This window comes from Hyla sarda, chromosome 3 (genome assembly GCF_029499605.1).
Source record: "Hyla sarda isolate aHylSar1 chromosome 3, aHylSar1.hap1, whole genome shotgun sequence".
NCBI lineage: Eukaryota > Metazoa > Chordata > Amphibia > Anura > Hylidae > Hyla > Hyla sarda.
Window position 1 is genome coordinate 367,010,263 of NC_079191.1, and position 288,358 is coordinate 367,298,620.

The 288,358-nt window shown below is 44.0% G+C and overlaps 3 protein-coding genes and 2 long non-coding RNA genes across 16 annotated transcripts; 3 read left to right on the forward strand and 2 right to left on the reverse strand.

Moving 5' to 3' along the window:
• Positions 1–19,947: 19,947 nt before the first annotated feature.
• On the reverse strand, positions 19,948–78,922 carry ERLEC1 (endoplasmic reticulum lectin 1). Its single transcript, XM_056567729.1, has 14 exons — positions 78,623–78,922; positions 76,054–76,158; positions 69,611–69,691; positions 64,194–64,271; positions 63,155–63,215; positions 57,826–57,869; positions 55,258–55,481; positions 52,969–53,098; positions 43,656–43,814; positions 31,974–32,033; positions 26,791–26,915; positions 24,606–24,683; positions 24,452–24,527; positions 19,948–20,162 (listed from the first exon to the last, which is right to left on the reverse strand). The coding sequence occupies exons 1-14, from the start codon at positions 78,773–78,775 to the stop codon at positions 20,091–20,093; spliced, it is 1,446 nt and encodes a 481-aa protein (XP_056423704.1). The 5' UTR covers positions 78,776–78,922; the 3' UTR covers positions 19,948–20,090.
• Positions 78,923–83,627: 4,705 nt separating this feature from the next.
• FAM161A (FAM161 centrosomal protein A) lies at positions 83,628–102,510 on the forward strand. 4 transcript variants are annotated; one of them, XM_056567726.1, is made up of 7 exons: positions 83,628–83,905; positions 90,524–90,762; positions 91,683–92,852; positions 93,573–93,734; positions 96,680–96,779; positions 98,748–98,902; positions 99,660–102,510. In XM_056567726.1, the coding sequence occupies exons 1-7, from the start codon at positions 83,762–83,764 to the stop codon at positions 99,793–99,795; spliced, it is 2,106 nt and encodes a 701-aa protein (XP_056423701.1). In that variant the 5' UTR covers positions 83,628–83,761; the 3' UTR covers positions 99,796–102,510. The 4 variants fall into 4 exon arrangements, 3 of the variants coding, with proteins under 3 accessions (XP_056423701.1, XP_056423703.1, XP_056423702.1); XM_056567727.1 differs by having other exon boundaries at positions 83,632–83,905; positions 99,663–102,510; XR_008891556.1 differs by lacking the exons at positions 98,748–98,902; positions 99,660–102,510 and adding an exon at positions 94,264–94,358.
• Positions 102,511–106,086: 3,576 nt separating this feature from the next.
• LOC130362758 (golgin subfamily A member 6-like protein 22) lies at positions 106,087–233,642 on the reverse strand. Of its 9 annotated transcripts, XM_056567735.1 has the most exons (12): positions 229,691–229,819; positions 187,917–188,100; positions 180,478–180,601; positions 162,281–162,367; positions 154,085–154,618; positions 144,683–144,805; positions 138,478–138,669; positions 133,726–133,821; positions 132,327–132,374; positions 130,592–130,760; positions 109,475–109,580; positions 106,087–106,654 (listed from the first exon to the last, which is right to left on the reverse strand). In XM_056567735.1, the coding sequence occupies exons 3-12, from the start codon at positions 180,496–180,498 to the stop codon at positions 106,522–106,524; spliced, it is 1,509 nt and encodes a 502-aa protein (XP_056423710.1). In that variant the 5' UTR covers positions 180,499–180,601; positions 187,917–188,100; positions 229,691–229,819; the 3' UTR covers positions 106,087–106,521. The 9 variants fall into 9 exon arrangements, with proteins under 9 accessions (XP_056423710.1, XP_056423714.1, XP_056423715.1 ...); XM_056567739.1 differs by lacking the exons at positions 187,917–188,100; positions 229,691–229,819 and adding an exon at positions 233,112–233,642; XM_056567740.1 differs by lacking the exon at positions 187,917–188,100 and having other exon boundaries at positions 154,169–154,618.
• LOC130362760 (uncharacterized) lies at positions 108,676–133,184 on the forward strand. Its single transcript, XR_008891558.1, has 3 exons — positions 108,676–109,085; positions 111,399–111,489; positions 133,005–133,184. It is a non-coding gene; the product is annotated as an uncharacterized LOC130362760 (long non-coding RNA).
• Positions 194,962–203,298, forward strand: LOC130362759 (uncharacterized). Its single transcript, XR_008891557.1, has 4 exons — positions 194,962–195,101; positions 195,657–195,738; positions 201,476–201,513; positions 203,061–203,298. It is a non-coding gene; the product is annotated as an uncharacterized LOC130362759 (long non-coding RNA).
• Positions 233,643–288,358: the final 54,716 nt, after the last annotated feature.

Below are 288,358 nucleotides of genomic sequence, written 5' to 3' on the forward strand. Positions count from 1 at the left end.
GTCTAGGTCCCTAAAAGCCCTACCTTTCGGAGCTCCGCACGCAGCATCCTGAAGTTCATTACTCCGAACGCTGTGTGCGGGCTTCCGTGTTCGCGGCCGCCCCCTCGTGACGTCACGCCCGCCCCCTCAACCAAAGTCTATGGGAAGGGGGCCTGACAGCAGTCGCGCCCCCTTCCCATAGACTTTCGTTGAGGGGGCGGGCGTGACGTCAAGAGGGGGTGGCCGTGAACACGGAAGCCTGCACACAGCTTTCGGAGTAATGAACTTCAGGACGCTGCGTGCGGAGCTCTGAAAGGTAGGGCAGTGCACAACCCCTTTAAAACTCATATTGAGAATAAAACTCCTAGGCAGGAAATTTTAGATTATTTTCCTGTGATTTCCAAAGCTGCTGATTTCTTAGCAGATTCCTCTGTTGATCTTCCTAAATCCTAGGCCCGAGATTTGTCAGATTAAGCCAGGAGAGCCATCTGGCTCAGAACTTGGAAAGGGGATGTCACATCCAAATCTAAACTCTGTGCTCTCCCTCGTGCAGGTGACCTCTTTGGGCCTCCTTTTAAACGATATTCTTCTTAAAGCTTCCGATAAAAATAAGGGATTTCCTGTTCTCCCCCCCCCCCCCCCCCAAACAGTCCGAATCTTCCCTTAGGGGTAGGGGCAGAGGTAGGCGTTCCTTTCAAGGGAACCAAAATAAAAAATTTAGAGAGGTAAGGGTTTCCTCTTTAATCCCAATAGGGATTCCTGCCCCAAAGATTCCCAACAATGACACCTTTACTCCAGTAGGGGGACGCCTGTCCGGATTTGTGGAAGCTTGGAGAACTATTTCTTCAAGCCCCATGGTCCTAAATATCATCTCCTCAGAACTTCTTCGGGAGTTCAAAGCAATTCCCCCAGAAAGCTTTTTCCCTACTGGAGTAATGACCGTTCCGCTGAAACAATTGGCAATGTGTCTGGAGGTCAAGTCCCTCTTGCAAAAGAGGGTCCTTGTCCCAGTTCCCCATTCAGAAGAGAAGCAGGGTTTTTACTTCCCCTTTTTCTGGTGAAAGAACCCTCAGGAGCATTCAGGGTAATCATCAATCTCAAGGCCCTGAACAAGTTCCTAACCTACAAAAATTTTTGCATGGAATCAATCAAGTCTACCATCAGTCTTCTATTCCCAGACTGTGTGATGGCATCGATCGACCTAGAAGATGCTTACTACCACATCCCAATCCATTCCTCTCATCAAAAGTTCCTCAGAGTAGCAGTGTTCTTAGAGCGGAGGTTTGTCCACCTTCAATATACGGCTCTACCCTTTGGGGTATCTCAAGCACCCAGAGTGTTTACAAAAGTGATGGCGGAGACAGTTGCCTTTATCAGAACAAAGGACATTCTTATAGTCCCATATCTGGACGACTTTCTTATTCTGGCAAGTTCAGAAGATCTGCTTACCCAACAAATACAGTCTACAAGTTCAATTCTCAAATTCCTAGGTTGGAACCTGAACCTAAAAAAACCCTGTCTTGTTCCCTCCAGGACTTGTCTGTTTTTGGGAATATTCCTAAACTCAACTTCTCAAATGTCAACCCTGCCACCATTGAAACAGCTATCGCTCCAGGAGAAGGTACTAAATCTGTTTTTATCTCACACTCCTTCCTTCAGAGAGGCAATGTCAGTCTTAGGTCTCATGACTGTAGCAATTCCTGCAGTAAGGTGGGCCCAGTTCAGGTCAAGAGAGCTACAGCTGGACATCCTATCCAACTGGAATGGGGAAAGTTCATCTTTAAACCAGAGCTTCCTTCTGTCTTCCAAAGCGAGACTCTCCCTCAGGTGGTGGTTAAACCCCCAAAATCTTTCCAAAGGGGTTCCCTGGTTTCCCTCCTCACTGGTGAGAATTACAACAGATGCCAGTCCTTGGGGCTGGGGAGCTCATGCGGATTGCAGTCTCCTTCAGGGGAAGTGGGATCAACATCAGGTTTCTTCCTCCTCAAATTACAAAGAGCTCTCAGCGGTCTTTCAAGCACTCCTCTGCCTGTCACACCAAGTAAAGGGGAAGAATGTCTTAATCTATACAGACAACACAACCACAGTGGCATACCTCAACAAGCAGGGGGGAAACAAGGTCCAAACAACTTATGGACCTGACATCTCAAATCTTTCTTTGGGCAGAGACCCGTATGACATATACGGGCAGTACACCTGAAGGGCAAAGAGAATACCATAGCAGATTTTCTCAGCAGAAACAAGATGAGCCAGTCAGAGTGGTCGCTAAATCCGGAAGTCTTCAGTATGATAAGTCACAGATTTGGAGTCTTCTCAGTAGAACTGTTTGCTTCAAAACTAAACAAAAAGCTTCCTAAGTTCTACTCTCTAAACCCTCTGGATCATCCATCTGCAGTGGACGCTTTCTCTCAGTCCTGGACAAAGGAATATGGTACGCTTTTCCTCCCGCCTAATCCCTGCAGTCCTAAGGAAAATTCAACAGGACCATGCCCAAGTCTTGCTCATTGCTCCCTTCTGGCCCAGGAGATCATGGTTTACCCTTCTGAGGACTCTGTCCAGTTCTGCATCCTCCATCCCCACATCTACAGTGGGGATCAAAAGTTTGGGCACCCCAGGTAAAAATTTGTATTAATGTGCATAAAGAAGCCAAGGAAAGATGGAAAAATCTCCAAAAGGCATCAAATTACAGATTAGACATTCTTATAATATGTCAACAAAAGTTAGATTTTATTTCCATCATTTACACTTTCAAAATAACAAAACAAAAAAATGGCGTCTGCAAAAGTTTGGGCACCCTGCAGAGTTAATATCTTGTACTGCCCCCTGTGGCAAGTATCACAGCTTGTAAACACTTTTTGTAGCCAGCCAAGAGTCTTTCAATCCTTGTTTGAGGTATCTTTGCCCATTCTTCCTTACAAAAGTCTTCCAGTTCTTTGAGATTTCTGGGCTGTCTGTCACGCACTGCTCTTTTAAGGTCTATCCATAGATTTTCAATTTTGTTGAGGTCAGGAGATTGTGAAGGCCATGGCAAAACCTTCAGTTTACGCCTCTTGATGTAACCCCCTGTGGATTTCGAGGTGTGTTTAGGATCATTATCCATTTGCAGAAGCCATCCTCTCTTTAACTTCAGCTTTTTCACAGATGGCATCAAGTTAGCATCCAAAATTTGCTGAAATTTTATTGAATCCATTTTTCCTTCTACTCGTGAGATGTTCCCCGTGCCACTGGCTGCAATACAATGCCAAAGCATGATTGATCCACCCCCATGCTTAACAGTTGCACAGAGGTTCTTTTCATTAAATTCTGTTCCCCTTCTTCGCCAAACGTACCTTTGCTCATTCCGTCCAAAAAGTTCCATTTTAACCTCATCGGTCCACAGAACTTGTTTCCAAAATGCATCAGGCTTGTCTATATGTTCAAATGCTGATTTTTGTGGTGAGGACGTAGAAGTTTTCTTCTGATGACTCTTCCATGAAGACCATATTTGTACAAGTATCTCTTTATAGTGGAATAGTGTACCACAACTCCAGTGTTTGTCAGATTTTTCTGGAGGGAATGTGCAGTCAAACGTGAATTGTTTTTCTCACAATCCTGCAAGCTGTTTTGTCTGATATTTTTCTTGGTCTTCCAGATCTTCCTTTAACTTCCACTGTTCCTGATGACTGCCATTTCTTAATTACATTCCGAACAGAGGATATTGACATCTGAACGCTATATTCTTATAGCCTTCTCCAGCTTTGTGAGCGTCAACTATTTTCAGTTTCAGATTTCTAGACAACTGCTTAGAAGAACCCATGGTGCTGATTGTTGAGGCAAGGTCAGATGAGTCTGGGCATTTAAAACCTTTGAGATTGACATCACCTGGTCTTCCCAGATGATGATTGAGAACAATCCATGTGGCTGGCAGGTCTCTGCTTTGCAAAGGGGGCAGTGCATGCTATAAATTCTGCAGGATGCCCAAACTTTTGCAGAGGCCTTTTTTTGTAGTTTTCTGTTATTTTGAAAGTGTAAATGATGGAAATAAAATCTAACTTTTGTTGGAATATTATCCCCTTAAGGACCGGAGGTTTTTCCGTTTTTGCATTTTCGTTTTTTGCTCCTTGCCTTTAAAAAATCATAACTCTTTCAAATTTACACCTAAAAATCCATATGATGGCTTATTTTTTGCGCCACCAATTCTACTTTGTAATGACGTCAGTCATTTTGCCCAAAAATCTATGGTGAAGCGGGAAAAAAAATCATTGTGCGACAAAATTGAAAAAAAAAACGCTGTTTTGTAACTTTTGGGGGCTTCCGTTTCTACGTAGTACATTTTTCGGTAAAAATGACACCTGATATGTATTCTGTAGGTCCATACGATTAAAATGATACCCTACTTATATAGGTTTGATTTTGTCGGACTTCTGGAAAAAATCATAACTACATGCAGGAAAATTAATACGTTTAAAATTGTCATCTTCTGACCCCTATAACTTTTTTATTTTTCCGTGTATGGGGCGGTATGAGGGCTCATTTTTTGCGCCGTGATCTGAAGTTTTTAACGGTACCATTTTTGCATTGATAGGACTTATTGATCACTTTTTATTCATTTTTAAATGATATAAAAAGTGACCAAAAATGCACTATTTTGGACTTTGGAATTTTTTTGCACGCACGCCATTGACCGAGCGGTTTAATTAATGATATATTTTTATAATTCGGACATTTCCGCACGCGGTGATACCACATATGTTTATTTTTATTTACACTGTTTTTTTTTTATTGGAAAAGGGGGGTGATTCAAACTTTTAATAGGGGAGGAGTTAAATGATCTTTATTCACTTTTTTTTTTCACTTTTTTTTTGCAGTGTTATAGGTCCCATAGGGACCTATAACACTGCACACACTGATCTTCTATGTTGATCACTGGTTTCTCATAAGAAACCAGTGATCAACGATTCTGCCGCATGACTGCTCATGCCTGGATCTCAGGCACTGAGCAGTCATTCGGCGATCGGACAGCGAGGAGGCAGGAAGGGGCCCTCCCGCTGTCCTGTCAGCTGTTCGGGATGCCGCGATTAGCCGCGGCTATCCCGAACAGCCCGACTGAGCTAGCCGGGAACTTTCACTTTCACTTTTAGCCGCGCGGCTCAGCTTTAAGCGCGCGGCTAAAGGGTTAATAGCGCGCGGCGCCGCGATCGGCGCTGCGCGCTATTAGAGGCGGGTCCCGGCTTCACTATGACGCCGGGCCCGCCATGATATGACGCGGGGTTACTGTGTAACCCCGCGTTATATCAGAAGAGCAGGACCAAGGACGTACCGGTATGTCCTTGGTCCTTAAGGGGTTATAAGAATGTCTAATCTGTAATTTGATGCCTTTTGGAGATTTTTCCATCTTTCCTTGGCTTCTTTATGCACATTAATACAAATTTTTACCTGGGGTGCCCAAACTTTTGATCCCCACTGTACATCTCACGGCCTGGATGCTGAAAGGCTAATCCTCAGAAGGAGAGGCTTATTGATGGGGTAATTAATACCTTACTTGCAAGCAGGAAGGAAGTAACTTCAAAGATCTACCTTAGATCTTGGAAAACTTTTCTTAATTTTGCAGGTGTTGGAGTAGGTCCCCTAGGTGAACCTAATATCCCTGACACTCAGTTTCCTACAGAAAGGATTAGAGTTAGACCTCAGTCCCAATACTCTCAAGGTTCAAATCTCTGCTCTAAGTTCTTTTTTAAACTATAGGTTGACTGACCAGCCTCTTATTAAAAGATTTCTGGTAGTAGCCTCCAGACTCCGTCCTACAGCTAGGTCCTTAGTCCCTCCATGGGATCTTACTTTATTTCTGGACACCCTCATGACTCCTCCAATTGAACCTTTGGAATCTGTTCCCATTAAAGTTTTAACAATTAAACTTGCTTTTCTCTTGGCCATTACCACAGCAAGAAGGGTGGGAGAATTACATGCCCTCTCAGCCTTTTCTCCTTATACCAAAATTCTTGAGGATAGAGTTGTAATGAGAACATTACCGCACTTCTTACCTAAGGTGGTGTCTGATTTTCATCAAAATCAGGACATTATTCTCCCTTCTTTCTGTGATAATCCTACTAATGATCAAGAAAAATGTTTTCATAATTTAGATGTAAGAAGATGTTTAATCACTTATTTTGATTCTACTAAAAGTTTTCTTTCATCTGAAAACCTTCTCTTACAGTTTTCTGGCCCTAATTGGGGGTAAAGCTGCCTCTAAATCCACTATTAGTTGGTGGATTAAACTTGCTATTAGCATGGCTTATGAGTCTAAAAATCAGGACCCCCCTTCTTTCTTTAAAGCTCACTCCACAAGAGCAGTTGCCGCATCTTGGGCAGTAAAAGCTGACGCTTCCATAGATCAAATTTGTAGGGCAGCAACCTGGTCATCTAGCCATACTTTCCTGAAACACTACAGGTTGCACCTGGAACCAGTTGCCGATCTAAATTTCGGTCGCAAGGTTCTTTAGGCTGCTGCCCCCCGCCCCCCCCTAGTTATTTCTATTCTAGTCTCCAGGGGTGCTGTCATGGGTGATAGGGTAAAGATGGATTACTTACCGGTAATCTGTTTTTCGAGAACCCACGACAGCACCCCTCGGATATCCCTCCCTTTTCATTTTGTACATTTTGTATTTTTTTCTGTGCATGTTGTTCTACCTCTTGCTCCGTAGGAGTTCTTTATAATTGAACTGAGGGTGGAGAGGAGGAGGTCCAAATTTATATCCAGGTTTCCTGTCCCACGGTGGGAGGTCCTCTCCAGGGGTGCTGTCATGGGTTGTCCAAAAACAGATTACCTGTAAGTAATCCATCTTTTTTTTTTTACATGGGAATTATGGGCGAAATATCATGGTTACACATGCTAAGGAACACAGTTGACCTATTTATGATAAGAATATGGCTATAAATATTTTTTTACATAGGTATTATGGGTGGAATATTAGAGATGAGCGAAGTTACAGTAATTCGATTCGTCACAAACTTTAGCCTGCATAAATTAGTTTTCAGGTGCTCCGATGGGCTGGAAAATGTGGATACAGTCCTAGGAGAGAGTCTCCAGCCCACCGGAGCACCTGAAAGCTGAACTAATTTATGCAGGCTAAAGTCAGCAAACGCCGAGCCGCGAGGTTTTTGACGAATTGAATCACTGTAACTTTGCTCATATATATATGAAATATCATAGTTGCACATGCTAAGGAACACATTTGACCTATTTCTGATAAGAACATGACTATAAATATTTTTTTACATGGGCATTGTGGGTGGAATACTATGGTAACACATGGCAAGAAATAACGATGTAAAAAAAAAAACAAAAAAAAAAAACGGCGCTGCGTTGTGCTGTTACCAGTGGCAACTGGAGAAAAGACAGGTGAGCTGGTCCGCTTACCTGACGATGTTGTGCTAAGAGCTCAACACCTACTCCTCTTTCGGTAGCTGCCTTCACCCGCACCCTTCCAGGATGGTCCTGCTATAGAGATTTCAGATGCCCAGGAGAACTGGGAACCTAGTGTGGAGAAAAGCTGGGTTTTCAGGGGCGCTCACAGATCGTGCAATTTTACATACATGATTAGATTTTTACACAATAATTTCTACATAATCATGACAGTACTGACAGTGCGTTCATACATAATTAATATACCTTTAAAGAAGGAAAGAACTCCCTATATTAAAATGAAATGACTGACATGATTATAAACATAAAAGAGGGCTGTTAAAACAATTAGTATGTATCTATCGCTGTAATCCAATAGGAGAAGTATTAGTTGGTAGAAGGGGATACATTTTTCCACGATGTTGCAGAATGGAATGCACACCGTAACTGTTTGTATCTTTTTTAAATTTTATTATTATTAAAGGGGCGAGTTTGAGGTACAAATATTAGTTGATTACCGTATTTATCGCCATATAACACGCATTTTTTTAAACTAAAATTTTTAGCTTAACCTCTTAAGGACCAAGCCAATTTTCACTGTAGGACCAGAGTGTTTTTTGCACATCTGACCACTTTCACTTTTTTTTATTGATTTTTATTTATTTTCACTCAACAGAAATACATAATATGTAACAATCACAATTATGGTCATTATATATCCCCGCTGTACCATCCCCCCCCCCCCCCCCCCCCCCGCCGAAGCCAGGAGAAAAAGAAAGAAAAAAAAAAAAAAAATATATATATATATATATATTAAATTTTTTTAATATAATTATCATACTAACTTATCCTCTCCCTCCTTCCCCTCATACTGTACTACTCTTCCAGCAATCCTGACCAGATTTGAGAAAATAGATCACTACATCCTCTCTTATTATATATTGCCTTATCCCATAATATAACTCTTTCCATTTTAGTTTTATACTCTGCAAGAGTCGGCGGCCTAGCCTCTTTCCAATTTTTTGCAATCAGCAGCCTAGCGTTGAAAAGTAGCTGACTTACCGCTATTTGAGTGTTTTGATCAAGACAGAGGTCTTCAACATACCCAAGGACACAAGTCCGAAGATCGGCTGGTACCCTGATCTTAATTTTTTCCTCTATAAATTCAAGAATTATACGCCAGTATGTCAATATAATTGGGCAGCCCCATAACATATGTTCAATATCCGCATCCCAGTGGTGACAGCGTGGGCAGCTGGAGTCTAATCCAGAGCCATATTTAGCTATTAAGGAGGGGGACTGATATGCTCTATATAGAATATATAGTTGAGATAAGCGGGGGCCTTCTCCTACTGATTGTTGAACTACTGATCTTAATACAGATCTCCACTCTACCTGGTCTAGACCTGATGCTGATTGCCACTTTGACCACTTTCACTTTAAGCATTAATAACTTTAGGATGCTTTTACTTTTCATTCTGATTCCAAGACAGTTTTTTTCGTGACAGATTCTGCTTTTTGTTAGTGGTAAAAATTTTGTCGATACTTGCATCATTTCTTGGTGAAAAATTCCTAAATTTGATGAAAAAATAGAAAATTTAGCATTTTTCTAACTTTGAAGCTCTCTGCTTGTAAGGAAAATAGACATTCCAAATAAATTATATTTTGATTCACAAATACAATATGTCTACTTTATGTTTGCATCATAAAGTTGACAGGTTTTTACTTTTGGAAGACATCAAAGGGCTTCAAAGTTCAGCAGCAATTTTCCAATTTTTCACAAAATTTTCAAAATCTGAATTTTTCATGGACCAGTTCAGGTTGGTAGTGGATTTGAAGGGGTTTCTTATTAGAAATACCCCACAAATTACCCCATTATAAAAAAAAGCACACCTCAAAGTATTCAAAATGACATTCAGTAAGTGTGTTAAACCTTTAGGTGTTTCACTGGAATAGCAGCAAAGTGAAGGAGAAAATTCAAAAAAATTTTTTTACACTCGCATGTTCTTGTAGACCCAGTTTTTGAATTTTTTCAAGGGGTAAAAGGAGAAAAATCCTCTCAAAATTTGTAACCCAATTTCTCTTGAGTAAGGAAATACCTCATGTGTATGTCAAGTGTTCGGCGGGTGCAGTAGAGGGCTTAGAAGGGAAGGGGCGACAATGGGATTTTGGAGAGTGAGTTTTTCTGAAATGGTTTTTGGGGGGTAGTCATATTTAGGAAGCCCCTATGGTTCCAGAACAGCAGAAAAAAAAAACACATGGCATACCATTTTGAAAACTACACCACTCAAGGCACGTAACAAGGGGTCCAGTGAGCCTTAACACCCCACAGGTGTTTGACGACTTTTCGTTAAAGTCGGGTGTGTAAATAGAAAAAAAAATTTTCATTAGTGCAGTTTTTCCCCCAAAATTTACAATTTTTATAAAGGGTAATGGGAGAAAATGCCCCCCAAAATTTGTAACCCCATCTCTTCTGAGTATGGAAATACCCCATGTTAGGACGTAAAATGCTCTGCGGGCAAACTACAATGCTCAGAAAAGGAGTCACATTTGGCTTTTGGAAAGCAAATTTTTCTGAAATGGTTTTTGGGGGGCATGTCACATTTAGGAAGCCCCTATGGTGCCAGAACAGCAAAAAAAAAGAAACACATGGCATACTATTTTGGAAACTATACCCCTCAAGGAACGTAACAAGGGGTACAGTGAGCCTTAACACCTCACAGGTATTTCACGACCTTTTGTTAAAGTTGGATGCGTAAATGAAGAAAAAATTTTTTTCACTAAAATGCAGTTTTTTCCCCAAATTTTACATTTTTACAAGGGGTAATAGGAGAAAATTACTCACAAAATTTGTAACCCCATTTCTTCTGAGTATGAGAATACCTTATGTGTGGATGTATCCTTATAGAAAGAAAATTTTCCTGGCACAACCGCTATAAGACGCTTCAGACAGGTGCAATAATTTCACAACCTTCAATCTGCGCTTCAGGTTCAGTGTCTGATTTCGGTGGTGCTACTCGTGAGAACAACAGGCATTGTATTTCAACTCCATAAAGATAGGAAAAAAACAGAGCACTCACCATTTGGTAGATGCAGACAGGTACCTCTTTATTTTTCACATGCAGTTAGTGACAGAACATGAAGATAGGGAAGGAGGAAGATGACAAGCGGGGGGTTCTCAGGTGATTACACGGGGCAACAACCGTATCGCACTGTTGCGCTTCCTCGGGCCCCTGTGTGGACCCCATTTTGGAAACTACACCCCTCACAGAATTTAATAAGAGGTGCAGTGAGCATTTACACCCCACTGGCGTTTAACAGATCTTTGGAACAGTGGGCTGAACAAATGAAAAATTACATTTTTCATTTTCACGGACCACTTATCCAAACATTTGTCAGACACCTGTGGGGCGTAAATGCTCACTGTACCCCTTATTACATGAGGGGTGTAGTTTCCAAAACGGGGTCACATGTGGGGGGTCCACTGTTCTGGCACTGTGGGGGCTTTGTAAACACACATGTCAATTCCGGACAAATTTTCTCTTCAAAAGCCCAATGGCGCTCCTTCTCTTCTGAGCATTGTAGTTCGCCAGCAGAGCACTTTACATCCACATATGGGGTATGTTCTTACTCAGAAGAAATAGGGTTACAAATTTTGGGGGCTTTTTTCCTATTTTCCCTTGCGAAAATGAAAAATTTAGGGTAACCAGCATTTTAGTGGAAATTTTTTTTTCATTTTCCCATCCAACTTTAACGAACATTCGTCAAACACCTGTGGGGTATTAAGGCTCACTTTACCCCTTGTTACGTTCAGTGAGGGGTGTAGTTTCCAAAATGGGGTCACATGTGGGTATTCATTTTTTTGCGTTTATGTCAGAACCACTGTAAAATCAGCTACCCCTGTGCAAATCACCAATTTAGGCCTCAAATGTACATGGTGTACTCTCACTCCTGAGCCTTGTTGTGCGCCCGCAGAGCATTTTACGCCCCACATATGGGGTATTTCCGTACTCAGGAGAAATTGCGTTACAAATTTTTTTTTTTTCCTTTTACCTCTTGTGAAAATAGAAAGTATGGGGCAACACCAGCATGTTAGTGTAAAATTTTATTTTTTTACACTAACAAGCTGGTGTAGACCACAACTTTTCCTTTTCATAAGGGGTAAAAGGAGAAAAAGCCCCCCAAAATTTGTAGTGCAATTTCTGCAGAGTACAGAAATACCCCATATGTGGCCCTAAACTGTTTCCTTGAAATACGACAGGGCTCTGAAGTGAGAGAGCGCCATGCGCATTTGAGGACTAAATTACTGATTGCATAGGGGTGGACATAGGGGGATTCTACACCAGTGATTCCCAAACAGGGTGCTTCCAGCTGTTGCTAAACTCCCAGCATGCCTGGACAGTCAGTGGCTGTCCGGAAATGCTGGGAGTTGTTTTGCAACAGATGGAGGCTGTTTTGGAAACACTGCCTTACAATACGTTTCATTTTTATTGGGGGGTATATGTAGTGTTTTTCCCTTTATTATGTGTTAGTGTAGTGTTTTTTTAGGGTACATTCACACGGGTGGAGGTTTACAGTGAGTTTCCCGCTAGGAGTTTGCGCTGTGGCGAAAAAAATTTGCCGCAGCTCATACTTGAAGCAGGAAACTCACTGTATACCCGCCCGTGAATGTACCTCCAGCTGTTTCAAAACTACAACTCCCAGCATGTACTGACAGACCGTGCATGCTGGGAGTTGTACTTTTGCAACAGCTTGAGGCACACTGGTTGGAAAACCTTCAGTTTCTGTTACCTAACTCAGTATTTTCCAACCAGTGTGCCTCCAGCTGTTGCAAAACTACAACTTTCAGTATGTACTGATCGCCAAAGGGCATGCTGGGAGATGTAGTTATGCAACAGCTGGAGGTACGCAACTACAACACCCAGCATGCTGAGACAGCTGTTTGCTGCCTGGGCATGCTGTGAGTTGTAGTTTTGCAACATCTGGAGGGCTACAGTTTAACCCCTTCCCGACCTATGACATACCTGTACGTCATGGGTGGCAAGGTGTTCCCGACCCATGACATACAGGTACGTCATGAACATTACTGCCGCTACTCGCGGCATCCCGCAGCGCCCAGAAAGATGGTGGCTATCACTGATAGTGATCCCCCCCCCCCCAGCGATCGCTGCTATCAGCTGGTCAAATCTGACTAGCTGATAGCAGCGTTTCGCTATGAAAATACTTAGCAGCGCGGTGTGTGAGTTCCGATCACGGGGATCGGGACACACACCGCTCTGCTAAGTGTCCCTGACCCGTCCCCCGGCGTCACTTACCCGTCCGAGCGGTCCCGGCGGCGCTGCGTCCCGGAGGCGAGTTTGCAGCAGCAGTGCGGCATCTTCATTGGCAGCAGTGAGATCGCTGTAAAGCGATCTCACTGCTGCCTCTGAGAGTTTCAAAACTGCAACTCCCAGCATGCCCAGACAGCCTTTGGCTTTCTGGGCATGCTGGGAGTTGTAGTTTTGCAACATCTGGAGGCCCACAGTTTGGAGACCACTGTATAATGGTCTCCAATTTGTGCTCTTCCAGATGTTGCAAAACTACAAATCTCAGCATGCTCAGTCTGTCCAGGCATGCTGGGAGTTGTAGTTCTCTAACATCTGGAAGAGCACAGATTGGAGACCATTATACAGTGGTCTCCAAACTGTGGACCTCCAGATGTTGCAAAACTACAACTCCCAGCATGCCCAGACTGCCCAAGCATGCTGGAAGTTGTAGTTCGGCAACATCTCATCCTTCAGATATTGCCGAACTACAACTTCCAGCATGCCTGGGCAGTCTGGGCATGCTGGGAGTTGTAGTTTTGCAACAACTGGAGGCACACTAGTTGGGAAACATTGTCAGTTTCCTACCTCAGTGCCTCCAGCTGTTGCAATTGTTGCAAAACTATAACTCCCAGCATGCACTGACAGACCATGCATGCTGGGAGTTGTAGTTTTGCAACAGCTGGAGGCACACTGGTTTGGAAACACTAAGTTTGGTTGCAAAACACTTGAAAGTTTATTACTTAACTTAGTGTTTCCAAATCAGTGTTCCTCCAGCTGTTGCAAAACTACAACTCCCAGCATGCACGGACAGCCAAAGGGCATGCTCGGAGTTTGCAACAGCTGGATGTTTGCCCCCTCCCCCCAATGTGAATGTACAGGGTACACTCACATGGGCGGAGGTTTACAGTGAGTGTTGCAAGTTTGAGATGGCGCAAATTTTGCGCTGCAGCTCAAACTTCCAGCACCAAACTTGCTGTGAACCTCTGCCCATGTGACTGTACCCTAAAAACACTACACTAACCTAAAATAAAAAGTAAAAAACACTACATATACACATACCCCTACACAGCCCCCCTCCCCCCCCAAAAATGAAAAACGTCTGGTACGCTACGGTTTCCAAAACGGAGCCTCCAGCTGTTGCAAAATAATAACTCCCAGTATTGCCGGACAGCCATTGACTGTCCAGGCATGCTGGGAGTTTTGCAACAGCTGGAGGCACCCTGTTTGGGAATCATTGGCATAGAATACCCCTATGTCCACCCCAATGCAAATCCCTAATTCAGGCCTCAAATGCGCATGGCGCTCTCTCACTTTGGAGCCCTGTCGTATTTCAGAGCAACAGTTTTTGGGACACATATGGGGTATCGCCGTACTCGGGAGAAATTGCCTTACAAATTTTGGGGGGCTTTTTCTTCTTTAACCCCTTATGAAAAGGTGAAGTTGGGGTCTACACCAGCATGTTAGTGTAAAAAAATAAATTTTTTACACTGACATGCTGGTGTTGCCCTATACTTTTCATTTTCACAAGAGGTAAAAGGGGAAAAAAGACCCCCAAAATTTGTAACGCAATTTCTCCCGACTACGGAGATACCCCATATGTGGGCGCAAAGTGCTCTGGGGGCGCACAACAAGGCCCAGAAGGGAGAGTGCGCCATGTACATTTGAGGCGATTTGCACAGGGGTGGCTGATTGTTACAGCAGTTCTGACAAACGCAAAACAATAAATATCCATATGTGACCCCATTTTGGAAACTACACCCCTCACGGAATGTAATAAGGGGTGCAGTGAGCATTTACACCCCACTGGTGTATGACAGATTTTTGGAACAGTGGTCTGTGAAAATTAAAAATAAAATTTTTGATTTGCACAGTCCACTGTTTCAAATATCTGTCAAACGCCAGTGGGGTGTAAATGCTCACTGCACCCCTTATTAAATTCCATGAGGGGTATAGTTTCCAAAATGGGGTCACATGTGGGGGGGTCCACTGTTCTGGCACCATAGGGGCTTCCTAAATGGGACATGCCCCCCAAAAACCCTTTCAGAAAAACTCGCTCTCCAAAATCCCATTGTCGCTCCTTCCCTTCTGAACCCTCTACTGCGCCCGCCGAAAACACTTTACATACGCATATGAGGTATTTCCTTACTCGAGAGAAATTGGGTTACAAATTTTAGGGTGATTTCTCTCCTTTTACCCCTTGTAAAAATTCAAAAATTGGGTCTACAAGAAAATGCGAGTGTAAAAAATGAAGATTTAGAATTTTCTCCTTCACTTTGCTGCTATTCCTGTGAAACACCTAAAGGGTTAAAACACTTACTGAATGTCATTTTGAATACTTTGGGGGGTGCAGTTTTTATAATGGGGTCATTTATGGGGTATTTCCAATATGAAGACCCTTAAAATCCACTTCCAACCTGAACTGGGCCCTGAAAAATTACGATTTTGAAAATCTTGAGAAAAATTGGAAAATTGCTGCGGAACTTTGAAGCCCTCTGGTGCCCTCCAAAAGTAAAAACTTGTCAATTTTTTCATGCAAACACAAAGTAGACATATTGTATATGTGAATCAATATGTAATTTATTTGGAATATCCATTTTCCTTTCAAGCAGAGACTTTCAAAGTTAGAAAAATGCTAAATTTTTAAAATTTTCATTAAATTTTTTGATTTTTTACCAAGAAAGGATGCAAATATCAGTGAAATTTTACCAATAACATAAAGTAGAATATGTCATGAAAAAACAATCTCGGAATCAGAATGATAAGTAAAAGCATTCCAGAGTTATTAATGTTTAAAGTGACAGTGGTCAGATTTTCAAAAAATGCCCAGGTCATGAAGGTGAAAATGGGCTGGGTCATGAAGGGGTTAAAGACCACTGTATAGTGGTCTAAGACTGTAGCACTCCGGAAGTTGCTAAGCTTCCGTAGGATCCAGGGAGCCAGCCGCACGACATCACCGCCTGCCGATCACCACCCGCTGCCGCCGGACGGGTAAGTGGATCTTCGGCACCGGTCCTCTGTCTGTTTCCCCATTCTGCCCGGTCTATTGTGGCTGGGCAGAACGGGGAAACCGAAAGTTAACCCCCCCGATCTGCTATTGGTCGTCTCTTCTAGATGACCAATAGGAGGGGTGGCACCCCTGCCACCTCACTCCTATTCCCCTCAGGGGGATCGTGGGTGTCTTGGACAACCCCGATCCCCCTTGTTTTCCGGGTCACCATAAACCCATATGACCTGGAATCGGCGCAAATTGCCGGTATTAATTAATCGCCGACATGGGGGGGTCTGATGACCATGAAATGGGCATTTGCGCGGGGTGATTGCTGATCGATATCAGCAGTCACTCCAGCTCGGTCTCCGCCCGGCAGGGACCGAAATTCCCATGGACGTACGCGTACGTCCTTAACTACCAGGGAGCTTAGACTTACGCGTACGTCCTTGGTCCTTAAGGGGTTAAAGTATCTGCATGTTATATGCCGATAAACTCTTTCTGGCCCCGCAGAAGCCGCGGTTCAATGATTAAAAGCGGCCACTTTAGATCATGTAACTGCAGCAGCTTCTGCGGGGCCAGAGTCCCGCTACCCGATTTCTCCCCATCTTCGGGTTTCATATCTTCTTCTCCTGGGGGCGCGCTCCTGCAGGCTCCGGGGCATCCTGGCTGTTGCTGTGCACAGATGTGACGTCGCATTGAGAACGTCACTCGTCAATGCTCAGCTCACAGTAACAGAGCAGGATGCCGCAGAAGCTGCTGCAGTTACATTATCTAAAGCGGCTGCTTTAAATCATTGAACCGCAGCGGCTTCTGCGGGGCCAGAGGTTATGGGCGCATAACATGCAGATAAACTATAAGCAAAAAATTTGTTTAAAAATGCGTGGTTTTCCCCCGATAAACACAGTAATAATTTGTAATATTTGTACCTCAAACTCGCCACTTTTAGTAAAAAACAAAACAAAGAAAAAAGTTAGTGTACATTCCATTCTGCAACATTTGTATCCTGTTCTGTCAACTAATAAATACATACTAATTGTTTTAACAGAGCCCTCTTATGTTTTTATTCATGTCAGTCATTTCATGTATGTAAAATTGCACGATCTGTGAGCGCCCCATAAAACCCAGCTTTTCTCCACAGCAGGTTCTCCTGGGCATCTGAAATCTCTATAGCAAGACCGTCCTGGATGGGTGTGGGTCAAGGCAGCTACCAAAATATTTTACTTGCTACATGCCAGAATAGGTGTTCAGCTTCTAGCTCAACATAATCAGGTAAGTGGACCAGTTCACCTGTCTTTTCTCCAGTTGCCACTGGTAAAGGCACAACACAGTGCCGTTGTTCGTTTTTTTTGTTTTTACAGTTATTTCTTGGCATGTGTTACCATAATATTCCACCCATAATCCCCATGTAAAATATATTTTTTGCCATATTCTTATCAGAAACAGGTCAAATATGTTTCTTGGCATTTGTAACAATGATATTCCACCCATAATCCCCATGTAAAAAATATTACTCATATTCTTATCAGAAACAGGTCAAATGTATTACTTGGCATGTGTAACTATAATATTCCTCCCATAATACCCATGTAAAAATATATTAATAGCCATATTCTTATCAGAAACTGGTCAAATGTTACTTGGCATGTGTAATAGAGATGAGCGAACTTACAGTAAATTCGATTTTTCACGAACTTCTCGGCTCGGCAGTTGATTACTTTTCCTGCATAAATTAGTTCAGCTTTCAGGTACTCCCGTGGGCTGGAAAAAGTGGATACAGTCCTAGGAGACTCTTTCCTAGGACTGTATCCACCTTTTCCAGCCCACCAGAGCACCTGAAGGCTGAACTCATTTACGCACGATAAGTCATCAACTGCCGAGCAGAGAAGTTCGTGACAAATCGAATTTACTGTAAGTTCGCTCATCTCTAATGTGTAACTATAATATTCCTCCCATAATACCCATGTAAAAAAATATTAATAGCCATATTCAATGTGTTCCTTAGCATATGCGGTTAACAGAAGCAGCGGACCACAAGAGAAATCACTAAGTGACTCCTTTCGGGATGTTTCAAAAGTCCAACAGTGCCTGTCACGAGTCTACTTAAAACAGAAGCATCCTGAATGGAGACACTAGGTGGGGGGGGGGACTCCATTTGGCCATAGAAGTGAATATGGTCTACTTCTCCCGTTTTCAGTGGGATGCCGACAGATGCGCTTAACAGGGGCAGAAACAGTGTGTTCATACCCTAAGTGTTCTGGTGTTTGGCTGAAACTTCATGCATAGCTGTGGCGACGTCCAGTCCTAGGAGGGGGCTTGGAGCCAATCACATCTGCTCTGTGTCCACACTACTCTCTGGTGGATATAAATCCCTAGCCAGCCTGTTATTCATTGCTTGTGTTTGTTAGTATCTGCACCAGCTCGTTATTCTCTTGGCTTGATCTTCTATGTGTATTTTGGATCCTTGCCTATAGTGACCTGACAATTCACCTGTCTTCTTGGTACTGCCTATCCTGGTCTAATCCAGCCTGACATTGCTTTGTTTCTTTGTCTCCTTGTCCATTTGCTGCATTTTGTTCCCTACTTTGTGCTTTTGTTAACCCTTTGTTTCCTGACCACCGTACTGTTTGTTTTGAACCATGTTACGCCCCTGCACTTACTAAGAGGGACCGCCGTCCAGTTAAGGATCTGCCCTAAGCAATGAATCCTCAAGTAGGCAGGAAAAGTGGCTGTGGATGAGCTGAGGGATGCACATCTCTGCCTGACGTGACAGTAATAGTTTGTGCTTAATGGACCTGGAATGAGCCTGACGCGTTGATACAAGGCAGGATGGATCCATGCTTTATGTTTATGCTAAATTCTGACCCTGCCCTCTGAGTGACACAGCTCCAATTGAGACTTATTTCACCAGGCAACATTCTTCCAGTTTTCCATTGTCCAAATTTGGTGAGCCTTTGCAAATCGTAGCCTCTGTTTTCTGTTCTTAGCTGAAAGGAGTGGCACTCTGGTCTTCCGCTGCTGTAGCCCATCTGCTTTAAGGGTGGACGTGTTGTGCGTGCATGCAGAGGTGGTTTTTCTGCATACTTTCGTTGTAACAAGTGGTTACTTGAATTACTGTTGCCCTTCTGTCATCTTAAACCAGTTTGCCTATTCTCCCCTAACCTCTGACATAAACAGGGCATTTTTGACCACACAACTGCTGTTCACTCGATATTTTTTCTTTTTCCAGGCCATTCTCTGTAAACCCTAGAGATGGTTGATTGTCAAAATCCCTACAGATCAGCAGTTTCTGCAATTCTCAGACCAACCCGTCTAGCACTAACCACCATGCCACTTTCATAGCCTTTCTTCCCCATTCTGATGCTCAGTTTGAACTTCAGCAAGGTATCTTAACATCTAAATGATGATCTAATGCCATGTGACAGACTGACAAAGCCTGTGTTTAAGGGGTTCTCTTATTTAATACTTTTTTAAAAATACTCTCCAGAATGCTGGAATTAAACCAATAAGCCTTGACTTAGCTACCGCTGCTTCCTGATGCCGCTGGAATCGCTGTCCTATTCTTTGGCCCCAATCCTTGTTCCTGCTTCTGGCGGTCAACATGTCAAGCTGCCGCTCCGCTAAGAGTATCAAAATTTACTGTAAGTTCGTAGTAAACTGCGTTTTGTCTTTTCCTTTCGCTCTTTGGGCATGCTGGGAGTTGTAGTTGTTTCACTGTATAATTAAACTACGCTACGTTTCCTACTAAACTACGCTCCATCCGCCTGTAAAACGAAGCTAACTATGCTACACATGTCTCCAGTTGCAAAACTACAACTCCCTCTACACTTCTTTTTCTCCCTTCCCGCCTGCTCCACTACGCTACTCCCTGAGCTGGCCCGAGAGAGTGAGAGGTGTGTGCAGCCCAGCCAATCAGGGAGCAGCTGCGAGATTCATAGTAAACTGGTTTACCAAAGTTTACTAGGGACTCGCTGTGAACTTAATGACACCAGCCGCAGAGATGTCCCGCCTCTGCCGGTGATAGGCTGAGCGGCAGTGTCATGTATTGAGCCCTGTCCTGACAAGCCATAGGATTTTAGATGTTCCATAAGCCTTATCCAAACTGATCCATTTGATAACCTTTGTTCTCACCTATGTTTTTTCATCACCGACAAGAACAATATATATAAAAAGTCAACCCTGTGTGTTCCAGATCATTATTTACCTACTCCTCTTGTGCCTTCAGTGATGCTTGCAGCGCATATATTGAATCATGAAGTCATGCAATCACACCTTGATAAAAAGTTTCAGAGACATACAAATAGATTATTGTATTTAAAATCTGTATTATCCAATATATACACAAATACATATACACAAGTGGTCTTTGAAGGTTTGTACACTTGATCCCGCTGAAGAATTACAGGTCCCGACAAAACCAATATCTTCATTCTGTGTCTCAGTTGGGAATCGAGAGGAGCCCATTTTCATCAGCTGTATCAAGAATCTTACATATTACCGGGGATTCCACCTAAAGATAAAAGGAACATCAATTAATTTATACATGGAACATGTAATGACATCTAAGTGCACAATGCCTTTAAGGTGATTTAGCCACATAGAATTAGTTACCGTATATACTCGAGTATAAGCCGACCAGAATATAAGCAGAGGCCCCTAATTTTACCCCAAAAACCCATGAAAAGTTTTTATTATTCCAAATGAGGGCAATATCCAATATCCCAATTATTCCCACCTCCCTTTTTACCATTTTCCACGTTCTTTTCAAGGCAGCTATTGTTATACAGTTTATCGATCCTTTCTTTTCTAATTGCCCTGACTCCAGTAACTGGTAAATATCATCATATGATCCTCTACATTGTTCCATCAAATACTCAATCATATGAGATCTCCTCCAGTCCCTAATAAAGTATAATTGGGCAGCTAAAAAATACTTTTTCACGTCCGGAAATGCCATTCCCCCTTCTCTTCTGGGTAGACATAAATATTCTATCTTAATCCTCACCCTTCTTCGTCCCCATATCAAAGCATTGAAGATTGACAGCATTCTTTTAAAAAAAATTTCATCACACCAAATGGGTGAAGCACTAAATACGTATATTTTCGGCAACATAATCGTTTTAATTAATATTCTGTCTGCTTTAGACATGTTCTTTATTAAGGGTTCTAGGTTTAATTTATAATCTTCTAATTTACCTGAGATTTGTATACCTAAGTATTTAAAATGCTCGTCTTTTTAATATTTTTATTTCGTTTTCTATGAATATATTATTCTCCCCCAATGGAAGGAGTACTGATTTGGACCAGTTTATTTCTAACCCTGAGAAACTCCCATATTCCTTGATAATTTCCATCACTCCGGTCAGGTCCGACTGCTTTTTTTGGAAAAAGCAGGATATCGTCTGCCTATAAGGATATTTTGTCCTCTCTCCCCCTTCCACCAAACCCGCCCATCTCCTTCTCCTCTCTGATCTTAACAGCCAAAGGTTCCATGCTCATAGCAAACAGCAAGGGGGAGAGAGGGCATCCCTGTCTGGTGCCTCTTGAGGGCGAAAATTGCTCCGATAATTTCCCATTGATCAACACTCTTGCTTTAGGTTCGGAGTATAACAGTCGGATCATGTCTATATATGTTTTCCCAAAGCCGCATTTTTCTAATACTGCCCACAAGAACTCCCACTACACCCTGTCGAAAGCCTTAGTGGCATCTAAAGACAGGATGGATTTTTCCCATATGTATATTCGTAAGGACTCTATATATATATTGTGTCGGGCCATTCTTCCCGGGATGTACCCGCACTGATCTTCTTGAATTAACTCTGTGATATTACTCTGTAATCTAATGGCTAATGCTTTGGCGAAAATCTTGATATCCGTATTTATTAACGATATGGGTCTATATGACCCAATATCCTCTATCTTTTCCCTCTTTCAGGATCAATATTATAACCGCTTCCCGCATTGAGTCCGGTAATTTCCCGGTCACCATGCTGGTCTCAATCACTCTATGTAATGCCGGGATAAAAATTCCGCCAAACCTTCTATATACCTCAAAGGGTAGTCCATCGCTTCCAGGTGTTGTATTACCCCTAATCTGATCTAGAGCTTTATTCAATTCTATTCTAGTTAATGGAGCATCTAAGGTTTGTTTTTCCATTTCGGGGAGTCTAGGGAGTTCCATTTGGTCCAAATAATTTAGCGTTCCTTTCTTTCCTTCTTATATTCAGATCTATATAATAACTCATATTCTCTAAATTCCCTTAATATTTCCTTTTTTTCTATACACCAATCTCCTTCTTTATTCCTTATCCCAGAAATTCTTTGCTTAGTGTGTCGATTTAAGACAATTGCCATCAAATACTTGTTAGGCTTCCCTGCCTGTACAAATCTTTGCTGGCCTTGAAAAATCTATTTATTTTTACTCTTTTCCAACATATATTCATTAAATTCATTTTGTAGCTTATTTAATTTTTCCTTACTCTCTTCTGATGAATTTTGTGTATATTCCTTCTCTGTATCCCTAAGATTACTTATTAAGCCCTCCTCTTTTGATTTAAACTCTTTTTTTTCCCCCACTTTATTGCTCTTATTATTTCCCCTCTTAGGTAAGCTTTACAGGTCTCCCAGACATCCGGGTCACTTGCTGTACCCCAGTTGTTTGCAAAAAACTCCCTCAAGTTTTTTTCTATTGTGGCATTCTCTATCAAATTTAACCAGTGAGGGTTAATTTTCTGAAACCCATCTCTTACCTCTTCCTCTGTTTTTATCAGTACTTCTAGAGCCGCATGGTCCGACAGACATCTAACCCAATAATGTATTTTTATCACCTTATTTAAACTAGAGTAATTTCCCAGACATATCTATTCTGGACATAGTCTGACAGGTCTTGAAAAACCCAGGAAAAGTTATTGACTCGACTTTAAGCCTAGGGTGAGAAATACATCATCCCCCCCCCCCCATGTAATCATCCAGACCCCCGTCATCATCTCCCCCCCCCCCCCCCCCCCCCCCCACACTTTCACCATCACAGTCTGTCAATCCCTTCATCAGTAGTCTTAAACCTGCGGACCTCCAGATGTTGCAAAACTACAACTCCCAGCATGCCCAGACAGCCATCAGCTGTTCGGGCATGCTGGGTGTTGTAGTTTTGAAACCTCTGGAGGTCCGCAGGTTGAAGACCACTGCGCCCTTCATCATCATCCAGCCCCCCCTTTTGTTTTGTACTCACCTCCCCTCGGGGGGGAAGTAAGGGTGAGCTGGTCCGGGCTGGCCATCTATGCTGCAGGGACCGTCCGGTGGGGAGGGTTGGTCGTTCCGGGCTGTCCATTTTCACCGGGGGGCCTCTACTCCGTGCTTCGGGCCCGGCCCCGGACTAGTGACGTTGCCTTGACGATGACACACAGACGTTGCGCATGAACGTCCTTGTGCATCGTCGTCAAGGCAACGTCACTAGTCCGGGGCCCGAAGAGAGGAGAAGAGGCCCCCCCCGGTGAAAATGGACAGCCCGCAACGACTAATCCTCCCCACCGGACGGTCCCTGCAGCATAGATGGCCCGGACCAGCTCACCCTTACTTCCCGCCAAGGGGAGGGGAGTACAAAACAAAAGGGGGGGGGAGGGGGCTGGATGATGACTAAGGTCGCAGTGGTCTTCAACCTGCGGACCTCCAGAGGTTTCAAAACTACAAAACCCAGCATGCCCGGACAGCCGATGGCTGGCCGGGCATGCTGGGAGTTGTAGTTTTGCAACATCTGGAGGTCCGCAGGTTGAAGACCACTGATTAAGGGATTGACAGGCGGAGAGTTCACTCAAGTATAAGCTGAGGGGTAGGCGTTTTCAGCACGAAAAATCATGCTGAAATACTCGGCTTATACTCTAGTATATACGATATGTTTTTTTTCTGTGACCAAAGAGAAGTTTAGTTTTTCAGGTGTGACATTTGTCCTTGCTTTAAAGGGGTACACCACTGGCCAGTGTTCAGAACGCTGTTTTCGCTCTGTGTGGGGTGTTAGGGGGAGTCCCTCGTGCCATCATGGCCACGCCCCCTCAATGGAAGTCTATGGGAGGGGGCATGACAGTAGTCATACCCCCCCCTCCCATAGACTTGCATTGAGGGGGCATGGCCGACCCCCGCAGAGCGAAAACAGCGTTCGGAACATTTTGTTCCGAACGTTGGCTGGTGGAGTACCCCTTTAAAGGACTTCTTTGGTATTCACTTCTTTGATATTTTAATCACACATGTTTGACGCCTCCTGAGCATAAAGGATAACTTGCAATCGTGTGACAATCTCTTTAATGCCAGACATATTGCTGGAAGTCATTTCATGCATGTAATACTACACATAAATATAACTATTAGAACTTTTAAAGTTATCTCCACCCTACAGACCACTTGCGCCTCATTAGAATACTTTTGAGACTCATTCTACTAAGAAAGGACACGGGGTATAGAGAGCACAAAGCTTCTTTGCAATGGACATAGATTTTCATTTATAACGTATGCTTAGACCAGTGTGCCTCCAGCTGTTGCAAAACTCCAACTCCCAGCATGCCCAGACAGCCATTGGCTGTCTGGGCATGCTGGGAGTTGGAGTTCTGCAACAGCTGGAGGCACCCTGGTTTGGAAACACTGGCTTAGACAGTAAAGGGATGTATGTTGGATTGCAGTCATTAAGCTAACATGCTGCTACAGGACAATACTGAGAAGTACTACTGTACATACAATAGATTAGCATATAATGCTGGACACAAGATCCCCCCTCTCTTAGAACACATTGAAAATAAAAAGGCATATACTTACTCCAAGTACGTACTGACAAGTCTGTGGTTCGAGCATATACACAGTGACAGCATGTGGAGACTCAGACTCTTTACACCTAATAATAGAAGTCACAGTTTATCACTTCCATATAGCCAACATGAATTATACTGCTATAAGTACAGAGAATACTCACTTTAGTTTAACTATCACCTGTCTAGGCTTATTTGTCAGCTCACAGATATCTCCACCTCCATAGAAATGTGACACCATTCTGGAAGAAAAATTTGATTTACATTTTAAAAGGGATGCGCCATCAGAAACTAAAGGGGTACCTGACTGCTAGACATGTTATCGTCTATCCAAAGGATAGAGGATAACATGTCTGATCACGGGGTCCGACCGCTAGGGACCCCGCTATCTCTGCCTATCTCTGTCATATGGTGCACAAAGCGAACTCCGCTCCGTGCCGGATGACTGGCCAACACAGCCGCCACGCCCCCTCCATTCATGTCTATTGGAGGAGGTGTGACGTCTGTGTACTAGCCGTCAATCCCCCCTCCCATAGAAATGAATGGAGGGGGCGTGGTATAACCTCACAATCACCGAAACCCCTGGCTTTCGGGACCAAAGCACCACAGCGCCAGTCCGAAGATCGTGGGCCTGATCCCCCCGCAATCAGATATGTTATTTCCTATTCTTTGGATAGGGGATAACGTCTAGGGGCGGAAAACCCCTTTAACCTATTGTTCAAATTATTTAAAAGAATTGTTGGCGATTTCCTCCCCCCCACCCCTTATTTTCCCATTATCTATTTTTAACTAATTTAGTAAATTATTTCTGAACTCTGGCCACTAAGCCTAATAATAAGCAGGCACTTCCTGTCTGTAATAGGCTATTTCTCAACAGTCTCCTTTTTATCACAGGCAGGATTACAATGATACATATAAACCAAAATAACGAAACCACTAAAACTCAATTTCCTTATAAAAAGGATGATGGATAACCCAAATACAAATATTTGTTGCATACATATGAACAGGTTTCTTTCTGCAACAAGTTCATGAAATTCTGTAAGCCCTTTACACGCGCATTAGCTGGCGCACGGGGACCTGTTCGGGAGATCGCAGGGAGTCCCAGCAGTTGGACCCCCTGTGATCAGACACTTATCCCCTAGGGCAGTGGTCTCCAACCTGCGGACCCCCAGATGTTGCAAAACTAGAACTCCCAGCATGCCCGGACAGCCAAAGGCCAAAGACACACCACTACATGCCAAAAAACTGCACAGTAACCCATTAGGTAGTCTAAAAGTTTACATTTTGGACAGTTGTATATCTGGGCCAATATCTCTCTTGGCCTGTACAGTATAAGCTAATATCTTACGAACAAGAAAATTATGACTACAGAGACGTCTAGGCAGAGAGATTCCTCTTATTGGTAGCACCACAATTTGTGATTTTGCCTCAAGTTTTGCAATCTTAGCTATAGTAGAGATAGAGAGGCATGGAATTAAATAGATAAATAGATCAGAGCATCTTGACTAGAATGTCATGTCAGAAGTGCTGTGATGAAAGGTGAAGTACTGTATGGGATATAGAAAGAACTGTGGTCTGCATTGCAGCAGAAAACACCGATGTATTTGGGCGCTCTCCTCACAGGTGTAGGTCAATCCAGGATAGTATACAGATCAGATTCAGAGTGGGAAATGATATAAGCAAATGGATTTTATTTGGCATAAAGGATAAAAAAAAAAAAAAAACAATAAAAAGGCTGTATCACAGGGGGTGGGACAACGCTTTTTGAAGGGAGTGATCCCCTCTTCGTCAGGTCCAACCAAGGAGGCACATAGGAGTAACGGCACATTGTTGCGCTCTTTTCTGTTTCCTCTCCATCCATAGTCTTTCTACATAAAACCGTATGGGATATAAGAATACTGCTGTCCTGTCTTAAAGGGGTATTCCAGGCAAAACCTTTTTTTATATATATCAACTGGCTCCGGAAAGTTAAACAGATTTGTAAATTACTTCTATTAAAAAATCTTAATCCTTCCAATAGTTATTAGCTTCTGAAGTTTTATGTCTAACTGCTCAATGATGATGTCACTTCCCGGGAGCTGTGCATGATGGGAGATCCCCATAGGAACTGCACAGCTCCCGGGACGCGAGTCATCAGATAGCAGTTAGACAGAAAACAACAACTCAACTTCAGAAGCTAATAACTATTGGAAGGATTAAGATTTTTTAATAGAAGTAATTTACAAATCTGTTTAACTTTCCGGAGCCAGTTGATATATATATAAAAAAAGTTTTGGCCTGGAATACCCCTTTAAGGACAGACTACACAGGAGCTTTTGCTGTTCCTATGTATAACATAAGACTTACCTCACAGTTTGCACGCCCTCCTCAGGCGGATGGTGCAACCTTGCCACATTTTTCTTGGCCCATTCTAAATGTTCTTCTTCTTTCCATGTACCAACAACAAGGGTTGTCCTGCCAGTGTCCTTATCCTGTATGTGAAAAGCCAGATCAGCCATTAAATAAGTACAGGATGAGGGCACTTCTCTAGTTATACATACATTATTAAAAAATTATTTATAAAAACTGTATAAATAAAAATATGACATATCTATCTAATGGAAGAATCATCGCAGCACTCACAGATGATGTAAAAAGGAAATGTAGCTTTATTCCACCACAGGCTGGCAGTGTTTCCATCACACAATTGCAGCCTAAAGTTTGAGAAAAGTTGCAATTGTGTGATCAAAATTATCGCCAGCTAGTGATGGAATAAATCTACAGTGCTGCAGTGATTCTTTCATTTTGTATCCATCTATGGCCCTGTAACCAGGACCCTTCTAGCACCTGAATGCCATTGCTATTTTAACCCCTTGGGGACGGAGCCCATTATGACCCTAAGGACGGAAGCATTTTTTGCAATTCTGACCACTGTCACTTTAAGCATTAATAACTCTGGGATGCTTTTACTTATGAATTTGATTCGGAGAATGTTTTTTGTGACATATTCTACTTTATGTTAGTGGTAAATTTTCGTCGATACTTGAATCATTTCTTGATTAAAAATGTTAATAACTTTGAAGCTCTCTGCTTGTGAGGAAAGTGGACATACCAAATAAATTATATATTGACTCACATATACAACATGTCTACTTTATGTTGACATTACTTTTCAAAGACATCAGAGGGCTTCAAAGTATAGCAGCAATTTCAACATTTTCAAGTAAATTTCAAAATCGGAATTTTTCTGGGACCAGTTCAGTTTTGAAGTGAATTTGAGGGTCTTTGTTAGAAATACTCCATTATGAAAACTGCACCCCGCAACGTATTCAAAATGACATTTAGAAAGTTTAACCCTTTAGGTGTTTCACAGGAATAGCAGCAAAGTGAAGGCGAAAATTCAAAATCTTCATTAACACTAACATGTTCTTGTAGACCCATATTTTTTATTTTTACAAGGGGTAAAAGGAGATAAAGCCCCCAAAATTTCTAACCCAATTTCTCACAAGTAAGGAAATACCTCATATGTGGATGGAAAGTGATCTGCGGGTGCACTAGAGGGCTCAGAAGGGAAGGAGCGACAATGGGATTTTGGAGAGCGAATTTTGCGGAAATGGTTTTTGGGAGGCATGTCGCATTTAGGAAGCCCCTATGGCTCCAGAATAGCAAAAAACACCCCACATGGCATACTATTTGGGAAACTACACCCCTCAAGGAACATAACAAGGGGTACAGTGAGCCTTAACTCCCCACAGGCGTTTGGCAGATCTTTGTAACAGTGGGCTGTGCAAATTAAAAGTTACATTCTTCATTTTCACGTACCACTGTTTCACAAATCTGTCAGTCACCTGTGGGGTGTTAAGGCTCACTGCACCCCTCGTTACGTTCCGTGAGGGGTGTAGTTTCCAAAATGTGGTTACATGTGGGTATTTATTTATTTTGCGTTTATGTCAGAACCGCTGTAACCAGCAGCCACCCCTGTGCAAATCACCAGTTTAGGCCTCAAATGTACATAGTGCGCTCTCACTCCTGAGCCTTGTTGTGCGCCCGCAGAGCATTTCATGCCCACATATGGGGTATTTCCGTACTTGGGAGAATTTGTGTTACAAATTTTGGGGGTCTTGATTTCCTTTTACCTCTTATGAAAATGAAAATAATGGGGCAACACCAGCATGTTAAGAGTAAAAAAAAAAATTTTTTTTTCTTCTTTGCTGGTGTAGACCCCAACTTAACCTTTTCATAAGGCGTAAAAGGAGAGAGCCCCCCCAAAATTTGTAGCGCAATTTCTCCCGAGTACGGAAATATCCCATGTGTGGCCCTTAACTGTTGCCTTGAAATAAGACAAGGCTCTGAAGTTAGAGAGCGTCATGCACATTTGAAGCCTAAGTTTGTGATTTTCATAGGGGTGTACCTGGATGCAAGCGTTACACTTTCCTCCTCCACCAAAAATACTGTAAGTCAGTTTTTCCCAAACAGGGTGCCTCCAGCTGTTGCAAAACTCCCAACATGCCTGGACAGTCAATGGCTGTCCGGTAATACTGGGAGCTGTTATTTTGCAACAGCTGGAGGCTCTGTTTTTGAGAAACTGATGTACAAGAAGTTTTTATTATTATTGGGGGGGGGGGGGGGCGACAGTGTAAAGGTGTAGAGTATATGTAGTGTTTTATTCTTTATTTAGGGGTAGTGTAGTGTTTTTAGGGTACATTCGCTCGGGTTTACAGAGAGTTTCCCACTGCAACGGAAAATTTGCCGCATCTCAAACTTGAAGTGGGAAACTTGCTGTAAACCCCCGCCCTTGTGAATGTACCTTGTACATTCACGGGGGGAGATAAAACTACAACTCCCAGCATGTACTGACAGACCATGCATGCTGGGAGTTGTAGTTATGCAACAGCTAGAGGCACACTGGTTGGGATTGGGAAACACCTAGTTAGGTAAGAGACTACCGCAGTGTTTCCACACCACTGTCTGTCTCCTAACTCAGTGTTTCCCAACCCATGTGCCTCCAGCTGTTGCAAAACTGTCAGCGCATGCAACAGCAGGAGGCACACAGGTTGGGAAACACTGAGTTAGGAAACAGACAATGTTTCCCAACCAGTGTGCCTCCAGTTGTTGCAATACTACAACTTCCAGCATGCCCAGAAAGCCGAAGGGCATGTTGGGAGTTTTAGATATGCAACAACTGCAGGAGAACAGTTTGGAGACCTCTGTGTCTCCTAACTGTAGCCCTCCAGATGATGCAAGACTTCAACTCCAAGCATGTCCAGACTGCCCAGGCATGCTGGCAGTTGTAGTTCTGCAACATCTGAACACCCCTGCCACCTCGCTCCTATGCTTTAGGGTGATCGGGGCTGTCTCTGACAGCTCCGATCATCCCTATTTTCCGGGCTATCGGGTCATCAGAGACCCCATCAGCCCGGAATAGCCGCGATTTGCCGATCTGAATTGATCGGCATGGGGATCTTAGGACCCCCCAGGCATTTGCATGGGATGCCTGCTGTATGATTTCAGCAGGTATCCCGTTCCGATCGAAATTCCCACAGGCGTACAGGTACGTCCTTGGTCCTTAAGTACCAGGACGCAAGGGCGTATCCATACGTCTGTGGTTCCCAACAGGTTAAGTTAAAGTGCTGCTTTATATATATTATATATAGCAGGCATGCTGGGAGTTGAAGTTTTGCAACAGCTAGAGGGGCCCTGGGTGGGAAACATTGGATGAGAGAAAGGGTATTCAAAAAGAAAAGAAATTACTGTGTATTATACAACAGCTTAAAAGTACTGGAATGATTGTGATTATTTAATAGAAATAATTTACAAATCTGTTTAACTTTCTGGCACCACTTGATTTAAATGGGCACTGTCACCAACAATTTTTTTTTGTTATGTTGTAGGACTTATGTACTACAACATAACTCTAATATATAGTTAGCTCGCTTGAAACTTAACTTTTAATAGTATTTAGTAATAAGATAAATAGTCCTCAAAGTACAAAAATAATTGTAAATAAGTATAGGTGAAGAGGAGCTCAGATAAATGGTATAAGGCTCAAAACTTCCCTTATTAGATCACAAACTCCTACAAAGAGTAAACTATGTAAATATACACAAAAATACAAAGTAATTAATCCCGACGCGTTTCCCCCCCCAAAAAAAAAAAAAATATATATATATATATAGTGTGGAGTAATGCGGGGTTCATCATGGGATAAACATGTAGGAAAGAAAGTTAACAAAGATATGCAGCTGTGATACAAAAACCGCCAGTTAGTGTGGAATATAGCATGTAAGGTCCAATAGGGACCACTCACTCAGACCCTCAAGTACCGTCCTTGTTATGGGATGAATGCCCTGGGTGGCCGTGTTTAGCCCGATTAACTCCGCATTACTCCACACTATCTATTTTGGAGGGGGGGGGGGGGGGGGGGGGAGACGTTGGGATTAATAACTTTGTATTTTTGTGTATATTTACATAGTTTACTCTTTGTAGGAGTTTGTGCTCTAATAGGGGAAGCTTTGAGCCTTATACCATTTATCTGAGCTCCTCCTCACCTATATTTACAATTTTTTTTGTACTTTGAGGACTATTTATCTTATTACTAAATACTATTAAAAGTTAAGTTTTAAGCGAGCTAACTATTCACCTTCTGTGAAAACCTTGTCCATATAGCTCGAGTCATAATCAAGCTATCTTATTTACCTTCAGTGAATTTTTTTTTTTTTAAATCTCTAATATAGTTTCATTTATTTTTTTATTAAAATGGTTTAATTTACATTTGAAAACCGGCCACTAGGGGTCTCCCTCCTAGTGGCCGGCTGCAGGCTGGCGAGATGTCACGCTTGAATTCGGGCCGGGCATCGGTCCTAATTTATTCAGCCTGCACTCGCTCCCTGCCTGTCAATCAGACAGGCGTGAGCCAGCGCTGTGACAGCCTGGGCTTGAGTGCATTGGCTCCCTAGCCTTGCGCCCGCGCGGCACATGTTGTAGAGCGCTGTAAGGGATTGGGTAGCGTGGCCGTGATTTTATAGGGAGTTTTTTGGAGGCGGGATTGCACCCATTACAAACATTGTTTTCAGCACAGGGTGCCTCTAGTTGTTTCACCACAACAACTCCCAGCATGCCCTGACAGCCAATAGATGAAACAGCTGGAGGCCCCCTGTATATTTGAACAAAGGGCTGAAGTCTGCCCCCCCCCCAGCAGGCATCAGAGATGTCACGCCTGCTGGGTAAGGCTGCCTGGTAGTGAGCACACTACCAGACAGACATTAATTTTTTTTTTTTACATCTTAGAAATAACTTTAAGGCAGGGCCCCTCCCTGCCTTAAAGTTATTTCTAAGGGACAGATGGGCAATAGGCAGGGACAGAAAAAAAAAAATATATAGGATGGTGGGAGCTACTCTTTAAAAGAATGTTTTCCAGTGCAGTACCCCTTTAAAAGTATATTGGTTTTCTATGTGCTTCACCTTTTCAAGCGACAGACTCTACATGTATTATTCATAAACATTTAAAAAGAAGGCTCCAACTAGTGGATGAAGAATGTACATGCATTTACCTCATGATACTGGTGGACGTATTTTCCATAACAGAATTCATATTTCCACCATCCAACACCCTGAAAAAGTTATAAAAATAAAAATGAAGACAAATCCTTCATTATACAGAAAAAATTGAATCTACCTAGCAAAAGGAAATAAAATGAGTAGGTGTTCTCTATGGTCCTGCCATACAGATCGAAGCACATTTTCAGAGCATCAGTAAATAAACATATTATATATATTGTGTGTGTGTATATATATAATGCAATAGGAGGGACCTATGAGTGGAGGGTAAATCCAATATTATTAACATTTGACCGCTAAGCGGTCACTAAGACCCTAAATTTCCCACCCAATTTAAAACTTAACGTTTAATGAGCCGAGATTAAAATAACCTCACACATATTGATCCATGGTGCATTGATTGGCATGACACTGCATGCTATAGAAGTGAATTGAAAAATTAGACTGTGGCTGCAGTCCACAGTCTATAGTGTGAGACAATTAAAAATCTAACACATTGCCCGCCCGCCCGACGTTTCGCCACAGGCTGTGGCTTTATCAAGGGCTAAGAGGCAAATGGCCATTTGCCTCTTAGCCCTTGATAAAGCCACAGCCTGTGGCGAAACGTCGGGCGGGCGGGCAATGTGTTAGATTTTTAATTGTCTCACACTATAGACTGTGGACTGCAGCCACAGTCTAATTTTTCAATTCACTTCTATAGCATGCAGTGTCATGCCAATCAATGCACCATGGATCAATATGTGTGAGGTTATTTTAATCTCGGCTCATTAAACGTTAAGTTTTAAATTGGGTGGGAAATTTAGGGTCTTAGTGACCGCTTAGCGGTCAAATGTTAATAATGTGTATATATATACACACATACAGTGGGGATCAAAAGTTTGGGCACCCCAGGTAAAAATTTGTATTAATGTGCATAAAGAAGCCAAGGAAAGATGGAAAAAATCTCCAGAAGGCATCAAAATACAGATTAGACATTCTTATAATATGTCAACAAAAGTTAGATTTTATTTCCATCATTTACACTTTCAAAATAACAGAAAACAAAAAAATGGCGTCTGCAAAAGTTTGGGCACCCTGCAGAGTTAATATCTTGTACTGCCCCCTTTGGCAAGTATCACAGCTTGTTAACGCTTTTTGCAGCCAGCCAAGAGTCTTTCAATCCTTGTTTGAGGTATCTTTGCCCATTCGTCCTTACAAAAGTCTTCCAGTTCTTTGAGATTTCTGGGCTGTCTGTCACGCACTGCTCTTTTAAGGTCTATCCATAGATTTTCAATTATGTTGAGGTCAGGAGATTGTGAAGGCCATGGCAAAACCTTCAGTTTACGCCTCTCGATGTAATCCCCTGTGGATTTCGAGGTGTGTTTAGGATCATTATCCATTTGTAGAAGCCATCCTCTCTTTAACTTCAGCTTTTTCACAGATGGCATCAAGATAGCATCCAAAATTTGCTGAAATGTTATTGTATCAATTTTTCCTTCTACTCCTGAGATGTTCCCTGTGCCACTGGGTGCAATACAACCCCAAAGCATGATTGATCCACCCCATGCTTAACAGTTGGACAGAGGTTCTTTTCATTAAATTCTGTTCCCCTTCTTCTCCAAACGTACCTTTGCTCATTCCGGCCAAAAAGTTAAATTTTAAGCTCATTGGTCCACAGAACTTGTTTCCAAAATGCATCAGGCTTGTCTATATGTTCATTTGCAAAGTTCAAACGCTGATTTTTGTGGTGAGGATGTAGAAGAGGTTTTCTTCTGATGACTCTTCCATGAAGACCATATTAGTACAGTAACCCCCCCAACCTACGATGGCCCCGACTTATGATAAAATCGACATACGATGGCCTCTCAGAGGCCATCGCATGTCGATGTCAGCATCGACATACGATGCTTTTATATGTCGGGGCCATCGCATTAACTGCTATCCAACAGCACAAAATGCTTAAGCTGCTGTCGGATAGCAGTTTAAGCATCCCTGGCAGGTTCGCTTACCTATTCCCGCTGCTCCGGGTCCACTTAGCGATCCTCCGGTGTCTTGCGCATCTTCTCCAGGGTCCGGGCCTTGCTTTCCGGCGTCGTTATTACGTCACTACGCACGCTGCGCCGGCGCAGCAGCGTAATAACGTCACCAGAAAGTGAGGCCCGGACCCTGCAGAAGATGCGCAAGACACCGGAGGATCGCGAAGAAGACACCGGAGCAGCGGGACAGCATCGGGAGCCCCTGGGACAGCATCGGGAGCGGTGAGGACCTGGTCCGGAGCGACGGGGACAGGTGAGTACAGCTTCCTATACTTTACATTGCACGGATCCCTCAACATACGATGGATTCGACAAACGATGGGTCGTTTGGAACAAATTACCATCGTATGTTGAGAGACCACTGTACAAGTATCTCTTTATAGTGGAATAGTGTACCACAACTCCAGTGTCTGCCAGATCTTTCTGGAGGGATTATGCAGTCAAACGTGGGTTTTGAATGGTTTTTCTCACAATCCTGCGAGCTGTTCTGTCTGATATTTTTCTTGGTCTTCCAGATCTTACTTTAACTTCCACTGTTCCTGATGACTGCCATTTCTTAATTACATTCCGAACAGAGGATATAGACATCTGAAACGTTTTGCTATCTTCTTATAGCCTTCTCCAGCTTTGTGAGCGTCAACTATTTTCAGTTTCATTTTTCTAGTCAACTGCTTAGAAGAACCCATGGTGCTGATTGTTGGGGCAAGGTCAGATGAGTCTGTGCATTTAAAACCTTTGAGATTGACATCACCTGGTCTTCCCAGATGATGATTGAGAACAATCCATGCCGCTGGCAGGTCTCAGCTTTGCAAAGGGGGCAGTGCATGCTATAAATTCTGCAGGGTGCCCAAACTTTTGCAGACGCCATTATTTTGTTTTCTGTTATTTTGAAAGTGTGAATGATGGACATAAAATCTAACTTTTGTTGACATATTATAAGAATGTCAAATCTGTAATTTGATGCATTTTGGAGATTTTTCCATCTTTCCTTGGCTTCTTTATGCACATTAATACAAATTTTTACCTGGGGTGCCCAAACTTTTGACTGTACATTAAATAAATAAATATATAAATATATATATATATATATATATATATATATATATATATATATATATATATATATATATATATATATATATATATATATATATATATATACATATACATATACACACGCACATATCCATACACAGTATGGGGGATATCAAAATCTGTCCAGGGGAAAAGTTGCTGAGTTGCCCATAGCAACCAATCAGATCGCTTCTTTCATTTTACAGAGGCCTTTTCAAAAATGAAAGAAGCGATCTGATTGGTTGCTATGGGCAACGCAGCAACTTTTCCTCTAACAGGTTTTGATAAATCTCCCCCTATATCTCAACATTAGGTATCAGGGATTTATGGGATATACACTGTTAAAAACACAAGAGAAAAAAAAAAAAAAAAAAAAAACACTTGGTCTACAACACATAACATCAGGCTACCGACATACAAAAATGTTTACCCTGCAAAAAATGCAGAAATATGACCCAAAATTATGTTGACACTTTAAAGATAAAATTAATTATGTAAATTACATATATCATCTTTGCAATAATAGATAAAATACTTTATGTACGAGCAAAATATAAAAAATATATATGTTTGATGGACAAAACAGATGTAGTACAGTGATCCCTCAACATATGATGGAAATTCGTTCCAAATGAACAATCGTTAGTTGAAGGGATCCGTGCAATGATAAGTATAGGCAGTTATACTCGCCTGTCCCCAACGCTCCGGACCGTCACCGCTGCCCTGGATATCGCCCTCCATTGCCGTCGCCGCGTCCCCGGGGTGTCCCCGCTGCTCCGGACCGGCATTGCTGCCCAGGATCGTCCCTCTTCATTGCAGTCATCACGGGGCGGCGTGCGCGGCGACGTGATGACGAAGAAGGAGAGCGACGGCCATGCAGGGGATCCTGAAGAGGACAGTTCGGAGCGTCGGGGACAGGTGAGTGATCATCACCGCAGCTCACAGGGCACCTGAAACGTCTATCCGGCGGCAGCTGAAGCAGTCTGCGCTGACGTTTATGCGATGGCCCCGACATACAAAAGCATTGTATGTTGGCACTACCTGTTCCCCCATATGCGACAAAGGGGGACAGACAGTATGTACTGTTAGCCCCTTCTGGCCACTGCCCCTGCTCGCTCCACTATCTTAGCCTGGTAGGATGCAGCGTGGCCATAAGCTAGCTGAAGCCGTCAAGGGCTGAGTATGTGGCAACTGTGGTGAGTATCCCCCCACCCCCCCTGACGAACGAGCAGTAATAGCCCCGCTTCTGGGGCTGTTTATGGCGATTAAGGTGGGGTTAACACTGCCTCTCAGCAAGTTTCTATTCTGGCGGTCCCCTTTTTTGCCAGGAGTCGCCAGCACTTCTCCTACTGCAGCTCCGCGCTCAGCACCGGAGCCACTGGTCTGCTGCAGACCCGTCCGCTCTCATTAGCTCCTAACATGAACCGGGAGCCGCCACCTCATCACCTCTCGCCTGGGTCTTGCTCTTGGGGTGTTAAGCCGTCAGGAGCCCTGGGGGATATGGGGGCACGTAGCTCAGCCCTTCTCCCCCTGAGCCAGTGTGTGATGCGGGAGCCCAGACATTGGGGGTTATGGCGTCACATGGCTCCGCCCTTCTTCCCCGTATAACCAGCATGCAAACCGGGGGGGGTCAGGCAGATCCTCCTCTCTTCGACCGGTGGGTACTTTACCGTGGCAATTCTTCTCTCCACCTCCGGCGGTGTCTAACTCTGCCCCTCCTCCATTGCGGGGTCGACGGCGCTCCTTAATGAGTGCGGCACCATTGCCCTTCCTGTACTGCGGCCCGGCAGGAGCTCTTCCTATCCGGTCCGCTCTAGTCCCAGGCCCCAGACCTGCGCGGCAGCTTAGCAGGTGCTTCTCAGCGTGCTGCTCCGAGCCATCACTGCTCCTGTGGCTGCCCTCATGTCTTGGTCCTTACGGTCCCCATTCTCTCTTGGGGACCTCGCGGGCTGCTCAGAGCAGGGTGCCTGGCTCCCTGGCATATAAAACCAAAATGAACAGTGGCACACCAGGTGTCAAAAAAGAAAGGTGGTTTATTTCAAGCGCTTGCAAATGGCTGGGTGAGCCAACTGAAACGTTGCCTAACACGTTTTTTTGAATAAACCACCTTTTTTTTTGACACCTGGTGTGCCACTGTTCATTTTGGTTTTGTATCTTGGAGGGGTCCCCAACCTGGACCTGACACAGTAGGCACCCGTGCAATATAAATAGATAGATAGATATATCTATCTATCTATCTCGGTTTGGCCGATATTCACGATTTTAGACATTATCGCTATCGGCAATTAACTTGCCGATAATGCCCCGCCCCCCAACCAGAGACGACCGCTGTCGCCACTGCCCCATTGCCTCCCCCATCCCAGATTTTATAATTAACTGTTCCCAGGGTCAGTGCTACTTCTGGCTCCTGCGGCGTCCTGAGCTGTCTGTCAGATAGTTGTCCCTGAGGCTTACTTCTACGTTGGTACAACTACCATACACTTCCCACACCATGGATGGAAGTTTCGGTAACCTGCTGCTACGGTGTAGTCCCGTGTGTGTCTCCCCATGTTGCTCAACGGACCCTATACAATGCACCATGTACTAGTTCGCAGGGTTCCCTACTTTACCAGGTCCCTCTCTTCATGTCTACCATTTTCACAGTAATGCAGAGAAGGAGGAAAAGATCAGCTCACCAATAATGCAGCTTCTCTTGAACGCCAGGAAAACCTCCCTCGTGGAAACTAACTGACAGACACTGGAGCCGAGTCTCCAGGTGAGGCAATCAGCAGAGAACAAGGATGAACTTCCTGCTCCCAGTCGATAAAAATCCAAGGTTTATTTAGATCATGTTAAATTTTCTTCATCTTTAGCAAATTTGTACATGTCATACTGGGAGGAGGTAGTCTTGTTCTCCCCGTCCAACCCATTCTCCTCTCAGGTGGGTTGATACGGGAGATAGATAGATGACCTCCTCCTAGTATGGAGGGGCACTCATACCCAAGCATCTGATTTTGTTTCTTTTCTTAATAACAACAAATTTGCTTTGTCTTTCATCATGACACTTAGCAAAAAGAAAATCGATTTTTTAGATGTCACTCTTGTAGCAACTGCATACACACAATCATATCGCAAGCCGCGCTCGGGTAACAGTCTCTTTCACCCTTAACACGTAATAAAGAACTTTGAATTCGTAAGGGCGAGAAAAGCCTAGTCTAGTCAGACAGCGTACCAACATACATGTAGTGATATCAGGGCACGTCTCCAGGAGAGAGGCTATAATGCCCATTTAATAGCAAGTGAGGACTTCCAAGGGGCGGTGGGGGGTATCAGCGCTGGCCAAGATCGGACATGTCCGGTGAGTAAAAGATTTTTTTATTCAAATGCTTTTTGAATAAAAAGACAAAAAAAAAAAAAAAACTTTTACTCACCAGACGTGTCCGATCTTGGCCAGCACCGATACCCCCCACCGCCCCTTGGAAGTCCTCACCTGTTGAATATTGCCCAGGTCGGGGAGGCTGCAGACCAGATATACTCTCTCATCCACGCAGACCATTGTTGTGTGCGAGTTCACACAACCGCCTTCGGTAAGGGTTTTTTACCACTTTAAATTGGACCCTGGAGTGGCTGTTTAACGCTATGGAGCGCTCTTCTTTGTTTTAGTTTTGTACATTTAATAGCAAGGGCAGAGGGTATAGTAAATTCAAAACCACCTGATTACTATTTACATAACAAGCCAATGCAAAACCACAGTAGTCACTCAATTCCTACCCTTACTACACCATATTCTCATCAATTTCAGGCTATAAAGCAAAATTACTATTACAAAATTACTATAAAGCAAAAACACCTACCCGTCCTCAAATATGACAACAAGTGGTTCCACTTAAAGCACGCTCTCTACAAAGCCAATTTTCTCCTAGTGATTTCTCCATCACATCTTCTAGCCCAAATTGGCTATCGAGGTGGTTACAGATGTAATCGCACTAAGGCCCTCATTTACTATTGCAAACCCGACATGTTTTGTCGGGTTGTGCGCCAGTTTCGGGCGCATTGCGCCTGAAATTCAGTCTGCGCCAGAATATGCGCCTGAAATTCTGTCTGTGCCTGAATTTGCGCGTGAATTGAAAAAACCCAAACTAACTCTCCATTTTGCTAAGAAAACCCTAAAAAGGGGCGTGGTAGTCGGGAAAAGGGGGCATGTCACAGAAAAGGGGCGTGTCCCCGACATTTCCACAAAATCCCAACATATTTACTAAAGTTACCACAGAAAATGTGGTGGATTTCAGCTGAGGAAAACCCTACAGGTCAGAGCATGTGTAAAAAAAAAAAAAAAAAAATGTAGGGAAAGTGGAAACTGTAGGGAAACCTTAGTAAATACCGTGGAAAATAAATTGTCTGGAATTAAAACCCACAAAGAAACCTACACAACACTCTTAGTAAATGAGGGCCTAAATGTAGTATTTGTCAATACATGAATAATGCTACTTTCATCATGTCATGCAGAACAGGACAAAAATATGACATAAAAAGCTTTATTAACTGTCAGACTCACCATGTTTACACCATCACATGCGAAGATTGCAATGTTCAGTACATTGGATGTACCATCAGAAAGTTAAAAACCAAAAATTCAAGATCATCTTCATATACCCAACTCTAACAATATTGGTATTAGATCAATGTCCGGCATCACTAAACACATTGTGGAAAAACATTCAGGCATCATTCCCAGATTTAAGGCATTAAGGTTAGCGCTATCAAGAGTCTGTTCACCTCAGCGAGGAGGTGATTAGGGTAAGGCAGTGTTCAGACGGGAAGCGAGTGTCCATAGACAAAATCCAGAATGCTTCCCGTTTGAACACTGCCTTACTGGGTTAAATTATAAACATGATTTGTGTATATATAAGCTTTTTTTTATATCTATTCTATTCTGATTGCATGTTCATTTGGTGCGCTATTGTTTAGGTATGCATATACCAGTAATATGTTTATTTCCCTCGTTTCTTCTTACCCTCCTTTTTTTCCCCTTTCCCTTTCCTCCCCTCTCCTTTCACCTTTCCCCCCCTTCCCTTTTGTTGTCATGTGACTCTCTCCAGGTATACCTGGGAATTTAAGGCTAAGCAGTATATCTTTTGCTTGCCATGATTAAGACAAGTCGAAACGTGTTGGAGCGTTCATCCTTGTTCTCTGCTGACTACCATTTTCACAGCTGAAGGCTGGTGACCCACTTTCAGTGTGTGGTTCTTTAGGTGGGACCTGGTGTGGCCATAGGTCCCTATGCCAGATAGCCGGCCTGTGTACGCACGGTTTTCCAATCCACCAGGTCATTTCCCCCATTCCTGCCGCTCCTGCAGTCTGGTACCTCATTTTCCATGTGCGGTTCCAACAGGAGTATCTCTGTGGGTCCTTTGGACCTCTCATTGGACCATTTATACCTGTTGTCAGACTGTGCCTACATGTTTCCGGCCCCACATGCTTTCTTCACCTCTTGCGTCTTCAACAGCAGTCCTGGTGTGTAGCACCCTTAGGAGATGGGGTGTGGGCATTTCCTGCAAGTTCCATAGACTTTCACACTTCCAGCAGCACTCTCTGTTCCCCTTTCTAAGAGTTCCTTGTTTGTCTATTAGGGGCATGGTTGTGACACACCGTTGGGTGCCGAGTCTGTCTTCCGTACTGCCGGACTTTTGGATGTCTGCAGTTTCTTTCAGATCTGCTGTCTTAGTACCCCACTACTATCATGAGGAATCCATGCATGTGTCCCTACGTATACTACGGTCCCTCTGCATGTGTGGAGCCCACCTTCCTTTCTGTCGGCGGGGTGTACCTCAGGCCTTACTGTAGTTTTGTTTCCACAGGTCTGCGGTGGTTGAGCACCTCTGTTCCGGCATGGGGCATGGCAGGGCGTCACAGTCAGTTCAGTGCTGCTTCTTCAGTACCTGGCACATCACACTTTGTCAATCTCCCTTCCACACTATGCCTGTGTGCTTTCTGTTCACTATTGCAGCCTGCCTCTCTTTCTGTTTCTTGGTTGTCTACTGCTGCTCATGCAGCCTTGGCACTCTCCCCTGTTGGAGGGGTTTATGCAATCAGGTATGGCTCGGCAACAGCCAGTCTAGCCACCGTCTGAAGTTTGGGTCCAGTCATTGCTCTCCTCCCTCTTCAGCACAATCTCCCTAGTAAGGTGTGTTCCTTCCTCCCTTGTCTGTGTCAGTTGCGCTTCACCGACACCGCAGTCTTCTAGAGTAACCTTCCTGTCCAGAACCTGGGAGTCTCAGCCGGGTTCCCTTTTTGTTTCCCTCTCAGTTTCAGTCCTAACGAATGTTGTTTCAGAGCTCTCTGGTCCACTTGGACCGCTGGGTCCAAGACCGGTTGGTCTCCTTTACTTGGACACTATTCTAGGATGCTGTGGCGTGCCTTCTTTTCTAGGTCAGCCCTCCTGGTTCCTTGGGCCTTAGTGAAGGTTGATGTCTCGGGCATGTGTAGCTGTCCTACCCAGACTTCTCCGTGATCCATTTATGGGGCGGTCTTTCTGTATCGCACTACTTCTGGTTTCGGCACAGATGTTTGTCACCTGGAGAGTTTTGCAGGGTTTACTTACCCTTCGGGTGCAAGTCTTCCAGGAGACGCTGGGACCTTCAGTTCCCATTTTGGTTGACCCGGTTTTCCAGGATGCTCCTTTTCAGGGTCTTCCTTTCTTGACCGTTTATTCTTCCAGGTGACTCAGGAACCTCCAGTTCCCATGTCTGTCGCTCTGGTGTTGCGGGATGCCCCATTTTCTGAGCCTTCCGCTCCTTTTTTTTTTTTTAGCCGTTATTGACTTCCGTCTCCTCCTTCGGGGTCCATCTTTTCTTGAGATGGAGGGCGTTCTGGTCGTCCGGATTACGCCTCTCCAGCTGTTTCGTTTCCCATTGCGGGCACCTGGATCAGGGTTTTGGGTCTGCAGATGTTCAGATCATCGATCTTCTGCACCAACTGATTTCTGTCTTTTTCTCTTTTTCCAGTGGTTTTCTGGACTCTGCCTTCTGTGCTCGCCTTCTGCTCAGGCATACGTTGCTCTCCCTGCCGTTTTTCTGCCATGTTCTCTTGAACCGGTTGACTCTGGATAGGGTTGTCTTTTTGTGCCCTTTTCCATTCTTGTTTTCCAGCTGCGTTAGCCCTCTGTCTGGTTCTGTGTTCCTTGGAGTTTATTTCCTACCTCCATGGTTCCGGCCCATCTGGCTTCCTAGTTGACTCTTTCTTGTCTCTCTATATGGACCGGGGGTTTAGAGTGTCTGCCACGGATGGTCCCTTTCTTTGGTGTCCCAGTCCATCTCCATGGATGGGGGGACCTTCCGAGAGCTTGGTTTCTGGGCCTGGGTTCTCGTCAGCAGGCCTTACGGACGAATGGGTTCGGTCTTGGGACAGATTCCCCTTTCGCTGTTGATTGTTCTTCCCACCCTAGGGGACTGCTTTGGTACGTCCCATCAGTATAGGTGTCCCCCAATGAAGAGCGACTTAGAAAAGGAGATTTTTTTTGTACTCACCATAAAATCTCTTTCTTGTAGCCTTCATTGGGGGACACCGCACCCACCCATTTCTGCATTTGTCCAGATATTCTTTTCCTGATATTGGGTTTTTATTTTAATCCAGGATTCCTTTTTACGGTCCTTTGGACATATTTATTTGTTGGCTTCTCCTCCTGCCAGGGAGGAGCCGACTTTTTTTTCCCCTAGTGTCAGTGACTCCTAGTGGCAAGAGCATATACCCCATCAGTATAAGTCTCCCCCAATGAAGGCTACGAGAAAGATTTTACGGCGAGTACAAAAAAATCTATTTTTATGGAGGCTGCCATCTTGCTTAACAGAATTTAGCGATATGCTTTACAGCAAGACCCATGGACATAGACTACAATAGACAGGCACTGGAGACATTACTAGGCATTCTCTGACCTTTCCATTGGTCATTCTACAGGGAGGGGGAGGATCAGCTCTGTTGTGAATTTAGTGTTCTCTCTACTAGAATCACCTTTTGAATGGGGGCTGTCAGCAGAATATTTTCAGCAGCGGAAAATCCTCCGCAGACCCCATTGAAGCGCCAATGGGTCTGCAGCGAAAACCCACTGACGAAAATCTACTGTGAACAGCCCACCTCCATTCAAACTCGCAGAGGAAAACATCATGCAAGTTTGTAATCAAATCTGCTTGTGTGTATGAGCATTACGGCTGCTTAGCTCAAGAAGTACTGCCTGTGCTTAAAATTAACTCTTCAATAAATCCTTTTAGTTGGTGATCTTGAATATATATTTGCAAAATCAGGGTTAAAACATTCCAGTTGCACGTCAAACACCTGTAGCTTGTTTTAAGTTTCAATCGCCAGTATAAGATTATACAGGGAGACCTATTGTGGTCTCCTGTATAATAATAATAAAAAAAAAAAAAAAAAAAAAAAAAGGATTATACAGAGAGCAAAGATGTGTGGCCAAAGCTTAACTAAAGCAATTCATTTTAATTATAACTATTTCAAAAACATTTCTACATAGAAAAAATTAAATAGATGAAAGTTCAAAATTGTAACTACAACTACATTCTACATTACTTTATCCAAAGTAAAACATGAAGGTCTTACACCATGAAAACAGTACGATCCTGTGAGAAACTCTTTGATTAGTTGCTCATCGGTCAGCTTGGAGATGTGTGTGGTCCCTACAGTGACTTGCTGCTGAGAACCCACTGTCACCGGCTTATGGATGGTGGAGAACTTGTCCTTTAATACCTGCCGCTCTTCCTGGAATTATACAATCAGGGTCAGAGTTACCAAAAATATATTTATTGCAAAGTGCTGAACAGCATGTAATATTAGTCAAAGGAAACAAGGGTAAACATAGAACAAAGTTATCATTACTACATCATTTAAAGCGTACCTGTCAGATCCCACAAAAAAACTAAACTGTTATGTTACTCAATACCTCATCCTGATCATGTAATTTTTATGTCTCCATCACTGATATTTCACTATAAAATAGTATATTACAGCTGCTCAATGTCTTTTCAATTGTCTCAAGGGGAGGGGGGCGTGTCCTTCTCGTGCCTGCACTGTGATGATTCCTAACTCATTTGACTCACTGCTCTTGGAGGAGCATGGCAGCCCTGCTCTGTAACAGTTTCCTCTCTGGTTTTATGCTGTACACATACAATTATTGGAGACTGCCTGTACTCTACCACCAAAGACAATATGGTGAGGGTATAACTTTCTGATTCCATAGCAATAGTCCCGATCAGCTACGCTGAGCTGCCAGGATAGTTTTACTATCAGTTTAGATGCCTCAATCAACTTTGATCGTGGTGTCTAAAGGGTTAATGCCGGGCATCGACCCGATCGGTGGTGCCCGGCATTAGCCGTGGGTCCTGGCTGCCCGTAGCAACTGGGACCCCCAGGGTTTAATCCTTTCTCTGCTCGTAAGAACGGTTTAAAACCCGTTAGCGGGCGGAGGCGTATAGATACGCCCTGAGTCCTTAAGGACTCGGGAACAGGGTCGTACCCATACACCGTGCGTCCTTAAGGGGTTAACGTCAATGGAGTTCGGTGCCAGTTCAGCTGGGGTACGGGAGCGCACGGTTTTCCCCTCCCCCAGCCAGATTCAGCAGCCGTACGCTCCAACCACAGTGTGAATGCAGCCTTATAGCAGTGTTGCTTCAAGCTGTGTTCCTCCTGCAGCCTTGCCAATCATCCATCTCATGTCCATGACCCTTGGACACCCTCATGCTACTGTGGGACTCAAGAGGTATGAGGACCCCTAGTGGTGGGAGTCAATCCACCATCTAATACTGAAGGTCTATCCTGATGATAGGCCATAAATTTGTATAGCCCAAATAACCCCTGTAACTATGGTATAGATTCCCATTGAGAAAAATAGAATGTTGATTTAACGCAGAATCTGTGTTGAGATCAACAAACACTGACAATTCTATTTTCCACTACCTTAATGTTGCCCTGTATGGTTTCAATTTTACATCCAAAAGTTAAGATAATGTGTGTCTTTTAAGGGGTACTCTGGTGGAAATCAATTTGCTCCAGAAAGTTAAACAGATTTGTAAATTACTTCTATTAAAAAATCTTAATCCTTCCAGTACTTAACTTCCTCTGTAGTATACAGCAGCTGATGAGTTCTTTTCTTTCTGACCACAGTGCTCTCTGCTGAAACCTATCTGTGTCAGGAACTGTTCAGAGTAGGAGCAAATCCCCATAGCAAACCTCTCCTGCTCTGGACAGTTCCTGACATGGACAGAGGTGTCAGCAGAGAACACTGTGGTCAGAGAGAAAATAACTCAAAACTCTACTTCCTCTGTAGTACAGCAGCTGGTAAGTACTGGAAGGATTAATATTTTTTAATAGAAGTAATTTACAAATCTGTTTAACTTTCTGCCACCATATGTTTCTGCAGGAATTTATATTATCCCTCCTTCCTTCTGTACTTTTCTCAGTTTAGTTTCAGGAACGATAGGCATATATACAGTGGTGGTCTAGGCTGATTTATCTGTAACTAGGAAGAAGTGGAAGTCTCTCCTATTGCAATACCTACCGTATTTAGGAGTTGCAGACAGAAGAATGTCAATTGCTTAAAGGAGTTTTCACAAATTGCAAAGTTATCCCTTATCCACAAATTCTCATAGAGTATAAACAGAGCATCAGCATGCAAGGGCAGAGGACTCTGTCCCAATTCTTGAGATACAGCTGTTGAATTCTCTGGGATCAGATTGTTATCCACTATCCTGTAGCTAGGGGATCACTTTGCAAGCTGGGAAAAGACCTTTAGGGTACATTCACAGCTATTGTGTCTGCTGTAGATTTTCTATGTTCAGTCATTTTGTTACATTCATTTATTTAACATCAAATCTGCAGCAAACATGGTATGTTTAAATGCACCTTAACCCCTTAACGACAATGGACGTAAATGTACGTCATGGTGACGTGGTACTTAACGCACCATGACGTATATTTACGCGCCGACATGATCGCGAGCACCGGAGCGGTGCTCGCGTCATGCCCGGCAGGTCCCGGCTGCTATCAGCAGCCAGGGACCCGTCGGTAATGGCAGACATCCGCGATCGCGCGGATGTCCGCCATTAACCCCTCCGATGTAGTTATCAATACAGATCACGGCATCTGCGCCAGCGGTACTTTGAACAGATGATCCCCCATTTCCCATTTTACCCCCCAAAAAGCGTAAAAAAAAATTAATACACATATTTGGTATGCCGCGTGCGTAAAAGTCTGAACTATTAAAATATATTGTTAATCATCCCGTATGGTGAACGGCGTAAACATAAAAAAAAAAAAGTCCAAAATTGCTGCTTTTTTGTCACATTATATTCCCAAAAAATTAATAAATAAAACCTAAGCAAAAATGATACTGATAAAAACTACAGATCATGGCGCAAAAAATGAGCCCTCATATCGTCCCATATACGGAAAAATGAGAAAGTTATAGGTAGTCAAAATAGGGCAATTTCAAACATACTAATTTTGTTAAAATGGTTTGAGATTTTTTTTAAGTTATAGAGAAGAATATAATCATGGGTATCATTTTAATCGGATTGACCCACAGAATAAAGAAAACATGTCATTTTTACCGGAAAGTGTACAGCGTGAAAACAAAACCTTCCAAAATCTGCTAAATTGCGGGTTTCTTTTCAATTTTCCCACATAAATAACATTTGTTTGGTTGCGCCGAACATTTTATGGTAAAATAAGTGATGTAATTACAAAGTACAATTGGTGACGCAAAAAACAAGCCCTCATATGGGTCTGTGGATGGAAATATAAGAGTTATAGTTTTTAGAAGGCGAGGAGGAAAAAACGAAAATGCAAAAATAAAATTGGTCTGGTCCTTAAGGCCAAAATGGGCCTGGTCCTTAAGGGTCTATTCACACGTACAGTATCCTGTGCATATTTGATTCTCAGGATTTGAAGCTGTATTCAGAAATTCTGTTTACATAAAACCCTGTGCATCAAATCTATGCAGGAAATTGTACATGTGAATAGACCCTTAACCTCTTAAGGACCCAGGACGTATGGGTACGTCCTGGGTCCCGGTCCTGCGATATAATGGTGACCCGGCATCATATTGCGGCGGGCCCGGCGTCATAGTGAAGCCGGGACCCGCCTCTAATAGCGCGCGGCACTGATCGCTCAAAGCTGAGCCGCGCGGCTAGAAATGAAAGTAAAAGTGCCCGGCTAGCTCAGGGAGCTGTTCGGGATCGCCGCGGTATAATCGCGGCATCCCGAACAGCTGTAGCACAGGAGGAGGTCTTCTTACCTTCTCCTGTGCTGTCCGATCGCCAAATGAATGCTTCAAGCCTGAGATCCAGGCTTGAGCATTCAATCGCCGAAAACACTGATTGATCCATTCCTATGGAGATGGATCAATCAGTGTAAAAGATCAGTTAATGCAATGTTATAGCCCCTTATGGGAGCTATAATATTGCATAAGAAAAGTGTAAAAAAAATCATTAACCCTTTCAATTATCCCTTCCCCTAATAAAAGTTTGAATCACCCGGCGTTTCCAAGAATAAAAAAAAAAAGTGTAAATAAAAATAAACATATGTGGTATCGCCGCGTGTGGAAATGTCAGAATTATAAAAATATATCGCTTTTTAAACCGCTCGTTCAATGGCGTACGCACGAAAAAATTCCAAAGTCCAAAATAGCGCATTTTTGATCACTTTTTATACCACAAAAAAGTGGATAAAAAGTGATCAAAAAGTCTGATGAGAACAATAATGGTACTGCTAAAAACTTCAGATCACGGCGCAAAAAATGAGCCCTAATAGCCCCCTTAAGACAGAAAAATAAAAAAGTTATAGGGGTCAGAAGATGACCATTTTAAACATATAAATTTTCCGGCATGTATTCATGATTTTTTTTCAATTCAACCGTATGGACCTACAGAAGATAAGGTGTCATTTTTGCCCAAAAATGTACTGCGTAAAAACGGAAGCCCCCAAAACTTACAAAATAGTGTTTTTTCATCAATTTTGTCATACATTGATTTTTTTTCCCGTTTCACCGTAGATTTTTGGGTAAAATTACTAATGTCATTACAAAGTAGAATTAGTGACGCAAAAAAAAAAGCTATTATATAGAATTTTAGGTGAAAATTTTAAAGAGTTATGATTTTTTAAAGTTAAGGAGGAAAAATTGAAAGTGAAAGAACTGAAAAAGCCCGGGTCCTTAACCCCTTAAGGACCCAGGACGTCCTGTGACGTCCTGGCACCCTGGGCTTTAAGGACCCAGGACGTCCTGTGACGTCCTGGCGTATTCCGGTCCCTGCCGCTCGCCGGGCAGAGATCGGAACCGGATGCCTGCTGAAATGCTTCAGCAGGCATCCAGGGCAAACGCCGAGGGAGGCCATGTAGGCCCCCATGTCGGCGATCGTCGCAAATCGCGAGGGAAATCGCCCCTGCGATCTGCGGCAATACCGGGCTGATCGGGTCTCTGGGACCCGACCGCCTGGTAATTTTGCATGTTCCCGGTTGTCACAGACAGCCAGGACCATGCTGGAGGGTAGGACCGCCGCTAACCGACCAATCGCGGGGGGGTGTTTACTTCCTCCCGCCCTGCCCGGCCCCTGGAAGTCCGGAGAGAACAGGAGGAAGACGGGAGGACGCGGCGGGGGGACGGGGGAGTGCTGGGGCCCGGAAGACCCGGATCCCGGCGATGAATACGGCGGCGACAGGCTAGTTCCTCTTCAGCCACGGTCAGGCCCTTTACAGCAATGCACATTGCCATAAAGCGACATGAATTGCTGTAATGGCACCCTGTATACTACAACTCCCAGCATGCCCAGACAGCCCTTGGCGTCTGGGCATGCTGGGAGTTGCAGTTTTGCAACATCTGGAGGTCCACAGTTTTGTGACCACTGTGCCCTTCCAGATGTTGCAAAACAACACATCCTCAGCATGCCCTTACTGTCCAGGCATGCTGGGAGTTGTAGTTCTATAACATCTAGCCCTTCAGATGTTGCAGAACTACAACTCCCAGCATGCCTGGTCTGCAAACTGTAGTCCTCCAGATGTTGCAAAACTACAACTCCAAGCATGCTGGGAGTTGTAGTTCGGCTCTAAAGATGTTGCCGAACTACTACTTCCAGCATGCCTGAGAATGTTTGGGAGTAGTGGTTTTGCAACAACTGGAGGCACACTGGTTGGGAAACATTGTCTGTTTCCTAACTCAGTGTTTCCCAACCCATGTGCCTCCAGCTGTTGCAAAACTATAACTACCAGCATGCACTGATAGACTGTGCATCCTGGGAGTTGTAGTTTTGAAACAGCTGGAGGTTCCCCCCCTGCGAATGTACAGGGTACATTCACATGGGCAGGGGGCTTACAGTGAGTATCAGGCTGCAAGTTTGCGATGCAGCAAATTTTGCGCGGTAGGCAAACTCGCAGCGGGAAACTTGCTGTAATCCCCCGTCCGTGTGACTGTACCCTAAAAACACTACACTAACACAAAACAAAATAAAAAGTAAAAAAACACTACATATACACAGCCCCCCTCCCCAATAAAAATGAAAAACGTCTGGTACACCACTGTTTTCAAAATGGAGCCTCCAGCTGTTGCAAAACAACAACTCCCAGTATTGCCGGACAGCCGTTGACTGTCCAAGCGTGCTGGGAGTTTTGCAACAGCTGGAGGCACCCTGTTTGGGAATCACTGGCGTAGAATACCCCTATGTCCACCCCTATGCAAATCCCTAATTTAGGCCTCAAATGCGCATGGCGCTCTCACTTTGGAGCCCTGTCGTATTTCAAAGCAACAGTTTAGGGTCACATATGGGGTATCGCCGTACTCGGGAGAAATTGCCTAACAAATTTTGGGGGCTTTTTCTCCTTTAACCCCTTATGAAAAGGTGAAGTTGGGGTCTACACCAGCATGTTAGTGAAAAAAAATTAATTTTTTACACTAACATGCTGGTGTTGCCCTATACTTTTCATTTTGACAAGAGGTAAAAGGGAAAAAAGCCCCCAAAATTTGTAATGCAATCTCTCCCGACTACGGAGATACCCCATATGTGGGCGCAAAGTGCTCTGGGGGTGCACAACAAGGCCCAGAAGGGAGAGTGCACCATGTACATTTGAGGCGATTTGCACAGGGGTGCTACTTGCACAGGGGTGGCTGATTGTTACAGCGGTTTTGACAAACACAAAAAAAACAAAACCCAACATGTGACCCCATTTCGGAAACTACACCCCTCACGCAATGTAATGAGAGGTGCAGTGAGAATTTACACCCCACTGGTGTCTGACAGATCTTTGGAACAGTGGGCTGTGCAAATAAAAAAAATTTGTACAGCCCACTGTTCCAAAGATCTGACAGACACCAGTGGGGGGGTAAATGCTCACTGTACCCCTTGTTACGTTCCTCAAGGGGTCTAGTTTCCAAAATGGTATGCCATGTGGGGGATTATTTTGCTGTCCTGGCACCATAGGGGCTTCCTAAATGCGACATGCCCCCCGAGCAAAATTTGCTCTCAAAAAGCCAAATATGACTCCTCCTCTTCTGAGCATTGTAGTTCGCCCATAGTGCACTTCAGGTCAACTTATGGGGTACCTCCATACTCAGAAGAGATGGGGTTACAAATTTTGGGGGGTATTTTCTGCTATTAACCCTTGCAAAAATGTGAAATTTGGGGGGGGGGGGGGGAATTTTGTGAAAAATGTTTTTTTTTTTTTTTTTACGTATGCAAAAGTCGTGAAACTCCTGTGGGGTATTAAGGCTCACTTTATTCCTTGTTACGTTCCTCAAGAGGTCTAATTTCCAAAATGGTATGCCATGTGGGTATTTTTTGCTGTCCTGGCACCATAGGGGCTTCCTAAATGAGACATACCCCCGAGCAAAATTTTCTCTCAAAAAGCCAAATATGACTCCTTCTCTTCTGAGCATTGTAATTCACCCGTAGTGCACTTCAGGTCAACTTATGGGGTACCTCCATACTCAGAAGAGATGGGGTTACAAATTTTGGGGTGGTATTTTCTGCTATTAACCATTGCAAAAATGTGAAATTTGGGGGAAACACATTTGTGGGGTATTTCTAAGATGAGGACCCTTCAAATCCACTTCAAACCTGAACTGGTCCCTAAAAAATTGTGATTTTGGAAATTTTGTGAAAAATTGGAAAATTGCTGCTGAACTTTGAAGCCCTCTGGTGTCTTTCAAAAGTAAAAACACATCAATTTTATGATGCAAATAAAGTGGACATATTGTATATGTGAATAAAAAAAATTATTTGGATTATCCATTTTTCTTACTAGCAGAGAGCTTCAAAGTTAGAACAATGCTAAATGTTCACATTTTCATCAAATTTGGGGATTTTTTACCAAGAAAGGATGCAAGTTATGGAAAAATTTTACCACTATGTTAAAGTAGAATATGTCACAAAAAAAACAATCTCTGAATCAGAATGATAACTAAAAGCATTCCAGAGTTATTAATATTTAAAGTGACAGTGGTCAGATGTGCAAAAAATGGCCGGGTCCTAAGGTGCAAAATGGCTGGGTCCTTAAGGGGTTAAAGAGGTATTCCAGGCCAAAACTTTTTTTATATATCAACTGGCTCCTGAAAGTTAAACAGATTTGTAAATTACTTCTATTAAAAAATCTTAATCCTTTCAATAGTTATTAGCTTCTGAAGTTGAGTTGTTGTTTTCTGTCTAACTGCTCTCTGATGACTCAAGTCCCGTGAGCTGTGCAGTTCCTATGGCGATATTCTCCCATCATGCACAGCTCCCGGGACGTGACATCATCATTGAGCAGTTAGACAGAAAACTTCAGAAGCTAATAACTATTGGAAGGATTAAGATTTTTTTTTAATAGAAGTAATTTACAAATCTGTTTAACTTTCCGGAGCCAGTTGATATATATTAAAAAAGGTTTTGCCTGGAATACCCCTTTAAGGGGTTAAAAGGGGTTATCCACCGTAAGGTGATTTTAGTACGTACTTGCCTGACAGTAATGGACATGCTTAGGAAATGGCTATGTTGTTAGATTACCATAACTCTGAGGCTATTTCCTGTTGAAGTTCGTTCCCTTAAAGGGGTACTCTGCCCCATGACATCCCCCATCCTTTGGATAGGGAATAAGATAAGATGTCTGATCGCAGGGGTCCCGCCGATGGACGTCATCACTTGTCATCAGCTGCACGGAGCGAAGATCACTCCGTGTCTGATGACTCACAATACAGGGGCCAGAGTATTGTGGCGTCATGGTCCCGCCCCCTCGTGACACAACACTCCGCCCACTTAATGCAAGTCTAGGGGAGGGGGTGTGGTGGCCCTCACGCTCCCTCCCATAGTGTTGCATTGAGGGCGTGGCCTGACCCCGCGATCAGACATCTTATCCCCTATCCTTTGGATAGGGGATAAGATGTCTTGGGGCAGAGTACCCCTTTAAACTACAAATCCCATGATTCCTTGTTTGTAAGTGTGAGGTCACTTTTCTCCCTCCCACCCATTTAGACACACCTGTGCTATGCTGCAATAGACCAGTGTTTTCTGACCAGGGTTTCTCCAGCATTTGCAAAACTTCAATTCTTTGGAGACTGATCTCCTTCCCACCCAGCGGTCGCTCCACCTATTGAAGCAGACAGGCTCCTTCTGAACACCTGACTAGTGATGAAATGTCTCCGGGCGCACTGCAACCTGGGAAAACCTGAGACAACACTCATTTTATATGCTGTTAAAAATAAACATTGGGGCCAAAATAACAGAAGAATTGCGAGGCCACCATGAAGCACAGATACAGGCACTATTACACTAACTTTACAGCCCATCACATATTAAAATAAAATAAAAAATGTTGGTTTTAGTTTTGAATCTATCCATGGGAGCATTCTATCCTCCCTTTTAGTGTGTGCTCACGTGTCCAACACTAAATAAATTACCTCTTTGTTTGGCTTAAATGGTGCCCTGATCATCTCCCGCTGCTGTTCAAGTTTCTCTAAGCTTTGTGGCCTTAGTGGTGATCCTGGCATCGACTGGCAAAAGATGTCATTTATAGGAGAGGTTTTAAACCTGTGTGATGAACAGAAAATCATATGCTCATAAATTTCAGAATGTTGTGCTAATTATACACCACATTTAATAGTATATCGGACATCTTGTATAAGTCCGCCATATTGTGTATACTGTATAGACAATGTCTTAGTTTTACTGAAGAACGTTGCAGTCATTAGCATCTGTGAGCATTCCAGAACTGTGACCTTGTTCTAAGCAGCGCTAGCCTTGTGTCTATGTTATTGTAACTTACAATTAATGGATGAGAGAGAGAGCAAGAGAGCGCGAGAGAAAGCGAGAGAGAGATTCACACGTCTGTGTGAAAGAGACCACCATGGTATTCTTATCTCTCCAATAAATTTGGATGTCTAGGTAGGCCCCAAGATGTCTGAGAATCCAGGTTTTAAATTACTTATGTCAAAAATAATCCCTGCATTTATAATTTAGGGCTCCAACACGTCAAGTGTGGAATGTGGGTTTGAATCCAACATTGAACAGTTATCCCTTAATGGTAATAATGCTAATTGCTTATGCAATAGCACCCCCTTGGGTATGGGTAGTTGACATTACACCGACAGGAAAGGCATTATGGGTGATATGCTCAATACATTCTGGATAATATAGTGATGTCATAGTCATTACCATAAGTACACGCCCAACCCACATTCATTGGGGAATTCCAATATAGGAGGGTGTGTAATCAAAAAGTTTGGTAAATCAGATGTTAGGGACTGTAGATAGACACAAGAGGAGGAGAGACAAGGGAGGGGGAAAAAAAAGAAAGAACTCTCTCCCACACACAGGAAAGAGGTCCAAACAAGGTGGAAAAGCCATGTGAGATCCCAGCAAGCTGGACTGATCCCACGGTACCAGACAAATTGCTATTCATGACAATGAGGTTGACCGTTCAGTGTTCCTAGGACCAGAAACAAAGTTCTTGCATTGACTTGGTAAGACACAAAAATGGTGTTCCATTTAATTAGGACCAATCTGGATAATGTGGATGGAATGATATTTAGATTGGCGAATAAATAAATTAAATAAAATTATTATTTCCATATTGAGATTAGTGTTTTAGGATATTGTGAGACTTCATTCTAACTGCAGAAGAATGAAGACTCAAGCTATCAAAGCATTAAATAATTGCTTATACATATTAATAGAATTATTACTCGCCAAACTAAGTGTTATAAGTATATTTCCCACACATGAAACTTGTTTCAAGTTCTTCCTCCTAAAATATAGTCTAGCAAGATCATAAAGCTCTGCTATTTGTCTTAATGTCTTACCAAGATCATGTATAGAAAATAGTCCAGAATGGGGTGGAAGTATTCTTCCATGTTTATATTCTTAGATGGATTTGCCCATTCATGGAGTCATGTGATTTGTAGTTGGTTAGAAGGGGAAAGGGAGTGTATTTAGAATTCCATATTGAAATATTTATGATTAGATATTGCCCATCTTGATATCATGAAGTTCCTCTGTACAGAGTGATATGTAACCTATTTCTTATACGATATCCTAACCTAGTAGCTTTTGTTTCATTGTAACAAGTTACTTACTATTCACATGTGTTGTTTTACTATATGTAGTCAATTAACAAGCTTGTAATGTTTACTAATATATCTAATTGATATTCATTTGCATATATCATTGTATTTTACTCATTTATGTTTATAACCTTATAACCAATAAATCTGCATACTTTTATAATACCTGTGTATTATTGTATATTGCAAAACTACATCCTTAAGCGTTAATGTCATCCCATCATAAAAAGAACTTGTTGATATCTGAGGAAATAGTCGGACTCAGATGTAAATTGTATTGATTGGCTTTGTCTACAATTCACCAGGTCATAATTTTGATATTTTTAATAATTTTCATGATTTTAAATTTCATATTTTTTATGACCATAATTCATAATTGAGTTATTACCGCACGACAGGAATCATCTACAATTTATATTGCACCAATGCAGCATTTTCCAGTGCTGAAATATTGGAATCAATATAAAAAGCCCATTCTGACATGGCCAGCATGACTAACACACTGCTGATCGTCCACAATAGTTGTTGGTACCCTCTAATTCAACAGTCCGCATAACACTTATGTTTGAATACATTGATAAATATCAGTCCACTGGTATCTCTGGGCAGATGTTTGGGGTAACTGACCTGTACTTTGGGTGGGTGCAGAGAAGAGGAGTCAGTATAACAACTTCATATTCACATGTGATGACTTCGGCTACAGACAGAATCTCATGTTTGGCATCCGGGTGACATATGTACATTACTGTTGTAACTCGGGGTTGGTTCTGTTTCAAGCTGCATGGTGTTCCATTCCCCATTTCGACAGGGTAATATGGTGTCATCTGTCCTTCAATGTTTTTGGATGGAATCTAAACGGAATGAATGACTATAGTAATATTTTGTATTAGATTTCTAACATTTCTTGGGGGCATATTTTGCATGTTTTTGCACATTGGCTGGTTTGCAAACTGCACAACAGCATTTTTTGTAGCCAAAAATGACGCAAAATGCCTAAAAACAAGGTTAAAAAAAAAAATTTAAAAAAAATTTAAAAAAGACTCAAACACATTCCAATTAGCAGAAAAAAAACATCTGAAAGTTTGAGACATCTCATGTACTGTGTGACTCACAAGTACAAGTGATAGTCATAGAACAGACTATTTTCTGTGAAATCCCTGTAAGCCTTTTAGCAGAACATACAGTTTGTTTGTTTTTTGAAAACTTTGTTTATTAAAGATTTTCCTTTTTATAGATGACAAACAGATAAAACAGAATGCATAATCACCAACAGGATCAGGCAGAAGAGAGTAAGCATCACTCTCAGAAATAGCAATCGCATAAGTACATTAATAATAACATGAAACAGTTGAGCAATGAGGCATCTGACGGCGCTCAATTGAGATAGCTGACTAATCATTCAACCATAGAAACAGACATAATAGGATGTATAATCACTAACAGGATCAGGTAGAGGCAAGTAAACATCACTCGCTGAAGCAGCAATCTCAGATGCCCAGCAAAAGCGACATGAGCCAATCAGGACATGAGGCAGTCTGACTGACGTCACTCAAGTATGAAAGCCAACCGAATAATCACTCATACAGACTCACATACATACAAAAAATAAAATAAAAGGAGAAAAGCGGGGGGGGAGAGGAAACTCGTGGTGAAGAATATGAGTAAAGTGTAGTAGAAAAGTAAAGGGAGAGACGATACAAAGTGCAGAAACCCACGGCTGAGATTAAGGACCATCCCTCTCAACGATCAGGGAGACGTAGAGGGCCTAAGGTGTCACTGAGTGAGGCAAGGGAGTTCCACTCCGTGTGTCTAAATGGTGTGACTATAGCTTCAATTTGGGACCTGGATAAGTGGGCAATCATGAAGGTTTTCCACTTGGCAAAGAATTCTTTGCATTGCGTTCACGGTGTCTTTCTGTGTCCAGTCTGTCCACCTCCAGAAAGTCTTTCAATTCTTCGATCACTGCTGATCTAGTCGGCATTGCCGGTTTAATCCATTCCCACAAAATGACACGTTTTGCTACCAGCAGAATGACATGCACAAATTTCGGGATGTTGTCAAGACCTGCTCTTTCTGCTGCGGCCGGGTCGACAGACTGAAACAGAAGCGTCAATGGAGACTCAGGGAGTCTCACTTTCCAATGACAGTCAATATAGTCCACCACCTCCCCCCAAAAGCGTTTAGATTCCTCGCAAGACCAAATGCCATGAAAAAAGTCAGTCCCTGACAGTCTGCACTTAGGACAGGCGGTAATTCTATCAGGGAATGCCGCAGGCAGGGATATTGAAACCTAAATAACCATGATGCATCAGTTTAAAGAACGATTCTCGCCATTGTTCATTGATAACATTGGCCCTCACCCTCGACCAACCCTCCAGAATGTGTTCCCTGGCCTCTGTGAAGTTTAGAATCAACTCCCATTTGGCAAATATGGTTTGTTTAGAAATCTTCAACAAACTGTCATAATAGTTCTGTATAGGGAGGATATGGACATTTTTCTGGGTTGTGTGCCAAGTAAGTCTTTGAATGGGAAAGGGCATACTTCGGGAGAGGGGTCCCTCAATCTCAAAGTACAAAATGACAGTATTTGAGAGACCTGGAGGAAGTGGGTCACATGTAGGTCAAAGGTCTGGAGAATTTCGTGGGGCAATAGCCACCTTCTCTCCTCTACATGCATCAGCTGTTTGGCCACTTCCACCCCCTTTGCGCGTCAGGCCTCAAATAATCTGTTCTCTCTTCCCGGAGTAAATTCCGGATGGCCCCAAAGATTGAGCCTCCCAGAGAGCAGAAAAGGTAACCTGTATGCTTTGCGTAGTGCCCGCCACATCATTATAGTATCCCTAACCATGAGTGAGCGCTTGATATAGGTGGTGAGACCCGCGATCTGTGCATGCAGACAAGACACAAGATTCACAGGGGACGCATAGTCTGCTTCAATCGTATGATTAGAGTGGAAATCGGTGCCATACAACCAATCCAGTACATGTCTAAAGAGGCAAGCTAGGTTATAGCCTCGTAGGTTCGGAAAACCCACTCCCCCGTCCACTCTGCTGAGCATCAGTTTTTGCAGAGAGATTCGCGGTCGTTTCCCTGCCCATATGAATCGTGTGAATGCCGTATTGAGAGAGGTAATATCCGAGTGTTTCAAAAGTATAGAACATACAGTTTTAAGACAAGTATATACACTCTACGTACATTTTTAGGAATTCCAGCCTTTTCTCCTTCCTCTGGTTTATCACCTGTTAAATATAGAAAGATAATGTTTATTTTCAAGATGTGCAAGTTATCCAGACAGCTGCGACTGCAGATTTTCAAACTCATAATTCGTCTTGAAAGAAAATGCATCACTAGAATATTTTAGATTAATTTAAAATCAGGATTTGATTAACTGTTTTAAATGTAACTATTCATAGCAAACAGCAATCCCAAAATAATTTCATTTTTACATTGAACACTGGAGCCCACACAATAGGCTGGGCTATAGCTTTCCACCCTGCTGTAGACTGGGACAAGATTACTATTTGGTTTCCCGGCACAGTCAGTTAAGAGGGAATTTTATTTTTAAATGACATGCTAGGCCCAGGGCTTGTGAAAATGATAGTAAAAGGATGGTGACTAAGAGGCTGAAGGGGCATGATTTGGGCTGGGAGGTGACTATAAGGCTTAAGGGGCATGAATCAGGCTCACAATGCAAAGTATTTAACCCCTTAAGGCACACAGGTGTTTTACATTTTGCACTTTCATTTTTTCCTCCTCACCTTCTAAAAATCATAACACTTAATTTTCCACCTACAAACTCATAAGGGCTTGTTTTTTGCGCCAGTTTTATTTTGTAATTACATCAATAATTTTACCAGAAAATCTTTAGTTTCTACGCAGTGCACTTTTTCGATAAAAATGACACCTTATCTTTATTCTGTAGGTCCAATGTAGCTAAAATGATAACCAACTTATATAGGTTTGATTTTGTTTTACTTCTGTTAAAAAATTATAACTTTATGCACGAAAATTTGTACCGTACATACTCCAGTATAAGCAGAGTTTTTCAGCACAATTTTTCGTGCTGACAATGCCCCCCTCAGCTTATACTAGAGTGAAAAAAAAAAAAATACTGTTTGGGGGTGGAGGTGAGGGGTTGGCCAGGCCGTCCATCTTCACTGCAGGGACCATCCGACAAGTGATATTGAAAAGGAGGAGGTGGGCTCAACCACAGATACTAATAAGACTGGGTGCTATCTATGCCTTAAAGGGGTAGTCCAGTGGTGAAAAACTTATCCCCTATCCTAAGGATAGGGGATAAGTTTGAGATCGCGGGGGGTCCGACCGCTGGGGCCCCCTGCGATCTCTCTGTACGGGGCCCCGGCTCTCCGCCGAGATAGCGGGTGTCGACCCCCGCACGAGGCGGCGGCCGACACGGCCCCTCAATACATCTCTATGGCAGAGCCGGAGATTGCCGAAGGCAGCGCTTCGGCTCTGCCATAGAGTTGTATTGAGGGGGCGTGTCGGCCGCCGCCTCGTGCGGAGGTCGACACGCCCCCTTCCAGCGGGCTGTCGGGGCTCCATACAGGAGATCGCGGGGGGCCCCAGCGGTCGGACCCCCCACGATCTGCAACTTATCCCCTATCCTTAGGATAGGGGATAAGTTGCTCACCACTGAATCACCACTGGACTACTCCTTTAATATTTAATAAATCACAAAGAAAAAAGGCAAGGCAGAAAGGGATGATAGCACACCAAAAATGCAAAAATCTATCTTTATTATACAAAAACTACCACAAACATTTAAAAACACTTAAAAAAGGAGGTCCATAACACTATTGACCACCTTGAGCCATGGAGAGGGACTCCAGAACTAGTCAAAGACCCTCTTCCCCCCCCCCCCCCCCCCCAGAACAGGGACACCCGCTATACACAATAATAAAGTGCAATCCTATCACTAAGACAACCGTCCCCACAGAAAACACTATTCAGTATGCAATAAACAAACGAGAGCTCTTCTAAATGGTCAAAAAGTAATATATGTACACAAAAGCATCTAGCTGTAAAGAATAAAAATAGACAATGTATACAGAGCTACACGGTTGTTAATGGTCATACACATCAAGGAACATCAAGTTGTCAAAGAACAGATAGATATATACGTCACGTGATCATAACAGAGCGGGTGTCCCCACGCATTCCATCACTCTGGGTGACTTCCTCAGGGGCACCCCTGAGGAAGTCTCCCAGAGTGACGGAATGCGTGGGGACACCCACTGGTGACCCGATCGCCCGGAATAGAGACAGCTCCGACCATCCTAAAGGATAGGAGCATGGCCGGCATCCTGGAGCGGCAGCAGGAGGAGTGCAGCGGTGGAGGAGGTTGCAGTGAAGATCGCCAGTAAGTGATCTTCACTATGGCCTTCTTCAAGTTGCAAAACTACAACTCCCAGCATGTCCAGACAGCCTTTCGCTGTCTGGGCATGCTGGGAGTTGTAGTTTTTCACCATCTGGAGGGCCACAGTTTGGATGCCACTATACGGTGGTCTCCAAACTGTAGCCCTCCAGATGTTGAAAACTACAATTCCCAGCATGCCCAGACAGTCAGGGATGCTGGGCGTGTAGTTCTGCAATATCTGGCCCTTCATATGTTGCAGAACTACAACTCCCAGCATGCCTGGACAGTCTGGGCATGCTTGGAGTTGTAGTTTTGCAACATCTGGAGGGCTACAGTTTGGACACCACTACTTAGCGGTCTCCAAACTGTTCTTCCCCAGTTGTTGCATAACTACAACTCCTAGCATGGCCAGACTGTCCAGGCATGCTGGGAGCTGTAGTTCTGCAACATCTGAAGGGCCAGATATTGCAGAACTACACGCCAAGCATCCCTGACTGTCTGGGCATGCTGGGAATAGTAGTTTTGCAACAGCGCTATGCACACTGGTTGGGAAACACTGAGCTAGAGTCTGTTTCCTAACTCAGTGATTCCAACCCGTGTGCCTACATAAGTTGCAAAACTACAACTCTTAGCATGCACAGTCTGTCAGTGCATTCTGGGAGTTGTAGTCTTGCCACAGCTGAAGGTTTGGGTCGCCCCCCCTCCCAGGTTACATTTACACGGGCGGGTCTACAGATTAAGTTTACAAATTTTCCGCTGCAGCTCAAACTTCCAGCGGAAAACTCACTGTGAACAAAGCATGTGTGAATGTACCCTAAAAACACTACACTATACTACACTGACACAAAATAAAAGTAAAACACTACATATACACCCCCTTACACGTCCCCCCCCACCCCCCAATAAAAAATGTCTCATATGGCAGTGTTTCCTAAACGGAGCCTCCAGCTGTTGCAAAACAACAACTCCCAGTATTGCCGGACAGCCATAGACCAGCAACAGCTGGAGGCACCCTGTTTGGAAAACACTGCTGTAGGGTTTTGGTGGAGACAAGCCCCATCCTTGTATCCGGGTCCGACGCAATTGCAAATTCCTTATTTAGGCCTAAAATGAGCATGTAGCTCTCTCACTCTTCGGAGCCCTGTCGTATTTCAAGGCAACAGTTTAGGTTCACAAGTGGGGTATTTCCATACTCAGGAGAAATTGAGTTATACATTTAGGGGGGATTTTTCTCTTTTTACCCCTTATGAAAAGGTAAAGTTGGGGGCTACACCAGCATGTAAAAAAAATTACATTTTTAAACTAACAAGCTGGTGTTTTTCATAAGGGGTAATAGGAAAAAAGCCCAAAATTTGTAACACCATTTTATCTGAATAAGGGAATACCCCATATGTGGATGTAAAGTGCTCTGCGGGCAAACTACAATGCTCAGAAGAGAAGGGATGCCATTGGGCTTTTAGAGAGAGAATTAGGCTGGAATTGAAGGCTGTGTGTGTTTACAAAGCCCCCATGGTGCCAGAACCGTGGACCCCCCCCCACATGTGACCCCATTTTGGAAACTACACCCCTTACAGAATGTTATAAGGGGTACAGTGAGCATTTACGCCCCACAGATGTCTGACAGATTTTCTGGCACCATGGGGGTTTTGTAAACGCACATGGCCCCTGAATTCCATTCCAGCCAAATTCTCTCTCCAAAAGCCCCATGTCGCTCTTCTCTTCTGAGCATTGTAGTCTGCCCGCAGTGCACTTTACATCCACATATGGGGTATTTCCATACTCAGAAGAAATGGGGGTTAAAAAAAAATTTTTTCTCCTATTACCCCTTGTGAAAATGAAAAATTTGGGGTAACACCAGCATTTTATTGAAAATTTTTTTTTTTTTTTTTACGTCGTAATTTGACGAAAGTTCGTCAATCACCTGTTGGATGTTAAGGCTCACTGTACCCCTTGTTATGTTCCTTGAGGCGTGTAGTTTCCAAAATTGTATGCCATGTGTTTTTTTTTTTGTTTTTTTTTTAACTGTTCTGGCATCATGGGGTCTTCATAAATGCAACATTCCCCCCAAAAACCATTTCAGCAAAATTCGCTCTCGAAAATGCCATTGTCGCTCCTTCCCTTCTGAGCCCTCTAGTGCACCCACAGAGCACTTGACATCCACGAGGTATTTCCTTACTCAAGAGGAAATGAATTACAAGTTTTGGGGGGGCCTTTTTACCTTTTACCCATTGTAAAAATAAAAAAAATGGGACTACAATAACATTTTAGTGTAAATTGAGATTTTGATTTTCCTCCTCCATTTTGCTGCTATTACTGTGAAACACCTAAAGGGTTAAACTTTTTGAACGTCATTTTGAATACTTTGAGGGGTGCAGTTTTCACAATGCGGTCCTACATTATAGGGCATTTCCAACATAAAGACCCTCAAATTCACTCCTAAAATGGTCCCTGAAAAATTCTGATTATGAAATTTTCGGGAAAAATTGCTGCTATACTTTAAAGCCCTCTAATGTCTTCAAAAAGTTAAAACATTTCAACTTTATGATGCAATCATAAAGTAGACATATTGTATATGTGAATCAATATGTAATTTATTTGACATGTTCCTTTTCCTTACAAGCAGAGTGCTACAAAGTTAGAAAAATGCGAAATTTTCAAGTTTATCCTGAAATTTTAGAATTTTTCACCAAGAAATGACGCAAGTATCGACGTAAATTTACCACTAACAAAGTTGAATATGTCACAAAAAAAACTCTCGGAATCAAATTTATAAGTTAAAGCATCCCAGAGTTACTAATACATAAAGTGCTAATGGTCAGATTTGTAAAAAATGCTCCCCTCCTTAGGGTTATAATGGGCTCCTTCCCCAAGGGGTTAAGGAACTATTCATCTAAAGCAGTTTCCAAAGCCCAGTCCTCAGGTACCCCCAAAACAGGTCATGTTTTCAGTATTCCATTAGTCTTTCACATGTGAATTATGGTCAGTGCATCAGGCATCACCACAAGTGTTCTCTATATGGGATATCCTCAAAACGTGGCCTCTTGGGTGGAACTATAAATGAAAAGCTTTCTGAACAGGAAAGTGACAGGTACGTAGAATGCCTGCTACTAATAAATCTGTATTAAATGACTCAATAGCTTCACAAACCTGTGTCAACTGAGCTTTTTTTCATCATGTTTCCAAGATAATATTCTTGAATATTAGCTTGCTGTGAAAAAAAAAAGAACATATATAAAATCTACATATAATACAATCAATATTATAGCAGCAGACTAAACCAAGATTCTACTCCCAAGTTACGGTATTTCCCCAGTATAACATACAGAAGAGATACTGTGATGTTTTCTGGCCATTTGTTTTGTATGACCAGAGCAGCAGACTCCAGAAGAATTTTTGAGCTCTGCTGTATAAATAAAAAAATAAAAAAAACTTTTTTTTTAAATTGTTCTTTGGGAAAAGAAAACCTGCTTCTTTATTTCCTCGCTGCATGAGACAGGCTCCATAGACAGGCCCTAACTAATCAAAAACATTTGAAATATATGTGCTGGTCCACTGATCAGTTAAACTAGTGAAGAGAAGTGCAAAGGTGTGCACTAGATGAATTTGTGTATGAAGGGGTTAAAAAGAATAGCTGTAGGAACAATGGGCATTTGGTCTTGAAATAGGCTGTAAGCTGGGACAATCACCACATGACCAGGACAGATAGCAACACTAACATATGGGGCTTTTTTTAAGGACTTTCTCTTGATCATTTAAACCATGGTTTGAACGTCAAGCGAAACTGTCACCAAGAATATGCTTGTGAAGCTGCACACACCGTGCACTAGGGATTAACAAGCATATTCTAGGCATACCTTTAAAGGCACCTTAGGCCTTCCCGACTGTCCGTCTGACTCCCAAAGTGATTATAAAGCTTGATTGTGTAAGTGTAAACTAGCCTAAGATGCTACTAAAGGTATGCCTAGAATATGCTTCTAAAGCCCTAGTGCACAGTGTGTGTGCAGCATCACAAGCATATTCTTGGTAACAGTTTCGCTTTCATATATTTGTCTTTTGTTTCAAAACACCATCTCTGTGTTTGCAATGGTTGTTTTTAAACAATAATATAAAAAAAACAACAACAAAAAAAACAACCTATAAACCGTAACACGTAGAACAGTCCTAAAAATAGCTTTAATATACATACCTGTCCTGCTTCTTTCTCCTCATGGTACTGCCGAATATGTTTTCCATGGCACACCTCATATGTCCAGTAGGATTCAATCTAAAATGTAAAAAAAAAAAGAGCTGGATATTTGTAAAGGAATAAAGTGGTGATTTATCAAAACGTGTCCAGTGGCCCATAGCAACCAATCAAATCACCATAGCCCTTATCAAAAATGAAAGAAGCAATCTGATTGGTTGCTATGGGCAACTAAGCAACTTTTTTCTCTGGACAGGTTTTGATAAATCTCCCCCAAAAAGTGTAGCAAAAGTTCTTGTTAAGTTTGCTCATAAACCTGCAATTTACAATAGGGAACTTCCTGCCCAGACTAATAAGGGACGTGTTACAGACGTACACTATTCTATAACTCACCATAAAGTTTACTGTAGTTTACATACAAAAGTAAGAAACAAAGTGACGAGTACATTTGTGGCTACATGAATTACTTATCTTGTACTGATCCTGAGATACAATCTGTATTATAGTCCAGAGCTGCACTCACAATTTAGCAGGCTTCAGGGCAGAAATCTCCCATTATTCTGTTATAGTTATAATAGGCACTGTGCAGGAATCGGACAATGGAAAACTTCACTCTCCCGCTGCACTACATGAGCTTATATTGGGGGGAGATTTATCAAAACCTGTGCAAAGGAAAAGTTGCCCAGTTGCCCATAGCAACCAATCAGATCGCTTCTTTCATTTTGCAGAGGCCTTGTTAAAAATGAAAGAAGCTATCTGATTGGTTGCTATGGGCAACTGGGCAACTTTTCCTCTGCACAGGTTTTGATAAATCTCCCCCATAGTGATTTGACCGACTATAATCTTGCTGTTTCCAATAGTATTAAACATAACTGGCATTTTTTTTCCTTTTAAACACTAGATACAACAAGAGTCCAAAAACCAACTCTTTGCAAGGGAGACATTTAGAATGTTTTCATTTCAAAATGTGTCTCAAATTACATGCCTAAAACGCCCAAAAGAAGTCTTAACGGCACTGTAACGATGAGCCGTGGCAGGATTCGTTGTAACAAATTGGGCAATTTTGTAGCCCTGGACTTAACCTGAGGCTGACACGATCATCTGTCCGAATACCAGAAGCGCCAAACAAGCCCCACAACTATTCATCAGGTTATTCTTTGGGTTAGTCCTAGGCTATGAAATTGCATGGGTTGTTTACACATATGCCGCAGGTAAAATTTTATAAAATTTTGGCTTTAACAATAATTTTCATGAAATTAAATGGGCTCTCATTAACCCCTTAAGGACGCAGCCCATTTTGACCTCAAGGACACAGCCAATAAAATGTTTGCGTTTTCGTTTTTTCCTCCTCTTCTAAAATCCATAACTCTTTTATATTTCCATTCACAGACCCATATGAGGGCTTGTTTTTTTGCATGACCAGTTGTACTTTGTAATGACATCACTCATTTTACCTTAAAAATTATTTTCTATGTAAGGAAATTTAAACGAAAATGAAAGTTGATCACCTCGTCTGAAATGAAAGTGAAACCTTTCCGGCTGCTCAGTCGGGCTGATCGGGACTACCGCGGTGTCTTCCCGATCAGCTGTACTGACACGAGGAGGGTCCCTACCTGCCTCTACGCTATCCGATCGCCAAATGACTGCTCCATGCCTGAGATCCAGGCAGGAGCAGTCGAGTGGGCGATAACACTGATCAATGCTATCCGATTGCATAGAAGTGATCAGTGTAGGAAATCAGTGTGTGCAATGTTATAGTCCTCTATGGGGGCTATAGCATTCCAAAGAAAAAAAAAGTGAAAATAAAGTGTTAATAAATGTGATTTAACCCCTTCCCTAATAAAAGTCTGAATCACCCCACTTTTCTCATAAAAAACTAAACAAAAACTATGTAAATAAAAATATAAACATATGTGGTATAGCCACTTGGGTAAATGTCAGAACTATAAAATATCTTGTTAATTAAACTGCACGGTCAATGGCACATGTAAAAAAATTCCAAAAGTCCAAAATAGCATATTTTTGGTCACTTTTTATACCATAAAAAAAAAAAAAAATTCTAAATACTAATCAAAACAAAAATGGTACCGATAAAAACTTCAGATCACAATGCAAAAAAAATGAACCCTCATATATCCCCATATGCGGAAAAAAAAAAGTTATAGGGGTCAGAAGAGGACATTTTTAAATGTATAAATTTTTGTGCATGTAGTTATGATTTTTTTTTTCCAGAAGACAGACAAAATCAAACCTATATAAGTAGGGTATCATTTTAATTGTATGGATCTACAGAATAAAGAGAGGAAGGTGTCATTTTTACCAAAAAATGTACTGTGTAGAAACAGAAGCCCCAAAAATCTACAAGATGAGTTTTTTTTTCTTCAATTTTGTTGCACAATGATTTTTTTTTTGTTTCGCTGTAGATTTTTGGGTAAAATGACTGATGTCATTACAAAGTAGACTTAGTGGTGCAAAAAATAAGCCATCGTATGGATTTTTAGGTGGAAAATTGAAAGAGTTATGATTTTTAAAATGTAAGGAGGAAAAAAATGAAAATGCAAAAAACTGAAACCGCTGAGTCCTTAAAGGGGTACTCCCACCCTAGAAATCTTATCCCCTATCCAAAGGATAGGAGATAAGATGTCTGATCACGGGGGTCCCGCCGCTGGGGACCCCCGCATTATTGCTTGCGGCACCCACCTGTGTTCTCACCAGAACCGCTGGGGGGTCTGAGTCGCGACTCCGGGAACGGAAGTCCGTGACGCCCCCTCCATTAGACTTGCATTGAGGGGACGGGCGTGACGTCACACGGGGGCGGAGTCCTGATGTCACGGACTTCCGTTCCCGGAGTGGCGACTCAGACCCTCCAGCGGTTCCGGTGAGAACACAGGTGGGTGCCGCAGGCAATGCGGGGGTCCCCAGCGGCGGGACCCCGTGATCAGACATCTTATCCCCTATCCTTTGGATAGGGGATAAGATGTCTAGGGTGGGAGTACCCCTTTAAGGGGTTAAAATTATACCCATGGTTACATACTTTTCTATTATTGTAGATTGTATTATTGTACTGCTTTTAAAAAACCTCAAACTTTATTTTCCAAAATCAGTACATTTAAAATTACCCTATTTTAACCACCCATAACTTTCTTTGCTAATTTTTTGCGCCATGATCTGTATTTTGTTTTAGTACCACTTTTGCGTATATGTGACTTTTTAAATCGTTTATAAAATTTAAAAAAATTGATTTTTTTTAAGCGTTTACGCCATTCGCTGTTGGGGAGCATAATATTTTTTGTAGTTCAGACATTTACGCGCGTGACGATGCCAAATATGTTTGTTTATCATTTTTTGACGCTTTTTTTTGTATTAATATGGGGAAAAGGGGCGATATAAAACTTAATTGGGGAGGGTTTTTTTTTACATTTTTTTTAAAACTTTTTTTCAATTTATTTTAAACTTTTTTAGTCTCTATAGGGGACTTTTTATAGCAATCATTAGAATGCAAATACTGTTCAGTGCTATGCATAGGGCAGTATTATCAGCGATCTTCTGCAATGGTCTGCTGGAAGGCAGATCAGGGCAGGAGACCCCAGGAGACAGATGGAGGCAGGTGAGGTGACCTCCGTTCGCCATCTTGGCTGATCTGATCCCCGTGGCTGTGCCGCAGGCGATCTGATCAGCCATTTTAAGTGCCGCACATGCCGTGATCTGTATTGATCACGGCATCTGAGGGGTTAATGGCAGACATCAGTGCGATCACTGATGTCCGCCATTAACGGCAGGTCCGCAGCAGCTGATAACCGCCGAGACCCGCCATGAATGAAGCGAGCTCAGATACGGCGCTGTGCGCAAAGTAACCATGTGCTGCGCCGTATATTTATGGCGCAGGTCCTTAAGGGATTCAAACTTATGTTTGCTATTGCACTCCTTATGGTAAATAAATCTTTCTAATGTAGTTTTCTATGCTCTGCTCTCGGCTGTGTGTAGCAGAGTGAGGGAGGAAGTTCTCCCCTGTATGGCTTCAGATGATGTCTTCTGGTTAACGTCCTTTCCCAGTCTGTGAATGTGACTGAGTGTGAGCAGAAAATACAGAGCAAAAGTAAAAAATCAAGGTAAAAAAAACAAAAAAAAAATAAAGGCAGGGGGTGGTTTATCATGATGGGGTCAGTGAACTGGGAAGATTATAAAATTTTGTATGAATACAGCCCATCTCCGAAGGGAGCCACAAACGCTTGCAGCCACCCCTAAATGTAGTACTGGAAAATAATAGATGTTATAGTTCAGGATCAGATCAGTATTTATTTTAAATACTAACAGCTATCTCAACTGACCCTTTTATACCCAAGCACACTCACCTCAGTCGATCATGCATATGTTCTGGATGGAGATAAGCCAATGACAGAAGTGTCACCCAACTTAGAACAGTAGTATATAGCATATATATAGAGGACAAATATCTGAACGTCTCTCCTCTGACATCTGCTGTCAAGGAAGAGTCAGAAGGTCCCCATACACATATAGATACAGTGGTCCCTCAACATACGATGGTAATCCGTTCCAAATGGACCATCGTTTGTTGAAACCATCGTATGTTGAGGGATCTGTGCAATGTAAAGTATAGGACAGTGGTCTACAACCTGCGGACCTCCAGATGTTGCAAGACTACAACAACCAGCATGCCCGGACAGCCAACGGCTGTCCAGGCATGCTGGGAGTTATAGTTTTGCAACATCTGGAGGTCCGCAGGTTGAAGACCACTGGTATTGAAGGTTATACTCACGTGTCCCCGCCGCTCCGGACCGGCCCTGGATGTCGCCCTCCATCTCTGTCGCTGCGTCCCCGACACTCCGGCAAGTCCTCTGCTTCCCCGGCATCCTCGCTCTCCGTCGCCGCCATCACGTCGTTACACACGCCGCTCCTATTGGATGGGACAGCGTGCGCAGCGACGTGATGACGACGATGGAGAGCGCCGACGATGCAGGGGATCCCGAAGAGGACGCGCCGGAGCCCCGAGGACAGGTAAGTGATCGTCAGCGGACCACACAGGGCACCGTAAACGCCTATCCAGTGGCAGCTGAAGCAGTCTGCGCTGCCGGATAACCGTTTATGCGATGGCCCCGACATACGAAAGCATCGTATGTTGATGCTGCCTTCAACATGCGATGGCCTCTGAGAGGCCATCGTATGTTGAAATGATCATATGTCGGGGCCATCGTAGGTGGGGGGGCGGTCACTGTATATGAATCCACTGTGTATGGCTGGTGTAAAACTTGGTAGCTGTTCTTTCACAGTCTGGGCAATTTAGAGGTACTATTTCTATATGCATAAAATGTGATTTATGCCAAACTACAGTAATGGCCATCAGAACCTCCCAGGTGTACAGTAACATTCAGAACATCTACTTATAAATAAATCCAAGATACCCTGTAGGAACAGCTGGTTTGCTTGAAGAGAGGATCTAAAAGTTCTCCAGGAGTCGGACCTTTATAGTCTCTTTCTTCTTCCTAAAAGTAACACACACAGACATTAATACTAGAGGAAATACATGTACAGTAATAAATGCTACTTCCTCCATGTATATAATAACCCTGACAGATAAAAGGCAGAATGCAAGAAATTAGCTGGTCTCACAAATAATAGGGCTTCCTAAAGGGCCTACTCAATACAGCAAAGTGTATTGGTATTTTATAGTACACTGCAGTTTATATAAGAATCATATGAAAGCAGTGACCACATTTATTGCAATGGGCAACTTTTTCCCTTTGTACTATACAAGGGTCCTTTGACACAGGGAGATTTACTGCTGTAAAAGGTCAACAAATTGATCAGCTTCACCACTTTCATTTTCATGCTCCAATGATCATAGGGGGAATTTGTATCAATTATTCTTACAAACGATTTTATCAGCAGATAATCCTGTTTACACAAGGGGATGAACTGTTGACATAAGAATTTTTTTTGGCCGCATAAGACATGCGATTAATGATACAATTAAAGCTTTATCATTAGATTGTGGGGCATGGTTAATACAAGCAATGATCGGTTATAAAACAAAACACGTTACACCGCCCTGTGTTAAAACCAGGTTTTAAAATATTTGTGATTTAAGGTGTTTTTTTTCCGCTGTTAATAAGCCCCAGCTATTTCCATTTATGCTATTTTAGAACGTGGAACCAGTGCTGGGCTGTTTGCCAGCAGTACACACAGAGGTTATTCCTTTCCCCTATTTCTCTGCTTCCTGGCCATTCACATGATTTATCGAATATTACAATTGACCTGTTAAGGACCAAGGGCGTACCTGTACACCCTAGTCCCGGTACCGCAGTTTGAAGTGCGCTCACAAGCTGAGCACACATTTTTTATTTTTTACCGAAAAGTGCACTCTGTAGAATGGGAAGCCCCCACAAGTTTCAAAATGGCTTTTTTATTTATTTATTTATTTAATTAATTTTTTTTTTAACACCACACCAATAAGGAGATTTTTATGTACTCACCGTAAATCTCTCTCGTAGCCTTCATTTTTTGGGGGGGGGGGGGGGGGGGAAGAGACACAGAGACCATGGGTATATGCTCTTGCCACTAGGAAAATATACCTGAAGGACCCTAGAAAGGAATCCTAGAGAAACACTCAAGAACCGGAAAAGGCTATCAGGACAAGAATGAAGACATGGGTGGGTGCTGTCCCCCCCAATAAAGGCTACGAGAAAGAGATTTTACGCGGAGTACCTTTTCTAGGTCGCTCTTCATTGGGGGACAAAGACCATGGGACATACCAAAGCTGTCCCTGGGGTGGGAAGTACAACACCAGAGGAAGGGAGCCGGTAGGGAGACTGAACCCCAGCCTTCCGTAAGACTCATGGACGAGACCCTAGGCTAAAAAGGCAACCAAGGCCTGGAACTGAGCATCCAGCAGTTCCCACTGTCCATGTAGATGGACTAGGATGCCAAGGAAGGGACCGTCCTTAGAAGAGACTCTAAACTAACAGGCCACAGAGAGAGACAAGAAAGGGTGATGCAAAGTTCGATGGGCCGAACTAACCTGGAAGGAGGTAGGAAACCAACTCCAAGAAGCACAGAACCAGACAGAGGAAAAGCCTGGTTGGGAAAAAAAAATGGAAAATATACCCGAAGGACCCTACAAGAGACAAGAGAACCCCGTACAGAGGACCAACAAGAGAACCTGTCAGTCAAGATGAAGACCAGAAACTTTTGGAAAAGAGAGACGGAAAGCGTCTCCAGAGAGGCATGGTGCAGAAGATCCCAACCAAAAAGGCGACAAAAACCACTGTCCCAGAGGCACAGCGTGAGCACCCGGGAAGAAGAGCAGACTCGTAGAGGATGCCACACAGGCTGAACAGCGGGAAGAACCCCAGCCATGCTGCAGCCAAAAAATGGCCCGACTGGAACAACCCAGTAGACAGGCTTGCCGTCCAACCCCAGAGTAAATGGAACCCGAAGGAGGAAACAAAGTAAGGAGTAACCTGTAACGGCGACATGGAACTGGAGACTCTCGAGTCACCTGGAGGTGCCCCATCTGTAGGGGACAGCAGACCCAACAACCGCGAAACACTCCAAGAGACATACTGCTATGTTGGGACAAGAAAAAGAGCAGTACAGAAAGTCTGCCCCACAAAGGGATCGCAGAGAAGCCTGGGCAGGGGCACTACACGTATAGAAAGGTGGAGAAAGGTCCAATGAATCAAAAGAGCCACTTCTTAGGAACGTCACATAGCAAGTGAGTCACTGGACATCTGCCGCCGGAGCGGCAGGAATGGGGAAGGTGACCTGGTGGATGAAAAAACTATGCAGACAGACTGGCTAATTGGCATAGGGGCCGTGGACACACCGGTCCTGTCCTCAGAACCGCACACTGAAATTGGTTTACAAGCCCTTATCCCTGATAGCAGAAGGCCTGTGGAGAGGGATCTGGGAAAGTAGGGAACCCTGCGAACCACTACATGGTGCATTGTGAAAGGCCCATGGAGCAACATGGGGTCCCTCGCTCAGAACTACACCTCGGCAGTGGGATACCTGAACTTCCGCCAAGGTGTGGGAAGTGTATGGTAGGTGACCCGATGTAGTAGTAGTAAACCACGCAGACCACCTCCTGGTTGACTGGTATAGGGTTCCTGAACGCAAAAAGTCACTTCTGCAAACCCTCCCACTGAAAGTGGGGTACTGGAGTGCGGACGATCTGATGGGTAACCCTCAAGCAGAAGAAAGTCTGACTGACTGATGTCAGTCGCGTGTACCTGCAGGGGACCCTCTTCCAGATTTCTCCCACCAGCAGTGAGGTACTGGAAACCCCAGCCATGCAAGCGGCAGCCCAGGGATGGGAGACAGACTGCATTGGAAACCGTGCAGATAACAGTCTGGCTGAACGAGTACACCTCCAGGTGCTGGCAAAAAAAGGAACAACAGTCATATCGCCAATCACTGTGCCCCATTGGTCGCAGGTGGGAGGACGGGGAGGCCTAGGAGCCATGGATAGAACCCCCGCCACCCTGGGAGATCAGGGGTGGGCGAGGAGAAACATAGAATGTGTCGGCAGATAAGAACCATTTGGCCCATCTAGTCTGCCCAATAATCTGAATACTATGAATAGCCCCTGGCCCTATCTTATATGAAGGATAGCCTTATGCTTATCCCATGCATGTTTAAACTCCTTCACTGTATTTGCAGCGACCACTTCTGCAGAAAGACTATTCCATGCATCCACTACTCTCTCAGTAAATACTTCCTGATATTACTTTTAAACCTTTGACATAAGGCATGTGAGAAATGACAGGCGGCAGAGGAAGCACGCAGACCACTGTTTGGCTTACTGGTATGGGTCCATAGTATGCAACAGGTTACTCCGTCTGACACATTGCACTGGCTCAGGGGTAACGGAATGTCAACCACAGATGCGGCAGATATGAGATCTGTGACCTGTGGAGGAGGGAATCATAGTGTATGCACACGCCAAGAACCCTCCCCTGATGGATGACCGTTGGAGGAAGAACCACGAAAAGGCCTTGGGCGTCCGCCAAGAAACCAAAAGTCCTGGAAGGGCAACGGACCAGAGGCGTGCCCCGATAGGGAGGGACTAGGACTGGCCATGGGCACAGTAAACCTGCCATGGTACGCAGTGTAAGGGGAAACCAGGCACGAAATGTAACCCCGGAATCTCCAGCGACCGTGTAATGGCCCGCCACCCCGGTTCGCATATGTTCCCTCACAGAGTGAGAACCCTGCAGAATTAGGTATGGCAAAAGCATAGGGCAAAAAAAACATTGTGCTGATAGCGCTATCTGGAAAAAAAGGCTGACCCCATATACAGTCTCAGAAAAGGACCCAGCAGATATTACTATGATGAAAACAGATATTACAGGCAAAAAACGTTAATAGCTATGAGCTGCAAAAGAGGGAGCCCCAAAAAACAATACCATTAACAGCCGGTAGAGGACGGTTTCAGTCAAAAGAGACCAGGGGAAGACAATTATTATAAATTATTATTATTTTTTTTTTTTTTTATGAACCTGGCACGGGATGGCCCCAAGAATTCCTAGCATTAACCCCCAAGTCTGGACATGCTACAGGGGAAGGAGAGGGGCGGAGCTAAACTCTGTCTAAGAGAGGCGCAAAATTGCAGGACAGCAGAAGAGAGGAAGTATGGGTGTCCTGTGAGACATCCTGGGAAAAGGGCCCACCCTGTTTGTCTCCAAATTCCCACACTAAGCATGGGGAGAAAGGGGGCGGAGCTAACTGCTGTCATTATGGTTCCGCTGGCCAGCAAGTGCCGGAGGAGATCAGACCAGCTGAAGTAAAGAAAATCAGCGGCCGCAGAGAGTACAGGGAGCCACTGCAAAAGCCGGCAGCTTCCGGGGTTACATTTCGTGCCTGGTTTCCTCTTACGCTGCGTACCATGGCAGGTTTACTGTGCCCATGGCCAGTCCTAGTCCCTCCCTATCGGGGCACGCCTCCGGTCCGTTGCCCTTCCAGGACTTTTGCTTTCATGGCTGCCATAACTGAGTCCACTGGTGGGCAGGCGGGTGGAGGAGTGCTATCAGACAAGAGAGAGCACAGAGGAGTGCTATCAGACAAGAGAGAGAGCACAGAGGAGTGCTATCAGACAAGAGAGGGAGCACAGAGGAGTGCTATCAGACAAGAGAGAGAGCACAGAGGAGTGCTATCAGACAAGAGAGAGAGCACAGAGGAGTGCTATCAGACAAGAGAGGGAGCACAGAGGAGTGCTATCAGACAAGAGAGAGAGCACAGAGGAGTGCTATCAGACAAGAGAGAGCACAGAGGAGTGCTATCAGACAAGAGAGAGCACAGAGGAGTGCTATCAGACAAGAGAGAGAGCACAGAGGAGTGCTATCAGACAAGAGAGAGAGCACAGAGGAGTGCTATCAGACAAGAGAGAGAGCACAGAGGAGTGCTATCAGACAAGAGAGAGAGCACAGAGGAGTGCTATCAGACAAGAGAGAGAGCACAGAGGAGTGCTATCAGACAAGAGAGAGAGCACAGAGGAGTGCTATCAGACAAGAGAGAACAGAGGAGTGCTATCAGACAAGAGGAGTGCTATCGGACAGGAGAGAGAGCACAGAGGAGTACTATCAGACAGGAGAGAGCACAGAGGCGTGCTAGCCCACCCTCACTAACTGGACTTTTTCCATGCCTGTACTTCAGCTTGGACAATGCCATGATTTTATAAGACAGAATTTCTATAAAAAGGAAATCAAATTTTCTTATGAAGTATATTAGAAAGGTTAATGTCTTGCCAAGATGTACAACATATAAAAAGTTTTTGTATTTGACAGTGCCTATTTAAGGCCAAAATGGGCTTGGTCCTTAAGGGGTTAATGGCACATGGAGGAAGATAGGGGTTACGAATGTAAAGGCTTTGCAAGGTTCTATGTAAGAAAAAAGACTTGCCAGTAGCACACCAAGAAAGGGTTAACCTAAGAACTGAACTGCTTCTGCTGAGATGAGAGGGAAGATTTGATTTACCTTTTAGAGACATTGTGAATGCTCTGAGGTGGGTGGACAGGATCAAAGATTCCAGGCTCTCTGTCTTATGCAAAGCATGTACTATGTGCACAGTCCTACCCCCACATTCTGTATTCCATCCTGGTCTGTCTGTTACTAGAAATGGGCTGCCTGACAGGCAGTGGACAGCAGATTGCATAGAAGTTAGACACCTAGTGGCCAAGCCGTTAAGAGTTTTTTTCTGCGGTAAGGAGTCATTTTTTGGTAAATGAAGAGATATATAACTAATTATTAATGGAAACAGGGTGTTTTAAACAACAATGCCCATTAACTATTCCTGCATAACAACCCTAAATTCCTATTACTGAAAATAATTTAAAAGGGGTATTCCGGTGGAAAACAATTTTTTTTCTAATAAACTGGTGTCTGAAAATTAAACAGATTTGTAAATTACTACTATTTAAATATCTTAATCCTTCAAGTACTTATCAGATCTGTGTCCTACAGAGGAAGTTGTGTAGATCTTTTCAGTCTGACCGCATTGCTGTCTGCTGACAACTCTGTCCACTTCAGGAACTGTCCAGAGCAGGAGTGGTTTGCTACGGGGAATTGTTCCTGCTCTGGACAGTTCCTGACATGGACAGAGGTGTCAGCATAGAGCACTGTGGTCAGACAGAAATGAACTTCACTGCTTTCTGTTGAGCATACAGCAGCTGATAAGTGCTGGAAGGATAACATTTTTTAAATAGAAGTAATTTACAAATCTGTTTAACTTTTTGACACCAGTTAATTATAAAAAAAATAATAATAGTTTTCCACCGGAGTACCCCTTTAAATACAAGCAGAAGATTATTGGTATCACATAAAGTACTACTAGTAACATGCTATATACCTGGTTGTCACTGGCAGTAAGTGGAAGAAGACACTTGTATTTCTCTTTATCAGCTGTTGTCATAATGATGTAATTGTCTTCTTTGTAGGGTATTCCTGTGGTTGGCTATAAAGACAACATACAGAATAACAATGGTTACACGGTGATACCAGACAACCTGGTGTTCATAAACAGCATTGTATTCCTCAACATAGCTACACTGATATTATACACTGGTAAATAGTAGAGACCAGAAAGTGAGTTAACAGCAATGTACAAAGTGGTTATAACCTACAGATTACACTAATGTTCCCAAGTCAAGTACCCCCATAGAAATGATCATATACTTTTCTGCAAATTAAAAGCAGAGCACAAGCATTGTGAGTACCCACTAGGATGCAGGAGCCACAGGGTGAATCCGGGACAGTAGTTTAGCTTTAACCATGTGGGCCACTGAAGGTAACATGTCATGAGGGAAAGGCTCCCTAATACAGTGATGTATTATGAATCCTAGTTATAACACAGAGTCATGGGCTGGTGGTGCCCACCTGCTTCTCCCCTAAATGCTGATTGATAGATTTCTCCCTTCAGTATTTGTATTTTGGGAGAGATCGATCAATCAAGCCTGTGGGGCAGAAAGAAACCACTGAAGACCACTCCAATGACTCGAAGTTATTAATGCTAAGAAACTCATTCACACCTTATATTAGGAGTAGTTATAATTGGGGCAATGTCTTCCCCATCACTACCTGATGCTCAAGTGTACCAAGAAGCAATAAAAGAACATCTTACAGTGGCTGCCAGGGTTGGAACTAGAGCACTGACAAGAACGGGTGGTGGATACAACTGTATGGGCAGGATTGGACTGGCAACTAACTGTGGGCACAGATATATGGCTGATACTAAATAAAAATTAGCTGTTCTCCATTAAAGGAGTACTGTGGTGGATAGGGAATAAGTGCCTGACCGCTGGGACCCCCCGCGATCTCCTGCACGGTGCCCCGTCCCTCTCCATAAATTAAGTGTGTCAACCACGGCACAAAGTGGTGGTCAACACGCTCCATGTATCCCTATGGGAGAGCCGGAGATAAACGAACACTGTATCACTGGCTCTACCATAGAGATGCATGGAGGGGACGTGTCAAGCACCGCTTCTTCCTGGGGTCCACGACACAGCTCAGGAGAGAGCAGGGTAGGGTGCAGGAGATTGTGGCGGGTCCCATCAGTCGCACCCCCAGCAATCAGACAGGGGTTATCCAGCAGTTTTTTTTTTATTCTGTCCAGGCTGCCGCAATAAAAATAACAGCCCATAAAGGAGAACTCTGGGATGTACGAATTACCCCCTATCCTAAGGATAGGGGATAAGTGTTATATCGTGGGGAGGTCCAACCGCTGGGGGCCCCAGCAATCTCCCGAACGGAGTCCCGGCTCCCTGCATGAAACAAGCATTTTTTTCGACCAGAGCAAGAAGTACTATGGCAGAGCTGGAGATTTCCGAAAGCAGTGCCCCGCCTCTGCCATAGAACTGTATGGAGGGGGCGTGTCGGCTGCCCAGTGGTCGAAAATGCCCGTTCCATGCAGTGAGCCGGGGCTCTGTTCGGGAGATTGTAGGGGGGCCACAGCGTTTGGACCCCCACGATCTAACACTTATCCCCTATCCTTAGAATAGGGGATAAGTCGTACACTCTGGAGATAACCTTTAACTTACCTTCCACTGCTTCCCCGGGGCACTGATATGGGTCTCCCAGCCCCGGTCTTTTTCCGCATTCTGGGACACAACATGGCACACTGCAACGTGCTTATCACAGCTGCAGCAATGTCCTGCCTCAGGCAACGATATATAGAGTGGCAGTGTCAGAACAGGCCCAGCACCAGGAAGAAGACCAGTTCCTGGCACGTTACAGTACACGGTCACTCAGCTTATCGCTGTGACTGACAATAAGCTCAGCGCAGTGTGATGTCTCAAGCCCCAGAATGTCAAAAAAGACAGAACAGAAGACCGATATCTGCACACTGGGGTAAGGGACAGAAAGGAAGCACAAGTTATTATTTTTAGAGATGAGCGAACTTACAGTAAATTCAATTCGTCACAAACTTCTCGGCTCGGCAGTTGATGACTTATCCTGCATAAATCAGTTAAGCTTTCCGGTGCTCCGGTGGGCTGGAAAAGGTGGATACAGTCCTAGGAAAGAGTCTCCTAGGACTGTATCCACCTTTTCCAGCCCACGGGAGCACCTGAAAGCTGAACTCATTTATGCAGGAAAAGTCATCAACTGCCGAGCCGAGAAGTTTGTGACGAATCGAATTTACTGTAAGTTCGCTCATCTCTAATTATTTTTCCTGCAGTCCAGACAGAATAAAAAAAAAAAATTCTGGATAACCCCTTTAAAAGAAAAGCTACAACTCCCAGCATGCTGGGACTTGTAGTCTTGCAACAGCCGGAGGTCCTCAGTTTGGAGAGCACCGTCCTCTTCATCCCCTTATTCTATTGACAGATCTCGGAGCAATTCACACTGTACAGCAGCAGATCATTCACATCCGATCTGCAGAGTATTCCTCCCCCAGTCGCCCGATCACCGGTGTGACTGACCAGAGAGAAGTCCGGTCCGGGCCAGTTGAGGCGGAATGGGATGTCATCGCTGAGAGGCGGTAGCGTCCTCCCTCCGCTGCACACCCAGAACACACCGTACAAGACAACCAGCACCGGGGCAAAAGCACGAACAGCCAGTCGTCTCCTGTGCATCCTCTCCCCAACCGCGAGTACAACTCTATGCACGGTGTACACAGCCCGGGCCAATCACATAGCGGCACAGGGCACACAGCCGTGGACGCCACGTCTCTTCCGGGCGCTGTGAAGCAGTCCTGTAACGGCGACAGCTCAGCACTTCCGGGGTAGAGGAGCTTTTTTTTTTTTTTTTTTTTTTTTTTCCCTCCAATAAACTTTATTACTCATAACGACAAACGTGTTTACGCATAAAGTTTGTGTCATAACAATAAACGTCACTGCTGCAGATTCACGTTTCACTGCATTTTAAATGGATAAACTACAGCACTTCATTGCATTCCAACATACATTATTTATTTATTGTTTATAAAAAAAAAATGTAAACCTCAGTTCACACTAGTATTTTGGTCAGTATTTTGTAGCCAAAGCCAGCAGTGGGTCTAATACACAAAAAAATTGTGAAAATCTTTTCATTATTGCAGTGTTCCCCAACTTATGCTCTCCAGCTGTTGCAAAACTACAATTCCCAGCATGCACGGACAGCCGTTGGCTGTCCGTGCATGCTGGGAGTTGTAGTTTTGCACCAGCTGGAGTGCCAAAGGTTGAAGAATTTTGCATTATATTATTTCTCTTTGTATTCTGCTAAATAAGCGCCAATTCCCTTCAGCGTGGATCTGCTGAGCAAATTCTGTGAGGAAATTCCTCCCAAAATTTCCTCCATGTTCTTGGGCCCTGGAGGGGTATTCCTAATTTGTAAATACCCTATGTACAGGATAGGGAATAACAAGCAGGTAGGGGTAGGTCTGACCGCAATGTGTGGAAGCCCCATAGAAAATAAATGGAGTGCTGGACCCCCAAGCATAGTGCACACAATTGATTAGAGTGATGTTTCCCAATCATTGTGACTCCAGCTGTTGCAAAATTACAACTCCCGTCATTCTGGTAGTTGTAGTTTTGCAACAGCTGGAGGCTCCTTAGTTGGAAAACACTACATTACGCTATGGTCACACAGATTCCAATATTTGCAGAATGTCCGCAAATAGCGAGGGCCATTCAAAAATGCTCAATAGACAGCAGTGTCTGAGGGGATTCCATTAAAAGAATTGGGAAAATTCCATCATATGCACGGTGCAGTAGAATCTCAATTAAAAACCGGGCTATGCTGCAACAGAATTTCCGAGCGGAATTTTTCCACCAGATACTACTCGGAAGTTCTTTTGTGTGAACATAGACTTTTTTTCACACAGCGGAATATTTGCGGAATGTCCATCCGGAAAATAGGGGCAGACATTTCGCAAATAGCGGGTGCCGGTGCTAGGACTGCTCGGAAATGCACCATCTCCATAGACGGCAATGCGTTTCCACTTGGAATTCATTGAAAGAATTGACATGTCAATTCTCTTGGCGGAGTCCAGAATTGGGACATTCACAGATGTTTCCATTTGCACAGTGCAGCAGAATCCCATTGAAAATGGGACTCTGCTGCAACACAATTTCCGAGCGCAATTTTTCCACCGGATTCCGCTCGGAAATTCCGTTGTGTAAAAATGGCCTTAGAGGAACAGTTTCCCTCCCTTCTTGTGATCAGTGCGGATCCCAACCAATCAGTTTGTCAACCCCCTATCCGAAACATTACGAGTAAGGAATACGGCGTATTTTGCTGCATATTTGCTGCTGCGTATTTTCCTACCCATTGACTTCAGTGGGTAGCAAAATTAGCTGCAGAAAATACACAGCAAAATATGCAGCAATATATGGCACCTGTGCAGGGGCAGACACAGACAGCAGAGGGCCCCTGTGCAAAGAATGTGCCTGCCCCCCTCCCTCCCTCCCTCCCTCTCAAGGCCCTGGCCCAGCGTACAGATACCTCTATAGCTATGCCACTGGCATTGGGCCCCCTTACTTGCTGGGCCCTTGTGCAGTTGAACCTGCTGCACATATGGTTTGACCACCCCTGCACCTGTGACCCTACGCTTAAGGGGTATTCATACATACAGTATCCTGCGCAGGATTTAAAGTTGCAGATTTATTTGTAGGCGAAGTTCACATTGCTGTTCGCATCCGTCCTGTCAAGGGTCCGTTCAGCTCCTCTTTTTTTTTTTTCCAGCAGTATGGACTCTGAAAGGGATAGGAGCACAACGGACACTGCCGGGCTCACTGGAATAGGGTCTGTCAGAGATCTGGTAGTATCCCGGATTTTAGCAGAGAAAATTTTTTTGTGTATGCACAGTTGTTATCTCGCTAAACTCCAGTTTTTTTGGCGGAATTGCAGACTGAGCTCCATAAATCGGAGCATCGAGCACACTGTACATGTGAATAGAATTTTAGGGTGTATTCACACATACAGTATCCTCTGCATATTTGATGTGCAGAATTTGAAGATGTGTTCATTCATTTAGTTAAAGTTTACATTGAAATCAGCAGCTTCAAATCCTGCGCATTAAATATGTGTAGGATAATATGCAAATACACCCTTTAATTGGTTGCCGTCTAAGGATGAGCCGGCTCGTCCTGAGGCGGCAACCGTCGTATGGCGTGGGCTCTCAACTTGAGTCCGCGCCATATCAGCCGGCCCCCAGCTGATTCCTGTAGCTGGGGGGCGGCATTAATAGCCGACATGCAGTGATTGCCGCGGCTGGCTATTAACCCTTTAGATCGCCGCTGTCAAAGTTGACAGCGGCGTCTAAAGGGACATTTAAACCATCCCTGGGGTGGATTGACCCCCCCCCCATGCAGTGCGATCGTGGGGGGGGGGGGTCGATCCACTGCTGAGGTAGCCGGAGGGCGTACCTCACATCCTATGCCGGCTGCTGCGCTGTGAATGATAAAGCTTGGCAGGACCAGGCTCTATCAATTGAGCGCAGAGCACACAGATCAATGTGGTTCTATGAAACCACACTGATCTGTATGAGGAATCTAATGATTCCTCCTAAAAGTCCCCTAAGGGGACTGAGGGTGCGTTCACATGCTCTTTGTTTTTGCAGGTTTTCCGCAGTGTATTTGAAAGGGGCGCGCTCTTCTCGGCTGTCCATAGCAGATTGTCCGCAGCGGAATTTACGCTTTACGGAATTTAAACTTCAATGGGGCTTCCGGCGGATTTTCCGCAGCGTAAATTTCGCTGCGGACAATCTGCTATGGAGTGCCGAGAAGAGCCCGCCCCTTTCAAATACGCTGCGGAAAACCCGCAAAAACAAAGAGCGTGTGAAAGCACCCTAAAAGTGTAAAAAAAAACAATAACCCCTTCCTTATAAAAAGTTTAAAATCACCCCCTTTTCTCAATTTCCACATAAAAAATGTGTAACCATAGTAAAAATAAACATATGTGTTATCGCCGTGTGCTTAAATGTCAGAACTATACAAATATGTCGTTAAGTAAACCGCACGATCAATGTCGTACGTGCAAAAAAAATTCCAAAGTCCAAAATAGTGAATTTTTGGTCAATTTTTATATAATGAAAAAATGAATAGAAAGCGATCAAAAAGTCTGATCAATACAAAAATGGTATCGCAAAAAAATTCAGGTGCAAAAAATGAGCCCCATATGCGGAAAAAAAAAAGTTATAGGGGTCAGAAGATGACAATTTTAACCCCTTAAGGACCAGGGGTTTTTCCATTTTTGCACTTTCATTTTTTCCTCCTTACTTTAAAAAAATCATAACTCTTTAAATTTGGCACCTAAAAATCCATATTATGGCTTAGTTTTTGCACTACCAATTCTACTTTGTAATGACATCAGTCATTTTACCCAAAAATTGACAGCAAAACGGAAAAAAAAAATCATTGTGCGACAAAATTGAAGAAAAAACACAATTTTGTAACTTTTGGGGGCTTCTGTTTCTACGCAGTACATTTTTCGGTAAAAATGACACCTTATCTTTATTCTGTAGGTTCATACAATTAAAATGATACCCAACTTATATAGGTTTGATTTTGTCGTACTTCTGGAAAAAATCATAACTACATTCAGGAAAATGTATACGTTTAAAAATGTCCTCTTCTGACCCCTATTACTTTTTTGTTTTTTCACGGACAGGGCAGTATCAGGGCTCATTTTTTGCGCTGTGATGTGAAGTTTTTGTATTGATCAGACTTTTTAGATTACGGCACAAAAAAATGAGTCCTCATACCGGCCCGTAAGCGGAAAAATAAAAAAAGTTATAGGTGTCAGAAGGTGAGAATTTTGAATGTATAAATTGTCCTGCATGTAGTTATGATTTTTTACAGAAGTACGACAATATCAAACCTATATAAGTAGGATATCATTTTAACCGTATGGACCTACAGAATAAAGAGTTGCCATTTTTACCGAAAAATGTACTGCGTACAAATGGAAACCCCCTAAAGTTACAAAATTGTGTTTTTTCTTCAATTTTGTCGCACAATTATATCTTTTTTGGTTTTGCCATAGATTTTTGGGTAAACATGACTGATATCATTACAAAGTAGAATTGGTGGCGCAAAAAATAAGCCATCATACGGATTTTTAGGTGGAAAATTGAAAGGTTTATGATTTTTAAAAGATAAGGAGAAAAAAACGAAAATGCAAAAACGCTCGGTCCTTAAGGGGTTAAAAATCCTGGTTTGCCTCTGCACGTGACTGTTACAGTAAATATCCTGTATCACTAGTGCAGATATAGGAATACAGATACTCTGTGGGAGCAGATCTACTCCATAATGCGGTGTTGTTACTCTCTGGCTGTTGCAAAACTACAACTCCCAGCATGTCCAGCATGGCGGGAGTTGTAGCTTTGCTACAGTGAGACAGTTTAGGGAGCAGTGCTGTGATGTATCTCTAGTTCACATCCATAAGTATTAGGATAAATCCCCGGACGGGCCTCCCCTCACCCCCCTGCCCTCCTCTGAGGCTCCAGATGGTACAGCCGGATTATCGCCATCTGCTGCAGCTTTTCTTCCCAAGCCTGTGACCTCCCAGTCTGCTTTCTGTCCCCTCCCTGGCCCCGTAGCGTCAGTGGTTGCTAGGCAGCAGTGCAGCGACTCTACGTTATGGCGACGTCTCACCAGGACTCTGTGCTGGCCGCTTCGTGTATCCGCACCCCAGTGCACCCCCGTACCCGAGCCCCCCGCACCCTGTACGAGAGGCAGGAGGAGGAGGAGAGGCTGCGGGGCTCCAAGGAGCAGCCGGGGCCGGTAAGAAGACGGTACCAGTCTATAGAATGGGTATAACCAGGGGCCACTGTGTGGGCGGGGCTTGTGGTATGTCACGTGTTACCTATAGGTACTTGGGGTTTTAATTGCTTACTAAATACATTTAGGGTATTTTTTTTACACAGAACTTAGATTCGGATATTTTTATTTTTTTTTGCAAAAGTTCTGGGAGTTTTAGTTTTGCAACAGCTGGAGACACACGCTGGGATATCCCACAATCTCCAGAACAGAACCCCAGGAGATCTTTGTTATGTATGGAGCGGTTTGGGAGATGCCAAAGGAAGCCAAACATTGAAAGGATACCTGTCACTAACTAAGCTTTTCTGAACTAACTCCGACTATGTTCCCAAACTACTCCTAACACTCCTCCCACCCTTCCAAAAAAATTCATAGCTTTAAAAATCTCTATATCAGGGGTCCTCAAACTTTTTAAACAGGGGGCAGTTTGCTGTCCCTCAGACCGTTGGAGGGCCGGCCTATAGTTAAAAAAAAAAAAAAAAAAACAATTCCTGTGCACACTTATATATCTTATTAGTGGACTACCCCTTTAAGTATGCAGCACAGTTCCCCCCACATTAGATTGGCAGTATAGATCCCCCTACATTAGATTGTAGTTCCCTCACATTAGTTTGGCAGTATAGTTCCCCCACATTAGATTATAGTTCCCCCACATTAGGCTGGCAGTATAGTTCTCCCACATTAGGCTGACATTATAGTTCCCCCACATTAGGTTGGGAGTGTAGTTCCCCCACATTAGGCTGGCAGTATAGTTCCCCCACATTAGTTTGGCAGTATAGTTCTCCCACATTAAGCTGACATTATAGTTCCCCCACATTAAGTTGGGAGTATAGTTCCCCCACATTAGGTAGGCAGTATAGTTCCCCCACATTAGGCTGGCAGTATAGTTCCCCCACATTAGTTTGGCAGTATAGTTCCCCCCACATTAGGCTGACATTATAGTTCCCCTCACATTAGGTTGTAGTTTCCCCACATTAGGTTGGCAGTATAGTTCCCCCACATTAGGCTAGCAGTATAGTTCCCCCACATTAGGCTGGCAGTATAGGTCCCCCCACATTAGGTTGGCAGTATAGTTCCCCCCACATTAGGTTGTAGTTCCTCCACATTAGGTTGGCAGTATGTTCCCCCACAGACATACAGCCTCCAGCCATACAGTGTATGGCTGGAGGCTGTATGCCTGTGTACTGCCCACTTCAGTGCTCCGACCTCCGGTCCGGCCATAGCAGTGGGTACCAGGATCGGAGAAGCGGTGGTCGGAGCACCGAAGCTGACGTTCCACTGGTAACACCAGGCTTGCTAGCGCACATCCTGCTCTGCTCCTCCGCGCTCCGTTGCTATGGGCGCACATACGGGACGTCACTGACATCCCTGCGTGCGCTACCTCCTGGCGGTCCTTGCGTTTTTAAAGTAAACGCGGGGGCCGCAGAGAGTTAACAGGGGCATCCCTGTGTCCCGAAAACATCTTTCGGGACACAGGGATGTCCTTAGGCAGCGGCGGCAAAAACACCCGTTGGGCCGGATAAATGTCCTCAGCGGGTGGCATATGGCCCGCGGGCCGTAGTTTGAGGACCCCTGCTCTATATCGTACCTTTCTTCTTGCTCACATCGTGCAATCTCCATGACATCACTGAAGCCTGCTGGGGGACCATTTCCTCCCTCACATCGTTGCAGCGCTGTGATGAATAGAAGGCCACAAGCTCTGTGCAGCAGCTTTCAGTCTGTGTATCTTTCAGTGAGGCTCTTTGCAGCTTTCAGTCTGTGTAGCTTTTAGTCTGTGTAGCTGTCAGTGAGGCTTTTTGCAGCTGTCAATCAAGCTCAATTTAGAGAAACAATCTCCTGCCATTACAAGCAGGAGAACAAAATCTGAGATTTTGACCAGACGGAATGTGTTCTGGCCAAGAAGGGAGACCTCTGGTGGCCAGAAGTATACAGCAGAAAAACTAACATAAATCGTTGTTTTTTGTAATGGAAGTCCGTTTCAAAAGTTATTTATTTGGCATGTTTAAGGACAGTGCCCATTTAACAGCTATCTTCGCAGCTCCATTCATACAGGGGTGTGGAAATTTTATAAAAAACTACTTGTCTACGGGACTAAAATGGAGCAAAAAAAATCTACTTGTCCCTCATGACGATCCACTTGTCCGGGCCAATTCTCGCTTTTACGCTCTGATTTTTTCCTCCTCGCCCTATAATAGCCATAACTACCTACTATAATGACACCTTGTAATTTTTCAATAACATATTCTCTGAATCAAAAAATATATATTAGGTGAAGTGAAATTGAAATAGTAAAAGATAATTTAGCAGATTTGGTGGGTTTTTTTTCTGCGCCATTTACCTTGTGGTTGAGATAACATGTTAGTTTCACACTTTAGGCCGCCTGATTACAGTAATACCAGATTTGTATCGTTTACGTCATGTTTTACAAATTTAAAAAAAAATTCTGAACTTTTTAGAATTTTTCTAATTGTTATATTTTGACCCCTGTAGCTTTATTTTTTTCCCACATACCAGGCTGTATGAGGGCTAATTTTTTGCGCCATAATCTGTTTTTTGTATCGGTACCATTTTGGTATTGATCTAACTTTTTAATCACTTTTTAACTTTTTTTTTTCTGGGATATTATAAAAATTGCAAATCTGTGGTTTGGTATTTTTTTTTTTTTTTTACCGTACGGGACACATAATGTTATATTTTAATAGGTTGTACAATTACACACAAAGCTATACCAAATATGTTTATTTTTATTATGTTTGCATGTTTTTATATAGGAAAAGGCGGTGATTTGAACTTTTAACATGGAAGGGGTTAATGTGTGTTTTTTTAAACTTTTATTAAAACTTTTTTTTTTTACACTTTATTAGACTTATAGGAGGAATCATTAGATTCCTCATACAGAGGAATAGAGTTCTATTTAACTCATTGATCTGTGTGCTCTGTGATCCATTGATAGAGCCTGGGCCAGCCAGGATCTATCAATGACAGAGCCACGGGACGGCAGGGAACAGAGGTAAGCCCTCCGGCTACCTCTATAGTGGATCGCCCCCCTGCGATCGCGCTGCGGGGGGGGGGCAATCCACCCCATTAGCCCATTAGGGAGCATTCACATGTCCCTTTAGACGCCGCTGTCAGCTTTGACAGCGGCGATCTAAAGGGTTAATAGCCAGCCGCGGCGATCGCCGCATGCTGGCTATTAGTGGCGGTCCCCGGCTACTGAAAACAGCCGGGGGCTGCAGAGTATGGAGCGGGCAGAAGTCCGGAGCCCACTCTATACATACTGCAGAGCGCCGCATGCTAGCTATTATCGGTGGTGTGAAACGTGCACTCCGTGCAGACATGCGACCGCTCCTCCCCTCAGCCCTCCGAAGCTCGAGCTGGGGGGAGCGAAGGCAGAGGACGCAGATCTGCACGGGGAGAAAGAAGCCACGCCGTCTCATCTCCCCCTCGCACATCTGCATGGCAGAAAGAAGGCAGAGCGGGGAGAGACAGCTTCTCATCTCCACCTGCTCTGCTTCAGAGGACGCAAGTTTCCACAGCCGGGGGCTGCAGAGTATGGAGCGGGCACGAGTCGGGAGCCCGCCCCATACAGACTGCAGGGCGCCGCAGTGCTTGTCATGTCCGGCCCTTAGCCAGGCTGATCTTTCTTTCGAGGGTATCTGCCTGGAAAAGCCTTTTAGTCAATGCTTATTTATCAATAAAATTCTGCGGGAAATTAGCATTGGTTACGGGCAGCGCAGATTCAGCAAGGAATTTCCTCAGTGTGCATGAGCCCTATCAGTCAAATTTGCCTGGGGTATTGCCAGCTATGGATATGCCATAAATATTTGATAGATAAGGCTGCATTCACACCACGTTTTTGCAATACAGTTCCCGTATGAGGTTTTTAATGAAAGACGGATTCCTCAAAACCGGACTAAACTGTATCAAAACGTGTGTACAAAATTTTAACCCGTATACGGTTTGAAAAATGATGTCCGGTTGCATCCAATTTTTAAGAAAAAAAACGTATATGTTTTTAACTTTTTCCTCCATTATGAATAAAGCTTCACTTGTTTGATTGAAATTCCAAGAAAAAAAAACTGTGTAAAGTCAAAAACGGTACGGTGCAAACCGGAGGGAACCGTACGCACATATGGTTATGTACAGTTCCTATTGACTCCCATGTTAAAAAAAAAAAAAAACGTATACGGTTTAATACATTTTTTCACCCGGACCAAAAACCATGGTAGGCTACGGTTTTGGGTACAGGGGAAAAAGAACCAGACAAAACCGTACAAGATGGAGAGTCAATGCATACAGTTTTCAATGTGGTTCTGTACGGTTTTCACATTGAAAATGTATACGGGAACTGTATTACAAAAATGTGGTGTGAATGCAGCCTCATATCTCTCCAGAATGTGGTTGTCTGACCAGGTCCCACCTGCCAAAGTGGGCACCGAATCTAGAGAGTGAATGAGTAGAGTGGTGGCTTGGAGTACAGTTTTGCTGTTAAAGGGGTACTCCGGTGGAAAACTTATATATATTTTTTTTTAATCAGCTGGTGCCAGAAAGTTAAGCAGATTTGTAAATTACTTCTATTAAAAAATCTTAATCCTTCTAGTACTTATTAGCTGCTGAATACTACAGAGGAAATTATTTTCTTTTTGGAACACAGTGCTCTCTGCTGACATCACGAGCACAGTGCTCTCTGCTGACATCTCTGTCCATTTTAAGAACTGCAGAGGTATAGGAGAAAAAAGCTGCGATGGCGCTCCCAAGGAAGTAACCCAAGTCGTGGGTATTGATGAAAAATAATTTATTCTTACTGCATAAGAAATCAAAGAAAATAATAAATAAAGCAAGACGCGTTTCAGGAGTCACAGCTCCCTTTTTCAATTGCAGGTGGTTGCTGTATACAGCAACCACCTGCAATTGAAAAAGGGAGCTGTGACTCCCAAAACGCGTCTTGCTTTATTTATTATTTTCTTTGATTTCTTATGCTGTAAGAATAAATTATTTTGCATCAATACCCACGACTTGGGTTACTTCCTTGGGAGCGCCATCGCAGCTTTTTTCTCCTATACCTCTGCATTACTCTACGGACTCTCCTCTGGGCTCCGTCTTCACGCTGCTGGCCTGCATACCAAGCTACCATCACCGGCAAGGAATACACTACCCCCACCTGGGTACCCACCCACACCGGCTAAAGACCTACACCGCACCTGGCGCTACTTCCGTTTTTTTCCTCCATTTATTGCATTTTAAGAACTGTCCAGAGTAGGAGAAAATCCCCATAGAAAACATATGCTGCTCCTAAAATGGACAGAGGTGTCAGCAGAGAGCACTGTGGTCATGATGTCAGCAGAGAGATCTGTGTTCCAAAAAGAAAATAATTCCCTCTAAAGTATTTAGCAGCTTATAAGTACTATAAGGATTAAGATTTTTTAATGGAAGTAATTTACAAATCTGTTTAACTTTCTGGCACCAGTTGATTAAAAAAAAAAAGTTTTCCACCGGAGTACCCCTTTAAAGGGTCCCTGTCATTTAGATAAACTTTTATTATGTCAGACAGACATGAATGCTTTGTACAGCAGACCTATTATTAGGGATTGACTGATTATCGGTTTGGCCGATATAATCGGGCGATAATCGCGATTTTGGACATTATCGGTATCGGCAATTACCTTGCCGATATGCTGATAATGTCCTGCCCACCGTGGCGCGCCGCACCTCCCACCGCACCGCGACCCACCCCCTCCATTGCCTCCCCCCATCCCCGGTGTTATAATTACCTGTTCCCGGGGGTCCTTGATCCTTCTGGCTCCTGCGCTGTTGCTGTGCGCTGCGCTGTGTAATTATGAGTGACGTCACCGTCAGTACGCACAGTGACAGCTCAGGACGCCGACGGAGCCAGAAGAATCGCGGACCCCCGGGAACAGGTAATTATAACACCGGGGATGGGGGAGGTGATGGGGCAGCGGCGGTATGTGGGCAGTGGAGGGGGGGGAGGCGATGGGGCAACTGTGGTGGTTAGACTCAGGACAGGCAGGGGGAGAGAAGCGGGCAGCGGCGGCAGTCTCTGGCACTGCAAAAACCGCTGTAGTTCATTGATTTAAAGCGCCCGCTTTAAATCATTGATCTGCAACGGCTTCTGCCCCGCCGGGGGGGTTAAATAACCGATAACTTATACCAAAATATTGGTTATCTGCCTGAAAGGTGACAGATTATCGGTATCGGCCCTAAAAAAACGATATCGGTCGATCCCTACTACCTATAACTGTATATGACCTTACATATAAGGGATAACACCTGCTAAGGATAATTGACAATATACGTTATGCACCTCAGTGCCCAATCTACCATATAATGAAGCTACAGATTCAGGCTTTTATAGACCTTTCTTTGTCACTTATGGCATCTAGCATGTATGCCAGTGTTTCCCAACCAGGGTGCCTCCAGGTGTTGCAAAACTACAACTCCCAGCATGCCCGGACAGCCTTTGGCTGTCCGGGCATTCTGGGAGTTGTAGTTTTGCAACACCTGGAGGCACCCTGGTTGGGAAACACTGATGTATGCTGACAATTACATTACAATGTTTAACAGGATGATCTTGACTCATATTCTGATACCGAAAAAGAGCAATCCTACGGAATGGTCAACTACAAAGAATGGATACTGGACATCTCTAAAATCCATCACTCAGACAGGGAGTACTACTTGCAGCTTGAAAGGTTAAAAAATGCCCATGTACTCAACATGGGAGAGCTGGAGCAGATGTATGATAATAAACTGAATCTGCATGGAGTCCAGGACACACAACCGGTGGCCAAGACAGATTATTGGTAAGTAGGGCGATATTACTAGTACTGTGTGGTGTTTTACGTATGTGAGGGTTCCATTCTGACCTAGTATGTAATTGAATCACTCTTTTTGCTAGTAAAAGTTATTTGGTAATAAAGGACAGCAACAGGAAACTATTCTGGTAGGGGAGAATCTATCATTGATTTTACCCCAGTTCACTGATGTACAATTGTTGCACTAGTTACTGAAAATTTTGGGACATTTAGCGAACTCTACGCCAGCAGAGTGTCTTTTGAAATGGGCAGTGTGACCGTTTTTGCACATTTTTGAGCAAACTCCAATCTGGACTCCAGTCCAGACAGCGCTTATAAAGGTACTTCAGCATAAGTGTGCACTACTTACCCCTGAAGAATCCATGCAGGTAGGAGAAATATGTCTTGCCGAGACTAAGCACTGCAGATATTATGGTTTATGTACAGAGGTGTCAGCAGAGAGCACTGTGGTCAGACAGAAAGGAAATTCAAACAGAAGTGAACTTCCTGTGGAGCATATAACAGCTGATAAGTACTGGAAGAATTAAGATTTTTTTAATAGAAGTAAATTACAAATCTGTTTAACTTTCTGGCACCAGTTGATTTAGAAATTTTTTTTTTCCAGTGGAGTACCCCTTTAAGACTCCTATTGATCAGTGGGGTCCCATCCTGTGATAAATGTTTTTCATGAGATAACTTTTTTTACTCAATGCTTTCTCTAAATGATATCTTTATATTATTTACTACAGATTACAGGGTTTGGCTGTTGTTTTTCTAACGTGTTTGAGCACCTTGATACACAGCACAGAGATAACATAGCTCTATCTACATAGATCACATTTAGTGTATACTTTTTTTTTATTTATTTGTAGGTTATAAGTTATGTGACACCTTTATCCTTTATTCTTATACAATTTCCTAATTTATAGGTCAGAATGGGAGCAGAAATCTTCCCAGCCCACTGAATGCAAATGCTGCTTTCTAAAGCACAATGTCAGCTCCTCTGGGTTATCGGTGTCATCCCTGGATGAACTGTCTGATGGAGAAGATGACAGTGACACAAATGATTCTGTATCTGCCAGAGAGAAAATTGATGATATGTGGAAAGGATTTACAGTTGAACATTATATCAAGAAGACAGATTTTGGAAAACTGCAAGCAAAATGTAAATCTAACAAAAGTCAATGTAAAGAATGGTCACACAAAGTGACTATCCCACAACCATTTGAGATGACAATTAGGGAGGCCAAGAAAAAGGAGATGAACGTCAAGTCCAAGTCAGAAATAGAGATGGAGAACAATTTGTTAAAGAAGAGACTGGAGGAAGAAGTAGAATGTCAAAAGAAATTTCGAGCAAACCCTGTCCCTGCTTCAGTTTATCTTCCTCTGTATGATGAGATAGTGAAAAGAAACGAGGAGAGACGCAATTTTGTGAAAGAAAGAAGCAAGGAGATTCTTCTCGCATCTCAGAAACCATTCTTGTTTATTGAGCGAGAAGAGTGCAAGAAGCAAGACAGAAAGATGACACTTAACGATCTCCCAGATTCAGTCCACACTTTTAAACATTTTAGAGCAAAGCCAGTTCCCAAAGCTATATATGGAACCTCTGTTAATGAAAGGCTAAAAGAAGAAGAACTCTATAGGGAGATAAGGATACATATGAGGTCTGAGGAACTTCTGCGCAGCTCTTCCTATCCTACCAGCACATTGGCCTGTACGAATAATTCAAGAAGTAGAAAAACTAGATGTCAGGAACCTAAAAAGGAACAAAGTCACAGGCCAAAAATCAATACGCAGATACCCAATTTTAAAGTTCTACATGAAAATCACCAAAAAAGCTTCTTAAAAAATAAGGACACAAAACATGTAACTATTTGTGAGCCCTTTCAGTTACGTACCTCCAACATTCCATCACATGAGAGCAAAATCCTGAAGGACATTGAAATAGATGAAGAAATGCTCAAGGAGACTCGTTGGCCATATAAATCTCCAAGGAAGCAGTCATGGAAAACTTTAGGAGGATCATCTCCTCTTGAAGAGGCTTCAGTTATCACTCCAAGATTCACAGAGTCATCTAAAAGGAGAGAACAGTCTATTAGGTAATCTCACAATCCCATGATATAACTAAGAGATGCATTGAATCTATAAATAGGATTCAAGACCTATTTTGGTAGGATGTCAAAGTGGGTCCACTATTTCTATAAAACTAGGCTATTTTTACACCAAGCTTGTGATGTATGTTTGTCTTATGTGCTGGGAAATCTCCTAATGCATGCAGCAAACATATATCCAAATACCCCCTTCACCCGAAGGCGGCCAAAAGAATATTTTGGGCTCATTTCCATCATGGTTTCCGTTTATTTGCTGGATAGTAGTAGACCTCTGCCCTATTCCATATAGCAGGATCCAGTAAATAAATATATATATACTGTGCATTATACACTGTTTTAATATTGGGGTCTGTATATGAAAAATGCCACTTAGTTGGCACTAAGTTGAATGTGTATGTTGAAGAGTCCCTCGATGTATATCTAGGCTGGGCAATACAAAAACACAATATGAAAAGAGCCTAAGCCAAGAGGGTCTAAAATCACATAAATGGCTTACTTGAACCTACTAGTGGTTATTTATTCAGACCAAAACTTCGATTCCATGCATCTCAAGTAAAATATATTCCTGCTGCTCTCCCTATGTTAGATGTAGCTTTAGGATACAAAAACGGATCTCTGCCCTTCTTAGAGTCCCCTCCCTTTGTTGTCCTAGCAGAACCCAACCTTAGATATTACATCAGTTTTCAGTCCATTTGTGTTCCCACCCAGGAAGTCTATTGAAGATAAATTAAAACAGGAAGAAGAAGAGAAAAAGAGACAAACAACAAGGAGGGAGAGAGCGAAAACCCTGAAGAAACATATTAGTAGGAGAGCTAAGACTATTCACCCAGACCCAACCCCAAGGTCACATAGTAAATTAAAAGAATTGAGGTAATAATTCCTAGACCGTGTACACAATGTATGCTAAAGCTATTAGACTACATTGTTAACCGGGAAGGTAGATTAGATTATAAAAGCAGTGATAAATAACCATGGATTTCGGTTTGATATTTTTTTTTTTCCTTTTTGCCATTGTAAAATATACATTGTTGACAAGCACACATTGGCAACCATCTTCTCTTGCTCCAGTGCAGAATATGAAGCAATTTTGTGAATAGTAAAAAAAAAAAAAAAAAAATCATATTAAATTGTGTTTAAAGCTTTAATGCAGGACTATGCGTTTCCATGGTAACAGACTACACTCAAGTGAATAGTTATAATTACAAGCTCAAACTACGCAGTTTGTTTTTAGTGTATCACCATAGAGACGCATAGGAGATGTACACTTACAGTATTAGGTCCTCTTAAAGTTGCCTTAAGTTTCTTTTTAGTTGCATTGGAAGAACAATGTTTTTGGTTGTGAAGCTGATAAATTACAAAATTCTTTAATTATAAATTTTTTTTAAATCTCTCTCAGTAGATGATAACCATAATGTTTACACCCAGAGGTTCAAAATGTGGATAGACCTAAAACTTCGTATAGATAAGAGTTTGCTACAATTTTACCAACTTTTTGTGAGGATTGTTTTCACACTTTTCTAAGGCTGGGTTCACTCCACGTTTTTACAACACAGTTCCCGTATACATTTTAAATTTGAAAACCGTTCGGAACCGTATTGAAAACCGTATGCATTGACTCTCCATTGAAAACTGTATGCCAAAAGATGCATCAGGTTGTGTCCGTTTTGCCTCCTGTACGGTTTTGTCAGTTTTTTTCCCGTACCCAAAACCGTAGCCTGCCACGGTTGTTGGTCCAGGTTAAAAACCGTATTGAAACGTATACGTTTTTTTTTTTTTTTTAAACATGGGAGTCCATGGGAACTGTACAGAACCGTATGTGCGTATGGTTCCATCCTGGTTTCACCATTGTGTTTTTTTCTTTGAATTTCAATCAAGCAAGTAAAACTTTATTCATAATGGAGTGAAAAGTTAAAAATGTATACTTTTTTTCTGAAAAACGGATGCAACTGGACATCGTTTTTTAAAACCGTATATGGGTTAAAATTTGTGCACACGTTTTGATACAGTTTAGTCCGGGTTTGAGGAATCAGTTTTTCATCAAAAACCTGATACAGAACCTGTATTGCAAAAAACGTGATGTGAACGCAGCCTAACAGAGTCCATCTGAGGTATATAGAGAGGGGATATCCCAACATATACCGCTGAGAAAAGGTGGAGTCTAAGGGGGAGATTTATGAAAACCTGTGAAAAGGAAAAGTTGCCCAGTTGCCCAAAGCAACCAATCAGATGTATTCTTTCATTTTGCAGAGGCCTTGTTAAAAATGAAAGAAGCAAGCTAATTGGTTGCTATGGGCAACTGGGCAACTTTTCCTTTGGACAGGTTTTGATAAATCTCCCACTATATCACTATTCCACACAGTAGGTAAATGTGAACCCCAAGGTAAGTCACTCAAAAGAAGGTCAAGATGACACTCTCCTGGCCTCTATAGATACATTTACGTTTTCCAGCCTATATGGTTAACAGACACTGCCAAGGAGTAAAGAGAGCCTAATCCTCTTTTGGTTTAGCAGCATGAACCCCATACGGATCAATTTAACCTGCTTGATACATTTTAGCAGAACAGGATAACTTTTTGCTGATGGTGTTTTTAGATCCCTTAGGTTCACCTAGCCTGGATACATTTTAACCTCTTCTACTGTGAACAGGACCAGATCTGTACAATGTTCTCAGTAAGGGCATTCAGTTGAGTTACTGACAACCTATTGAATATTCAGATGCAGCAGATTAAATTAAGTACATCTAAGCGAACCTCTCACTTCCCTTTTTTATTTAGTTTGTGCATTGGGAAACCACTTTCTAATAAGAGAAAGTAATCCTAAAAAAGTGCATAGCTGGTGTCTGACAGGCCTCTTGTACATGGTGCAGCCTCATGCACGGACAGCTGCTGAACATAAAGCCTGGTGTTGCATTCTTATCATGACTTTGGTGGCTTTCCCTCCATATCTGTACAGCGTGTAAGGATAAGCTGTCATGAGGCGGCAGAGCCTACAGAAGTCTTATGATCTCACTGTTGTTGCTACATAGAACACAATGCACTGCAGTTAAAGGGATACTCCACCCCTAGACATCTTATCCCCTTTCCAAAGGATATAAGATAAGATGTCTGATCTGTGGGACCCCAGACATCCAGTGCACGGAGCAAATTTCGCTCCGTGCCAGCTGACTGGCAATGCGGGGTGGAGGCTCGTGATGTCATGATCACGCCCTTCTTGTGATGTCACAACCACGCCCCCTCACTGCAAGTCTATGGAAGATCACGCCCCCTCCCATAGACTTGCATTGAGGGGGCGTGGCTGTGACATCACGAGCCGCAGGCGCTGCACCTGACACTCTAAATGAACACCGGGTGCAGCAGGGAGATCGCGTGGATAAGATGTCTAGGGGTGGAGTACCCCTTTAAGCATAAATGTTTAAAGAGGAACCTAATGGCAGATTCTCTAAGGCTGCTTTCACACTATAAAAATACCTCTGTTATAAACGCCCGTTATAAAAACCCTGGAAATCAGACGTTAAACGGCCGTTAGAATATCCCATTATAGTCTATGGGATTTTTCCAATAGCCGTTTTAACCCGCTATCGCCCGTTATTAACAACGTCCGTTATTTTGTGACCGGCGATAGTAACGGGAGAAATTGTGCACGCACTATTTCTTCCGTTCATTCGCCCGTCACAAAATAACGGGCGATAGCGGGTTAAAACGGCTATTGGAAAAATTCCATAGACTCTAATGGGATATTCTAAGATTCAAGGATAAAACTGACAATTGTGATGTAATACTGTGATATACTTTGCCACCTTTACATTTATACTACAGGAAAAGTGAAAAGCGGAGGGCAAAGGAGTACATGGAAGAACTGAGTGCAATGAAAGAAAGGGTCTCCCAGACACCACTCTTATTGGAGAGGGCCTCTCAGGTTTGTACATTGCAGTTTTGGGGGGGGGAAAAAAAACTCCTTTGTAAGTCATTGTCTTAAGGTGGGTATTATTTTTTATTTATCTATATTTTATCTATATATGACTTTATTTAAATGAATAACACTAAGCGAGCTGCAATACCTCACTCAACCTATGGAGAGTGAAGCTGTTTGGGTGAACAGAATTATTTTTGATTGTAAAATAGCTATCCCCTGATAAAATAATAATCTATTTATTACTAATAAAAAATTCTCCCACTATCTTCCTAACGGACGTTACCTACCGGGCACAAGCGGTAGTGTCAAAGTAGCCTTATACAGTTTTTTTTTTTAATAAGTCATATATAAATATTTTTGCTAGGGCTAAAGGTTAAATGGCTAAGGTTTAAAAGTCTTCTTTAAACTTGTTGCACCTTGCATACCATGATGATGTTTTCCTAAAAAACAATGGCATGGCACAAGATTGACATGGAGCTCCAGGAAGCAGACATTTTAGGATTTGCTCTGTTGTGTGCTGTTAAACCTCGCATAAGAATGAACGCAAAAGTGTTCTTTCATGTTAGAAAGTGTATGGCATCTCCTGATTTTAGGTGAGGTGAAGCTTGTGTTGCTGGTGATGTCTTTCTCTGGCTCCACTTATCTCTGGTTTAGCAATGTAACTGATCATTTTTTGCTTTCTTTTTAAATGTTAGTAATGAATAAAGGTAAATGATGCAGTATATGTCATTGTGACATAGAATTCAACCACAGGTGGTAAGGCTTAAGAAAGTTTGGGCCAAGTTACTGGGGTACTTTTTATCTTGCCTACAAAAATCAAAAGCAACACCAAAAATTGTAATATAACCTTCATGATTTTTACATAGTAAACCCAGCAATTCTTAAATAACTAAAGATTTGCAACCAATAAATGATAAAAGCATCATAGCACAATAGAGGAACATGCTGGTACAGTCTACTAGACAATTAGTTCATTTAATGGCCACCCAAAATATTTTAGCAATTAATTAATTAAATAAATCACCTAATGGCACATATAGCAACAATGCATAATGTACAAATACAAGCAAAAATCTTATCTTTGCCCAAATATTTCAACTTAAAGGAGTTATGTAGTGAAAAATAACTTATCCCCTATCCAAAGGATAGGGATAAGTTATAGATTGTGGGGGGTACAAGCGCTGGGATCCCCCCTGCGATCTCCTGAATGGGGCCCGGCAGTTTTGCTTGAAGGGGGCATGCCGACCCCCACAGGGAGTGCTGGCCGACGCGCCCCCTCTATGTATCCCATAGACATACATGGAGGGGGTGTGTCGGCCTTGGCTTCCTGCTGGGGCCAGGACGGCCGCTTCTGGCAGACTGCCAGGGCCCCGTTCAGAAGATTGCAGAGGGTCCCAGCTCTAAGACCCCTAGTGATGTATAACTTATCCCCTATCCTTTGTATAGGGGATAAGTTTCCGCACTACCCCTTTAAATCGCTAGAGCAAATGGAAAAAATGTGGCACAAATATATATATATATATATATATATATATATATATATTATTCATATGAGTAAAGTAACATATAGACTCTGATTTATCAAAGTGTGTGAGAGAAAAGCTGGAGAGATTTTCCCATAACAACCAATCACAGTTCAGCTTTCACTTTACCAGAGCTTGTTATGATATGAAAGCTGAGCTGTGATTGGCTGTTATGGGAAAATCTCTCCAGCTTTTCTCTTGCACAGTTTGATAAATCTGGGCCATTGTGTATAATTGTGCAGCAGTCCCAAACATGTTCAATCATCTATCATGTGTACTTCATCTAAATAGTATAAGCTAAACTATGCTATCAGGACTCTTCTTCTCTATAGACATTCTAAGACTCCTCTAAAACTCTTGAGTAAAATGGCAGGGGCTTAAAATGACAGAATTAGATAATTGTCTTGATCTCTAAACATTGTCTTGAAACATTGTTTTTATGTTACAGAAAAATGCGCGTCTGTTTGCTGAGAAGCATTACTCCTATGTGCTTAGAGATCTCGGTTTATGTGATGATTTTGTGTCAGTGAAAGGGCAAACTGCAGCACGAAAAGGCGCGGAGCATACGAAGGAGCATGCGTTCAGCTTAGATTATGAAGAGAGGTAATTCTTGTTAGAGTTAATGGGAAAGGTAGATCCCTGTGCGCGGAGCCTTCACAGAAGTGTACAGAAGCAATCATTTGAATGAAGAATTGTCATAAAAATGTTAGACCATAGCATAAATCAGGTAGCAATTGTTTAATGCTATTTTTTTGTATTTTGGTTAGTTCTGTGTGCTATGTCAGGTAAAGCAAATACAGACAAGGATAGCGCTCCTAGTGTGATAACGTATTGTAAAGAGGAGATGGAAAACAAGCAAAAATGCTCACCGAGTATAGTTGTACTGCGACCAAGTACAACTATGGTGAAAGCGTGGGAAAACCCTTCAACGGGCGGCAGCCGCTCCTGGCAACACAGGTGAAGCACTCAGACGGATCCCTCCAAGGAACAGCTCAGGATAAAAGCAGCGCACAAGACTTCAAAGGTAAAATTGTTTATTTACCCGGCATGCAACGCGTTTCGCTGGACAACCAGCTTCATCATGCCTGATGAAGCTGGTTGTCCAGCGAAACGCGTTGCATGCCGGGTAAATAAACCATTTTACCTTTGAAGTCTTGTGCGCTGCTTTTATCCTGAGCTGTTCCTTGGAGGGATCCGTCTGATGTCAGGTAGAGGGCTGTCAATATCTATACATGATAAGACACTACCTGTCCAACATAAAGTGATATGCATAGTTCATAAATCCTTCTATACAAAGCAAATATGGTGTAGTTAGGGCCCCTTTAATTTGTTAAAATGTAGTGTCTCTTTATCTGTAAAGCAGCTCTGAAGGAACATTGGAAATAGAGGATTTACAAGAAGATGGTGAAGCTGACAAGATCCAGGGAAATCAGTCTGAGGATGAGAAATATGGAGATTACAGTACTGATGAAGATCACATTGAAGAGGAGGTGTAGTCGGGTACCTCTTACCTGGTGCACTTACCAAATTGTGCTGTGTATGATCATGTTAGAAATGTTTATTCAAGACTGGTAAATCTGATAGAATCACATGGTGAACAGCTTAGTTAGGGCCACACACTGCAGATCAAGAAACGAATGGGCAACATGAGTATCCTTGTATACTTAGAAATTAGTGTAAATACCTCAAAAATCTATTAAATCTTATTACATACCATAATAAAATCCCATAATGATGAGAACAATATGAGATCCAAAAGATTCAGGAAAAATGGATTGGCCAATAGTACATATACCAGTTTAATCACATAGGTATAACCATACACCACTACTAACCAATATATCTGTACAGGTAAAACACCTCATATGTAGAAAAGCAGGTTGTATGTGTGTATTCAGTAGTTCATTATACCCTTCTTATGTGCATTATATGCCTGTTTCTGTATACAGGGAATTTGATATGCTGCTAATGTTATATAACTATGTAGTCAAATTCTTTGCAGAGCTAAGCAGCATATACAAATATAGCTCAGTATACATGCATGTCAAAAAGTTACCGTTGAACTAAGTCTAACACATCTTTCCCATGTTGAGATCAGACCCTTTCCTCATGGCAACCTCTACAGCTGTTTCACTTCCTTCCTCAGGGGTTAAGTATACAAGATTAGTGAAGTTCTCCATATAATAGTTATCTGACATTGCGGCCATGGACATATATGCTAAATGATATTAATACAAAATATAGGTGGTGTGTGTCCATTTGGATTATTTTTGGTAATGTTTGTCTCCTGTAGCTGTTGTGAATTACGTTCTGGTGCTACTGTTCTTTTTGTGTAAAAAAATAAATAAAAAAATAAAAAAGCATCAGCTGACCATAGACAGAAGATGGCTCAATTCCATAGGCATTTTACTTGTATTGACTGAAAAAGATAAATAGCTGCCACAACCGGCACTATGTATCAAGAAACAAAGGATCATATAGCTAAAAATCTATCATTTTTTTTATTCCAAAATGGGGACATTAAGGGGGTTTTGAGTTTAATGCTAGTACAAACTGCTGAAAATGTCAGGGAGTCCTGGCAACTCTGCAATATCTTTGGCCGGCAGTAAACTGTGCTGTATGGTACGTATACAGTGGTCCCTCAAGTTACAATATTAATTGGTTCCAGGACGACCATTGTATGTTGAGACCATTGTATGTTGAGGCCAGAACTCTATGGAAACCTGGTAATCGGTTCTAAAGGCACCAAAATGTCATCCAAAAATAGGTAAAAGTGAGAATTAAAGAAAAATAAGTAGATAACTAATACAGATAAAGCAAATCCTTACATATAAAAGTAAGAAAGAGCTGCTGGGAGCTGTAATCACTGTCTATGTCAGTGTTTCCCAAGCAGGGAGCCTCCAGCTGTTGCAAAACTACAACTCCCAGCATGCCCGGACAGCCAAAGGCTGTCCGGGCATGCTGGGAGTTGTAGTTTTGCAACAGCTGGGGGCTCCCTGCTTGGGAAACACTGGTCAATGCAGAGGACAGGAGTTTATTCCCGGTCCTGTACAGTAAACGAAATGTCCTAAAAAAGTAACATGGAGTCGCCCTCACCTGGTGTCCAAAGGAGCAGCTAGCCCTGGTACAGTTAAAGTGTACAGAACATGTTGTACCTCCCTGTACTGTAGGGGGCGCTACCAGACATCAGTCAGTGCATATACTTCAGTAATACAGGGGTTTTACCAGTAAATTGCCCATTCTGATTGGTCAGTTCTTCTGGCCATTGACACGTTTCAAAGTTCTGGACTGTCCGTAACATTGTATGTTGAGTCTGGTTTCAACTTACAATGGTCCAGAAAAGACCATTGTATGTTGAAACCATTGTATGTTGAGGCCATTGTAAGTTGAGGGATCACTGTACTTATAATGTTCCTTGTGACAATATAGCAGCAACCAGCAGTATACCTTTGTCTGATAGGATTTGTTACAATGACATCAGCTTCATTATCCATCAGAGATTGAAAGATTTTCCTTTTGGGCTCCATTGGGCTGATATATGGTGCTATACAATTAAAAAAAGATGCACATAAAAAAACAAGTACCAAAACTTTATGTTTTATGTGTCCTCAAGTTTTTAATGTTTTTTGTGTGCAACAATAAAGACAGCAGGATTGTCATCGCCATCAGCAGTTTGGTGTTTGGTGTAACCTCTTCCTTGCTGTGTTGCTGCATTTTCTTTCCTGTCTGCTCACGTAGCACCTTGCAAAGTCAGTGCATCAGTAACCCCTTCTTATTTCACATCCCATTTATAATGGTGTACTGTGCAAACCAACAGTCCTGCACAATGCCAGCCTGTTCAGTTCAGTGCACTTTCACCAGCACTTTGTCATGGCATAGCAATAAGGAGTATGCAATGTTTGTTTCCACTAACAGAAGATTTTGTGGGACAGTCAGGCTTCAACCATATAATATAGGTTGTCTTCAGATCTTTTCTCAATCATTAGAATGTACTGACAAATAATGAATGCATTTGGCTAGTGGTCCTGTAGGTACATTACTGGTTTTAGCCAAGGACAGGCTCCTTTGGAGAAGAACACTATCTTTGCTGAGTTTAAAATTTTTCAAAGAATTAGAGATTTACATTTTATTTTTGTAATAATTTATTATTGAAATTTATAATATATAACATAATTGAATTTATGTTTGTTAATTATACTTTACTTTATAAATTGGTAATGTTTGCATCAAATAAATATATTTTCTAGAATTTAAACACCTGCTATGTTTTTATTAGTTCTCTATTAAGCAAATTTTTCTCATCTATTCATCTATTCTAGAATTAAAATTCCCTAAAATATACAGTTTACATACACTAAGGTTGATGTAAGTAAACCTCACATTTCTCCCCACTGCAGATTCCATGACTTTTTAGGCAACAATTTTTAGCCTAAAGTCTATGTGCGTGTTATACGCCGATACACCCCCAGGAAAGGCAGGGGGAGAGAGGCCGTCGCTGCCCGCTTCTCTCCCCCTGCCTTTCCTGGGGTCTAAAGCCCTGCTGCCGGCCCTTCTCTCCCCCTGGCTATCGGCGCCGCTGCCCGTTCTGTCCCCCTAACTATCGGTGCCGGCGCCCCATTGCCGGCACCGATAGCCAGGGGGAGAGAAGCGGCGCCAACAGCCAGGGGGAGAGAAGGGGCAGCGGCGCATTGCCGGCGCCGCTGCCCCGTTGCCTCCCCCCCATCCCCGGTTGCATAATTACCTGTTGCCTGGGTCGGGTCCACGCTGCTTCAGGCCTCAGGTGTGCGTCCCCTGCGTCGTTGCTATGCGCTGCACGGCGCGGCGCATGACGTCAGTGCAATGGGGCGCCGGCACCGATAGTCAGGGGGACAGAACGGGCAGCGGCGTCGATAGCCAGGGGGAGAGAAGGGCCGGCAGCAGGGCTCTAGACCCCAGGAAAGGCAGGGGGAGAGAAGCGGGCAGCGACGGCCTCTCTCCCCCTGCCTTTCCTGGGGGTGTATGGGGTATACATGCACACACACGCACCCTCATTTTACCATGGATATTTGGGTGAAAAACTTTTTTTACCCAAATATCCTTGGTAAAATGAGGGTGCGTGTTATAGGCCGGTGCGTGGTATACCCCGATAAATACGGTATATATACTTTGTACACGACACAAGCATTTTTCCCGACAAATGTTTACAAACTGATCATTTATGTAATTCACTATTTCAAAAGAGGATCAGAAGTTTGCATACACTAAGCTGACGGTGCGTTTATATAACTTGGAAAATTGCAGAAAAATTATGTTATGGCTTCTAATTTACAAATTTGTTCATTTGTATGTAACTGTGGCAGGATTTAAGGCCTACTTGCGTCTTTGCTTGACATTATGGGAAAATCTAAATAATTCAGCTAAGCCATAAGGAAAAGAATTGTGGACCTCCACAATATGGTATTCCAAATGTATGAAGCAGGGGTGTGAAAATTTTATAAAAAAACTACTTGTCCAAGAGACTAAAACAGAGCAAAATCTAAAAATAAAAAATAAGTTTAACCAAAATAGTCTGTAAAAAAAAGGTCTATATTAGTTTATTTTAGTTTTTGCACTTTAGTTTTTTTCCCCTCACCCTATAATAGCTATAACTCCTATTTTTTTAAAACTACAGACCCGTATAAGGGCTTGTTTTTTGCAGGACCAATTGTACTTTGTAATGACACTGTTCATTTTTCCATAACATATGCTCCAAAACAAAGAAAAAAATATTTGTGAGGTGAAATTGGGGAAAAAAAGGCTATTTTGCAAATTTGGGGTTTTTATTTTTTATGCCATTCATAGTGTGGTCAGACTTACATGGTATTTTGATACTTTAGGTCGGCATGATTACAGCAACACCAAATTTGTTTAGTTTCCATCATGTTTAACTTTTTAGAATTTTTTTATTTCCAGTTTCTGACCCCTATAACATTTTTATTTTTCCGTATACCAGGCTGTATGAGGGCTAATTTTTGGTTCCGTAATCTGCTATTTTTATCGGTACAATTTTGGTATTGATTGGACTTTTTGATCGCTTTTAACTTTATTTTTTCTGGATATGATGTTATAAAAAAAAAAAAACGCAATTCTGGGGTTTGGTATAACGCCATTGACCGTATGGGATATATAATGTTATATTTTGATAGTTGGGACAATTATGCATGCGCATGTTTTTTGTATGGAAAAGGGGGGGCTTGGGAACTTTTAATGTGGAAAGGGTTAATATGTTTTTTAAACTTTTTTTTTTACACTTTTTACTGGTCCCTTAGGGGACTTTAAGAAGGAATCATTAGATTCCTTATACAGATCAATGCAGTTCTATTGAACTCCATCGATCTGTGTGATCTGTGCTCATTTGCTTCAGTGAGGCTCAATCAAATGCCGATCCATGGCAGCCATGGAAGGAGAGGTAAGCCCTCCTATCCCCCCCCCCCCCATGATTGCGATGCAGGGGGGCGATCCACCCCACTAGACAACCAAAGATAGTTAAAAGGTCCCTTAAGACACCATTGTCAACTTTAATAGCAGCGATCTAAAGGGTTAATAGTCAGCCGTGGCGATCGTCGTCGCCACGCCCCCTGCCATAGACTTGCATTGAGAGGGCGGGGCCGTGATGTTATGATCCTCCGTCCCTGCATCGCTAGTCATCAGGCACGGACTGAAGCTCGCATTGTGCACCAGATGACAGGGGTGCTTCAGGAGAGATCGCGGGGGTTCGCAGCGGCGGGACCCCCGCGATCAGATATCTTATCCCCGATCCTTTGGATAGGGGATGAGATGTCTCGGGGTGGAGTACCCCTAAACTTCACAGAATGTGACATTACATAAACCTCCTTTATCCAGATATTTTATTTCCAAAATGCCTTCTACCCTCATAAACAATGTCTGCTTTTCTGTCCTTACATTCCTAGTGCCTTGTTGTAGTGAATTGAAGTTATAAGTTATGCATACATTTAGTGGGGAGCTGCTCATATAATATCCCTGTAGGATGGGTTAAACATTCTAATGGATAGTTTATGGACTGTTTTATGTACAAGTATTAAGAAGATTCAGACATTTAAAGATATGGGTTTTTTTGTGTGTTTTTTAACCTGGAAAAAAGGACAAAAAATTTTGCACTTCTAAAATGCAATTTTGTGCTGTTTTTTATTTATTTTTTTAAATAGTGGGTTTCAGTGAATCTTTCATAATGTGACTCAAGTTTTTTTTTTTATTGAATACTAGGAGGAAAAATGCTAGTACATATAGTTTTTTTTTGCCTCCCATAGACTTCTATGGGAGAAAAATGTCAATATTTATTTTTAAAAAGCCATAGTCTCAGTATGCTGTGATTTTACAAAACTGTCGCTGAGCAAAAAAAAAAAAAAAAAAGAGTTAGAAAATGGCAAAGGGAAAAATGCCTAGTGGGTTAGGCCTGTCGAGGAATTATTAATGTGACTTGAAAATGTGGATTTGATTTCTGAAGCAGAGGAAGGATCCAGGGAATTCTTGTGATTTTGAGGAGAGGGAATTTTGGTGGGAGAAGGAGGAAAGGAGTGAGAAGGACACTATTGATTCACTTTAAACGGGCTATGTGCTGCCCACAATAATCACATGCTGCGGGGTCACTAGTGCTTGCGATTCTTTGATAACTGTGGACGACGCCTGGACTTTTGAGTTGAGTCCAGCTGCTGCCAACAATTAATTAACTCATATGACCACCGTGCGTAAGAGCTCCCTAATGTCAGTGCTTTGTTAACTTTATTTTATGTTTACATGCATATTGTTTCATCTTCTCAGTGAGTATAAATAATTGTTTCTCATGTAACTCAAAAAATCAGGTGAGTTTATGTCAAAATATTCACTTCGTTTTTTTGTTAATCAAAAGTCATTAACTTCAGCTGTCACACACAGTTTTTCTTGTTAAACATTTACCATTTCAGTGAATGGTTTTCACCCATCTAGCCAGTCTGAAAGTCCAGTAATGTAAAAACGGGATTTATGCAGATTTGCCATTCAGGAGATTGGGAATGCTCTGAGACAATGACAACTTTATTTGTATGTCAGCGTTCACCTCATTCATATACACTGCAAAAAATTATTCTATGACAATGAAATACATAGCAAAGTTCCAAATGTGTTGGGTTTTAGAAGCGGAAACCCCATTTTGTTACTGTCACAATACACTGGTTTTGATGCTGACGAATATTTCAGGCATTCCTTGCCTAATCTGCACCAAATGATAGGGCTCCACATTTCCTTAGGGCTCTTCTGACATGTGGCACAGCTTCTTCAACAAACCATCTTCTCTCATACATGATAACCATGACATCAAGTAACAGGTTCCTTTCTCGTTTCCTGTGAGGATTTAATAAACACAGTAGGTCCTTGGGCAATAGAATAGAATATTTATACAAAATAAAGTCATTCTCTGCCTTTTTGAGGCCTCCACCTGATCTACATACATACAGATGTTATCCTTTCCACAGGATAGGGGGATAAGTGTGTGATCACAGCGGTTGGAGCGCTGGATCCCCCATGATCTCCTGAACTCTCTTTGTACACAGAGAAGGGTCAACACGCCCCCTCCGTGTATCTCTATGGGAGTGACAAAGGTACAGGAGTGCATGGAGGGGGCATGTTGACTAGCTCCATGGACAAGGAGAGCCTTGGTGCCCTTCAGGAGATCGCGGGGGGGGGGATGGGGGGGGTGTCCAACAGTCGGACCTTCTGTTAAAATGCAGGAGTACACCTTTTAAGGCCCACATTCACATTAACGTCAGCTGAGGCTGCCTATTTTAACAGAAGGGACCAACTATCTTATGCATATGAGGGCCTCCCAACTTTTTGGATTAGACGTTGAATTTCAATACTTGACTGTTTTCTTCCCCCTGGATATATGCCAGAGGTGTTTGGCAGCAAGTATTTAATTCTGTTTTTATTTATTTAGGTTACTAACTCCAACCTATTCCAAAGTGTTGTACAAAGACGTCATCTCTCACATTGGTCCCTCTTCCCACAGGTGAAGACAGGATGGCCCTTTCTTCAGCTGTGGCTGGAGTAATCTTTTTCTATGCCGGGGGGGGGGGGGGGGGGGCAGTTTTAAGTTGAACTATTAAATGCTATGTTTTAATGGGGTGCTTTTTGTTATATGACACCATGTTGTGTACGAAAATACCCACACCTATACCCTCATTGGACATGGTAAAGGCAAATCTGATCCCTGTCCTTCTTATCACTGAAGCATGTGCAGTATACTCTGTCACTACATCCTGTTCAACATTATTATGCAAATTATATTTTTCTCATTTACTAAAATAATTTATGTAAATAACAGTCAGCATAATTCTCATGTTATTAAATATTAAGAGTACAATTCAAATTTTATTGAACAAACCTCCTAATGGTAACAGTATTTTTGTTAAACATAAAAAACTTACTATCCACTGTTCCAAATTATTACGCACAGTAAGTTCAAAAACACTTTATAGGTTGTAAAGAACTGAAAATTGTCATCTGTTGTGTTTGCAGCAAATTTACTGAAATAAAAAGCTATTTCAATCAAACTTTTAACAACATTTTAACTTTTAAACATTTTAACAGGTCATGTTAGATTTTAACCTCTTAAGAACGAGGGGTGTACCTGTGCCCGCTCCCGCGACATAACGCGGGGTCATATCGGGTTTGCCCGTGGACCCGTGGCTAATACCGGACATCACCGATCGCGGTGATGTCCGGTATTAAATCCTTAGACGCGGTGATCAAAGTTTATCGCCGCGTCTAAAATGTGGGCCGGTCGGGGCCAACGCGGTGTCCCGATCAGCTGGGGACACACAAGGAGGGTCCCTACCTTCCTCCTCGGTGTCCGATTGGCGATTTAATTCTAGTCCCCTATGACGTGGCGTCATGAGCTGACCCTGCATCAAAGCAGTAATCCAGGTTGCCATCAACATCCAAGACAAGACAGCTGGAGGATCCCTACCTGCCTCCTCGCTGTCCGATCGCCGAATGAATGCTCAGTGCCTGAGATCCAGGCATGAGCAGTCAAGCAGCAGAATCATCGATCAGTGGTTTCTTATGAGAAACCACTGATCAATGTAAAAGATCAGTGTGTGTAGTGTTATAGGTCCCTATGGGAGCTATAACACTGCAAAAAAACATGTGAAAAAAAAAAAAAGTGAATAAAGATCATTTAACACCTCCCCTATTAAAAGTTTGAATCACCCCCCTTTTCCCATAAAAAAAAAACAGTGTAAATAAAAATAAACATATGTGGTATCGCCGCGTGCGGAAATATCCGAATTATAAAAGTATACTGTTAATTAAACCACACGGTTAATGGCGTACGCCCAAAAATCAATAAGTCCTATCAATGCAAAAATGGTACCGCTAAAAACTTCAGATCACAGCGCTAAAAAATGAGCCCTCATATCGCCCCATATGCGGAAAAATAAAAAAGTTATAGGGGTCAGAATATGACAATTTTAGACGTATACATTTTCCTGCATGTAGTTATGATTTTTTCTAGTAGTACGACCAAATCAAACCTATATAAGTAGGGTATCATTTTAATCGTATGGACCTACAGAATAAAGATAAGGTGTCATTTTTACCGAAAAATGGACTGTGTTTTTTTCAATTTTGTCTCACAATGATTTTGTTTTCCGTTTCACCATAGATTTTGGGGTAAAATGACTGACTTCATTACAAAGTAGAATTGGTGGCGCAAAAAATAAGCCCTCATATGGATTTTCAGGTGCAAAATTTAAAGAGTTATGGCTTTTTAAAGGTAAGGAGGAAAAAACGAAAATGCAAAATGATGATGATCACACTTAAGTTTTCGTGAAATATCTAATGTTTTCATACCTCGTCCAAGGCAATGAGCTATTTCCCTCTTTTCGTCAGCAGAGAGATCCTTTTTCTTCCCCATATTGCTTGAAAATGGTGATCTGCTTAATAATGTGGAACCCCCACCTTTAGTAGTTTTGCCTTAAATTGGGCTCACCTGGTAATCTAATTTATCACAGGTGTCCGAGATTGTTTTCAGTGATCAAAAGAGCCCTGAGACACAATGCCATCCATGAGTTAAACTGAAAAACTAAATATTTAATCTATGTGACACTTTGCACAATAATTTGGAACAGGGTGTATCAAGAGAAAATGTGATACATTTCTTACATCTGCCTGTAAATTTCCTTCATGGTGTTATCTTCTTCCACTGCAGAAGAACTTTTATAAGAAGGTGGTGCTCTTCCACATGTGCCGATCTCCTGGAATTTGTAATCTATAAAATATATTATTTAAAACAGCCATAAAATAAGCCTGATAGGAATAATGGTATTACTTGTTGCTGTATCTTTTACTATAACTACCAATAGATACAAGAAACAGTTAAAATGTTACTAACATTTGAAAAAACTTTTGGCATGTTGGCCAGACATGTCTAAATTTTTGATTGCACCAGGTCTCACTCCTGATACCCCCTGTGATCGCTACCTATAGGCTGGGGGAGTGCGCTCCAACATGCACCTTACCGTCAATCAAATGCACAAGTCTATGCAGCAAAAATGTCAGATATGGTGGACAATGCCGGGCACTTCCCTTCCTGGGCTTATAACTACCAATCTCAGTGGTTCTCAGAAGTTGAAACTTTGTGCAATCAAAACTTTTGACATGTCTAGGCAATATGTCAAAAGTTTTTTTTAATGATAGTAGCCCTTTAAAATATACCCCATTTACTGAGGCAAAGTGAAGACACAAGAAAGTTACCAATGGAAAGATAGGCCTGTCGAGGCTACTGACAATTCAGACTGTCTTAGAGGCATTTCCCTGTTACCAAGTGTGCACCAGTACCTACCCACCTTACTGTTCTGCATTCCAGAATATCTTAGTACATGTAAGTTCCATTTTTGGCCTTTACAACTTAGCTGGCCATCATTTACTGTGAGAAGGCGAGAGCGAGTGGTGCTCCTTATGAATACATTATGAATAATGTTGTTACTTAGCACACATGGGCTATAACAAGAAGCAACCAGTTCGAGCACAATTGAGTTAATTAAGTAAGACGTTAATCCTATAGAACAGGGGTTCTCAACTATTTTTAGTAGGGGTCTGCTTATGCAGGTGAAGGTCCCAACTGAATGCTAAGACCTGGTTTACATCTAGCATCCACACTGCTAAGTAAGAAATAGGCGCTGCCTTTTGTAGAACATTATTATTACTCTAATAGAAAGCCACAAGGTAAAACAAGCTACTGAGGTGTGGAGGATTAAACTCTACTGTTCCATGTGTGACCTGAATACTGCCATACCGTGCCCCTGGTATAATACTGCCACACACTGTACGCCTGGTATAATACTGCCACATACTGTTCCCCTGGTATAATATTACCACACACCGTGCCTGAGTATAATATTGCCACATACTGTGTCCCTAAATATAATACTGTCACATGCTGTGCCACAGAATAATAATACTGCGGTGCCCTTAAATGTAATATTGCCAAACACTGTGCCCTGAACCGAATAATTATACCTGTGTCCTTTAAAACTATGATTGATGCCACTGTGCCTCCTCCGTGAATGATGCCAATGTGCCCTTCAATGAACTGCACCACTATGCCTCCCATGGACTGTGTCACTATGCCCATCATATGAACTGTGCTATTATGCCCCCATATGAACTGTACCACTACGCTACCCATATGAATTATGCCATATGCCCCCATATGAACTGTGCTATTATTCCTCCCATATAAACTGTGCCATTATGCCCCCCATATGAACTGTGCCACTATGACCCTCCCATGAAGTGTGCCACAATGCCCCCATATGAACTGTGCCATTATGTCCGCCATGAACTATGCCATTATGACCCCCCAATGAACGGAGCCAATACGCCCCCATATAAAATGTGCACTTAAATCATTTACTGCGACTCATGCTGCTGCAAACCCATCATGCACAGACAGAAGGTCATGATAGAAGCTGTAGAGTATCCCTGGGACAAGGTAATATGGACTGTTTAGAGCATGTCAGTAATGCTATCTATTTTGCAGCAATGCCAGAGGCTAACCTGTCCATGTAACTTATTATTTCTGCAGAATGATGTCATCACATTGCTGTGTGAAGAGAGAAGCTGGTTAAAGAGAGTTTTAAAAGCCAGGAGATTGAAAGCAGGAGTTTGAGATCCCTGTAAGTGTTACTTTCCTTACACTGTAGGGACTTTAGACTCACAAGGTCTACAGATAATTTAATTGTAATATTTACTGTCTGTTTTTGGCTGTTAATCTGTGAAATCCCAATAACTAAGATGGCCTCCAGGTTGGAAAATGCAGTGTACATCCTGCTCAATGTATACACTCCTTGAACAACAGTTTGAGGGTGCATATTGTTGTGCGAGATGTGTGCGAGTTGCTCATTTGGAAGCCCAAATCCTGGATCTAGAGGAGCAATTGGCAACACTGAGATGCATTGGCAACCCGGAGAGGGGTCTCATGCTCACAGAAAGCACTCTCTGGGGTAGAGGTGGGGGAGGATAGTGGGATGGAGGTGCAGGACAGTCAGGCAGCTAGCTGGTTTACAATTAGAAAACAGGGTAAGCGTCAGGGAGGCTTGTCCTGAACTGGCACACCCCAATAAGTTTGCCCGGTTGGAAGGTGAGAGGGATGCCATTTCAGAGCTAGCGGTACTGCAGCAGGACTCTGCCTCTGACCGCCAGGGGGGTGTCTGCTCTAGTAAGGAGGGAGGAGGAGAGCAGGGCAGGCCAGACAGGTACTGGTTGTGGGGGACTCAATTATTAGGGGGACAAACATGGCGATCTGTCACAAAGACCGGGATCGTCAAACAGTGTGTTGTCTGCCTGGCGCTCGAGTTTGACACATCGCAGATCGGGTTGACAGGTTGCTGGAGAAGACCCAGCAGTCATGGTACATATTGGCACCATTGACAAAGTAAGAGGTAGGTGGAGTGTCCTTAAAAATGATTTCAGGGACTTAGGCCGCAAGCTTAAGGCAAGGACCTCCAAGGTAGTATTTTCTGAAATCTTACCTGCACCACCAGCCACACCAGAGAGGCAGCAGGAGGTTAGAGAGGTAAAGAAGTGGCTCAGAAGCTGGTGTAGGAAGGAGGGGTTTGGGTTCATGGAGAACTGGGCCAACATCTCTGTCGGCTACAGGCTCTACCGTAGGGACGGCTGCACCTTAACTCCTTCCCGCAAATGGACGTATATTTACGTCCACTGCGGGCTCCTGCTGTATGACGTGCACTCAGCAGGTGAGCGCGCATCATACCCGGTGGGTCCTGGTTGTTATCGGCAACCAGGACCCATGGCTAATACCGAACATCGCCGATCGGGCTGATGTCCGGTATTAACCCTTTAGAAGGCGCGATCAAAGTTAATTGCGGCATCTAAAACGGGAGATGGCCGTTGCCGGTTAGCTCAGTAGGCTTTTCGGGACTGCCGCGGTGAAATTGCGGCGTCCTGAACGGCTGAGAGGACAGCGGGAGGGTACTTACCTTCCTTCTCGTTGTCCGATCGTCGCTTGATTGTTCCAAGCCTGAGATCCAGGCATAGCATTGTTCAGTGTATGCAATCAAAGTATTGCATGTAATAGTCCCCTATGGGGGCTAAAAAAGGTGTAAAAAATAAGTTTACTTCTTCCATAATAAAAATTTGAATCATCCCCCTTTTCCCATAAAAAAAAAAAATAAGCATATGTGGTATCGCCGCGTGGGTAAATGTCTGAAGTATGAAAATATAATGTTTATTATATCGCACGGTCAATGGCGTACACGTAAAAAAAAATTCCTAAAATTGCGGATTTTTGCTCACTTTGTATACCCTAAAAGATTTTATAAAAAGCAATCAAAAGTCTCATCAAAACAAAAATGGTACTGATAAAACACTTTAGATCATGGCGCAAAAAATGAGCCCTCATAACACCCCGTATATGGAAAAGTAAAATTTTATAGGGGTCAGAATATGACAATTTTAAACAATAATTTTGGTGCATGTAGTTATAATTTTTTTTTTTAATGGGCACTGTCACCAACTTTTTTTTTTGATATGTTGTAGTACTTATGTACTACAACATATCTCTAATATAGCTTCATTATTTTTTTTTTTATTATAAGGGTGTAATTTACATTTGAAAACCGGCCACGAGGGGTCTCCCTCCTAGTGGCCGGCTGCAGCCTGGCGTGACGTCACGCCTGAAAAAGGACTGATTTTGGCCTGGCAATCAGTCCTTTTTCATTTAGGCTGCTCTCGCTCCCTGCCTGTCAATCAGACAGGCAGGAGCGAGCGCATTTGCTCCCCGGCCACTGGCTGGGAGGCCACTCCTCCCGCACATCGCCGCCGCATCGTTGCCGCCGCTGTCCCTGCACGCCTGCTGCCGGTAAGTATAACGGAGGGAACGGGGTATGCATGGCACTAACTTATCGTTTATCTACACAGGGTGCCTCCAGCTGTTTCACTACTACAACTCCCAGCATGCCCTGACAGCCAATAGATGTCAGGGCAAGCTGGGAGTTGTAGTGGTGAAACAGCTGGAGGCACCCTGTGTAGATAAACTAAGGGCGGAAGTGTCGGCCCCAGCAGGCATCAGTGACGTGGTGCCTGCTGGGGAAGTCTGCCTGGTAGTGAGCACACTACCAGGCAGAAAAAAAGTTATTTTTAATATAGTAAAAATTAAAATTAAAAGCAGGGAGGGGGTTAGGGATATATTGGCAATAGGCAGGGACAGAAAAAAATAAATAAATAGGATGGTGGGAGCTACCCTTTAAGTAATAAAATAAAACCGATATAAATAAATAAATAGGATGGTGGGAGCTACCCTTTAAGTAATAAAATAAAACCGATATAAATTAGGTATCCTTGTAACCGTATGGACCTAGAGAATAAAGATAAGGTCCTTTCTACTAAAAAGTGCCCTGCATAGAATCAGAAGCCCCCAAAATTTACAAAATGGCGTATTTTTTGTTTTTTCAATTTTGCCCCACAAATATTTTTTTTCTGTTTTCGCCGTAGATTTTGTGGTGAAATTATTAAAGGGGTTCTCCGGTGCTTTAGACATCTTATCCCCTATCCAAAGGATAGGGGATAAGATGCCTGATCGCGGGACTCCCACCGCTGGGGACCCCGGGATCTTGCACGCGGCACCCCGATTGTAATCAGTCCTCGGAGGGCGTTCGCTCCGGGTCTGATTACCGACGACCACAAGGCTGGCGGCGTGTGACGTCACGCTTCCGCCCAGTGTGATGTCAGGCTCCGCCCCTCAATGCTTGCATTGACTGATTACAAATGGGGTGCCGCGTGCAAGATCATGGGGGTCCCCAGTGGCGGGACTCCTGCGATCAGGCAACTTATCCCCTATCCTTTGAATAGGGGATAAGATGTCTAAGCACCGGAGAACCCCTTTAATGGTATTACAAAGTAAAATTGGTGGTGCAAAAAACAAGCCCTCATATGAGTCTGTAGGTGGAAAATTGAAAGTGTTATGATTTTTAGAAGGTGAGGAAGAAAAAACAAAAGTGCAAAAATGGCCCAAGAGGGAAGGGGTTAATGGGGAGGGTGCAGCTGTGCTCGGGGAGAAGATGGCCAGAAGGGTGGAGGAGTGTTTAAACTAGGGACTTGGGGGGGGGGGGGGGAGGGAAACTCAATATAGAAAGGGAAGATAGTGTAGCTAGAGATCTGGGGATAGGAAATAACACTGGGGGTGGAGTGGAGGGAGGGGCTACAACAGCCATAAGTGATCAGAGGAGAGATAATAGGAAGGATAACATGAAGTGCATGTATACTAATGCCAGAAGCCTCAATAATAATATGGAGGAACTGGAATTATTAATGTTGGAGGAAGACTATGACATAGTGCGGATAAGTGAGACATGGCTGGATGCAAGCTATGACTGGGCGGTTAATGTACAGGGATACATTCTGTTCAGGAATGACCGTGCAAGTAAGAAAGGGGGAGAGGTTTGCTTATATGTAAAATCCTGTCTTGGGCCCATACTGCGTGAGGACATAGGTGAGGAAAATGGAGTTTGGAGTCTCTGTGGGTGGAAATAAATGGTGAAACATGAAATTACTCATATGGGTTTGTTATAAAACACCAAGTATAACAGTAACAGAAGAAACATACTTATACGACAAATAGATGGGGCAGCAAAGAAGGGGGAAGTCACGATTATGGGGGACTTGAACTATTCTGACATCAACTGGGAAGGGGAAACCTGTAGGTTCAGCAAGGGAAACTAATTTTTGGCAATAATAAAGGACAATTTCCTTTCCCAACTAGTGCAGGACCCAATAAGAGGTGGGGCGCTTCTGGACCTTATACTAACCAATAGGCCAGATAAAGTATCCGAGGTAGAGGTAGGGGGTCATCTTGGTAATAGTGACCACAACATAATTAGTTTTTGCTTATCCTATAAGAGGATGTCTACTAGTGGGGGCTACAAAAACATTAAACTTCAGGAAGGCCAATTTTCAAAAGAGGACCTCAGTGAAATAGATTGGGACAGTACCCTTAGTAATAAAAGTACACAAGCTAAATGTGACACTTTTAAGAACATCCTGAATGGATATTGTGAACAACATATACCCTACGGGAATAAAAGGGCTAGAAATAGGAGAATACCAATTTGGCTAACTCAAACAGTTAAGGAAGCGATAAACAATCAGAGGAAAGTGTTCAGACTGCTAAAACGTCTTACTAGGAAAATCTACTAAATGACTTCTTCTCTACTGTATTTACAAAGGAAAATCCAATGTCGGATAACACTGGAGGGAACAAAATACATTTTCCGGCAAATCTCACCTGTTTAAACCAAGAAAAAGTGAGGTGCCGCCTTAGTTACATAAAAACGCACAAATCACCGGACCAAGATGGCATCCATTCCAGGGGTTTGCAAGAATGAAATACCCTGCTAGACAGACCCCTATTACTTATATTTAAAGATTCTATAATGACAGGGATTGTTCCAAAGGACTGACGCTTAGCAGATGTGGTACCAATATTCAAAAAGGGGTCAAAAAGGGATCCTGGGAACTACAGGCGTGTAAATTTAAATCTGTGATGGGTAGGATTTTTGAGGGTTTTCTGAGAGATGCTATTGTTACGCCGAGCGCTCCGGGTCCCCGCTCCTCCCCGGAGCGCTCGCTACACTCTCCCCGCTGCAGCGCTCCGGTCAGATCCACTGACCCGGGGCGCTGCGATTCCGCTTCCAGCCGGGATGCGATTCGCGATGCGGGTAGCGCCCGCTCGCGATGCGCACCCCGGCTCCCGTACCTGACTCGCTCTCCCTCGGTCCTGTCCCGGCGCGCGCGGCCCCGCTCCCTAGGGCGCGCGCGCGCCGGGTCTTTGCGATTTAAAGGGCCACTGCGCCGCTGATTGGCGCAGTGATTCCAATTAGTGTCTTCACCTGTGCACTTCCCTATATCACCTCACTTCCCCTGCACTTCCTTGCCGGATCTTGTTGCCATTGTGCCAGTGAAAGCGTTTCCTTGTGTGTTCCTAGCCTGTGTTCCAGACCTCCTGCCGTTGCCCCTGACTACGATCCTTGCTGCCTGCCCCGACCTTCTGCTACGTCCGACCTTGCTTCTGTCTACTCCCTTGTACCGCGCCTATCTTCAGCAGCCTGAGAGGTGAGCCGTTGCTAGTGGATACGACCTGGTCACTACCGCCGCAGCAAGACCATCCCGCTTTGCGGCGGGCTCTGGTGAAAACCAGTAGTGACTTAGAACCGGTCCACTAGCACGGTCCACGCCAATCCCTCTCTGGCACAGAGGATCCACTACCTGCCAGCCGGCATCGTGACAGTAGATCCGGCCATGGATCCCGCTGAAGTTCCTCTGCCAGTTGTCGCTGACCTCACCACGGTGGTCGCCCAGCAGTCACAACAGATAGCGCAACAAGGCCAACAGCTGTCTCAACTGACCGTTATGCTACAGCAGTTACTACCACAGCTTCAGCAGTCATCTCCTCCGCCAGCTCCTGCACCTCCTCCGCAGCGAGTGGCCGCTCCTGGTCTACGCCTATCCTTGCCGGATAAATTTGATGGGGACTCTAAGTTTTGCCGTGGCTTTCTTTCCCAATGTTCCCTGCATCTGGAGATGATGTCGGACCTGTTTCCCACTGAAAGGTCTAAGGTGGCTTTCGTAGTCAGCCTTCTGTCTGGAAAAGCCCTGTCTTGGGCCACACCGCTCTGGGACCGCAATGACCCCGTCACTGCCTCCGTACACTCCTTCTTCTCGGAAATCCGAAGTGTCTTTGAGGAACCTGCCCGAGCCTCTTCTGCTGAGACTGCCCTGTTGAACCTGGTCCAGGGTAATTCTTCCGTTGGCGAGTATGCCGTACAATTCCGTACTCTTGCTTCAGAATTATCCTGGAACAATGAGGCCCTCTGCGCGACCTTTAAAAAAGGCCTATCCAGCAACATTAAAGATGTTCTGGCCGCACGAGAAATGCCTGCTAATCTTCATGAACTTATTCACCTAGCCACTCGCATTGACATGCGTTTTTCCGAAAGGCGTCAGGAGCTCCGCCAAGATATGGACTCTGTTCGCACGAGGCGTTTCTTCTCCTCGGCTCCTCTCTCCTCTGGTCCCCTGCAATCTGTTCCTGTGCCTCCCGCCGTGGAGGCTATGCAGGTCGACCGGTCTCGCCTGACACCTCAAGAGAGGACACGACGCCGCATGGAGAACCTCTGCCTGTACTGTGCTAGTACCGAACACTTCCTGAGGGATTGTCCTATCCGTCCTCCCCGCCTGGAAAGACGTACGCTGACTCCGCACAAAGGTGAGACAATCCTTGATGTCTACTCTGCTTCTCCACGTCTTACTGTGCCTGTGCGGATGTCTGCCTCTGCCTTCTCCTTCTCTACTGTGGCCTTCTTGGACTCTGGATCTGCAGGAAATTTTATTTTGGCCTCTCTCGTCAACAGGTTCAACATCCCAGTGACCAGTCTCGCCAGACCCCTTTACATCAATTGTGTAAACAATGAAAGATTGGACTGTACCATACGTTTCCGCACGGAGCCCCTTCTAATGAGCATCGGATCTCATCACGAGAGGATTGAACTTTTGGTCCTCCCCAATTGCACCTCGGAAATTCTCCTTGGACTTCCCTGGCTTCAACTTCATTCCCCAACCCTGGATTGGTCCACTGGGGAGATCAAGAGTTGGGGGCCCTCTTGTTCCAAGGACTGTCCAAAACCGGTTCCCAGTAACCCTTGCCGTGACTCTGTGGTTCCTCCAGTAACCGGTCTCCCTAAGGCCTATATGGACTTCGCGGATGTTTTCTGCAAAAAACAAGCGGAGACTCTACCTCCTCACAGGCCTTATGATTGTCCTATCGACCTCCTCCCGGGCACTACTCCACCCCGGGGCAGAATTTATCCTCTCTCTGCCCCAGAGACTCTTGCCATGTCTGAATACGTCCAGGAAAATTTAAAAAAGGGCTTTATCCGTAAATCCTCCTCTCCTGCCGGAGCCGGATTTTTCTTTGTATCCAAAAAAGATGGCTCCCTACGTCCTTGCATTGACTACCGCGGTCTTAATAAAATCACGGTTAAGAACCGCTACCCCCTACCCCTCATCTCTGAACTCTTTGATCGCCTCCAAGGTGCCCACATCTTTACTAAATTGGACTTAAGAGGCGCCTATAACCTCATCCGCATCAGAGAGGGGGATGAGTGGAAAACAGCATTTAACACCAGAGATGGACACTTTGAGTATCTGGTCATGCCCTTTGGCCTGTGCAACGCCCCTGCTGTCTTCCAAGACTTTGTTAATGAAATTTTTCGTGATCTGTTATACTCCTGTGTTGTTGTATATCTGGATGATATCCTAATTTTTTCGGCCAATCTAGAAGAACACCGCCAGCATGTCCGTATGGTTCTTCAGAGACTTCGTGACAATCAACTCTATGCTAAAATTGAGAAATGTCTGTTTGAATGCCAATCTCTTCCTTTTCTAGGATATTTGGTCTCTGGCCAGGGACTACAAATGGATCCAGACAAACTCTCTGCCGTCTTAGATTGGCCACGCCCCTCCGGACTCCGTGCTATCCAACGCTTTTTGGGGTTCGCCAATTATTACAGGCAATTTATTCCACATTTTTCTACCCTTGTGGCTCCTATCGTGGCTTTAACCAAAAAAAATGCCGATCCCAAGTCCTGGCCTCCTCAAGCGGAAGACGCCTTTAAACGACTCAAGTCTGCCTTTTCTTCGGCTCCCGTGCTCTCCAGACCTGACCCTTCCAAACCCTTCCTACTGGAGGTTGATGCCTCCTCAGTGGGAGCTGGAGCTGTTCTTCTACAGAAAAATTCTTCCGGGCATGCCGTCACTTGTGGTTTTTTTTCTAGGACCTTCTCTCCGGCGGAGAGGAACTACTCCATCGGGGATCGAGAGCTTCTAGCCATTAAATTAGCACTTGAGGAATGGAGGCATCTGCTGGAGGGATCAAGATTTCCAGTTATTATTTACACCGACCACAAGAACCTCTCCTACCTCCAGTCTGCCCAACGGCTGAATCCTCGCCAGGCCCGGTGGTCTCTGTTCTTTGCCCGGTTTAATTTTGAGATTCACTTTCGTCCTGCCGATAAGAACATTAGGGCCGATGCTCTCTCTCGTTCCTCGGATGCCTCAGAAGTTGAACTCTCTCCGCAACACATCATTCCACCTGACTGCCTGATCTCCACTTCTCCTGCCTTCATCAGGCAAACTCCTCCAGGAAAGACCTTTGTTTCTCCACGCCAACGCCTCGGAATCCTCAAATGGGGTCACTCCTCCCATCTCGCAGGTCATGTGGGCATCAAGAAATCTCTGCAACTCATCTCCCGCTTCTATTGGTGGCCGACTCTGGAGACGGATGTTGTGGACTTTGTGCGAGCCTGCACTATCTGTGCCCGGGATAAGACTCCTCGCCAGAAGCCCGCTGGTTTTCTTCATCCCCTGCCTGTCCCCGAACAGCCTTGGTCTCTGATTGGTATGGATTTTATTACTGATTTACCCCCTTCCCGTGGCAACACTGTTATTTGGGTGGTCGTTGATCGATTCTCCAAAATGGCACATTTCATCCCTCTTCCTGGTCTTCCTTCAGCGCCTCAGTTGGCTAAACAATTTTTTGTACACATTTTTCGTCTTCACGGGTTGCCTACGCAGATCGTCTCGGATAGAGGTGTCCAATTCGTGTCTAAATTCTGGAGGGCTCTCTGTAAACAACTCAAGATTAAATTAAATTTTTCTTCTGCATATCATCCCCAGTCCAATGGACAAGTAGAAAGAATTAACCAGGTCTTGGGTGATTATTTGCGACATTTTGTTTCCTCCCGCCAGGATGACTGGGCAGATCTCCTTCCATGGGCCGAATTCTCGTATAACTTCAGAGTCTCTGAATCTTCCTCCAAATCCCCATTTTTCGTGGTGTACGGCCGTCACCCTCTTCCCCCCCTCCCTACCCCCTTGCCCTCTGGTCTACCCGCTGTGGATGAAATTTCTCGTGACCTTTCCATCATATGGAGAGAGACCCAAAATTCTCTCTTACAGGCTTCATCACGCATGAAGAAGTTCGCAGATAAGAAAAGAAGAGCTCCTCCCGTTTTTTCCCCTGGAGACAAGGTATGGCTCTCCGCTAAATATGTCCGCTTCCGTGTCCCTAGCTACAAGTTGGGACCACGCTATCTTGGTCCTTTCAAAGTTTTGTGTCAAATTAATCCTGTCTCTTACAAACTTCTTCTTCCTCCTTCTCTTCGTATCCCTAATGCCTTTCACGTCTCTCTTCTTAAACCACTCATCCTCAACCGTTTTTCTCCCAAATCTGTTCCTCCCACTCCTGTTTCCGGCTCCTCGGACATCTTCTCTGTCAAAGAGATCTTAGCCTCTAAAAAGGTCAGAGGGAAAACTTTTTTTTTAGTGGACTGGGAGGGTTGTGGTCCTGAAGAGAGATCCTGGGAACCTGAGGACAACATCCTAGACAAAAGTCTGCTCCTCAGGTTCTCAGGCTCTAAGAAGAGGGGGAGACCCAAGGGGGGGGGTACTGTTACGCCGAGCGCTCCGGGTCCCCGCTCCTCCCCGGAGCGCTCGCTACACTCTCCCCGCTGCAGCGCTCCGGTCAGATCCACTGACCCGGGGCGCTGCGATTCCGCTTCCAGCCGGGATGCGATTCGCGATGCGGGTAGCGCCCGCTCGCGATGCGCACCCCGGCTCCCGTACCTGACTCGCTCTCCCTCGGTCCTGTCCCGGCGCGCGCGGCCCCGCTCCCTAGGGCGCGCGCGCGCCGGGTCTTTGCGATTTAAAGGGCCGCTGCGCCGCTGATTGGCGCAGTGATTCCAATTAGTGTCTTCACCTGTGCACTTCCCTATATCACCTCACTTCCCCTGCACTTCCTTGCCGGATCTTGTTGCCATTGTGCCAGTGAAAGCGTTTCCTTGTGTGTTCCTAGCCTGTGTTCCAGACCTCCTGCCGTTGCCCCTGACTACGATCCTTGCTGCCTGCCCCGACCTTCTGCTACGTCCGACCTTGCTTCTGTCTACTCCCTTGTACCGCGCCTATCTTCAGCAGCCTGAGAGGTGAGCCGTTGCTAGTGGATACGACCTGGTCACTACCGCCGCAGCAAGACCATCCCGCTTTGCGGCGGGCTCTGGTGAAAACCAGTAGTGACTTAGAACCGGTCCACTAGCACGGTCCACGCCAATCCCTCTCTGGCACAGAGGATCCACTACCTGCCAGCCGGCATCGTGACAGCTATTCTGGAATATCTTAATGAAAATTACCTTCTGACACAGCACCAACATAGGTTTATGCGGGATCTGTCCTGTCAGACTAATCTGATCAGCTTCTATGAGGAGGTCAATTATATTGAGAAGGTCAGTTATAGATTGGACCGGGGTGAAGCTGTGGATGTTATATATCTGGACTTTTCTAAAACGTTTGATACTGTGCCAAACAAAAGGTTAGTACATAAAATGAGGATGCTGGGACTGGGGGAGGACATAGATAAATGGGTTAGCAACTGGTTCAGTGACAGAAAGCAGGGGGGAAGTATCAATGGAATTTACTCTGGTTCGCTGACAGTGACAAGGGGGGACCACAGGGGTCAGTACTGGGTCCACTTCTTTTCAATATGTTTATTAATGACCCTGTAGAGGGATTACAAAGTAGAATTTCTATATGTGCAGATGACACCAAACTGGGTAGGGTGATTACCACAGAGGATGATAACATAATATTACAGAGGGATCTGGGGAAGCTGGAGGCTTGGGCACAGACATGGCAAATTAAGTTTGATGTGGATAAATGTAAGGTTATGCACTTGGGCCATAAAAAGACATTAGGTCAAATTTCTACCAAAAAAGACATGGGGGTACAGATGGACAGTAAACACTACTTTAGTGATCAGTGCCAGGCAGCGGCTGCCAAGGCTAACAAAGTCATGGGATGTATCAAGAGAGGCATAGATGCACGTGACAGGAACATAGTTTTGTCGCTGTATAAATCACTAGTCAGACCACATATGGAGTATTGTGTCCAATTCTGGGCACCTGTATATAAGAAGAATTTGGCCGAGCTGGAGAGGGTGCAGAGGAGGGCGACAAGGATAATTAATGGTATGGGAGGATTACAGGACCAAGACAGGTTATCAGGCTTGGGGTTATTTAGTTTAGAGAAAAGACGTCTTAGGGGTGATCTGATTACAATGTACAAATATATGAATGGACAGTATAAAGATCTTTCTAGTGATCTCTTTATACCTAGGCCAATAACCATGACAAGGGGACATCCTCTACATCTAAAGGAAAAAAGGTTTCACCATCATCACAGATAGAGATTCTTTACTGTAAGAGCAGTGAGACTATGGAACTCTCTGCCACATGATGTTGTGATGTCTCACTCACTAAACAAGTTCAAGGGGGGCCTGGATGTTTTTCTAGAAAGTAATAATATTACAGGTTATGGATATTTGATTTATGGGGATAGAAGGATGATCCAGGGATTTATTCTGATCGCCATATTGGGGTCTAGAAGGAATTCTTCCTCTGTCATGGGGCAATTGACATCAGCCTAGTGATTTTTTTTTTTGCCTTCCTCTGGATCAAGACAGTAGGGTTTTAGGTTAAACTCGATGGACTCTCGATGGTCTTTTTTACGACCTTACATACTATGTTACTATGTGTAACATCTGCGCTCTGGCCAGACACGCCGGCCGTGAGGCTCTCTGCTTATGTCCCCGCTGCAGGTGGGGCTGGGATAACAGCCCGTCACTCACCTCCCTCATCATCCACCTCTCTGTGTCCTTGCAGCCCCGGCACGTGTGCCCCCGCCTCCCAGGGCGTGCGCGTGCCGGATCTCTTTCACTTAAAGGGCCAGTGCTCTATTAATCAAGTGTCTACACCTGTCCTCTGTCCTTAAATATCAGCTCCTCCCTTGTTTCCCTGCCGGATCTTTGGTTACTTTGTGCCATAGGGAAAGTCCTGTGTTCCTTTTACCGTGTACCTGTTCCTTGCTACCTTACCTCCCCTGCACCTGTGTTACCTGCCCTGACTTACTGCCATCTTGCCACGTCCTGCCAGTCTCCTTCTGTGCAATGCCACCTCCCAGCTACCTGTGTGGATGAGTTGTGTCAGGGGTAGCGACCTGGGTGCCGCCTGCCGCAGAAAGACCATCCCGCTTTGCGGTGGGCTCTGGTGAAAACCAGCAGCACCTTAGACTCTGCTCCCTGGCATGGATCACGTCATCATCCACACAGACCCAGAGGATCCACCACCTGCCGTGACCCGTTACAGTAAGATCCGGCCATAGATCCTGCTGGGGTGCCTTTGCCAGATGTCTCGGATCTTACCACCGTCGTGGCTCAACAGTTGCAGCAGTTAGCCTGTCAGGCGTATCAACTGAATCAACTATTAGCCATGGTGCAACAGCTCCTTGCCGCTCAACAGCAACAACAGCAGCAGCCACCTGTTCCTAAGCCTCCTCCTGAGTCTGCAGCTTCTCCCGGGAACAAGCTTCGTTTGTCCTTGCCTTCAAAGTATGACGGAGATCCTAAGCTGTGTAAAGGCTTTGTGACACAGTGTTCTATCCATCTTGAACTCATGGCAGATCTGTTCCCGATGGAGCATGCTAAAGTTGCGTTTGTGTTCAGTCTACTGTCTGGAAAAGCTATGGCCTGGCCTACTCCTCTCCAGGATCGCAGAGATCCGGTCTCCTCGAACCTGTCAGCCTTCCTTGCAGAATTCCACAATGCATTTGAAGAACCCCCGCGAGCCTCCCCTGCCAAGACTGCTCTGCTGAACCTCTGCCAAGGGAACTCCTCCATTGGCGACTACACGATTCAGTTCCGCACTCTTGCCTCTGAACCTTCTTGGAACGACGAGGCCTTGTGAGCTACCTTTAAAAAAGGACTTTCCTCTTGAATCAAGGATGCTCTCCCTGCACGAGATTCTCTGGCTAACCTAAGCAAACTTATCCATTTAGCCACTCGAATTGATGTGCGTTTTGCCGAGAGGCAGGAGGAATTTCTTTTAAAAAAGAACCTGCCCGAACACGGCCTTTACCTCATCTGGCCCCTGTGTTCCAACATCCACCCCTACTCTCTACTTTGCCTCTTGACGAAGAGGCTATGAAAGTGGACCATTTTCACTTAATGCAGCAGGAAAAATCCTGTCGTCGCAATGAGAATTTGTGCCTATATTGTGCCAGTCCAGAGCACTTTCTCAAAGACTGTTCTATATGTCCTCCGCATCCAGGAGAACGCTCTCTTAACTTGGACAAGTAGGAATGGCTTCCCTATATGTTAATATTGCCTCTTTACATTCTCCACAACTTGACTGGAAATCTGGTGAAATCACTTGTTGGGGACAATATTGCCAAGATTACTGTCTTGTTCCCCCTGTGATATCTTCTGCGCCTGTTAAACTCAGATGTAAAGTCTTAAATTGGGGACATTCTTCCTTACCAGCTGGTCACCATAGAAGACGGAAGACTCCACGACAGAAGCCTGCAAGTTCCTTACAGCCTTTGCCCATTCCAGAAATCCCCTGGTCTCATGTAGCGAGGAACTCTCTGAATTCCAAAGAAGAGGGGCAGACCAAAGGGGGGGGGGGGGTACTGTAACACCTACGCTTTGGCCGGACACGCCGTTTGTGAGCGCTTTCTGCTTATGTCCCCGCTGCGGGCGGGGCTGGGATACGCATCGTGGGACACGCCCGCATGCGAAGCCCAGCCTATCACTCACTTCCCTCATCTTCCGCCTCTCCGTATCCTCACAGCCCCGGCACGTGTGTCCCGCCTCTTAGGGCATGCGTGCGCCGGAGCTCTTTCACTTAAAGGGCCAGTGCTCTATTAATCAAGTGTCTACACCTGTCCCCTGTCCTTAAATATCAGCTCTTCCCTTGTTTCCCTGCCGGATCTTTGGTTACCTTGTGCCATAGGGAAATTCCTGTGTCCCTGTTACCGTGTACTGGTTCCTTGCTACCTTACCTCCCCTGCACCTGTGTTACCTGTCCTGACTTACTGCCATCTTGCCACGTCCTGCCAGTCTCACCTGGGTGACCTGGCTTTGCGGCGGGCTCTGGTGAAAACCAGTGGCACCTTAGACTCCGCTCCCTGGCACGGCTCACATCATCATCCCCACAGACCCAGAGTATCCACCACCTGGCATGACCCGTTACACTATGTATTGTGGAATTTTTATCACAATATATTGCTATTATGCTGATGGCTGTAGGAAGTTTAATGTGCTAGTACTGGTTGGTGTCTCCAATAAAGTGTCCATTTAGTGTATATGTGTGTTCTATATGAACATGTACCTCATCTGCATCCCCTTAGAATTATGGCCACTTCATATTCTAATAAACATTGGTACATACATCACAAAGGTTCCTCTAAAATTGTCTACAATCGTATGCAAGATTTCTCCTGAAACAGTCCTGTAGAAATGTTACAAATAAAACCGTTCATTTCCTCTGGTAAATGACCCAGAGTGTGTAGCTTAGATAAGAGGTGGGGCTTAAGAATTGTGTCCTACTGCAGAGAAGAGTGGGGGAGGCTCCTGCTGCAGGCAGAATTGTGAAAAGATGGTTGAAAAGACTTATTTCCTGGGGCACACAGTGAAGATGTCTTTTTATATTACTCAGTATGGAGGGAAGAAGAGTATGCTTGTTTGTTTTTTAGTGTTCCTTTAGTGATGACATCAGAGCTTCCTGTAATATCCACCAATACCTATGTATATATTATATTCATTCTTGGTTTAACAAATGATATGATCTCTGTACAAGGCACATTCACACTATTTTGAGGAGGTCTTCTCTCCTGTATGTCTGTTTTTCTTTGACGTGAGGCTATCCTGAGGATATGTTTTCCTTCTCATATTTATCATAATCCGTTAAATGTTTTAAATAATAATAAGACATTTCAGAGAGTGCATTATCTGAAGGTAATGTGAAGGTAGCCTCACATGTGCAGTATGGAAGTGGTGATAGATAGACCAGAAGGTTTGTTGGCTAGCAAACTGACTTACTTCATCCAGCTTATTGTTACGCCGAGCGCTCCGGGTCCCTGCTCCTCCCCGGAGTGCTCGCGGCGTTCTCCTCTATGCAGCGCCCCGGTCGTGCCCGCTGACCGGGAGCGCTGCACTGACATTCATGATGGGGATGCGATTCGCATAGCGGGACGCGCCCGCTCGCGAATCGCATCCCAAGCCACTTACCCGTCCCGATCCCCGCCTATCATGTTCTGGCGCGCGTGGCTCCGCTCTCTAGGGCGCGCGCGCGCCAGCTCTCTGAGATTTAGAGGGCCAGTGCACCAATGATTGGTGCCTGGCCCAATCAGCCTAATTAGCTTCCACCTTCTCCCTGGCTATATTACCTCACTTCTCCTGCACTTCCTTGCCGGATCTTGTTGCCTTAGTGCCTTGAGAAAGCTTCTACTGTGTTTACCATTACTGTGTTCCTGACCTCCTGCTATTACTATTGACTACGAACCTTGCCGCCTGCCCCGACCTTCTGCTACGTCTGACCTTGCTTCTGCCTAGTCCTTCTGTCCCACGCTTTCTCAGCAGTCAGCGAGGTTGAGCCGTTGCCGGTGGATACGACCTGGTTGCTACCGCCGCAGCAAGACCATCCCGCTTTGCGGCGGGCTCTGGTGAATACCAGTAGCAACCCTAGAACCGGTCCACCAGCACGGTCCACGCCAATCCCTCGCTGACACAGAGGATCCACATCCAGCTAGCCGAATCATAACACTTATGGATACATGCAGAGTTGTCTATTAATGCCTTGTAGGAGTGAATGCGAAGTCTCACATGACTAATGGAGAAACCATCACCTTTGTGGCTCCTTAATTAGAAGCACATTGGAGAGTATTATCCTGACTAATCGCTATTTATAGAAGGCAGAACGGCAGCTACAAAGGAGCGCGCTCAACTAAGGGAGCTTATCTGACCTTTCATTGTGCTTGTTACAAGACAGCATCAAAAGCAAAAAAAATGAATCTGCTGAGACATTTTAGTAGTTAGCTATGCACGACTGGATCCTACTGTATATCTAGATCTGAAAACGTTTCATTAACCTAATATTTAATAAAAAGTGAAAAATAAATGCAACACTGTCCTCTTTATTAGGCACACCTGTTCAATTGCTTGTTATCAAAAACAGCTAATCAGCCAATCACACGGCAGCAACTCAATGCATTTAGGCATGTAGATGTGGCCAAGACAACTTGCTAAAGTTCAAACTGAGCATCAGAATGGGGAAGAAAGGGGATTTAAGTGACTTTTAACGTGGCATGGTTGTTGGTACCAGACGGGCTGGTCAGAGTATTTCAGAAAGTATTGATCTACTGGGATTTGCACGCACAACCATCTCCGAGTTTATAGAAAATGATCAGATAAAGAGGAATTATCCAGTGAGTGTCAGTTGTGGGGACAAAAATTCCTTCTTGATGTCAGAGGAGAATAGGCAAACAAGTTGTTGATAACAGAAAGGCAACAGTAACTCAAATAACCACTTGTTACAACCAAGGTGTGCAGAATACTATCTCTAACACATCCAACCTTAAAGCAGATGGGCTACAGCAGCAGAAGACCAAACTGGGTGCTACTCCTATTAGCTAAGAACTGGAAACTGAAGCCACAATTCACACAGGCTCAACAAAATTAGATAAAAGAAGAATTTTGACTATTCTGCAACATTTTGAGGGCATGGTAAAAATTTGGTGAAAGCAACAGGGATCCATCTTGTATCGTATCAACAATTCAGTCTGGTGGTGTAATGGTGTGGAGGATGTTTTCTTGTCACACTTTATGTCCCATAGTACTGATTGAGCATTGTTTAAACATGACCAGAGTATTGTTGCTGACCATGTCCATCCCTTTATGACCACAGTGGACCCATCTTCTGATGATACTTCCAGCAGGATAATGCACCATGTCATAACGCTCACATCATCTCATACACAATGAGGTCACTGGACTCCAATGGCCTCCTCAGTCACCAAATCTCAATCCAATAGATCACCTTTGGGATATGGTAGAATGGGAAATTCTCATCATGGATTTGCAGCAGACAAATCTTCAGCAACTGTATGAGGCCATCATGTCCATATGGAGCAAAATCTCCAGGGAATGTTTCTATTACCTTGTAGAAAGTACGTCATGGAGAATGAAGGCAGTTCTGAAGGCAAAAGGGGGTCTGACCAGGTCCTAATAAGGTGTATCTAATAAATTGGCCAGTTGGTGTAGTTATCAATATGTAAGGACATATTTTTTTCTTACAGCAGTATGACCGGTCAGACCTGCCACAGTTACAGAAAAGTATTTAGTATTAGGAACACATATCATTGTATTTTATGCAATATATTGTAGGCATCACTAAAATGATAGCATTTGCCCACAAAATATATGGCTAGGATTATGCTGTAACTGTTTTGGGACCCCTAGATCACTACAAAAATGTCATAGCATTGGATGTTGCCTTGCACAGCAACTCTCTTATTCCAGTACAGATAATATGCAGATTACACAGTTCCACTTTCAACCAGGGGCCAGTTGAACCTGACAGTTAGAGATGAGCAAACTTACAGTAAATTTGATTTGTCACGAACTTCTCGGCTCGGCAGTTGATGACTTATCCTGCGTAAATTAGTTCAGTCTTCAGGTGCTCCGGTGGGCTGGAAGAGGTGGATACAGTCCTAGGAAAGAGTCTCCTAGGACTGTATCCACCTTTTCCAGCCCACGGGAGCACCTGAAAGCTGAACTCATTTATGCAGGATAAGTCATCAACTGCCGAGCCGAGAAGTTCATGACGAATCGAATTTACTGTAAGTTCGCTCATCTCTATTGACAGTGATAGGGTACGTTCACAGGGGCGCAATTTCGGCAGCGTATTTGCTGTGGAAAATCTGCATTGGATTTTGCTACCATTGACTTCAATGGGTCTGAAGAAAAATCAGCAAATCTGCCTCTTTAACGGATTTTCTGCTGACCAATTGAAGTTAATGGTAATCTCAGGTAATCTGCACATGTGAACGTACCATTAGACTGTGTAGAGACATAACTAAATAGAATGCTTACAACCAGTTTATCTTGAGAAATAAGGAAAACCACAAAGCAGATCCACATCCAGAAAAGACCCAGAATAGATTTTTCATGGGAAACACAAGTATTTACTAAAACAGATACTTTATACCAGGAGGGTTTTCAAGTCTTCCTTTATGGAATACTATAGTGGAAATTTTTTTTTTAAACCAACTGGTGCCAAAAAGTTAAACAGATTTGTAAAGGACTTCTATATAAAAATCTTAATCCTTCCAGTACTTATCAGCTGCTGTATACTACAGATGAAGTTGAGTTGTTCGTTTCTGTCTGACCATAGTGCTCTCTGCTGACACCTCTGTCCATGTCAGGAACTGTCCGGAGCAGGAGAGGTTTGCTGTGGGGTTTTGCTCCTGCTCTGGACAGTTCCTGACATGGACAGAGGTGTCAGCAGAGAGCACTGTGGTTAGACAGAAAAGAACTATACAACTTCCTCTGAGGAATACAGCAGCTGATAAGTACTGGAGGGATTAAGAGTTTTAAATAGAATTTACAAATTTACCACCAAAATAAAGTAGAATATGTCACTAAAAAACAATCTCAGAATCAGAATATTCGTTTTCGCGTTATTAATTCGTAAAGTGACGGTGGTCAGAATTGCGAAAAAGGGCTCAGTCCTTAAGGTGAAAAAGGGCTGCGTCCTTAAGGTTTTCCACCTGAGTACCCCTTTAATGTATGGTTTCTCCAAATATATTACATAATTTCACCTGTTGCTTCTGTGTGAGTATATTCTGGTGCATTCCGATGAGAGATCAGTAGAACCTCGGCGCCAGCTGTGTATACTGGGGGACTAAAACAGGAAGATATGGACCTCTTATCCAGTTCCTGCTGTAATGCTTTAATTGTGTCTGACAAAGACAAGTTTTCTTCCTTCATCTGTAATAAAATTCAAGGGGTAACAGGTGAATGATTGCCAATGGCAAAGTATTTTTCTGTTTTTTACATGTAAATAGACATTTTACTTAAAGGGGTACTCCCGTGGAAAACCTTTTTTTTCTTAATCAACTGGCGGCAGAAAGTTAAACAGATTTGTAAATTACTTCTATAAAAAAAATCTTAATCCTTCCAGTACTTAGTAGCTGCTGAATACTATGGAGGAAATGGTTTTCTTTTTGGAACACAGAGCTCTCTGCTGACATCATTACCACAGTCCTCTCTGCTGACATCTCTGTCTATTTTAAGAACTGTCCAGAGTAGGAGAAAATCCCCATAGCAAACATATGCTGCTCTGGACAGTTCATAAAATGGACAGAGATGTCAGCAGAGAGCACTGTGGTCATGATGTCAGCAGAGAGCACTGTGTTCCAAAAAGAAAACCATTTCCTCTGTAGTATTCAGCAGCTAATAAGTACTGGAAAGATAAAGATTTTTTAATAGAAGTAATTTACAAATCTTGATAGAAGAAACAATGGAAAAAAGTCGGCAACGCACCACGCTGGTTCTTGTGAGATCCTTCTTTATTTACGGCATACTCACATGCAACAAACAGGGGAGAGACAGACTAGGGGAAGTGCAACGTAGGCAACGGAACCGTTTCACACAGTGAACGTGCTTCTTCGGGCCTCAGAGGCCCGAAGAAGCACGTTCACTGTGTGAAACGGTTCCGTTGCCTACCTTGTACTCCCCGTAGTCTGTCTCTCCCCTGTTTGTTGCATGTGAGTATGTCGTAAATAAAGAAGGATCTCACAAGAACCAGCGTGGTGAGTTGCCGACTTTTTTCCATTGTTTCTTCTATCAAGATATATTGAACTGTTGCTATTGAGTTTGAGCACCACCCGAGTTCATACAGCAGTCTACTAGCGATCTCCTCCTTCACTCATCTATCCGCAGTACAGTCTCAGCAGTGCCGAGTTGCCTTTGTCTTCCTAATTTACAAATCTGTTTAACTTTCTGGCACCAGTTGATTGGAAAAAAAAAGTTTTCCATGGGAGTACCCCTTTATGGTGGACCTGTCAGCAGAAAAAAACATGGGTGTAAATAAGCACTAGCTAGATAGGGCTAATCATCAAGATTTTTGACATACCTTTTGCATTTTAATAGTCCTCTTCATTGGCGAGGACTGGGAAGGACTATAGAGATAAAATGTAAAATCTGGAATCATGACTAGAAGCCCTATCTAGCCTTGGGTTTATTTATACTCATGTTTTCCTGGTGACAGGTCAGTTTAAGGCTGTCTCAAAAAAAAAAACTTATATGGCATTTAGCAGGTCTGGCTTCTCTTATCCCTGGCATCAAATGTGATCACTGAGGAAAACATCTAGCCACACACTGCCACTGTAGGAAGATATAGCATTACATGGTGGCAATTCGAATGAATGGCCTTCTATGTAAAAACATGAACATGACAGGTCTGCTAAAGTACAAGCCACTCTATATTGTGTATATGCCCGCATAGGAGACATGAGCAGGGATTGTTATAAAATGACTTGGTATAACAAGTACCTTCTCGGAGTAAGCTTTCAGTTTCTCAATCTCCAATAAGTAGCAGTCCTGCAAAAATAACAATTAAAATATTTAATACATTTGAATATTTGTTATGTTTCAACAAAGCAAAATAATCTTTAGTAAGAGGTAAATGTTAATGTCGGAGTGCACTTACACAACATTCTTTGGCTTTTAACAGAGTACTTATCCGCTGGCCATCAGCAACCTGTGAAATGGGGATGCCAATCGAGAGTCCTACATTTCTATTGATTTTAATGGGCTGAAGGTAGTCTAACTGGGACTATAGTTGGTCCATTTCCCAGAAGTATCTGTTGGCCGTGTGGGACTGAAAACATGGTGGCTGACCATGTTTTTGAGTCCTGCACATAGACAGAAGATATGTCTGTGTAAAGTCAATGGGCATATCAGATTGTATGTGGGCATATCGCTTTGATAGATTACCGACATGTGGTTGATACTGAGCCCAACAAAACCCCACAATGTGGTGTAAATAGGTCCTAATAGTTTATTGATGCTGCCATCTCCTGTCTCTCATGCATGACATATGAAATAAAAAAAAATCTAAAATTTTGACTTATCAAAGAGTTGATAACAACTGGTCTGATGTCTACTTAATGTGTTCCTTGGCCCAAATAAGCCTCTATTTATTTCTCTTAATTTTTACTTTCTTTGCAGCTATTCTGCTATTCAAATCAATCCTCAGGCTTTAACTGATACTTGAAGAAGAAGGATATCATTTTAAAAAAGACATATCATATGTGTGGATGAGTGAGGCCAGGAGCCGAGACCCTACAACTGATCACTAAAATGAAGGGCTGGAACGCTCAGCTGTGACTCTTCATACTTGGCTTATAATCATTAAAGGGGTTATCCAGGAAAAAACTTGTGTATATATATATATATATATATATATATACTGGCTCCAGAAAGTTAAACAGATTTGTAAATTACTTCTATTAAAAAAATTCTTAATCCTTTCAGTACTTATGAGCTTCTGAAGTTAAGGTTGTTCTTTTCTGTCTAACTGCTCTCTGATGACACGTGTCTCGGGAACTGCCCAGTTTAGAAGAGGTTTGCTATGGGGATTTGGTTCTAAACTGGGCGGTTCCCAAGACACTTGTCATCCGAGAGCACTTAGACAGAAAAGAAAAACCTTAAATTCAGAAGCTCATAAGTACTGAAAGGATTAAGATTTTTTAATAGAAGTAATTTACAAATCTGTTTAACTTTCTGGAGCCAGTTGATATATATAAAAAAGTTTTTTCCTGGATAACCCCTTTAAGAAGCCCCTATATATCTACTGCTAACGTTCTCACTGTCAGAAACTCCCAATGACTATTTATAATGACGATATTTATTATAAAAAAAAAACTAACATGTTAATTCTGTAACATACTTTTTCCTTGAGTAATTCAGCTATTACTGGTGAGCGTCTTTTCTTCAGCCTTTCTAGATCAGCCTTTGTAGTCTCCAATTGCATAAGGATTTCAGCCTGCAAAGTATTATAAGACTCAGAAAGACAGTCAAGCACTTAGGGGTTTACAGTGACAGCTGCAAATGTTATCTTCTAAAACTGTCTAAACAGGGAATTTAGAGCTCTGCATCAGAAGTTAAAGCTATGACCACTATGAAAATATAGTAAAAAATGAATCAGCACAGAATCTTGGACCTAAAACAACTTGGTGTTAACAATTACTTTAGGCTGACTTACGCATTAGATTTAGAATTGGCGGACTATCTGATGTGCATGGGGGCAAGAAGGGTCAGGCATGTTGCATGCCCAAACCTTTAGGATATGAACCCTTCCAGAGGTGTTGTGCTTATCTCCCTATCGAAATTAATATGATTTTTTGGCTAAACCAATGCTAACGGAACATGTCTTATGTGTATCACTTACTTTAGGCTTTAAGAAACATAAAGAGTTACTATCATTTCAGTTTTGATCAGTCAGGTTCTCTGACCCCCCCACCAATAACTAGACATAGCTGGGTGAAGCCTGCAGCAGTAATGCGCTTCACTTTTGGCACTCTGTGTGTCTGATTGAAGAATTTGGGCCCTATTATAGTCAATAGAGCCCATCAAAACTCGACCAATCAAAACATTTGACATGTCTCTGCGTCATGTCAGGAATTTATGTAATGATAGTAAAGCTTTGACAGAAGAAATTCTTAGATAATTTAGCCAAATGTAAAAATGTTTGTGATATTATAGACTTTATATTGTTTTTTTGTGTTTGTCCTAGTGCTCATTTTATTGCATGTATAAGTTTCAGCTTTATTACTAAATGGCATTTATTAGTTATGACTTTATTCAAATGCTTAGTCTTTTGGTTGGTAAACCGGTATCAGGATCTGCTGCGGATTTAAAGTTGTAAAATCCCCATTTGAGCATCCACAACTGTGAATTTTACAAGGGAATTCTGATTTCTTTTTGATTGCCTTATAAAATCCGCAGGAGTTCTGGTGTGTGTGAAGACACCCTGGGGGTACATTCACATGTAACTAATCCACTGCAAGTTTCCCACAGCTGAAATTCTGCTTGCAAATGATGTTGCTACTCATTGAAGTCAATGGGTAGCAACATTATCCGCATATTGTCAAAAAATGAAAAAGTAATAACACAAAGATGCAAATTGTTACTAGTGGTGTTGTACTTTTTGGAGCTGATGGGAAAAAAAGCAATTTTACCATATACTCGATTATACATGACACTGATACCAAAAGATCTTGTTAATCCTAGTCTCTGTATACATAAGAACTATACTTATTTTACTAGACATCTTAGAAATCAAATGTGACAACCAGTGCACCTTGGCCCTGATTTACTACTGTAAACCCGACAGGTATTGTCGGGTTGTGTGCCAGAAAGTCTGTCTGCGCCAGAATTTGAAAAAAACCCGACCAACTCTCCATTTTACTGAGAAAACCCAAAAAAGGGGAGTGGTCATTGAGAATAGAGGGCGTGGCTGCAAAAAGGGGGAGTGTCCACCAAATTTTTACAAAAATCCAACATATTTACTAAGGTTTCCACAGAAAATGTGGTGGATTTGAGCTCTGGAAAACCCCAAAGCTCAGAGCATGTGTACAAAAAGCAAAATGTAGGGAAAAGTGCAAAATGTAGGGAAACCTTAGTGTGGTAGCCCAGTACGGGATGGTATTTCCCCATACCTGTCCTGCCCTGTCAGGCAGTGTCCCCAGGGCTCCTGCAATATAAATATGTTGTGTATTATATTCTGTGTTGTATCTTTAATAAATGTACCATGTGATTGTTACCCAGGAGGTTCTAGTGACCAGCTGACCCCAAAGGTGACTGTTATGAGCCTATTTTGTGATCCTGTACCAGAAAGCCACATAGAGTTAGTTTAGTCAAATGCAAGATGGAGTCTCTTACCTGGAGGGGTCTCTTAGGCATGTTCACAGGGACCTATAGGTGGTCTTTTGTAACATTGGAAAAGGGGGGGGGGGGAGAAAACATAATAAAAGGCATGGCAAGGAGGATGAGGTTCTCTTTCTCTTCCGGGCCAGCAACCATGACACCTTCTATTCAACTTCTTGGTGGGGCCCATTTATCAACAGAAGGAATGCAGCTACTTGTCCACTGCCTTTGCTACAGTCTTATACTTGCCATAAGGGTGCACCGAAGCTAAGTATTTCAGTATTATATTATTTTGTGTGTTTTATATACAATAGTTGTACAAATTAAGGAAAATCCACCCAAATAGCCAACAGATAGTGTCTTCTGCTATAATTGTTGAACATGTGTTTCCTTACACTGCAGATTTAAGTTTCTAGCTAGTAGTATTATCTGTTTCTCTTTTCTCTCTTAGTTAGAGTGTGTTCAGTTTAATTGTTTATTAAACATCTTTATTTCTGCCAGTATTTGGGTGTGTAGTGTTAATTTGTGCATTGGATATTAGGATATAACTCTTCCAAAATTCCTAATAATAGGTTGGCCTGTGGGGTATTTATGAATGCATTTGGTCTCTAGTAATACTGCTTAGTTAAGTGTCTAATGTACCTGGTCTTTGTGAAAATATATTCACCTAGACCACATGGTGGCAGCCATCTTGTGTCTCAGCCATTGATGACCTCAGATGCACGGTCTGCAGATACTTAACTGGTTGTATATCCTTTGGAGCCAAATCTAATTCTGCCCCAAAGTCACAATCCACAACAGTGACCTATGGGCTCCCTGCTAGTCTCCCCCATATAAACTCTGGGTGGAGGTAGCTTCTCTCTCTTCTTCCTGAGGTCCAGTGCAGTCAAGTCGTCTTAGTGTGTGTGTCCAGAACGTTGGAGGCTTTAAGTCAAGTCCTGCAGCCTCAAGCCAAGTGAAAGTTAGCTAAAGTCACAATCCTGTCAGTCAAGTCAAGTCTTCTGTCTATCCAGCGTGGCCTGCACTAAATTCTCCTGTCTGCTACAAGTCCCAGCAAACCTGCGAGGTCTCTGTGTCAATGGTCACCTCCTTGGGCCCTAGCTGTACTGCATAGACTGTACCAAGTGTCTACCCTCAGTAAAGCAACCGTTGTCCATAACTTGGCGTTGGTGTCTTCATTGCCCCCATGCCTAGCCCAGGATCCAGCAGCATACCTTTGGGTGGTTAAGGCTAAACCACGCCCTGACATCACAAACACAAGTGGTTAATACCATCTGCCCCTAGGGCAGTGACATCTGCCCTGCAGGACACACCCCGCCATTACCACATTAGTAAATACCGTGGAATTTTTTTTTTTTAGGGGATTAAAGCCCACAAAGAAAACTACATTCCACTCTTAGTAAATCAGGGCACTTGTGTTTTCTGCTCCCTACATCCCTCCATCCCGCTTTAATTCCCTGGTTTATATGGGACATTCAGATGAGATAGGCAGCTCAGGCCAATAGCGCTTAGGGGGACTTTACCTCTGTTGGCTTGAACATGTGCAAACCACTCATAGCCGCAATGGGACATTGACAAGCTTGCTCTAACCCCCCTCTTGCCCTTTCCATAAATTATAGATGTTCCAGAGCTTGTGTACTGTGCCTGGAGTCGTCTGTGATGGGCTTCTCAGACACAGAAGGTGGCAGGGCAGGGGAGTCGGCGCGTATGTTCCATTTGGTGCGCTCTCCTGAGATCCTGGCCACTCAGCCCTCTTCTGCTATACAGAGAGAGAGAGTGATGTCAGTAACCAATGCCACCAAATGTTCACAAAGGAGAATAAGGAGTGTCCACAAGCTTGCAAATTACCGTATAAGACCGTATAAGACGTTGGTGCGTCCTATATTGCGAATACACAACTATCACAGCGGTCCCTGCGGCCATCAACGGCCGGGACCCGTGGCTAATACAGGACATCACCGATCGCGGTGATGCCCTGTATTAACCCTTCAGACTATCAAAGCTGACCGCTGCGTCTGAAGGGAAAGTGACACTAACCCGGCTGCTCAGTCGGGCTGTTCGGGACCGCCGTGGTGAAACCGGGAGGGAACTTACCTGCCTCCTCGGTGTCTGCTCCGTGCCGGGATCCCCTGCATGGTCGGCGCTCTCCTTCGACATCATCACGTCGTCGCGCACGCCGTCCCATCATCCAATAGGAGCGGCATGCGTAGCGACGTGATGACGGCGACGTGATGACGGCGACGGAGAGCGTGGATCCCGGGGAAGAAGACGTCCGGAGCGTCGGCGACACCACAGAGACGCGGCGACAGCGATGGAGCGACATCCAGGGCAACGGTAACGAGCGGTGACGGGTCCGGAGCGGCGGGGACACGTGAGTATTACCTCCTCCAGTGGTCTTCAACCTGCGGACCTCCAGATGTTGCAAAACTACAACTCTCAGCATGCCCGGACAGCCAACGGCTGTCCGGGCATGCTGGGAGTTGTAGTTTTGCAACATCTGGAGGTCCGCAGGTTGAACATCACTGTTGGGTTCAGAATCTTTTTCCTAGATTTTGCACCTTTAAAATTGGGTGCGTCTTATATGCCGGTGCGTCCTATAGGGCCAAAAAATACGGCACATGTAATTGTAAAAGAACCTAACTTAACATGCACTACATAGAATGTAATGTTGCAGATGAGAATTCCCCTTTAAATGATACGGACTTACTAAGAAGGCCACTTTTCAAAACTAAGATTTCTATGACTCTGAAATAATGTGTCATGTGCATTGTACCTTCTCTCCCTCCAGACTGAACACTTTCAGGTTTTCACGCTCCTTGGCCTTTTCAAGCTGCGACTTCAAGTCTTCTATATCAGAAATGAATTTCTTTTGCTCACTTTTTAACAACTGTTCCTGGTCTTTTTCAGTGTTTTGTATTGTATTGAGCTTTGTATTTAGTTCTTCAGTTTCTCTCAGCAAACAGCCCTATTGCAAGTAACAAAAAACAAGAAAAATGACAAGTACGTTTAGACAATACTTGTGGAGTAAGATGTCAGAGAGAAGAATCTAGGACACAGAAATAATCATTATTGAAAAGGAAAAATCAAGATGAAAAACATCACGTAAAAGGAGATTTGTCTTGCAGTCAAGGCTCATACACAGTAAGGGTACGTTCCCACACGGCGTATTTTGCTGCGTATTTGCTGCGTATTTGGTGCTGCGTATTTTCCTACCCATTGACTTCAACAGGGAAAATAAAATACGCAGCAGCAAATACGCAGCAAATACGCCGTGTGGGAATGTACCCTAAAGCTACATGTATTCCCCTTTAATAATGGTACATGGAGATGCTATATTTCTGTATTATAGACCTGGAGTCACTACAAGTGCCACAGTAGAATTAAAGGGGTACTACAGTGGAAAACAAATTTTTTTTTAAATCAACTGGTGCCAGAAAGTTAAACAGATTTGTAAATGACTTTTATATAAAAATCTTAATCCTTCCATTACTTATCAGCTGCTGTATGCTCCACAGGAGCTGTCTGACCACAGTTCTCACTGCTGACACCTCGGTCCATGGCAGGAACTGTCCAGAGCAGGAGCAAATCCCCATAGCACACCTATTCTGCTGTGGATATTTCCTGACATGGACAGAGGTGTCAGCAGAGAGCACTGTGGTCAGACCAAAAAGAAATTCAAAAATAAAAGAACTTCCTCTGTAGTATACAGCAGCTGATAAGTACTGGAAGGATTAAGATTTTTAAATAGAAGTAATCTACAAATCTTTTTAAATGGGCACTCCACTGCTCAGCGTTTGGAACAAACTGTTCCGAACGCTGGAGCCGGCACCGGAAGCTCGTGATGTCATATCCCCCCGCCCCATCAATGCAAGTCTATGGGAGGGGGTGTGATGGCTGTGATATAGACTTACCTGGAGGGGGCAGGGGGCGGGGTTATGATGTCACAAGCTCCCAGAGCCGGCTCCAGCGTTGGGAACAGTTTGTTCCAAACGCTGAGCAGCGGAGTACCCCTTTAACTTTCTGGCACCAATTGATTTAAAAAAAATATGTTTTCCACCGGAGTACCCCTTAAAGGTGCCTATATGCTTTTAATTGCTGTTGGCTATCCCCCAACCTACCTCATAGACATGAGCGGTTGGCATGGGCAAATAATCATGTGCCCTCAACAGGGACAGGGAGAGGTGTAAGCTCTGATGACAGTTTATCTCTTCCAGAACAATAAAGTATATCAGACGAAATCAAACCTGATCGTTCTGTCCCCAGACATCATCTATTTGGGGAGAGTCGGGAGTCGGCCATACACTGTAGAAAGTTGGCTGAACTTGCCCCTGGGATCAGATAGCTATCCTGTTACTGTGGATAAGGGACAACTTTACAACATGGGGAATCCATTTTAAATTAAGTCTTTATGTTAATCATATTTAAAAAAAAATTGGGGTGATTTTTCTCCTCAGGCCTTTCTCAATATCAGGCTCAGGCCTTTTACAATAGGTGATGGCCAGAGCTCTCCCCCTCTCTGCACAATGACCTCTGTAAAGGCTTCAGAACATGCCTAAATGGCTCTCCTATAGAAGTGAATAGGGTCCCTCTAGTCTATTGTTTTCTATATCCAAGGGCTTGCTGTAAAGCATCTCTAATTACTTTAGATGGGTCCTCGGAAAGAAAATTACAGTCATAAAGAAACAGATGGAAGCCATAACATCACGATCATTTGTTCACAATCCTGCTGTGAAGCACAGTAACATAGTTCTTAAGGTTGAAAAAAGACCAGAGTCCATCAAGTTCAACCTATAACCCTAATGAGTCGATACTGAGTTGATCCAGAGGAAGGCAAAAAACCCTCATACTAGAGGTAAAAATTCCTTCCCGACTCCAAATATGGCAATGAGAATAAACCCCTGGATCAACGTTCTGTCCCTATAAATCTAGTATCCATAACCTGTTATGTTATTATTCTCCAAAAATGCATCCAGACCCCTTTTGAATTTTTTTACAGAGCTCTCCATGACCAACTCCTCAGGCAGAGAATTCCACAGTCTCATTGCTGTTACAGTAAAGAACCCCCGTCTGTGCTGGTGTAGAAACCTTCTTTCCTCTAAACGTAGAGGATGCCCCCTTGTTATAGATACAGTCCTGGGTATAAATAGATCATGGAAGAGATCTATGTAAGGTCCCCTTATATATTTATATATAGTTATTAGGTCTCCCCTAAGCCTTCTTTTTTCTAAACTTAATAACCCCAATTCTGATAATCTTTCTGGGTACTGAAGTCCTCCCTTTCCCCGTATTACCCTGGTTTCCCGTCTTTGAACCCTCTCTAGCTCCACTATATCTTTCTTGTACACTGGTGCCCAGTACTGTATACAGTATTCTATGTGAGGTCTGACTAGCGAATTTGTACAGCGGTAGAATTATTTACTTGTCGTGGGCATCTATACCCCTATTGATGCACCTCAGGATTTTATTAGCCTTGGCAGCAGCTGCCCGACACTGGTCACTACAGCTAAATTTACTATTAACTAAGACTCCAAAATCCTTTTCCATGTCAGTCGTCCCAAGTGTTCTCCCATTTAATACATAATCCCAGCCCGGATTTTTCTTCCCTATGTGCATTACCTTACATTTATCATTGTTGAATCTCATCTGCCACATCCCAGCCCAAACCTCCAACCTATCCAGATCCATTTGTAATAGTGCACTGTCCTCTATAGTGTTTACCGCTTTACAGAGTTTAGTATCATCTGCAAAGATTGCTACTTTACTATTCAACCCCTCTACAAGTTCATTAATGAATATATTAAATAGAACAGGACCCAAGACGGACCCCTGTGGTACCCCACTTGTAACAGGCACCCAATCAAAATAAGTACCATTGATAACCACCCTCTGTTTCCTACCATTGAGCCAGTTACTTACCCACTTACACACATTCTCCCCCAGCCTGATCCTTCTCATTTTATGCACCAACCTTTTATGTGGCACCGTATGAAATGTTTTGGAAAAATCGAGATATATGACATCCGGCGATTCCCCTGGTCCAGTCTGGAGCTCACTCCTCATAAAAGCTGATCAGGTTAGTTCGAAAGGACCGATCCCTCATAAAGCCATGCTGATACGGGGTCATACATTTATTTTTATCAAGATATTCCAAAATAGTTTTCCATATTGGTTTTATTTAATTTCTGACCCTTTTATTCCCATAAGGTATATACATCTTACAGTGAGAATTTATGATATTTTTAAAAGTCTCCCATTTAGTGTCAGTATTCTTGTTTTTGAGGACATTATCCCAATTAATATTGTTAAGGGCTTCTCTGAGTTGATCGAACTTTGCTTTCCTAAAGTTCATTGATTTTGTGGCCCCTCGAGAGATTTGCTTTACTATGGAGAAACTTTACTATTCTGCATGAATCTAAAGTCCCTGAAGAATCAAATTCTCATGGAAGGACACTTCCATGTCAGATCACCACTAATCACTGTCAGGTGACTCACTTTTAACCACCCAGCACCCAGGGCATCATGACTGTCACCTCTAGTATGGATCTCATGGCATCATGAACAAGGCGCACACAATCATATCTAAGCGAACCGTCACTAGGAGTAAAGATACAATTCACTTACCTAGCTCTGGATCTATATACCATGGACAGGGATCAAAAAGAAAACCCAAAGGGTCATTAATGCACAAAAATAAATAAATTATGTACCTGTAACACATTTAAAAGATACCAAAAAATAAAAAAAGGAAGAGTCACATGTCATTTCAGGTGGCGTCATCCCAGACTTTAGGTAATGTAGTGGCACCTATTCCTGCACTGCCGTTTTCCATTATACTTACCATATGCACTGTATTATAAGCAACTGTGATTTCCGCTATATATTTATCTGTGGTATATGTTTTGTTATTTACTTACTTATATTTATTAACTTTCAATGCTGAGGACCTGGTGATGTCGCTTTCTGCTTTTTATGATGTATGACTCTCCCTTTTTTAATTTCTGGTAACTTTTAAATGTGAATAAGAAAGATAATTTTTATTTTTGTGTATACAGTGGGGATCAAAAGTTTGGGCACCCCAGGTAAAAATTTGTATTAATGTGCATAAAGAAGCCAAGGAAAGATGGAAAAATCTCCAAAAGGCATCAAATTACATATTAGACATTCTTATAATATGTCAACAAAAATTAGATTTTATGTCCATCATTTACACTTTCAAAATAACAGAAAACAAAAAAATGGAGCCTGCAAAAGTTTGGGCACCCTGCAGAGTTGATATCTTGTACTGCCCCCTTTGGCAAGTATCACAGCTTGTAAATGCTTTTTATAGCCAGCCAAGAGTCTTTCAATTCTTGCTTGAGGTATGTTTGCCCATTCTTCCTTACAAAAGTCTTCCAGTTCTTTGAGATTTCTGGGCTGTCTGTCACGCACTGCTCTTTTAAGGTCTATCCATAGATTTTCAATTATGTTGAGGTCAGGAGAGTGTGAAGGCAATGGCAAAACCTTCAGCTTACGCCTCTTGATGTAATCCCCCGTGGATTTCAAGGTGTGTTTAAGATCATTATCCATAGAAGCCATCCTCTCTTTAACTTCAGCTTTTTCACAGATGGCATCAAGTTAGCATCCAAAATTTGCTGAAATTTTATTGAATCCATTTTTCGTTCTACTCGTGAGATGTTCCCTGTGCCACTGGCTGCAATACAACCCCAAAGCATGATTGATCCACCCCCATGCTTAACAGTTGGATAGAGGTTCTTTTCATTAAATTCTGTTCCCCTTCTTCTCCAAACGTACCTTTGCTCATTCCGGCCAAAAAGTCCAATTTTAAACTCATCGGTCCACAGAACTTGTTTCCAAAAGGCATCAGGCTTGTCTATGTGTTCATTAGCAAAGTTCAAATGCAGATTTTTGTGGTGAGGAAGTAGAAGAGGTTTTCTTCTGATGACTCTTCCATGAAGACCATATTTGTACACGTATCTCTTTATACTGGAATAGTGTACTACAACTCTAGTGTCTGCCAGATCTTTCTGGAGGGATTGTGCAGTCAAACCTGGGTTTTGAATAGTTTTTCTCACAATCCTGCAAGCTGTTCTGTCTGATATTTTTCTTGGTCTTCCAGATCTTGCTTTAACTTCCACTGTTCCCGATGACTGCCATTTCTTAATTACATTCCGAACAGAGCATATTGACATCTGAAACGTTTTGCTATCTTCTTATAGCCTTCTCCAGCTTTGTGAGCGTCAACTATTTTCAGTTTCAGATTTCTAGACAACTGCTTAGAAGAACCCATGGTGCTGATTGTTGGGGCAAGGTCAGATGAGTCTGGGCATTTAAAACATTTGAGATTGACATCACCTGGTCTTCCCAGATGATGACTGAGAACAATTCATGACACTGGCAGGTCTCAGCTTTGCAAAGGGGGCAGTGCATGTTATAAATTCTGCAGGGTGCCCAAACTTTTGCAGATGCCATTTTTTTCCTGTTATTTTGAAAGTGTAAATGATGAAAATAAAATCAAACTTTTGTTTACATATTATAAGAATGTCTAATCTGTAATGTGATGCCTTTTGGAGATTTTTCCATCTTTCCTTGGCTTCTTTGTGCACATTAATACAAATTTTTACCTGGGGTGCCCAAACTTTTGATCCCCACTGTAAGTGACTTCTTGGGTTTCCTTTAGGGTTGTTGTCTGTTGCAGAGTTCACATGGGAGCATAGTTATTAAACGGAGCAACTGTGCTATTTACCGTTATAGTTACATTCCATTTGATATCCTGTATTTGCTTGTTTTTGGTTATACTTGAACCAGGACAGGACAGAGTGGCTTGTAAGCACCGCCTGGCACCCAGCAATGGTGGCACAACCCCCACCAGACTCCCCCACAGTTATACCCCTGATTAAACATTTATGAAACAAACTAGAATTAAAAAAAATTACAGCTTTCAAGACATAGAAACGCTATACCCTCAAGAATTTACTCACAATCTTTTCTTGTTTCTCTCTGTTACTCTTCTCAAGCTTAAGATAGTCTTCAGAACTTGCAAGTTGTTTCCTGAAATTATTTTCACAACTTTCCATGAAAAGGAATCCTTCATATAATGCATCCTACACATTCAAAGAATTATGTTACTGATGGAATGCAGGGAAAATCATCCATTGCCACGCATAGTCAAGGCCATGTTCACATTAATAACACATTGGTTTTTCAGAAAAGTCATGGCAAAAAATCAGCAAATAAAACAAAGATTTCTACTTTTGTTTGTCTGGGGATCTGGATTAGCGCTACCGTAGTTTATTCCTATTAGGGAATATGACCAGTATCAGCTGCCTCCACTATGATGGACCTGGTTTGTCTATGTATTACCCTGTCAGCCATTCATTTAAAGGGGTACACCAGTGGAAATATTTTTTTTTTAAATCAACTGGTGCCAGAAAGTTAAACAGATTTGTAAATTACTTCTATTAAAAAAAGTTAACCCTTCCAGTACTTATCAGCTGCTGTATGTTCCAGAGGAAGTTGAGTTGTTCTTTTCTATCTGACCACAATGCTCTCTGCTGACACCTCTGTCTGTGTCAGAAACTGTCCAGAGTAGGAGTAAATCCCCATAGTAAACCTCAACTGCTCCAGACAGTTCCTGACACGGACAGAGGTGTCAGCAGAGAGTGCTGTGGTCATACTGAAAAGAACAACTCAACTTCCTCTGGAGCATACAGCACCTGATATGTACTGGAAGGATTAAGATTTTTTAATAGAAGTAATTTACAAATCTGTTTAACTTTCTGGCACCAGCTCATTAAAATAAATAGTTTTCCACCCCTTTAAAGGAGCTTGTCTTTATGACACAACCCCTTTAACCTGTTAAGGACGAAGGGCGTACAGGTACGCCCTTGCTTCCTGGTACTTAAAGGGGTTATCCACCATAAGGTGATTTTAGTATGTACAGTAATGGACATGCTCAGGAAGGATCTCTGCTTGTATTGGGGCTAAATGGCTATGTTGTGAGATTACCATAATACTGTGGCTAGCTTTTTGTGAACTGGTATTTCCTGTTTGACTTTTCTTTTTTTGACTACTCCCTCCCACATATCAGCCACCCTACCCATTGAAACATAAATGAGCTGCATCCATTCAAAAGACCTGTGGTTTTAAATCAGGGTGCCTACAACTGTTGCATTAGTTGCAGATTGATCTCTCCCACCTAGCGATCCCTCCACCCATCGAAGCAGACAGGCTCCCTGTCATCAGCTGACTAGTGAATCAGGTCTCGGCTGCACTTTTTGCAACCTGGGAAAAATCTGAGACAACAGTCATTTTGTATGCTGTTAAACATAAATATTGGGGTGAAAATCACATAAGAATTGTGAGAAAACTGTCACACACAGGTACAGACACTATATTATGAACTACACTAACTTTACAGCCCCTGTAGCATAGTCAAATAAGAAAACATTCCTGGAATACCCCTTTAAGGACCAAGTGTGTACCTGTACGCCCTGAGTCCTTAAGCGGCTTTGAAGAGAGCGCAGGAGCTGCGCTCGCTTCAGAACAGTGAGTGTCGGCTACTATGAGTAGCCAGACACTCACTGCTAATGACAAACAGCGGTAATCCCACCATTGCCAATCATTAACCCTTTAGACGCCGCAATCAATACCGATCACAGCGTCTAAAGTGAAACTAAAAATCTCTGGTAACTCAGAGGGGCTGACAGAAGCCCCGCAATGCGAACCCCCATGCCTTAGCCAGGCTATCAGTGGATTGCCAATCACACTGTATAATGCTACGCCATAGGCATTGCATAATACAATAAATGCAATCAAATGATTGCATATAAAAGTCCCTTATGGGGACTTAAAAAATGTTAAAAAAATAAATTTAAAAAAAGTTTCAAAAATTATATAAAACCCCCTCCACTAATAAAAAAATGTATTTCTCTTATTTTCCCATTTTACAAAAAAAGAAAAAAGTTAACATATTTGGTATCGCTGCGTGTGTAAATGTCCAAACTATTGAAATATAATGTTTATGATCCCACACAGTAAATGACATAAACATTAAAAAACAATCAAACACCAAAAATACAGATTTTTAATCACATCATATGAGAAAAAAAATTATAAAAAGCGATCAAAAAGTCACATCAAAGCAAAAATGGTAGAGATGAAAACCATAGATCACGGCGCAAAAAATGAGCCCTAATCATCCCTGTATAAAGAAAAATAAAAAAGTTATGGGTGTTGCATATGAATTTTGTTTAAAAAAAAAAAAAAAATTTGCATATTTTTTAAGTAGTACAATAATTGAAAAACTGTATAAATTGGGTATATTTTTTAATCGCATTGATCTACAGAATAAAGATAATGTATAATTTGTTACCATAAAGTGCACAGCGTAAAAACCAAACCTCCCCAAAAGTTACAGAATTGCAGTTTTCTTATAAATTTCTGCCCACAAATATGAATTTAATTTCATGGTACAACTTATGGTAAAATGAATGATGTCATTCCAAAGTACAATTGGTCTCCCAAAAAACAAGCCCTCATATGGGTCTGTAAGTGAAAAAATAAAAGTGTTACAGATTTTAAATGGAGAGGAGGAAAAAGCAAAAACGCAAAAGTTAAATTGTCAAAAAATTGGCCTGGTCCTTAACCCCTTAAGGACTCAGCCCATTTTGGCCTTAAGACAATTAAGACAATTTAATTTTTACGTTTTCATTTTTTCCTCCTCTCCTTCTAAAAATCATAACTCTTTTATATTTTCATCCACAGACTAGTATGAGGGCTTGTTTTTTGCGCGACCAGTTGTCCTTTGTAATGACATCACTCATTATATCATAAAATGTATGGCGCAACCAAAAAACACTATTTTTGTGGGGAAATTAAAACGAAAAACGCAATTTTGCTAATTTTGGAAGGTTTTGTTTTCACGCCGTACAATTTATGGTAAAAATGACGTGTGTTCTTTATTCTGAGGGTCAATACGATTTAAATGATACCCATTATTATATACTTTTATATTATTGTTGCGCTTAAAAAAAATCACAAACTTTTTAACCAAATTAGTACGTTTATAATCCCTTTATTTTGATGACCTCTAACTTTTTTATTTTTCCGTATAAGTGGCGGTATGGGGGCTCATTTTTTGCGCCATGATCTGTAATTTTTTTTGATACCACATTTGCATATAAAAAACTTTTAATAAATTTTTTATAATTTTTTTTTTAATAAAATGTATTAAAAAAGTAGGAATTTTGGACTTTTTTTTATTTTTTTTCGTTCACGCCGTTCACCGTACGGGATCATTAACATTTTATTTTAATAGTTTGGACATTTACGCATGCGGCGATACCAAATATGTCTATAAAAAATGTTTTTTACGCTTTTTGGGGGTAAAATAGGAAAAAACGGACGTTTTACTTTTTTATTGGGGGAGGGGATTTTTCACTTTTTTTTTACTTTTACTTTTACATTTTTTTACATTTTTTTTTACACTTGAATAGTCCCCATAGGGGACTATTCATAGCAATACCATGATTGCTAATACTGATATGTTCTATGTATAGGACATAGAACAGATCAGTGTTTTCGGTCATCTTCTGCTCTGGTCTGCTCGATCACAGACCAGAGCAGGAGATGCCGGGAGCCGCACGGAGGAAGGAGAGGGGACCTCCGTGCGGCGTTATGAATGATCGGATCCCCGCAGCAGCGCTGCGGGCGATCCGATCGTTCATTTAAATCGCGAACCGCCGCAGATGCCGGGATCTGTATTGATCCCGGCACCTGAGGGGTTAATGGCGGACGCCCGCGAGATCGCGGGCGTCGGCCATTGCCGGCGGGTCCCTGGCTGCGATCAGCAGCCGGGATGAGCCGCGCATGACACGGGCATCGCTCCGATGCCCGCGGTTATGCTTAGGACGTAAATGTACGTCCTGGTGCGTTAAGTACCACCTCACCAGGACGTACATTTACGTCCTGCGTCCTTAAGGGGTTAAGGTCAAAATGGGCTTCATCTGTTAAAGAAGCACTCTGTTTTTTTTAGTTTTTTTTTTTGCCTATATCATGCACACTCACCATCACTAGTCCTACAGTGCATTTGTTATATGCCAGCACAGCTGCATCCTTGTGTTTGATAACTTTAAATTAGTCATGTGATCACCAATCTGACTCAGATCTTCCAGTGGCTAATGGTTACAACAGGGTGTCAGATTCTAACTTACAGTGGCCTACAGGATGATATCATCATCTATCATATCCTCTCCTACTAGCTTTTAGACCGAGCCCCGCCCTTCCCAGCTCTATCTGCTATCTCTATGGCAGAGTTTCCCAACCTTTTTGTGCTTTCTGTTTTTGCTGTGATTTTCCCCATATTATGGCAAAAATAGGGATTGTACTGCAATTGTGCAAAATATGGTAAATATGTTCAATTACCATGATTTTGTTACCACTCTTTTGGAATATTGCTGCAAAACAGGTACAATGCAATAAAAATGTCTGAAAAATGCAGTAAATATTCAATGTGTAAACATAAAAAAATAAGTCAGACGCCTAAATAAGTCAAATCTTCATAAAACACATCGATTGTGATTATAGATCTAATCAATTTTTCCTCCTGTATCACAACAGCACAGTGTGAACTGACATCAACTCACTAATCAGTTCCCCTGGGTGATCTCCAGCACCAGCAGCCTCATGAGATAATAATCAAATGCTCCAGCCAAAGTCAGAGGATTCATGGGAAACATAGGCTGCATTACAGAACCCACATCATTGTGCATTTGAAAACCTAAATGAAGCCTATCCCATACCTGCCACATCAGCAAAAAGAGGTAAGCAAAAGGCATATAAAAAAACCTCCACATTATTTTCTAATAATAGCCTATGCTGCAATATATACGCAGAAAATTCTCAGTATGCTTCTTTAAAAGTCCAGTAAAGCAGTACTATATTTTAGATGAGCCAACTCTAGCATCATAGAAATCTCAGTAATTGGTGCTTGTTTGTTGGGCCTTTACAAGGCTGAATAAATCGGGCTGTTTGCTCATGTGGACCCTTAAATTTAGTTTTCACAGAGACAAATAACAACAATTTAACCGCAAAATCCAGTCAGCCAACCAATGAGCAGATTTTTAAAGTATTTTTAAATTATATTTAAAAAAATAATAATAATTTAAAAAAAAAATAATAATAAAAAAAAATATATATATATATATATATATATATATATATATATATATATATGTTACTCAGTACCTAATCCTGACCATGTACATCTTATGTTATGCCTTTATCACCTATATTTGTTATTAAAAAAAACTTTTCATTAGCTCACAGTGTTAAAAATCCTCTCAGGGGAAGGGGGCGTGTCCCTCCCTTGTGGTGGAGGGAGGTGATTGGTGTGTCTGCTCATGCAGCTTTGTCCATGAGTCATCTCTTGTCCATGACTTATGGACAAGCCTGATGCTGCTGCATGACTGGTTAGTGTCCCATTAGGTATGGGGACCCCTAAGGGTGCGTTCACACTGCGGAATCTCTGCCCGGAGCGGAGATTCTGTCTGGCGGCCGCCATCGAAAATACTTCGGCGCTAGGGCGGCGTGGCACTGGGCCGTCACCATTGACGGCTATGCAGTGCTTGCGGAATCCGTGCAAAGAATGAACATGTTCCTTCTTTGCGCAGAACAATTTCAGCAGCAGAGTTGTCTGCCGCTGAAATTCCGCAGTGTGAACGGGTCTCGTGCAGACTAATGTTAAGTTCACACTACGGAATTTCGCTCGCGTAATTCCGCCCGTGGAATTCCATGGGAATTCCGTAGTGTAAACATACCTTAATGGTGGGGCCGTTTTCTTTATTAAATATTCAAACTTTTTAAACAACCATATTACAAAAGGTCTTTAATTTCTTTTCAGTAACAACATCTAAAAAGTTTTGGGATCTGACAATGCCCATTTAAACAGAATGTTGTGCTCATTGTTGTGCTTCCTAAGCCTGGAAAGGACCCAGTGTTACCTGACTCTTACAGACCTATTTCCTTTTTTATTGTTGATATGAAGATTTTGGCTAGAGTATTGGCTACTTGCCTGTATGGGGTTATTTGTGCTACCATTCATCTTGACCAAACAGGGTTTAAGCCAGGTAGAGCTACTGATGTGAATGTGAACACCTGCAGCTCAACATAGCAGTGGTGGGGGAGGGCTTTCCTACTGGTGTGGTTGTTAGTCTGGATATTTATAAGGACTTTGATTCGGTACTGTGGCCCTATCTTTGGGAGGTTCTGGGTGTGTTTGGGTTTGGACCCCGTTTCTGTGCCTGGGTTCACTTGCTCTATGCTAGTCCTAGGGCCCATATTTGCACTAACTTAGATGTTTCTGCTCCCTTTCTTCTGGGTCTTGGGATGAGACAGGGGTGCCCGCTCTCTCCCTTCCTGTTTGCGCTGGCGATAGAACCCTTGGCGGCAGCCATTCGTAGGGACCCGAATATCTGTGGTATTCCCAGGGGGTCTATTGTAGAGAAGGTTTCCCTTTATGCAGATGATACTTTGGTGTAAATGGCGGATGCTGGGGGCTCTCTCCTGTCCCATTTACTTGACCGATTTGGTGTGATTTCGGGCTTGTGGGTCAACTGGGCTAAATCCTCCCTAATGGCACTTTTGTCTCGGGTCCCTCTCCCTCCCTCTCTTCTGGCTATGGTGCAGGTAGTTTCTTGCTTCAGATACTTGGGGGTAGAGGTAACTTCGTCCCTATCTACCCCTGAACTTGGAACCGCTCTTATGCTCCACTGTGGAGCGGATGACTGCCTGGTCCTCCCTCTCTCTCTAGCTGGCAGGATCAATATATTTAAAATGATTTACCTTCCTAAATTCCTTTATCTCTTTCACTTAGCTCCTGTAATCCCCCCTAGGAAATTTTTTAATACACTATGTGGTGCTCTGGGAGCCTTCTACTGGAAGGGAAAACTTCCCATACTTGGTCGGGCCCTTCTCCAGGCTCCTAAGCGGCATGGCGGCTTGGCTGCCCCTGATGTATATAACTATATTCTTGCCTCCCAACTGGTTTATGCAGCATGGTGGATCGGTCTGGATTTGTCGAACTCGGCGACGGCCCTGGCTGGTGCACTTATGGGTTCCTATAAACCTCTCACTAATACACTCTACAGGTATCACTCCTGTTCTTCCTTTCCTACTCCTCTTCAAACTATAGCTAAAGTGGGGTCCGTGGTGTCGGGAAGTGTGCTTGTGTATATGTATGTGTGCTTGTCTGTGTTGGGCCTCCTCTGGTTGGGTCTCAGATATGCCATTCTATCCACCTGGTGCTCATCCTGGTGTAATTTGAATCCCTGTTACTGTCTTAGAGCTGGTTTCTGGGACCCTCGGAGACTGTTATTTTATATGTTGCTTTTATTCCTCCTTGGCGGTGTTTGTTATTAAAATTCCAAACCTTAAATACTTAAAAAAAAAAAAACACACACACACTACATTTTAATTATTGTCGGCTACATTTTTAGTGCCCTGTCCACCCACATAAATTGATCCCTGTTTAAAAATTTATTAAAATTATGTTATAAAAATATATAAATTTCGTTAAATACACTTTTTTTCCATCCTTTTTTTTTCTTTGGTACCCAACAAATTTTGAAAAAAAAATGAAAGGGGCCAAAAATGTTATTTCCACTCAAAGGCAAAAACACCAGAAAAAAACACAAGAAAAAAACACCAAACACATGAAAATGCTGTGGCGTTTTTTTTTGGGGGGCCACAAAAAAAAACAAGTGGAAACTTAGCCTTACAGTGGGGATCAAAAGTTTGGGCACCCCAGGTAAAAATTTGTATTAATGTGCATAAAGAAGCCAAGGAAAAATCTCCAAAAAGTATCAAATTACATATTAGACATTCTTATAATTTGTCAACAAAAGTTTGATTTCATTTCCATCATTTACACTTTCAAAATAACAGGAAAAAAAAATGGCATCTGCAAAAGTTTGGGCACCCTGCAGAATTTATAGCATGAGACATGCCAGTGTCATGGATTGTTCTCAGACATCATCTGGGAAGACCAGGTGATGTCAATCTCAAAGGTTTTAAATGCCCAGACTCATCTGACCTTGCCACAACAATCAGCACCATGGGTTCTTGTAAGCTGTTGTCTAAAAATCTGAAACTGAAAATAGTTGACACTCACAAAGCTGGAGAAGGCTATAAGAAGATAGCTAAACGTTTTCAGATGTCAATATCCTCTGTTCGGAATGTAATTAAGAAATGGCAGTCATCAGGAACAGTGGAAGTTAAAGCAAGACCTGGAAGACCAAGAAAAATATAAGACAGAACAGCTTGCAGGATTGTGAGAAAAACTATTCAAAACCTACGTTTGACTGCACAATCCCTCCAGAAAGATCTGGCAGACACTGGAGTTGTGGTACACTATTCCACTACATACTTGTACAAATATGGTCTTCATGGAAGAGTCATCAGAAGAAAACCTCTTCTACATCCTCACCACAAAAATCAGCGTTTTAACTTTGCAAATGAACATATAGACAAGCCTGATGCATTTTGGAAACAAGTTCTGTGGATCGATGAGGTTAAAATTGAACTTTTTGGCTGGAATGAGCAAAAGTACATTTGTAGAAGAAGGGGAACAGAATTTAATGAAAAGAACATCTGTCCAACTGTTAAGCATGGGGGATCAATCATGCTTTGGGGTTGTATTGCAGCCAGTGGCACAGGGAACATCTCAGTAGTAGAAGGAAAAATTGATTCAATAAAATTTCAGCAAATTTTGGATGCTAACTTGATGCCATCTGTGAAAAAGCTGAAGTTAAAGAGAGGATGGCTTCTACAAATGGATAATGATCTTAAACACACCTCGAAATCCACAGGGGATTACATCAAGAGGTGTAAACTGAAGGTTTTGCCATGGCCTTCACAATTTCCTGACCTCAACATAATTGAAAATCTATGGATAGACCTTAAAAGAGCAGTGCGTGACACAGCCCAGAAATCTCAAAGAACTGGAAGACTTTTGTAAGGAAGAATGCCTAAAGATACCTCAAACAAGAATTGAAAGACTCTTGGCTGGCTACAAAAAGCGTTTACAAGCTGTGATACTTGCCAAAGGGGGCAGTACAAGATATTAACTCTGCAGGGTGCCCAAACTTTTGAAGATGCCATTTTTTTGTTTTCTGTTATTTTGAAAGTTTAAATGATGGAAATAAAATCTAACTTTTGTTGACATATTATAAGAATGTCTAATCTGTAATTTGATGCCTTTTGGAGATTTTTCCATCTTTCCTTGGCTTCTTTATGCACATTAATACAAATTTTTACCTGGGGTGCCCAAACTTTTGATCCCCACTGTATAAGAAGATCAAACAGACTTTGTTAATCCTACTCACAGAACTGACAGCTGTACGTTCATGTTCTTCTTTGGACTTCTTATTGGCTTCTTGTTTTCTCAGCTCAGCCTCTAACTCACTTACTTTCAGCTGCAGGGCTTCTTTCTCCCTCTTTGTCTGTACAAGGACCTTGTCAAAATCACTTCTTATTTTCTTCTCATTTTTGCATGACTGACATTCTGGAAGCTTGACTATCTCAGGAGACAAGCGGTCTGTGGTCTTTGGAACTGGTATCTCCAGCCACATTTGCTTTTCCAGTCTACTTTCCTTTTGTCCATCGAAACAAAATGTAGGCACGTTTACCAGATTACTAGTGGTGCATCCAAAATCCTTGGAATATTTGGACTTGTCAAGGAATGTCTTAGCAGGCTTGGGGGTTTTCTCTAATGCTTTTTCCACTTGTGGTAAATTGATTTTTTCCCCTCGCATTTCTCTAGAAAGATCTGAGTTTGATGCATGATCCTTGAGTTTTCTATCCAGCGGTTTCGAGTTGGAGATGAGACTGAGGTGAATCGGAGGGAAAGACGTCTGAAGCTGCAGGACAAATGTACATATTTTAGGATGATGGATCCTTTTAAGTATTAACATAATCTACAAAACTGAATGTACATGATAGATTCTAATGGATGAAATCCTATCACTGATGAACTGTGATAGGTCAAAGATTTTAGTATTGTTGTCAAAATACATCTAAGGAATACAAAAACATAAGGAAACTATTAGTAGTATGGTTCATAACAAAATATATCCAACACGAAAAGCATTAGCAACATCTAAAACACAAAGAGGATTATCTAACGTAAGTAGGGAGGTTTATAAGCTTACCACATCTCTCAATCACTGACCTGTTCCTTCTGTATATTTTACAGTACTGCCAGCAATCTGCCAGGTGCTTATTAACCCCTTAAGGACCAGACCCATTTTGGCCTTATGGACCAGACCAATTTTATTTTTGCATTTTTGTTTTCTCCTCCTCGCCTTCTAAAAATTATAACTCTCTTATATTTCCATCCACAGACCCATATGGGGCTTGTTTTTGCCTCATCAATTGTACTTTGTAATTACATCACTTATTATACTATAAAATGTACGGCACAACCAAACAAATATTATTTATGGGGGAAAATTGAAAAGAAAACCGCAATTTAGCACATTTTGTAAGGTTTTGTTTTCACGCTGTACACTTTCCGGTGAAAATGGCATGTTTTCTTTATTCTGTGGGTCAATACGATTAAGATGATACCCATGTTATATGCTTTTCTATAACTGTACCGCTTAAAAAAAATCTCAAACCATTTTAACAAAATTAGTATGTTTGAAATTGCCCTATTTTTACCACCTATAACGTTCTCATTTTTCCATATATGAGGGCTAATTTTTTGCACCATGATCTGTAGTTTTTATCAGTACCACTTTTGCTTAGGTTTTACTTCTTATACATTTTTTTATAACATTTTTTTGGAATAAAATGTGACAAAAAAGCAGCAATTTTGGACTTTTTCCGCGGATGTCCGCCATTACCGGCGGGTCCCTGGGATCTTCTGTGCATGACGTGAGCACCGCTCCGGTGCTCGTGATCATGGCGGCGCGTAAATGTACGTCATGGTGCGTTAAGTACCACGTCACCATGACGTACATTTACGTCCATTGTAGTTAAGGGGTTAATGTGGATTTCCCGATCCCCCCCTCAGTTAAAGGGGTATTCCAGGAAAAAACTTTTTTTTATTTTTTTTATAATACATATAACAGTTTTGTTTTTTGGAGTGATCTGACGGGTACGCTTTAAGTGTATATTTCAGGATATAGTTGTTGTTAAAGGGGTTATCCAGGAAAAAAACTTTTTTTTTATAGATCAGTTGGCTCCAGAAAGTTAAACAGATTTGTAAATTACTTCTATTAAAAAGTCTTAATCCTTTCAATAATTATCAGCTGCTGAAGTTGAGCTGTTGTTTTCTGTCTGGCAACAGTGCTCTCTGCTGACATCTCTGTCTGTCTCGGGAACTGCACAGAATAGTAGAGGTTTGCTTCTAAACTGGGCGGTTCCCGAGACACGTGTCATCAGAGAGCACTAAGACAGAAATGAACAACTCAACTTCAGCAGCTCATAAGTACTGAAAGGATTAAGATTTTTTTTTTAGAAGTAATTAACAGATCTGTTTAACTTTCTGGAGCCAACTGATATATAAAAAAAATTTTTTTCCTGGATAACCCCTTTAACAGCAACTATATCCTGAAATATACACTTAAAGCGTACCCGTCAGATCACTACAAAAAACAAAACTGTTATATGTATTATGTGTCTATGACCTACATTTTTCTCAAAATTAGCTTAATTTCTGAAATACCTTAATTTTGTCCACCAGAAGCAGGTGGCGGGTCCCTCACTGTGATAACCACTCCCCCTCCCTCTCCTCAGTCCAGTGCTTCCCAACCAGAGTGCCTCCAGCTGTTGAAAAACTACAGCTCCCAGCATGCCCACACATCATTTGGCTGTGCAGGCATGCTGGGAGTTTTAGTTTTGCAACAGCTGGAGGCATATGATTATAGTCCCCCTTTATTACACCCACACACCCACACACACTGGCTTTATATATTCTTACACATACACATTAGATACACTGATATACACACATACATATATCCACACACACATACATGCAGGGACACTTACTTTTTCGTCTGCAATGCAATGTGTTTCTGCCTCTCTCACACAGCAGACATCAGTGAGAGCCCGGCAGCAGTCTTCCTGCCCCTCCCCTTCTCTTCACATGAGTCTGCAGTGTGTACAGCCCCCCTCCCCACCTCCAAAACGTCCAGGACGAAGCAGTGTACATAGTAGGGCTGAATGCATTCCAGAAAGCAGGGGGGGGGGGGGGGGGGGCAGTTGTTTGACTGGCTTTTTCAGCATGAAATACTGAAATTTTCTAATGAAAGCAATTGCAAAATTGGTTTTGCATGCTTTACAACATATCAAAAGTTTTTATGTCTGACAGTGCCTATTTAATCTAATCATTTTATTATATTCTGATTGTATATTTCTTTCTATGTTTTCTTTACATGATTATTGGGGAAAACACTTTTTTTGCAGAGTTCAAGTTTACATCAGGCACCTGGACATCAAAAAAAATGTATTCAAGAAATAACTAATTGACTATTATGAGAGAGAATTGTGTGTATGCTCTGTGCCACAGAGCATGCACACAGCTCTCTCTTATGGAAGCTTAGAGTCTGTCTCATATGCAGCAGACACAGTGCAGGGAAGTGAAGGAGGGAGGTGAACTGTCTTCACCTACGGTGTCCATTTTAGGACATCGTCAGTCGTCAGCTGTATCTCTGTCCTTCGTCAGGCGAAACAGCGTCTCGCCTCGTCCCTCAGACCAATCTCAGTCAGGCATCAGCTGAAACTCCCTCCTCCATCCTTTGTCATCCTAAAGTCTCTCATCCAAAACTCTGTCATCCCTCAGACGAAAAACCTTCCACCCATGTAGCAGAGCTGAGTCAGTGTCGGCTCTCTGCTATATGGGTTCTGCTGTACATGCTATTCATTGTCGGCTCTGCTATACAGTGCTGTGCAGTGTCGGCTCTGCTATGTGTCTGAGGGAGTATCGTCTGAGGCATGACAGCATTTCGGATGAGGGAGTTTCGGATGACTTTCAGGAGTTGTGGCTGAAAGATGACAGCGATTGGTGTGAGGGAGGAGGCGGGATGCCGTTTCGCCTGACAGAGGACGGAGTTGCGGCTGACGACTGACGGCGATCGGTCCGAGGGAGGAGGCGAGACGCCGTTACACCTGCCGGAGGACAGAGGTACGGCTGACGACTGACGATGTCCTAAAATGGACACCGTACTGATCATATATTGACAGTGGTTTGATCATGTCTTATCTGTCTCTAGCTTTTTAATAGAAGTGTTACCTTCTGCAGTAATTCTCCCTTTTGTGACAATTGGATGACTACTATCAATATCCGATAAACTGAAAATAATTTTCCTATCTATTAATTTGCTGACAATGCAGGACTCCGGAGAGAGAAGTTATATGAAGTTTTTTCTCAAATAAAAAAAGGAATGGGACCTACTTGGATGGGCCCCTTCTTTTTAAGGGCCCCATAGCAGCCGCATGATCTGCCTCTATGGTACATATGCCCTTGCATATATGTTTAACATGTAAACATGATTGAACCAATTGGTCATGTTCTGATGATGCATTTCCTTTAACTTTAAAGGAGATCTTGAGTGTTAGACACTTATCCCCTATCCGCATATAACAGGGTGTCTGAATGCTGGGATACAAGCACGATCTCCTGTACGGGGCCAGAGCAGGAGGGGTGTCGGCTGCAGCATTACGCCATGGCTGACACGCTCCCTCTATGGGAGAGGCGGCGATGCAGCGTTTGTGCATCCCGCCTCCCCCATAAAGCTGCATGGAGAGGGCGTGTCGTTGACCTCAGTGAGGTTGACGACACGCGCATTAGCCACACAGAGCAGGTCCCAGTGGTCGGGCACTCCGCGATCAGACACTTATCCCCTATCCTGCAGATAGGAGCCAAGTGTCTAACACTGCAGTACTCCTTTAATTTACATTTACATTTTTTCTACAGTCTGAGGAGAATGTTGCTTATTTGTAAAGATTAACCCCTTAACCCCTTAAGGACCAAGGGCGTACAGGTACGCCTTTGCTCCCTGGTACTTAAGGACCAAGGGCGTACCTGTACGCCCGTGGGAATTTCGGTCCCCGCCGCGCGCCGGGCGGGGATCGCGCCGGGGTGACTGCTGATATCTATCAGCAGGCACCCCGCGCAAATGCCCAGGGGGGTCATTAGACCCCCCCATGTCGGCGATCGGCGCAAATCGCAAGTGAATTCACACTTGCGATTTGCGCCGATTCCGGGTCATACGGGTCTATGGTGACCCGGTGACCCGGAATAGAAGGGGGATCGCGGGTGTCCTAGACACCCACGATCCCCCTGTAGCGATAGGAGTGAGGTGGCAGGGTTGCCACCCCTCCTATCTCTGCTATTGGTGGTCTAGACGCGACCACCAATAGCAGATCGGGGGCGGAGGGGTTTACTTTCGGTTTCCCCGTCCTGCCCTCCCACAATAGGCGGGGCAGGACGGGGAAACCGACAGGGACCGGCGCCGAAGATCCACTTACCCATCGGCGACGGCAGCGGCGACGATCAGCGGCGGCAGCGGGCGACGATCGGCGGAAGAAGAGGACCGCGACGCAGCTCCCTGGATCCAACGGAAGCCGGTGAGTTACTTAGCAACATCTGGAGGGCTACAGTCTGAGACCACTATAGTGGTCTCTAAACTGTAACCCTCCAGATGTTGCAAAACTACAACTCCCAGCATGCCCAGAGAGCTGTTTAGGCTTGCTGGGAGTTGCAGTTTTGCAACAGCTGGAGGTCTACAGTTTGAGACCACTGCAAAGTGATCTCTATACTGTGCACCTCCAGATCTTGCAAAACTACAACTCCCAGCATGCCCAGACAGCAGTTTGCTGTCTGGGCATGCTGGGAGTTGTAGTTTTGCAACATCTGGAGGTCCACAGTTTGGAGACCACTATGCAGTGGTCTCTAAACTATAGCTCTACAGATGTTGCAAAACTGCAACTCCCAGCAAGCCTAAACAGCAAACAGCTGTCTCTGCATGCTGGGAGTTGTAGTTGCGATCCCTCCAGCTGTTGCATAACTACAGTATAAGCGGCGGTATGAGGGCTTATTTTTTGCGCCGTGATCTGTACTTTTTTATTAATACCATATTTGCTTATACAAAACTTTTATTACATTTTTTATTAATTTTTTGGGGAATAAAATGTTATAAAAAAGCAGCTATTTTGGACTTTTTTTTTTTTTACGTTCACGCCGTTCACCGTACGGGATCATTTACATTTTATTTTAATAGTTCGGATATGTATACAAAATAATCTTTTTACACTTTTTGGGGGTAAAATAGGGAAAATGGGACAATTTACGTTTTTATTGGGGGAGGGGGTTTTTCACATTTTTTTTACTTTATTTTTTTACTTTTATTTTTACGCTTTAATAGTCCCAATAGGGGACTATTTAAAGCAATCACTCGATTGCTAATCCTGTTCAGTGCTATGTATAGGACATAGCACTGATCAGGGTTATTGGTGATCTTCTGCTCTGGTCTGCGGGAAGGCAGATCAGAGCAGAAGACTCCCGGAAGACAGCGGAGGCAGGTGAGGGGACCTCTGTCTGCCGTGCAGGATGATCGGATCGCCGCGGCAGCGCTGCGGGCGATCCGATCATCCTGTTAAGTGACCGCGATGCTGCAGATGCCATGATCGGTATTGATCACGGCATCTGAGGAGTTAATGGCGGACGTCCGCGGGATCGCGGGTGTCCGCCATTACCGGCGGGTCCCTGGCTGCGATCAACAGCCGGGACCTGCCACGCATGATGCCGGCATCGCTCCGATGCCCGTGGTTATGCTCAGGACGTAAATGTACGTCCTGGTGCGTTAAGTACCATGTCACCAGGACGTACATTTACGTCCTGCGTTGTTAAGGGGTTAAGTAATCCATGTGTAAATAATCCTATTGATCAGATTCAATATCTGACCTAAATAAAATAGTTTGTAAACAACTTTAATCGTTTGGATTATAGTCTATTAATGGTGGTGGGTAGGAGAGTAGTATTTTTTATTTTTTTTTGTCTGAAATCCTATGCAAGTCTATGTGACTTCCGACATCTCCAGATGCGCGGGACGAGATATTAGATCGGGATATGAGGATTGTACAGTATATGGGGAAAAGATAGGAGGACATATATAAGGACAGGATGTGTGTAATAGATGTGAGGTTGGGATATGCCGCTAGAATATAAGGACAGGATATGAGGGCAGCATATGAGGTTGGCATATGAAGATGGGATATGAGGTTGGGATATGAGAACGGGATGGGAGGTTGAGATATGAGGTTGGGATATGAGAACAAGAGCATCATTGTTGTTTACCCTTTCCACAAGGTGTAGGTAGGAAAAGCAGGCAATGCCAGGTACTTAGATAGAAGTTATATAAACCTTGGAATAATGTTGATATTGTCCAGTCTGCGCCTTTGTTATCTGGTGTTAACCTATGCTCGTTAGTACATTGTTAATAAATATACATAGCTCTATTTTTTATAGTTTTTTTTCTTTCCTGCTAAAGTTCATGTAACCATTATTATGTCTGAACAGTAAATGGTACAGCCTCACTGCTCTCAATACATAACTCCTCCAGTCAAAAATAAAGAGGACAAGCAGAGATTACAATCAACTCTGACAGTAGCTGTAAGCATCACCAAATTAATAACACCCCATTTCAGTACATTTACATACATTCTCAGGTTTTCAGATTTTGTAGGAAAAATCATATCCACATAACTACAAGTGATTGTTATTAGTGACTACTGGGAATTCACTTCAATTACAGGATTTTTTTTATATGATATAAATATTTATACTAAATATTACACAATGAAGGGAAATATCATGTGTCTAGCCTCCAGGGTTTCTAGAAGACCACCCATATTCTAATACAGTAAACAAGCGTCCTTGGGCCCAAATATATGACTTCCTCAGGAGCATTTTAAATCAATAAATGCAATGAGCTCCTACAGAAATCCAGAATTTTGGCATTCATTCATAGCTGCATAAAGGTGCTATACTGGCATGGTATGTGAGGAGGCAGAATTTTTATTTGGGGTTATCATCTGGCATTGTTTACGTGGGACAGAACTTTTTATGGGTAGCACTTTGCTGTTATTATGAGAGATGTGGCCTTTACAAAATTACGAGTCAAATGGTAAAAAAAGGGGTAGTAGATTTTTTACACTCATTTCAGCCACATGCAGGCTAGGAGATTTGCTTACACCTCTTTTGTGCAGTAAATGAATAAAAAGCCATACATTTCATTTACTAAGGCTAGGTGCACATCAGCCTCAGGCCACATTCGGGGAGCTCCATCATAGACTCCGTTCAGGTTCACAAATCGGAGCAGAACTTGCTCATTGAACAACGGATACCAATGGGTCCTGGCGGGTCTCATTGACTTTGAACGGGGTCTGTCAGATTTCCATCTGGTGTCCATTGTTTTGCTGGATTTAAACAGAGAAATTAACGGACCTGCAGTATTTTTTCTTCACTTATAATAGAAAGTATACATTGTATATGCTAAAGTAGAAACATTTACCTTTATTTTTCTTGTAGTTATGTTTTCTTCTGGGGATCCACTCCCTTTCCTTATGTGATTCTTCTGGGAGGGGAGAGCACCTACTCTCTTAAAAATAGAATTAAGAACATTTAGCAATTCATCTCTTTTCCATAAAATGTAATAAATTACATCAGTCTCATGCAGCTGGTGTTACAGTACCTTGCCAGGTTTTATGTACTTGGGCATGGCAGTTACATATTATACTGGATATATTGTAATAGTAATGTAATGTAATGTGTCATATTGGCTGTACCAGCCATGAGTACAATGTAATATACCCAAATACATGACATGGGTCCAATACACCAACAGGACATCAATGGTGTAATGCTTATAGGAAAACTGTCAGATATTTTCTCCCGCACTATCCACAGGTACTGATGGATAGTGCGGGAGATACTGATTAAAACGGGCCCTAACTTACCAGGATCCACTTGGCCGTTCGCCCGCAATTGGAGTTTTATTCTATGTGTATATCTTGCTGTAACGGGCACGGGCAGGGCTTCTGCAGGTTAACTGGCACTGACGTCAGCGCCGCTTATGAATATTCATCCCCCCTCCCTCCAGCTCTCCCTCTCTTCGTTTTCCTTTAAAAGGTAGGTATAATATAGATTTAAAAAAATGGTTAGCATTGGAGATGAGCAAACTTTTGAAAAATTTGATTAGGCTGATTCAACGAATTTTCCGAAAAAATTAGTTTCGGGTTGAATTTATTTGCGGCAAATTTATATTAAAAAAGGTTATTTCTAGCCTACAGAGAGCCTCAATAGGGGTGTAGAACACTTTGCTTTGTTCTAACACGCATATGGAGTGTGCTGGGGTAGTGAAATAATTGTCACGATGCCGGCTGGCAGGTAGTGGATCCTCTGTGCCAGAGAGGGATTGGCGTGGACCGTGCTAGTGGATCGGTTCTAAGTCACTACTGGTTTTCACCAGAGCCCGCCGCAAAGCGGGATGGTCTTGCTGCGGCGGTAGTGACCAGGTCGTATCCACTAGCAACGGCTCACCTCTCTGGCTGCTGAAGATAGGCGCGGTACAAGGGAGTAGACAGAAGCAAGGTCGGACGTAGCAGAAGGTCGGGGCAGGCAGCAAGGATCGTAGTCAGGGGCAACGGCAGGAGGTCTGGAACACAGGCTAGGAACACACAAGGAAACGCTTTCACTGGCACGATGGCAACAAGATCCGGCAAGGAAGTGCAGGGGAAGTGAGGTGATATAGGGAAGTGCACAGGTGAAGACACTAATTGGAATCACTGCGCCAATCAGCGGCGCAGTGGCCCTTTAAATCGCAAAGACCCGGCGCGCGCGCGCCGGGACAGGACCGAGGGAGAGCGAGTCAGGTACGGGAGCCGGGGTGCGCATCGCGAGCGGGCGCTACCCGCATCGCGAATCGCATCCCGGCTGGAAGCGGAATCGCAGCGCCCCGGGTCAGTGGATCTGACCGGAGCGCTGCAGCGGGGAGAGTGTAGCGAGCGCTCCGGGGAGGAGCGGGGACCCGGAGCGCTCGGCGTAACAGTACCCCCCCCCTTGGGTCTCCCCCTCTTCTTAGAGCCTGAGAACCTGAGGAGCAGACTTTTGTCTAGGATGTTGTCCTCAGGTTCCCAGGATCTCTCTTCAGGACCACAACCCTCCCAGTCCACTAAAAAAAAAGTTTTCCCTCTGACCTTTTTAGAAGCTAAGATCTCTTTGACAGAGAAGATGTCCGAGGAGCCGGAAACAGGAGTGGGAGGAACAGATTTGGGAGAAAAACGGTTGAGGATGAGTGGTTTAAGAAGAGAAACGTGAAAGGCATTAGGGATACGAAGAGAAGGAGGAAGAAGAAGTTTGTAAGAGACAGGATTAATTTGACACAAAATTTTGAAAGGACCAAGATAGCGTGGTCCCAACTTGTAGCTAGGGACACGGAAGCGGACATATTTAGCGGAGAGCCATACCTTGTCTCCAGGGGAAAAAACGGGAGGAGCTCTTCTTTTCTTATCCGCGAACTTCTTCATGCGTGATGAAGCCTGTAAGAGAGAATTTTGGGTCTCTCTCCATATGATGGAAAGGTCACGAGAAATTTCATCCACAGCGGGCAGACCAGAGGGCAAGGGGGTAGGGAGGGGGGGAAGAGGGTGACGGCCGTACACCACGAAAAATGGGGATTTGGAGGAAGATTCAGAGACTCTGAAGTTATACGAGAATTCGGCCCATGGAAGGAGATCTGCCCAGTCATCCTGGCGGGAGGAAACAAAATGTCGCAAATAATCACCCAAGACCTGGTTAATTCTTTCTACTTGTCCATTGGACTGGGGATGATATGCAGAAGAAAAATTTAATTTAATCTTGAGTTGTTTACAGAGAGCCCTCCAGAATTTAGACACGAATTGGACGCCTCTATCCGAGACGATCTGCGTAGGCAACCCGTGAAGACGAAAAATGTGTACAAAAAATTGTTTAGCCAACTGAGGCGCTGAAGGAAGACCAGGAAGAGGGATGAAATGTGCCATTTTGGAGAATCGATCAACGACCACCCAAATAACAGTGTTGCCACGGGAAGGGGGTAAATCAGTAATAAAATCCATACCAATCAGAGACCAAGGCTGTTCGGGGACAGGCAGGGGATGAAGAAAACCAGCGGGCTTCTGGCGAGGAGTCTTATCCCGGGCACAGATAGTGCAGGCTCGCACAAAGTCCACAACATCCGTCTCCAGAGTCGGCCACCAATAGAAGCGGGAGATGAGTTGCACAGATTTCTTGATGCCCACATGACCTGCGAGATGGGAGGAGTGACCCCATTTGAGGATTCCGAGGCGTTGGCGTGGAGAAACAAAGGTCTTTCCTGGAGGAGTTTGCCTGATGGAGGCTGGAGAAGTGGAGATCAGGCAGTCAGGTGGAATGATGTGTTGCGGAGAGAGTTCAACTTCTGAGGCATCCGAGGAACGAGAGAGAGCATCGGCCCTAATGTTCTTATCGGCAGGACGAAAGTGAATCTCAAAATTAAATCGGGCAAAGAACAGAGACCACCGGGCCTGGCGAGGATTCAGCCGTTGGGCAGACTGGAGGTAGGAGAGGTTCTTGTGGTCGGTGTAAATAATAACTGGAAATCTTGATCCCTCCAGCAGATGCCTCCATTCCTCAAGTGCTAATTTAATGGCTAGAAGCTCTCGATCCCCGATGGAGTAGTTCCTCTCCGCCGGAGAGAAGGTCCTAGAAAAAAAACCACAAGTGACAGCATGCCCGGAAGAATTTTTTTGTAGAAGAACAGCTCCAGCTCCCACTGAGGAGGCATCAACCTCCAATAGGAAGGGTTTGGAAGGGTCAGGTCTGGAGAGCACGGGAGCCGAAGAAAAGGCAGACTTGAGTCGTTTAAAGGCGTCTTCCGCTTGAGGAGGCCAAGACTTGGGATCGGCATTTTTCTTGGTTAAAGCCACGATAGGAGCCACAACGGTAGAAAAATGTGGAATAAATTGCCTGTAATAATTGGCGAACCCCAAAAAGCGTTGGATAGCACGGAGTCCGGAGGGGCGTGGCCAATCTAAGACGGCAGAGAGTTTGTCTGGATCCATTTGTAGTCCCTGGCCAGAGACCAAATATCCTAGAAAAGGAAGAGATTGGCATTCAAACAGACATTTCTCAATTTTGGCATAGAGTTGATTGTCACGAAGTCTCTGAAGAACCATACGGACATGCTGGCGGTGTTCTTCTAGATTGGCAGAAAAAATTAGGATATCGTCCAGATATACAACAACACAGGAGTATAACAGATCACGAAAAATTTCATTAACAAAGTCTTGGAAGACAGCAGGGGCGTTGCACAGGCCAAAGGGCATGACCAGATACTCAAAGTGTCCATCTCTGGTGTTAAATGCCGTTTTCCACTCATCCCCCTCTCTGATGCGGATGAGGTTATAGGCACCTCTTAAGTCCAGTTTAGTAAAGATGTGGGCACCTTGGAGGCGATCAAAGAGTTCAGAGATGAGGGGTAGGGGATAGCGGTTCTTAACCGTGATTTTATTAAGACCGCGGTAGTCAATGCAAGGACGTAGGGAGCCATCTTTTTTGGACACAAAGAAAAATCCGGCTCCGGCAGGAGAGGAGGATTTACGGATAAAGCCCTTTTTTAAATTTTCCTGGACGTATTCAGACATGGCAAGAGTCTCTGGGGCAGAGAGAGGATAAATTCTGCCCCGGGGTGGAGTAGTGCCCGGGAGGAGGTCGATAGGACAATCATAAGGCCTGTGAGGAGGTAGAGTCTCAGCTTGTTTTTTGCAGAAAACATCCGCGAAGTCCATATAGGCCTTAGGGAGACCGGTTACTGGAGGAACCACAGAGTCACGGCAAGGGTTACTGGGAACCGGTTTTAGACAGTCCTTGGAACAAGAGGGCCCCCAACTCTTGATCTCCCCAGTGGACCAATCCAGGGTTGGGGAATGAAGTTGAAGCCAGGGAAGTCCAAGGAGAATTTCCGAGGTGCAATTGGGGAGGACCAAAAGTTCAATCCTCTCGTGATGAGATCCGATGCTCATTAGAAGGGGCTCCGTGCGGAAACGTATGGTACAGTCCAATCTTTCATTGTTTACACAATTGATGTAAAGGGGTCTGGCGAGACTGGTCACTGGGATGTTGAACCTGTTGACGAGAGAGGCCAAAATAAAATTTCCTGCAGATCCAGAGTCCAAGAAGGCCACAGTAGAGAAGGAGAAGGCAGAGGCAGACATCCGCACAGGCACAGTAAGACGTGGAGAAGCAGAGTAGACATCAAGGACTGTCTCACCTTTGTGCGGAGTCAGCGTACGTCTTTCCAGGCGGGGAGGACGGATAGGACAATCCCTCAGGAAGTGTTCGGTACTAGCACAGTACAGGCAGAGGTTCTCCATGCGGCGTCGTGTCCTCTCTTGAGGTGTCAGGCGAGACCGGTCGACCTGCATAGCCTCCACGGCGGGAGGCACAGGAACGGATTGCAGGGGACCAGAGGAGAGAGGAGCCGAGGAGAAGAAACGCCTCGTGCGAACAGAGTCCATATCTTGGCGGAGCTCCTGACGCCTTTCGGAAAAACGCATGTCAATGCGAGTGGCTAGGTGAATGAGTTCATGTAGATTAGCAGGAATTTCTCGTGCGGCCAGAACATCTTTAATGTTGCTGGATAGGCCTTTTTTAAAGGTCGCGCAGAGGGCCTCATTATTCCAGGATAATTCAGAAGCAAGAGTACGGAATTGTACGGCATACTCGCCAACGGAAGAATTACCCTGGACCAGGTTCAACAGGGCAGTCTCAGCAGAAGAGGCTCGGGCAGGTTCCTCAAAGACACTTCGGATTTCCGAGAAGAAGGAGTGTACAGAGGCAGTGACGGGGTCATTGCGGTCCCAGAGCGGTGTGGCCCAAGACAGGGCTTTTCCAGACAGAAGGCTGACTACGAAAGCCACCTTAGACCTTTCAGTGGGAAACAGGTCCGACATCATCTCCAGATGCAGGGAACATTGGGAAAGAAAGCCACGGCAAAACTTAGAGTCCCCATCAAATTTATCCGGCAAGGATAGGCGTAGACCAGGAGCGGCCACTCGCTGCGGAGGAGGTGCAGGAGCTGGCGGAGGAGATGACTGCTGAAGCTGTGGTAGTAACTGCTGTAGCATAACGGTCAGTTGAGACAGCTGTTGGCCTTGTTGCGCTATCTGTTGTGACTGCTGGGCGACCACCGTGGTAAGGTCAGCGACAACTGGCAGAGGAACTTCAGCGGGATCCATGGCCGGATCTACTGTCACGATGCCGGCTGGCAGGTAGTGGATCCTCTGTGCCAGAGAGGGATTGGCGTGGACCGTGCTAGTGGATCGGTTCTAAGTCACTACTGGTTTTCACCAGAGCCCGCCGCAAAGCGGGATGGTCTTGCTGCGGCGGTAGTGACCAGGTCGTATCCACTAGCAACGGCTCACCTCTCTGGCTGCTGAAGATAGGCGCGGTACAAGGGAGTAGACAGAAGCAAGGTCGGACGTAGCAGAAGGTCGGGGCAGGCAGCAAGGATCGTAGTCAGGGGCAACGGCAGGAGGTCTGGAACACAGGCTAGGAACACACAAGGAAACGCTTTCACTGGCACGATGGCAACAAGATCCGGCAAGGAAGTGCAGGGGAAGTGAGGTGATATAGGGAAGTGCACAGGTGAAGACACTAATTGGAATCACTGCGCCAATCAGCGGCGCAGTGGCCCTTTAAATCGCAAAGACCCGGCGCGCGCGCGCCCTAGGGAGCGGGGCCGCGCGCGCCGGGACAGGACCGAGGGAGAGCGAGTCAGGTACGGGAGCCGGGGTGCGCATCGCGAGCGGGCGCTACCCGCATCGCGAATCGCATCCCGGCTGGAAGCGGAATCGCAGCGCCCCGGGTCAGTGGATCTGACCGGAGCGCTGCAGCGGGGAGAGTGTAGCGAGCGCTCCGGGGAGGAGCGGGGACCCGGAGCGCTCGGCGTAACAATAATACTGTTATTCAGAATGACATGCATATTACAGGCATCGCTATTAGAATCACTGTCGCAGAGTGGCACAACGACAGAGCCTGTAGGTGGCATCAGTATGAGGAGACCATGTAGTGAAGGGGTCGGCAACCCCTGGCACGCGTGCCACTCATGGCACATGAGTGAGTGCCGACCTGTTGGTAGTCCCGGGACACTGTCACTTTAAGCGGCTGCTAAAAGATCCGGCCAGGGACGGAAGATTTATCCCTCTCTCCCTCTCCCTGCCCGGTTATTGCTGTGCTGCTCTGGGAACAAATTAAGAGAGAGAGAGCTTTCTCTCTTTTCCTCCCCTGTCACCTTTCAGCTGCGGTGCTCCGCTGTCTGTCAGCAGCATGGAGGGGAATCACTCTGAGCTCTGTTTCAGTCATAGTGAGGTGTCTGAAGGAGGTCAGGGGTCACTGCTACAGACCAGTAAGTCGTCTGTATGTTTTGTCTGTATGTTTCTGTGGAATACACTTAGCTCAGCTCCTGGCTCTGACAGCAGCTTTCTTGCCCCAGAGACAGGCTCTGGTCTCTGTCAGTCTATAGATCCCCATAAATGTGTTATCTACAGATTCCCCCATCACAGTGTTCATTCACAGCTCCCCCATTACAGTGTTCATTCACAGCTCCCCCATAAGTTTATCATTCACAGTTCCCCCATAAGTGTGCCATTCACAGCTCCCCTGTATGTATAATGGTGGGTGGTGATTCTGGGGTCTGTAGTATGGTGGAGTCTGATTGTGGGGTCTGTATTATGGTGGGAAGTGATTCTGGGGTCTGTATTATGGTGAGGTTTGATTCTAGGGTTTGTATTATGATGAGGTCTGTATAATGCAGGGCGGTGATACTCGAGTCTGATTCTAGGGTCTGTATTATGGTGGGGACTGTTCTGGGGTCCGTATTATGGTGGGGTCTGATTGTGGGGTCTGTATTATGGTGGAGTCTGATTGTGGGGTCTGTATTATGGTGGGGTCTGATTCTGGGGTCCGTATTATGGTGGAGTCTGATTCTGGGGTCTGTGTTATGGTTGGTGGTGATTCTCGAGTCTGTATTATGGTGGGGACTGATTCTGGGGTCTGTATTATGGTGGGGACTGATTCTGGGGTCTGTATTTTGGTGGGTGGTGATTCTGGGGTCTGTATTATGGTGGGTGGTGATTCTGGGGTCTGTATTATGGTTAAGTTTGATTCTAGGGTTTGTATTATGATGAGGTCTGTATTATGCAGGGCGGTGATGCTGGGGTCTGTATTATGAAGGGCAGTGATACTGGGGTCTGTATTATGCAGGGCGGTTATACTGGGATCTGATTCTGGGGTCTGTATTATGGTAGGTGGTGATTCTTAGGTCTGTATTATGGTGGGTGGTGATTCTGGGGTCTGTGATTCTGGGGTCTGTATTATGGTGGAGTCTGATTTTGGGGTCTATATTATGGTGGGGTCTGATTCTGGGGTCTGTATTATGGAGTGATCTGATTCTGGGGTCTGTATTATGGTGGGGTCTGATTCTGGGGTCTATATTATGGTGGGGTCTGATTCTGGGGTCTGTATTATGGTGGAGTCTGATTGTGGGGTCTTTATTATGGTGGGGTCTGATTCTGGGATCCGTATTATGATGGAGTCTGATTCTGGGGTCTGTGTTATTGTGGGTGGTGATTCTGGGGTCTGTATTATGGTGGGGACTGATTCTGGGGTCTGTGTCATGGTGGGTGGTGATTCTGGGGTCTGTATTATGGTGGGGACTGAATCTGGGGTCTGTATTATGGTGGGTGGTGATTCTGGGGTCTGTATTATGGTGGGTGGTGATTCTGGGGTCTGTATTATGGTGAGGTTTCATTCTAGGGTTTGTATTATGATGAGGTCTGTATTATGCAGGGCAGTTATACTGGGGCCTGTATTATGAAGGGCAGTGATACTGGGGTCTGCATTATGCAGGGCGGTGATACTGGGGTCTATATTATGCAGTGGTGATACTGGGGTCTGTATTATGCAGGGCGATTATACTGGGGACTGATTCTGGGATCTGTATTATGGTGGGTGGTGATTCTTGGGTCTGTATTATGGTGGGTGGTGATTCTGGGGTCTGTGATTCTGGGGTCTGTATTATGGTGGAGTCTGATTGTGGGGTCTTTATTATGGTGGGGTCTGATTCTGGGATCCGTATTATGGTGGAGTCTGATTCTGGGGTCTGTGTTATTGTGGGTGGTGATTCTGGGGTCTGTATTATGGTGGGGACTGATTCTGGGGTCTGTGTCATGGTGGGTGGTGATTCTGGGGTCTGTATTATGGTGGGGACTGAATCTGGGGTCTGTATTATGGTGGGTGGTGATTCTGGGGTCTGTATTATGGTGAGGTTTCATTCTAGGGTTTGTATTATGATGAGGTCTGTATTATGCAGGGCAGTTATACTGGGGCCTGTATTATGAAGGGCAGTGATACTGGGGTCTGCATTATGCAGGGCGGTGATACTGGGGTCTATATTATGCAGTGGTGATACTGGGGTCTGTATTATGCAGGGCGATTATACTGTGGTCTGATTCTGGGGTCTGTATTATGGTGGGTGGTGATTCTTGGGTCTGTATTATGGTGGGTGGTGATTCTGGGGTCTGTGATTCTGGGGTCTGTATTATGGTGGAGTCTGATTCTGGGGTCTGTATTATGGTGGGGTCTGATTCTGGGGTCTTTATTGTGGAGTGATCTGATTCTGGGGTCTGTATTATGGTGGGGTCTGATTCTGGGGTCTATATTATAGTGGAGTCTGATTCTGGGGTCTGTATTATGGTTTGGTCTGATTCTGGTTTCTGTATTATGGTGGGGAATGATTCTGGGTCTGTATTATGGTGGAGTCTGATACTGGAGTCTGTATTATGGAGTGATCTGATTGTGGGGTCTGTATTATGGTGGGGTCTGATTCTGGGGTCTGTATTATGGTGGAGTCTGATTCTGGGGTCTGTATTATGGTGGGGTCTGAATCTGGGGTATGTATTATGGTGGGGACTGATTGTGGGGTCTGTATTATGGTGGGGTCTGTATTATGGTGGAGTCTGATTCTGGGGTCTGTATCATGGTGGAGTCTGATTCTGAGGTCTGTATTATGGTGGCGTCTTATTCTGGGGTCTGTATTATGGTGGCGTCTGATTCTGGGGTCTGTATTATGGTGGGTGGTGATTCTGGGGTCTGTATTATGGTGGGTGGTGATTCTGGGGTCTGTATTATGGTGGGGAATGATTCTGGGGTCTATATTATAGTGGAGTCTGATTCTGGGGTCTGTATTATGGTTGGGTCTGATTCTGGGGTCAGCATTATGGTGGGGTCTGATTCTGGGGTCTGTATTATGGTGGGTGGTGGTTCTGGGGTCTGTATTATGGTGGGTGGGGATTCTGGGGTCTTTATTATGGTGGGTGGGGATTCTGGGGTCTTTATTATGGTGGGTGGTGATTCTGGGGTCTGTATTATGGTGGGGACTGATTCTGGGGTCTGTATTATGGTGGGTAGTGATTCTGGGGGTCTGTATTATGGTGGGTGGTGATTCTGGGGTCTATATTATGGTGGGTAGTGATTCTGGGGTCTGCATTATGGTGGGGACTGATTCTGGGGTCTGTATTATGGTGGGTGGTGATTCTGGGGTCTGTATTATGGTGGGTGGGGATTCTGGGGTCTTTATTATGGTGGGTGGTGATTCTGGGGTCTGTATTATGGTGGGGACTGATTCTGTGGTCTGTATTATGGTGGGTAGTGATTCTGGGGTCTGTATTATGGTGGGTGATGATTCTGGGGTCTATATTATGGTGGGGAGTGATTCTGGGGTCTGTAGTATGGTTGGGTCTGATTCTGTTGTCTGTATTATGGTGGGTATGATTCTGGGGTCTGTATTATGAAGGGGACTGATTCTGGGGTCTGTATTATGGTGGGTGGTGATTCTGGGGTCTGCATTATGGTGGGGACTGATTCTGGAGTCTGAATTATGGTGAGGACTGATTCTGGGGTCTGTATTATGGTGGGTGGTGATTCTGGGGTCTGTATTATGGTAGGGTCTATATTATTGTGGGTGGTGATTCTGGGGTCTGTATTATGGTGGGTGGTGATTCTGGGGTCTGTATTATGGTTAAGTTTGATTCTAGGGTTTGTATTATGATGAGGTCTTTATTATGCAGGGCGGTGATGCTGGGGTCTGTATTATGAAGGGCAGTGATACTGGGGTCTGTATTATGCAGGGCGGTTATACTGGGATCTGATTCTGGGGTCTGTATTATGGTAGGTGGTGATTCTTGGGTCTGTATTATGGTGGGTGGTGATTCTGGGGTCTGTGATTCTGGGGTCTGTATTATGGTGGAGTTTGATTTTGGGGTCTGTATTATGGTAGGGTCTGATTCTGGGGTCTGTATTATGGAGTGATCTGATTCTGGGGTCTGTATTATGGTGGGGTCTGATTCCGGGGTCTATATTATGGTGGGGTCTGATTCTGGGGTCTGTATTATGGTGGAGTCTGATTGTGGGGTCTTTATTATGGTGGGGTCTGATTCTGGGATCCGTATTATGGTGGAGTCTGATTCTGGGGTCTGTGTTATTGTGGGTGGTGATTCTGGGGTCTGTATTATGGTGGGGACTGATTCTGGGGTCTGTGTCATGGTGGGTGGTGATTCTGGGGTTTGTATTATGGTGGGGACTGAATCTGGGGTCTGTATTATGGTGGGTGGTGATTCTGGGGTCTGTATTATGGTGAGGTTTCATTCTAGGGTTTGTATTATGATGAAGTCTGTATTATGCAGGGCAGTTATACTGGGGCCGGTATTATGAAGGGCAGTGATATTGGGGTCTGCATTATGCAGGGTGGTGATACTGGGGTCTATATTATGCAGTGGTGATACTGGGGTCTGTATTATGCAGGGCGATTATACTGGGGTCTGATTCTGGGGTCTGTATTATGGTGGGTGGTGATTCTTGGGTCTGTATTATGGTGGGTGGTGATTCTGGGGTCTGTGATTCTGGGGTCTGTATTACGGTGGAGTCTGATTCTGGGGTCTGTATTATGGTGGGGTCTGATTCTGGGGTCTTTATTATGGAGTGATCTGATTCTGGGGTCTGTATTATGGTGGGGTCTGATTCTGGGGTCTATATTATAGTGGAGTCTGATTCTGGGGTCTGTATTATGGTTTGGTCTGATTCTGGTGTCTGTATTATGGTGGGGAATGATTCTGGGGTCTGTATTATGGTGGAGTCGGATTCTGGAGTCTGTATTATGGAGTGATCTGATTGTGGGGTCTGTATTATGGTGGGGTCTGATTCTGGGGTCTGTATTATGGTGGAGTCTGATTCTGGGGTCTGTATTATGGTGGGGTCTGAATCTGGGGTATGTATTATGGTGGGGACTGATTGTGGGGTCTGTATTATGGTGGGGTCTGTATTATGGTGGAGTCTGATTCTGGGGTCTGTATCATGGTGGAGTCTGATTCTGAGGTCTGTATTATGGTGGCGTCTTATTCTGGGGGTCTGTATTATGGTGGCATCTGATTCTGGGGTCTGTATTATGGTGGGTGGTGATTCTGGGGTCTGTATTATGGTGGGTGGTGATTCTGGGGTCTGTATTATGGTGGGGAATGATTCTGGGGTCTATATTATAGTGGAGTCTGATTCTGGGGTCTGTATTATGGTCGGGTCTGATTCTGGGGTCTGCATTATGGTGGGGTCTGATTCTGGGGTCTGTATTATGGTGGGTGGTGGTTCTGGGGTCTGTATTATGGTGGGTGGGGATTCTGGGGTCTTTATTATGGTAGGTGGGGATTCTGGGGTCTTTATTATGGTGGGTGGTGATTCTGGGGTCTGTATTATGGTGGGGACTGATTCTGGGGTCTGTATTATGGTGGGTAGTGATTCTGGGGTCTGTATTATGGTGGGTGGTGATTCTGGGGTCTATATTATGGTGGGTAGTGATTCTGGGGTCTGCATTATGGTGGGGACTGATTCTGGGGTCTGTATTATGGTGGGTGGTGATTCTGGGGTCTGTATTATGGTGGGTGGGGATTCTGGGGTCTTTATTATGGTGGGTGGTGATTCTGGGGTCTGTATTATGGTGGGGACTGATTCTGTGGTCTGTATTATGGTGGGTAGTGATTCTGGGGTCTGTATTATGGTGGGTGATGATTCTGGGGTCTATATTATGGTGGGGAGTGATTCTGGGGTCTGTAGTATGGTTGGGTCTGATTCTGTGGTCTGTATTATGGTGGGTATGATTCTGGAGTCTGTATTATGAAGGGGACTGATTCTGGGGTCTGTATTATGGTGGGTGGTGATTCTGGGGTCTGCATTATGGTGGGGACTGATTCTGGAGTCTGAATTATGGTGAGGACTGATTCTGGGGTCTGTATTATGGTGGGTGGTGATTCTGGGGTCTGTATTATGGTAGGGTCTATATTATTGTGGGGGGTGATTCTGGGGTCTGTATTATGGTGGGTGGTGATTCTGGGGTCTGTATTAAGGTGGGGACTGATTCTGGGGTCTGTATTATGGTGGGGTCTGATTATTGGGTCTGTGTTATGGTGGGGTCTGATTCTGGGGTCTGTATTATGGTGGTTGGTGTTTCTGGGGTCTGTATTATGTAGGGTGGTGATACTGGGGTCTGTATTATGAAGAGCAGTGATACTGGGGTCTGTATTATGCAGGGTGGTGATACTGGGGTCTGTATTTTGCAGGGCAGTGATACTGGGGGTCTGTATTTTGCAGGGCGGTGATACTAGGGTCTGTATTATGCAGGGCAGTGATACTGGGGTCTGTATTATGCAGGGCCTGTATTATGCGGGGCAGTGAAACTGGGGTCTGATTCTGGGGTCTGTATTATGGTGGGGTCTGATTCTGGAGTCTGTATTATGTAGGGCAGTGATACTGGGGTCTGATTCTGGGTTTTGTTTTATGGTGGGGTCTGATTCTGGGGTCTGAATTAAAATGCTTAGCCATGCTAAACAAATACTTTTGGCTGTTGTGGGCAATCCCCTCTCTTTGTATTGTCCTCACTGTAAGTTCCTTACAGCAGGGACAATATATTGGAAACATTCAGAGAAAAAAAACACCCTGTGACAAGCTACATCCCCACAAACCCCACCCACAGTAAGCCACACCCATAATAAAGCCACACCTATATTTCCAACACACCAAGTGACTTCAAAATTTTTTGGGGCACAGCACTACTAGAAGGTTGCCTGATATAGTGGCTGAATGACTGAATGACACAGCGTGGAGGTGTTGGCAGCATGAGGAGACCATATAGTTGCTGAATGACACAGCCTGGAGCTGGCAGCAGCATGAGTAGACACTAGGGCTTCACAATCCCTAAGATTAAAAGATGAATTTTGAAATTTAAATTGAAGATATATGGTAGCTAGTGCTACCATAAATTTTTTTTAGGCCCAGGCCCAGCAGCATCAGTAAACCCTATATTGGCTGAATGGCACAGCCTGGAGGTGGTTGAATCATGGGGAGACCCTATAGTGGCAGAATGGCACAGCCTGGAGGTGGCTGAATCATGAGGAGTCCCTATATTGGCTGAATGACACAGCCTGGAGGTGGCTGAAGCATGAGGAGACCATATAGTGGCTGAATGGGACAGCCTGGAGTTGGCTGAAGCATGAGGAGACCATTGAAATTTAAGATTTTTAAATGTAAATTTAAGATTTTAAAATTGAAATGGTGCATTTTGAAATTAAAATTTTAACTGCCAAGTTTTAGTGTCCCGGTCCCCAGCGTGTGGGTACAAAGGACCAAATCTAACAAGGAGTCACATGTCACATGGCAGCACAATGACAGAGCCTGGAGGTGGCATCAGTATGAGGAGACCATATAGTGGCTGAACGACTGCCTGGAGTTTTTAGCAGCATGGGGAGACCATATAGTGGGAGAATGGCACAGCCTGGAGGTGGCTGAAGCATGAGGAGACCATATAGTGGCTAAATGGCACAGCCTGGAGTTTGTGGCAGCATGAAGAGACCATATAGTAGCTGAATGGCACAGCCTGGAGTTTGTGGCAGCATGAGGATACCATATAGTGGCTGATTTGCACAGCATGGAGGTGGCTAAAACATGAGGATACCATATAGTGGCTGAATGAGACAGCCTGGAGGGGGCAGCATCATCAGGAGTCCTGAAAGTGACCCTAATGCCGAGGAATTTTTTGAAACTGGGAACCAGCACCTTAATTATGTTTTGCAGTATCCATGGCAGCACAATTAGAGAGTCTGGAGGTGGCAGCATCAGCATGAAGAGACCATAGAGCAGCACAATTAGAGAGCCATGAGGTGGTAGCATCAGCATGAGGAGGCCATATGGTGGCACAATGACAGAGCATGGCAGCGGTAGCATCAGCATGAAGAGACCATAGAGCAGCACAATTAGAGAGCCTGGAGGTGGCAGCATCAGCATGAGGAGACCATAGAGTCCCACAATTAGAGAGCTTGAAGGTGGCAGCATCAGAATGAGGAGATCATATGGTGGCACAATGACAGAGCGTGGAGGTGGTAGCATTAGCATGAGGAGATCACAGAGTAGCACAATGAGAGAGCCTGGAGGTGGCAGCATCAGCATGAGTAGACCATATGGCAGCACAATGACAGAGCCAGGAGGTGGTAGCATTAGCATGAGGAGACCATAGAGAAGCACAATGACAGAGCCTTGAGGTGGCAGCAGCAGAATGAGGGCCATGCCAACTGAGGGATGAGTGTGAGGAACCCACCCACTGTTGACTGGGGGATGTCACTTGGGATGAAGTGGATGATTGAGTGAAGCGATCAATCACGGCTGCTGGGTTACTGGTCGAGACACGACTGCTACCTTACACGGGGAGCTCAGACCTCTCGCTACGACTCCTGCTGCCACACCCCCCAACTCTGCTGCGACCTTTGCCTGTGCCTGATGAATTTAGGCCTCTGCCACTCCACTGTGCACGTCCTGGCACTACTCTGCCTGACATACTTATTTCGTATATGTGGGGAGTACAATACACTTCACTACGCTACAAACAGTATTTGTCTAGGACAGCAGCAGGTGTGTACTATTGGCTGTCCTTTCACAGTATCTAGGTCCTTGACAGATTACCAGGTACAAAATAGTACACTACTTAGATGTGCATATGTGGTATGCAATTATGAGGGCAGAAAAATGCGCTACAGTATGCTTAAAAACACATATTTTTGTAAAACACCAGCTGGTGATAACTTTTCCCTAGCCTTTCACAGTATGTAGGCCCTTGAGAGTTTAACAGGCATAAAATAGTACACTACTTAGATGTAGGTATGTGGTATGCACTTATGAGGGCAGAAAAATGTGCTACAGTACGCTTAAAAAAACATATTTTTGTAAAACACCAGCCGGTGATTACTTTTGCCTGGACTTTCTCAGTATCTAGGCCCTTGACAGATTAACAGGTACAAAATAGTACCCTACTTAGATGTACATATGTGGTATGCACTTATGAGGGCAGAAAAATGTGCTACAGTACGCTAAAAAAAAGTTTTGCCCGCAACACCAGCAGTACACAACAGTGCTGCAGACACAGTCACTGTGTACTAAACCCAAAATTGCAAAAAGACTCTCTCTCAAATACTATTAGGAATGGACTGCTGGGTATGGATTATACCGTCTACAGAATAGTATAACCAGCAGACGAGTTGTTGTGGAACAAAGACACAGATTTGCCCTAAAAATCATTTCTCCCTCCTCTGAAAACCTTTCTGCAGCTTAGGCAACACACAGCTCTCTGCCCCTCTCTGTAATACAATGCTGTTCACAGAGGGGTAAATCGCTGCAGTAAGAATTAAAGGGTTTCTCCGGTGGAATTATTATTTTTTTTAAATCAACTGGTGCCAGAAAGTTAAACAGATTTGTAAATTACTTCTATTAAAAATCGTAATCCTTCTAGTACTTATTAGATGCTGAATACTACAGAGGAAATTCTTTTCTTTTTGGAACACAGTGCTCTCTGCTAACATTATGACCACAGTGCTCTCTGCTGACATCTGCTGTCCATTTTAAGAACTGTCCAGAGTAGAAGAAAATCCCCATAGCAAACATATGCTGCTCTGGACAGTTCCTAAAATGGACAGAGATGTCAGCAGAGAGCACTGTGGTCATGATGTCAGCAGAGAGCTCTGTGTTTGAAAAAGAAAATAATTTCCTCTGTAGTATTCAGCAGCTAATAAGTACTGGAAGGATTAAGATTTTTTAATAGAAGTCATTTACTAATCTGTTTAACTTTCTGGCACTAGTTCATAAAAAAATTAAAAAGTTTTCCACTGGAGTATCCCTTTAATTTCTGTGCAAATACGCTGCTCTGTGTGTCCAACAGAAGGCTGAGGTGACTAGGAGGTGAAACTCTGCTGCTAAAAGCTTTTCTGTGTAACACACACACAGCTATTTCTGTCCTATCTCTCTGCAGTGTAATGAATGAAATGATGAGCGGGAATATGGTTGCCGAATATATAGGGCTGTGACATCACAGGGGTGACTGGCTGGTGATAGGCTGCATCTTGCATGTGATTCAGGGTCATCCAGCCTACCTGCCTTCCCAGCGTTTCTTGCCCCATGTACTGACATGTGGATCCGCCATTTTAGATGCCCTGGAGCCTGGACCACAGTAAATGGAGTTCAATGAAACGATTTGCGCAATAAAATAACGACGATATTCGCATTTGTTGTGAATCTAATTTTTCCTGAAATTCGTAACGAATTCGGGTTCGTCAGCTTCGATTCGCTCATCTCTGGTTAGCATGTATGAAAACTGGAACTTTTTAGATCACAAATCCTTTTACACTGGCAGATTATTTCCCGTTAAGGCTGGGTTCACACCACATTTTTGCAATACAGTTCCCGTATCAGGTTTTTGATTAAAAAAAACAGATTCCTCAAAACCTGACTAAACTGTTTCAAAACGTATGTACAAATTTTAATCCTTATTAAAAAGTGATGTCCGGTTGCATCAGTTTTTTAAGAAAAAAACGTATACTTTTTAACTTTTCATTCCATTATGGATAAAGTTTCATTTGTTTGATCAAAATGCCAAGAAAAAAACTGTGCAAAGTCAGAAACTGTATGTTGAAAACCTGATGGAACCATACGCGCATATGGTTCTGTACGGTTTCCATTGACTCCCATGTTTAAAAAAAATACGTATACATTTCAATTCACCCGGACCAAAAACCGTGGTAGGCTACGGTTTTGGGTACGGAAAAAAACTGACAAACCTGATCCATCTTTTGGCATACAGTTTTCAATGGAGAGTTTATGCATACGGTTTTCAATACGGTTCCGTACGGTTTTCGAATTGAAAACGTATATGGGAACTGTATTGCAAAAAAGAAGTGTGAACCCAGCAATTCTCGACTTCATACAATCTTTCGTGCGGCCATTCACTTACATTATTGTCAACAGCACATCACCTGTCAACAAACCCTGCACAAAAGAGCTTGATCGTCAGCTGATCATTGGGCATTTAACATTGAGCAATAATCTGGAAGAAAGGGGCCTCTAAATGTTTGCTTTGTTCCCTTGTATTTGACATAGTAAATGTGTTTTAAATTATGTTCCTTTGGGAACCTTGAACAAACATCAAAATGTGGTAGAATATGTTTAATAAATGTGGGCAACAACAATGCACAATGATATGTGAGAAGAACTAGCAGATTTTAGAAGGTGACCCATATCAATATCTACAGATTTTTACTTCAGTTACTGTACCTGTTCAATGATGTCTTGCATCAAGCTAACTGATATGGTTTGCTGGATATATTCTGTACTTCAAATGTTGATTAAAAATGTTCCAGTCGATGATTGTATAACTTTTCTTCACACTGATGCATCACTAGTCAAGACAAAAACAACTTTACTGTAGCTTGATCCTACTTAAAAGGGACATTTTACAACACTTTTTACAGAATACAACTAATCTTTGAATAGGGGATAAGATGTCCTGGGGTGGAGTACCCCTTTAAGGATTCAGCGTTTTTCAGTTTTTGCATTTTCCTTTTTTCCTCCTCACCTTTTAAAAATCATAACCCTTTCAATTTTCCACCCATAAAATCCATATTATGGCTTATTTTTTGAGCCACCAATTCTACTTAGCAGTGGCACTAGTCATTTTACCCAAAAATCCACGTCGAAACGGAAAAAAAAAAATCATTGTGTGACAAAATTGAAGAAAAAAGCCATTTTGTAACTTTTGGGGGCTTCTGTTTCTACGCAGTGTATTTTTCGGTAAAAATGACACCTTATCTTTCTTCTGTAGGTCCATACAGTTAAAATGATACCCAACTTATATAGTGCTGTGTACAAGAGAAAAATCAGCTCGGACTGGCGTGGGCTACGCCTAGATGCAATGTAGACAAGAAGAGGTGGTCCAGCGCAGGTAGGTATTGAACGGAATTGCTTTATTGTAGAATCCAAAAGCGGTACATACGACGTATGACTAAGGCCCGTTTGCAGGGCCGAAACACGTCACCTGTGTCCATACTATCCATGTAGCACTACAATTCTACAATATAGCTATTCCATTCCATACCTACCTGCGCTGGACCACCTCTTCTTGTCTACCCAACTTATATAGGTTTAATTTTGTCGTACTTCTGGAAAAAATCATGCTACATCAAAACTACATTCAGGAAAAGTTATTCGTTTAAAAATGTCCTCTTCTGACCCCTATAACTTTTTTATTTTTCCACATATGGGGATGTATGAGGGCTCAGTTTTTGCGCCGTGATCTGAAGTTTTTATCGGTACCATTTTTGTTTTGATCAGACTTTTGATCGCTTTTTATAAATTTTTTAATGGTATAAAAAGTAACCAAGAATACGCTATTTTGGACTTTGTTTTTTTTTTTAATTGTACACCATTGACCATGTGGTTTAATTAACAATATATTTTTATAGTTTGGACATTTACGCACACGGCGATACCACATATGTTTATATTTATTTTTATTTACATATTTTTTTTAATATGGAAAAAGGGGGGTGATTCTGAATTTTAATAGTGAAGGTGTTAAATCACATTTATTAACACTTTTTTTTCACTTTTTTTCAATGTTATAGCTCCCATAGGGGGCTATAACATTGCATACACTGATTTCCTACACTGATCACTGCCATGAATTGACATGGCATTGATCAGTGTTATCGCCGCTCAACTGCTGCCTGGATCTCAGGCACGGAGCAGTCATTCAGCAATAAGACATGCAGGAGGCAGGTAGGGATCCTCCTGGTGTCCTGCAAGCTGTTCGGGACTCCGCGGTGACTGAGCTGCCAGGATGCTTTCGGTTTCACTTTAGATGCAGTCAATTTTGATCACCGTGTTTGAAGGGTTAATACCGGCATCACCGCGACCGGTGATGTCCAGTATTAGCCGCGGGTTCTGGCCGTTGATGGCCAGATATGACGTGGGGTGTTATATCACGTGAGCCGGCACAGTACATAAATATATGTCTTGTGTCGTTAAAGGGGTACTTGAAAATATATATTTTTTTTTCAAATCAACTGGTTCCTGACACAGACAGAGGTGTCAGCAGAGAGAGCACTGTGGTAAGACTGGAAAGAACTACACAACTTCCTCTGGGGCATGGTACTGAAAGGCTTTAGATTTTTATATAGAAGTAATAGTTGATTTGAAAAAATTTTTTTCCTCCAGAGTACCCCTTTAAGGTACAGTAAGGTCTCTGCTCAACTGTTTTAGCAAATCCAATTCTTAGTGACATCCTAGAAAAACGCATATCAAAATGGAAAGTATTCTACTATAAGCCAATTGCATTGGCTTATAGCAAACTTACATTTCCTTCAACCCAGCAATGGGTTAATAGGTCAAATCATGCTTTTCTGCAATGGAATTAAATGTTTCTCTTACAAATCTCCTCCATCTGCGCCTCATTCAACCAATGCTCAGGCTCATGAAATACAATATCTTGCTAGACTGATAAGTTGGTCTAGTGACAGTTATCACACCCTGTAAAGTACTCGGCAGAAGTACAAACCTCACCATCTTACCCAATGAAAGGAGCAGTTACATGTCATTTTCTAGACTACATAAAGAGCTGAATGGGGAAAATTACCTAAATCCTATGGTTGTTATCACACATTATCACAAATGTACTTACCTTTACTCCTTCCCCCTGTGCACTGGAGGGTCTTTAAATATGTTCCCCCTTGAAAACATATAATACCTTCTAACTCAACCCTACAATGTCACCCAAACCCCCTTTACCCGCAGAATACAAGGACACACATTGTGGTGAAAATGGGCCATTCTGCTTGTTTGCTTAAAACAAATATAATAAACACTTTTAAATAATAGTTACATACTGTAAACATATGACCACATGTAACAAGAAGGATCTCCATGGCTTAACCATATTAAACTATTAAGTTCACGAATAACCTTATGCACTTAAAATCTCTTGCCCTTTGCCGCATCCACCTGACCTAAGGGCACCCATATGACTTAGTGCATGTTCCCAACAACTCCTGTCTTACGAATAGCCTCCAATGGCCGACGGGATACAAGGCACTGACACAGTAGTAAAAAGGGCAGGCAGTTGTACTGTGAAACGCATTACATCATGGGTGATTAAACGCCAGTTCCCTTTTTACTACTGTGTCAGCGCCTTGTATCCCGTCGACCATTGGAGGCTATTCTTAAGATTGTATTGCATTGGACGTGGAAAGGCTGCAGTCACTCGTTATCTTCCTACTATAATCCATTGTTGCACTTGGTGGAGTGTAACCGCCTGGGGTAAGCGTGCAATTTGTCTAAACCCCCCCCCCCCCCCCCGGTTCATCTCTTGGTTAACACACTACGGAGCGCTGTCTGTCCTTTTGTTTAAGTCAACAACTCCTGCCCAGAACCACCACCAAGAGGCCCATTCCAGCTGTAGCCTAAACAGTTGGCAAAACCACTCCTCTATTACCTCATCATATTCCAAATTACTCTGAAAAGTACTACCTCTAAGGACCATTTCACCTGCCAAAAAGCACCACAAATAGCCCAAAACAGCCCAAAACTAAAAGAAAGGGTGGGTTGATCCTTTTCTAGCACTTCTCCCACCTAACTGCTGGCTCCTTCCCCTTCTATCCCTCAAGTACACCCCTGTGCACCTCCCCCTAAACTTTCAACCCCTACAACACCACAAAACCAAATTTTTCTGTAAATCCCTTCTTAAAGGGACAGGAGCCCTAAATCCCCAAGCTGCCCCATAGCTATCTAACTGACCCTTACCCAAAGGAAAAAGGGGGGGGGGGAGGTCCCACTAAAACCACTGTCAAGCTGCTATTCCGCTACGAGTTTTGTTTAGTATCTTTATCAGTGATATTGCAGAAGGTCTCAATGGTAAGGTCTTTATTCTGATTACACAAAGATTTGTAACAGGGTTGATGTTCCTGGAGGGAGACGCCAAATGGAAAAGGATTAAGGTAAAATAGAGGAATGGTCAGAACAATGGGCAACTAATATGTATTGTGAATAAGTGCAAGATAATGCACCTGGGACGTAAAAACCCAAGGGCAGAATATAGAATATTTGATACAGGGAATACAAGGGATTTAGGGATCGTTATTTCAGAAGATTTAAAGGCAGACAATGTCATAGAACAGTAGGAAATGCTAGCAGAATGCTTGGATGTATAGGGAGAGGTATTAGCAGTAGAGAGGGAAGTGCCCATGCCGCTGTACAGAACACTGGTGAGACCTCACTTGGAGTATTGTGCGCAGTACTGGAGGCCGTATCTCCAGAAGGATATAGATTCTCTAGAGAGAGTTCAGAGAAGAGCTACTAAACTAGTACATGGATTACAGAGTAAAACTTACCAGGAAAGGTTAAGGGACCTTAACATGTATAGCTTGGAAGAATGAAGAAGAGAACTTTTTAATACATAAAGAGAATCAACACAGTCAAGGAGGAGAGGATATTTAACCCCTTAAGGACTTAAGGGGTCCCGGTGCCTATCGAAAGTGAAAGTAAATGCTTCCCGGCTGCTCAAACGGGCTGATCGGTGTCATCGCGATAAAATCGCGATGCCCCGATCAGCTACCCGGAGAGAAGAAGGTCCCTACCTTCCTCCGGCGGCGTCTGGGCTCTGATTGATTGCTCCATGCCTGAGTTACAGGCTGGATCAATCAACCGTCAATTACACAGCTTGTTGCCATGCAACGGCAAGGCAACAATCTGTGTATGCAATCAGCCATTGCAAGGTCCCTATTAGTGTTGCTCGTGAATATTCACAATGCGAATTTTATTCGCGAATATCGCATATTCGCGAATTTGCGAATATTCGCGAATATAGCACTATATATTCGTAATTACGAATATTTATTTTTTATTTTATTTTATTTTTCACAGTACACATCACAGTGATCATCCCTCTCTGCTTCCAGCTTGTGTGGTGTAAAGAAGGCTCTAATACTACTGTGTGAGACTGGTGCGCGCATTTTCGCATATGCGAAAATGTGCATATGGTAATTTTCGCATATGCGAATTTCCACCTATGCTAATTTTGCATATGCTCATTTTTCGCATATGTTAATTTTCGCTTGTGCGAAAATAAAACGAGGCTGTTACGAATATGCGAACATTCGCGAATATATGACGAATATTCGTCCATATATTCGCGAATATTCGCGAATTCGAATATGGCCTATGCCGCTCAACACTAGTCCCTATAGGAGCTATGAGCTCGCAAAAAAAAAGTGTAAAAAAAAAGTGTAAAAAAAACGTTAACCCTTTCAGGTATTCCCTTCTGAATTAAAAGTTTAAATCACCCGGCATTTCCTAGTAACAAAATAAAACAGTGTAAATAAAAATAAACATATGTGGTATCGCCGCATGCGCAAAAGTCCGAATTATAAACATATATCATTATTTAAACCAGACGGTCAATGGCGTGCTCGCCAAAAAATTCAAAAGTCCAAAATAGTGTATTTTTGGTCACTATTTATATAATGAAAAAATGAATAAAAAGCGATCAATAAGTCCGATCAATACAAAAATGGTACCGCTAAAAACTTCAGATCACGCCGCAAAAAAATAGCCCTCATACTGACCCATACGCAGTAAAATAAAAAATTTATAGGGGTCAGAATATGACAATTTTAAACGTATACATTTTCCTGCATGTAGTTATGATTTTTTTCAGAAGTACGACAAAATCGAACCGATATAAGTAGGGTATCATTTTAACCGTATGGACCTACAGAATAAAGAGAATGTGTCATTTTTACCGAAAAATGTACTGCGTAGAAACAGAAGCCCCCAAAACTTACAAAATGTTGTTGTTTTTTTTTCAATTTTGTCTCACAATGATTTTTTTTCCATTTCGCTGTAGATTTTTGGGTAAAATGACTGATGTCATTACAAAGTAGAATTGGTGACGCAAAAAATAAGCCATCATATGGATTTTTAGGTGCCAAATTGAAAGGGTTATGATTTTTTAAAGGCAAGGAGGAAAAAACGAAAATGTAAAAACGTGAAATCGCTCAGTCCTTAAGGGGTTAAGAGAAGAAGAAACTGCAAGAGGACATAGTTTTAAATGTTATTTCTATGTTTTCCCTCCGCTCCTTTTGCTCCCATAGTCTTTAATGGGAGATGAGAAAACAGCATAGCACCACAAGTTACTCTACTTATATAACTCCTGGAGTTGGTGCAGTTTTTTTTAGCCAAATCCAGTAGCGGGTTCAAAGTGAATGGAAATAAAAAAAGACTCCTTCTTCTCCAGTTGTCTTTATCAATTTCTTGGTTTAGATAAAAAAATATGCATTAAAACTGCAGTGCTGTTTTTCCAAAAAACCAACCTAAAGGGGTTGGGGAACAATAACTAAAAATCTAAATCCATATTTATTCATCTGTCATAATTCTGCATTTGCACATTGGTGAACAGAGGCAGAATTGTGTTGGGAGACAGGTAGATTAGTTGATATATTTTTTACTTAAAGTAGATTTCGAAATATATTGTCCTGTAAAATGCATCATGTACAACACAACTGAGAATTTGAACAATGGTATCCCCCAGTAACATAGTGCCAGTCAGGAATGTCGCCTAACAGTACACATTTTACCATGAACTTCCAGAATTCCAGTTAATTGGGCAATAACTTGCAAGGAATCCTACAATCCCGGCTGGCACACTTCCTGAATTCATTTTCTTGTGTTTACAAAATGTTTCAGTTGGTGTCTAGAAGTTACACAACCACACACAAAAGAGAGTAAGCGTATCAAAGCATTCACGACATTTTCTTCCTCTTTGGTAAGAAGCCCTGAGAAATGTAAACACTAGTGTTACATTTAGATAAATGGATTAGTTATGCCTCTAATCTTTAGTGCAGACTGTAACCCCAAAGGAATGTCTGTCCATGATGTAATGCAAGGATGTCTTGACGGGGGTCATTATTATCAAGTGGCTCTGTGCTGACCCATGTAGGGGGTCTTAAGTGGGGGAACCCACTTTATGCAATAATACGACCCTAATACAGCATATGGGTAGGGTTGTCTTCATCAGACAACTGCTTTTATTTTTGTCTCTTATTCTTAATACTACTGATGTACCTTACTCAGTGGCATAGCTACAACTATAACAATTGCTACATGGCCCAGATACTTTGAGAGCCCATTCGTGTACAGTAACAGGGCTTGTGATAAGAAGCAGCAGCCACACAACCATTCAATCAAATAATTATTTCTGTCTGCCTAGATCACTAGCGGGAGCTGCCTAAATATACTTTAGATTCATGTAATCAGTTTTCATTTGGAGTTATATACTGTAAATCTCTATGCAGTGATCTCTGATAGTGGGTGGCTCCAGGCACCCGGGATCCTTTTAGTGTATTCAAAGGAAATAGGGAATGTGGTGACGCCAAAGTTGTGGTGTGACCACGGGGCGTGAAGGGTGTAGGTGGATGGGGCAAATGGTATTAACCTCAGGAGCAAGGTATTATTAACCCCTAATGTTCGTGACGCCAGAGTGGTTTTTCCAGTGACCACCCGAACGGTAGCACCGCTATCCCAAGGTTAGGCAGGGCAATAATAGTCCAAGACCAGGTAAGGGTTAACGGTAGCTTTACTGAGGTTAGACAGTTGTTAAAGTCTTTACAGCTAGGCCAGAATCCCAGAGAGTAGAGACAGCAGACATAGATGAGTTGACTTACTGACAATGTGGCTGGTGTGCAGGCTTTATGGCCACCAGGTGTACTGGACACAGGATCTGTGATGTCTGTGCTTTACTGATCCTCAGGATCTAAGAGAGATTGTAATGGCTCCCCCTCTTATAAAGGGGGGCTGAGCAAGAATCCCATAGGTCAAGCTGCAGGTCAGGTGGTCAACTGGTGCTCTCTGGGTAACAAACACATCATGTGAACATAACAGGTGATACCTCCAAAGGTCCTTAAAGATGCTTTATACCTTATATACCTATACATAACATTATGCACTATATTTACAACACTATACATAACATTAGACTTACTACTATGGTGGAGATGCTGCAGGAGAGCCCCTAGGACAATAAGGGATTCAACCTGACAAGGCCTAAGTATCGTACAGGAGTATATCCTGTACTGGGACATTACGAACCCCCCTACTTATCAGGTTGAGCACCAGTTATTGAGGGTCGAAGCGGCCTTGGGGACGAATGCAGTCCTGGGGCATTGCAATTAACGTCCATTTCCAGGCTGTGGTTTGGTTTGAGAAACTGAAAACACAATAGAGTCTTTGTATAATTGTCCATAAATGTCAATACATGCTATGGTGAATTTTTTGTACTCTGGTTCCAATGGAATCAGCAGGTTTAACCAAGACATGCTTTCTATGGAAGTCTGAAAACACCAGAAATATGGTGTTAACCCTTAACCTCCCCCCCCCTCCCAGATCTCAAGGGATATTTGCATCTCATCACATCCATCTCAAATCTAAATAACAAGGAGTTAATTCCTCAAAAGAGGAGAGAGACCTTCCGAGAAACCTTACCCTTCACCTCCGGACCAAAAGGTACCTGCGAGGTTCCAGGTTCGATGTCCCTTTTAGCCGAAGCTACTAAGGGACCACAAATGCTCCCGGGATCCCCCTTGGCATTAGCCAAGGTATCTGCCCGCAGAGCTGTTAACGGTCAGTACCCTGCCCATGCAGGAGTATCCAGGGTTTTTGCAGGGAGGTGCGGAACCTAATGGCCACACACACCTCCCCTAGACTGCTAGGAGGGACACCCAGAAGGGCTACCGCATCCTAACAATCCTGTGGACACACAACATGCAAAAAGTGACACAGTGACAAAAAAGAAATAAATAAGTGAATGTGTGCAGATATACTGCCCGGACATCTGGCCGGATCTATAAAAATTTCTCTGATCCTAGCCAGAAGGCCGGGAATCAAAAGGTGAGTGCCACAAGGTGAAGAGTTCATGGTGCCAGTGCTTCCACTCAGTGAGCCAGTACACCCAGTGAGTTTTGGCACCTTGGGGTCACCACTCCCCAAGGCACTAAAGTACCTTGGCTCTAGATCCTCTCAGCCTCATGGTGAGACCCAGAGGGAAACAGGTCACTTCGGGGCAGCCGTTGAGCTGATTCCTCAAATCCAGCCCGGAACACCTGCTCCCTCCATGCAGCACCCGTCCTCACCAGTCTCGCATCGATGGTGTCTGGTCCACCAATAAAACTGATAAGAACAGATACTACACTTGATCTTAGCCAAAAGGACGAGAAGAACCTTTTCTGGTGGCACAGTTGAGTACTGACATAGTTCAAAATTATACAGGTAACTTTTTTCAGCCAGTATACAGCTGTTTTGGACTTGTCAGCCTTCATCAATGTAAGTGAGAGCATTGAAAATTATAATATTATTACAGTATTCTGTAATACATTATTTAGATGTTGAGGGATTATACACATAGTGATGCCCAAGTGCTGTAGCCAATAGCAATAAGGTTCATATTCTGCAAAAGTGTTTATGTTGGGTTCACTGTATACTGTGGGTTTATAAGGTTGCAGCACATTTTTGTGCACTATACTTCAGATGTAGGTCCAAATGTGTTCAGTGCTTTTAGTGAAAGTTTAATAGTTGCTTACAATGTGGAATCTGGAACACAAAGCACCCATGTCTGAAGTGTAAAGCTCTGCCCAGACAGAAGATATGAATGAACAAAAATGGCCTCACATGAGCGATCTATCAAGGCCTGTGGTTTCAGACCCTGCAACAGATCTGATAAGTAAACTCCTTTAGTTTACCCGCTCACATCAACAGAGAATTATTTCATGATCACTGAGCCTTGCATTTGGAAAACTATAGGTATGGTTTTATGCCAGGAGACTGACTGATGTGTAAGCCTGGAACACTATTCGTTAATTCCTAAGGTGTAACAAGAAACCTTGATTGCGGCGGGTTACCTCTACACTCATTGTATCATGCCGAAACCTAAGCCACTTTACAGCTGTATAAATAGCAATTACAATATGTGCTTAGTTAAAGGAAAGTTTATGCCCTCACTTTGGGGAACAAGGTCGCAAAATGTGTGAAAATACATAGTGCAGCCAGATACAGTGGGGCAAAAAAGTATTTAGTCAGCCACCAATTGTGCATGTTCTCTCACTTAAAAAGATGAGAGAGGTATACCTCAACTATGAGAGACATAATGAGAAGAGAAATCCATATAAATCACATTGTCTGATTTTTTAAGAATTTATTTGCAAATTATAAGAAAATGGAAGACATACAAGACCACTGATAATCTCCCTCGATCTGGGGCTCCACGCAAAATGTTGCCCTGTGGTGTCAAAACGATCACGGGGAGCAAAAATCTCAGAACCACACGGGTGGATCACGTATGGAAGACATACAAGATCACTGATAATCTCCCTTGATCTGGGGCTCCACGCAAGATGTCACTCCGTGGTGTCAAAATGATCACGAGAACGGGGAGCAAAAATCCCAGAACCACACGGGGGGGGGGGGGGACCTAGTTCCAGCTGCAGAGAGCTGGGACTAAAGTAACACACTACGCCGCCAGGGACTCAAATCATGAAGTGCCAGACGTGTCCCTATGCTTAAGCCAGTACATATCCGGGCCCATCTGAAGTTTGCTAGAGAACATTTGGATGATCCAGAAGAGTATTGGGAAAATCTCATATGGTCAGATGAAACCAAAGTAGAACTTTTTGGTAAAAACTCAACTCGTCGTGTTTGGAGGAGAAAGAATGCTGAGTTGCATCCAATGAACACCATACCTACTGTGAAGCATGGGGGTGGAAACATCATGCTATGGCGCTATTTTTCATCAAAGGGACCAGGACAACTGATCGGTGTAAAGAAAAGACTGAATGGGGCCATGTATCGTGAGATCATGAGTGAAAACCTCCTTCCATCAGCAAGGACATTGAAGATGAAACGTGGCTGGGTCTTTCGGCATGACAATGATCCGAAACACACCGCTCAGGCAATGAAGGAGTGGCTTCATAAGAAGCATTTCAAGGTCCTGAAGTGGCCTAGCCAGTCTCCAGATCTCAACACCTTAGAAAACCTTAGGAGGGAGTTGAAAGTCTGTGTTGCCCAGCGACAGCCCCAAAACATCACTACTCTAGAGGAGATCTGCATGGAGGAATAGGCCAGCAACAGTGTGTGAAAACCTTGTGAAGACTTACAGAAAACATTTAACCTCTGTCATTGCCAACAAAGGATATATAACAAAGTATTGAGATGAACTTTTGTTATTGACCAAATACTTATTTTCCACCAACATTTGCAAATAAATTCTTTAAAAATCAGACAATGGTATTTTATGGATTTTTTTTCTCATTATGTCTCTCATAGTTGAGGTATACTTATGATGAAAATGACAGGCCTCTCTCATCTTCTTAAGTGGGAAAACTTGCACAATTGGTGGCTGACTAAATACTTTTTTGCCCCACTGTATGTTGTTCCTTTAGGCCAGGGCTACACTGCAATTTTTTTTCTGATAGCTGCAGTTCACAAGATTTGGATGTAAGCAAAGACCTGAAAAAGTAAAAAATCTGTGTAAAAATGCCCCATAAAGCAAGAAAGAAAACATATGAAAACGATAGGCTCACTTTAAGTAAAGGCATATTGAGCCTCAAAATACAGTGTGGAAACATAACCTCACACCTCATGGCTTCTTATACAGTTACAACTATTGCATATATATATATATATATATATATATATATATATATAGCATATGCAATATATAACATATGCAATTGTCTTGGAAAACTGTTGGATCTGTTTTTCTTGCACATAGTTTATTTTTTTGTGAAGCCTAAGTCTTATCTTGGTAACAAATGCTATTTAATATAATCATCCAACCTCTACATGCAGGAAATAAATCATCTGCTCTAATTTACAACAAGTTTAGAAGAGGGGGAAGCTGATTTGGGAGGCTGGAGACATCACTGAAACCTTCTCCCGCTGTTCTGCCTACAAAAGAGATTAAATAAGCTTATTGAATATCTCTTGAAAAATTACCGTATCTTTACCAATGTTGCAGAACCCCTAGGTCTATACACCTTATCACATTTTCTACTTATCAACATTACAACCCTTGATTTTCCTCCTCACATGTTGCAGGACTGGGAATATCCTCCATTGCTACTTCTTGCTTCAAGAGTGGCTATGAATTATTGTCTGTCACCGATACAGCAAGTGACACACTAGAAATGACTCCAATCGTGTCCATATATAATGTTTGGCATGGTGAATGTCTTATATAACACAAGTATTGTTTCTCCTAGAATTTATGTTTTTTAACACAAACCCGAACAAGAGTTTCAAACAAAGATGGAGTACACAAGATGGGAACAGTCCTAGTTTAGAATTTTAACCCCTTGGGGACCGAGCCCATTTTGACCCTAAGGACCGGAGCGTTTTTTGCACATCTGACTTCTGTCACTTTAGGCATTAATAACTCTGGGATGCTTGCACTTATGAATTTGATTCCTAGATTTTTAGTGACATATTCCACTTTATGTTAGTGGTAAATTTCTGTTGATACTTGCATCATTTCTTGGGGAAAAATTCCAAAATTTCAAGGAAAATGTGAAAATTTAGCATTTTTATAACTTTGAAGCTCTCTGCTTGTAAGGAAAATAGACATTCCAAATAAATTATATATTGATTCACATACACAATGGCCCTCATTTACAAAGACTGGAGTGTCGGTTAGTTTTTTTTTTCAGTGTACTCGTCTTTTTTTTCCTTGTGATTTACTAATCTGTCGCATGTGTCATTTTTTTTTTTTGGGTCGCACGATATTAAATTCTGTCGCACGGGAATAAAAAGTGTTGCACTGGAAAAATAAAAATTAAACCAAATAAATAAAGTTACTCTGCACAAGGATGTAACTTAACATTCATGATTGTTAATGGGTTAACAACCCAAAAGTTTTTTAAATATATATATTATATATATTAAAAAACAAATATTTATATATATATATATATATATATATATATATATATATATATAAATTAAAAAAATCTATTACATAATTTAATCATAAAAGCGTTGAGGGGTTAAAAATGCTTTTAAAGTATAAAACAAGTAATTTAATCATGAACCACAATGGTCAGCTGTCCCTTCCTCAAAAACACTAAATTTTTCCATTTTCACTTGATCCCTGGGCTGTCGATTTTTCAGAGTTGAGAAATCACACTTTTTTCAGTGATTTCACAATTACTCCGAGAGATTTTTCCATCTTGTCGGGTTAACGCCCATTTTTTAGTAAACCCCGCCCATTTCGTAGGTCCGAGTGTTTTTGAAAATATAGGTTGTGCGCCTAAATTTTGGGCGCAGATTTGGTTGCACGCGGGATGCGACCAAATTTTGGCCGCAATAACCGAGAAAAACCGTCGGTTCTCCTTTGGTAAATGAGGGCCAATATGTCTACTTTGTTGACATCATAAAGTTGACATGTTTTAACTTTTTGAAGACATCAGAGGGCTTCCAAGTTCAGCAGGAATTTTCCAATTTTTCAAGTAAATTTCAAAATCTGAATTTTTCAGGGACCAGTTCAGTTTTGAAGTGAATTTGAGGGTCTTTATGTTAGAAATACCCCATGATGGACCCCATTATGAAAACAGCACCCCTCAACGTATTCAAAATGACATTCAGAAAGTTTGTTAACCCTTTAGGTGTTTCACAGGAATAGCAGCAAAGTGGAGGCGAAAATTCAAAATCTTCATTTTTTTACACTAACATGTTCTTGTAGACCCATATTTTTTATTTTTACAAGGGGTAAAAGGAGAAAAAGCCCCCCAAAATTTGTAACCCAATTTCTCTTGAGTAAGGAAATACCTCATATGTGGATGTAAAGTGCTCTGTGGGTGCACTAGAGCAGTGGTTCTCAACCTTTTCGGCGACCGTACCCCCAAGGCCTGAAAGTATGTCCGCGGGTACCCACTCACACGGAAATTGCGCTCGAGGGGTACCCGCGGACAAAAGGCGTGTTCTTACCTTTATACTAATGCATCCCCCCTCCATCTTAATCCCCTTGTGCTATTATTCCCCCTCCATCTTAATCCCCTTGTGCTATTATTCCCCCTCCATCTTAATCCCCTTGTGCCATTATTCCCCCTCTATCTTAATCCCTTTGTCATACTATTCTCCTCTCCCTCTTATCCCCTTTTGCCATTATTCCCCCTCCATCTTAATCCCTTTGTCATACTATTCTCTTCTCCCTCTGATCCCCTTTTGCCATTATTCCCCCTCCATCTTAATCCCTTTGTGCAGTGGCGTCACTAGGGGGGGACCAGAGGGGGCCATGGCCCCCCTAGATCAGGCCGTGCCCCCCCTTGTGCCCCCCCCCCAATTTAACCCAGGGCACGCACGCGTTCCACACTCATGGCATGCGGGGTCCACTTGAGTGACATGCGGGGGGCTGCCGACATTCACTTGTAAAAGTTATGCATGGTAGGGTGATGCGGCCATAAGGGCTGGCCGCATCACTGTGAGCAGGCCGGCACTGCTGTCATAGACTCACTGCGCACAGGCACGTCTCCTGCGTCCTTTACCCTCCCACACAAGAGGAGAGGAGAGAAAAGAAAACACCTCACCACTGCTAGTGCGTCTCCTCTGGGCCTTTCCCAGTCTGTGATGCTGTGTGTTGATAAAGGGGCCTTGGTGCTGGGCAGCTCCTCTGCCTGCCTGATTACTCAAGAACCTGCTGCCATTGCTAGCAAGTTGTCTGCCGTGCTGAGTGAGGGAGAGAGGCCATTCATCTTCTCTCTTGTCAGCAGTGAAAAGCTGTCAGAGCCCACCGCTGAGGAAGTTATCACAGTCAGGTTTCTTATCTTTCTGTATGGAGGGGATCTCTAAGTAGTTGTGGCTATGAGGTAAATTCATCCCTTTCCTGGCAGCACTTTTCTTGTCAGTAAGGTTTGATTCACCAAGTTTAACCCTTAGCTTGACAGGATCCTGAGTAATATACTGTAATACTCCAGAGCTGTACTCACTATTCTGCTGGTGAGGTCACTGTGTACATACATTACATTACTTATCCTGTACTGATCCTGAGTTATATCCTGTATTATACTCCAGAGCTGTACTCACTATTCTGCTGGTGGGGTCACTGTGTACATACATTACATTACTTATCCTGTACTGATCCTGAGTTATATCATGTATTATACTCCAGAGCTGTACTCACTATTCTGCTGGTGGGGTCACTGTGTACATACATTACATTACTTATCCTGTACTGATCCTGAGTTATATCCTGTATTTTACTCCAGAGCTGTACTCACTATTCTGCTGGTGGGGTCACTGTATACATTATTTATCCTGTACTGAACCTCACTTATATCCTGTATTATACCCCAGAGCTGTACTCACTATTCTGTTGGAGGTGTCACTGTGTACATACGCTTAACTTCACCATGCCATTTCAGTGTGCTCCGCTGACCGCTGCCTGCCAGAGCTGCCACTGACACAAGGAGAGTGAGAGAGCCTGCAGCAAGAACAGATTTGGAGGTATGAAAGTGCTCCTGCCTCAACTATTAGGTAGAAGTGTAACTTTGTTGTAGACCCCTCTGTCCATCCCTGACCCATCTGTTCTGCTGATGGAATCTAGTAAGTAAGGGGGGGCTGAGCAAGTAAGCGGGGGCTGAGCAAATAAGAGGGAGCAGATAAAGTAAGGGGGAACAGAGCAAGTAGAGGAGAGCAGTGAGCAGAGCAAGTAAGGGGGGGGGGCTGAGAGCAGAACAAGTAAGGGGGACCTGGGCAAAAAAGGGGGAGCAGAGCATGCAGACAGTGCGGCTAGCCCTTACCTACCTGAGATTGCAATTTGCAGAGGGAGCCAGTGGAGCGGACAGTACGGCTACACATCATCTACCTGAGAAAGCAGTTTGCAGAGGGAGTCTGCAAAAATCTAATTTATTTTAAATTTTTTTTAATTAAACATGTTCTGCACAGTGTGTGTGTGTATATATATATATATATATATATATATATATATAGTAAATTTAAGTAGCCGTATTAGTCCAGTGATGCAGATGCAAATCATAAAATGTTGCAGTATCTTGTAATACCTTTTTTATTGGACTAACAGCATTTTGTAGATACAAGCTTTCGGGATTCCTCCCTTTATCAAGTCCAAAGCAAATTTGCTTTGGACTTGATAAAGGGAGGAATCCCAAAAGCTTGTCTCTACAAAATGCTGTTAGTCCAATAAAAAAGGTATTACAAGATACTGCAACATATATATATACACACACACGTTTTAAAATTGCCCCCCCCCCCCCCCACTTTTGTCACTGGCCCCCCATGTGCCCCCCCTAAATATGAATGCTGGAGACGCCACTGCCCTTGTGCCATTATTATCCAATATGGCAAAAGGGGATTAAGATGGAGGGGGGAATAACGGTACAAGGGGATTAAAATTGAGGGGGAATAATGGCAAAAGGGGATTAAGATGGAGAGGGAGGATAATCAACTCCCCCCAGCCCCCCACCCTCCATCTTAATCTCATGTGCCATTATTCCTCCCTCCTTCTGATCCTCTTGCGCTATTTTCCCACCTCCATCTTAATCCCCTTGTGCCATTATTCCCCCTTCCATTTTAATCCCCTTGCACCATTCCCCCTTCCTCTGATAACCCTTTTGCCATATCTGATAATAATGGCACAAGGGGATTAAGATGGAGGGGGAAATGGCAAAAGGGGATCAGAGGGAGGGAGGAAAAATCACACAAGGGCATTAATATGGAGGAGGGGGAATAATGACACAAGGGGATTAATATAGAGGGGGGGGGGTTGATAACTCCCCCCTCCCTCTGATCCCCTTTTGCCATTATTCCCCCCCCCCCCCCCCCCTTCATCTTAATCCCCTTGTGCCATTATTCCCCCTTCCTCTGTTCCCCTTTTGCCATATCGGATAATAATAGCACAAGGGGATTAAATTGGAGGGGGGAATGATGGCACAAGGGGATTAAGATGAAGGAGGAATGATAGCACAAGGTGATCAGAGGGAGGGGGGATAATCAACCCCCCCCCCTCCATATTAATCCCCTTGTGTCATTATTCCCACCTCCCTCTGATCCCCTTTTGCCATTCCCCCCCCCCCCCCTCCATCTTAATCCCCTTGTGCCATTATTATCCGATGGCATAAGGGGATCAGAGGAAGGGGGAATGGTGCAAGGGGATTAAGATGGAAGGGGAGAGGGATAATGGCGGACGGGGGGGGGGGGGGGGATGGGGAGTAATAAAGCCCAAGTCATTACATTTTAATGCCTTGTGCTTTATTACTCCCCATTCCCCCTCCGCCATTATCCCTCTCCCCCTCAATCTTAATGCCTTGTGCTCCGTCCCATACATCCCCCCTCCGTCCCATACAGTTGTTTTTTAACTCTTTTTTTTTTTTACCTGGCGTCCTGCGGTCCCGTTGCCTGCTCCTTAATGCAGCGCATCCCTTTCGGCGCGGCCACACTGACGTGTGACGTCCTTCTGCACTGTGCGGCAACTCTGCGCAACGTCAGGGGAGGTCACACATCTCCCCGGCAACCATGCAGCTAGCTTACAATAGCTGCGGCCGCAGCTCTGTACAGTGAGCTGCCGCGGCTATGCGCTGGCAAATACTGGCCAATGCATGGCCGGTATTTGTCTACGCTTTTGCGTACCCCCAAGCAACCCCTGGCGTACCCCTAGGGGTGCGCGTACCCCAGGTTGAGAACCCAGGCACTAGAGTGCTCAGAAGAGAAGGAGCAACAATGGGATTTTGGAGAGCGAATTTTGCTGAAATGTTTTTTACGGGGAATGTCACATTTAGGAAGCCCCTATGGTGTCCGAACAGCGAAAAACACCCAACATGGCAAACTATTTGGGAAACTACACCCCTCAAGGAACGTAACAACTGGTACAGTGAGCCTTAACACCCCACAGGTGTTTAAAGAATTTTCAATAAAGTTGGACGTGAAAATGAAAATTTTTATTTTTTTCACAAAAATGCTTGTTACTCCAAATTTTTCATTTTCACAAGGGGTAATAGGTGAAAATGTCCCCCAAAATTTGAAACAGCATTTCTCTTGAGTAAGGAATTACCTCATATGTGGATGTAGAGTGATCTGTGGGTGCACTAGAGGGCTCAAAATGGAAGGAGCGACATTGGGCTTTTTGGAAAGCGAATTTTGCTGAAATGGTTTTTGTGGGGCATGTCACATTTAGGAAGCCCCCATGGTGCCAGAACAGCAAAAAACACCCCACATGGTATACTATTTGGGAAACTACACCCCTCAAGGAATGTAACAAGGGGTGCAGTGATCATTTACACCCCGCTGGCGTTTGACAGATCTTTGTAACAGTGGCCTGTGCAAATGAAAAATTGCATTTTTTATTTTCATGGACCACTGTTCAAAAAATCTATCAATCACCTGTGGGGTGTTAAGGCTCACAATACCCCTTATTACGTTCCGTGAGGGGTGTAGTTTCCAAAATAGGGTCACGTGTTTGTATTTATTTTTTTGCGTTTCTGTCAGAACCACTGTAACCAGCAGCCATCCCTGTGAAAATCACCACTTTAGGCCACAAATGTACATGGTGCACTCTCACTCCTGAGCCTTGTTGTGCGCCCGCAGAGCATTTTACGTCCACACATGGGGTATTTCCGTACTTGGGAGAAATTGTCTTACAAATTTTGGGGGTCTTTTTTCCCTTTTACCTCTTATGAAAATGAAAAGTATGGGGCAACACCAGCATGTTAGTGTCAAAAATGAAATAAATTTTCTCTAACATGCTGGTGTAGATACCAACTTTACCTTTTCATAAGGGGTAAAAGGAGAAAAAGCCACCAAAAATTAGCAGTTTTCCCCAAACCGGGTGCCTACAGCTGTTGCAAAACTCCCAACATGCCTGGACAGTCAACGGCTGTCCAGCAATACTGTGAGTTGTTATCTTGCAACAGCTAGAGGCTCCGTTTTGGAAAAACTAACGTACAAGATGTTTTTAATTTTATTGTGGGGGGGGGGGGGGGGGCGACAGTGTAAGGGTGTAGTGTATATGTGGTGTTTTACTCTTTATTTAGAGTTAGTGTAGTGTTTCTAGGGTACATTCACACAGGCAGGGGTTTACAGTAAGTTTCCCGCTGCAGCGGAAAATTTGCCAATATCAGCCCGGAATCACCGCAAATCAGTGATCTGAATTGATCGCCGATTTGCGGTGATTGCCGACATGGGGGGGGGGGTCTCAGGACCCCCCAGGCATTTGCACGGGATGCCTGCTGAACGATTTCAGCAGGCATCCCGGTCCGACCCCCGTCCGGCTAGCAGCGAGGATCGAAATTCCCACGGGCGTACAGGTATGCCTTTGGTCCTTAAGCACCAGGGCACAAGGGCATGCCCATACGCCCGTGGTCCCCAACAGGTTAAAGGAAATCTGTCATCAGTTTCACCTGCACCAACCTGTTGATACAGACAGTTAATGCAGGTGACACTGATGACAACCATATTTACCTAGTCCCATTCTGTGCTCCGGTTCTCCCGCTATCTTCGTCCCTTGGTTTGATTCTAGGGCTGACTTGGAGCATGGACGGAGCTTGCTGACATCTCTGTTTGCTAGCAGTGGAACCCAGCAGAGAAGCAGCAGCGGAGGTCAGGAACCTCTGCCCATTTTCAAAGTCGCCCCGGAACAAAAAAAAATGGAGGAAGATAGCAGGAGAAATGGAGAACGGAATGGGATCAGGTAAGTATGATTGTCATTAGTGTCACCTGCACTACCTGTCTGTACCGACAAGTTAGTGCAGGTGACACTGATGACAGATTCCCTTTAAGAAATTTTTGCAAAAGTGCAAAAAAGCACAATTTATTTGCTGTGCATACAAACTGTTACAAAAATATTTGTAAACAGGGCTCAGCTTCTAGTTCACTGTTACACAAGCAGGGATAAGGAAAGGGGGAGTGAGGAGGCATTCTAGTGCTCAGCACTTCAGGGGCTTGAAAACGCCTCTTTGACACTTGGCACCAGATAATAAAAATGTTTTTCTAAATTATGAAAGCACAGTGTCAGCAGTTTGTGAATGTGAATTGCAGCTGACAAATCTCCTTTAACTGGGCACTGTCAGATACAAAAACTTTTTATATGTTGTATAAGTTGGTAAATCATTACCTTTCTAATATAAAAATCATGGCCTATAAAATCATGGCTTTGTCCAAGCTGAAGCACAGGCATGGACAGAAGACAGTACAGAGGAGAGCTATCAGACAGGAGAGAGCACAGAGGAGTAATATCAGACAGAAGAGAGTACAGAGGAGAGCTATCAGACAAGAGAGAGCACAGAGGAGTGCTATCACAGAAGAGAGTACAGAGGAGAGCTATCAGACAGAAAAGAGTACAGAGGAGAGCTATCAGACAAGTGAGAGCACAGAGATGTCATGTCAGACAGGATAGAGCACAGAGGAGTAATACCACACAGGATAGAGTACAGAGGAGTATTATCAGACAGGAGAGAGGACACAGGAGTCATATCAGACAGGAGAGAGCACAGAGGAGTGCTAGCCCACCCTCACTTACTGGACTTTGTCCATGCCTGTGCTTCAGCTTGGACATGATTTCTATAAAAAGGAAATAACATTTTCTTATGAAGTATATTAGAAAGGTTAATGTTTTGCCATGATGTACAACATATTAAAAGTTGTTGAATCTGACAGTGCCATTTAAGTTAATGCAATGGCCCAGATTTATCTATTGAATACAAAAACTGGAGTAATTTGCCCATGACAACCAATCACGCCTCATCTTTGATATCGTAATGAAACCTTGTAAACTGAAAGCTGACCTGTGATTGGTTGCTTTGGGCAAAATGCTCCAGTTTTGTCTAAGGCTGGGTTCACACTACGTTTTTGCCAGACTGTTTTCAATCCTTTTTTCAAAAGAAAACCGTATGGCAAAAAAACGGACGGAACAGTATGGAAAAAGTAAACCGTATGCGTTTTTAAACAGTATACTGTTTTTAAAAGTGCATACAGTTCCGTCAGTTTTTATAGAAAAAAAAACCATACGTTTTTGAAAATGTTGTCCATATGAGGGCTTGTTCTTTGTGCCAACAATTTTACTTTGTAATATCATTAATAATTTCACTACAAAATCTATGGCAAAACCAGAAAAAAATTATTTGTGGGGCAAAATTAAAAAAAATGTAAAAATACATTTGTAATTTTTAGTGGCTTCCGTTTCTACGCAGTGCAGTTTTCGTTAAAATTGCACCTTATATTTATTCTTTAGGTCCATACAGTCACAAGGATACCCAATATATATATACGGTAGGTTTGATTTGATTTTACTACAAAAAAATTACTACATGCACCAAAATTAATACGTTGAAAAATGTCCTCTTCTGACCGTATAACTTTTCTATTTTTCCGTACAAGGGGTGCTGTGATGTGAAGTTTTTATCGGTAGCATTTTTGTTTTGATCGGACTTTTTGATCGCTTTTTATTCATTTTTTTTATGGTATAAAAAGTGACCAAAAATACGTTACTTTGGAATTTTTTTTCCCGGGTACACCATTGACCGTGCAGGTTTAATTAATGATATATTTTTATAGTTCGGACATTTCCACATACCACATATGTTTATTTTTATTTATTTATTTACATTGTTTTTTTATGGGAAAAGGGGCGTGATTCAAACTTTTATTAGGGAAGGCGTTAAAACACATTTATTAACACTTTATTTTTCTTTTTAGTGCCCCATAGGGGACTATAATATTGCACACACTGATTTCCTACACTGATTACTGCCATGCAATAGCATGGCATTGATCAGTGTTATTGCTGCTCGACTGCTCCTGCCTGGATCTCAGGCACGGAGCAGTCATTCGGCAATCGGACAGCAAGGAGGCAGGTAGGGATCCTCCTTGCATCCTGCAAGCTGTTCGGGACACCGCGGCGGTCCCGAACAGCACCACTGAGCTAACCGGTAATGTTTACATTTGTTTTAGATGCAGCAATCAAGTTTGATCACCGCGTCTAAAGAGTTAATGCCAGACATCAGCCTGATCGACGATGTCTGGCATTAGCCATAGGTCCTGGAAGCTTATAGCAACCGGGACCCACTGGGAATGATGCGCGCTCACCTGCTCACCTCTTACATTGGGAGCCGCAGATGGACATTAATGAACGTCCATTTGCGGCAAGGAGTTAAAGGGGTTCTCCGGTGCTTAGACATCTTATCCCCTATCCAAAGGATAGGGGATAAGATGCCTGATCGCGGGAGTCCCGCCGCTGGGGACCCCCGTGATCTTGCATGCGGCACACCGTTTGTAATCAGTCCCCGGAGCGTGTTCGCTCCCGGTCTGATTACCGGTGACCACAGGGCTGGCGGCGTGTGACATCACGCCTCCGCCCCCGTGTGATGTCACGCTCCGCCCCTCAATGCAAGTCTACAGGAGGGGGCATGATAGCTGTCACGCCCCCTCCCGTAGGCCTGCATTGAGGGGCGGTGTGTGACGTCACACGGTGTAATTGTTCACAATGTCTTCAACTTTTTTTCCTCCCTTTCTCTCTGGTGGATGGATAACTTATGTAAACTACCTATTCCCTGATGACTGACAGGGGAAACCACATCATTTTCTGCTGTATCTGAAAGGAAAAAAGTGTAAAATTGCATAATGCAGAGCACACATTTTTATGACAGAGGGTTGACAGCATTCATTTCCTTTTTATAACTAAAAGGTGATGTTTGGAATTTTGCCTTCCTTCCTTCAGTAGTTAACAATCTTAGAAAGTGTAACGTAAAACAAAAATAACTTGCCTTTATAAGATATTTTATTTATTAGGAATCTGATTTCTATCTTTATTTCCCTAGAAAAATGATCTCCACAATCAACTATGACCAAAGCTGATGGAGTGATAGAGTCAGCACTTTAGTATTTCTCCTTTCCACCGTCTAAGACAGTTCTGTGCAGAATCCTTTGAATCTTGGACTGTACAAATGGGTATTGATATTTTCATTATACCAGTCTGCATTTTTTAAGCCTCAATACAATTCCATCATTATGTTAAAGGGGTACTCCACTGGAAAACGTCTTGTTTTTAAATCAACTGGTGCCAGAAAGTTAAACAGATTTGTAAATTACTCCAATTTAAAACTCTTAATCCTTCCAGTACTTATCAGCTGCTGTATACTACAAAGGAAGTTCTTTTCTTTTTGAATTTTCTTTTTGTCTGACCACAGTGTTTTCTGCTGACCCCTTTGTCCATTTCAGGAACTGTCCAGAGCAGGAGCAAATCTCCATAGCAAACCTCTCCTGGACAGTGCCTGACATGGACAGAGGTGTCAGCAGAGAGCACTGTGGTCAGACAGAAAGGAAATTCAAAAAGAAAAGAACTTCCTCTATAGGATACAGCAGCTGATAAGTACTGGAAGGATTAAGATTTTTTTAAATAGAAGTAATTTATAAATCTGTTTACCTTTCTGGCACCAGTTGATTTAACAAACAAAAAAATAATTTCCAGCAGAGTACCCCTTTATGCCCAGCAACCTGACAATCTGGAATTTCTTTTCTTTCCTGGCTTCCATAAGCCTTAACTTTTTAATTTTTGCATCTATAAAATGCTTGTTATTTGCAGGATCAATTGTACTTTATTGTACTTTTTAATGACACCCCTCATTTTACCATATAATACACTGTGAAAGAAAGAAAAAATTTGTGGGGTGAGCTTTCGTTTTTTTACATAGTGCACTTTGCAGTTGCCAGGTTATCTTTATTCTATGGGTCAGTACGATTACAATTTTTTTTAATAGCTTTTGTTTATTTTACTACTGTTAAATGTTAAAACGTAAAGAGTATCTGTCATTTAAAAAAAAAAAATAAATAAATAAATGTGACATGTCCTAACAACATTTCAAAAGATTGGCAGCGATCTGAGTGTTCAGATCTTCACTGATCATGAAAACGAGTCGGGAGAAGACTGTGCTGCCTTATGCTTCTCTCCCTGATCTGTATCAGATGAGACACACTCCATAGACTTACTGTTACGCCGAGCGCTCCGGGTCCCCGCTCCTCCCCGGAGCGCTCGCTACACTCTCGCTACTGCAGCGCTCCGGTCAGATCCACTGACCCGGTGCGCTGCGATACCGCCTCCAGCCGGGATGCGATTCGCGACGCGGGTGGCGCCCGCTCGCGATGCGCACCCCGGCTCCCGTACCTGACTCGCTCTCCGTCGGTCCTGTCCCGGCGCGCGCAGCCCCGCTCCCTAGGGCGCGCGCGCGCCGGGTCTCTGCGATTTAAAGGGCCACTGCGCCGCTGATTGGCGCAAGTGGTTCTAATTAGTGTGTTCACCTGTGCACTCCCTATGTATACCTCACTTCCCCTGCACTCCCTCGCCGGATCTTGTTGCCATTGTGCCAGTGAAAGCGTTTCCTTGTGTGTTCCTAGCCTGTGTTCCAGACCTCCTGCCGTTGCCCCTGACTACGATCCTTGCTGCCTGCCCCGACCTTCTGCTACGTCCGACCTTGCTTCTGCCTACTCCCTTGTACCGCGCCTATCTTCAGCAGTCAGAGAGGTTGAGCCGTTGCTAGTGGATACGACCTGGTCACTACCGCCGCAGCAAGACCATCCCGCTTTGCGGCGGGCTCTGGTGAACACCAGTAGTGACTTAGAACCGGTCCACTAGCACGGTCCACGCCAATCCCTCTCTGGCACAGAGGATCCACCTCCTGCCAGCCGGCATCGTGACAGTAGATCCGGCCATGGATCCCGCTGAAGTTCCTCTGCCAGTTGTCGCCGACCTCACCACGGTGGTCGCCCAGCAGTCACAACAGATAGCGCAACAAGGCCACCAGCTGTCTCAACTGACCGTGATGCTACAGCAGCTACTACCACAGCTTCAGCAATCATCTCCTCCGCCAGCTCCTGCACCTCCTCCGCAGCGAGTGGCCGCTTCAGGCCTACGACTATCCTTGCCGGATAAATTTGATGGGGACTCTAAATTTTGCCGTGGCTTTCTTTCTCAATGTTCCCTGCACTTGGAGATGATGTCGGACCAGTTTCCTACTGAAAGGTCTAAGGTGGCTTTCGTAGTCAGCCTTCTGTCTGGAAAAGCTCTGTCATGGGCCACACCGCTCTGGGACCGCAATGACCCCGTCACTGCCTCTGTACACTCCTTCTTCTCGGAAATTCGAAGTGTCTTTGAGGAACCTGCCTGAGCCTCTTCTGCTGAGACTGCCCTGTTGAACCTGGTCCAGGGTAATTCTTCCGTTGGCGAGTACGCCGTACAATTCCGTACTCTTGCTTCAGAACTATCCTGGAATAATGAGGCCCTCTGCGCGACCTTTAAAAAAGGCCTATCCAGCAACATTAAAGATGTTCTGGCCGCACGAGAAATCCCTGCTAACCTACATGAACTCATTCATCTAGCCACTCGCATTGACATGCGTTTTTCCGAAAGGCGTCAGGAGCTCCGCCAGGATATGGACTTTGTTCGCACGAGGCGTTTTTTCTCCCCGGCTCCTCTCTCCTCTGGTCCCCTGCCATCCGTTCCTGTGCCTCCCGCCGTGGAGGCTATGCAGGTCGACCGGTCTCGCCTGACACCTCAAGAGAGGACACGACGCCGCATGGAGAATCTCTGCCTGTACTGTGCCGGTACCGAACACTTCCTGAAGGATTGTCCTATCCGTCCTCCCCGCCTGGAAAGACGTACGCTGACTCCGCACAAAGGTGAAACAGTCCTTGATGTCAACTCTGCTTCTCCACGTCTTACTGTGCCTGTGCGGATATCTGCCTCTACCTTCTCCTTCTCTACTATGGCCTTCTTGGATTCCGGATCTGCAGGAAATTTTATTTTGGCCTCTCTCATCAACAGGTTCAACATCCCGGTGACCAGTCTCGCCAGACCCCTCTACATCAATTGTGTTAACAATGAAAGATTGGACTGTACCATACGTTTCCGCACGGAGCCCCTCCTAATGTGCATCGGACCTCATCACGAAAAAATTGAGTTTTTGATCCTCCCCAATTGTACTTCCGAAATTCTCCTTGGACTACCCTGGCTTCAACACCATTCCCCAACCCTGGATTGGTCCACTGGGGAGATCAAGAGTTGGGGTACCTCTTGTTTCAAGGACTGCCTTAAACCAGTTCCCAGTACTCCTTGCCGTGACCCTGTGGTTTCCCCTGTAACCGGTCTCCCTAAGGCCTATATGGACTTTGCGGATGTATTTTGCAAAAAACAAGCTGAGACTCTACCTCCTCACAGGCCTTATGACTGTCCTATTGACCTCCTCCCGGGCACTACTCCACCCCGGGGCAGAATTTATCCTCTCTCCGCCCCAGAGACTCTTGCTATGTCTGAGTACATCCAGGAAAATTTAAAAAAGGGCTTTATCCGCAAATCCTCCTCTCCTGCCGGAGCCGGATTTTTCTTTGTGTCCAAAAAAGATGGCTCCCTACGTCCTTGGATTGACTACCGCGGTCTTAATAAAATCACGGTAAAGAACCGCTACCCTCTACCTCTTATCTCTGAACTCTTTGATCGCCTCCAAGGTGCCCACATCTTTACCAAACTGGACTTAAGAGGTGCTTATAATCTCATCCGCATCAGAGAGGGGGATGAATGGAAAACGGCATTTAACACTAGAGATGGACACTTTGAGTATCTGGTCATGCCCTTTGGCCTGTGCAACGCCCCTGCCGTCTTCCAAGACTTTGTTAATGAAATTTTTCGTGATCTCTTATATTCCTGTGTTGTTGTGTATCTGGACGATATCCTGATTTTTTCTGCCAACCTAGAAGAACACCGCCAGCATGTCCGCATGGTTCTTCAGAGACTTCGTGACAATCAACTTTATGCCAAGATGGAGAAATGTCTGTTTGAATGTCAATCTCTTCCTTTCCTAGGATACTTGGTCTCTGGCCAGGGACTACAAATGGATCCAGACAAACTCTCTGCCGTCTTAGATTGGCCACGCCCCTCCGGACTCCGTGCTATCCAACGTTTTTTGGGGTTCGCCAATTATTACAGACAATTTATTCCACATTTTTCCACCATTGTGGCTCCTATCGTGGCTTTAACCAAAAAGAATGCCAATCCTAAGTCATGGCCTCCTCAAGCGGAAGACGCCTTTAAACAGCTCAAGTCTGCCTTTTCTTCTGCTCCCGTGCTCTCCAGACCTGACCCATCTAAACCCTTCCTATTGGAGGTAGATGCCTCCTCAGTAGGAGCGGGAGCGGTCCTTCTACAAAAAAATTCTTCCGGGCATGCTGTTACTTGTGGTTTTTTTTCTAGGACCTTCTCTCCGGCGGAGAGGAACTACTCCATCGGGGATCGAGAGCTACTAGCCATTAAATTAGCACTTGAGGAATGGAGGCATCTGCTGGAGGGATCAAGATTTCCAGTTATTATTTACACCGATCACAAGAATCTCTCCTATCTCCAGTCTGCCCAACGGCTGAATCCTCGCCAGGCCAGGTGGTCTCTGTTCTTTGCCCGATTTAATTTTGAAATTCACTTTCGGCCTGCCGATAAGAACATTAGGGCCGATGCTCTCTCTCGTTCCTCGGATGCCTCGGAAGTAGAGCTCTCTCCGCAACACATCATTCCTCCTGACTGCCTGATCTCCACTTCTCCAGCCTCCATCAGGCAAACTCCTCCAGGGAAGACCTTCGTCACTCCACGCCAACGCCTCGGAATCCTCAAATGGGGTCACTCCTCCCATCTCGCAGGCCATGCGGGCATCAAGAAATCCGTGCAACTCATCTCTCGTTTCTATTGGTGGCCGACTCTGGAGACGGATGTTGTTGATTTTGTGCGGGCCTGCACTGTCTGTGCCCGGGATAAGACTCCTCGCCAGAAGCCCGCTGGTCTTCTTCATCCTCTGCCTGTCCCCGAACAGCCTTGGTCTCTGATTGGTATGGACTTTATTACAGACTTACCCCCATCCCGTAGCAACACTGTTGTTTGGGTGGTCGTTGATCGATTCTCCAAGATGGCACATTTCATCCCTCTTCCTGGTCTTCCTTCAGCGCCTCAGTTGGCAAAACAATTTTTTGTACACATTTTTCGTCTTCACGGGTTGCCCACGCAGATCGTCTCGGATAGAGGCGTCCAATTCGTGTCAAAATTCTGGAGGGCTCTCTGTAAACAACTCAAGATTAAATTAAACTTTTCTTCTGCTTATCATCCTCAATCCAATGGGCAAGTAGAAAGAATTAACCAGGTCCTGGGTGATTATTTACGGCATTTTGTTTCCTCCCGCCAGGATGACTGGGCAGATCTTCTTCCATGGGCCGAATTCTCGTATAACTTCAGAGTCTCTGAATCTTCTTCCAAATCCCCATTTTTCGTGGTGTACGGCCGTCACCCTCTTCCCCCCCTCCCTACTCCCTTGCCCTCTGGTTTGCCCGCTGTGGATGAAATAAATCGTGATCTTTCCACCATATGGAAAGAGACCCAAAATTCTCTCTTACAGGCTTCATCACGCATGAAGAAGTTTGCTGATAAGAAAAGAAGAGCTCCCCCCATTTTTTCTCCAGGAGACAAGGTATGGCTCTCCGCTAAATATGTCCGCTTCCGTGTTCCTAGCTACAAATTGGGACCACGCTATCTTGGTCCTTTCAAAATTTTGTGCCAGATTAATCCTGTCTCTTACAAACTTCTTCTTCCTCCTTCTCTTCGTATTCCTAATGCCTTTCACGTTTCTCTTCTTAAACCACTCATCATCAACCGTTTCTCTCCCAAACTTGTTTCTCCCACTCCTGTTTCCGGCTCCTCGGACATCTTCTCAGTAAAGGAGATACTGGCCTCCAAGAAGGTCAGAGGGAAAACCTTTTTTTTGGTCGATTGGGAGGGCTGTGGTCCTGAAGAGAGATCCTGGGAACCTGAGGACAATATCCTAGACAAAAGTCTGCTCCTCAGGTTCTCAGGCTCTAAGAAGAGGGGGAGACCCAAGGGGGGGGTACTGTTACGCCGAGCGCTCCGGGTCCCCGCTCCTCCCCGGAGCGCTCGCTACACTCTCGCTACTGCAGTGCTCCGGTCAGATCCACTGACCCGGTGCGCTGCGATACCGCCTCCAGCCGGGATGCGATTCGCGATGCGGGTGGCGCCCGCTCGCGATGCGCACCCCGGCTCCCGTACCTGACTCGCTCTCCGTCGGTCCTGTCCCGGCGCGCGCGGCCCCGCTCCCTAGGGCGCGCGCGCGCCGGGTCTCTGCGATTTAGAGGGCCACTGCGCCGCTGATTGGCGCAAGTGGTTCTAATTAGTGTGTTCACCTGTGCACTCCCTATGTATACCTCACTTCCCCTGCACTCCCTCGCCGGATCTTGTTGCCATTGTGCCAGTGAAAGCGTTTCCTTGTGTGTTCCTAGCCTGTGTTCCAGACCTCCTGCCGTTGCCCCTGACTACGATCCTTGCTGCCTGCCCCGACCTTCTGCTACGTCCGACCTTGCTTCTGCCTACTCCCTTGTACCGCGCCTATCTTCAGCAGTCAGAGAGGTTGAGCCGTTGCTAGTGGATACGACCTGGTCACTACCGCCGCAGCAAGACCATCCCGCTTTGCGGCGGGCTCTGGTGAACACCAGTAGTGACTTAGAACCGGTCCACTAGCACGGTCCACGCCAATCCCTCTCTGGCACAGAGGATCCACCTCCTGCCAGCCGGCATCGTGACACTTACATTGCAAAGTGTGTCTTGGTCATGTGACACAGAACTGGGAGAGAAAGGGCTCCTGATCGGTGGATGACTGAACACTCAATACATGTGCCTCTTTTTGATGGTGGTCTCGCAATTCTTCTGTGATTTTTGCCCCAATGTTTACTTTTAACAGCATACAAAATGACTGCCATCTCAGGTTTTTCCAGGTTGCAGTGCAGCCCGAGACATTAGATCACTACTCAGGTGTTTAGAGGAAGCCTGTCTTTACTTCAATGGGTGGAGTGACCGCTGAGTGGGAGGGAGATCATTTTGCAGTGAATTGTAGCTTTGCAACAGCTGGAGGCACCCTGGTTAGTAAAAAATTTGTCTATTGCATGGAAAAGAGCACAGTTGTGTTTCAATGGGTGGGGTGGCTGATGTGTGGGACGGAGAAAAGTAACCTCACACTTACATACAAGGAATCATGGGACTTCTACTTAGAGTGGGGGGGGGGGGGGGTACTCGAAAAGGAAATATCCATTTCACAAATAGATAGCCACAGCGTTATGGTTGACTCAAAGCATAGCTGTTTAGTTCCAAGACAAGCACAGATCCTTCCTAAGCATGTCCATTACTGTCTGGCAGGTAAGTACTAAAATCACCTTATGGTGGATAACCCCTTTAAGTTCATCTAGGGGACTTTTATACTAATTAATGCTATGCTATGCAGGTAGATTTGCACTCTGCTGGAATAGCCTGCCTTTGGCTACTATAGGAAGCATGGAGGCCTAGAGAAAGGCCTCAGAATGCCATAGTAACCCATCATCACTTCTGCAATGCAATCGTGGGATGCCGAATGGGTGCTAGACCTCTGTGCCTGATATAGTAGATTTGACACCCGACAGGTGCTTTTTAAATGCTGAAATCACAATTATTCTTGGCATTTAGGGGTTAAATGACTGGCATCACCGTGTTTGATATCATCTGATGGTAGATCGTTAGGAATCACAAGGTAATGGTAAGGAGACAGAAGACCTTTTTTATGCCAGGCGCTGCCAACTTGTTCACACTTGGAGGAAAATGAATGAAAGGATCCTTAAGATGTCCTTAGCAAAGAAGTTTATTGCTAAAACAATAAAATACAGCAGGGTGATGCATTTCGAGGATAGCCCCCTCTTCTTTAGATCAATGATCGAAGATGATCTGAGGAAGAGGAGGCTACCCTCGAAATGCACCATCCTGCTGCATTTTATTGTTTTATCAATAAACTTCTTTGCTAAGGACAACCTGAGGATCCTTTTGTTCATTCTCCTCCAAGTGTGAACATGTTGGCAGCGCCTGGCATAAAAAAGGTTTTTTCTCCCCCACCATTACCTTGTGATTGCCTACAGGACAAGTGGCCCTTGTTCCTGGACCTATGGGCTGAGCAGCGACTTGGACATAATTTGTTACCCTATCACTGGGGTGATAAGTGTTTTTTCTTTTGAGGTGAGCGGCCACCTGACAGAGATATGGGACTTCCCCCTCATTTCTGAGCCATCTCTACCAAGGATAATACACGAGGCGCCGGTCTCGATTTTCTTTTTTCCTCACTTTCTTATTCTAGATTGTTAGGAGGCCACCATACACTTTGGACTGTCAGCCACTTATGTGTATGGGCACCTTTATCCAAATGATAGATGTTGCAAACATAATTTTATTCTTACCCATACAATAGTGTCAAGTCATATTTATCTTACCTTGCCCTTTCCAAATGTCTATAATAATATAGCCTAGTAGGCAATGAGAATACCCAGTGTACATTCCTCCCCAGCAATAGTGCATGGTGTACTGTTCTTGCCATCATAATTTGTAGAAACTTATTGATACATGACAAAAAAATTTGAAGTTTGTAATTCCCAATGAATAGGAGAGCAGAAGCAAAAATCAAGTGAAATATTTAACCCGACCTGAAGACGTCCTTGACCCATGCTTTCTGCCCAATACAGCCCCATCTCACTACTTCTACTTTCCTCAAAGCTCCTTTAACAACAAATTAATCTTGAAATGTCTCCCAACCTTTCCTTCAATACACTTTCTGACCTCTTACAATCTGGCTTGTGATCCCAACCACTTCACTGAAACTACCGTATGTTAGCCAAAGTCACCAGACATACTTCATTTCTCTATGCTTCCACTCTTAGGCCTGTACTTAGCCTTCAACATTGTTTTACTTCGATTACAAACTCTCAGTATTTTACTCTTTGTGCTATCTTGTTCTGTAGCATCTCCCATGCTCATACTACTTAGTCCTTTCTTCCTCTTTATTGGTGCCCCTGAAGGTCTTGTCCTGGGATCCCTTCGCTTTTGATACTTTTTGAATAAGAAAGCTCATAAACTCTTATGGCTTTCAAAATCACTGTCAGTCATCTCCTCCTTCAATCCTCCTACTTCCTGAACTTGGAGTAACCTTTGCTTCTGCCATGTCCTTCAGACTACACATACAACGCCTCCTCCTGCTCAAAACATTATCTGAATTCTCTCATTCTTCAATCTAAAGTCAACTAAATCAGGATCCTACATTGACTACTGTAACACCCTCTTGCTCCCTTCAAGGGTATGTTCACACTGACAAAAGATGTTCTGTATTTAAGACAAGCCGATTTTCGCAAAAAAAAACAAAAACAACAGAGTGTCGCCTTAGAAAACCCTGCCTCCATGAACTTTAATAAAATCAAAAGAAATGCAAAAAACAGAAGTGACATATTTGTTTACGCACTTCAGTGCTGAAGCTCCCATTATAGTCAATGGGAGCTTCTAGGCTGGCCCCCCACACTGCCCACAGCTCAAAGGAAACCACAGCACTTCTTTTGCCTATTGTGAATTTGCAATGTCCCAGTTCAAGAGTGTTTCATATGGTTTAATGAAGGAAGCACCTAACCGTCTTGTACTGTATGTAAAAAGTATTGTACTGTAGTTAAATTGCACTTTTATGTTATCAGGTAATGGCACATAGTAAACATGGTGTTAAAGGGGTACCTCAGTGGAAAATATTTTATTTTTTAAATCAACTGGTGCCAGAAAGTTAAGCAGATTTGTAAATTACTTCTATTTCAAAATCTTAATCCTTCCAGTACTTATCAGCTGTTCTGTGAAGGAAGTTCTTATATTTTTGACTTTCCAGTCTGACCACAGTGCTCTCTGCTGACACCTCTGTCCAGGTCAGGAACTGTCTAGAGTAGGAAAGGTTTGCTATGGGAATTTGCTCCTACTCTGGACAGTTCCTGACATGGAAAGAGGTGTCAGCAGAGATTACTTTGGTCAGACAGAAAAGAAATTCAAAACAAAAAGAACTTCCTGTGGAGCATACAGCAGCTGATAAGTACTGGAAGGATTAAGATTTTTTAATAGACGTAATTTACAAATCTACAAAAAAGAAGGTTGCAGCAGCACTCTTGGTCAAAAAATAAGAGTCTCTCAGCGCACTTTTTGATCAAAACGTGTCCCCCATCCACCATGCGGAGGTGGCCTCACTTTGGATGGGACCCTAACACTCATTCCACTCACCTCTGCTGGGCATATGGCCTCTGACTGGGTGACATAGAGGATCCACTATCAATTTAAAAAAATACCTTCTGTGAACAGGGAGGGGTGCACAGCTAGAGAGGGTGCCACTCCCCCTAACTTGCATAGCAAAAAATTAATAAAAAAAAAAGATAGCCAGCACAAGTACCTAATATATGGGTACATGCTGCTGGGGCTAATACAAAGTGTACAAAGAGAAGGTTACAGCAGCACTCTTGGTCAAAAAATGTAGGCTTTCAGCGCACTGTTTAATCAAAACGTGTCCCACATCCACCACACGGAGGTGGCCTCACTTCGGATGGGACCCTCTCATGCTCATTCCACTCACCTCTGCTAGACATTTGGCCCATGCACTCATCTATTAGGTACTTGTGCTGGCTATCTTTCTTCTTTTTTTTTTTGCTATGCAAGTTCGGGGGAGTGGCACCCTCTCTAGCCGTGCCCCCCTCCCTGTTCACAGGATGTTTTTTTAAATTTACAAATCTGTTTAACTTTCTGGCACCATTTTTGTCTATCTATATTTAAAAATAATCCAGAAATCTAGCATTTTCTATTCTGGCTACTAGGATTAAAACTAAGATGAGACTTTTCTGTTCTGTACAGATCGTTTTTACATTAATGCCTTACTTCTTACCACAGATAGGAGGAGTACAGTAAAAGGTGACACCGTAGAGATATTACACTAAATCCCGAGAAATCACAGCAGAGATCAGCATCCCCCTTCCCTGTAGAATGATTTTTGTAAAGGTCTCCAATTCATCTGAATGGGACAGGTCTTATCTATGGTCCATGGGTCAGTACAGGATATCACTAAATGCTGTCAAAAATAGCTCAGACAAGATGACAGTCTCCATCACAGTGTCCAAAAAAATGAATAAAAAAATTTAATCAGAAAATAGGTCTAATCAGGGGGAAAAAATCTAGGCGACACATTTCCTTTAACTTTCTTAGTAATCTCTGGTATCTCTTTAGGACTACCAGCATTTCCTAATATATAGGTGGGGTTATTATAATTAGCTCCCTATATAAGTCTAGTTTATCCATGCCCCACTGACTTCCGTAGGCTGCATGGTCTTCTAGAGAGAGTTACTACTGTTTATCTTACTGGAGTTAGAGCAAAGTTCCTAAAGCTTACCAGAATTGTGTGTACCACTACAGGTTCCTACACAGAGGACTTAAGAAAAAACAAAAGGAAACAAAAAGCAAGAAAACAGGTAAATATTGTACCCAACCTTAAAAGGAACCTATCATGAGATTTGACCATTTATAATGCATTGCCGCATGTTATATATGGTAACATCTTATAATTGGCTCCCTTTAAGCCCCATCCCGCTACTTCCACTTTCCCTTAAATAGGCACTGTCGGATACAAAAACTTTTGATATGTTGTAAAGCATGCAAAACCAATAGGTTTTGCAATTGCTTTCATAAGAAAATTTTCAGTATTTCATACTCAAAAAGCCAGTCAATCAACTGCCCCCCTGCCTGCTTGGACACATACTAGTTCTGCTGTGTCCATGCATCATCACCTATGTCATGGACACACTTCCTTGATTCACAGCTGGCGTAAAAATCCTCCCACTGTCAGCTTGTGTCCCGCTACTGTCAGTGAGAACAAGCTGGGAGTTGTAGTTTTGCTAATGCTAGGAGAGATGTGAGCAGACAGCATACTGAGGGAGAAGGCGGAGACCTGCACAGTGAGGCCACGCCCCCTCCCTTTGAGAGGAATTCACACTAGTGAGCTAAATTAAAAGTGTAATAAAAAAATAAATAAAGGTGCTAGACACATACAAATTAGATGTACATGGTCAGGATTAGGTACTGAGTGATATATTTAAAAACATGTATTCTTGTTGTATCTGACGGGTACGCTTTAAAGCTCCTTCAGTAACTCATCTTCTGACCTCTTTTCCAACTCTTTCTGAACTCCTATAATCTGCCTTTGTGGACCTCCAGTCGGGTAAGGTGACTGTCTCCTGTAGGAACACACCTTCAGAATTTTCCAAAGTCTTCATGGATTTAACACCTCAAAAACTGCTCAAGTCAACATCTGCACTCCACAAAGATTAATTCATTTAGTGCCATCTACCATCTGCAGTCATCTACCTCAGGTACTCTTCAAGACCTCTGCCTCCACTATGTGGAAGGAGTTTAGTAAAAGGTACCCTTTGAGTCCCAGTGTCTTGGTTTGTATTGCACACGTAACATAAACATAATAGACCTTCCACACAGCCAAGGAATCATCATCAGCAAGCACCCAGGGGATATAGGCTATATAGCATCAGTGCAGTGCAGCCCCTCTCCCTTGATAATTGTGATATCTGCCACCCAGAGGCGTAGCTTGTAGCTTCAGGGCCCCGATGCAAAATCTGCAACAGGGCTCCATATGCCATTTATAATACTGCTCTCTTATGGGGTAGATGTGGTTTGGGGCTCCCTTAGGCACCAGGGCCCCGTTGCCACTGCTACCTCTGCTATCTCTATAGCTATGCCCCTGCTGCCACCTAAACTGTGACTTTCCTCACTTTGTGATGAGTGGGACCACAGGTACCAGTGAACACTGTCCCGCAAACGCATGTTTCCTGGGTGTCTATAAATGAACCCCACCATTCTTGCACCCTATACAATCCACTTCTCTGTTATTCTGTCTCATTTCGTTTTCTGCCAACTCTCCCCTTTACCAGTCCTTTCTTACTGAATTTCCAAATATTGGCTATGACATATAGGGCACTTCATAACCTATCCCCTCTATTACTTGTTTACCCTAAGCCCTACATAAATCTGATATGAATAGCAATAGTAACCCATCCAAGCCAGTAGCGACAATGCAGTCCAAATATTGTGGAGTTGGTAAAAGGCTTTGTCCTAGGGAAACCTAGGGACACAGTGAGGTATTGTAAATCATTGGTCATCTCCAAGATAGAGGCAGGAGGGTAGAAAATCAGAAGATATAATGGATTGTTAAAGGTCAGATAGGTTACGTAGTTTAATCAATCAGAGATGATGGGTTAAGGGTCAGATCAACACAGGCTGCAGAGAAGGGTCACCAGAGCAGCACAATTCCCTTCTCCGTGTTGGTCTAAGAATATTTACTTTATATTTGTGTATTGTCCGAATGACCATTTTACTGTTGCACTAAACAAAAGCCATGATGTAAATTTAATAAGTTAAAGGAGCTAGAGGATCAACCTATATATATACTAGTATATCAGCTTAGGTAACTGACTTCATTACCGTACATTGAACATAAATGAGTCTAAAAATACATGTTAAATTGAAATGATAGTGTATTAGCAGTTTCATGCAGGGAAGGTGCACAGTCTGGCCGTGGCGTAGTTCTATGTTGTTCTCATTATCAGCTGCATCTGACGTTACCATGGTAAATATCATTCTTGTCGCAGCTCCTATTGTTAGCCGGAAAATCAGAGGTTGGTCTTGTGCTTATGCACTGTGAGCCAGAAATGTTCTCTCCATAGACACAAAGGACTAAACTGAGTATTTTCTTTTAGATTTTGAGTATATTAATGTTATGAATATTCATGGTCACTCAGCAATTACATACTCAAATCAGTGCCAGTGTGTGATCATACGGCCATCTACCAGGGTAGAATACCCCCATACGCAATAGATAGTTGGCCAGCCTGACAAAAGCCTTTTGCTTTGCTTATTTTCTGCTGATATTCTATCTGATTGATGAGGACGAGTATGAATTATTGATGCACTACAAAATGCTGTGCGGGTATGGATGTATATACAATATACAAAACACACACAAGGTAAAGAAGTTGTTTTTAGCTTACCAATCACCATGGTCAGAATGGTGATGCCATGTGTGAGTTGCTTGCCTGATCGCCAGAAGTAGATACCTTTCAATTGATCTATCTTTATTTAATTCAACATTAAAACCAAAAAATAATAAATGCGTTAATGTGTTGTACAGATCAGGTTAGCATGCTGGCACGGAATTGAATCTCCTTTCTAATAATTTCATCTGGTCGGAGGTAAAAATGGTGGCTGACAAATCATTACACTGTTGTTTGAATTTTTTAATTGTGTTGTTTCTTCTTTCTGGTTTGCTGTGTTTCAGCTTGCTTTTCTATAATGTTTTCTGCCCGTTTTGTGGTAACACCTTTTGGGTTTTGCGGAAGGTTTAAATCAAGGTAGTATATATACTCCATTATGTCTTCTTTTTTTAAATGTTCTCAAGTGACGTCTTTACTGTGCTGTAAATGTTACTTGATCTCAATTAGACATTATTCATCAGTAAGGGCCAGGTGATCAGTAAGGGCCAGAAACGTGAAGGTTTCCTTTTTAAATGCTATGCACATCATGATGTTTTTAATCTTGAGAGAAATAAAGATGGATTGATTTTAACCCCTTTTAAGGACTTTTACTGTATAACCATTCTAGGTGGTCAAGGCTGTAATCCTGATGCGCAGAATATTTGCACATTAGCAACCAAGGGTGGTTTGGAGTAAATTCAATGAAAGTTAGGGGGCTATTGGTCATGGAGGTGCAGGACAGATCTGTATGCAGTGGAGGGAGCAAGATACTTCACGGGAGGGCAAAAACTCACAGCAGTATTGCAGGACAGTAAAAAGCTTGCAACCACCTTGGATAAATGCTGACTCTTAGCAGACCTGTGGAGTATTGCGGGGTCCAACAGTCTAGGCAGAGGAACTGCTCAGAAAAGGACACAAGAGTTAAACTACAACAACCAAGCTTATTGTGCCACGTTGTGTTCTTTCTGGCCCTGAAGCAGTAAAAAATTTAAAGAGTTGTCTGACTTTTGTAAAGTCGAAAAAATGCAAACAAAACACACAAAAAAATGCATATTTTGATGTTTTTTTATTTAAAGGGGTACTTTGGTGGAAACCAATTTTAGGGGAAATTCCTTGCAATTCATAGTTAGTGACTGATGTTTGATACATACATTTACGCACATGTTTGACATCCAAGCAACAGTTACAACAGTTACAATTACAATTACTAATTCTAAATTCCCCTTCAGAATTAAGTATAAGTAAAAGTGATGCACACCATGATTTTTATTTGGTTCTTTGTACCCGTGTTAGGCCCCTGAGACCCTGCAAGGGGCATATAACACAACACAATGTATTGTCATTAAATAGAGTATTACTTTAACACCACTTGTAGTGGACACTAAGTCTTATTATACTGATCTTTTATCCTACATGTGAGCTGTTGAATTGTGAATCTGTGATGTGTGCCAGTTCATCAAGGTTTTTGTTGGGTTTCTAGAGAAGTAGTTATATACATCTATGAACCACTTAAGAACTAACAGTTGCGAAATGAGCCGGAAAATACCTTGTACCATAAAAGTAAGAGGGCTCATGCTGTGCATTACTGTAGTCACAAAAGAAATGACATGAATGGTCCTTTCCCAGTACACCCTTTACTGTGCTTAGCAACAATGAGCAATAAACATTCCACGCAACTTGTTAATGAACAATAGCCAGTGATGGTACAAAGAAGCCTACATATACAGGAAGGAAACATCACCATAGCATCCATTGTCCTATGTAAAAAAAACTATTATATAAAGTTATACCTTGAATATGATAAATAGATAGACATATACCTGCCACACTTTCATTTCAACTCCAACCGTATCCAAGAACAATAAAATAATGACACTATTAAGTATTTGTGAATATTCCAATAATTGTTATCAATTTATCCTCATTTCTACAGTCATGGCTGTAAATGTTGGCACCCCTGAAATGTTTCAAGAAAATGAAGTATTTCTCATAGAAAAGGATTGCAGTAACACATGTTTTGCTATACACATGTTTATTCCCTTTGTGTGTATTGGAACTAAACCAAAAAAGGGAGGGGAAAAAAAGCAAATTGGACATATTGTCACACCAAACTCCAAAAATGGGCTGGACAAAATTATTGGCACCCTTTCGAAATTGTGGATAAATAAGATTGTTTCAAGCATGTGATGCTCCTTTATACTCACCTGGGGCAAGTAACAGGTGCGGACAATATAAAAATCACACCTGAAAGCAGATAAAAAGGAGAGAAGTTCGCAAGTTTGCATTGTGTGTCTCTGTGTGTGCCACACTAAGCATGGACAACAGAAAGAGGAGAAGAGAACTGTCTGAAGACTTGAGAACCAAAATTGTGGAAAAATATCAACAATCTCAAGGTTATAAGTCCATCTCCAGAGATCTAGACTTGCCTTTTTCCACAGTGTGCAACATTATCAAGAAGTTTGCTACCCATGGCACTGTAGCTAATCTCCCTGGCTGTGGACAGAAGAGAAAAATTGATGAAAGGTGTCAAAGCAGGATAGTCCGGATGGTGGATAAGCAGCCCCAAACAAGTTCCAAAGATATTCAAGCTGTCCTGCAGGCTCAGGGAGCATCAGTGTCAGCACGAACTATCCGTTGACATTTAAATGAAATGAAACGCTATGGCAGGAGACCCAGGAGGACCCCACTGCTGACACAGAGATATAAAAAAGCAAGACTACATTTTGCCAAAATGAACTTGAGTAATCCAAAACCCTTCTGGGAAAGCATCTTGTGGACAGATGAGACCAAGATAGAGCTTTTTGGTAAAGCACTTCATTCTACTGTTTACCGAAAATGCAATGAGGCCTACAAAGAAAAGAACACAGTACCTACAGTGAAATATGGTGGAGGTTCAATTATGTTTTTGGGTTGTTTTGTTGCTGTTTACTATGGGGATTTGTTCCTACAATGGACAGTTCCTGGCATGGACAGAGGTGTCAGCAGAGAGCAGGGTGGTCAGACAGAAAAGAGGTATTCAACTTCCTCTGCAGCATACAGAAGCTGATAAGTCCTGGAAGGATTAAGAATTTTTAATAGAAGTCATTTACACATCTGTTTAACTTTCTGGAGCCAGTAGATTGAAAAAAAAAATGTTTTCCCCTGGAGTACCCCTTTAAGCTTCTTAGCAAAAAAGTTTTCTAAGTAGTGAAACACGTATTAACTAATTTCTTCAGCTGATGTGACTCTCATACAATTTGCAATAGCAAATGTACATACTTATGTAGGGCAGAGAGCATGAGCAGCACAGTCATGAATGACAAAAGAAAAGCTGGATACAAAGAGATGTAAGAATCTAGATGTTGCAAAGAGTCACTGGTGCAGCGGGAAAAGGGCATACAAATAATATTCAGCACAGTCCCCTGCATATCCTATGTGTCTGGTCCTCTACTATATCTTCTACCTCAACAAAAAGTAGGACCCATACTGAAAAAGTTCAGCAGCTCATTAAGACACTGGGCTGTTCTTTCCCATCATGTAATCCTTCTTTCCCAGAATTGTAAATACACCACCTGCGGTTTGAGGGTAACATAGTACTACATGCAGTAGCCATGCGAGTATAAAAAGAGAAGGATTTGTAAACCAGCATCTCCTGCGGTGGCCTTTGTAGCTTGCAGAGATCTGAGAAGCATTGAGGGAGGACCCTGCAACGCCCCTACCATGGCTAAAACTCCTTTGAATAGAAAACCTATACAGTGACCCCCTCAACCTACGATGGCCCCGACATACGATCATTTCAACATACGATGTCCTCTCAGAGGCCATCGCATGTTGAAGGCAGCATCAACATACGATGCTTTTGTATGTCGGGGCCATCGCATAAACGGCTATCCGGCAGCGCAGACTGCTTCAGCTGACACCGGATAGCCGTTTACGGTGCCCCGTGTGGTCCGCTGACGATCACTTACCTGTCCTCGGGGCTCCGGCGCTTCCTCTTCGGGATCCTCTGCATCGTCGGCGCTCTCTATCGTCGTCATCACGTCGCTGCGCACGCCGTCCCGTCATCCGATAGAAGCGGCGTGCGTAGCGACGTGATGGCGGCGATGGAGAGGGAAGATGCTGGGGAAGCAGAGGCCTTACCGGAGCGTCGGGGACACCCAGGGGACGCGGTGACAGCGATGGAGGACGACATCCAGGGCAGCGGTGACGAGCGGTAATGGTCCGGAGCGGCGGGGACACGTGAGTATAACCTCCAATACCAGTGGTCTTCAACCTGCGGACCTCCAGATGTTGCAAAACTACAACCCTCAGCATGCCCGGACAGCCGTTGGCTGTCCGGGCATACTGAGTGTTGTAGTTTTGCAACATCTGGAGGTCCGCAGGTTGTAGATCACTGTCCTATACTTTACATTGCACGGATCCCTCAACATGCGATGGTTTCAACAAACAATGGTCCATTTGGAACGGATTACCATCGTATGTTGAGGGACCACTGTATACATCATGCTTGAAAAACATCAGGACACGTGAATATCAACCAGCGATGGGATAAATTTTACTGTTGAAAAGAAAAAAAAATGTATTATGGCTACTAAGGAAACTTAAATAATCTAAACAATGAGATTGGTACAAAAACATTTTTTAACATTTATAACATCTGGAACAATTTAAAGTTTAACTTATGTTTTCTTAGTGATCGAGGGTGGAAGAAGCAGGAAAAATGGCAAATCAAACTCAATAAAAGCATTGTTTTGGGGGCCACAAGCCCACTACATATACATATCTTTGGCCTAGATTTTGTTATATAAAATATAAACCCACATTGTAAAGATTATTTTGGAGGGAAAGTTAGGTGTACAGAGATACTATACAGGATCATAACTTTTTTTTTTTTTTTAAATATCTGACTGGAAACTATTTTAATAGACAACTGCTACACTCCTAGGCTATGCAAGTCATAGTTTTCGATTATTTAGGTATTCAAGAGTGGCAAAATCCTGCAATGGCTGTATAATTTTTTTAATTTTTTTTTTACCTTTATGGTTGTTTTTGAGTTTTTTTATGGAGCACACTGCTAGTTGTACTTAAGTACTTACGACATTGGGGGGTGTTGGAAGTCCTGGAGTGTTTACAATCTCCTTTTACTGTACATACTTCTATTATACCTCTTCACTGTAACAATTACCACCTGGAACACCTACAATGTATCAATCCCAGCCCAGTACACCTTGTATCTACGTTATTTCCCTCCCTTTACACAACTCTCCAGGAGCAGTTAATACCTTAGTGCATGCTGTTTTCCTATATACCTGGATAGGATCACATGATAAATGTGCGCGTGCTTGCATATACTGTATGATGCATATCATTGCTGCACATTTGACAAACTTTGCGTAAATCAATAGTACATTCACAATTACAAGCAAATACAAAAAAAAAACAATTAAATACATCTTAGTTAAGAAAAATGCCTTTTTCTCAACGTATTATTTTCCTCCTCGACTCCCAACTCCAAACTTAACATTCACTCTGAAAAACTGCTAAAAGTTAATCTTGAGAAAAGATGAACTACCATCTCACTGAGGGATCATGTTATATGTTGTCCCAAAAAAGCAAGAGGCAAAATTTCAGGAGTCAAACTCCCACTGATCTATTAGGATAAGCCATCCATTTGATAAGGCTGAAAATTCCCTTTAACTTTATGCATTTGGTAGAGTGTGAAGCCCATTTTGAGCTTTGCCATTAGGCCCAATGATCTCTGTATACACTTGTGCATCCCAGCTATATGAGAGAACTGCCCAGTACCACGACTTAAGTCATTATGACAAAGAATTAAAACCAGGGCTCAAGTCCTGCAGGAACACATGGAAGCTGAGTTCCTGCACTTTTTCCACAGCAGGAACATCATTCCCATTAGAAGGATTCCTGCAAGACCAGCCCTTGAGTCGAAATCTTGGGTGAGTTCCCACATTTTTTTTCCAGGACTTGACCTCTGATTAAAAATAATGTCGTTTAGTAACTTAAACTCTGAAATAGTGTGGTGTCAGGTGAGGGTAATGTGTAATTAACCGTTTCGTGATGCCAGGGCGTGGTTGACCTATGCACCACCCGAGGTAAACCAGCTTCTCCTGTGCCAGGCACGGGGCAAATAATTCCTCCGACGCAAGGTTATTTATAACTGGTTTGCTTTCCTGAGGTTGGTAAGATGGTACAATCCGTTACAGCTCAGATTAGCATGAAGGGGATGCAGGGTGAACTTTGGGAAGCTTATCAGCTTTCTGGGACTTATAGTTGATTGCGCTGTATAAGACTGACTTGACTTGCATGCAGCCCATGCTAGACTGTAGTTACTTGGACTTGACTAACTTGACTTGAATTGATCCCCGGACTTGGTGCTTACCGCAAGGCATTGACTTTCACCTGGGTAGTGGGGTTAACTGGTAGTAGATGCATGGTTGCTGGACTAGGCCTCAGGCCTCCTTCAGGATCACCTCACAGACAGACTTCACACTTCACCAAACTGTACCACAGAAAGAGAGAGCAAACTGAACTCTGACCTCACTATATATGGGAGGAATTTAGAGAAATCCCATTGGCTGGATAAGCCACCTGGTTCACCTCTGCATATTCCCCTAACGACAAGGTTCATAGCAACAGGTTTCTTAAGTGACAAGTGCATAGAAAATACTAATACATTAACCATTGCATAGCTTTGTGTAATACTGTGAATAATAGAGAATCCTAAGGAAAGCAGGCCCAAGACAGATATTGAAGCAGCATCTGCCACACAGGATGGGCAGGAGTACAGAAGAACTCATGATTATGTACTGGGTCACCACAATAGCAAAGAGTTAAACACCTAAAAGAATTAGCATTGGGGCTCATGCAAATAGCCTCAAACAGACGTCACCAAGCATTACATGTACAAAGATTATATCCACTACATGCAATGTTTCTAGGGATGAATAGCTCCTTACAAATTAAGTCCAATGGAACATGCTACAACCTTTTTTTTTATTTATTTTTATTCATGGGTAACTTCTATCAGCAAATCATTTTGAATTCATACAATTGAGAGGTTGTATGGAACCTTACTACAGTCATGGGCACATGATCTAGGCAAAGAGCATCATACAGCCCTCCATCACAGGGTCTACATGCAGAAATGGATTGACTTCAGTGATGTCCGGATGTCCTTTAATTATTTTTCGAGCTGTATTTATTCTTTTTGACTAGATATCTAGGGAATGTTCAAAACAGTGGACGTTCCATTTTCTATAAATAGCAGTTTGGCTTTAGGCTTGTATTACCCTTGTACTCACGTTCTTCAATTGCCCATTTATGCTATACTTTTTGTATGGTGACACTCCTTGGCTGAAGGCTATTTGGTGTCCTAAATACTTTTTGAAAATAGTAAAAAAAAAAAAATTCCCTTTATAATTATGAGATATTTTAGAACTTTTGCATTTCTCGGTTTCAGGAGAAAAAAAAAAAGCCTCTACTGTTCAACTTGCAGGCAGGAAAAGCAGAAAGACATGAATCGATGACAATGTCATTATTGCAAAACTATTAGGTTCACATGAATGCACCGTGTATAGATATCTGGACTGACACCATTTAAAAATGAATTTATCTTAACTGGAATTTAAATAGCAGAATAACAGTTGTAGCAGTTTCCTCTGTTAGAGGTGTACATAGAGGTCAATGGGGTACCTTCTTGTTCCAGTTAATAATACCATATGAATTACTTATGGTTAGAATACAGTGACCCCCGACCTATGATGGCCCCGACATACGATCATTTCAACATACGATGGCCTCTCAGAGGCCATCGCATGTTGAAGGCAGCATCAACATACGATGCTTTTGTATGTCGGGGCCATCGCATAAACGGCTATCCGGCAGCGCAGACTGCTTCAGCTGCCACCGGATAGCCCTTTATGGTGCCCCGTGTAGTCCGCTGACGATCACCTACCTGTCCTCGGGGCTCCGGCGCGTCCTCTTCAGGATCCCCTGCATCGTCGGCGCTCTCCATCGTCGGCGTCACGTCGCTGCGCACGCCGTCCCGTCATCCAATAGGAGCGGCGTGCGTAGCGACGTGATGGCGGCGACGGAGAGCGAAGATGCTGGGGAAGCAGAGGCCTTGCCGGAGCGTCGGGGACACCCCGGGGGCGTGGCGACAGCGATGGAAGGCGACATCCAGGGCAGCGGTGACGAGCGGTGACGGTCCGGAGCGGCGGGGACAAATGTGTACAACTTCCTATACCAGTGGTCTTCAACCTGCGGACCTCCAGATGTTGCAAAACTACAACTCCCAGCATGCCCGGACAGCCGTTGGCTGTCCGGGCATGCTGGGTGTTGTAGTTTTGCAACATCTGGAGGTCCGCAGGTTGTAGACCACTGTCGTCCTATACTTTACATTGCACGGATCCCTCAACATGCGATGGTTTCAACAAACGATGGTCCATTTGGAACGGATTACCATTGTATGTTGAGGGACCACTGTATTGGATTCATTCCCCACTTATTTGCTTTTTTTTGCAGGGCCTATGGAGTGGGGATTATTGCAGTCAACCTGGTTTAGGCCTCCTCTTTTGGGAACCTTCTAGCAGCCTCATGGGTTGCCTCTATAATACACAGGCCCCTTTCCCTCCATCTCTTGTATGTATTCAATTAACTGAATAGGGGCCAACAGAAGAAAATAATTATGTTGGTCTTCAGGCATTCACAATGGTGCTCCTTGTCATTTCTATGAAGTCCTCTGCTACTTTTGCTGACACAAATAATCTTTGGCCTCTATGACAGCAAATGTGAGTGCAATTGATTATATATGTTCTCTGAAAGTTTGTAAGAAGAAATGGGGCATTAAACAAAACCATACATTTTCTACAACACCCGACATTCCTTACCAGCAGTCTGCTCTGGTGCGGTATATAGCATACACTGAAAATCACATCAGTATACTTGCTCACTGGTAGTAGTTTATTTTTTATATTTTTTGGCACATCTTCTACTTTGCACAGTTTTAAAAAAGTGAGTAAGAGTGAAGGTAATCTTTACAATTGAAAGGTATAAAGACAAATATCAGCACATGTCGGCCCATTGACTTCAATGGGTCAAACGTAGTCTAATTGTTACTGTATCTGCTCCATTTCCCACACGTATGCACTTTCTCAGCAGGATTCAAAAATATGGTTGACAAAAAGTGCATACTTTAATCATATGGAGCGAATACAGTCACAATTAGACTTCACTTGACCCAGTAAAGTCAGTAGGCCAACTAAGGCTATATGTTGGCATCCAGGGGTCAAGTTCTGGGAAAAAAGTGTGGGAACTCACCCAAGATTTCCACTCAAGGGCTGATCCTGCAGGACTCCTGCTAATGGGAACAGTGCTACTGCTGTGGAAAAAGTGCAGGAATTTCGTTCCCATGCGTTCCTGCAGGGCTTAAAGGGGTACTCCGCCCCTAGACATCGTATCCCCTATCCAAAGGATACGGGATAAGATGTCAGATCGCCGGGGTCCTGCTGCTGGGGACCCCCGGGATCTACCATGCAGCACCCACCTTTAGTGGCTTCCGGAACCGCTGGAGGTCCTCAGGCTGAGTCTATCTCGACCACGAGGACGGAGCATAGTGACGTCACGGCTCCGCCCCCATGTGACGTCATGCTCCGACCCCTCAATGCAAGTCTATTGGAGGGGCGTGACAGCTGTCACGCCCCCTCGCATAGGCTTGCATTGAGGGGGCGGAGCATGATGTCACACAGGGCGGGCCGTGACGTCACTATGCTCCGTCCCCGTGATGGCCAGTAATCAGACCCGGAGCGAACACGCTCCAGGGACTGATTCTAACGGGGTGCGGCGTGGAAGATCACGGGGTCTCCAGCGATGGGACCCCCGCGATCAGGCATCTTATCCCCTATCCTTTGGATAGGGAATAAGATGTCTAAGCACCGGAGTACCCCTTTTAAGCCCTGTTGGCATCCCTTTTCGACAGAATGCTGACATATAGAACAATGTTCTTTCCATCAAATGATGCCACAGCCAAATGTGATAGACTCCCATTATAGGTTTATAGGATCTGTCAGTCACCAGTAGTGCACATTGTGCAAAATAAGACACTGTTATGGTCCCATTTATGGCAGACAGAACAGTGGTACTGTGAACTAAGGACACAATAACGTGAACAAAGCCGCCTTATCTTTTAAATATACTACAACTGCTTAATTTAAAGAGTCTCTGTCATTATCGGGACACGTCCAAAGTGCTGATTGGTCGGAGTGTTAGTGTTCAGAACCCCAATGATCTCTACTGTAGAAATAGCTACTGCAAACTTCACTCCCCAGCTGGCTGCAATCTCCATCAAGTTGCAGGAGACGGCCCTCATAGACTTATAATGGGGTATTCTCCTGCAACTGGATGGAGATCACGATGATATATATATATATATATATATATATATATATATATATATATATGTTTTACATGATGGAAAACATCAGCAAGCTGCTGTTTGTAGATCTTTTATTTTTATCTGGGACTGTTTCCTCTGGCTGCCGGGGCATGCTGGGGGTTGTAGTTTACAACAGCCAGGGAACCCTGGTTGGAAAACACTGGTGTGAGGAAATCAGTGGACCTAGAAGAACTACTGTAACTAGTGCTACTGTAAAAGGTTGTCTTGAGGTTTGTCCTCAATTTTGGGACAATAATTGTGAGGTTTGATACTTTCCTGAGGTTTATGGAGGAAACAGAAATTGTAACATGTAGATTGTTTTGATTGTTTATTAGATTTCTTTTGATGTTTGAGTTTTGTTTGTTTTCCAGGATACAACAAAAATGGTCATACATGTATCTACATTTACCAAAGGACCTTCTTTTGACATTTTTGCATTCCTTTGATTTTGTAATTAAACTTATGTGTATTTATGTGTTTTCTAGGACAACAATACATTTATATCACAGGAAAAAAAAGCTATAATAAACTGTGGGTATCTATTGCAGTAGTCCACATGCTGACGTAGCAATTTAAAATTTTACAAAAAAAAAAAATGCCATCAAATTGTAACAAATATTCAACAAAAAGACTACAGTGGATGCATTTAGATTGGGTAGGCTAGCAGGGCATGGGTAATTTTATCTGGATAATCATGGAATTATCATATTATAGGCATATCATGTGGAGTGATGAAATGCAAGTGACTACTTTCTATTAGATACTCAGTAGGGACTCAGTAGGGTTATAGGTTGAACTTGATGGACTCTGGTCTTTTTTCAACCTTATGAACTATGTTACTATGTTACTTACCTGAGATTGATCTATTTTGCACATATCTGCAGGCTTTAAATTGAATTTGCTAGTTATTTATTTTCTTAGCAGGGAATGTGCCCTGGGTATTGGATGTTAAGGACGATGCAGAAAACAGGTCATTGTATTTAGATACAGCTCTTGGGAAGTTAGAGGGGTTATCCAAGAATACAAAAACAGAGCTAATTTCTTTATTTAAAAAAAACAGCTCAACGTCTTTCCCCAGGTTTTGTGTGGTATGTCAACTTGGTTCCATTCACTTCAATGGAACTGAGCTGCAGAACCACAACCAACCTGGAGACAGATGGGAAGAGTGTTTGAAAGAAATTAGCTCTGTTTTTCAATTCCTGGATGACCCCTTTAACTGAATGTAGAGGGGAAGGAAAGCCTAAATATGTAGATATTAAGCCACTTACTCAGTTAGTTTGCTCTTCATATATATTAAACAGAAAAGCTTACAGTATGGATAAACAACCAAATAACGTAGCATGCAAAAATCCTTACAATTAAGAATTATTCATGGCCTTTTTTTTTTATTATACAGGACAAGATAGATTTTATGTACGGTATATAAAAAATAACATCAGTTTGGACTGAATACAACAGTAAAAGAAATGCATGTTGAATTCTATATTGACATGATGGAACAATTTCAATCACTGTAACAATATTTGATCAACAAACCATCATGAAAACGTTCCAAGAACCTTAAGACTTTTACCGTCAACACTAAATTCACGAAGTAAGCGAGATGAATGCAATTGTTTGCACAAATCCATGGAGATTAACAATGCACCAGATCTTAGTCAAGGGGTATAATGCTACAATATCCATAGAGCTGTATTTTTACAAATTTCTAAGTAAAGATACATTACATACTAATGTTTAAAACAGCTTCTGTTGTTTTAGCAAAGAAATTGCTTACTTATGCAATTTACATAATTGAAACTGGGATTTCAGGGGCTTCTCTACATGTACATAAAAGTTTTGTATGGATGATGCCTATTACATAGAGTTCAATATACCCAGCAGGCCTATAAACTTGCATATGTTTAACATATAATATTGCTGTGAATATCACTACCTTGGAAATAATTTAAAGTATGATATATACAACTAAGTTACTGTCTAAGCGCTATGTATAAAAAAGGGGAAAAAAATGACAATGGCCAATAATATCATAAATTGAAATTAATGTACTATTAAAAGTAAATTACACTGGTAGGTATGACTTACCAGATATGTCTAATCACATGACTTGCGAGCAGTGTGTTGCGTCCATGTTGTAAATAAGTTTAAAGGCATATCCTTTGGAAAGGAGTAGGATAAGACAAGTAGAGCCTTACTGTGTCTCTCTGTCTTAGTCTATCAGATTTCTCCACATGTGAATAAGCAGTGAGTGGTTTGGGGGAAAAGCAGGGAGGCAGGAGAGAGGGGGTGGGCTGGGAAAGCAGAAGTGAGAAGGGTTTTTTTTTTTTTGGCAGTCTCTTCTTCCAGCAACATTGCACTTTTAATACGGCCACCCCCCTTTTAAGCCTCTCTCCCACTCACAGGTTCATGGAACAGCCAGGCCTTGGATCTCGACAGACCTTATTACATAGTAAAGTTGTATGTCTAGATTTAACTACATAAGTATAATACCTGACATAGTTCAAATATGTGGCTTACAATAAGCATAAAACATCCAAGAAACATCAGTAGAATTATTGAACTTGACCTCTTATGGCTTAGCTATATCTGTGTTTGGGATGATCAGGGTGATAAGCAGAGTGGCCGCCATAATAATGCCACATGGAACATCTCCCAGTTTTCCCAGACTCTAAAATTAAATCTGCTAAGTTAAACAGTGATACATCCCACATTCCCCTTCAACTGTATAGTTAAGTTGTTGTCCCAACCAGAACTGAATCTTAGGATAGATAAGATAATGAACTCATCCTTAGGTGTGTCTGTGCCTGGTAGTTTGGTTCAGCTTTTTAACATTTTTGTTAAAATGCTTGTTAATTTTATACTGTGTGCATTCTATGCTGTTTTATCAGCATAGTTACTTTTATTGTGTGTTTTTCTGTTTTTCAGCATGAAGGTACAGATTTGAAAAGTAGAGAAATTGTAAAGGAAGTTAAAGGTATAATACATAGCTGTTCTCCGGACAAAAACTGTCTCTCCAGTGCCCCCTGTAGATGACTATTCTGTAAGTCATTGCCTGAGCTATAAAAGACTAAATTCTTGTTTCTGGTCTCTTTAAAGGGGTACTCCACCCCTAGCCATCTATCCCGGGGGTCCCGCTGCTGGGGACCCCCACAATATAGCATGCGGCACACACCTGTTTCTGCTCGGGAAGCGCTGGAGGGTCTGGGTCCCGACCACGGAAACGGAAGATCGTGACGTCAGGACTCCGCCCCTGTGTGACATCACGCCCGCCCCCTCAATGCAAGTCTATGGGAGGGGGCGTGATGACCGTCACGCCCCCTCCCATAGACTTGCATTGAGGGGGCAGGCGTGACATCACACGGGGTGGAGTCGTGACGTCACGATCTTCCGTTGCCGTGGTCGGGACTCAGACCCTCCAGCGCTTCCCGAGCAGAAACAGGTGGGTGCCGCATGCTATATTGCGGGGGTCCCCAGCAGCGGGACCCCCGGGATAAGATGTCTAGGGGTGGAGTACCCCTTTAAGGGGCTGGAGTCAGACTTACAGGTTGGCTATCTACAGTCAGTTTTCTTTTTTTCTCTTCTTTCTAGAAGAGAGCTATTTACATCAAATTATTAGGGATAAGAATCACAGAGAAAAAGCTCATATATTATTTAATATGTAAGCTGTTTTGCAAATAAACAACTAACCATTGACAACACCTAAAATATAATGTCCTCACCCTATTATCTCCTCAACATTACTTTACCTAGAAGAAATATTTATGGTGTACTACTATGAAAATTTTATAGCAGGCTAAGACGCTCTGTCCAAACATCACCAAAGACACTCATAAATGCCACCACTTCACTTCAGAAACATTCTCCCAGTGTGCTGAGCTGCAGTAACCAGGCTTGCCAGTACACAGTAAAAAGTTCACAGCGTAGATCCAGCTACAACAGCACTGCAAAACATCTATCTAGCAGGGGTGCAGGATGTTGGCACCCCGCTGATCAGCTATTTTGCCTGGAACATACCTTTAAGTCGAAAACTGGAGCTAATAAGGAAAATGAGAAATAGTGGGCAATGTAATATTTAAAGCGTACCTGTCAAAGTGTCAAAAAAAAGTGATATGTTAATCAATACCTAATCCTGATCATGTGCATATATTTATGTGTCTAGGACCTATATATCCCTATCAAATAGCATTTATATGTTGCTCACTTGCTTTGTCTTCTTGCCTTGTGGAGAGGGCGTGTCCATCTCTCTCCCTCACTGTGATGACTCATCTGCTCTGAGTCTGGGAGCAGCCTGGCAGACTGCAAATCACTGCACGGTAGTTTTTATGCATACATTTTCTTATCTGTTCCTAGTAAAGCTGGATGCTAATCAACATAGCTGTCACTATGTATGTCATTCAGATTTCACAGACTCCTGAATGTCTGCTCAGCTTCTTTGTCATTCAGGAGTCAGAGAAAGCTTTGGCTGTTCAAGCATGCTGGGAGTTTTGCAACAGCTGGAGCTGCAGTGTTTGTAAAGCATTATGTTAGAGCAGTGTTGACTTTAGCTGTTGTAAAACTACAACTCCCAGCATGCCCACACATCCTTGGTCTGTAGTTTTGCAAGAGCTGGAGGCACACAGCTGGTGAATACACAGCTCTAACATGGAGTATTACAAAGATTGTACCCCCAACTGTTGCAAATGTACAATTCTCATCATGGTAGTTGTAGTTTAGGAACAGCTGAAGGCTGCAGTGATGCAATGATGATCTCCTATAATGGATACCAACACGCTTTATGGCCAGTATTCAGTATGCTGCAAAATCCATAGTAGTCTGTCTGCATAAAGATGGATTTTTTAGTAAAATTGACACATTTTTAAAATAAATGTATATTTAAAAACGTCATCTTATCAGTAGTACTGCAAAATTTTAAAAGTTTTTCATAATGACAGTGCCTCTTTAAGGAAAGTGTTGTTGTGATTTTTAAACAGTTACATTTTATTCAGGGGTGTTGCTAGGTCTCCATCCCCCAATTGGCTACAGTAGATATGTTCCAACAGTAATCACCAAATTGGAGATCAGATAATCAGGGATACCGAGTCCCAAAAAACATAAACGTCTAAACATAAACAAAAAAACAAACAAACTGGGGATCAGAACAGATATACCACAGGTCCATCATGGTATATCCTGGACCCAGAATTAAAAACGTAACCTCTAATACATAAGTAAATGTACAAACATAACAATCCAGACATCAGGGCCGGCTCTAGCCATAGGCTGAGTAGGCCGTTGCCCAGAGCGCCCCCTTGATGAGGGCTCCGCCTGTGCCCACAGTTTTTTTGTGATGTCGGCAGGCTTCTCTATCCGGCCATAAGGAGCAACACATACACAGTTATTATTACTGTGATGGGATGTGACAGTGCTGAGCTACTGATTCCCGTATAGAGAAGCCAGCGCAGCACTCCTCCTCAACACAATTATCCAGAGCCTGAATCCTGCAGGATCGACCCAGAATTCTACTTACCCCTCCCTCCGCCTCGTCCCTCAACTGGCCGACTAGATGGTAAAGGTGAAGGACTTTTCATGATGTCACCATCATGTGACCAGTTACATGTAGGGGCAAAGCTCAGCCTTGCAGGATAGGACAGATGGTTGAAGGACCTTTGGTGATGCTATGGAGGAGGCGGGGCTGAGCTGAAGTATAGGTCATATGATTCCTGCACAGCCACTGTTGTTGTGAAGAAACCTCAGTGTCACCCCAGTAGTAAGGTAATTACATGAGGAAGGGGTTTGTTACATTGCGTTACCCCAGTTTTGAGGATATTACATGAGAAGGTGGTTTGTTACAGTGTGTTACCCCAGTTTTCAGGAGATTACATGAGGAGGAGGTTTGTTACAGTGTGTCACCTCAGTAGTAAGGTAATTACATGAGGAGGGGGTTTGTTACAGTGTGTCACCCCAGTAGTAAGGTAGTTACATGAGAGGGGGGTTGTAACAGTGTGTCACCCCAGTAGTAGGGAGAGTACATGAAGAGGGGTTTGTTACAGTGTGTTACCCCAGTAGTAAGGTGATTACATGAGGAGGGGGATTGTAACAGTGTGTCACCCTAGTAGTAAGGTGGGACGTGTCAAAGGGCGTAACCAGTGGACGGGGTCAAGTGGGCTGCAAAATTAACTTTTGCCTAGAGTGGCAAAAATCCTTGCACCAGCCCTGCCAGACATATATCCACATAAAAATACTAATCACAACAATCCACTACAGATGGTGCATTACTCGCAGATATGGAGATATATGAAAACAGCACCTGCTTTTCTCTCCACCCTTCTTTCCCTCTGGTCCTTCCCTTTGGGGGACCCACCTCCTCAGTGTGGCCCTAACCACGGTGGCGGTCCCTTTCTTAATTTCTAGTTCAGGATAAAACAAAAACAGGGGGAGGGGGGGGGGCATCTATAGCATGTCTTGTGCAGGTGACTTCAGTCTCTGCTATAGATGTCCTCCCACCTCCCCCTGCCCTGTTTTGTTTAATTCTTCACTAGAAATTAAGAGAAGGACCGCCACAGTGGTTGGGGCCACCCTTAGAAGGAGGTGAGTTCTCAAAAAAGCAGGGTCAGAGGGAAAGAAGGACAGAGAGAATAGACTGATAGAAAAGATATTACTGCCTTTGGCGGGTAATAATTTAATGCACCATCTGTATTGGTATGTTCTAATATGTATATTTATGTGGATATATGTCTGGTTTGTTATGTTTGTACCTTTAGTGACTTTAATATCCCCTTCCCTGTACTCCCTGTACCCACTCCAGGTCTATGAAGCATGCTAAGGAGCTTAGCGTGCTTCATACCCAGTTGGTACCTGCTGCTAACCCAAGGCTAATACTGGACATCACTGATCCGTTATAAACCGTTTAGATGCTGTGATCAAAGTTAATCGCAGCATCTAAAATTACACTGCTGATCGGGACCACCCAATTGTGGGGTACCAATCAGCTTAAAAAGTGAGAAGAGCAATTTGGTCTGATTGGTACTCTAAATGTGCATGCAGCCTCAGCAGCCTGTACAAGTGGAGCGCCGATAACACCGATTAATGCTGTCCTATAGCACAGCATTGTTTAATGTATGCAATCAGAAGATTGCAGGTAAATGTCCCTTTACGAGGACTAAACAATATTGGGGGGGGGGAAAAGTTAATAAATGTGAATAAGCTTCTGACCTAGTAACAGTTTAAAACTAGTGATTCGATTACAAAGTCCAATTGGTGGGGCAAAAAAACAAGCCCTCATATGGGTCTGTAGGTGGAAAATTAAATAAATTAGGGCTATTATTAGGTGAGGAGGAAAGAACAAAAAAGCATGAATAAAAAAATAACTTTTTCCTTAGGGGTTTAAGGGTTAAAGTGTTCCTGTTGTTAGCAAAAACTGTTTTATAATGTAGAAAATAACATTATATGTATATTTGCAATATACAATAGTTAAAAAATGTGTATATTTTTGGGTGAAACAATGCTGTCCCTACAGATATTGTCCATATGTCTCTCTGAGGAGTGCAGATACAGGAAGTGAGGGCACAACAAGCAGGGCTCGGTGCACTGAGGACCAGCAGACCTTTGTACACCCAGGGCAAGCAGGGCTCTGTACAGTGAGGACAAGCAGGGTTCTGTACACTGAGGACAAGCAGGGCTCTGTGCACTGAGGACAAGTAGGGCTCTGTACACTGAGGGCAAGCAGGGCTCTGTACACTGAGGGCAAGCAGGGCTCTGTACACTGAGGGCAAGCAGGGCTCTGTACACTGAGGACAATCAGGGCTCTGTACACTGAGGACAAGTCGGACTCTGTACTCTGAGGACAAGTAAGGCTCTGTACACTGAGGACAAGCGGGGTTCTGTACACTGAGGACAAGTAGGGCTCTGTACACTGAGGACAAGCAGGGCTCTGTACACTGAGGACAAGCAGGGCTCTGTACACTGAGGACAAGTAGGGCTCTGTACACTGAGGACAAGTAGGGCTCTGTACACTGAGGACAATCAGGGCTCTGTACACTGAGGACAAGTAGGGCTCTGTACACTGACGACAAGTGGGGCTCTGTAAACTGAGGACCAGCAGGGCTCTGTACACTGAGGACAAGCAGGGATCTGTACAATGAGGACAAGCAGGGATCTGTGCATTAAGGCTCTGTGGCATGCTCCCAGCTCACACAGCAGGCTGATTGACAAGCCAGGAGCTTGCACAGACCCCTGCTTGTCCCACCTACACTTTCTGTATTTGGTCTCCTCATAGAGACACACAGGCTTTAGCTGCAGGGACAAACATATCCACATTTTTGTTATTCAATTTATATTACAAATATACATATAATGGTATTATCTACATTATATAAAACCTGTTGCTAACAACAGGTACACTTTAAGCTTAAATTATATGCCCCACAGTAGCTAGTTTCCTTGTTAGGTACCCAATAGGTAAATACATCCTTAGGTAGGTATATTGAGACTACCCCCCCCCACCCACCCTAGTAGGTAAATATGTTGGAAGGTAGGTATCTGGCTAGGTAGGTAGCCAGGTAAAGAGGTAGTCAGTAAGACATATAGCTAGCTGGGTATTTAGGTAGAAAGATAGTTAGTTAGCTAGGTACACATGGAAAGGACCGCAGCACACAAAGAGAGTAGTTCAAAAAACGTGAAGGTGTTTATTACATCATCGGAGGGTAAAACAGGTGCGACGTTTCGACGGCCTCAATGCCGTCTTTTTCAAGCATTGAAAAAAAAGATATGCTTGAAAAAGACGGCGTTGAGGCCGTAGAAACATCGCACCTGTTTTACCCTCTGATGATGTCATAAACACCTTCACGTTTTTTGAACTACTCTCTTTGTGTGCTGCAGTCCTTTCCATGTGGATCTAACCGGACTCCCCGACCAGGAATCCCATGATGGCGTGCACCTAATTTACAAACTGTTTTTTTCAGCAGTGCTGCTGCTCTTTGGACTACTTAGTTAGCTAGGTAGTTAGATAGCCAGATAGCTAGGTAGCCAACTAGGAAGTTAGGTATCCAGGTATATAGTCAGGTATGTAAGTAATCCAAAGAGAAACAGCACTCCCTTGAGCTAAATATCCGTGGGTGCACGCAGAACCAGACCTTGGTCAGGGGTCCCAATTCACAGAGAGTTCATATAAATCCGCAGCACACAGGTCCAATATGGTGAAAAAGAAAAAACTTTGAGAAAGGCTGGGAGAGCCAGCAGAAACGTCGCTGTATGACATTCACATGATGGAATAAAGTTTTTTCTTTTTCACCATATTGGACAGGTATGTAAGTAGTTAGATAGGCAGGTCAATAGTCAGGTATGCAGGTAGGTAGTCCCAGTCCAACGCAGTGATCAGCAGAACATCCAGGACGTGTCCATCTTATTACACAGTGCATGCACAATGACGTCACTGCATGGGGCGGAGGTCTTGGTTACCTGTCATAGGCCATAGGCCTGCAGCTTACACTGACAGGCAGCATTTACCTGTATGCATTTAACCATAAGCTAGAAAGTAGTGCTTACTTATCTGGAGATTCAGGAAAGTGTCCTGGATCCCCATTAGGAAGCCTGGGCCAGACCTGAGGCCATAAGGGCCAGACCAGAGGCTTCAGCCCTCTTAAGGCCTCTCTCTAGCAATGCCTCTGTAATCAATTAAAAGGGTTGTCAATATAAAAATCATTAAAAAATTATAAACTGTTACTTGCCTCCCCCTCCGTTACCATGCTTTTCCTCTGTTCTGCCTCCAGTTGGCCTTCTGGTGTTACTTTAGCAGCGGACATTTTGCTGTTGCAGTCAGTCAGAGGCCGCAGCAATCACAGTCCATACTTCTGGCATCATGTCTCCTGTCACTGACCGGTAATGCCAGGGGTATGTAGTGAGACCACCAAGGCCACTGACTGGCTGCAGTTGCAAAGTGACATTCGCTGCTGAAGTAACACCGAAGGCAGAATGGGGGGTTGGCCAAGTAATAGAGGTGAAGGTAAGTAACATTTTGATATTTTAATGCATTTAGGAATCTTTAATTATTATTATTAATTATTAATATATATATATTTTTTTAAATGGATAAACCCTTTAAGTAAATGATATCTATTCACCGAGTTATGCATGTGGGTCCTTTATAGAGTCGTTCAGAATCAAGACAGTGAGTGGCAGAGAGGTGACACGGATTGCAATTCATAAAAAATGCGTTCCCTACCATATATCCCTCTTGTGTCTTCCACAGATCCCCATTGTGGCAGAGTAATATTTGCCACAGGGTTGGTGGACTGCAAGTGATCATATGAACAATCCCTATAGACCGTGTGAACGCAATTGAAATGCTTGACACATCTGCCTCCATTTTTCTTTTCTCCTTATAGCCGTTGGCTGTCCGGGCACGCTGGGGTTGTAGTTTTGTAATATCTGGAGGTCCGCAGGTTGGAGACCACTGCACTAGCCCATTAGTTCCCTATACCATTAAAGAAGGGAGGGCTCAATATTCGCAAATATGCGCATATGCGAAGAGCAGAGAGGGATGCAGTGATCACTGTGATGTGTACTATGAAAAAAATATATATTCGTAATTGCAAATATATAGTGCTATATTCGCAATATTCGCAATTAAAATCCGAATTGCGAATATTCGCGAGCAACACTAGTATTTCCAGAAGGATCAAGTATTATGAACATGTATGTTCTGTCACTTTGTTTGAATTGATGGAGACCTCACTGGAGTAAGAAACAGAGATCTATGTGACTTTTGTATTTAATGATGTACACAAATGATGTCCCTATATATCCACCCCTTACTTTGCTGTACCCACCATTCCTTTTGAAGTAATTAATTGATGTCCCTATATATATATATATATATATATATATATATATATATATATATATATATATTTGTTGAAATCATTATCACTATGCTTGAGAAAGACCTCAGTTGAATCACTTGTATTGTATGGGTGAATAAACCTACCACTTGTTTTGAAAACAATTTTGTGCCGTCTTCCACTTCTTTGTTATATTCACCGAGTTATTCATGCATCATAAAATCCACCATAAAACACCAGTAATATATTAGATATCAAACATTTTTTTAATTATGCACAAAATATATCCTTCGTTGCACATTTTATAAAAAATAAAAAATAAAAAAAAGGAATTCAGGATTGTTTCACTAAGCAAACAAACTTGTGCCCAGATTTCACCTGTTACATCTCAGCTGTGCTTTTTTGTTAAGAAATAACATTACCACTTTTGCTGCCTGGTACAATTGTCTAGAGGCATTTTGTGTTTAGTCTAAGACAAATTGTTCCATTTTACCACAAAGATGTGAAAATATTCTGCTGAAACAAAAACACGCAGAGCAAGCTTCAAACATCACATAAATTATTTCAATATGTGCTAGAGATTTTTGTGACAGATTTCAAAGTATTACTTGGGAGTAAATGTATTCAGTATCTGAATGTGCAAAGAAGAAATTATCTTTTTTACAGGGATTATCAGACAAGTATTTTAGATGGTTTTCCTAATCAATATTCCAGGCCGTCCGCTTCCGTGACGTGAGAGCCGGGTGTAGCGAGAAGCAGACACTCTATCCCCCTTGCAAGATCTCGTGTCACAAAAGGGGGCGAGTTGGGGGCTAAATATTAATGAGGCAAAAGATCTGGGTGAGCCAGTCAGATTCTCTTTAAAGGCATTGTCCAGGAATTAATTTTTTTAAATGGCGAGGCTAGGCTTAAAAATATATGAAGATGGGATACCCTGCTGGTTCAATTCTAAAAAAACTTTCCTGGCTCCTAACTAGCTTACAGTACTCAGAACCCCAACAACATATACAGTAGTAGAGCAGAACAGATGACCAGCATGCAGTCAAAAAGAAAAGCATGAAAGCATGTATCCAATCAAAAGGTAACATGAACGAGATGGCACATCATCATTTCATGACCAAAACCAGAGATTATGGTTTGAATGATAAGTCAAAATATAAAGATGGCAGCCAGGAATGAAACAGAAGATGACAACACAAGGACAATGACAAGAAAATGCCCCAACTCATCCTCTTTAAAGGGGTAATCCGGCACTAAACAACTTATCCCCTATCAAAAGGATAGGGGATAAGATGTTAGATTGTGGGGATCCTGCCGCTAGGAACCCCCGTGATCTCTTCAGCAGCACCCCTTTTTTTCAGCTGCACAGAGGATCGCTCTGTGGCTGATGACAGGCAGTGCAGGGGACGGAGTATCGTGACGTCACGGCTCTGCCCTCTCGTGATGTCACGCCACGCCCCCTCAATGCAAGTCTATGGGAGGGGGCGTGACGGCCACCATGCCCCCCCCCCAATAGACTTGCATTGAGGGGGCATGGTGGGACATCACGAGGTGTGAAGCCGTGACGTCACAATATTTTGTCCCCTGCACTGCCCGTCATCAGCCACAGAGCGATCCTCTCTCTGTGCAGCTGGGGTGCTGCACGAGAGATTGCGGGGGTCCCAAGCGGGGGGTCCCCTCCAATCTAACATCTTATCCCCTATGCTTTTGATAGGGGATAAGCTGTTTAGCGCCGAAGTACCCCTTTAATCTTTCTCAAAAGTGAGTGGACACAGAAAAGCAACCTCATTGCCCCTAAAAAATTCTTGGAATAGCTCTATACCTGTGGTAGCCCTTGGGGGGTGTATGGTAGTTGGGGTGTTGTTTCGGTAAATGAGGGGTTAATGTTAACCCTATAGTTTGTGACGCCAGGCTGAGGGCTAGTATGCTGAGGTAATTCTCTGGCCTATCGCCGCCCTTCCCAGTAACGATAGGTGCATATACAAAATGACTGAAGGTCCACAAGGTACTTGAGCTTGAACAAACTTTACTGAAAGGCTTGCGGTACATCCAATGCACAATAACAGTCTCAGGAATACAGTCTCTATATAGTGCAATGACTGACAGTTGTTGCGGACCTTGACTTTTAGATACAGTCTCTGAATTTAGGGTAATATTTGCAGATCCGTCCGGATTTAAGGGATAGATAAAGTCCGGTGATCATGCAGAGTGCTTAGGGATTGATACACTCTCAATTTAGACTCGATCAGCCGTTGCCGCAAGGCTCGGGCCTAACTCACTGCGGGAGATAGCTGTACAGGTCCTTCCTCGTCAGGAGCACAGGAGCAAAGAGAGAAAGCAATGGCCGCTGCTCCCTTATATGGGCAGGGCCGCTTTGGATTGGTCCCAGTAAATGTCACTCACCGTTACAAGGAGTGATGGGTAGAATACGTCATAGGGACCTCCAAAGGTCCTAAAGCAAAAACCATACAGTTTTCCTGACCACGTGACCCGCAGGTCCTGCTACGCTGTATACAGGTAATTAACTATTTATAGACATCTATACAATCATATTTACATGCATCCTAAATAAACCATTAGCTCAATAACTATCTAGATGAGAGGTGACCAGGGGTGAACTAGACAATGGGGACCCGACGTCCTAGGGACCTTGGCTAAGGGGGCCCACATACGCAGGTACCGTATAGGATACGGTACCGGGACACCACATACCAATCTAAGCCAAACAACCAGAAGGCTCTAGCCTTAGTGAAGCCTGCCTGAAATCTAGTTAAAAAGTTTACTATCTTAACAAAAGAAGTGTTCTGCTATATGCCTAGTAAAGAGAATTGTGACTTACCAGTTTAAAGTTACCCCTGTCTCTGGCTTGGACACATACACATCATCCAGAAGACATACACACAGGTAGTGCCTCGGAGGACTACTGCCAACATCATTCTAGTCTAGTGCAACACCCTCATCACTGTGCCAACTCAAGGATTGTGGGAGGTCTGGTAAAGTAACTCCAACAATAGTTACCACTTTGAACTTTTCTGTCACCAGATAAGAAATCTGAAGACTACAACTCTCATTCATCCACCAACACATGCCAATAGGTGATTGTACAGTACAAATGTAATATAATTTGATGTCCCAGTATGGGATATAGTCCCGTACAGTACCTAGGCCCTGTCAGGTTGAGTCCCTCTGTGTCCTAGGGGCTCTCCTGCAGTGTCTCCCCCATAGTTATATATATAATGTATAGTGTTATGTGTGTTATGGATAAAGGACCTTTAAGGACCTTTGAGTTAGTCACATGATAATGTGTTTACGTGATGTGTTCGTTACCCAGAGAGCACCAGCTAACCAGGTGACCTGCAGCTTGACATATGGGCTTCTGGCTCAGCCCCCCTTTATAAGAGGGGGAGCCATTACAATCACGCTTTTATCACTCCTGCTGAGATACAGTAAAGACCAGACATCTCAGAGCCAGTGTCCAGCACAGGCCTCAAGCCTACCTACAGCCACATGCCAGTAAGTCAAGTCTTCTATGTCTGCTGTCACTACATACAGTCAAGTCAAGTCTATAGTCAAGTCTATTATAGTCAGCGTTGTGTCCTAAAGTCTGTCAAAGTCACTACAAGTCCTAGCAAGATGCGAGATCCTTCTGTGTTACTGGCAACCTCTCTGGATCCTGGCCTAGCTGTAAAGACTATTTCCATCTGTCTACCTCAGTAAAGCTACCGTTAACCCTAACCTGGTCTTAGATTATGCCTAAAATGTCTGCCGCACCTGAAAGGGTTAACCTGATGGTCGAGAAGCACGCAAAAGGTTCCCGCCAGAGCCAGCATCCCGCCCCTGGGCGTGGAGATCATGTTGCCGTGTCTAGTCCGAGGTGGAACTTGAAAGGTTCGCCCTGAACACCCTGAAAATGGACTGATACGTTAAAAAATTTTTTTTTTTTTTAAATAAGAGGAACTGGTGGACTTTATCTTTCTTTAGTGCATGTGTTGCTATTGTTCCAGTATGCTGTTCGGCTTCTCCGGGTGGGTTTTGTGCTTTATTGATAATGAGGCATGGAATAGACTATGACCTGGGAGAAGGAAGGTGCCCAGCATGGCATACCTCTGCGGCTGAATAGCAGGTCAATATGATCTATTTGTTATTTGGTTACTGCTATGCAGTGTTAGGGTTAGAGTTGCACTTTATAGTGCTGTTATATTAATATTATATAAAAATGTAGCTGTGACCACCACCAAGCCCACTAAAAGAGAAGTATTGTGTCTGTCTTTATTACAGAGCAGGGGAGGGCACAAGAATTTTGCATAGGGGAGGTGGTGTTCCATGCAGTCTGAGGACAAGCAGGGCTCTGTACACTGAGGACAAGCATGGCTCTGTACACTGAGGACAAGCAGGGCTCTGTGCACTGAGGACAAGCAGGGCTCTGTACACTTAGGACAAGCAGGACTCTGTGCAGTGAGGACAAGCAGGGCTCTGTGCACTGAGGACAATCAGGGCTCTGTGCACTGAGGACAAGCAGGGCTCTGTGCACTGAGGACAAGCAGAGCTCTGTGTTCCTGTGTACCGAGGACAAGCCCACTGAGGACAAGCAGGGCTCTGTACACTGAGAACAAGCAGGGCTCTGTACACTGAGGACAAGCATGGCTCTGTACACTGAGGACAAGCAGGGCTCTGTGCACTAAGGACAAGCAGGGCTCTGTACACTGAGGACAAGCAGGGCTCTGTACACTTAGGACAAGCAGGGCTCTGTGCAGTGAGGACAAGCAGGGCTCTGTGCACTGAGGACAAGCAGGGCTCTGTACACTGAGGACAAGCAGGGCTCTGTGTACCGAGGACAAGCCCACTGAGGACAAGCAGGGCTCTGTACACTGAGAACAAGCAGGGCTCTGTACACTGAGGACAACCATGGCTCTGTACACTGAGGACAAGCAGGGCTCTGTACACTGAGGACAAACAGGGCTCTGTGCAGTGAGGACAAGCAGGGCTCTGTACACTGAGGACAAGCAGGGCTCTGTACACTGAGGATAAGCAGGGCTCTGTACACTGAGGACAAGCAGGGCTCTGTACACTGAGGACAAGCAGGACTCTGTGCACCTGTGTACCGAGGACAAGCCCACTGACGACAAGCAGGGCTCTGTACACTTGAGGACAAGCAGGGCTCGGTACACTGAGGACAAGCAGGGCTCTGTACACTTGAGAACAAGCAGGGCTCTGTACACTGAGGACAAGCAGGGCTCTGTGCACTGAGGACAAGCAGGGCTCTGTGCACTGAGGACAAGCAGGGCTCTGTACACTGAGGACAAGCAGGGCTCTGTGTACCTGTGTACCAAGAACAAGACCACTGAGGACAAGCAGGGCTCTGTACACTTGAGGGCAAGCAGGGGTCTGTACACTTGAGAACAAGTGGGGCTCTGTACACTGAGGACAAGCAGGGCTCTATACACTGAGAACAAGCAGGGCTCTGTACACTGCGAACAAGCAGGGCTCTGTACACTGAGGACAAGCAGGGCTCTGTGCACTGAGGACAAGCAGGGCTCTGTACACTGAGGACAAGCAGGGCTCTGTGCACCTGTGTACCGAGGACAAGCCCACTGAGGACAAGCAGGGCTCTGTACACTTGAGGACAAGCAGGGCTCTGTACAATTGAAACAAGTGGGGCTTTGTGCACTGAGGACAAGCAGGGCTCTGTACACTGAGGACAAGCAGGGCTCTGTGCACCTGTGTACCGAGGACAAGCCCAATGAGGACAAGCAGGGCTCCGTACACTTGAGGAGAAGCAGGGCTCTGTACACTTGAGAACAAGCAGGGCTGTGTACACTGAGGACAAGCAGGGCTCTGTGCACTGAGGACAAGCAGGGCTCTGTGTTCCTGTGTACCGAGGATAAGCCCACTGAGGACAAGCAGGGCTCTGTACACTTGAGGACAAGCAGGGCTCTGTACACTTGAGAACAAGCAGGGCTCTGTACACTGAGGACAAGCAGGGCTCTGTGTTCCTGTGTACCGAGGATAAGCCCACTGAGGACAAGCAGGGCTCTGTACACTTGAGGACAAGCAGGGCTCTGTACACTTGAGAACAAGTGGGGCTCTGTACACTGAGGACAAGCAGGGCTCTATACACTGAGAACAAGCAGAGGATCCAGAGACAGGAGCAGGAAGAGTGACTTTGGGAGAATAGCGGTTAAGAACAGGTTTGAGTAGAGAGACATGGAAAGAGTTAGGAATACGGAGAGAGGAGGGCAGAAGTTGGTAAGAGACAGGGTTGATTTGTTTTTTACTTTGAAAGGGCCTAAAAATCGGGGGCCCAACTTGTAACTGGGTACACGGAATCGAATGTACTTAGCAGAAAGCCATACCTTGTCACCAGGGGAAAATACCGGAGGAACCCTTCTCTTTTTATCAGCATGCCCCTTCATTCGAGATGAGGCCAGTAGAAGTGACTTTTGAGTCTCACGCCAAATGGAAGAAAAATCTTGCGTCAATTCATCCACGGCAGGAACCCCAGAGGAAGTGGGGATGGGGGAAAAGGGTGACGGTCGTACACCACAAAAAATGGGGACTTGGAAGAAGACTCAGAGTTTTTAAAATTGTACGAAAATTCAGCCCAGGGCAGGAGGTCCACCCAATCATCTTGACGAGAGGAGACAAAATGTCGTAGGTAGTCACCAAGTATCTGATTTACTCTTTCCACTTGACCGTTGGATTGAGGGTGGTAAGCAGAAGAAAAATTTAGTTTGATCTTTAATTGACTGCAGAGTGCCCTCCAAAATTTAGAAACAAACTGGACGCCTCTGTCTGAGACGATGTGTGTGGGAAGCCCGTGGAAGCGAAAAATATGAAGAAAAAATTGTTTCGCCAATTGTGGCGCAGAAGGAAGACCCGGCAGAGGAACAAAATGAGCCATTTTAGAAAAACGATTAACGACCACCCAGATGACTGTATTATTGCGGGATGGTTGCAGATCGGTGATGAAGTCTATAGCAATATGGGACCATGGCTGTTCAGGTACAGGTAAAGGAAGGAGGAGACCTGCCGGCTTCTGGCGTGGAGTCTTGTCACGGGCACAGGTAGTACAAGCCCGAACAAAATCAGTCACATCCTTCTCCAAGGAGGGCCACCAATAGTGTCTGGAAATCAACTGCACCGACTTCTTGACACCAGCATGTCCGGCCGAAAGAGAAGAGTGACCCCATTTAAGAATCTTGAGGCGAAGGCGTGGAGGTACACAAGTCTTCCCTGGAGGAACTTGCACAAGAGTGGTTGGAGCGGAGGAGATGAGACACTCAGGAGGTATGATGTGCTGTGGAGGGGCTTCAGATTCGGAAACATCGGTGGTCAGCTCTGACGTTCTTGTCGGCTGGACGAAAATGAATTTCAAAATTAAAGCGGGCAAAAAACAATGTCCATCTAGCTTGGCGAGGATTTAATCGCTGGGCAGTCTGGAGATACGATAAATTTTTATGGTTCGTGTAAATGATGATGGGATGCAGGGACCACTCTAAAAGATGTCTCCACTCCTCGAGTGCCAATTTAATAGCCAAAAGCTCACGATCTCCAATCGAATAATTTTTTTCTGCAGAAAAGAAGGTCATGGAGAAATAACCACACGTGCGATTTTTCCAAGTAGTGGTTTTTTGAGTTAAAACGGCACCGGCACTGACAGAAGAAGCATCTACTTCGAGGATAAAAGGCTTCGAGAGGTCAGGCCTGGAAAGAACAGGTGCAGAAGCGAAGGCAGCCTTGAGCAGATGAAAGGCCTCCTCCGCCATTGGTGGCCAGGACCTCGGGTTCGCGTCTTTTTTGGTCAATGCTACAATAGGTGCAACGATGGTGGAGAAGTGGGGAATAAATTGACGATAGTAGTTAGCGAACCCGAGGAAGTGTTGGATAGCTCGCAATCCAGAGGGGCGTGGCCAATCCAGAACCACAGAAAGTTTGTCAGGATCCATTTGAAGGCCTTGGCTGGACACAATGTAACCCAAGAAAGGTAGACTGCTGCGTTCAAAGAGACATTTTTCAATCTTAGCATAAAGGTGATCTCTACGTAGGCGCTGTAACACCTGACGGACATGGAAGCGATGTTCCTCAGGGTTAGAAGAAAAAATAAGAATGTCATCCAGATAGACTACTACACAGGTATATAGCATGTCACGAAAAATTTAATTGACAAAGTCCTGGAAAACTGCTGGGGCGTTGCAAATGCCAAAAGGCATGACAAGATACTCAAAATGTCCGTCACGGGTGTTGAATGCAGTCTTCCACTCATTTCCTTCACGTATACGGATAAGATTATAAGCCCCTCTTAGATCGAGTTTGGTAAAAATTTTCACTCCCCGCAGACGGTCAAACAGTACAGAGATAAAGGGGAGTGGATAACAGTTCTTGACGGTAATTTTATTTAAACCGCGGTAATCGAAGCATGGACGTAGGGTTCCATCTTTCTTAGCAACGAAGAAGAACCCTGCTACAGCAGGAGACGAAGATTTTCTGATAAATCCTTTTTTTAGATTTTCTTGAACTTACTCGGACATGGCTTGGGTCTCTGGGGCACAGAGAGGATAAATCCTGCCACGAGGTGGAGAAGTGCCAGGAAGCAAGTCAATAGGGCAGTCAAAGGGTCTGTTTGGTGGTAAGACCTCGGCTTGCTTTTTACAAAAAACATCGGAAAAGTCCTGGTAGGCCTTAGGCAGGCCTGGCAGAGAAGAAGCGATGGTTACTTGACTGATGGGTAAGGTCTTAAAGCATCGCTGGTGACAGGTAGGACCCCAACTTCTAATGTCCCCAGAAGACCAGCCGAGCGTAGGAGAGTGGAGCTGGAGCCAAGGCAAGCCAAGTAGAACTTCAGAAGTACAGTTGGGAAGCACAAAAAATTTAATCTCCTCATGATGGAGGACACCTAGGTTCATGTGCAATGGCACTGTGCGATAGCACACGGTACAGTCCAGATTCTGTCCGCTCACAGAGTAAATGAAGAGAGGCTTGTCGAGACGGGTCACAGGGATGTTGAATCTGTTGACTAATGAGGCCTCAATGAAGTTACCTGTTAAACCAGAGTCCAGAAAGGCCACAGCAGAAAAGGCAGATTTAGCAGGCAAAGAAATCCGTACAGAAATAGTCAGGCATGGAGAGGTAGAATCCACACCCAGTAACGCCTCTCCCACGTTTACTAGGTGCGTGCGTCTTCCCAGACGCGGAGGACGAATAGGACAGTCCTTCAGAAAATGCTCGGAGCTCGCACAGTAAAGGCAAAGGTTCTCATTCCTGCGGCGAGTCCTCTCAAGTTGGGTCAGGCGAGACCGACCCACTTGCATAGCCTCCTCGGCGGAAGGCACAGACACAGGTTGCAGCGGATGCTGGAAGAGAGGTGTTAGGCGGGGAAACCGCCTGGTGTGAACAAGATCCTTTTCTTGGTGTAGCTCCTGTCACCTTTCTGAAAAACGCATATCAATGCGGGTGGCCAAATGGATTAGTTCAGACAGGGTTGAGGGTATCTCTCGTGTGGCCAGAACATCTTTGATGTGGCTGGATAAACCTTTCTTGAAGGTCACGCAGAGAGCCTCATTATTCCACGCTAATTCTGAGGCAAGAGTCCGGAACTGAATGGCGTAGTCGCCCACTGTAGAGTTTCCTTGAACAAGATTCAACAAAGCCGTCTCGGCTGAAGAAACCCGGGCTGGTTCCTCAAAGACAGAGCGTATTTCTGAGAAGAAGGTCTGGACTGAAGCGGTGGCAGGATCGTTGCGGTCCCAAAGTGGAGTGGCCCAAGACAATGCCTTTCCAGAGAATAAGCTGACCATGAATGCCACCTTTGACCGTTCAGTGGGAAATTGGTCAGCCAACAGCTCCAAGTGCAGAGAACACTGGGTCAGGAAGCCACGGCACAAGCCACGGGACACAAGTCCCCATCAACCTTGTCCGGAAGAGAAAGACGGACTCTGGTGCTGGAAGCGGCAGCTTGCAGTTGAGGAACTGGCGGAGAAGATGGCTGTAGGGGCAGAAGTTGCTGAACCATTGCAGTCAGTTGTGACAACTGATATCCTTGTTGGACTACCTGTTGAGAATGTTGGGCCACAACAGAGGTAAGGTCTCCAAGGCTTGGTAGCGGCACCTCAGCGGAATCCATGGCCGGATCTACTGAGCCGGATCCGTGAGCGGGCACGTCCCGTCCCGCGGATCGCATCCCCTCCGATGACAGGGTAGCAGCGCTCTCGGTCAGCAGCGCCGACCGGAGCGCTGCAAGCAGAGTAACGCTGCGAGCACTCCGGGGAAGCAGCGGGACCCGGAGCGCTCAGTGTTACAAGCAGGGCTCTGTACACTGAGGACAAGCAGGGCTCTGTACACTGAGGACAAGCATGGCTGTGTACACTGAGGACAAGCAGGGCTCTGTGCACTGAGGACAAGCAGGGCTCTGTACACTGAGGACAAGCAGGGGGGGCGCACTGGTCTTCGGTGGCAGCAGTGAACTCTGGCGCTGATACGCTTAGATGTGAGGTTCACGTGACCTAAGCGCCTCTCCCAGGCAGCCACTGCGGTTCTCTTAAAGGGCCGCTGCTACAGTGGCTGTCTGGGAGCAGAATAACGGTAATACCTCTGGGCCAGGCTCCAACATCAGAGCCGCACAGACCTAGCGGCCATGGCGGGCCCTTTCCCTGTGCCGGGCCCGGCTATATAAAAATTTTAAAAATAGTCCGGTCAGTCCGCCCCTGAATCTGCGCAGGATACTGTACGTGTGAACATACATGTTTACTCAGTTCCTTATAACCCTTTCCCGACCCTTGACATACCAGTACATCATGGGTTCGGGAGGGGAATATGACATGTAGGGCTGCAGCAAACAATTATTTTAATAATCGATTAGTTGTCGATTATTTTTTATTATTTTGCCGATTTATTGATTTTGAAAAAACGTCAAAATGCCAAAATAATGAGTCCAGCTGATTCTACTTGAAGAATCATGTACAATTGCCATATTAAAAGTATTCTAGCATGTGATTTGACCAAACACTGAATTTTTGAGTGTAAATGTGTACTACATGCACACTGCTATACACATGGTAGTATGTGCAGAGCATTGCATCCTAGTGTCTGTACTACAGACACAGGGGTGCAATGCTCGGCACACACTGCTATACACAAAGGGGTATATGCAGAGCATTGCACCCTTGTGTCTGTAGTACAGACACTAGGATGCAATGCTCTGCACATACTACCATGTGTATAGCAGTGTGCATGTAGTACACACTTACACTACTATAAACATGGGGGTATGTGCAGAGCATTGCACCCTTGTGTCTGTACTACAGACACAAGGGTGCAACGCTCTGCATATACCCCATGTGTATATCTGTAAGCAGTGCACACCGCTTTACCCGTGGGGGTGTCTGCGCATACCACCATGGGTAAAACAGTGTGCATGTAGTATACACTGACACTACTATACACATGGGGGTATGTGCAGAGCATTGCATCCTAGTGTCTGTAGATGACACTAGGGTGCAATGCTCTGCAGATATGTGTGTGTCAATAAGCAATGCGGCAGTAACAGGGGCAGGGTGCATTAAACTTCAGGAAAATGTCCTACCAGCGGCAGTAGTACGGAGTCCTCCACGGCAGGCTGAGGCTCCATAAGTGTAGAGCGTCCACAAGCGGCGGGGGAGGGGAGGAGTTCAGAGAAGCAGCCGCTCACGTGATTGGTGAGCAGTGGGTAGCGTAGGGTGGGCCAGGGACTAGACTTAACTAGACTACACTTAACTTAACAGAGGCTGCGGCGGTGCGGACTAGCGTCTGACCGTGCGCCCGCAGCAGTGTCATCACAGCCGGAACCCGGACAACGAATCAGCCAATTATTCGTTAACGGGATTCGTCGACAACGAATCCCGTTATCGAATTTTATCGATAACGTCGATTAATCGTTGCAGCCCTAATGACATGGGTCCACAAGACAGGTCTGCATCATAATGGGAAGATGCCTGCTGCTAAAAACAGCAGACACCTGCTGGTAATGACTGACATTTAGATCGCTCCGATGTCCATCACTTAAATGGTTAAATGCCACGATCAATAGCAATCGTGGCATTTCAACATTAAATGCCAGTAATACGTCTATCTACTAATGGCTTATAATGTGTAAAAAATGTGTAAAAAAAAAGTTTTTAAAAATAAAAATAAAATCACCATCCTCATAAAAATGTGTCACCCCCCCCCCCATTTCCCATTTTTTAAATTAAACACTTTAAAAAAGATATTTTTTCCTATCAGTGTGTGCGTAATTGTCCGAAGTATATAATTATTACATCCTGCCCGGTATATGGAATAAACGCAAAGATTCCAAAGCCCAAAAGTGCTGACAAATCTACAGCTGTGTAAAAGTTTACTGTATTACAGTAATATGCATGGTTCAGTTATATGAGTTTGTATTTATGATGAAATGTATGCTTGATATTTCACACCTTGGAGTGAGGAACGGCTTCAATGATTTGCATGGAAAATAATTTCCTCTGTAGTATTCAGCAGCTAATAAGTACTGGAAGGATTAAGATTTTTTAATAGAAGTAATTTACAAATCTGTTTAACTTTCTGGCACCAGTTGATTAAAAATAAATAAAAGTTTTTCACTGGAGTACCCCTTGCCTTAGAGGGCTCTACACATCCAATCAGCATTTTTACTAATCACAAAAGCCTCTTATATCTACGATCTGCTCAGCGCCTGAATCCTCGTCAAGCAAGATGGTCGCTCTTCTCTCGATTCAACTTCTTCATTCATTTTCGTCCCGCAGAGAAAAATGTTAGAGTCAATGCTCTTTCTCGTTCCTCTGATGTTGTTGTTCAGGATATCACTCCTCGTCATACCATTCCTCCTGAGTGCCTTATTACTGCAGCTCCAGCTTCCCTTCTTCAAGTTACTCCTGGAAAGATGTTTGTGCCTCCGCGCCACAGACATCGTGTCCTCCATTGGGACATTCCTCATTGTTGGCTGGTCACTCTGGGATCAAGAAATCTTTTCTGTTAATCTCTCGACACTATTGGCGGCCTCATCTCAAGCAAGATGTCACAGATTTTGTCAGTTCTTGTACCTCCTGTGCTCGAAACAAGACTCCTCGGTTAAGGCCTGCTGGATTCTTACAGCCCCTGCCTATTCCGGATGCCCCTTGGACTCATATTGTAATGGATTTCATCAGCGATCTTCCTCCTTCCAGTAACAATACCGTCATCTGGTTGAAAGACTCTGAAGTCCACGAAGACTTCTCCCTTCTTTGTTGACTGTGGTCTTCATCCTCGTCCACTAGGGTGACCACTAGGGACAGTCCGGCATTTGGAGAGTCTGTCCCAGGTCCCGGTCACCCTCATTCCGGGACAATGCAGTGTCCCGGAATGATCTGAGTCCGTGAGCCGCCGACCGCTGCTGTGCTGTGAGTCACAGCACAGCAGCAGACGGCGGCTCCAGGGGGGGGGGGGGGGGGGGCAACGGGGCAATTTCCCCCCCCCCCCAAGATTGTTGCCCCTCCTCCTGTACTTAGTGTACTATAACATGCTCCCCCCTCCCCTTTCTCACACCCGTCACCTTTCTATTACAAGCCGCTCCATTCCTGCAGTCAGTGAGAGCCAATCACGGCAGGCCGGCGCGATGACATCACATCATCGCGCCGGCGCCCGGAGATCACGTCCCCGTGGCTCTCACTGATTGCAGGAATGGAGCAGCCGCAGCGTGTGAGAAAGGTGACAGGCGTGAGAAAGGGGAGGGAGGGGAGCAAATTATAAGTGAGAGGGGCAAAATATAAGTGAGGGGCACATGTCGGGGGGGCATTATATGTGGGGGAACATGACAGGACCCCCCACTGTCATGTGCCCCTCATATATAATACCCCATGTCCCGTACCCCTCACATATAATGCCCCCCTGACATGTGCCCCTCACATATAATGCCCCCTGTCCTGCCCCCTCAGGGGGCATTATATGTGAGGGGCACATGTCAGGGGGGCATTATATGTGAGGGGCACAGGCCATGGGGCATTATATGTGAGGGGCACAGGACAGGGGGCATTATAAGTCAGGGTCACATGTCAGGGGGGCATTATATGTGAGGGTCACATGTCAGAGGGGCATTATATGTGAGGGGCACATATCAGGGGGCATTATATGTGGGGGCACATGACAGGGGCCCCCCTGTCATGTGCCCATATAATGCACAAATAATGCCCCCCTGACATTTGCGGCTTACTTATAATACCCAAAGTCATGTGCCCATCACTTATAATACCCCCTGTCCTGTGCTCTTCACATATAATGCCCCCCTGTCATGTGCCCCTCACATATAATGCCCCCTGTCATGTGCCCCTCACATATAATGCCCCCCTGTCATGTGCCCCTCACATATAATGCCCCCCTGTCACGTGCTCCCCACATATAATGCCCCTTGACATGTGCCCCTCACATATAATGCCCCTCTCATATAATGCCCCATGTCCTGTGCCCCTCATATATAATGCCCCTCTGTCCTGTGCCCCTCACATATAATGCCCCCTGTCCTGTCCCCTCAGGGGGCATTATATATGAGGGGCACAGGACACAGGGCATTATATGTGAGGGGCAAAGGACAGGGGGCATTATAAGTCAGGGACATATGTCAGGGGGGGGGGCTGTCCTGTGCCTCCACATATAATGCCCAATGCCAGTCTCAAGTATAAGTTTGACGAAATGCACTTGTGAAAGTAAGTGTCCCTGAATGGCAGTTAGGAAATGTGGTCACCCTATCGTCCACCTCTTCCGCTACCCGATTCCTCCGGAGTGTCGGCTGTGGATACCCTAATCAGAGATTTTGTGTCCATTTGGTAGGAGACTCGACGCTCTTTGCTATCCGCTTCCTTCCAAATACAGTGGTCCCTCAACATACGATGGTAATTCGTTCCAAACGACCCATCGTTTGTCGAATCCATCGTATGTTGAGGGATCCGTGCAATGTAAAGTATAGGCATCTGTACTCACCTGTCCCCGCCGCTCCGCACCAGGTCCTCACCGCTCCCGCTGCTGTTCCAGGGGCTCCCGATGCTGTCCCGCTGCTCCGGTGTCTTCTTCTCGATCCTCCGGTGTCTTGCGCATCTTCTGCAGGGTCCGGGTCTTGCTTTCCGGTGACGTTATTACGCTACTGCGTGCGTAGTGACGTAATAACGATGCCGGAAAGCAAGGCCCGGACCCTGGAGAAGATGCGCAAGACGCCGGAGGATCGCGAAGTGGACCCGGAGCAGCGGGGATAGGTAAGTGAACCTGTTGGGGCACATTACACTGCTATCCGACAGCAGCTTAAGCATTTTGCGCTGTCGGATAGCAGTTAATGCGATGGCCCCGACATATAAAAGCATCGTATGTCGATGCTGACATCGACATGCGATGGCCTCTGAGAGGCCATCGTATGTCGATTTTATCATATGTCGGGGCCATCGTAGGTATGGGGGTTACTGTATAGTCTCAAGCAGACAAGAGAAGAAGACCTCCTCCATCTTTTTCTCCTGGTGACAAGGTCTGGTTCTCTTCCAAGTATATACGCTTTAAAATTCCTAGTTACAAGTTGGGTCCTCGTTACCTAGGTCCATTTGTGATTTTTAAAAAAATCAACCCAGTCTCTTACAAATTATGTCTGCCCTCCTCCCTCCGTATTCCAAATTCTATCCATGTCTCTCTGTTTAAGCCCTTGGTCATTAACGACTTCTCTCAGAAAGTTGTTGCTCCCACTCCTGTCTCTCGTTCTTCAGACATTTTTGAGATTAGTTTGCTACTAAAACTATTAGAGGAAAAGTTTATTTTCTTGTAGACTGGAAGGCGTTTGGTCCAGAAGAGAGGTCTTGGGAACCAGAGGGGATTATTTTTGATTGTAGTCTGGTTCGAGACTTTCTTAGACCCAAGAAGAGGGGGAGACCCAAGGGGGGTACTATTAGGGGCAGCGCTCCGGCCATCCATCCTGGCGGGCTCTGGTAAAAACCAGCGGCACACTAGACTCCGCTCCCTGGTGTGGTTCAGCCATTATCCACACAGGTCAGCGGATCCACTTCCCAGCCATCTACGGTAAGACCGTTACAGTCCAGCTACATTGGGATACCTAGTTAGGTTTAGCCTGTTAAACCGTCACATACAGGAGGGTTTTTACCTTGCATATTGTGTGGCCTATAACTTTAATGTTAATGTCTGTGTTTGTCATGGTGAGTCAAGTTTTACCTTTTTAGGAGGTGGGGTTAGGAAATGCCACAGAAACCAGTGTGGGGAGTCGCAAGAAACAGTCTGCCATCTTCTGTGCTATGTGAGGCTATACGTACCCTTATAAACACTGCTATTTGATTAATCTGCTTGTGAGCATCGTCACATAATCTTTCTCTAAAAAAAAAAAAAAAAATTGGACTTGCCACAGGCTAAATAAAAAGGAGTAAAAAGTAATCAAAAAGTTGTATGCACCCCCCTAGATGACTTTAACAGTATAATATCACTGTAGCATTTCAGAGTAGTCCATAATTCACTGTAATAAGATAGCCTGTCCCCGTTTCATGTTGCCTGAGGTTTGGGCTGCATGAAACAAATTACAGGTTCTCTTTATTTCTAGGAAAAATACACTTCTGAAGTAGGTTGATTGAAAATATTCAGGTATTCAGCTTCGTCTTGGTCTTCTAAAAGGTCATAGAAGGTGCACCACTATAATAAGCATAGTGGAGCCATTTTCAATGCGACAGGTTCCTTTTAAGTGAAAGGAAATTCTTGTTTATCCCCTTAAGGACCGGACCCATTTTTTACCTCTATGACCAGGCTCTTTTTTTTTTTTTTGACATGTATCTCTTTAAATGGTAATAACTTTGGAACACTTTTTCTGAGCAGAGCGATTCTGAGATAGTTTTTTCGTGACATATACTTTATATAACTGGTGCATTTTTGTTTACACATTTTTTGTGAAAAACGTCAAAATATTGTGAAAAACTGGAAAATTTCAGTTTTTTTTTTAATGGGGTACACTGTGCGATAAAAGTGATGTTATATTTATTCTTTAGGTCAGTACGATTATAGTGATACCCATTTTATATAGCTTTCTATGTTCTTTTTCCTTTTCTGAGCAAAATAATTTTTCTGCCATTCATTTTCCAACAGCCATAACTTTTTTATTTTTTGTCCAACGCCATTGAGTAAGGGCTTATTTTTTGCGGGATGAGCTGAACTTTTTATTGGTATAATTTTTGTGCTACCTTTTGATCTTTTTTATTCCGCTATTTGTACCAAAATTGGTGAATTTTGTGCTTTTTTAATGTTTTTTTTTACGGCATTCACCGTGCGGGATAATTTACATTATAGTTTTATAGTACACGTCATTACGGACATGGCAATACATATTGGGGGGTATTTATCAATTTTGCCTGTTGACAGTTTCTTTTTACCCTTTATTTTTTCACTTTGGTTTTCGTGGACATGCACCAAATTTATCATTTGGTGCAAGTTGTTAGTAATTTTGGCTCAAATGTTGAAATCAGCTGTTCCCAGCGCCTTTTACACAGAACTTACCGCCACAGAGGACGCGTATTTTACCCTGTAGAGCGGCCATTTCGGAGTCCCTCCTGCAGTATATCAGCAAGCGACATGAGTTATTTTCTTTTGTGGGATTTATAGTCACCATGTGAAATGGATTTTATTTTCAACTTGGGTAGTTGTTTTTTTTTTTTTTACTTTAGTGCAGTGGTCTTCAACCTGCGGACCTCCAGATGTTGCAAAACTACAATTACCAGCATGCCCGGACAGCCGTTGGCTGTCCAGGCATGCTGGGAGTTGTAGTTTTGCAACATCTGGAGGTCCGCAGGTTGGAGACCACTGCTTTAGTGCTTACCTTTCCTGAACCTGTGTGGCCATGTCCAATGCTGGCTCAACGGAGGGTGAAGGTTCCTCAGAGACAACTATGTCGCAGGATAGTATTGAGCAGCCCTGGAGGCGTCGCTGCTTTCACAAAAAAAATTTTTAATGTATTTTGACGCCTTTACATTTTCTGACATTGCTAAGTGTGTTTTCTATGTGCAAAATTTCTTGGCGGGGATTTGCGCCAAAAAAACGGGATTTGCACCAAAATTGCGCCAATGATCGATTGACGCAAATGATGAATTACTGGCTAAAGTTAAAATCACACACAGGACCCTGTGATTTTGAGAAAGTTCTAAAAATGACAGTGGAGAAGATGCGCCAAACTTTGGTGCAAAAAGACACTGCGCCAAAGTATTGTGCCAAAGTTATGTTAAAAAAGACACATAAATCATTTGATAAATACCCCCCATTATGTATAAGATTTGTGTTTTTGATCTTTTTTGGTGATAATACAGGGCTTTTATTGGGAAAGGGGCATTTTTTTTTACACTTACTCCTTTTTTTGAAGAACTTTTTATTTTATTTTTTACAGGTTATACTATGCTGCAATACATTTGTACTGCAGCACAGTATAACCTGATGAGCTGCAGACACTACAGCCTGTGCAATCCAGCCTCTGGCTGGATCTCACAGGCTTCCGTAGCAGGCATACAGGAGGTCATGATCTCCTGTATGCCTGTACGCCGCCGTTGGAGAACAGGGGGAGAGCGCTCCCCTTGTCAACACCATAGATGCCGTGATCAGGATTGATCACGGCATCTATTGGGTTAATGCTGCCGGGACCGGCACGATCGCGGCTCCAGCAGCTGCAGCGGGACTCCGGCTGTGATTGACAGCCGGGTCCCGTCGCCGATCTCCTGCGCTGCCTGCGGCAGTGCCGGAGATCGCTATGACGTATGCATACGTCCAATTGCGCGAACGTGTCGGATGATTGGACATATACATATGTCCTATAGCGGGAAGGGGTTAAAATGCATTTTGCTGTTTACTGCCCGAAAAGTTAGAAAATATGTATATTAACATTTGCTGTAATCCAAATTATAGACAAAAATGTCTATAAAAATGTGAAAATAATATAGTTTTAAAAACAACTAAAAAAAACAGAGCGGTGCAGTTGCCCATGGCAACCAATCAGATTGCTTCTTTCATTTTTAAAGAGACTTGTGAAAAATGAAAGAAGCAATCTGATTGGTTGCCATGGAAAACTGAACCACTCCTATACACAGGTTTTGAGAAATCTCCCCCATTTTGCCTAAAAAATTTGCCATTTTTGAGTCTCATAATACTGTGCGTGTGCCCATAGCCTTCTTCTGCCTACACCTTCTCTGAAGTAGTGCTGACCAGGTGTATGTTAGCTCAGTGGTTACAGGGGTTCTCTAGGCTACAATCCCACCAAGGACAACATCTGCAAAAGAGTTTGTATGTTTTCCCAGTGTATGCGTGGGTTTCCTTCCATAAAACATAATGATTATTGAATTTAGATTGTAAGCCTCAAAAGACACTGATTTGAGTAATGTAAGTACTGTGGAATATGTTGGTGCTATATAATTAAAAAAATTATTATTATTGCTGTGCAGATTGTTGTATAACCCAGAGGTTTAAAACTTACTGATCATTAAAAGGATTTTCTCACAAACAAAACCTGCCCAGAATAGGTGATAAGTGTCTGACTGACTTCCAGGACTACCATTGATCACTAGAATGAGGGTTCCTTCTCACCCTAAATGGAGCAGTGGCCAGGTATGTATGCATCCACTCCATTCAACTTTTTGAGAATCAGTCAGACTGACCAATCAGAACTTTATCAATTCTAGGTAATAAGGCTTATTCATGGGAAAACCCACAATGGCATGTATGCAGGAGTCATTATTTATAAAAAAAAAAAAAAAAAAAAAAAGTATATTTATTTATTTTTTTGTTTATTTGAAGAATGTCGGATATTGACTTCTCATGCACATTATGTGATGCATTATATAACACAATAAAAGACTAAGACATAGAGATAGCATAGAATTTATTATTTTAAAAGGGGTTATCCACCATGAAGATGATTTTAGTACATAGCTGCCAAAACTGCGTATTTCCTGTTGGATTTTGTTCTCTAAACTACACATCCCATAGTTTCATGCTTGTAAGTTTGAGATCACATCAGCCACCCCACCCATTGAAACACAATGTTTTCTAATCAGGGGGCTTACAGCTGTTGAAAAATTGAAGCAGGATTGGCTCCCTCTGATCACCTGACTAGTGATGTCAGGTCTCGATGCACTGCAACCGGGGACATGAGTAATTTTGTATGCTGTTAAAAATAAATATTGGGGCGATAATCACAGAAGAATTGTGAGAAAACCGTCACACACAGGTACAGACACTATATTATGAACTACACTAACTTTACAGCCCCTGTAGCATAGTCAAATGAAAAAAAAAGATCCTTGAATACCCCTTTAAGTAATAAAACATTTTAATAGTAATACCACTAACTGCCACTAGAGTATGCTACAAAGCACTGAAGAGAATTCCAAAAGTTAGATCTCTGGGAATTTATTTTCATTGTAGAAGGTAGATAATGTTATATTTGTTTCTATGTGTTATGTTGCATACCTAACATCAAGAGACACAGACATGAATCTATAAATATAAAAAAAAAAAAAAAAAAAAAAAAACAGCTTTTCCTGAATAAAAAAGTTTATAAAAAGTGATACAAAAATTTCTATCAAAACAAAAAACAGTACTGATAAAAATTACAAATCACAGCACAAAAATGAGTCCTCAAACAGCCTTGTATACGAAAAAAGTAAAAAAAAAGTTATAGGGGTCAGAATAGAGCCAAAAGAAGGTGCTCAATAGAGCAATTTTTGCTATGTGTATTTTTTTTTTCTACATGGAGATATATTACAATACATCACAGACATAAAACACACCAATAAGGTATCTTATCAAATAAAACTTAACCTTTATTTCAATAATTTAAGATTGATATTAGAAAATTGAAAAAGTGTACAGTATACAATTGGAGACATCAACAAATACAGTGAGGGGGGGAAGGAGATGGGATACAGGTGAGTACCTAATCTAACAATAATCCTGTCCCTACCTGAAGGACATGACCCTCCCTAACCTTGGGGGTCAATTCAGACCGGCTATCTGCGGCGATTCCGGGTCATACGGGTCTCCGGTGACCCGGAAAATAAGGGGATCGGGGGTGTCCAAGACACCCCCAATCCCCCTGAAGGGATAGGAGAGAGGAGGCAGGGGTGGGTTAAAGTTCGGTTCCACCGTTCTGCCCACCCACGATAGTGAGGGCAGAACAGAGGAACTGTAGTGTGACCGGTGGTGGAGGTCCCTTACCGGCGGCGATCCTCTCCCTGGGATGGCGTGCAGCGATCCTGCTGACTACGGAAGCCAGCGAGTTGTTGCCTAGCAACATCTGGAGGGCTACAGTTTGGAGACCACTATACAGTTGTCTCTAAAATGTAGCCCTCCAGATGTAGCAAAACTACAACTCCAAGCATGCCCAGACAGCTGTTTGCTGTCTGGGCATGCTGGGATTTGTAGTTTTGCAACATCTGGAGGGCCACAGTTTGGAGACCACTGTGCAGTGGTCTCTAAACTGTGGCCCTCTAAATCTTGCAAAACTACAACTCCCAGCATGCACGAACAGCAAACGGCTGTCTCGCCATGCTGGGAGTTGTAGTTGCGTGCCTCCAGCTGTTGTATAACTACATCTCCCAGCATGCCCTTCGGCGATCAGTACATGCTGGGAGTTGTAGTTTTGCAACAGCTGGAGGCACACTGGTTGGAAAATACCAAGTTAGGTAAAATAACCTAAATGATTGGTTTTCCAATCAGTGTGCCTCCAGCTGTTGCAAAAGTACGACCCCAGCATGCACGGTCTGTCAGTGCATGCTAGGAGTTGTAGTTTTGCAATAGCTGTGAATGTAGTACACAGGGTACATTCACACAGGCGGGTTTACAGTGATTTCCCTGCTCCAAGTTTGAGCTGTGGCAAATTTTCTGCCGCAGCACAAACTCCTAGCGGGAAACTCATCGTAAATCCTCCCGTGTGAATGTACCCTAAAAACACTACACTACACTACCACATTATAAAAACTGTCCACACCCTCTCCCCCCCACAAACTTATATCGGACGGCAGTGATTCCAAAATGGAGCCTCCAGCTGTTGCAAAACAACAACTCCCAGCATTTCCGGACAGCCACTGAATGTCCCATGCTGGGAGTATAGCCACAGCTCGAGGCACCCTTTTTGGTAATCACTGGAGTAGAATATCCCTATGTCCACCCCTATGCAATCCCTAATTTAGTCCTCAAATGCGCATGGTGCTCTCTAACTTCAGAGCCCTCTCGTATTTCAAGGAAACAGTTTAGGGCCACATATGGGGTATTTACGTACTCGGGAGCAATTGCATTATAAATTTGGGGGGCTTTTTCTCCTTTTACCCCTTATGAAAAGGAAAGGTTGGGGGCTACACCAGACAGTTAGTGTTAAAAAATAAAATAAAAAACAATGTTCACACTAACATGCTGGTGTTGCCTCATACTTTTTATTTTCACAAGCGGTAAAAGGAAAAAAAAGACCCCCAAAATTTGTAACGCAATTTTCGGAAATACCCCGTACGTGGGGCATAAAATGCTCTGCGAATGCACAACATGGCTCAGGAGGGAGAGCGCACTATGTTCATTTGAGGCCTAAATTGGTGATTTGCACAGGAGTGGCTGATTTTACAGCAGTCCAAACATACGAGCAAAAAAATAAATACCCACATGTGACCCCATTTTGGAAACTACACTCCTCATGGAACGTAACAAGGGGTATAGTGAGCCTTAACACCCCACGGAAGTTTGATGAATTTTTGTTAAAGTTAAATGGGAAAATAAAAAATGTTAACTAAAATGCTGGTGTTACCATAAATTTTTCATTTTCACGAGGGAAAATACCAAAAAAGCCCCCCAAAATTTGTTGCCCCATTTCTTCTAAGTAGGAAAATACCCCATATGTGGATGTAAAGTGCTCTGCTGGCAAACTACAATGCTCAGATGAGAAGGAGTGCCATTGGGCTTTTGGAGAGAAAATTTGTCCGGAATTGAAGGCCACGTGTGTTTAAAAAGCCCACATAGTGCCAGACCAATGGACTCCCCCCCCCCAACATGTGACCCCATTTTGGAAACTACACCCCTCACGTAATGTAATAAGGGGTACAGTGAGCATTTACGCCCCACATATATTTGACAGATTTTTGGAACAGTGGTCCGTGAAAATGAAAACTGTAATTTTTCATTTGCACAGCCCACTGTTTCAAAGATCTGTCAAACGCCAGTGGAGTGGAAATGCTCACTGAACACCTTATTCAATTCCGTGAGGGGTCTAGTTTCCAAAATGAGCTCACATGTGGGAGGGTCCACTGTTCTGGCACCACGGGGGGCTTTATAAAAGCACAAGGGCCCCGACTTCTATTCCAACCAAATTCTCTCCAAAAGCTCAATGGTGCTCATTCTCTTCTGAGCATTGCAGTGCGCCAGCAGAGCGCTTGACGTCCACACATGTGGTATTACCATACTCGGAAGAAATGGGGTTAGAATTATTTTTTTTTGGGGGGGGGGGGGTCATTTTCTATTACCCGTTGTAAAAATGTACAATTTTAGGAAAAAAAAAATTTTATTTACACATCCGACTTTAAGAAAAGTTGTCAAACACCTGTGGGGTGTCAAGGCTCACTGTCCCCCTTGTTACGTTCCTTGAGGGGTGTAGTTTCCAAAATAGTATGCCATGTGTTTTTTTTTAATTTGTTTTTTTTTTATGTTCTGGCACCATAGAGGCTTCCTAAATGTGACATGCTCACCAAAAACCATTTCAGCAAAATTTGCTTTCCAAAAGCAAAATGTGACAAATGTGACTTCTCTTCTGAGCATTGTAGTGCGCCCGCAGTGCACTTGACGTCAACACATAGGATATTTAGATACTCAGAAGAGATGGGGTTACAAATTTTGGGGGACATTTTCTCCTATTACCCCTTGTAAAAAATTTAAATTTGGGGAAAAAACAGCATTTTAGTGGGAAAAAATAATTCAATTACACATCCAACTTTAACGAAAAGTCGTTAAACACCTGTGGGGTATTAAGGCTCACTGGACCCCTTGTTATGTTCCTTGAGGGGTGTAGTTTCCAAAATAGTATGCCATGTGGGGGTTTTATATATTTTTTTGCTGTTGTGGAACCATAAAAGCTTCCTAAATGTGACATGCCCCCTAAAAACCATTTCAGAAAAATTCACTCTCCAAAATCCCACTGTCGCTCCTTCCCTTTTGAGCCTTGTAGTGCACCCATAGAGCACTTGACATTCACATATGAGATATTCCCTTACGTCCTAACCAGCAGCACAAGTGGGGTGTTCTGCCCCTGTGAAGCTGGCAGGACGGTGGAATTTTTAATTCCGCCCAAGTAATTAAAGATTTAATTAGACCCCCATATAAGGCCTCCTCCCTTAGGCCACATTGCTTTTTTTCTGTCCTGTGCAGGACAGCAGGACGATGCAGGCTCTGGTTTTTAGTAGAGCCTGCATGGAGTTTTCCCTTCCCCCTCTTTTATGTGGAGAAGGGTTTGTTTGTTTCTAGCAGGGTTGCAGCTTGCTGCCCCTTCTTTTCAGCCTGGGCGGCGTTGTTTTGGCGCTGCCCTAGCTGAGTTTTTTCAGTCTCTGTATCTATGACCCGGGACTTCGGTCCGGGTTCGTAGATACAGTTTATTTTCTTTGTTCAGGCGGCGCTGAGTGCCGCCCTCTATGGTTCAGGGATCCTCCAATCCCTCTGCTACTCGGGCATTCCGCCCTTACCTTTCCGTCAGCGCCGCTGTCTCGCTCCGGTCCTCTGCTGTGTGCAGAGCCGCGGACCGGAAGTGCGTCATCTGACGACTTCCGGTCCGGCATCGGAGCCTTCTGGCGCAATGAGCGCTAGTTTTAACTATTATTTTTACTTAATATATTAGTTACTTGCCCCTTCCAAGGTAAGGAAGGGGCTCAGAGCAAAAATGTTTTATTTCAGATCGTTTTTTTAGATTTCGATCTGGTTGGTGCTCTGACTTCCTGGAGGGGCGCCCTCTCCCCTATTTAAGGCAGTACTGGCCTTCATTTGGCCTCTTGCTGCCTTGCTAGCTTGACTACACTTGTGTGGTTCCTGCTATTCTTGGGTTTTGTAAAAGAGCTTGTCTATTTTTCAATAGGTACTCTTTTTCCATTTGCGTTGCAATGGTAACAGTTCTGGTGTCTTTCTAACCTATTGTTTTAATTCCAGAACTATGTCCACTTCTCCGTCGAGTGATACACATGCTGGTAGTCGCAAGTCTGCTTCAAAGAAGCGCCATCTAACTTGCGCTGACTGTGGTACTCCACTGCCTGATTCCTATGAATACAACAGGTGTCCTGGATGTCGTCCACCCGCTAATCCAGCTGAACCTACAGTCCAGGACATGTTCATCTGGATGAAAGAATTAATGGGAAATTCTATCAACGAGATCAAGAATTCCTTTGCCCCTAAGAGGCCTAGGACCAAGTCTGGTCCTCCATCTGTCGTGGAGGATTCCGTTATGTACGTGGGCGATCAGTCGGAACAGTCAGTAGAGGAAGTGATCTCTCCGCCTCTTTTTCCTGTGGAAAAGACGCAGAGATTGCTTAGATCCATCCGATCAAGGGATCAGGATGTTGATCAAGGGGAAGCCTCTACATCCACCTCTAGAGGACCTCTGGTTTTCAAAGTGGATGATACACTTAGGAAACTGATGGAAGCCGAGTGGAAGCACCCAGACAAGCCTGCTGTTGTTACCCGGAGGTTCAAGCTGATGTTTCCTCTATCAGAAGCTGAGTCGGAATCCTGGATGCCACCGCCAAAAGTGGATATGGCTGTTAACAAGCTGTCCAAGAGGGTTCTAGTTCCTGCAGATGATGGCAGTAACCTCCAGGACCCCCTTGACAGGAAGGTGGACTCCCTTCTAAGACGCAACTATTCGGCGGCCTCAGCATCTGCCTCGGTGGCTGTCGCTTCAAGTGAGGTTGCAGACTTTGTCAAAGAACGCGTACAACGCATTCAGTCTGAGATTGAAAGTAATTTTGCTAGGGAGGATATTCTGGACAGCTTCAAAACGCTACTCCTCGGGGTAGACTTCTTATGCGAATCATCCCAACAGCACCTCAAACTTGCTGCCAAGTCCATGGCACTCTCATCCGCAAGCAGGCGCCCCCTGTGGTTGCATCCCTGGGTAGCTGATAATACCTCAAAGTTCAACCTCTGTGGGATGCCCTTTGAGCCTAATTGGCTCTTTGGGTCTGAGTTAGACCGAATCATGGAGGGTTTTGCGGATAAAAAAGGTAAATGTCTACCTGTACAGTCCTTTCGGGGCAAGGGTAGATCCAGGGGGGGAAGTTCCAGGGCCCTTCCAGATCCCAGAGACGCCAGTCTACTCAAAAGCGTGGTGGAGGCCGCGGCCGCGGTACAGACCGTAAGGCCGAGCTATGACTCTCCTCTAAGGTCCACCAACGTTTCCCCTCTCCCTTCCCCTCGGGAAGTTCAGGTAGAGAAGCTATCTACCAATCCCCCTCCGGTCGGAGGACGTTTAAGTTTGTTTCTGTCAACCTGGATGCAAGAAATCCAGGATCCTTGGGTTCTGGATGTCATTCAGTCGGGGTACAAAATAGATTTCATTTTCCCTCCTCCAAGGAAATTTGTTTTAACAAAGCTACTTCCTCAGCCAAAACAGGCTATTCTAGAGGACTCTGTCCTACAGTACGTGGGGAAACATGCACTAGAAGAAGTTCCCCCCGACCAAAGAGGGTCAGGGGTGTATTCCCCAATATTTCTGGTCCCGAAACCATCGGGTGACTGGCGTATGATCATAGATCTTCCTGGATATCCTGGACCCTCAAGATCTCATGGTTACCATCGACTTGAAGGATGCTTACCTGCATGTTCCTATTTTTCCTGTTCACAGGAAATATTTGAGGGTTGCTGTCACCATAAACGGTATGGTAAAGCATTTCCAGTTCGCTGTTCTGCCTTTCGGCATCACTTCAGCCCCCCACACCTTTACAAAGGTGGTGGCTCCAGTGGTCTCTGCTCTCAGACTAAAAGGTCTAGAGATCATTCCTTATCTAGACGACTGGCTTCTAAAAGCCGCTACTCTAGACGTTCTACAGTCTCATCTTCATCTGGCTCTGGATTTTCTCCAGCGCTTGGGCTGGCTTATAAATTGGGAGAAATCAGAAATCAACCCGTCCACCTCAAGGAAGTTTCTGGGGTTTGTCCTGAACTCCTCTCAGATGACTCTATCCCTCACTCCAGAAAGGAAAGATCGAGTCATAAGAGCCGCCGAGTTTTTGATGGTCCCTCGCAAGGTTCCCATCAGAACTCTAATGAAGATGTTGGGTCATATGTCAGCGTCTGCAGAGGCAGTCCCCTGGGCCCTATGGCACCTCCGGCCTCTCCAAGATCAAGTCTTGAAGGTCTGGAATCACAACCCCAGAGGGTTGGACAAAAAGTGCAACCTGTCGACCGAAGTCCGTGCATCTCTCAGATGGTGGACGAATCTGACAGATGGGAAGTCCTTGATTCAACCTCAGTGGATAACTTTAACCACGGACGCCTCCCTTGTGGGCTGGGGAGCCCATCTGGACGAGAATCCAGTACAGGGTACTTGGAACCCTCAGGAGAGACTTCTCTCCTCCAACATGAGAGAACTGAGAGCAGTTCGTCTAGCTCTTCTCCATTTCGCACCCCTTATTCTAGGGAAAGCGATAAGAGTTCGGTCAGACAACACCACTGTGGTGGCTTACATCAACAGACAGGGTGGCACAAAGTCCCAAGTGCTCCTCAAGGAGACCGGACTAATTCTTTCTTGGGCAGAGCTCAATCTAACCCACCTTTCTGCAGTCCACATCAAGGGGGATCTCAACATAGTGGCAGATCGTCTAAGTCGCGGGCTTCCGGTCCAAGGGGAATGGTCCCTGAACGAAGACATCTTCAAGAAGATAACCCTAAGGTGGGGTATGCCAGAGATAGATCTCATGGCAACTCGTCTGAACGCCAAGGTGAACAAGTTTTGCTCTCTTTACAAAGAGGACAATCCAGTGGCGATAGACGCTCTGTCCATTCCATGGAGGTTCAGGCTGGTCTACATATTCCCTCCACTTTCCATGATACCAAGGGTATTGATGAAAGTCAGGCAAGACCAGACCTCAGTGATTGCCATCATACCATTCTGGCCCAAGAGGTCCTGGTTCACCCAACTCATGAGGATGAGTCAGGGGTGTTATTGGAGGCTTCCCCACGTGCAGAACCTTGTGTCTCACAACACAGACTCCTGCCTAGATCTGAGGAGACTCAATCTGAAAGCCTGGAGATTGACAGGTCCCTACTAAGTAGTGGGCTTCCTGCAGAGGTCTTGAGAACTATTGCACACTCTAGAGCAGAGTCTACAAACAAGGTCTATTCTAGGATAAAGAAGATTTTCCTTCGATGGTGTGCTACGAAAGAGGTAGTAACCTCAGATCCTCCTCTTTCTGCAATTTTACGTTTCCTTCAGGATGGCCTTGACAAGGGTCTTAGCCCATCCACTTTGAGGGTTCAAGTTTCAGCGCTCTCTGCCTTTTTAGGCAGATCTTTATCACAAGAATCCCTAATCAGAAGATTCCTTAAGGGAGCTGAAAGACTTAAACCCACAGTTCTCAGACCCATTCCCAAATGGGATTTCACTATTGTTCTTAAGGGGTTATGCTCACACCCCTTTGAACCTCTGGAAGAAGTCGACTTTAGGTATTTGTCCCTTAAAGTCACCTTCTTATTGGCCATAACCTCAGCCAAAAGGATTGGCGAGCTTCAGGCCCTTTCGGCTTTTGAGCCTTATACGCTTTTTCTCCAGGATAGAGTCCTGTTGAGATTTTTGCCCACCTTTGTTCCTAAGGTCCCGACGTTCTCCAACATCAATCAAGCTATATCCCTTCCAGTTCTGTGTCCTAATCCATCCTCTCCCGAGGAAGCGGCTGACCATTCTCTGGACATTTCAAGAATCCTCAGAATTTACATCTCAAGAACTGGAGAATTTAGAAGATCGGAGCACCTTTTCCTTTTCTGGGAAGAACAAAGGTCTTAAAGCCTCTAAACCCTCTCTGAGTAGATGGATTAAAGAGGCAATCCGGGAGGCTTTTGTAGCCCAGGAGTTAGCTCCTCCTGCCTTTGTCACTGCCCATTCCACTAGGGCAGTCTCCACTTCCTTTGCAGAAAGAAAAGCTGTTCCTCTAGAACAAGTCTGCGCTGCTGCCTCCTGGAGCACGCATAATACATTTATTAGTCATTACAGGGTTAATGCCAAACGATCGGAAGAGTTGGCCTTCGGGCAATCAATCCTAAGTGCCACTCTGCCGTAGTCCCTCCCTATTTGTGTTGTTACTTGCTAAATCCCCACTTGTGCTGCTGGTTAGGACGTAAGGGAAGCGTTCATTTTTTACGTAAATTTGTTTTCCCTTAGTCCTAACAGCAGCACACAAATTTTCCCGCCCAAATTGTTTTGTTTTACTTGTTATTAAGCAATGTGGCCTAAGGGAGGAGGCCTTATATGGGGGTCTAATTAAGTCTTTAATTACTTGGGCGGAATTAAAAATTCCACCGTCCTGCCAGCTTCACAGGGGCAGAACACCCCACTTGTGCTGCTGATAGGACTAAGGGAAAACAAATTTACATTAAAAATTAATGCTTTTCTTACTCAAGAAAAATTGAGTTACAAATTTTACAGTGATTTCTCTCCTTTTACCACTTGTAAAAATTAAAAAACTAGGTCTACAAGAACATGCGCGTGTAAAAAATGAAGATTTTGAATTTTATCCTTCAATTTGCTGCTATTCCTGTGAAACACCTAAAGGGTTAACACACTTAATGAATGTCATTTTGAATACTTTGAGGGGTGCAGTTTTTATAATGGGGTCTCTTATGGGGTATTTCTAATATGAAGGCCCCTCAAATCCACTTCAAAACTGAACGGATCCCTGAAAAATTCTGATTTTGAAAATTTTGTGAAAAATTGCCACACACAGAAACACAATGCAAAGACTATGTGAACTTATCTCCTTTTTATCTGCTTTCAGGTATGATTTTTATATTGCCCACACCTTTTATTTGCCCCAGGTGAGTTTAAAGGAGCATCACATTCTTGAAACAATATTATTTTTCCACAATTTTGAAAGGGTGCCAATAATTTTGTCCAGCCCATGTTTGGAGTTTGGTGTGACATTTATGTCCAATTTGCTTTTTTTCCTCCCTTTTTTGGTTTAGTTCCAATACACACAAAGGGAATAAACATGTGTATAGCAAAACATGTGTTACTGCAATCCTTTTCTGTGAGAAATACTTCATTTCCTTGAAAAATTTCAGGGATGCCAACTAGAGATGAGCGAACTTTTCAAAAATTCGATTCGGCCGATTTGCCGAATTTTCCGGAAAAGTTTGTTTTGATCCGAATTTTTTCGCGGCGAATCTATATTAAAAAAGGCTATTTCTAGCCTACATACAGCCTCTATAGGGGTATAGAACACTTTGCTGTGTTCTCAAATGCATATGGAGTGTGCAGGGTTAGTGAAATGATACTGTTATTTAGAATAACATGCAGATTACTGGCATCGCTTTTAGAATCACTGCCGCACAGCAGCACAATGACAGAGCCTAGTGGTGGCATCAGTGTCAGGAGACCATATAGTGACTGAATGACAGCGTGGAGGTGTTGGCAGCATGAGGAGACCATTTAGTGGCTGAATGGCACAGCTTTGAGGTGTTGGCAGCATGAGGACACCATGTAGTGGCTGAATGACACAGCTTGGATGAGGCTGAAGCATGAGGACACCATATAGTGGCTCAATGACACAGAATGGAGGTGTTGGCAGCATGAGGACACCATATAGTGGCTGAATGGCACAGTGTGGAGGTGTTGGCAGCATGAGGACACCATATAGTGGCTGAATGACACAGCTTGGATGAGGCTGAAGCATGAGGACACCATATAGTGGCTGAATGACACAAAATGGAGGTGTTGGCAGCATGAGGACACCATATAGTGGCTGAATGGCAGTGTGGGCATGTTGGCAGCATGAGGAGACCATATAGTGGCTGAATGACACAGCTTGGATGAGGCTGAAGCATAAGGAGACCATATAGTGGCTGAATGACACAGCTTGGATGAAGCTGAAGCATGAGGACACCATATAGTGGCAGAATGACACAGCATGGAGGTGTTGTCAGGATGAGGAGACCATATAGTGGCTTAATGACACAGAATGGACATGTTGGCAGCATGAGGACACCATATAGTGGCTGAATGACACAGCATGGACATGTTGTCAGCATGAGGATACCATATAGTGGCTGAATGACACAGCATGGATGAGGCTGAAGCATGAGGACACCATATAGTGGCAGAATGACACAGCATGGAGGTGTTGGCTGCATGAGGAGACCATATAGTGGATGAATGGCACAGCCCGGAGTTGCCAACAGCATGAGTAGGCACTAGGCCTTCACAATCCCTAAGATTAAAAGATGAATAAAGAAATTTAAACTGAAGATTTTTGACGAAAAATTTTAAAGGAAATTTAGGACAGCGAGTGCTCTCTATATATTACCAGAATGACGCAGCATGAGGAGACCATTGAAATGTGTGATTTTTTTAATATGAAATTTAAATCAAAATTTTTGTCCCGGAGCCAGCCGTGTGGGTACAAAGGACCTAATCTCACAAGCACCCACAGGGCTCATGTGGCCGTAAGATGTAGGCGCAACGTCTCCATAGCCCTGACCGGCCATTTTTGGTTTTTGTACCTTTGTTTAAGAACAAGCGCATATCCAAGAGTCCAGAAGACTCTATAATGCAGGACAGTGGACCACCAAAAGACATTCTTCTATAAAATAATTTTTTATGAAATAAAGAAGCAGAGTTCATCCCTCCGCGTATTTTTTTTATTTTTTTTATTTTACTTAAAAAAGCACACGCAACAATAGTTCAATGGTGTAATGGTTATTATTGTGGAAAATTCAAGTTTATTACTGTGATAATTATCTGAAAATTTGAAAAAAACACTACCCAAGAGTGTTTAATAACCCCATACATTGCACCATAAATGTTGAAATTTTAATTAAGCATGTATGTATGTATTTCAAAAATCCTAAAATTAAAGGCCCAAGCCCAGAAGCATCAGGAAGTCAAGTACTTCCTGAAAGACTCAGGAGCAGTCAGGAGTAGGCATCAGCAGTACCCAAGAGGCTTTAATAACCCCTTACATTGCACGATCACTCGCGAGATCGAACAATAACAAGTGTGTTATGCCCTCAGATGTCGGGGGCTGCACGCACCCTACACTGAACGGACCAGCGTGTGTCTATCTTTCACCGACAGGTGCGGGTAACCCGCTGAACCCCCTTCGCGATAGGGATCAGGGATTGCAATTATTTGCCCAAGAAAGAAGAATCATAACTAAGCGCTGGTCATAAGCTTGGGTTCATTAAGTCCCTGCCCTTTTTACACACCGCATGTCTCTACTACCGATTTGATGGTTTAGTGAGGTCCTCGGATCGGCCCCGGCGGGGTAGGAGAAGGCCCTAGCAGAGCACCGAGAATTTAAAGATCATTGTTGAAATTAGCATTAAGCATGTATTAGCTACTGCTAAACTTCCAAAAATTTAAGGCCCAAGGCCTGAGGCATCAGGGAGGCAATTATTTCCTGAAAGACACAGAATGAGTCAGGAGCAGTCATTCGCAGTACCCAAGAGGGTTTCATAACCAACCCCTTACATTTAAAAGTCAATGTTGAAATTTGCATTAAGCATGTATTTAGCTACTGCTAAACATACAAAGAATTGAAGGCCCAAGGCCTGAGGGCAGGGAGGCAAGTAGTTCCTGAAAGACACAGAATTAGTATGGAGCAGGCATTCGCAGTACCCAAGAGGGTTTCATAACCCCTTACATTTAAAGATCAATGTTGACATTTGCATTAAGCATATATTTAGCTACTGCTAAACATCCAAAAATTAAAGGCCCAAGGCCAGGAGCATCAGTGAGGCAAGTAGTTCCTGAAAGACACAGGATGAGCCAGGAGCAGGCAATCGCAGTACCCAAGAGGGTTTCCTAGCCAACCCCTTACATTTAAAGATGAATGTTGAAATTTGCATTAAGCATGTATTTAGCTACTGCTAAACATCCAAAAATTAAAGGCCCAAGGCCAGAAGCATCGGTGAGGCAAGTAGTTCCTGAAAGACACAGGATGAGCCAGGAGCAGGCAATCGCAGTACCAAAGAGGATTCCATAACCCTAATTGATAACCCAAGAGGGTTTCATAACAAACCATAATTGGGAAATGTTGGTGTAGCAGCATGGTCAATCTCTTCTGAGGCATCTGGCATTGGTGGCTGGAAATCCTGGCTGATCCATCCCTGATTATTCTTGACAAACGTCAGTCTCTCCACATTTTTGGTGGACAGACGAGTTCGCCTTGGGGTGACTATGGCCCCGGCTGCACTAAACACCCGCTCTGATGGCACACTACTGACAGGACAGCTTTTCCAGGGCAAACTCTGCTAGTTGAGGCCAGAAATCAAGTTTGGCTGCCCAGAAGTCCAGCGGATCTTCAATGGTTGTTGGCATGGCAATGTCAAGGTATACCACCAGCTGCTGGTTCAGGTCCTGCTCCATGTCTACCTGCTGCTGATAAGTTGCTTCACTATGCGGGTGAAGAAAGCTACTCATCAGCGACTGTAGACTCCGGCTGCTGCTGATTGAGCTGGTACTGCTCCTCCCACCCCTCCCCTCCCCAGCAGCCATGGCAGTGGAAGGTGAGCGCAGAGGGCCCCCCGAGTCAGACCTGCGAGTGGATGGACCATGTGGCCAACTGACTACGTAGAATGTCTCTGTAGTAGGTCAGTTTGTCCTCCCTCTCAGTGGGTGTAAAAAAGGCCCCCATTTTGGGACGGTAGCAAGGTTCTAATAAGGTGGAGATCCAGAAGTCATCCCGCTGACGAATTTTGACAATTCGGGGGTCACTATGCAAGCAACTGAGCATGCATCGTGCCATTTGCGCCAGTGACTCGGAGGGACTACCTGCCTCCATCTCCACTGCATACTGCCACGGTGTGTCTGGGTCCTCTGTCTCAACTTCCTCATAACCCTCCAGCTCCTCTGGCTGCTCCTGCTCCTCCTCTCCTGTCCGAAGACTAGAAACACCGGTCATCTCATCCAACCTAAACTGTGCTCCGCTCTGCCCCTCATCCTCCTCCAGTTCAGCCCCCACAGGCCTCATGTAGCCTTGAGATGTAGGCGCAACGTCTCCATTGCCGTGACCAGCCATGGTTTCAATCATTTGTTGTAGGAAATGTAGGAGTGGAATTCGTTCATGGCGTAATCCAGGCAACTCACAAATAATGTGGCTTCCTCAAAGGGCCTCAGCAAACGGCAGGTGTCACGTATGAGCTGCCACTGGTTCACATTGAAGTTACATTGATCAAAAATCGTTACCCTTTGCCTTTGATTTCTGAACTTTTTGATCGTTTACGGGGAACCAGAATCTTCTTCTAAATTGGATCTGCGGGTACATACAATTTTATTGGAATTCGTGAAGGTGATGAATGGAAGACGGCCTTTACACCCGAGACAGACATTTTGAATACCTAGTTGTTACGCCGAGCACTCCGGGTCCCCGCTCCTCCCCGGAGCGCTCGCAACATCCTCGCTACTGCAGCGCCCCGGTCAGATCTACTGACCGGGTGCGCTGCGATACCGCCCCCAGCCGGGATGCGATTCGCGATGCGGGTGGCGCCCGCTCGCGATGCGCACCCCGGCTCCCGTACCTGACTCGCTCTCCGTCGGTCCTGTCCCGGCGCGCGCGGCCCCGCTCCCTAGGGCGCGCGCGCCGGGTCTCTGCGATTTAAAGGGCCACTGCGCCACTGATTGGCGCAGTTGGTCTAATTAGTGTGTTCACCTGTGCACTCCCTATGTATACCTCACTTCCCCTGCACTCCCTCGCCGGATCTTGTTGCCATTGTGCCAGTGAAAGCGATTCCTTGTGTGTTCCTAGCCTGTGTTCCAGACCTCCTGCCGTTGCCCCTGACTACGATCCTTGCTGCCTGCCCCGACCTTCTGCTACGTCCGACCTTGCTCTTGTCTACTCCCTTGTACCGCGCCTATCTTCAGCAGTCAGAGAGGTTGAGCCGTTGCTAGTGGATACGACCTGGTTACTACCGCCGCTGCAAGACCATCCCGCTTTGCGGCGGGCTCTGGTGAATACCAGTAGTAACTTAGAACCGGTCCACTAGCACGGTCCACGCCAATCCCTCTCTGGCACAGAGGATCCACCTCCTGCCAGCCGAATCGTGACACTAGTCATGCCTTTTGGTCTCTGCAATGCTCCTGCTGTCTTCCAAGTATTCGTTAATGACATCTTCTGAGATCTGTTGTATACCTGTGTAGTCGTCTATCTGGATGATATTCTTATTTTCTCTCCCAATTTGGAGGCTCATCATTTCCATGTCCGTCTGGTTCTTCAGCGTCTCCTGGAAAATCATCTGTATGCCAAGCTTGAGAAATGCCTCTTTGAGAGAACAATTCTTCAGTTTCTTGGTTACATTGTCTCCCACCAAGGTCTACAGATGGATCCTGCCAAGCTTTCTGCGGCTTTGGACTGGCCACGTGCTTCTGGTCTACGGTCTATTCAATGATTTTTGGGGTTTCCCAATTACTACCGTCCTCTCCTGTCCGAAGACTAGAAACACCGGTCATCTCATCCAACCTAAACTGTGCTCCGCTCTGCCCCTCATCCTCCTCCAGTTCAGCCCCCACAGGCCTCATGTAGCCTTGAGATGTAGGCGCAACGTCTCCATTGCCGTGACCAGCCATGGTTTCAATCATTTGTTGTAGGAAATGTAGGAGTGGAATTCGTTCATGGCGTAATCCAGGCAACTCACAAATAATGTGGCTTCCTCAAAGGGCCTCAGCAAACGGCAGGTGTCACGTATGAGCTGCCACTGGTTCACATTGAAGTTACATTGATCAAAAATCGTTACCCTTTGCCTTTGATTTCTGAACTTTTTGATCGTTTACGGGGAACCAGAATCTTCTTCTAAATTGGATCTGCGGGTACATACAATTTTATTGGAATTCGTGAAGGTGATGAATGGAAGACGGCCTTTACACCCGAGACAGACATTTTGAATACCTAGTTGTTACGCCGAGCACTCCGGGTCCCCGCTCCTCCCCGGAGCGCTCGCAACATCCTCGCTACTGCAGCGCCCCGGTCAGATCTACTGACCGGGTGCGCTGCGATACCGCCCCCAGCCGGGATGCGATTCGCGATGCGGGTGGCGCCCGCTCGCGATGCGCACCCCGGCTCCCGTACCTGACTCGCTCTCCGTCGGTCCTGTCCCGGCGCGCGCGGCCCCGCTCCCTAGGGCGCGCGCGCGCCGGGTCTCTGCGATTTAAAGGGCCACTGCGCCACTGATTGGCGCAGTTGGTCTAATTAGTGTGTTCACCTGTGCACTCCCTATGTATACCTCACTTCCCCTGCACTCCCTCGCCGGATCTTGTTGCCATTGTGCCAGTGAAAGCGATTCCTTGTGTGTTCCTAGCCTGTGTTCCAGACCTCCTGCCGTTGCCCCTGACTACGATCCTTGCTGCCTGCCCCGACCTTCTGCTACGTCCGACCTTGCTCTTGTCTACTCCCTTGTACCGCGCCTATCTTCAGCAGTCAGAGAGGTTGAGCCGTTGCTAGTGGATACGACCTGGTTACTACCGCCGCTGCAAGACCATCCCGCTTTGCGGCGGGCTCTGGTGAATACCAGTAGTAACTTAGAACCGGTCCACTAGCACGGTCCACGCCAATCCTCTCTGGCACAGAGGATCCACCTCCTGCCAGCCGAATCGTGACACTAGTCATGCCTTTTGGTCTCTGCAATGCTCCTGCTGTCTTCCAAGTATTCGTTAATGACATCTTCTGAGATCTGTTGTATACCTGTGTAGTCGTCTATCTGGATGATATTCTTATTTTCTCTCCCAATTTGGAGGCTCATCATTTCCATGTCCGTCTGGTTCTTCAGCGTCTCCTGGAAAATCATCTGTATGCCAAGCTTGAGAAATGCCTCTTTGAGAGAACAATTCTTCAGTTTCTTGGTTACATTGTCTCCCACCAAGGTCTACAGATGGATCCTGCCAAGCTTTCTGCGGCTTTGGACTGGCCACGTGCTTCTGGTCTACGGTCTATTCAATGATTTTTGGGGTTTCCCAATTACTACCGTCAATTCATTCCACACTTTTCTTCCTTGGTTGCTCCAATTGTAGCCCTTACCAAAAAAAAACTGCAATCCCAAGAACTGGTCTCCTGAGGCTGAGGAGGCTTTCTCTCGGTTAAAATCTGCCTTTGCTTCTGCACCTGTTCTCTCAAGACCTGACCCTGAAAAGCCGTTCTTTTTGGAGGTAGACATATCTTCCGTAGGAGATAGCGCAGTTTTAACTCAGAAAACCTCCAACGGCAAGAATATGACTTGTGGTTTTTTTCTCCTAGACCTTTTCACCTGCGGAGCAGAATTACTCTTTTGGCGATCGGGAACTCCTCGCTATAAAACTTGCCTTAGAAGAATGGTGTCATCTTTTGGAGGGTTCTGCACATCCAGTCAGCATCTTCATGGATCACAAGAACCTTTTGTATCTTCAGTCTGTGCAACGTCTGAATCCCCGCCAGGCAAGATGATCGCTCTTCTTCTCCAAGTTCAATTTCTTAATTTATTTTCCTGCTGACAAAAACATTGGAGCACTCTCCAGGTCCTCTGATGTAGTTGGACAAGATTCCCCTCCTCATCATATTATCCCGCCTGAGTGTTTGGTTCCTGTATCACCAGCAGTTCTCCAGCAAACTCCATCTGGAAGATCCTTCGTGCCACCTTTATTGAGATGCAGAGTGCTGAGCTGGGGTTATTCCTCCCTGGTGGCTGGCCATTCCGATGTAGGGAAGTATTTTCAATTAATCTCTCTGCATTATTGGTGGCCCCACCTCAAACTGAATGTCACAGACTTTGTCAGTTCCTGTGCTACCTGTGCTCGAGACAAGACTCCTCAGCAGAGACCTGCTGGCCTCTTACAGCCTTTTCCTATTCTGGACACTCCTTGGTCTCAAATTGCTATGGACTGTATCACCGATCTGCCCCCATCCTATAACAATATGTCATCTGGGTGGTAGTCGATCGGTTTTCCAAGATGGCTCATTTTATTCCCCTGCCACGGTTTACCATCTGCTCCGCAAATGGCCAAACACTTCCTTCGGCATATCTTCCGCTTACATGGCCTTCCATCTCACATCATCTCTGACCGTGGGGGGGGGGGGGGGGGGGGGGGGCAGTTTGTTTCTAAGTTCTGGTGAGCTTTATGCACTTGTCTAAAGATCAAGTTGGATTTCTCATCTTCCTATCTCCCAAGTGGAGAGAGTGAATCAAGTTCTGGGAAAATATCTTGATCACTCCGGTTTGGCCTGACAGGACGACTGGGTCGATCTTTTACTCTGGGCAGAATTCTCCTACAACCATAGATACTCTAAGGCCACAAAGTCTTCTCCATTTTTTGTTGTCTACGGTCTTCATCCTCGTCCTCTTCCAGTCTCCTCGGACGTGCCAGTTGTTGATGAACTAGTTGGGGATTTCATGTCCATCTGGCAACAGACTCGGCACTCTCTGCTTCAAGACTCCTCCAGTATGAAATGTCAGGCGGATAAGAAAAGAAGACCTCCTCCGTCCTTGTCTCCTGGTGATAAGGTTTGGTCATGCTCCAAGTTTATCCATTTCAAGATTCCCAGCTACAAGTTGGGCCCTCATTTCTTGGGACCGTTTGAGGTTTTACAAAAATTTATACTGTCTCATATAAACTTTGTCTACCTTCTTCTCAAGACAGTTGTGATCAATTGTTTCTCGCATCGCAAAAGTATGTTGCTTCCATTCCTGTTTCTTATTACATCTACGAGGTCAAAGAGATCTTAGCTACTAAAACTGTAAGAGGGAGACACTATTTTTTGGTGGACTGGAAAGGTTTCGGGCCAGAGGAGAGATCTTGGGAGCCGTAGGAGAATATCCCGGATCATGACTTACTTCGGAACTTTTTAAGACCCAAAAAGAGGGGAGACCCAAGGAGGTCTGTCAGGGCTCTCGCTTCGGCGGGTCACTCAAGCCGGGAGTGCTCTCCTATGTTGCCCTCTGCTCCCGGCATTGCCGCGGTTCGCTTTGCGGGACGCACCCGCATGCAAACCCCGGACTGCCACTCACCTTCTGCCCCGTCCTCTTCTTCCTCTGGTGCTCGCGAGCCCCGCTGTCCTCCCCTGCCAGTCTTTGCCGGCGAGCGCATCCCTGCCTCGTAGGGCGTGCACGCGCCGGTTCTTCAAAATTTAAAGGGCCAGTGCACCAATAATTGATGTTTGTCAAAACCAATTCAATTTAGTTCTTGCACTTCCCACTGTTCCATGCCTGATCTTTGTGCCTTGTGAAAGCGTTCCTCTGTGTTTTGCCTATTAGTGTTCCAGACCTCCTGCTAGTGACCTGACCTCGCACCTTTGCTACCTGCCTCCTGACCTTGTACCTGTGACCTGACTTCACTTCTTTGCTGCCTGCCCTTGACCTTCTGCTACGACTGACTATTCTTGTGTACTCCAGAGCCAAGTATCACCTAGGCAGCCTGTGTGGACGAATCATGTCAGGGGTAGTGACCTGGGTGCCACCTGCCGAAGCAAGACCGCCCTGCTTTGTGGCAGGCTTGGGTGAAAACCAGCAGCACCTTAGACTCCGCTCTCTGATACGGTTCAGTCATTGTGTGAAATCACACTGTCCACTCAGGAAGCACTGTCCATTTAGGAAGCAACACTGATTGACAATCAATTTCACATGCTGTTGTGCAAACAGAACAGACAACAGGTGGAAATTATAGGTAATTAGCAAGACACCCCCAATAAAGGAGTGGTTCTGTAGGTGGTGACCAAAGACCACTTCTCAGTTCCTATGCTTCTTGGCTGATGTTTTGGTCACTTTTGAATGCTGGCGGTTCTTTCACTCTAGTGGTCGCATGAGACAGAGTCTACAACCCACATAAGTGGCTCAGGTAGTGCAGCTCATCCAGGATGGCACATCAATGCGAGCTGTGGCAAGGTTTGCTGTGTGTTAGGAGTGGCGCTGCGGTCAGACGTGCTGGCCGCATGCACACTCCCTGTTCTGTCAGCGCTGCGATTCGCATGTCGGGATGCGATCGCACGCAGCCCACTGCCCATTCTTTACCCCGCTCTCCTCGTGCCTCCTCTGTCCTCTCTAGCTGCCGGCGCATGCATTCTCGCTTCCTAGGGCGCGTGCCTGCCAGCTCCCTGAGATTTAAAGGGCTAGTGCACCCTTAATTGGTCCATGTCTGGCGCTGACCTTGTATAGTTCCTCACTTCCTCCTGATCCCCGCCGGATCTTTGTGCCCCACAGCCTTAGAGAAAGCGCACCATTCTTGTGTTCTGCCTTACTTGTACCAGACCTCCTTGCTCCGTTTCCTGACCACGCTCCAGTGCCGCCTGTCCTGACCTTCCTGCCTGTCCCCGACTACGAGCTTGCCTTATCCTTCCTGAGCCACGCTTCACCTCAGCAGCCTGTGTGTCGTATCAGGAGTAGCGACCTGGGTGCCGCCTGCCGCAGTAAGTCCATCTCGCTTTGCGGTGGGCTCTGGTGAAAACCAGCAGCACCTTACACTCCGCTCCCTGGTACGGCCAACGCCATCATCCACACAGGCTCAGCGGATCCCCTTCACCACAGCCGTTACACTGTGTCTGTCAGAGTAGTGTTCAGAGCATGGAGGCGCTACCAGGAGACAGGCCAGTACATCAGGAGACGTGGAGGAGGCCGTAGGAGGGCAACAACCCAGCAGCAGGACCGCTACCTCTGCCTTTGTGCAAAAAGGAGCAGGAGGAGCACTGCCAGAGCCCTGCAAAATGAAATGTGCATGTGTCCACTCAGATGGCCAGAAACAGACTTCATGAGGGTGGTATGAGGGCCCGACATCCACAGGTGGGGGTTGTGTTTACAGCTCAACACCGTGTAGGGCGTTTGTCATTTGCCAGAGAACCCCAAGATTGGCAAATTTGCCACTGGTGCCCTGTGCTCTTCACAGATGAAAGCAGGTTCACACTGAGCACATGTGACAGATGTGAGTCTGGAGACGCTGTGTAGAACATTCTGCTGCCTGCAACATCCTTCAGCATGACCGGTTTGGCGGTGGGTCAGTAATAATGTGGGGTGGCATTTCTTTGGGGGGCCGCACAGCCCTCCATGTGCTTGCCAGAGGTAGCCTGACTGCCATTAAGCACCGAGATGAGATCCTCAGACCCCTTGTGAGACCATATGCTGGTGCGGTTGGCCCTGGGTTCCTCCTAATGCAAGACAATGCTAGACCTCATGTGGCTGGAGTGTGTCAGCAGTTCCTGCAAGAGGAAGGCATTGATGCTATGGACTGGCCCGCCCATTCCCCAGACCTGAATCCAATTGAGCACATCTGGAACATCATGTTTCACTCCAGGTCAAGGTCTGGGAGGACATCCCTCAGGAGACCATCCGCCACCTCATCAGGAGCATGCCCAGGCGTTGTAGGGAGGTCATACGGGCACGTGGAGGCCACACACATTACTGAGCCTCATTTTGAATTGTTTTAAGGACATTACATCAAAGTTGGATCAGCCTGTAGTGTGGTTTTGCACTTTGATTTTGAGTGTGACTCCATCTCCAGACCTCCATGGGTTGATAAATTTGATTTTCATTGATAATTTTTGTGTGATTTTGTTGTCAGCACATTCAACTATGTAAAGACGAAAGTATTTCATACGATTAGTTCATTCATTTAGATCTAGGATGTGGTATCTTAGTGTTCCCTTCATATTTTTGATCAGTGTATTAATAATAATACTAAAATCTTGCAGTTTCCTTTCTGACCACTAGGCCTTAAACTAGGCTGAGACTTTCTGTTGCGTACAGATCGTTTCCCAGCAGTGCCGTTCTTAACATCACAAACAGGATTAGAGTGAAAGGTGTTACGCTATGCGCTCCGGCCTCACAAGCTGGCCGTGGGCGCCTGGTCCCCTTACCTTCTGCTGCCGACGGGGCTGGGACTCGCACTGCGGGATGCACCCACATGCGAGCCCCAGTCCGTCACTCTCCGGGTGTTTCCCCTGCCTCTGCTTCCACCTCTCTGCTCTGGCGCATGTGTCCCCGTCCCTTAGGGCGTGCGCGCGCCGGAGCTTTAAGATTTAAAGGGCAAGTACGCTCATTAGTGTAACCACCTGTGTCTTGTTGATAAATTCCTCCACCCTCCTCAGTTCTCTGCTGAATCCTTGTTGCCTTGTGCCCTAGAGAAAGCGTTCCATTGTATTGCCTTGCCGTGTACCAGATCTCCTGCTCTTGTGACCTTGACCTTGCTTCTCTGCCGCCTGCCTACTGAACTTCTGCTACATCCCGACTACGCTACTGTACGACCTGCCCTGACCTACAGCTATCCTGACTATGAGTTGTCTCATCCCTTCTGTGCTTCGCATCTCCTCAGCCGCCTGTGTGGTCAAGCCGTTGCTGGGGGTTACGACCTGGGTGTCACCTGCAGCAGCAAGCCCATCCTGCTTTGCGGCGGGCTCTGGTGAAGACCAGCGGCACCTTAGACTCCGTTCCCTGGCACGGTCCGAGTCATCTGCCACACAGGTCCAGCGGATCCACATACACCGGAGTTCCTGTCTTCAGAAACGTGAGTGTTACAAAAGGTGACAGAGATACACACAATAGTTGTTGCTTACACATCAGCCTCCTTCTCCCTGTAGAATGATTTTTCCAAAGTTCACCAAGAACATTCAGACCTTTTTCATTCATTCATCTAAATACTGTTAAAACAGCTGAGACAAGATGGCAGCTCCCATAATGATGTTCAAAAATAATAATTTTAGTAATAATAAAAAATGACAATCATAAAATGGAAACAGAATATGTCTCTTGTTGGTAAAACATCTAGGTAATGCATTCCCTTTACTTCAAAATAAAACTTTGCAATTGCCTAGTTCACGGAGCTGATGTCTGCTCTCTTCCCTATCTTTCCTATCAATGCAAAAATGGTACCGCTAAAAAAATGAGCCCTCATACCGCCCCATACGTGGAAAAATAAAAAAGTTATAGGGGTCAGAATATATAAATTTTCCTGCATGTAGTTATGATTTTTTCCAGAAGTACGATAAAATCAAACCTATATAAGTAGGGTAACCTTTTTATTGTATGGGCCTACAGAATAAAGATAAGGTGTAATTTTTACCAAAAATGTACTGTGTAGAAACGTAAGCCCCCAAAAGTTACAAAATGGCAGGTTTTTTTTCTTCTATTTTGTCTCACAATGATATTTTTTTCTGTTTCGCCGTAGATTTTTGGGTAAAATGACTGATTTCATTACAAATTAGAATTGGTGGCGCAAAAAATAAGCCATCATATGGATTTTTAGGTGCAAAATTGAAAGAGTTATGATTTTTTAAAGGTAAGGAGGAAAAAACGAAAATGCAAAAACGGAATGTTTCAGTTTTACATTTTTTGGTATTGAAACTGTGAGCTTACCAGATAGAGGAGGTGATCGCATCAGAATCCTTCACAACAGAGAAGTTTTTTGGATATAATCCTTTCGTACTTTTCAACCATACGGTCTCAATAAGATGTTATCTTGCATTATTAAATGTTTAGGCTCATTCACACTGTACTGTTTATTAATCTAATAATAACTATGTTGCAATATTGTTTTTTTTGCAAGCAACTTATAAAGTCTTAACAGATTTTCATCAAAATGTTTTGTTATATTTTAATCAGTTTCTTTTTGTACAGGATTTTTGCCAATGTTACATCATTTTTATATGTTCATTGTCATGGTGTTAAAGCGGAGTAAGCTATACATTTTGGAACCTATGGGGTTAATTCCCAGGTCAGCGTTTACTTACCTGTCCCATTTGTGCTGTATATATAACTTGCCTTCCCGCTTCCCACCATGCATCTGATGAAAGGTCACATGACCTGAAACGCATCATGCTGGGCGCTTCCAAAGATTTTATCCTTGTTTGTTACTGAAGTTCTTTCATGTCTATGCTTTTAATATGAAGAAATAAAGGTGAAGTTTTCTTATCGCTGGCATCTATCCATTCTTCTGTTTAATTTACAAATCTGTTTAAACCTTCTGGCACCAGTTGATTTAAAAAAAAAAAATGTTTTCCACCGGAGTATACCATTAATCTCCCTATTTAGTAAACAAGCCTTTATACTGTAGGCAAGTCCACCACCATAAGTTATCTACATTTTCACTATAGGTATCTGCTTGGGAATTTTCCATGGTATTATTTCACCTTTTCTAGTATTGTACCTGGATTTGAACAACATTAAAAGATAAGAAAATTTCACCAGTTACTACCCCATTATTAGATGGTGCTCCCCTGTTTTAAGAAATGCAGAAGAACTCTTGTGAATATGCAACAGCAAAATCCAAACTTTACATATACAGTGATCCCTCAACATACGATGATAATCCGTTCCAAATGAACCATCATTACTTGAATTTATCATCTGTTGACGGATCCATGCAATAATAATATACAAAGTTATACTCACGTGTCCCCGCCGTTCTGAATCGTCTCCGCTGCCCTGGATCGTCGCTCTCCATCGCTGTCATCATATCGCCACGCACGCCGCTCCTATTGGATGACGGGATGGCGTGTGCGGCGAAGTGATGACGACGAAGGACAGCAATGGCTATGCAGCGGAGCATGAAGATGACAGTCCAGAGTGTCGGGGACAGGTGAGTGACACTCACCGGAGCACATGGGGCACGTTAACCCCTTAAGGACACAGGGTTTTTCCGTTTTTGCATTTTCATTTTTTCCTCATCACCTTCTAAAAATCATAACGCTTTCAATTTTGCACATAAAATTCCATATGATTGCTTATTTTTTGCGCCACCAATTCTACTTTGCAGTGACATTAGTCATTTTACCAAAAAGTCCACGGCGTAATGGAAAAAAATTCATTGTGCAACAAAATTGAAGAAAAAATGCCATTTTGTAACATCTGGGGGCTTCCGTTTCTATGCAGTGCATTTTTTGGGTAAAAATGACACCTTATCTTTATTCTGTAGGTCCATATGATTAAAATGATGCCCTACTTATATAGGTTTGATTTTGTCGTGCTTCTGAAAAAAATCATAACTACATGCAGGAAAATTTATATGTTTTTATCAGTACCATTTTTGTATTGATCAGACTTTTTGATCTCTTTTTATTCATTTTTTCATGATATAGTGACCAAAAATATGCTATTTTGGACTTTGGAATTTTTTTGCGCGTACGCCATTTGGTTTAATTAACTATATATTTTTATAAATCGGACATTTCTGCATGCAGTAATGTTTATTTTTATTTACACTGTTTTTTTGTGGGAAAAGGGGGGTGATTCAAACTTTTATTAGGGAAGGGGTTAAATGACCTTTATTAACTTTCTTTTTTTCGCTTTTTATTTTTTTGCAGTGTTATAGCTCCCATAGGGGGGCTATAACACTGCACACTGTCACGACTCGGCTGGCTGGAGGTGGATCCTCTGTGCCAGAGAGGGATTGGCGTGGACCGTGCTGGTGGACCGGTTCTAAGTTGCTACTGGTATTCACCAGAGCCCGCCGCAAAGCGGGATGGTCTTGCAGCGGCGGTAGCAACCAGGTCGTATCCACCAGCAACGGCTCAACCTCTCTGACTGCTGAAGATAGGCGCGGTACAAGGGAGAAGACAAGAGCAAGGTCGGACGTAGCAGAAGGTCAGGGCAGGCAGCAAGGATCGTAGTCAGGGGCAACGGCAGGAGGTCTGGAACACAGGCTAGGAACACACAAGGGAACGCTTTCACTGGCACAATGGCAACAAGATCCGGCGAGGGAGTGCAGGGGAAGTGAGGTATAAGTAGGGAGTGCACAGGTGAGAATACTGATTAGGCCTGCTGCGCCAATCAGTGGCGCAGCGGCCCTTTAAATGGCAGAGACCCGGCGCGCGCGCGCCCTAAGGAGCGGGGCCGCGCGCGCCGGGACAACACAGACGGGGAACGGGTCAGGTACGGGAGCCGAGATGCGCATCGCGAGCGGGCGCGTCCCGCATCGCGAATCGCATCCCGGCTGGGAGTAATATCGCAGCGCACCCGGTCAGCAGGTCTGACCGGGGCGCTGCGAATGAGAGAACGCTGCAAGCGCTCCGGAGAGGAGCGGGGACCCGGAGCGCTCGGCGTAACAGTACCCCCCCCCCTTGGGTCTCCCCCTCTTTTTGGAGCCTGAGAACCTGAGGATAAGACTTTTGTCCAGGATGTTGTCCTCAGGTTCCCAGGATCTCTCCTCAGGGCCACAATTCTCCCAGTCGACCAAGAAGAATCTTTTACCTCTGACCGTTTTGGATGCTAGAATCTCCTTCATAGAAAAGACGTCAGAAGATCCGGAAACTGGAGTGGGAGAAACAACTTTGGGAGAGAAGCGGTTAAGGATGAGTGGTTTAAGGAGAGAGACATGGAAGGCATTGGGAATACGGAGAGAAGGAGGAAGAAGGAGTTTGTAAGAGACAGGGTTGATCTGGCACTTGATTTTGAAAGGACCAAGATAGCGTGGTCCCAGTTTGTAACTGGGGACACGAAAGCGGACATATTTAGCGGAGAGCCATACCTTGTCTCCGGGAGCAAAAATGGGGGGAGTTCTTCTTTTTTTATCAGCAAATCTTTTCATCCGGGATGAAGCCTGTAAAAGAGAATTTTGGGTCTCTTTCCATATGGTGGAAAGATCACGAGTCACTTCATCCACAGCGGGCAAACCAGAGGGCAAGGGAGTAGGGAGGGGGGGAAGAGGGTGACGGCCGTACACCACGAAAAATGGGGACTTGGCAGAAGATTCGGAGACTCTGAAGTTGTATGAGAATTCGGCCCATGGTAGAAGATCTGCCCAGTCATCCTGGCGGGAGGAAACAAAATGCCGTAAATAGTCACCCAGGACCTGATTAACTCTTTCTACTTGCCCATTGGATTGGGGATGATAAGAAGAAGAGAAGTTTAATTTGATCTTGAGCTGTTTACAGAGGGCCCTCCAGAATTTAGACATGAATTGGACGCCTCTATCTGAGACGATATGCGTGGGCAAACCGTGAAGGCGAAAAATGTGTACAAAAAATTGCTTTGCCAACTGAGGCGCTGAAGGAAGACCAGGAAGAGGAATAAAATGTGCCATCTTGGAAAATCGATCAACGACCACCCAAACAACTGTGTTGCCACGGGATGAGGGCAAGTCCGTAATAAAGTCCATACCAATCTGTGACCAAGGCTGTTCAGGAACAGGCAGAGGATGAAGGAGACCAGCAGGCTTCTGGCGAGGAGTCTTATCCCGGGCACAGACAGTACAGGCCCGCACGAAATCAATAACATCAGTCTCCAGAGTCGGCCACCAATAAAATCGAGAGATGAGTTGCAAGGATTTTTTGATGCCCACATGGCCTGCGAGGTGGGAGGAGTGTCCCCATTTGAGAATCCCGAGACGCTGGCGTGGAGAAACGAAGGTCTTCCCTGGAGGAGTTTGCCTGATGGAAGCTGGAGAAGTGGAGATCAGACAGTCCGGAGGAATGATGTGTTGCGGAGAGACCTCTACTTCAGAGGCATCAGAAGAACGAGAGAGGGCATCGGCCCTAATGTTCTTGTTAGCAGGGCGAAAATGGATTTCAAAGTTAAAACGGGCAAAGAACAACGACCACCTAGCCTGGCGAGGGTTCAGTCGTTGGGCAGACTGGAGGTAGGAGAGATTCTTGTGATCAGTGTATATGATAACTGGAAATTTTGATCCCTCCAGCAGATGCCTCCATTCCTCAAGCGCCAATTTAATGGCCAGTAGTTCTCGATCCCCGATGGAATAGTTTCTCTCCGCCGGGGAGAAGGTCCTAGAAAAAAAAACACAAGTCACAGCATGCCCGGAAGAATTTTTTTGTAGAAGGACAGCTCCAGCTCCCACTGAGGAGACATCTACCTCCAATAGGAAGGGTTTAGATGGGTCAGGTCTGGAGAGCACGGGAGCGGAAGAAAAGGCAGACTTGAGATGTTTAAATGCGTCTTCCGCTTGGGGGGACCAGGACTTGGGATTGGCATTTTTCTTGGTTAAAGCCACGATAGGAGCCACAATAGTGGAAAAGTGTGGAATAAACTGTCTGTAATAATTGGCGAACCCCAAAAAACGTTGGATAGCACGGAGTCCGGAGGGGCATGGCCAATCTAAGACGGCAGAGAGTTTATCTGGGTCCATTTGTAGTCCCTGGCCAGAGACCAAGTATCCTAGGAAAGGAAGAGATTGACATTCAAACAGACATTTCTCCATTTTGGCATAAAGTTGATTGTCACGAAGTCTCTGAAGAACCATGCGGACATGCTGGCGGTGTTCTTCTAAGTTGGCAGAAAAAAACAGAATATCGTCCAGATAAACCACAACACAGGAATATAGGAGATCACGAAAAATTTAATTAACAAAGTCTTGGAAGACGGCAGGGGCGTTGCATAGGCCAAAGGGCATGACCAGATACTCAAAGTGTCCATCTCTGGTGTTAAATGCGGTCTTCCATTCGTCCCCCTCCCTGATGCGGATGAGATTATAAGCACCTCTTAAGTCCAGTTTGGTAAAGATGTGGGCACCTTGTAAGCAATCAAAGAGTTCCGAGATAAGAGGTAAGGGGTAGCGGTTTTTTACCGTGATTTTATTTAGTCCGCGGTAATCAATACAAGGACGTAGGGAGCCATCTTTTTTGGACACAAAAAAAAAATCCAGCTCCGGCAGGAGAGGAGGACTTGCGGATAAACCCCTTTTTTAAATTCTCCTGGATGTACTCCGACATGGCAAGAGTCTCTGGAGCAGACAGAGGATAGATTCTGCCCCGGGGTGGGGTAGTACCCGGGAGGAGGTCAATAGGGCAGTCATAAGGCCTGTGAGGAGGCAAAGTCTCAGCTTGCTTTTTGCAAAAAACGTCAGAATAGTCCATATAAGCCTTAGGAAGACCGGATACAGGGGGAACCACAGGGTCACGGCAAGGAGTACTGGGCACCGATTTAAGACAGTCCTTGTGACAAGAAGTACCCCAGTTCTTGATTTCTCCTGTGGACCAATCAAGGGTTGGGGAATGGCGTTGAAGCCACGGTAATCCAAGAAGAATTTCAGAAGTGCAGTTGGAGAGGACCAAAAATTCAATTTTTTCGTGATGAGGTCCGATGCACATTAGGATAGGTTCCGTGCGGTAACGCACGGTACAGTCCAATCTTTCATTGTTAACAGAATTGATGTAGAGGGGTCTGGCGAGACTGGTCACCGGGATGTTGAACCTGTTGATGAGAGAGGCCAAAATAAAATTTCCTGCAGATCCGGAATCCAAGAAGGCCGTAGCAGAGAAGGAGAAGGTAGAGGAAGATATCCGCACAGGCACAGTAAGGCGTGGAGAAGCAGAGTAGACATCAAGAACTGTCTCATCTTTGTGCGGAGTCAGCATACGTCTTTCCAGGCGGGGAGGACGGATAGGACAATCTTTCAAGAAGTGTTCGGTACCGGCACAGTACAGGCATAGGTTCTCCATGCGGCGTCGTGTCCTCTCTTGAGGTGTCAAGCGAGACCGGTCAACTTGCATAGCCTCCACGGCGGGAGGCACAGGAACGGATTGCAGAGGACCAGAGGAGAGAGGAGCCGGGGAGAGAAACCGCCTCGTGCGAACAAAGTCCATATCCTGGCGGAGCTCCTGACGCCTTTCGGAAAAACGCATGTCAATGCGGGTGGCAAGATGAATAAGTTCATGCAGGTTAGCAGGAATTTCTCGTGCGGCCAGCACATCTTTAATGTTGCTGGATAGGCCTTTTTTAAAGGTCGCGCAGAGGGCCTCATTATTCCAGGATAATTCGGAGGCAAGAGTACGGAATTGGATGGCGTACTCGCCAACAGAAGAATTAC

Excerpts from the sequence above, each read along its gene's own strand:
- LOC130362758 (XM_056567739.1), bottom strand. The coding sequence starts at position 180,498 with ATGCAAGACATCATTGAACAG. Across the intron at positions 133,822-138,477 it reads TCAGTCTGGAGGGAGAGAAG|GCTGAAATCCTTATGCAATT; the intron begins GTACAATGCACA and ends AATACTTTGCAG. Across the intron at positions 106,655-109,474 it reads AAGGAAATTTACAGGCAGAT|GAAACGAGAAAGGAACCTGT; the intron begins GTAAGAAATGTA and ends AAATCCTCACAG.
- FAM161A (XM_056567726.1), top strand. The coding sequence starts at position 83,762 with ATGGCGACGTCTCACCAGGACTCTGTGCTGGCCGCTTCGTGTATCCGC. Across the intron at positions 92,853-93,572 it reads AGGAGAGAACAGTCTATTAG|GAAGTCTATTGAAGATAAAT; the intron begins GTAATCTCACAA and ends GTTCCCACCCAG. Across the intron at positions 93,735-96,679 it reads AGTAAATTAAAAGAATTGAG|GAAAAGTGAAAAGCGGAGGG; the intron begins GTAATAATTCCT and ends TTTATACTACAG.
- ERLEC1 (XM_056567729.1), bottom strand. The coding sequence starts at position 78,775 with ATGCACAGGAGACGACTGGCTGTTCGTGCTTTTGCCCCGGTGCTGGTT. Across the intron at positions 76,159-78,622 it reads CCGGACCGGACTTCTCTCTG|CCAACCACAGGAATACCCTA; the intron begins GTCAGTCACACC and ends TTGTCTTTATAG. Across the intron at positions 53,099-55,257 it reads TGCACCCACCCAAAGTACAG|GTTTAAAACCTCTCCTATAA; the intron begins GTCAGTTACCCC and ends TTCATCACACAG.